Source organism: Hemitrygon akajei, chromosome 2 (assembly GCF_048418815.1).
Source record: "Hemitrygon akajei chromosome 2, sHemAka1.3, whole genome shotgun sequence".
In the NCBI taxonomy this organism is placed as follows: Eukaryota; Metazoa; Chordata; class Chondrichthyes; order Myliobatiformes; family Dasyatidae; genus Hemitrygon; species Hemitrygon akajei.
In genome coordinates, this window is record NC_133125.1 from 28,052,273 (window position 1) to 28,340,630 (window position 288,358).

Below are 288,358 nucleotides of genomic sequence, written 5' to 3' on the forward strand. Positions count from 1 at the left end.
TTCTGATTCTGAAATGCATCTCTCTATACCTCAAGAGGCAGCGGGGCTGAAAAAATCTTTCATTTTTTTTCTAACTCTGAAGAGAACATCTATTTATTTTTTTTGTAATTATGTGATAAGACTCAGAATTATTGACCCTCTATCAGTCCATAGCTATATTACAGACTCTGACAGTAGCACTTCCTACTTCCATGCTCTCAAAGCTGTCTTTTAGCCACAGTGTGTTTTTAGCTGGGAAGAACATTGGCTGTGAGTGACTCAATATTTGATTGGTCATCCCTTGGCAGTCAAGGTAGCCCTTTTCTAATTGAAAGCGAAAATGCCTTCTGTATATAATTCTTCAGTAATCAACATGTCACTTCACAATACAGATGAAAACTCATCATTTATTTTGTGTTTTTTTTAAATTGCCACTGCCATCTCTGCAGATTTTATCAACTCGAGGTCAATCTAAGGAAAAAAAACTTCAGCAATTGTGCTGTTCTCTCTCCCTGACTTGGGAATCTTGTGGCCCTAATAGCTAGATCCAATGATTTTTGCAATTATTTTGCAGTTTCTGTAATTTATTTTACATTTTGTACAGATCCAGTCATTATTCTAATCACCAACTGTAATGTATTCAATAGTACCCAGTGAGTTTTGTCTTGTAGTTTTCCCAAGTTTTAACTATATATTTTTAAAAATACATCAGGATCTTCATAACAATGATGTGCATTTTACTGTACGTGTGTAATTATGGTATGTGGACTTCTTGTGTGACTTATTTACCTACTTGCATATAGGTATACACTGCTGAAACCCTTCCTTTGTATCAGACTCCCCTCTTTGAAGACTTTTTCTATTATTACTCATGTTTTCATGAATGCCCAGCCTCTCCATTCTTTGCACTTCATTCAGCCCTTTTCCCTTCTATGTGTTTATAAGTGCTACTTCATTCCACTTTTATCTCTCTTTTCAGCAGTTATTGCAATATTAAGATTAGCAGCAGCAACTGAGTCAGACCAGAGGCCCTCCATTGGTCAAAGTTCGAAGTACAGTTATCAAAGTATGCATACATTATTCAACCTTGAGGTTCACCACCTTACAGGCAGCCACAAAGCAACGAAACCCAAAAGAAATTATTTTAAAGAAGACTCAATATGCAGAGAAAGTAAGAAAACGAATGTGCAAACAATAAAAGTAAGCCAGTAGCTTTCAGAATTAAGGTGAGTCCACAGACATGAAGCCCAGAGCTGTTGGACCAGGCCACAGCCTCAGTTCTACACAGAGCCAAGTAAATATCATGGATCATTGAGCAGAACCGGGCCAATCCTCGCCTCTTGTCTTGACACCCTGCCTCTTCAATCCATCACCGTTTAAGTTGTCCAAAGGTCATGTTTGACAAATCTTATTGAATTTTTTGAAGAGGTTACTAGGGAAGTTGATGAGGGTAAAGCAGTGGATCTTGTCTATATGGACTTCAGTAAGGCCTTTGACAAGGTTCCGCACAGAAGGTTAATTAGGAAGGTTCAATCGTTAGGTATTAATATTGAAGTAGTGAAATGGATTCAACAGTGTCTGGATGGGAGATGCCAGAGAGTAGTGGTGGATAACTGTTTGTCAGGTTAGAGGCCGGTGACTAGTGGTGTGCCTCAGGGATCTGTACTGGGTCCAATGTTGTTTCAGATTAAGATTCAGATTCAGATTCAGTTTCATTTTATTGTCATTTAAAAACCTCAAATGCAATGCAGTTAAAAAATGAGACAACGTTCCTCCAGAATGATATCAACAAAGCACATGACAAAATAGACTACACCAGAAAATCCACATAATGTTTGGCAATCCCCAATCCAGAGTCCGGAGAGGCTGCTGCATATTAATATCGCGTTACCATCTTAGCGCATTCCCCGGAAAGGAGCTCCAAATCCACTAGACAAACAAGACCGAAAACTAAAGCTACAAGATCTGCACAAAACCACATGGTTACAACATATAGTTACAACAATGCAAACAATACCAAACCACCACACAGTTTCCACAAGTCCTCAGAGTCCCGATGGACTCGTCATCCCACAGCGGTGGCAGAAGGGAATACCCCCGCTATGGACTTCCATGGCGCTGCCCAACTCAGCCTCGCACATGCAGCACACAATGAAAGCTCCGTCGAACCCAGCCTCGCAGACACAGCACACACTGAAAGCGACCTGACCACAGCGGACTCCGAGTCCGTCGAACCTCCGAGCCTCCGACCATTCCCTCCGGCACAGCTTCTCCGAGCACCATCCTCTGCCAAGCGTATTAGGACGCCTCTGCCAACGGCCACCGGCATCACGACGCCGAGGACTGGGGGCCTGTTCTTCTCAGCAGAGACCCGGACCTCACAGCAGCAGCAACAACGAAGAAGGCCTTCCTGGAGATTTCCAGATGTTCCTCTGTGCTCCCACGTCCGTTTTTCATCAGATTAGGATTGTGCACGGCACTCTGCTTGACAAATAATAGATATCAACTCCGGAGAGGCCGCTGCAGACTGTGTTGCGCCGTCATCTTGAAGGTGCTACCCCTTCATGTATTTGTCATATACATTAATGATTTGGATGATGGGGTGGTAAATTGGATTAGTAAGTATGCAGATGATACTAAGATAGGTGGCGTTGTGGATAATGAAGTAGGTTTTCAAAAATAGCACAGAGATTTAGGCCAGTTAGAAGAGTGGGTTGAAAGATGGCAGATGGAGTTTAATGCTGATAAGTGTGAGGTGCTACATTTTAGTAGGAATAATCAAAATAGGACATATATGGTAAATGATAGGACATTGAAGAATGCAGTAGGACAGAGTGATCTAGGAATAATGGTGCATAGTTCCCTGAAGGTGGAATCTCATGTGGATAGGGTGGTGAAGAAAGCTTTTGGTATGCTGGCCTTTATAAATTAGAGCATTGAGTATAGGAGTTGGGATGTAATGTTAAAATTGTACAAGGCATTGGTGAGGCTAAATTTGGAGTATTGTGTACAGTTCTGGTCACTGAATTATAGGAAAGATGTCAACAAAATAGAGAGAGTACAGAGGAGATTTACTAGAATGTTACCTGGGTTTCAGCACCCAAGTTACAGAGAAAGGTTGAACAAGTTAGGTCTTTATTCTTTGGAGCGTAGAAGGTTGAGGGGGGACTTGATAGAGGTATTTAAAATTATGAGGAGGATAGATAGAGTTGACATGGATAGGCTTTTTCCTTTGAGAGTAGGGGAGATTCAAACAAGAGGACATGAGTTGAGAGTTAAGGGGCAAAAGTTTAGGGGTAACACGAGGGGGAATTTCTTTATTCAGAGAGTGGTAGCAGTGTGGAACGTGCTTCCAGTAGAAGTGGTAGAGGCAGGTTCGGTATTGTCATTTAAAGTAAAATTGGATGGGTGTATGGACAGGAAAGGAATGGAGGGTTATGGGCTGAGTGCAGGTCGGTGGGACTAGGTGAGAGTAAACATTCGGCATGGACTAGAAGGTCCAAGATGGCCTGTTTCTGTGCTGTAATTGTTATATGGTTATATCGGGGCATTCCTCCCACGGGCTCAACCATGGATGTTGCGTCCTGGCTGCCTACGTGATGCGGAAGCCAGTAAGCAATTCAGGGCAGAATGATACGGAGAGGAAGTTACTGACCATGCAGCAGACTCCCCCTCTATAGCCAGCTGATGAATCCAAAGGAACGACAGATGCCACAATAATTTGGCACCAGCTGTGTTTCAGGAGTTGCCAGTCAGCATTTAACTCAATGTAAGGACTCTGACTCCAGATTTTTCCTCAGGGTTTACTCCCAAAGGCTTCCCCATGAGGGGGTAGAGCCACAAGGTAGCAGAGGTTTGAGGTCAGAGTTTTCCTTCTCCTGGATGAACTGGCAACTATGGGGCATGAGCCTATCTGCCCAAATAAGTCAGTCTTGAATGTCATATGTTCCTCAGTTTTTCATCAGAATATATCTCCATGAGCTTGGCAGAGAATCAGCAGCATCCTTGTAAAATCAGCAGATTTCCTGTAAGGGGTCTGACTTATTCTTCATGTGTTGCTGGTAAGTATCAATTAATTTACAATGCATTGATAATTACTTCAATGGATTTTACTTCACCCATTAAAATGTGGTAATTTACTGATTAATCACCCGTTTACGATTAATTCCAGGTAACTAAGCATAATTACCAATGTTAGTGGGGGGGGGGGGGAAACACTTTTGACACAGCTGAACCCAATTATTTAATTAAGCAGGCATTCACAAGGCATTTGGAAGCCTATCGATATATGTGCACTCCTTGGATGCTATAGATTAGTAATTTGTTATAAATCAATTGCACTCCTCTTAATATAAGATTTTTTTGCTTAGACATGTTGATGCAAGATCGTGTTATTGGTATTAATAATGGCAGACATATTGAAGGTTTTCTGATGTTCTTGGATGAATGTCTTCATTGGGAATGATTTGATTTTGACTCTGCATTCTTCACACTTGGAGCAATAAATGACTCTGGATGGCCACTTAGACTAAGGGATCATTGCAGGAAATTTAGTATTGTCCCAATTAGATTTAATCACAGTGGAGACTTAATTACTCTTACAGGATAATGTTTTCCTGACAAGGTGGATCACTTTGCTTGGCAGACAAGACTTGTGGCTGTGAAACGGTCTCAGGTTCTGAAGCCTCCTCAGAATGATTGTAGGAGTTGACTCTGTGACAACAGGAAGTGGTTCTGACAACTCTGGTCACCTTACTTCTCTAACAGTTGAATCTGTTCTCCTCAACTGATTGATGAGTCACTTCTAGATGACATCAGGCGCAATCTCCACTGAGTAGTTGAATAGTCCAGTTCTGTCCTTAATCTTTCCAAGTATCTGTTTTTGATCACCTTTGGAGTTCCACACCAGGATGGGTTGTCCAGGAATAAATCATTGAACCTCCTTGTTCGACTAACCCTCAATTTGTCTCAGCTGTTTGTCCTGCATACTCCTTCTCAGATTGGGTTTGGGGAGATCCAAGTGTGAAGGAAAGGGACACCCCAGGAATTACATAGCTGATGAACTGCTGGTTGTGAAGTGTGCTGCATTGTGATATGCAAGGGGGAAAGTGAAAAACGACTGATTCAGAGTCCACGCTGTTTGTTCTGCTGACATTACTTGCAGTGCATTATTTAGACTCTGAACAACCATTCCACCAATGTATCTGTAGCTGGGTGTTACAGTGTCAATATAATATGCCTTATTCTAATTATTTTCAGGAATGAATGAAACTGTTGCACAAAAAACCTGTGATCCATTGTCACCAACTAAGTGTTCTGGAATGCCATTCCTTGAGAAAAGTCTTTTCCGCACACCAGCAGTATGTGAAGCTGGAGTGGAGGCTATTGAAAAAACTTTTGGCCACTTTGTATCAGCATCCACTACTACCAAGAAATTTGTGTCCTTTTATGGTCCAGCAAAATCCATATAACTCTTCTGCCAGGGCAATGCTGGCCATTCCTGGGGATGGAGATGCGCTGCTCTTGGCATCTTCTGGACATGTTGGCATCCTGAACAGTGCATAGCAAACTGTTGAATCTGCTGATCTACCCCAGAACACCAGACAATGCTTCAAGCCAACGCTTTCATTTGACTATGCCTAGATAACTATAATGTAGCTTTTCCAACACTTGAGCTCACTGCTCGGATGCTGCAACAACTCTCAATTCCCACATAAGACAGCCCCTGTCAAGGGCAAGTTCATCTCGGCTCTGGTAAAAATGTGGGAACTGGATTTCCTGCTGCACGTTCCAGCCATTTTGAGTGGCCATGTAGACCTGAGGAAGTGTGGGGTCTTCTCTCTTTTTTGTTTGGATAATTTCTGCTATTATATGGAGACTTCCAATTTACATTAGGAAGAACATGCCAAGAGAAATAATCACGCTTGTAAATGTTTTCAATTATTTCCTTTTACAAGGGTGAATGCAAAAACCCATCAGCATTTCCATGATTAATCATCCTCTTCAATTTGATCCTGTAATTATGTCCTCCAAGAAACAGAGCCATCTCTGCTGTTAATGGAACACCCTTCTGTGAATTGAGAATGGACACTAGTAGTTGATGATCAGTAACAAGGGTAAAGTCCCTCCTATACAAATGCCGGTTGAAATGATTTAGACACCAAACCAGACTCCAGGCTTCTCTGTCAACCTGTGCATAGTATTTCTCTGCAGCGGTTAGGGAAGATGATACAAAGATGTTCATTTCCATCACACGTAATATGTGAAACCTGTTGATGATCAGTAACGAGGGTAAACTCTCTCCGACACACGTGCTGGTTGAAACATTTTACACCCAAAGCAACATCAAGGCCTCTCTGTAAATCTGTGTGTAATTTTTCTCTCCAGCAGTAAGGAAATGTGTTGCAAAGGCTCTAGGGTGTTCACTTTCATCATTCGTAACATTGTGACATGCCTGCACATATACCATAAGGTATGGTTTCACAGGAAACTTCACTGATTGATGTGGATCATAATGTGTCAGCACAGTGTCTGACGTCACCTTTTCCTTTACCTTTTTGAAAGCCATCTCACACTGTTTTGTCCATTGCCATTTCTTCCTGCTATGCAGTAATGAGTTGAAGGGGTGAAGAAACAGTAGCCAGCTTTGGCAGGAACCTGTTATAATAATTGATGAATCCTAAAAAGGTCAGCACTGTGACATGTGCTTTGGCTTTGGGGCATCCACCACTGCCTGAAATTTCTCAGCACACTTGTGTAAACATTGTGCTCCAATAGTGTGACCACAGTAAGTGATGCATGGTTTAAAAAATTCACATCATGCTCTGAGCCCATAATCTTCTTGTCTTGGAGATATTTCTTATTATCTTCATTGGTAACAATGTTGTCATCCAGGTACTCTGAGTGTTCGGGCAATCTTGCAGCACCTGGTCCTGTTATGGTCTGGTCTGGAGCCTGCATTCCGGGTCTTGATCCGGTCCGCAGACTCCGGACTCTGGGTCTTGTAGCCATCCTTCCTTTCACCCTTAAACCCAAATAGGATCATCTTGGCTTAAGGAGGTGCACCTGAGACCTATCGACTGGCAGGTGTATATAAGGGGCTCTGGGACTGAGTCTATTTGGGGGGTTGTCCTGTCTGGTTTGCCTGGCTAGCCTGTTTTGGCCCTGGCTGGGAGTACCCACTGTTAATAATCTAGTTCTGTAAGTCTGTTCTTGCAGTCACCCTGGACTGGGCTCCCTTCTGATTCCTTGCCTCTGTTGGGTAAGTAGGTTGGACTGCTGTTGCCTGGTGGGGGGACTCTGACCCTTTCTGCCCCTCTCTTCTGATGGGTTGTGCCCTGCAACCTGCCCAGGTACTCTGTGTCTTGCTCAGGCCCGTGTTCCTGCCTGGGAGGTGGCCCTGCCCAGGAGCTATGTGGCCTGCCCTGAGGACTCAGACCCTTTCCTACCCCTTACTTTTGATGGGTTGTGCCTTGTATCCTGCCCAGGTGCCCTGTGACCTGCCCAGGCCCCTGCTCTCCTGCCTGGGAGGTTGGGCCCTACCCAGGAGTTATGCGGCCTGCCCAGGGGGCTATCCTCCCAGCATTCCTTGTCCCATAGACCCATCCTTTAGCCTATCCAGGGTCCTGCCTTTGCCATGAACTCTCTGAACCCTAGGATCACTGTTGCATGCCATGGTCTCCCCATCTTGTTCTATCCTTTAGTTGTTCCTGTCCTGCCCCTAGTACATCGGTGCCTGTGTCCTGCATTTGGGTTGAGTCTCCATATCCTCTTATGACAGGCCCATAGCTTTTTGCCAGAGGGCAGGTTCAGGTGCTACTCCAAGAAACAGGCCTATTATAACAATAAAGCCCTTTGAGAGTGTTGATGCTCAGAAACACTTTGGACTCTTCTTCCATCTCCATCTGTAGGTAGGCGTCAGCTAAGTCCATTTTGCTGAAGTGCTTTCATCCAGAAAGGTTTGCAAAGATGTTCCCTATCCAGGCCAGAGGGTATTGATCCACTTTCAGTACTGGTTCTTGGTGGCCTTAAATTCGACACAGATCCTGACAGACCAAGACTTCTTGGCTACTGGGACTACTAGTGTTGCCCAAGAGCTCCACTCAACCTTAGAAAGAATTCCATTAGCCTCTATATGATCTAGCTCACTGGCTAAATTATCACAGATGGGCTTTCTCAAACTTCGGTGTGACATTTTCATTTAACACTATTTTACCCTTGATATATTTGGGTTTTACAATACCATCCCTGAACATTGCTGTGACATCATCCAATACTTTTCTTACTTTGCTTTCAGTTGTCTCTACTTCAGGCAATGTGTCATGCAAATAGTGGATGGATCTCTAGTCTAGTTGTAGTTGTCGCTGCCAAGCATGACCCTGCAATGATGGTCCTCTTGTTTTTTCCACACATAGGCTCAATGTGGCTTGTTGGTTGTTGTACTTCACTGTTACAAATGCCATTCCCACAGGAATTATCTTTTCTGCAGTATGAGTTCTTACTTGGATATCTGCAGGTTTCTATTCAGTATATTTGAAATGACATTCAAATTCACATTGTGAAATGACTGAAACAATTCCATTTTAAATAATTTGCCATTCACCATTATGGTGTAAGCCATAACAAGCCATAATATTGCTTGTTTCCTGTCAGTTTTCACATGTAAATCTTAAGGCTACCCAGTCCTGTCACTCTTATTATTATCAAATTTGTCACCAATAGTGTGCAGTGTAATGTTCGTTTTGAAATTGTACCTTTTATCTTTATCTCTTCCCAGAGCAGTCTATTTATTTTTGTCTGCCCAACATACTCTTTGTATGTGTCCTATTTTGTTGCATTTTCTGAAAGTTTAGCCTTTACATCTGCATTGGCCTGTTGTATTTGAGCCCCTGCCACAATGGTAACATAATAGCAGGCCCCCGTCTAGATGCTGCAATTTTATTCATGCTCACTTTCATTCCTGACTGCAACTCAATTGCCTCTGTCAGCTGTACCTATTGATACACCAATTTCAACTGCTTTTTTAAATGCAAGCTTTGCTACAGTTGAGAGTCATTTTAAAATTTCTTGTAAGATTCTACAAACTAAATGATCTCTCAGTGCATCATTAAGCCCCTGTTACTATACTGACAATACTCAAAAAATATCTTCAATTCAGCTACGTAAACTGAAATGGACCCCCCCCCTTTCCTTTAGTTTCCATTTATGAAAACTAAAGCATTCTGCAATTAACAATGTTTTCAACCTAAGTGTTCCTGCACAATATTAGCAAAGCTAATTTCCACTGGTTTGGTTGGAGTAGTTAAACTTCTCAGCAAACTGTATGTCTTTAACCCCAATGCAGTCAGAAAAACTGGTATTCTTTTCTCATTGGCTATTTCATTTGCTTCAAAATACTGCACAATTCACTCAGTATACAAAATCCTGTTATCTTTTGTACAATTGAATGCATTAATCTTTCTGATGTCACCAAGCATTCCTGTTACTTTTTAACTATTGATTATTATCACCTTGTATTCACTGTTTATGAACCCATGATTTTTTCTGCTTGTTACAAGCTGTTTTTGAATGCTTTCTTGTGAGATTCCACAAACTAAATAATCTCTCTCTGCATCAAGCCCATCACTGAACTTCAAATGCAATCTCTTCAATTTAGCCATGTATGCTGAAATGGACTCCCCTTCCTTTTGATTCTACTTATGAAACCTAAACATACTGCTATCAACAATGGTTTTGGTTACAAATGTTCCTGCATTACTTTCATGATATCAGCAAAACTCATTTCTGCTGGTTTGGCTGGAGCAGTTTAACTGCAAAACAAACTATATGCTCTTTTACCTAGCACACTCAGCAATACTGGCACACACTTTGCATTGGCTATTTCATTTGCTTCAACACACAGCTCAATTTGCTCAGTGTACAATGTCAAGTTTTGTGCAATAAAACACCTCTATCTTTCTGATGTGGCCAGTCATCTATTTTATTTTTATATGATCACTATCACCGTTTACAAACCTGTGAATTTGTCTTTTTTTGCTTTTTTTAACTTGATTATTCTGTCCTCTTGTAAAGGAGTAAGAATGTGCTACACCTTGTTTTTTTTTAAACTCTACTAATTGCTGCTGCATTTTTTAAAACTCAGATGTCTTACTGTGCTTCAACAGGTATGCAGTTATCTCAGTCCATTTAAAATTCCATCCTCATCACCATTGTTGTAGTTTGTAACTACAAAGCATAAAAGTAATTGAAAGCAAAAAACAGAGCCAGGAATGGGTGCCTTAGTTTTGTTTTCTTTATGTAACACTCGCTTTGCCTGGCGGCTTAATATAGGTGGTGATAACCACCTGCCCGGCCAAACTTAAGAAATCACGTTTGGGTGGATGCTGCAAGATGTGACCCCATTACAAATCAGTACCCCGAAATAACAAATAGTACACAATATGCGATTAAATGATTAAGCTTTATAACTCTTACTTTGACTATATTGTTAGTAGAGAAATAAAATTAAAAAGAAGGGCCCAAATCTTATTAAACAGTCTGTGCACAAAGTTGGAGCTCACTTATGGGCCGATCAGTCCCCATCAACATTCTCTGATCATTGCTGCCCTTTGGACCCTCGCTCCACCCTGTCCGGCACTCTACCAAATCTCTCCATTCGCGTCTCCTCTCTCTCCTTCCCCCCCACAAATTCAACTGCTTCCAGATTCAGAAGACAAGGCAATAAAATCCTGATTTGCTAACATGCATTGACAGTCCTGTTATCTCCAGCCATAACCCAAACATTGCTGCTACAGAGAAACTGTTTCTTCAGCAGTGAACATTACAAAAAAGCCATTACATTAGCAGTGAAACCCTGCAGTGCATTACATTTACATTACAAGGCACACACATATGACGTGGTGAAGTGATGATGTGTTACATTCACATACTTTTACATATAACCTGCAATGCATTATGTAACTGAAACATTCCGGTCCGGTTGACTGCATAAGTCTAGGAAAGACAATCTCCAGCCCTGCCAAACATGAAACACAAGCTCATCAAAACCCCTGTTTGTGTGGATGTTGAGTAGTTTGTTACCCTGTTACAGATAAGTACCATGAAATAATGGACAGTACACTGCATACAATTAAACAATTTAACTTTATAATTCTTAATTTGACTAAAGGGTTAGTAAAGATAAAGCAACAAAAAAAGAAAAGGGCCCATTTTAATAAAACAGTCTAATGTGCACAAGTTGGAGCTCCACGTTTTCCACTTCACCGATCCTCCTTCAATCTCCCCGAATCTTGGCACCGCTCCAGATCGAGTCCTACAACCTCTTCTCTTTTAGCATCTTCTCCCTTCATTTCCCACTGAACAAAGACCCAGCTCACACTGGTGTCAGGTACACAACACGAAGAACACACTCCCTTCATTGAACACCTTCACTCCAAAATACCCGTTATCTCTAACTATAACCCAAACACTGCTTCTACAGAAAGACCATTATGTTGGCAGTGAAACTTCTCCCTGGGTGTTAACTAACAATGAAGAAGGCTTAATCAAACAATAAATTTACAATATTACTCAAATATTACTGATACATTAAATACACAACAATAACTACCTTTGAACTATTTTTGGTAAGCTAGTGCTAAGCGGCAAATGTCAGCCTCAGGAAAATTAGGAAAAGAATGATACAAGTCCACACTTTTTCCACAGTTTCCTATTTTATTTTTGTGTGGGACTATTTTTCCCCATACCTTAAAAGGTTCTTTACAATGTCTAATGGATGCATATATTAGTGTCAAAAAGTGGATTTTCAATCTTCTTCAGATTCCACAAAATCTGACATTTTGGGAAGAGCTGAAGCTCATGTTGCCTAAAACAAATGTAAGCATTCATATTAGAAAGGGGCACTAAGGACTTATCTCACACCACTGTTACAGCTGCTTAAAAAAAGGCTTTCAGCAGCAGAGTGATGGTAGAATGCCAATACAGATTAGGCACAGGTCTCTGCCTGGTTAGAGTAGTTATCACTACACCTGTTTCATACTTAGAACAATGCTGAGTTGAGAGTTCTGCCTAATTGCAGGAAATAGCAGTCCAGTTGCAGATATGCATATTAACAACAAACTCTAGGGGCATGTCCAGAAAAAAAACACATGGGGCCCAGGAATAAAGGAAAAGGAGACAAACAGTTACCCACCGGATCCTGTTTCATTATTCTGTGTGGTAATTGCAGATTCATGAAGAACTGCATATACTTGCCTGTGATCAATATTCTTTAATAAACTTATAGAGCCATGGAGTTACACAGAACAGACACTGATTCATACTTGTGCATATGGGCTATGCCGTTGCCTACACCGTAGCCCTGATTATCACTTCTGCGTTGCTCTACGCCATAGCGAGCATGCATTGGTGTGCACCGAAACGTTAGTTGGTGGTGGGGTTTCTATGCCACTGTGTTGAGTTTCTTCATGACAGACATGGACGAGGAAATGCATTTCAAACATTTTCGCATGTCGGCAGGTAGATTTGACGATTTGGTTCATCTGTTTCGCATTGGTGTACGCATAGCCTACAGACATGGCAGAGAAAAAGAAACTGGAAATGCATAGGAGGAAATGCAATGCTACCAAGCAGACCAATCACAGTTGTTGCAATCTGTGTCACCGCGACGAGTGAGTAACTTTTCTGGAGAGGTGCACATCACCCTACGGCGTAGGGTATGGCGTACTTACGGCATAGGGTATGCGTTACCTACGGCGTCGATGCGATGCACAAGTATATATCAGCCTTAACTCACCCGTGCTGACCGAGTTGCCTATGTGAGCTAGCTGCATTTGTCTGTCTTTAATGTTGTAATTGTTCCTATCTTTACCACTCCCACAGGCAGCTCATTCCAAATTACCAATCACCCACTATATGAAAACGGTGCCCCTTTATTGTTTTCCCTTTTTACCTTAAATCACTTTCCTCTACTTTTAGACTCTCATAGCCTTGGAAAAAGGCTATTCATTTTATTACGTCCTTCATGATTTTATATACCTTTCACCCCTCACCCACTTACATACCAAAAAATACAGCCCTAACCTATCCAGTTTCTCCTTATAAGTCAAACCTTTCAGTCCCAGTAATGTTGTTGTAAATCTTTTCCACACTTTTTCTAGCTTAATGACATCCTTCCTCCAGTTAGGAAAACGAGAATTACACACAATACTCTGTATAGTTTCACCAAGATCTTTTCCATTTGCAACACAATGTCTCAGCTCTTGTACTCAGTGCCCTGTCCAAAGAAACAAGCTAACCAAACACTTTCTTAATCACCCTGTCTGACTTTGTCATCACTTTCACGGAGCTATGTATTCATATACCCTTAGGACTCTCTGTTCTATAATATTCTCTGGAGCCTTCTATTTACTACTCCACAAAAATCTGAAATTATGAATTCATTGAGCATCAGTAGTCATTTGCTAAACAGAATTATAAACCTCAATGTACTACGTGCATGCAAGGCACCTTTATCCTATAGACCACCGTCCTTTCTCATCAAATTCCTTCTTCCTCAGCTCTTTGTCCTTTCCACCTATGTATCACGTGACAGCTTCTCACCTGGTCCCACTGCCAGTTTTTACTCCTCCTCCCACCTTCTTATTCTGGTTTCTTCCTCCTTCCTTTCCAGTCCCAGTGAAGGGTCTTGGCCCAGAATATTGACTATTTATTCTTCTCCATAGATGCTGCCTGACCTGCTGACATCCTCCAGCATTTTGTGTGCACTGCTCTGGATTTCTAGCAGCTGCAAAATTTTGTGATTGTGTATCAAAGGACTTCCCAAATTTTAATTCTGAAATGTGGAGATCAGGGAGAGCTACTGATCGTAAAATAAAGGTAGCACTTGACCAGGTGTAATATGAAGGCAAACAGGTAAATCTGAAATCAAATGGCATTAATGGGACAATGTGCCAGAGGAGACAACTCTTACACAATAACCAGTGATTGTTTGAGATCTGTTATCTCCGCTTCAGGATAGCACTACTGAAGTTCCTAAGGTGGTGTCTTAGGCCTAGTTATCTGTAACTGCTTCAATGTCCTTCCCAAGGTTAGAACACAAAATGTTTTCTAATAATTGCACAGTGTTTAAATTCATAATCAACTTCACAGCAAATGAAACAACCCAATTACATGCAGCAAGAGTTGTTAGACCTGCAGTTAGACAAGCAAGTGGCACATTTTAGATTAGACTAGATTAGCTTTATTCGTCGCATGTACATTGAAACATCAAAACCTAAAGTGTTTGCACCATTACTTTTTTTACGATGTGCGGGGAAGCCCACAAGTGTTGCAATGCTTCCAGCACCAATATAGCATATCCACAACTCACTAGCCCTAACTGTATGTCTTTAGAGTGTGGGAGGAACTGAAACACCCAGGGAAAACCCATGTGGTCATGGGGAGAATGTACAAACTTTTTAGAGACAGCAGTGGGAATTGAAGCCAGATCTCTGATAGCTAGCTTTGTAAAGTAATTGTGCTAACCACTGCATTACCACGGTAATGGGCTGGTAATGCTATTTAATCCCATTGAAATGCTAGATAATGGCTGTCTCCATAAAGTGAGGGACTAACCACCAATCCTTTACATTCAATGGTTGGCTGGAGGCGCAGGGAGATCAGCACCGGCCTTGAGAATGGCGTTTCCCGAGTTTGATCCAGTGACAGACCGCTCCTGAACACGCTCTGTATCTGTGCCGGGTTGATGTCGAGCTCGCAACTCAACCTTGTAAAAAAAAAACACTGCCACCTCTAGTTTAATTTTCCACGCAGAATATTGTGGAGGATCAAATAATCAAAACCCAAACCCAATGGCATTTTAATTGCTAAATCCTCCATTATCAATAAACTATTAACAATTAATCAGAAATTCAACTGGCTACAAAAGCCTGACACTTCAAAGACTATCTATAAGGCACAAGTCAGTCAAGTGCTGGACTACCCTACACTTGCCTGTCTGAATTCAGTTTTAATAACTCTCAAAACACTGCCTGCCATGAGTGCTACCTCATCCATCATCTGAGGAAAGGAAGATAATTGATGAAACATTTGAAGAAAGTCGGGCCAAAGACACTGTTCTGAAGTACTCCTGCTGTGATGTCCTGAAGTCAAAGTGATGATAATTTTAGTTGTTTGGTTATTATTTAATTAACCTTACAGTTGTTCATTTTTACAGTTAATTCTATTGACTCTTCATTGGTCATCAAGAGGATGGCACTTAGCCTAAACGTCTGAAAGATAAAGATCTTCGATCAACCTGCAATACCTTGCCTTTCAACAATGAGAACCTGGAAAACACGGATCATCTTAGGAGCCACCTCTCCACGAAGCAGGTATCAGCGATGAAGTTTCACTAGTTCAATGGTTCCATTTAATATCAGATAACGTATATAATGTACAACCTGAAATTCTTGCTCTTCGCAGACCTTCAAAAAAACAGAAGGGTATCCCAAAGAATGAGTGACAGTGAAAATATTAAAACCCCAAAGCTCCCCACGCACAAGCAGCAGTGAAGCATTGACCTCCCCCCTCCCTCACTTACTTCAGCAAAAAAAGCATCAGCACTTTCCACCCACCAAGCAAGCAATAGCAAATCACCCAAGAAAGACCATGATCTGTAAAACAAATAAAACAAATTAACCTGACAATTCGGCGTACCACAGACTCTCTTTCTCCTTTTTGGTTTTCCTCAGACTCAGGTACATCCCTGAGTTTGCCAGCACAGCTTTCAGCTGACTGATAAATTGTTAAGTATAAGGTTATAGAATACTTGGTGACACTGAACAAGATAGGACAAGTCAGCATGGATAGTCAGTACCTGTTTCCCAGGGCACCAATAGCAAACACCAAAGGGTACAAAATTAAGGGAGGAAAGTTTAGGGGAGACATCAGGGGTAAGTTTTTTTTTTACGCAGAGAGTTGTGAGTGCCTGGAATGACTTGGAATGACTGGAATAGTGGAAGACCTAAACCGAGCATGAAACTCATTGTAAACTGAGCTTCAGTGACCTACATACCTTGGAGATACTTACAACCTAACATAACCCCCTTAAAGCATTGCAGAAGCACCACCATCCGTACTTCATGGGCAGAAAAGGGAAAGCAGTATTGGTATCTACACAACAGCCTCAGCAAATGTGCTCCGACTATACTTAACAGGTTGCACTGGCTAGAGCACATTCCCTGCATGCCTGACAGCAGATTCACAAACTACTTTGAGTTTTTATATTGAAAATTACAATATATTTATAAACACTTTCAAAGGGCTCCTTACATTTTGAAATTATTCATGAATTTGCTTCAGCTGAGATCGCATGGCCTTGCAATCAGCTTTGCTCATTGCAGCCCTCTAGTGGTACATCAAACAAAGCCAGTCATTTTCGGAAAATTGCATCTTGCCTAAATTTGATTTCACTATTTCAAATCTACAAAATGCCTGTCACTAAACTTTAAAACGTGTGGTGAGGTGTAACGAATTTACAGTAAATCAATGAATACTTTAAGAAAATGTTAATAGATTGACATAGACCATGCTTTTTTAAAATATTTTGGATGCGGAGTAAACCTCTTTAAGGTTCATTATTTACGGAAGTTAGAATTTAAATACTTCCATTTTAGAAGTAAACCATATTCTTGTTGCTATCAATTAAATACATAACCTGAAGCTATCTGGTTAATGCCTGCAATTTAAAAGATGTTACATGGATCAGATACCTTGATGTCACAAGGGATTTATTTCTGGAAGAACACGTGCTTGACAAAGCTCTTCTATACTAACCGTGGCCTATCAGTTACTGTCAAAGTGACAGTGCAGTCAACACCGCATGAACTTCAGGTGAAGAAAAATGATAGATAAAACGTCGAACACTAACAGTTTCTCTTCAATTTATTCCCCTTCAGCGCCGGCCTATATAAAACGCCATTCCACCGTCTCATCGACCTTTAAAATGCTATAACGTTGTTATATCTGCATACTTAATACTTTCCAAAGAAAGTAGCGTCTATTTGACAATATGATAAGGCTTGGCACGGAAAATTAACTGTCAAAAGAGAAGATCCCCAGCTGTTTAAGGTTTATTATTGTTGGAATTTAGAATTTGAAATACTGACATCTAATTTTCTTTGTAGGCCCCCTCTTTCTCTCTCAATCTATTTCCCTTTGCTTATCTTATCTTGCTGTGTCTAATTTGAAACGGAGATCACACACTTTAATTTCCGGCTCCACCCCAGCACCTGTGCTGTTCCACCTTGCTGAAGTCTGTTGGTTTAGGGGATGCACAGTTGCCCTTTTCACTCGGAATCCAAGTGCCCAGTTTTCCTCTCCGCTATGTTATTGGTCCATAATTTAAAACATGACTGGCTTTTTATTGGATAATTGCTGGTAGTAAGTTGGACTAAAGAAGTGAAACTGCTATAATTGATGGATTGAATTAATTCCGAACCCTTTCAAAAATGTTCTTCATATTACCATTACCAAAGAAAATTATTACAGAATGCCAGGAGTACCGTTACCCCTTAATAGCGTCCTGTTCATTTTGAAGCTTCAGTGAACGATTGTTTTTGTCGCTGCAGCACTTTTTTTTAAAGGTTATAGATTTCTGTTTACCATATCGGGTTATAGGCTGGGACCCTGCCCTGTGTACTTCCAGGAATCTACTTTAGTGCTGAGGTGTCTTTCAAACATTAAAAACTGGCTTGCTGCTTGTACCTGAGGCATTCCACGAGGACTGAACCTGCAGTGTTGCTCTCAGCTCGGTAGACTTACCATCCGCACAATGTGTCACTTCAACCACTCTCCCCAACTCCGCACGAGTGCGTCACACGATTGTTAAACGTCAGGTGTCTGACGTAATATTTACATCGCAACATTGAGATGCGCGGAGACGTTCTGACAGCATACGGTTGTTAGTTTGTCCTTTCCGACGGCAACGTGCTTGGAGGGGTAGAGATAAACAATTCATGTCTATTGTTGCAACGTGGGATCTGATGGAATCAGCAGGGAGACCTCAAAATATCCACGTAGATCATTTTACCATCTGTTAGTGATTATCACGTGCAGCCTCTATTAAAGAACGTCTGTTTTACTGAAATTCGAGTAAGGTGCTGTTTCCCACCAACTGAACCACTTGTAAAACGATCTCCGGAATAGCATACGGCATGATGGAAGTAAATGTCCCGAAATCACTCGCTGCTTTCTTCACTCATTTAAGTACAACAGCATGTGCTTGTTGTCGAGTGATAGTCATTCCTTGAGGCATGTACAAAAAATAACATCCATCATCCGGCACTGCCTTTTCCAGTTTCCAATGCTGATCGTTTTATTGTGACATGCTCTGCTCCGCCCCTTAAAAGTCCCAGATAAGCATGTTCAAAAGTTGCTCGGATGGGCAGATTTGGAATGCAATGATCTGCAATGTTTTACTTGGTCTGAACTACCTGAATAGAAGCCTGACATGAAAAACATGCGATATATTGTCCCGGAAGAGCGACACCTAGCTATATTTTAACATGTACCTGGTATATATTGTTAGAAGTGTGTTACACAACCTGTTTTAGAATAAGTATCATTCATAAATGATAAATGATTATTTTTTTTTTAGAACTGCGTAGTCTGTCCTAAACAACATCACCTTTCTCCACAATGCAACCGTAGCTGAAAAAATCATCGAAATGCGGGAATCGGGTCGTAACTGAAGTGGTGCAGGCAAAGTGGGGTGGGCCCGCTGTAATGTAACTCCTGTCCTGTCAAATCACACCTGGGGCTGGGGGGGGGGCAACTTCTCAATTTGATAATTTTCCCCACCGCGTCAGGAGAGGGGAGTTGTTTGCCCACGTTCACGCTTTGGAAAAAGTTGCACAAAGAACCTGCAGTCACGGGACTTGCTAGGATGGGGCAGGTGCTGTTAGAATAATTCGGTTCTACTGACCTGAGCATTGCCACACGGGTAGGCATCTGATGTACACCGGTAGCCTTGGTTTAAAAACAGTAGAGACATAGCCACTTTCTTTTATAGTTTGCAGTCATTTACTTGATGCCACCGTTAGCGTCTTTCATTCAGGCGGCAACCCCCGGCAAATAAAAAAATCGTCGTTGACATTCGGTAGCAGAAGTCTTGCTCCTATTAGATGTTTGTATATCCCCCCCCCGCCCCCGCCCCCGCCGCCGCCGCTGACTCCGCGATTCACCAGAAACCTAATCCTCGCATTCAATTTGATAAGGAGTCTGTTCCCCACCTCTTGTTCGGCTGAAGCGCAAAAACAAGTTGGCTTACATATACCTGATTTCAGCCCGGGTTGGGGAACGTGAGGAGTGTTACGGCAGTTCTCTTGGAGAGCAGAATGAGATTTTATTCCACCCCACAAATGCAGCTGGATCCTCCTGGCGGGTGATGGGGAGTGAGGGCCAGGGAAACCACGGAGTCTCCTCGTGCGCTGGCCCCTTTCAGAACTGATGGGGGAAGAGGGCAGGCGGGAAGGATAGGAAGGTGGTAGTGTTAATATGTTTTATAAAATGGGAAGAGGAGAGCATGGCTCTGCTGCGGATGCATTGGGGAGGGTGTTTTGTGAGACGCCGAGGGTGATGGTATCTTGGAGGGAAGGAGAGGCCCGGGCGCAATTTGATTATGTAATTGGGGAAGAGGTCTCTGTGATCGGATGATGCATATTTGGATGTAGGAAGTGGCGTAGGGGGCCTTGGAGTATGTCTGTACTGGGCGAAGATGTGTGTGAGGAAAGGGGTATGTGTGTGCGGGGTGCTGGTCCTGTGTAGGGGGGGGGTGTTTGAGGGAGGGTTCGTATGTGGGGTTGATCTCTGTGGAGGTTGTGATGTGCTTGGGTGGGCTGTGTGTGACGGGCGTTATATATTAGGGAGTTGTCTTCATGGGGGGATGTGATGTCTCTAGGTGGGATATGTGTGTGTCCATGTTGGGGAGGGGGAGTAGTATATGGTAAGGGGTGAACCCTGTGGAGGGCCGAATGCGTGCTGTTGTGATGTGTATACCTTGGAGCTGGTCTGTGCTGGGTGTGTGATGTGTGAGAGGTTTTTGCTGATAAGTCTGTATATGGGACGGAGGGGAGTGGGCAGAGTAACGGAACAACCACTCTGCAGCACGTGGAAGGACCTAGATCCCAGAGCCACTGACTCAGGAGATCGAGACTATCGCACTGCTAGAAACGCATTAAAAAAAATCACCACATCTCCATGTTTATTACTTTGCCAAGTTCTCTAGATCAACTGCGACTGCAAGTCGGCGGGTGGTCTGTTCGCATTCCACATCTGAAAGCTAAGTTCTCCATGAGTCTGGAGAAGTTAGATCTTGTCGATTACCTCCCCCTCTTGTTTTATCCTGTTGGCGGATTTCTGCCACTTCCATCTAGCTGCTGATAGCCGAGCGTGCGGTATCCGGCAGGCTATTTCTGGTCTAACCCACGGCAGCTAAGCCGAGTCCCTACCTCCGATTCCAGTCACTTTCTTTGCCTACTGAATCTCACAGACGATAATACAGGCGCGATTAAGCAGCGGGGAAGTTGGACACGAGATCGGATTCTTGGACAAGTATCCCCGCAAACCCCTGCCCTCTCCCAACACCCAGCCCCCTGATGGACCTGACTGAATCGTCGTCAGGGCTCTCCGTCCACCTCCGCTTCTCCGCTAGGTAGGGACTGAATCGCTTGCGCTTTTGCACGACGTTCTACGAGCCCGAAACAATCCTGGAGTGGGTCGCCGCGGCTCTTCCCTTCTCTACACCACTGGAAGGGGAGACTATGGATGTACAGACGATTGGATCTACTCGTCTCATTTCAATCCAGGGAGAGTTTGCAGTGAAGAAACACTGGCGCCGTCTAATTCCAAAGAGGCAAGGGTGGTATTAGTCAGCAAGTGCGGGATGGTTTTAATCAGAACCAGGTTGGAATAATATTTACTTAAACATTTTTGGTGTTTCTAATTTGCCATGCACACTGACGCAGGCGTACTGGCGATATTTCCGCAGTCCTTGGGAGCCCGCAGTTACACTAGGTTGATGGCAAGAGGCGCGGAGACTGAGTCAAAGGCGGCAAGAAAGCAGGAAGATGATGGGGCAGAGCGCGCCCGGTACGAGATCGTGATCCTCTGTGCCGTTTTGACCGCGCTCGAATAATGTCAGGGAACTCAAAGCAACCGGAGGGCGCAGCCTGCAAGGCAAAGGTAAAAGAACAAATCAAGACTATTGTAGACGATTTGGAGTTAGTCCTGGGCGATTTAAAGGACGTGGCTAAAGAACTTAAAGAGGTAAGCAATGTTTAAGAGAGAGAAGACTGCTAGTGTATGAGAATTTGCAAAGGAGGTGCCCGATTCCTTCGGGGAAACGCATTTATTGAGTGCGCTGCACTAGAGGAGAGAATACCCGTTATAGGAGTATTTACTTCCGTAAATATTGCCCAGATTGTAGGGTTGTCTACATTGTGCAACTTATAATTTCCCTGACCACTTTACCCACCCCCCCCCCATACCCCGGAGAAAAATTCTGGCATGGCCCGAAGAATAATACGATGTAATTCTCGGCTAATCCTCCACCACCGGCTGAGATTTGCGCACAATATTTTCCTACTGAGCCGTGAGTAACAGACAGGCGTATGTTTCAATGTCAGCTCCCCCTGCCATTCCACTCGCACGTCCGGCAGTAAAAAAATACACTTTATAACAACTTGTTTTCGACGGAGTCGCTGGTACTTCTGATGCTGTTAGTACTCAGGAGGAATGGAATATTCTATTTTATAATCAGACACGTACTTAGTAATTGTTGGATCCCTTCTCACTAATCCAGTAATTAATTTATACAGTTCAACAATTTATTGCACAGTTGAGTGGGGCCGCGGGGGATTAACTGAAGCAAGATAACAGTGGCTTGTCAAAAATGTTCCTAAATGAAGTCTATGTAATCATATCTGTAACAGTTAAACCATGTGAATGTAGTTCATGTAAATGAACATAAGAGTATGATTTGCAATACTTTCCTTTAGAAGGCGGTGTTTCTGTAGAAATTAATCTCTCTCTCTCAAATCTAAAACTCAAACGTCAAAGCAAAATTAATCGCCGCGGAAGCACGTTAGTAATATATTAAAGGTCATGATTAATTATGTAACCAATTTAATTTGTCAAAATAATGTCGATATTCTCCAGCCTTGGGGGTTGGTGGGGGATTGACGCTGGAAGGATTGCATTTCAACTCGTAATGACACAACGTGACATTCCCGAATTCCTGCGACATTTCTTTGAGGAGTTTAGCTACTACTTGTTTTCGCGACACAATGGGAAAATTCTGTACGGGAGAAGTCAGTAAGCAGGAACTGACCGGTGAGCGCTTTGTGTATTTTTTTTTGAGATTTCTTTTGGCATTCTGGCCTTGAGCGGCTTCCGACTGGATGCGGCGAAGAGTTAAATGGGTAGGCTGGGTCTTCGCGGGCAACTCGTGGCCGAAATATTAGATTAAGGAGGAGTTAAGAGTTGAAACATTCAGCCGGGCATCGGTTTGGGACCCATGTGTGATTTAAAACCCCCGAAATGACAGAGCACCCTGCAGTTCTGGAGAACATCTGGAGTTCATCCCAACCAGCTGTCTTCTGGCACGCTGCGCTCGATACTTCAACACAGCCACTGTTCCTCAGTTTTCTTTTTGCAATAAAACAAACGGGTCTGAAACACGCCAGAGGATCTTTACTGAACTCGTTGGAGATAAATAGATCTCAATTCTGACATAGACGATGACTGCAAAGAGTTGTTAAAAGGGCCAAGAATGCTTTCAGACGGTATGGACATAAGAAGATTAAAATGCGTTGATAAAAACGCCGTTTTTAGGGAAAATGCCAGAAAGGGGCCAGTAACATCATGAAGGATCCCACACACCCTGCGCCTAGGCTGTTCGTTCCACTCCCATCGGAGAGGAGGCTGCGTGGCATCCACGCCAGGACCACCAGGCTCGAAACAGTTATTTTCCCCAAGCAGTGAGGCCGGTCGACACTTCCACTCACGAACTCCACCGCTACTTTATTGTTTCCCGTCATGCACCTTATGTATAGCCTAGTGTCACTTTATAAATACACTTTATGTATCTAAGCCATCTTATATATGTATATTCATTGTGTTTACTATTGTGTTCTTTATCTTTTGCTTTTTTTGGTGCTGCATCGGATCCGGATTTACACTTTTTTTTTCGTTCTCGTTACCCTTGTGTACAGGAAATGACATTAAACAATCTCGAAACTTGAACCTATAGGATGAGGAACTTCCCGGAATGTTTGTGTACCTAAAACAATTGACTTCAAGGGGCTGTTAAGGTATTACGCATTGAAGCAGAATCACATGCACCGAGTTAATGAAAGTCCATAAAGGGGAATTCATTATTGTTTGCAAATTGCGAATAAATACTTAATTTAGTCACTAAAATAAATTGGTTATTTTTTTGGGGAGGGGGAGGTATACCTCTTTTGCTTTTATTGACTGGCTGGCAAACTACGATAACGACGTTCTCTTTTATCATTCAGTAAACCAATTCCAGGTATGAAGCTCAAGAAATCATTTGATTTGTCACGGTTTATGGCTTGTTATGCTACGTACAGATAGTTATTGACTTTTTTTTGCTGAGTGTTAGCACTGTGCTAAATTTGCACATCAACTGTTTAAAATCACTATACAAATGCAATCTTATGTTGTATTTAAAAAACCTGACTATTCTTAATTGTTCAGTTCGGCTTAATTTATTTGATGATATTGCCAGGAATGCAAACGCGCCCTGAGTTTACTTCCAGGTACTCAGCAATATATAGCTTTTAAGGCTAAACTTGTAAAGGTGCATAAATTCATCATGATGTAAAATGATCCTTTTGTGAACGTGAACACATTTTTTTCTCACAGACTTTAAAAAAAAGTGTAGCATCTTCGGCTTCCTGGAATAGGTGTACTATTATTTCCAAAGTATGATGTTCCACTAAGGGGAGGAACAAAAAGCATAATAAAGAATTCATGCAGTATCATGAGAGCAGGTTGACAATGCTGTTACTTTTCTATTGCCTTTGACAACTCTGGGCATTCTTTATGTCCAACAGTAAAGCTATATATCTGAACTTATCTTTAATTAAATGCTTCAAGCATCTCAACTGCTAATATATTATACTTAGTCCCCTTTGAGTTCATTGACTTTAATTGATATTTTAAAAAATCCTGCAAAATTTAATTTATGCTCTTTACTTTAAAAGGAAAATGTATTTTAAATAATAAATAAACAACTTTTCTATAGTTTTGGTTGTTTTATCCAAGGTTCTAAGCTTCCATGATCTTCCATTGACAGCACACATGCCACCAGGTTCAGGAACAGTTATTACCCCTCAACCAATAGGCTCTTAAATCAGAGGGGATAACATCACTAAATTCCACTCACCCCATCACTGAACCTATGGGCTCATGTTCAAGGACTCTTTACCTTATGTTCTCAATATTTATTGCTTTATAGAACTTAGAACATAGAATAGTACAGCACATTACAGGCCCTTCGGCCCACAATATTGTGCCGACCCTCAAACCCTGCCTCCCATATAACCCCCCACCTTAAATTCCTCCATATACCTGTCTGGTAGTTTCTTAAACTTCACTATTGTATCTGCCTCCACCACTGACTCAGGCAGTGCATTCCACGCACCAACCACTCTCTGAGTGAAAAACCTTCTCTAATATCCCCCTTGAACTTCCCTCCCCTTACCTTAAAGCCATGTCCTCTTGTACTGAGCAGTGGTGCCCTGGGGAAAAAGTACTGGCTGTCCACTCTGTCTATTCCTCTTAATATCTTTTACACCTCTATCATGTCTTCTCTCATCCTCCTTCTCTCCAGAGAGTAAAGCCCTAGCTCCGTTAATCTCTGATCATAATCCATACTCTCTAAACCAGGCAGCATCCTGGTAAATCTCCTCTGTACCCTTTCTAATGCTTCCACATCCTTCCTATACTGAGGCAACCAGAACTGAACACAGTACTCCAAGTGTGGCCTAACTAGAGTCTTATAGAGCTGCATCATTACATTGTGCCTTTTAAACTCTATCCCTTGACTTACGAAAGCTAACACCCCATAAGCTTTCTTAACTACCCTATCTATCTGTGAGGCAACTTTCAGGGATCTGTGGACATGTACCCCCAGATCCCTCTGCTCCTCCACACTACCAAGTATCCTGCCATTTACTTTGTACTCTGCCTTGGAGTTTGTCCTTCCAAAGTGTACCACCTCACACTTCTCCAGATTGAACTTCATCTACCACTTCTCAGCCCACTTCTGCATCCTACCAATGTCTCTCTGCGATCTTTGACAATCCTCTACACTATCTACAACACCACCAGCCTTTGTGTCGTCTGCAAACTTGCCAACCCACCCTTCTACCCCCACATCCAGGTCATTAATAAAAATCACAAAAAGTAGAGGTCCCAGAACAGATCCTTGTGAGACACCAATAGTCACAACCCTCCAATCTGAATGTACTCCCTCCACCACGGCCTTCTGCAGTCAAGCCAATTCTGAATCCACTTGGCCAAACTTCCCTGGATCCCATGCCTTCTGACCTTCTGAATAAGCCTACCGTGTGGAACCTTGTCAAATGCCTTACTAAAATCCATGTAGATCACATCCACTGCACTACCCTCATCTATACGCCTGGTCACCTCCTCAAAGAACTCTATCAGGCTTGTTAGGCACGATCTGCTCTTCACAAAGCCATGCTGACTGTCCCTGATCAGACCATGATTCTCCAAATGCCCATAGATCCTATCTCTAAGAATCTTTTCCAACAGCTTTCCCACCACAGACATAAGGCTCACTGGTCTATAATTACCCAGATTATCCCTACTACCTTTTTTGAACAAGGGGACAACATTCACCTCCCTCCAATCCTCTGGTACCATTCCCGTGGACAACGAGGACATAAAGATCCTAGCCAGAGGTTCAGCAATTTTTTCCCTTGCCTCGTGGAGCAGCCTGGGGAATATTCCATCAGGCCCTGGGGACTTATCCATCCTAATGTACTAACAAGTCCAACACCTCCTCTCCCTTAATATCAACATGCTCCAGAACATCAACCTCACTCATATTGTCCTCACCGTCAACAAGCTCCTTCTCAGTGGTGAATACCGAAGAGAAGTATTCATTGAGGACCTCACTCACTTCCACAGCCTCCAGGCACATCTTCCCACTTTTATCTCTAATCAGTCCTACCTTCACTCCTGACATCCTTTTGTTCTTCACATAATTGAAGAATGCCTTGGGGTTTTCCTTTACCCTACTCGCCAAGGCCTTCTCATGCCCCCTTCTTGCTCTTCTCAGCCCCTTCTTAAGCTCCTTTCTTGCTATCCTATATTCCTCAATAGACCCATCTGATCCTTGCTTCCTAAACCTCATGTATGCTGCCTTCTTCCACCTGACTAGATTTTCCACTTCACTTGTCACCCATGGTTCCTTCACCCTACCATTCTTTATCTTCCTCACTGGGACAAATTTATCCCTAACATCCTGCAAGAGATCCTTAAACATCAACCACATGTCCATAGTACATTTCCCTGCAAAAACATCATCCCAATTCACACCCGCAAGTTCTAGCCTTATAGCCTCATAATTTGCCCTTCCCCAATTAAAAATTTTCCTGTCCTCTCTGATTCTATCCTTTTCCATGATAATGCTAAAGGTTAGGGAGCGGTGATCACTGTCCCCCAGATGCTCACCCACTGAGAGATCTGTGACCTGACCCAGTTCGTTACCTAATACTAGATCTAGTATGGCATTCCCCCTAGTTGGCCTGTCAAATATAATAATATATTTATAATATATATTTATTATTATTAATTTTTCCTCTCTTGTATTTGCACAGTTTGTTGTCTTTTGTACATTGATTGTCTGTCTTGTTGGGTATGGTCTTTCATTGATTCCAATCTGTTTCTTGTACTTACGTTGAATGCCCACAAGAATATGAATCTATCGGTTGTATATGGTGACATATATTACTTTGATAATAGAAAATACTTTGAACATTGAACTTTCAAATACATATCTTGATATTCATTGTTTTATGTTATCTATAATAAAGGTCAATACCAAAATCCCATTTGTCTTGTTTGGAAGCACAGTCATAATTTCACTTAAAGATTTATCTTGCCACACTAGCAGCTGAATGATTAAAAACAAATTGCTCCTTCAGATAACCCATGAAAGGATGCATCTCATGGTTATTGTTGTTTTGAATAGTCATTTTAAATATATAAACTCAGCTGCATTATACTTACTTTTGAGTTATAATGAGAACCAGATTCCTTTCTGTTCTAATGGGTGTGCACTGAGTTTATCAAAAAGCCTCTTGAAAGCCACAATTCTATCTTCTTCCACTACACCCCTGGCACCACATTCCAGGCAATTACCAAAATGTTCAAAAAAAAGACCTGCCTGACACATTCACTTCAAACCTTCACATTAAAGTTTCACCCTCCAATGTTCAATGTATCTACCTGGGAAAAGGATTTTGGCTATGTACCTTATCTATGCCTGTCATCATTTTATGAACTTCTATTAGGTTTAACCTCAGTCCCCAATGTTCGAGAAAACAATCCAGGTTTGTTTAATGTCTCTTGATTGTAAATGCAAGCTAATGTAGGCTAGTAAACCACTTCTAAACCTATCTACAAACCATTACTCTTCCTGTAATGGGGTGACCAGAATGTCACAATATACTCAAGTGTGGCATAACCAAAGTTTTATAAATTCACAACATGACTTTCTGAATCTATGTTTCTGATAATGAAGGTAAGCATGCCATACACCCTCTTTGCCACATTAAGGGCGATATGGGTTTTGACCCAAGATGCCTCTGCATATCAATGCTGTTAAGGGCCTGGCATTAATTGTACACTTTCCCTTTATATTTGACCTTCAAAAGTGCAACACCTCACACTTCCATGGAATATACTCCATTTGCCTTTTCTCCATCGATGATGTATAACCTTCTGTATCATTTGATGACCTTCTCTGCCTGCAACCCCACAAATGTTTATGTTTTCTGCAAACCAACTGTCTACATTCAGGTATTCATCCAAGACATTTCTACAAACAACTGAGGTCCCAGCACTGATCTTTGTAGAACACCACTGGTCACATACATATCGTACCTGATAATAATTAGCTTCACGGATTATTAAAGCAACACACACAGAAGTGCTGGAGGAATTCAGCACGTATAACCTTGTACGTATAACCTATCGTGTCCTTGATATGTCTTGTCCACTGCATAGGCAGCAGTGATGCTGCTGATGTAGAGAATGTTCAAAAAGCTTTAAGATGAAGAATTATTTGTGCTAATAATATGAGAAAGCAACATAAAAAAGTTGAGGAATCTAAAAGAAAGAATCATGGAAAACAATGTAAACAAAAACTAGATAATTGAGGATGTGCAACATTCATAAATAGCAGAAAAAAAACTAACGAATGTGTAAAATACTGGGTAATTTAGCAACTTTATTATGAGGTAGTGGCATAGTGGTTAGCATACTTCTATTGCAGTGCCAGCAGCCGGGGTTCAATTCTGCCTCTGTCTGTCATGAGATTTTTACCTTCTCCCCATGACTTCATGGGTTTCATTCAGGTTCTCCGATCTTCTCTCATATTCCAAAGACATACTTGTTTGTGTTAGTAAGCTGTCAGCATGCTATGTTGGTGCAGGATACTACCAAGCACATCCCCAGATTGGGTCGATGGATCACGCAAATGACACATCTCACTGTATGGTTTGATGTTTCGATGTACATATGACAGATAAAGCTAATCTTTAATCATCAGTCTTAATATAGATTTAGAAGGATTTCAAATGTATAATTGGAAAGAAATGCAAGAGCAAGCTGTTTGCAAAAGCTGGGTAATGTTTGGGCACCAGAGGGCTGATGTGGGAATGTTACCCATAGGGATGATCAAGTAGAAAAAAGTACATTTGTTCTTTTTACAGTCAGTGTGGCCTTAAATTTTATTGTGCTCACACAATGTGTGAATTTGAAATGGAGGAGGCCAACCTTGACAGATCAAAGGAAGCTGGTGATGAGTGCCATCAACAAAATAAAAATACTTGAGTTACTTTTCATTCTTGTTAAATGAAGTAAAAATTCAAATGTGCTGGTGCTTCTAAACCAGCAGGAAGCTTGCAAGGAGAAGAAAAGTGAAGATATTTGATGGTGTTCATAATGCAGCTGAGTATCTAGAACAGTTAAGTGACATAAAATGGAATGCTTCTCAGGAGCTGATTATTTATTCAACATAAAGAAGTTAATAATAGCGTATCTAGAGAGGTCAAACATTTAAGGAACATTTTTTTAAATTTTATGTGTGCTGTAGTATAAACACAAATGTTATAGACTGAATAGATACTAAGATAATTCAATATACATTAAAAATCATGCAGCCAAATAGTACTTTTTGTATTCTTTAATTTTAAGTGGACAATATTTTATGACTTAAACAATTTTCTTAATTATTAAATTGAGTCTTGTATTAATACTGATCTATTTGATTTTATGAGTTATCCCACAATGATTATTGTTCATATCAGTTACTTTATGCCAATTGTATTTTTAATATAAATCATATGATAATATAAAAACATCCATTTGATTATAAATATCTTTGCTTGGATTATGACCTGATGCTTTTTGATCCAGAGGTCTTTTCTAGTTTGGGTGATACAAGAATAGATGTAATGATCCATTGTAAAAGTCATGTAGCATTACCACATACACTGAAATTATGCTTATTGACTACAATGAATCATCAGCCATTGTTAAGCCTGCCATTATCTAATTAGTTGAAAATGGTTCCATTAACAAAACACTGTGAAATGCAATAGTAAGATGTTCTCTCTTTTTAAAAATGAATGAAAGTTTTGTTCTCTACATGACTAAAATAGAGACATTTCATGTCCACTAAATTCATTTGAAGAGTTAAGGTCTATAAAATACAATTATAAGTCTCCTTCAGTCAGAAGCAGGGTAAATTATAGTTGGGACCATGGATGGACACACCAGAAAACTGAACATCAATGGTGTAGAAAATGCAAGAATCATGTCTGTGATATGTACAACTAACATTATTAATACCCACTGGCATGGTAATAGTTAACATGTTAAACAGCTTAATTAAAGCTTATTTGTTGAGGTAGTTTGTCACGTGACATAAATGACCTGGCATGAGACAGGATGTTAAATAAACTGAAGAGATACATTTTGGGCATCATGGTAGCATAATGTTATTACAGCTCAGGGCGTACCAGAGTTTGGAGTTCAATTCTGGCACAAATCTGTAAAGAGTCTCTGTATGACCTCCCTATGGATTGTATTGGTTTCCCCCGGATTCTTTAGTTTCCTCCCACAGTTCAAAGATGTATTAGATAGGTTAATTTGTCTTTGTAAATTGTCACATGTGTAGATTAGGGTTAAATGGGTTTCATTGTGTTTTTTGAGGGTTGCTGCGGCAGTGTGACTAAAAGGGCCAGAAGGACATACTCCACATTGTATAACTAAAACTAAAACACTCTTTCTAATCCTGCTCCATCTGTGCCTAACAAAATGATTTAGACGACTAGTTTATCGTTGGTAGTCAATAATTTTAAAATGTATTGCATCTAATCATTTCTGCTATGTTCTCTGTGTAAGCAGTGGGAAACGGTTGTAAAAACATTGACTATTTCTTGTGCCCTTCATGAAAACCATGGAGTCATATCAAATGATGCATACACTGATGTCAGTGTAGAGATGTTCTACACAAATTATCTTTTTGGAAATCGCATATGAAATATTAAATGAAAAAAATTGGTTATTTGTGACTGAAAAGCAAAAACCATGGATAATTGAAATTTGAAATCAAATCAAAAATTGTCTAAAATACTCAGCACATTTGGCTGCATGTGCGGAGAGAGAAATAATTTGTTTCAGGTTGTCGTTGACCTAAAATTAATTAATTTTTTTTCCACAGATGCTGAATCACCAATTCAGTATTGCCCGCACTCTGTTTTTATTTTGGTTGATTTGTGAATCCTTGTTATCTGACTTCCATGATTACAACTCTGAAGGAGGTTATTCATTCCACCAAGTCTATGCAGGACTAAAAAGATCTACCCAGTTTGATCTCATCTTCCTGCACTAGGGCTGTGGTCCTGAAGTTCACGGCTCTTCAGGTGTACTTAAATATCTTGAGGGTTTCTGTCTCTATCAGACAGTGATCCCATTAAAAACTGAAATATCACCTTTAGGTGTGATTTGTCTTCTTGCTACCTGTAGAAAACAGGACTATAAAATTTCCAGTATAGCATCATCAATGGGCCAACAAAGGAAGGAGAGCCACAGACCCCGTTCTTCGTTATGAATCTATCTGCAAAATCCATCAAATTTCATGGAAGTTTGTCTTTGGAAATTGGAATTGTTGAATGGAAATGCCAGTAACTTGTCTTTAATAGAGTTGAGGTTGAGTTGTCCTCATCATAACTGACTTTGTTAAGAAATATTGAACTCTCTGAAGGTGTGGCTGGATTGAAGAGGTTCTACCAAATGTACTTGAAAATTATTGCAAATCTCTTGCCTACAGAAGACTAGAATCTCTCAGACACTGGTGGTCATAACATGCCACTCAAACTGCTGTAGGACTCAAAGGTGTTCTGATATTTACAACAATATCAAAATGCATCGAAATAATGGAAAAGCAATTTGAAAATATTCTCTTATCAGTTTTCTGCATTTCAAAGAGCCTTCATACTTTTCATTAAGTTCAGAACTTGATACTTTTGAATTCAGGGAACCATAATTCCCTAATTCAATTTTCAACAAAATTTAAGTCACTTCATATATAACCCATCATAACATGGTTTTCTTTGATCTTTGAATCTATTTATTATAATATACACTGATTAGCAAAAAGTAAAAGTAGATGTATATTTAGCATTGCTGCTTCAGCACCAGCAAAAAGGCTTACATGGACTTTGCTTCACCACAGGTCAGGCAGTTATGGGCCTGACAATGAACATCCGACCTTATTTATTTTCCCAACGTGCAGCACCTTACATTTGTCTGAATTAAATTCCGTTTGTCATTTTTTTCCCCTTTTTTTTCGCCAGTCCTGCTGAAGGATCTCATCCTGAAATGTTGACTGTACTTTTTTCCATAGATGCTGCCTGGCCTGCTGAGTTCCTCCAGTATTTTGTGTGAGTTGCTCATATTTCCAGCATCTGCAGATCTTCTCATATTCCATTTGTCATTCCTTGGCCAATTACCCAGATGGTCAAGATCTCTCTGTATCTCTTTTTAGTCACTTCCACGGTCAATGGTATCACCTAATTTAATGCTGCCTGCAAACTTATTAACCATGCCTGTACATTCTCAACCAAATCATTGATATGAATGACAAACAGAAATGAACCAAGATCACCACTAGTTACAGGCTCCAGTCCAAAAAAAACCTTCCACCATCTCTCTCTGCTTTATATCATCAATCCAAATCTGTATCCTTTTGGAAGAGTAGCAAAGAAATATTGTTTTGAATTGAATTGCCTTTATTACTTACAGGGGGTGATTGATAAATTTGTGGCCTAAGGTAGAAGGAGTCAATTTTTGAAAACCTAGCACAATTTTCCTAAATTTACACACTTAGTCCAGCAGTCATGGAGCATATGGATCTTTTCTTTGTAGAAGTCGGTGTCTTGGACCTCAGAAGTGGTCCACAGCAGGGGTGATTGATAAGTTTGTGGCCTAAGGTAGGAGATGAGTTATTATCTTTAAAATTTCTGCATAATCACTCAAAGAGTTGAACTGCACGTGCATGTAACGAGAGCTGTATAACTCATCTCCTTCTACCTTTGGCCACAAACTTATCAATCACCCCTGCTGTGGACCACCTGGAGGTCCAAGACGCTCTCATTACATGCACGTGCAGTTCAACTTTTACAGTGATAATGCAGAAAGCTTGAAGATAATAACTCATCTCCTTCTACCTTAGGCCACAAACTTATCAATCACCCCTGCTGTGGACCACTTCTACAAAGAAGGGATCTGTATGCTCCACGACTGCTGGACTAAGTGTGTACATGTAGGAGAGGACTATGTTGCAAAATAAATGTGCTAGGTTTTCTAAAATTGACTCCTTCTACCTTAGGCCATGAACTTATCAATTACCCCTCATACATCCTTCATATACATGAGTAAAAATCTTTACATTATGTCTACATCTAAGTATGCAATGGCAATTTATAGTAATTTATAATAAATAGTATATCAATAGGACAGTAACAAAATGGTCAAATATGAAAAATCAATATAACATAGAAATATAGTTGTGTCAACGTGAATTAAGCAAAATGATGGCCTGGTGGAAGTAGCTGTCCCAGAGCCCGTTGGTCCTGGCTTTTATGCTACGGTACCATTTCCTGGACAGTAGCAGCTGAAACAGTTTGAGGTTGGGATGACTCGGGTCCCCAATGATCCACCAGACCCTTTTTACCTACCTGTCTTTATAAATGGCTTGTGTAGTGGGAAGTTCACATCTACAGATGCGCTGGGCTGTCTGCTCCACTCTCTGTAGAGTCCTGTGATTGAGAGAAGTATAGTTCCCATACCAGGCAGTGATGCAGCCAGTCAGGATGCTTTCAATTGTGCCCCACTAGAAAGTTCTTAGGATTTGGGGGCCCATACCAAACTTCTTCAACCGTCTGAGGTGAAAGAGGCGCTGTCGTGCCTTTTTCACCACACAGCCGGTATGTACAGATGACATTGAGTTCCTTGTTGATGTTTATACCGAGGAACTTAAATCTGTTCACCCTCTGAAACCCAGATCCATTGATGTCAATAGGGGCTAGCCTGCCTCCATTCCTGACAGCTTAAAAAGTCGCGGCTAAAAATTGGAAAGTGGAACTGTGAAAAATGGAAAAGCACCAAGCAATGCAGTTTGTGCTATGCTTGCAGTCCTATTGTACCATTAGTGGTGCATGAGGAAAATATCTGAAAACATCTTCCATGGGAAGATTCATGAAGCTGTTAGCTTCACGAGCGCCCTTGCCAACAATGTGCTGTAGCCTTGCTTGATTTAATGCCTGCTTTTCCTTAAGGCCATAAGACATAGGGGCAGTATTAGGCCATTCAGCTTGTCGAGTCTGCTCTACCATTCCAACTAGGCTGATTTATTATCCCTCTCAACCTCAATCTCCTGCCATCTCCTCATAACCTTTGACATCCTGACTAATCGAGAACCTGTTGAACTCCGCTTTAAATATACCCAATGACTTGGCCTCCATAGCCATTTGTGGGATTGAAGTCCACTCTCTAGCTAAGGAAATTATTCCCTACTTCTGTTCTAATGGGATGTTCTTCTATTCTGAGGCTGTCCCTTCTGATCCTAGACTCATCCTCTCCATGTCTACTCTGTCTAGGTCTTTCAATATTGGTTTCAATGAGATCCCTCTTCATTCTTCTAACCTCTAGCAAACACAAGCCCAAAGCCATCACACGCTGCTCATACATTAGCCATATCATTCCTGGGATCATTCTCGTGAACCTTCTCTAGACACTCTCCATTGCCTGCACATCCTTTCTTAGATAACGGGCCCAGAAACTGCTCACAATATTCTGTGCAGTCTGTCTAATGCCTCCTAAAGCCTTTACATTACATCCTCAGTTTAATCATCTCAAAAATAAATGCTAACATTGCACTTTCTTTCCTTGTAACCTTCTCTGTCTGCTGTGCCTTCCTCCATACCTTGTTTGTAAAAGCTGTTCTATGACCTGGCCTTTTGTTCAATCCTCACCACTACAATACACAACAAATCTAAGGACTCTTAGGTGCATATTGAAGCCGTTAAGCAGCAGAAAAAACTCTTTAATTACCAAATGTTGAGCTTCCATTTGCCTGTCACTTTCATTGTTCAGCACACTTGCACTCTGGGTGTTCCGTCTCTGACCTCTTACACATCTCTACTGATTCTTGAGCAACATCTCCTCTTCCATTTAGATGTGTTACAGTCCCCAGGTGTCAAATTAAACTGAACTATTTCAAATTAATCTTTGAAGTTTGTGTCAGAGATGGCCAATCCTGATGCACGGTCATCAAACTAAATTAACTCAGTTTTCAAGTTCAAGTTAATTTTATTGGCATTCAACCATATGCAAATATACCTCCAAAACGAACAACTTTGCTCTGCACCAGGATGCACAGCAGCCCTTGCAATTGTTGTTAGAGACTTGTGGTCAAATGACTTGCAGTTCCCACAGCAGATGGTGATGTGGCTGGTCAGGACACTCTCAATGATGCTCCTGTAAAAAATGGTTAGATTGGAGGGAGCTTTGCTTGCCTCAGTCTCCTCAGGAAGTGGAGACGCTGCTGTGCTTTCTTGACCAAAGAGACGGTATTGAGGGACCAGGTGAGATCATCCATTATGTGCACTCTCATAAACTTAGTGCTCCTAACTCTCTCCATGGAGGAGCCATCTTTGGTCCACAGTCACCTCTCTGGTCTTATAGATGTTGAGACACAAGATTGAGAAAATCTGCAGATGCTGGAAATCAAAGCAAGATGCACAAAATGCTGGAGGAACTCAGCAGGTCAGGCGGCATCTATGGAGAAAAGTCAACAGTCAACATTTCAAGGCTGGGAAAACATGATGAGAAGCGAGAGCAAGAAGGTGAGGGGAGGGGAGGAGAAGAAGTACACGATGTGGAAGGTGATAGATGAAACTGTGAGAGGAGGAGGGTGAAATAAAGAGCTGGGAAATACAAACTTTTGTAGATTATTGAAAGAGATTAAGGCCTAGAGAAGGGAGAATCTGATAGGAGAGGCTGAAGATCATGGAAGAAAGAAAAAAGGGAGGAGCACCAGAGGTAGCTGATAGATGGGTTAAGGAGATAAGATGAGAGAGGGAAATGGGAATGGTGGGGGGGGGGTGCAATTACTGGAAGTTTGAAAAGTCATTGTTCATGCCATCAGGTTGGAAGCTACCCAAAAGGAGTTGCTCCTCCGATCTGAGTCTGGCTCCATCATAGCAGTGGAGGAGGCCATGGAGTGACATGCCAGAATGGGAATAGGAAGAGAATCGAAATGGGTGGCCACCACTTTTTCTGGCAGACGGAGTGCAGGTGCTCGACGAAGCAGTTTCCCAATATATGACGGGTCTCACTGGTATACAGGAGGCCACACTGAGAGCACTCGATATAATAGTTGACCAAGTTATTGTGCTCGCAATATTCTACCAGCCACTCTACTTCCTCTCCGTACACTGTCTCATTCTCGGTTTTGATGAGGTCAACCACAGTTTTGTCCTCAGCAAAGCTGAGGATTCAGTTTGAACTGGATGTAGCACATCAACAGTGTGACCAGCATGGTCTGACAGTGGTCTTTCTCTCAAGGAGTCCAGGGTTCAGTTACCGTGAGGTTTTATGACCCAACGATGACGGTTTCCCCTCCAGCTTCTGAACAATGATTGTATTAAACTCTGAGCTAATGTCAATAAACAGCCTTCTGGCATATGAGGCATCATTTTCCAGCTGCAACCTGATGGAGTAGAGTGCAGAGGCTATGGTGTCATCAGTGAATCAATTTGAGTAATAAGAGAACTGGAAAGGGTCCGATGTAATAGGAAATTGGGATTTCATGGGATGTATAACCAGTCACCCAAAACACTTCATTATCATTGAGGAGAGTAGGTGTTGAAGCAGGTTAATTTTGTTCTCTTGGGCACCTTGATGATAGTGGTTGCCTTGAGGTCTATGGGAACAGTGGAGTGTTCCAGAGAGATGTTGAGAATGTCTGTTAGATCCTCTGTTAACTGTGCTACAGCCCCTCAGCTTGCAACCAGGTACATTATCAGACTCCGCAGCTTTAGCTGGATTGATCCTGGCTAGGGTCTTCCTCACATCACCTGTGGCCTGCTTTTCAGGGAGGCGGGGATGGGAGAGACTTTTGTTGTCAGCGCATTGTTCCTTGCATAAGAGACATGCGGCCTATCAGGAAGACAGGCATCACTGCTGTTGATGTGCAGGGTGAACTTGTAGCTCGCTATGGTCTGAATGCCCCGCCAAATGAGCCTTGTGTCTCTAGTGTTGCAGAAATTGCTGTATAGTCTTTGTGAATAATCTCATTTTACCTTACTGGTGGTATAGGAAAGCGCAGCTCTTGCTGACCTGAGAGCTGTCTTTTCTCCTGATCTGGATAGCATCCCGATCTCTCAGCCATGGCCTCTGATTTACCCTCACATAGACGTGCTCAAACAGTGACACCCTCAATGCACTTCTCTGCACACAGATCTTGCATATTCATCGATGCTGATGTGATAATGAAAGTAGCTGCCCTCAACATGGTCCAGTTTGTGTTTTCAAAATAGTATAGTCCTGCAAAGCTGAGGCTGCTCCTTCTGACCAGGTCTTTATCTCCCTTTGAACTGGTTTAACTCAGGATTTAGAATATAGTCAGAGTTTCTGAGGTGGGAGTGAGGAACAGCTTTATATGCACCAGGGATGTTGGTATAAACCAGGTCTAATGTGTTCTCACCTCTGGTAGCAAAGTCAACATGCTGATAGATTTTAGGCAGGACTCTCTTTAAGTTAGCATGTTTGAAGTCACCAGCAACAATAAAGAAAGCATCAGGGTGTAAGTTTTCAGGTCACTGACGCACCTTAGAACTGATGCAGTATTTCACCAGCATTAGCATGGTGGAGGGGGTATATAGCCATAATCATAATAGCTGTGAGCTCCCTCAGTTAGTAGAAGGGCCTGCACTTCACTGTTAAGAACTCTACTAGAGGTGAACAGAAGGTCATTATTATAGAAGCATTCACACAGGTTCTTATTAATGTAGATACAAAGTAATCTACTTTATGTTCTCGTAATCAAATGTTTGAAAGCAGAATCGATGGGAGAGCTGGCCTGCAGGGTTTCACCTTTCGTCTTTCCAGCGCGCTTTCCTTGCTCCTGTCTCCTTGCACAATGCTTCCAATGCCTTCTCCCTTGGGTAGCTGTAGCAGGTGATGACTCTGGACTCAATAAGCCAATACTGTGGACCTCATTGACTATTCAACAACTCGCTAGTGAGGGACACTTGCAGCACTTGATTTCTTAATATCCAGCAGTGTCTTGCGATCATAAGAAAGATGCAAAGGATGAAGAGTTATACCATTAGTTGGAGCCAGAGTAGGTGGTGAGACTGGGCATGCTGCCATCTTGAATAACCTGTCCACAGATGCTGCTGACCCAAGGGTTTTCCAGCATTTATTTTATTTCATATTTTTAGTCACTGAGTTTTTCAGCACCTTTTGTCCTCTTTTCTTGCCCTTTTATTTGTGCTTCCTTCCTACAGATCTGCTGCAATTATGAGCCTACAGCAGTCTCATCTGATGCCAAACCATTTATGCCATGCAATTCCTCTTCATCATCATGTTGCGATACATATTCCATTCATTCTCTCCATCTTTCCCCTTCAGGCGAAGCTCGTTTTCTAGCATTTCCCTGTTTTGGTAATAGGTCATCTACCTAGAAGGTTAATTACTCTTCTTTCTCCACGGATTCTGCTTTTCCTGTTGAGTATTCCCAGCATTTTCTAGTTTCATTACAGTCTGGAAAGTGCTAAGGTTTATCTATTCATCTGAAGCACATTGTTAACTTTCTGAGGAATTGCCCAGTGCCCCCTCTGGTGCTCTGATACTTTCAGTTGTAATACTTACTGGTGCTATTTGCTTGTTCTCATCGGGGAGTGTAAGAGGGTTGATCATAGTCCCTAAGCAGTCTGCGGATACTCATGTCTCAGTCATCAATAGATCAGGAAGTATGAACTATTACAGTATGAAGTCATCATGGTAGTTTCCAGGAATCGTCTAGACACTTGGATGAGTATCCTTCTGTGGTTGCAAAACAGCTGCACATTTATAGAGTGCAAATATTTGCAAGTCATGATAGCCTTGTATGCCATTAGTTATTTTAAATAAATACTTGAATGTAACCCTCCAGTAAACATATAATTGCTTGTTTCAAACAAAAACTAGACTGTTAACTTAAACATGTTTCTGTGTGACCCAGAAGGGGTTTAATGAAGCTATGCATACTTCCTGCTTGTGACACCAGCTTGACCAACCTCCCTAAACCCTGCCAGCCCTGCTCTGGAACAGTTGAATTCAATGATGTCTGATACAGAATTACTGTTTAGTCATCCTCCCAAAATTAATGTTTTTGACAAATTTCCAATGTAATTTAGGAAAAAACTGAACAGTTTCAGAACCAAAGCAGAAGATTCAGGAAATCTAAAAATAGCAGAAAATGCTGGTAATACTCAGCAGGTCAAGCAGATAGAAAGCGTTTTTGATGAAAGGCTTGTGTTCTCAGGCCATGTGTTTTGTCTAACCTGAGTACTGCCACTATTTCACAAACAAGAGAAAATCTGCAGACGCTGGAAATCCAAGCAACACACACAGAATGCTGGAGGAACTCAGCAGGCCAGGCAGCATTTTGTGTGTATTGCCAATATTTTCTGTTTCAGTTTTTTGTACAGTTTGATCAGTTTTTTTAATGCTTACATTCTAAAAGCAGATATAAAAAGGTAATTTTAACCGCAGCATGGTAAGAGAAAGAAGATTTTCTTCTGTTTGTATTATTTGGAGCAAAACTCTAGTTTTGTTTCTCTGCAGAAAGTGTCATTGATAAAGGTTCACTTCTCACCTGAAAGGGTGTAATTTATAATAGAATAGATCCTAGAGTTTTCCATTTACAACAGAAATCATAATAATGACAAAAATCAATGTGCATTATGATATAGAATAGAATAATGATATTGTGGCTTGCATCCCAGTAGTAAACATAGTAATTTGAAGTTAAAGAATGAAAGCTGCCAAATAAAACACTCCACTGAATATGTTAAAGGCTTTATGTTGGAAACAAAAATTTTGCTTTAAAAAAGTATTTTGCTATGAACACATGTAGAAATCTATTGCAATTAATTATTTTATTAGAAATGCAAATAGTGATTAGTACTATTAATACAATTCCACAATTATTGTTTTATTGAATAGGCTGAGTTTCAAATTACTTGTTCAAAATTGAGAATTGTTATCAATGGGTTTTGAAGTAACTTGTTTTAATTTGGTAACACACAATCTATAGTTGCTGATCTCAGATTTAACAAGATCCTAACATCAAGTTATGAAGCTCAGGATGGTCTCAGGCTAAAAATAAAAATTTGACCTCCAGATTAATAACTATTCCGTGATCCGATGGAGAGCACATTTAAATAAATGGAATGTATTCAGTCGTTGCCAACACATTATAAATAGACAATAGACAATAGACAGTAGGTGCAGGAGTAGGCCATTCGGCCCTTCTAGCCAGCACTGCCATTCACTGTGATCATGGCTGATCATATACAATCAGTACCCTGTTCCTGCCCTCTCCCCATATCCCTTGACCCCGCTATCTATAAGAGCTCTATCTAACTCATCCCTTGACCCCGCTATCTATAAGAACTCTATCTAACTCAAAATAAAAAGCCTAAATAAAAAGAAAAGGCTGACTAAAATAAATGCTGAGACACAGAAGAGAATATTAAACAATTGACACATTGGTCGCTCTGATTTAAAGGGATCAAGGCATAAAAGAGTACAGGAGAATGGCTCATGTCAGAAGATCAGTTATGATATTATTAAATGGCAGAGCAGGAGCAAGGAGTTAAGTGGCTGACACTTGTTTGTATTTTGTATGGTCGTTGCTCTTGTGTCAAAGAAATGAGCTTTCACAAGGAAACAGGTGAAGAGGTAGAGAGATTTGTGAACAGTATTTAAGGGCTTATGGAGTTTTTCAACAGAAATCACATCCAGTCACATCACTGGACACAGCGAGTTGGGAGGACTGAAAGCCTTTAGAAGGACAAAAAATCTGAATCACCCCATAGTCTACCACGTCATTGCAGAAATGTATTTGAATTAATATAAGTGTTAAACCAGAAGTTGTGTCTGTGCTCAACTACATATATATCAAATGAAAGCACACACGTGGGTGATGGCTTTAACTGGTGTATTCACATTGCACACCGAGGGAGAGGGAGAGGGAGAGAGGGGGGGGGGGGAGAGGGAGAGAGAGAGAGGGGGGGGGGGAGAGGGAGAGAGAGAGAGGGAGAGAGAGAAGAATGTGCATGCATAGACATCAGTGCATGCGCAGACACCAGATCCATACGTAGTGCATGGCGGGGTGTCATTGCTCTAAAAGAAATAGATTCATACATTACACTTCCTCCCCTTTAGATTAATGCAACATAAAACTGCATATATACAAATCATTCAATTTCTCTTTCATAAACCCTTATTCCAAATAAACCTGCCTTCACAATAACAGTCCATAACAAACTTCATAGTTCACAGTTCGGTTGGTGGTCTGTTTCTTTCAGGATAGCGCCTCTGGACCTGTGGAGTGGCACCAGGTTTGGTAGGTGCCTCATCGAAGACAACATTCTTGGTTTCTGGTGTCACGTTGTGGTCAGTGACATCATCACTGAGAGTGAAGTCTGGGGACTGTAATGTGTCCGTCTTGTTGAATGCAGTCGACTCAGGTGTGTTCTTCGATTGTGCATCCAGTATCTGGCCCACACGACATCTTCATGTCTGATCTCCAACATCTACTGTGTACGTGTCTTCTTGTCTTCTCGGTTATCATGCATTAGGACTTCCTGTCCAATCTCAAAGCTCCTTGCTGCTTCACTTGGCAACTGGCTGGACTGTTTATTCTGCACTTCCCTCCGTAGTTCTGGTTTCGGGAGGTCAATGCAAGGTCTCAGTTTCCTGTTCATGAACAGCATTGCAAGTGCTTGATTTGTCTTCACATGAACAGAGTTCCGATACACAAAAAGGAAGTTGTCCACCTTGTGCTGTAGAGAAATGTCTGCCTTGTCCATCACTTTAATGGACTTCTTAAAGGTTTGGATAAACCTTTCAGCTAAGGTGAGGAGCTGACTTGAATGTCTGATGCTACTATTCTGATGTGTATTTTGGACCATTGTCACTCACAGTTTATTCTGGTAAGCTGTTTCTGGTGAAGGTAGCCTCAGAGCGGAGACAGATTTTACTGAGGTGTAACCTCCGGCCACTTTGAATGAGCACCCACAGCAATCAGAAACATGGAGTCCATAAATGTCCCAGCAAAGTCATGGCAGTGTATTCTTTGCCATGGAAACGGTGCCTGTGGGGGTAAACTTTTTGGCATCCTGAACAGCTTTTGGCCAAACCTTCAAACTGTTTAGCTATTCCTGACCACCACACGTAGCTCTGTGCGAGATTCATCATCTTGACTGTACTGCGGTGTCCTTCATGCAGATTTTTAACACCCTGGTGCACAGTTTAGAGGGAACCACAACACAAGATACACAAATCAGCATCCTTTGATGCTTCTTCCTTATTTGCCAGAAGTGGAGAATGTGACAAGCCATTAGCACTGCTGTGTTGGTTGGTACACTTGAAATCTGTGTCATTAGAGTGTCCAATGTTGTAACTGGGTAACAGTCATCACTGGAATTCCCTTCCAGAGACTGAAAATGGAAGCTGGTGATATGTCACTAGCATAAACTTTTGTCCGCAGGGGTAGTGGTGGAACAACTTTATTCCCTTATGGAGAGTGGAGCTTAGGATGATGGTGCCTAACGACGACTCCTTTGCTTGCATCTTTGGAAACTGCTCTATTTCCATCTTTAGTATCTCTTATTTTCCTCTTCAGGGTTCTTTTGAAGACCCTGACTTCGAGTTACACGTTAACTTCAGCTCTTTGTGGAAATGAGACCCACTTTTGGGGTCTCACAACCAGCCACTTTTCGATATGCCAAGGACGCGGACCGGAAGACTAGCGCGCCTTCAGGTTAACGGGTTTTCATGGCTCTGGAGGCGGCTGGATTTGAGGTCAGTGCCGCTGCAGAAAACTGGGGTGTCGTGGGAGATGGAAGATCATAAGCAGCGAGCTGGCTGCTGGCTGTGTGCCCAGAGACACTAGTTCTTTGGGCACACAGCTCGGAAAAAGTGATGCAACAGACTTTTAACACCATAAATCGGCGGGTTGTTTTGTCATGTCTCCCCTCTCGCTGTGAAACGGGGACACCTCTTTTTCCCTTATTAGGGAGAGAGAGAAAGCCTTTGGTATGTTAAATTACTGGGTGTACGAGTAGTTTTTGGGGTACTGCAAGTCTGTGTCTTCATTGATGCTTTGCTGCACGTTTGAGTGCTCGGTGGGTTGGGTGCTGATGCTTTTTTGCTGCTGGGGGAGGGAAGGTCATTGCTTTGCTGCTGGCTTATGTGTGGGGAGGGGGAGCTGGGGGGGCTTTGGGGTTCTAACTTTTAACTGTAATTCATTCTTTGGGGCACTGCTCTGTTTTCATGGATGTTTGCCATGAAAAAGAATTTCAGGATGTATTTTGTACACATTTCTCTGACATTAAATGAACCTATTGAAACGAGACTAAGGGCTTCTCGATCAATTTGCCTGTAGTTACGTTCTGCGCTCGTCAGTGATCTTCAAGCAAACATAATCGGCGTTCAGATCCATCTTTCATAATGTGTGACAAAACAGCTCTGACGCCATAAAAAGATGCATCACACGCCAGTCTGATGGAGAGGGTTGGGTCATAATGGGTCAGCAGTTCATCAGATGTTGTTCATTTCTTTGTTTCCTCAAATGCTTTTTCACATCTTTCTGACCATTCCCACTTTCCTCCAGTCTGCATCAGTGTGTTCAATGGGTGCAGCACTGTAGCAATGTTTGGGAGAAACCAGTGGTAGTAGTTTACAGGCCCAAGAATGACCTGAGCTGAGACACATTTTCCAGTTTGGGTGCCTGTAGCACTGCTTCAGTCTTATTTTGTGACTTACATAAGCCATGCTTGTCAATGACATGTCCACAATATGAGTTCATACTTTAAAAACTCACATTTCTCTCTCTTTGCATGCAGACCATGCTCATTCAGTCAGATAAGCACTTTGCCATGGCTCTGGAGGAGTCTTTCATCATTTTTGCCAGTCACACTGATGACATTGAGCTGACATTGTGTTTGGGGATATCTTGGAGCACTTGGTCCATTGCTCTTTGCCAAATTGCCGGAGCTGATGCAATGCCAAAGATGAGACAATTATACTGGAACTGTCCCTTGTGAGTGTTGATTGTGAGGAACATCCTGCTTGACTCCTCAATCTCCATTTGTAGATAGGCTTGTGACTAGTCAATCTTTGAAAACCTCTTCCCACCTACCAAAGATGCAAAAATGTCCTCTATTTGTAGCAAGAGATACTGCACGGTACACAGCGCCAGGTTGATGCTCACTTTGAAATTCCCACATATACGAACGGTTCCAGTGTTCCCTTTGTTGATCACCGGGACAATAGGCTTGGCCCAATCATTCCACTCAACCTTGGAGAGAATTCTAGATGTCTCCAATCTCTGCCGTTCAGCATCCACTTTAAGATGTAGTGCGTAAGGCACTGGACCCACTTTGTTGAATCTTGGTGTTGCTGCTTCATTCAATTCAGTCCTGCCCTTCATGCCTTTGAGTTTATCGATCCCCTTCATAAACAGCATCTCATTAGCATTATACAGCTGTTCCAGTCTCTGGTTAGTGCTACTATTTGAGCTGCCATTGCTTGTTGATGACACACTGAGAGCTTTGATTGAGTGCCAGTCTAACTGAATTTTTCTCAACCATTCACATCCGTGAAGTGTTGGCCCTCCACTATTCAATACAGAATGCTCTAACTGTTGTGTTTGCCTTCAAACATCACATTTACCTTCAGTTTGCCCTTTCAGACACTTTTATCCATGTGTAAGTCTTTTGCACAGGTCTTCTCTAATGGATTCTTAGAAAACAGTCTGTTGTAGTTAACCTCTGGAATTATGGACAAAACTGACCCTGTATCCAATTCCAGGTTCAGTTTTACACCAGCTGTATCTATCATGATCCATATTATATTGCAATCTGCTTCAGTAATACTATGCAGTTCTAGGCATGTCTGCTCACCTTTGTCAGACTCTATGTTGTCCACTTCTGTTTTACATTCGGTCACTTTATTCATTTACTTAGTTTTGTATTTGAGAATTTTCACTTGGTTCTGGTTTTCATTTGCCTTGTACACTCACTCTATGTGACTTTGTCTGTGACACTAACTGCACACTTTTTCTTCAAACCAATAGTCATTTGCATCATGGGAGGATTTGCCACATCAATAATATTTTTGGCTTTTTACACCATTCAGAGATATTTTGTGCATTTCACATTAAAACCTCTTTTTCTGTAGTTCTATTGCATTGTTTCTGCAGTCTCGAACAATATTGCAATAGTCAATTCCTGTTCTAAGTTTAGGTCTCTTTTGGAAAGTAGACTCTTTTGAGTGCTTTGACTATGAATGCCAAATACAAACCTGTCCATCTCAGGAAGTCCATCTCTATAGTCACAGTACTGGGAAAGTTTGGCAATTCTGCAATGTATTCAGAAAGACTTCCATTTTTTGACTGGTTTCTTTTGTAAAATCTAAATCTCTCAGTCATTGCCAACAGTTTAGGGCTCAAGTGATTTTGTAAAATTATAACTATTTCATCGATTGGCTTGCTTGCTGGCTTTTCAAGAGCTACTAGGTTGTGTGAGAGACTTGCACACATTAAGCTAAGAAGTGCAGCGGTTTTGTCTTGCTCTTCCACGTTGCTTGCGTTACAACACAGTTCAACACTCATAATATATAACTCCCAGTCTTCATTAGTGCTATCAAACCCATCAACTTTCCCGACTGAAGCCATTGCTGCATTATTTTCACTTTAAAATTAACTGTGTCTTTCATTAGTACTCACGCGTCCTTTGGCTTTCTCCTGTTGTTTATTTCTGTTAAGTCCAGTAACTGTCAGCGCAGTTCGTAATATTTTCTGACATTCAGGTTTGTACTCATTGCCAATTTGTTGTGTCTGTGCAACTATATATAAACAGTATGCATGCGCAGACAACAGATCAATACGGAGTGCTTAGGGAGTGGGTCATTGCTGTAAAAGAAAGAGATCCATATATTATAGATTTGCTGGTTTCAGCTTTATCCAGAGTAAACTGCACTGGACAGCATTTCTGGGTGAAATTGCAGCAGGTACAAAACATTATCCAGTAATACTGTGTATTCATGTATCTGTAAAATATAACCAGTGTTGTTTTGGAACAGTTTCAATTGAACTTGAAGTGTTTAGGTAGTTTCTTGCTTTTCTCAATATCCTATGTGAAACTCTGCTGACATTGAGAGGAGCAAAGAGAACTTCAGAAGAGAATGAGTTGGTTGAATACCTTCCAAAGACACACAGTGGAATAACCGATGGGAAAAGACTTCTGTAGCATTTAGCTTCTGAGATGCTCATCCAATGGACGATTCACTGATGACAGTTCTCTGTGCTGGTCAAGGTCGCTGTGACACTGCTTCCTAAGCACAGAATCTTTCCAAGTGGCTGAAGCAGATGGCTGACATGTTACAAAATTTGCTGCACTCCACTTTATCAGACGAGCCTTCCAGGCTCTCCTTTCACATCAAAATGCTCTCATCTGCTTTTATTTCTGCAAGGAACAAGTGGCATCTTGAACAATGGCATTTAAATTTATTATCAAGGAATGCATATGTCATCGTATACTATCCTGAGATTAATTTTAATAAGAAAATAAATAAATACAATAGAATTCATGGAAAACTATACATCAACAAAGATTGACAGAAAACAACATCCAAAATAAGACAGATTGTATAAATAAACATTAAACAAATAATACTGATAATGTAAGTTGTAGAGTCCTTGAAGGTGAGGTTGGAAAATCAATTCAGATCTGAGGTGAGTGAAGTTATCTACACCAGTTCAGGAATCTGATGGTTGTAGGGTAATAACTGTCCCTGAACCTGGTAGTCTAGGGAACCTAAGGCTCCTGTACCTCTGGCCTGATGGTCATACTAAGAAGAAAGCATAGCTTCGATGGTAGGTGTCCTTGAAGATAGATGCTGTTTTCTTGTGGCAGTGCTCCTTCTAACTGTGCTCAATGGTGATAAGATTTTTCTGTGATCAGCTGGGCTCTGTCCAGCACTTACTGTTCCTGGGCATTGGTGTTGGCATTATGTAGACATTAGCTGCTCTTGGGCTCAAAGGAGGTCTCCTTTATAATCCTTATTATAAGAACAGGTCATTTTCCACTCCTTCAATGTGCCAGAGGTTGTGGAACATGAGAACATTTCTCTGATGCCAGATGCCGTTTTTCTGGGAAGCACGCAACTCCTGCATCCTGAAGGAGCCAACCACGCCGAAGTGGTTACTGCTGTCTGGAGGGATGGATTCCCCACAGCAAGGGCTACTCTTTATTTTTGTGGCTTTTATTCCTGTCTGCCCTCCGATCACAGCAACTGAGAGCAGATGCAGTGAGATGCAAATACTGAGGGAGTAGTGGAAAAAAAAATGGGCTGAGTGGTGGTATAATGGCATCAGCACTGGACTTCAAGGCAGATGGTGCTGAGTTCAAACCCAGCTGGGTCCCAGCCTGGGCAGCAGCAGTATCTGCGTGGAAGAAAGGCCTGGCCATCTACTTCTGTGTCTTACCATGAAAACCCTATTGACCCTATGGTTCATGAGGTCACAAAGAGTCAGACTGGACTGACCAAAGCAAAGTGGAAAGTACCACTGGTTTTCTCAAGGAGAGTTTTTGTTGCCTGTATCAGTATGGGTGCTTCATGTACCACATGTTAAACAGGAAAACTTATGGAAAACCTATTGCTTAAATTGTTATGCACTGTATGTTAAACAATGTAGTAAACTGTAGCTGTTGACAGATAAGAGTAGCCAGGAGACCCAGATGAAGACCATGAGGACCATATATTAGAGCTTGCCAAGCTAAAGAAAAATGGTGACTACCAAAGGAACATCTCTGCTCTGTATCCACAGTATCATCTCCTAGCTACAGGCCTTAGCAGTTTGGCATACTGCTACAAAGATACCTTATGAGGAGCCTGCAAAATAAAAATTCTCTGTGCAAAGCTGGTGATTTTCTCCACAGCAACAATCAGCAGAGAATCCAGTTGACACATTAATTCTTTTTCTCATCCCGTTGAGCAGGTCCAGCTGCACAAAATCGAAAATACAAATGAATAACTGAATGAACGACTGGACGAGTCGTTGCTCCAATTACTTTAATGGCTTGCTCAGATCTTTCTATTTGCCTTTGATTGGGTTCTCATGTAAACAGTTCAGACCTCGGCATAATTAACCTTTACTGCGAGGATTCCCCACTCTTCAGGTTTAAGCCGCAGTGAGCAGCTCGTGTTGATGTACTTTGTGAAATCAGCAACACGCCATTGGAGGTGTGCAGCATGGAGATCGGCCGTTCAGCCCAGCAATCTGTTCTGACTATCAAGCACCCTTTTTTATGCTAGTCCTATACTAATTCTGTTTTATTCTCACACATTCTCATTAACTCACACCAGATTCTGTAACTGCAGGGGCAGTTTACAGCAGTTAATTAATCTACCAACCAACATGTTTTTAGGATGTGAGCGAAATACCAGAACACCTACTAGAAAACCACACAGTCACAGGAAGAAAGTGCAGACTCTATCTAGATTATGCTTGAGATCAGGACTGGACCAGGGTCTCTGGAACTATGAGGTAGTGGCACTATTAGCTGCACCACTGGAGATATTTACATCTGCAGGAATCATTGCAATGACCCTTTTTCTAAGTTCAATAGGTACAGATATCTCCCTAATGCCCAGGACTCTCTCTCGCTATGTGTCTCTTGGTCAAGACATTATAGGTGATTTAAAAAAAAAATGGAAAATGCTGATAACAGATCAGGTATGTCTGTGGTAAAAAGAGTTACACTAAAAGTGTCTTCTCTCCTTCCCAGTTCTTGTGAAGAATCTTTGATCCAAAATGTTAATGTGATTCTCCTTCCACTGATGCTGCCTGATCTGTTTCCAGCAATTTCTGGTTTTGAGTCAGAATTTACAGCATCTTCTGCTAGTTGATTGTCATCATTTTGTTTGTTCTGAATCCTTTTCGTCTGTTATTTCCGTCTTCTGGTTGTGTTGTTGCTATGGCGAATGAGCCTTCAATGCAGCAAAGTGTTTTTGAGATGGAAGTCCAATTTTACTGCTTATTACATGGTGCAAACCTCATTTCAAACCGGATTTTCAGCAATTTCCTGTTTTAGGAAGGCCCCATTTGAGCACTCATGCTAAACTCACTATGTCCTAATACACAAAAAAACGGTAGATTTCAATTTCACGCCTACAGTATCTAATGTACACATACTGAAACAGTTTCCAGCAGTCCATTCATGCTTGACGAGTCAGGAGAATGCATCGCAGCATTGGCCTTATGGTATTCAAGTCCTAATTGTAATTCAAACACTATTTGCAAGGAACGAAGCTCACAAAATCGGTCAGCATATGTACCTTTATATACACTTGTTTTCATATATGAAAACCAGTTAATTCAGCCAGCCAATCTGAGAATTCTGCAGGACCTAGATAGTACTTTGATTATAGATTTATATCAGACGCAGTATTTATGTGTTGTTCCTGTTGTTCCTTCTCATGCCTTGTGGTGCAGCAGGTGGAACTTTGCCGTTTCCGTAGCATTTGACTGTTTATTCCCCCCCCCCCCCGAGACCAAGTTGCAAGTTCGACAATCAGCCCAGCGCAGATGGAAAGCATGCAAGTGGCCAGCTGGATTAGAACTCAGGACCACTTGCCTTGATGTCTGGTGCTGATGCCTCTGGCTGGAAGTATTTATGTGTAACGGATTGTTATCCAGGGATAAATAGAGTTCTGTTGAGCCAATCTATTCTAAAAATCAATAATCATAAAAGTTTTCTACACCTTTTGAACTTACTAATGAGAAAGCCTTAGACAGAATTTGCATCCTGTGTATTTTAAATCATATTGACAACTGAAATCTAACTCTAGATTGGTAACCATTTGCCTTTTATAATACAATGATCGTATAATTTGATGGATTAACAATTATTCCTTTTGTCATTTAATGCAATTCAAAGGAAAATTTTCCACTGTTGACAGTTAATAAAGATCTTAAGTGAAATTGTTTAAGGTCACTTCAATTACTATCCTAATGGGCATGGTTTTATTGGCCAAAGTTTCAAAAAGCCTAAACTGATGGCTCTAGTTGCTAATTATCTCTCAGAAACTATAAAATTCCTCTTGTTAGAAATGGAAATATTAGATTGGTTCGGTTAAGTCACAAGATCATCCTTTTGATTTATATCCAGATGAAAATACAGCAGTTGGTTCCATTGTATAGCTACCATTTTGCCTTCTCAGTTGGGGGTGGAGGGTGCAATATTATGGCTAAACTTCTTAATGTATGTTTGGGTTTATTTTCCAATATTCCTCTCACAAATGTGTTCACTTTTGATGATTTTAACATCTGTGAGTGATAGCGGTCTCTGTGGTGTAGTTCAAATGGTTGCTCCTTATAAATGAAAAATAGAAGCTATTCAACTTTGAAAAAACTGCAATTGGTCTTAAATTTGCTCCCTCTGGCCACCTTTCATGGGTTGAATGGCCTTGTCTGTGCAGTAAAGTTTTATGATTGTAGTTACATTTGGCAACAAATATTGCCTGGAAACATTTAAGGAATAGAAGGTTAGTATGACGTATTCTTTTCCATTTTGTAAGAGTAAAGAAAAGTAAATTTATTATCAAAGTACATATATGTCATTTTATACAACCCTGAGATTCATTTCCTTGTGGGCATACTCAATAAATTCAATAATAGAATCATAACCATAATAGAATCAATGAAAGACTGCACCTTTTTGGGTGTTCAACAGCTGTGCAAAACACAATAAACTGTGCAAATACAAAAAATAAATAATAATAATAATAATAATAATAATAATAATAATAATAATAATAATAATAATAATAATAATAATAGTAAGTAATAAATATTGAGAACGTGAGAACATCTATCTTCTGGATAGATCATGAAACCTTATATTTCATGCCTTTTATGTATCTTACATTTGTTTTTCATTTTGAATGTCATTCTGGAACTGTTGGTGGCTGTGATTTCCAGTTCGGAGATCGTTTGGCTGTTTCAGTATTCTGGAAAGAGACGGCGGCAAGCGCGAATAGCGTGACAAGAAGGCTGTGGGATGGGGTGCGAGCTGATTTTCGACTCCATTTCACCAATTACAGTTGCCATTGTTCACTGACTAAAGCGATGAGGGAGATTGAAACATCGAGGCAAATGTGCAAGCTGAGCGTCAGCTACCTGCCTTTTTATCGCTGGGGGTTCAATCTGCTGCCAGAGAGGGGAGACTGCGTTCTCACTGCTGGTGAGATTGCTCTGCTACGGAGAAGGAAGAGTATTTTTTTATCGCTGGTCAGATCACTCTTCTACGGAAAGGGAAAGGTCTGCTGCTGTGCCTGGAGAATGTTACCCAGGTTTTCTGCATTTCAGATACAGATTTGGATTATAGACATCTTGTTTCAGTTCTATAGTTGTTTTATAATCTGTGTTTTTTGCCTGATCCTTTTTGGGTTTTTTTGTGTGTGTGTGGAGGTGGGGTGGTATTTAGGGGTTGATGTACCTGTACCATTTTTGTTTGTTTTTTTGTGCAGGGAGGAGGGATTTGAGGGGTGATGTTTGTTCTGCCATTCTCTTCTTTCTTGGTTTCATGACTATCTGGAGAAGAAGAATTTCAGAGTTCTATACTTCGATAATAAATGAACCTTTAAACCTTTATGGACCTTTTGAGATGAAGAGTCCTTGAAAGTGAGTCCATAGGTTGGGGCTAGTAAAGTCACCACTTTGGTTCAAGAGCCTGATGATTGAGGGGGTAATAATTGTTTCTGAACCTGGTGGTGTGAGTTTTGATGCATCTGCATCTTCGTCTGATGGCAGCAGCAAGAAGAGAGCATGACCTGGGTAGTGGAGTGTCCGTGTTGATGCTTTCCTGTGACAGTCTTTTGTATTGTGTGCTTCATGGAGGGGAGGGTTTTATCCATGAGGAACTGGGCTGTATCCACTACCTTTTGTAGGATTTTATTTTCAAGGGCATTGATGTTTTTGTACCAGGTTGTGATGCAGCCAGTAAGTACTGTACACTCTCCACCACAGATCAACAGAAGTTTGTCAAAGTTTTAGGTGTCATACCAAATCTTTGTAAACTCCTAAGGAAGTAGAAGAACTGCTGTGCTTTCTCCGTAATTGCACCCAAGTTTCTCCCATGATCAGCTGGTGAAGCAAATTTTAGTTTTAACTAGTGACGTGGTTGGGATTGGTTAACTCTGCAACAGACTGAAAATGAACTTTATAGTGCATTAAGTCACTGAACAATCACGAAAGCCACAACCTGACTTGATGCATTTTCCTGGCACTGAAATAGCTTTTTAATATTTATTAATGTGGCACCCTTGCTGTAGCCACTTTACTACTGTGTAGACTATTTTGCGAGGGGGTGTGATGCTCATCCATTAAGTCAATGAGAAATGTATATTCACATGATATACGTTCTTCTGGCAGCAATAAACTCATCGTGTTAGCTATTCCACAGCACAACTTCCCCAAGATGCATTGCTTCTTTAATTACAATGACTCAGAGTAATGATGGTCCACACTTTATAACTGCATGCTCTCTTCTGTTTCAAACAAGATATCTTTATCTGAAAGTATAATACCACAGTCTGTCAAGTCAATAATAATCAGCATCTACCCTTGCACACAATTAGACTCCAGTAACAGTCACACTTGCAACGTCAACTGATATTTTATCTTGCGTGTCTGTAAGATAATTCCACTGCATTATGTGAAGCTGCATAAAAATTGGCTTGCAGTCTTTGGAAATTGTTGCAGTACAAACAAGATGCTAGAAGTAGGTCAGGCAACACGTGAGAGCAGAGAAACAAAACTAACGTTTCAGGTAGATGGCTTTTCATCGGAACCAGGGAAAAGGTAGAAAACAAGCATGGTTTAAGTTGCAGTAAAGGGGAAGGGGTGAAAATAATGCCTGTGATAGTGGTAATGTCTGTGAAGGGAATGCCTGCAATAGGGTGTTGACTGAGAGATAAAACAATGAGTATAATTGCGGCTGTGGTTAAACTTTAAAAGTTTGTAGCTGATTTGTCAGGAGGAGATGTAAACAAAGGAAGGTGAATGCAGACAAAGGAGGGAGAAGCCTGAGATATAGAACACTGCAGATGTTGGAAGTGTGAGAAAGAAGTGTGGCCAATGGACTGGAATGCAGTTCATTGAACTTACATTAGGCTTCTTTGTATTGGAGTAAGAAGGCAAATATGAATGTCAACATGGAAATAGGATAGAGAATCGAAATAAGATCATAAGACGTCAGCCCATTGAGTCAGCATTGCCATTCCATCATGGCTGATCCCGGATCCCACTCAACCCTTCTCGATATCTCCTTTGATGCCCCGACAGATCAGGAAACTATCAAATTCCATCTTATGGACTTGGCCTCCACCGCAGTCTGTGGCAGAGCATTCCACAGATCTACTACTCTCTGGCTAAAAAAAAATCCTCCTTACCTCTGTTCTGATAGGTAACTGGAAGCTCAGAAGCACTCTTGCTAATGGAGATGTTGTCAAAAGCTATCACCTGATCTGAATATCATTTCTCATATTATCAGCTGCAACTGTATTAAGTTAATTTAGATGAAGTGCAAGAGCCACAGCTGTAGATGTGTGGTGGAGAGTATATTGACTGGCTGAATCATGGCCTGGTGTGGAAACACCAATGCTCTTGAATGGAAAATCCTACAAAAAGTAGTAGATACAGCCTAGTCCATAATGGATAAAGCCCTCTCCTCTATTGAGCGCATCTACATAAAATGTAGTCACAGGAAAGCAGCATCCATCATCAGGGACCCCTACCACCCAGAACATGCTCTCTTCTCACTACTGCCACCAGGAAGAAGGCACAGGAGCCTCAGGACTCAAACCACCAGGTTCAGGAACAGGTATTATCCCTCAACCGTCTGGCTTTTGAACCAAAGGGAAGAACGTCATTCAACTTCACTTGCCCCATCACTGAAATAATTCCACGATTTATGGACTCACTTTCAAGGACTCTTCATCTCACGCTTTCGGTATTTATTGCTTATTTGTTTATTAATATTATTTATTTAATTTTGTATTTGCACAGTTTTTTTCCTTTTGCATACTTGTTTAACACCCAAGTTGGCACAGTCTGTCACTGATACTATTATGATTATTATACTACGAGTATGCCCACAAGAAAACAAATCTCAGGGCTGTATATAGTGACATATATGTACTTTGATAATACATTGATTTTGAACTTTGAGCTTTTAAAAACGTATCTCCCTTTTTTTAAACTTTGAGTAGATTGGTCAGTGAAGGGTCGGACAAACTTGGGGCAACAGAGGCTGAGGGGAGATCTGCTAGATATTTATAAGATTATGAGAGGCAATTGACTGCAGGAGTCTTTATCTCAGGGCTGAAGTGTCTAACACCTGAGGGTGCACATTTCAGGTGAGAGGGGTAAATTTAAAGGACATGTGCTGGACAAGTATTTTTCTTACACAGAGAGTAGTGGTGGTCTGGGAAGTCTGGTGGGGAGATAAATATGATAAAGGCATTTGAGAGACTCTAAAATAGGGACACGCATGTGGAGGAAATGGAAGCATTGTGTAGTCAGAAGGGATTAGTTTGGTTGGCATTTGAGCATCAATTTAATTAGTTTGTCACAGCAATCTGTGTCAAAGGACCTATTCCTGTTGTGTACTGTTCTAAGTTCAATGTATGCCGATTTCCATAAGTATTTCTCAGATTTGGTGAATGAGTGGAGTTAAAGGAGAAGTTGTTCAATGAAGAGCAAAAATGAAATATTTATCATAAACTTTCCAGGACATTGGTGGAATATTTTTCCTTAAAATAATCCTTAAAAAAAAATCCATGGACATACACTTTCTCCATTCTTTCAAATGTACAAGTATTCTGCCATTTATTGCTTACTTCCTTATTGTCTCTCCCCAGTTGTGTAATGTCTCACTTTTCTGGATGAAATCCCATTCATCCTTTTCCTGTTTCACTGTCCAGACTATTTCCCCTCACCCCAGCAGAATAAAGCTTTCCAATTCAGTCAATCACAAGGCCAAGATTTGCGCCACACAAAATGTGGTAGTAACTAATTACAACCCTATGCTTATACACCCACCCACCTCCACTGGCCCAGTAATTACAATTCTGTCACCACAAGATCATCATCAATTGATTGCTTTTTACATCTTTGATGCCAATGCTGTTGCAGCTAATGATTCTCATTTGAAGTTTCTCCACCACTGAATCCATAGTGTTGAAACAATGGTTTCAAAACCTTCAAAAATATCAAAAAGGAGTATGTACCAATTTGTAATATGGCCAAAGCATTGGGCTGGATCCCTGAGGACTGAAACTTGGGCACAAGTGATTTTTTTAAATTTGACACACAGAGCAAGGTAAAGGCCCTTCTGGCCAACGAGCTTGCATCGCTCAGTTACATCCATGTGAGCAATTAACCTACTGACCTGCACGTCTTTGCAGTGTGGGAGAAAACTGCAGCACCCAGAGGTAACCCATACGGTCATGGGGAGAACTTACAAACTCCTTACAGACGGCAACAGAATCACTGGTGCTGCAATCAAATCACAAACCAGAGAAAATCTGCAGATGCTGGAAATCCGAGCAACACACACAAAGTGCTGGAGGAACTCAGCAGGCCAGGCAGCATCAATGGGAAGAAGTGCAGTCAGTTCTGCCAAAGGGTTTCAGCCTGAATAGCCAAATGTACATTTTTTTCATAAATGTCGTGACTGGGGCTGTAATAGTATTATACTAACAGCTTCACTACTGTGCCATTTCAGGATCCAGGATTCTAGAGTGATGTTTTGTTTTGTAACAAATGAGAAAAATATTATTACAAGAATGACTCTGCAAGTTAAGTATGTAAGTTAATACTGCAAGATATATGCAGTATTTTCTTTAAGCTAAATTACATCTGTCAACAGTGGAATTTTGGCAACCAGTAATAAGCTTCATCCAATATGTAACATTTTCTTTGGTTTGGATGAATGAAAGCAGTGGATGTTGAGGTCAGAGTAGATGAGTAGAGGGTATTACAGCAGGGTAAGGGGGTAGAAATGGTAGAGTGCTGCCATTCACTGTTACTGAATGGAGAAAGAAGTTTAAAAGAATTCATTGTGGATAGGTGGAAGAGCCGGAATGAGATTTACGGTGGGTGCCTAATTTTGGTGGTGTATTGGGCAGCATCAGTAGATGAATTGACATGGCAGAAGTCTGGATACAAGTTGGGCAAGGAATCACAATTCAGGCGCAAAAGGTATTGAAGATACTTAGAAGCTGGCTTCAAAAATTATTGCAATACTTATACTCCAACAAGTGTTTTTCTGTATAGTCTGAAGCAACATGGAATGATTGAGTTCCCACTGAATGTGAGAATTGTGAAATCTAAGAATGAAACATTGTCATGTAGAGAGGGACACATGATTAATTTTTTGACAGATCCATGATTTAATTTCCAACTTGTAAGCTGCTTTGAGTGAGAAAATAATATTGATCCAATTAACAGGAGAATTATTGGTTCATTTGTTTCAGCTCATATACTGAACGTTAGCTGTTAAATAGCTATTGCACAAGTAGTGGACTAAGGTCATACAGTAAAATTCTGAGCGTCGATCCGGTATTTATCCGGTAATTGCATGTTTTATTTACACATGAAGTACTCAGTGTCAAACAGGAAAAGTAAAGTTGGAGATGCACCACTTCAATTGCAACAAATCCAGTATGTTTACGTATTCCACTTATTTTTGCCAGCAATAGCCAGTATTCAATAAAAATATTCCACGTATTAACATTTATGATTTGACATTCATTACCACTGATTAAACTGAATAATAGCAAAAGGAACACAGATGCACAGTTGGCAATAAGAACTTAGTACTATGGCAGTAGCTTAATGTCCAAAAGCATGTGAATGGGGAACGACTAAGGTTTTAACATAAACCTGATCTCAGTGTGCTTCATCTACTTGTATCTTTAATGAAGGTGAGAAAATGGGTGCCAGTTGACTTGGACCCAGGTGGTGGGTTTATTGGAGCTAGCAGCCTCTTATTCAGTTAAACATTTAATCCAGGCATTGGGAAACCTGCACTTCAAAGTACTTAATGTTTTATGCAGAAAGATAAATGTTTCCCCCAGCTGTTCACCTAGCAGACTGGAGAAGGTTTAACATTTGAATTTCCTTTCTGAATCATTCTTGCTAATGATGAAGTTGGAGAATTGGTCCTGAAACAAGATGACAGTTATGGCCTTGAATGCCCTTCATCCTCTACTTTCTTCCTCTTCCAGCCCTCTGTCCTCTTTTGATAGCACTTGGCTCAGATTTTGTCACATTGTATTCCAGTCATTAGTGTTTACTTCTACACCCATATCTACAACCATCTATTTATGTAGAAACATTGGAGAAAAGAAAAAAATTCTCATACAACTTGTACTTAAATTTGCACAAAAGATGTCATTTGAAGCCAAATTAATATTAATTTTTGTTACTTTTAAATAGTGGAACTTTAAAGTCTGTCTGCAGTACTGTTCTACTAGTAAAAACTGGAGAACTTAAACTCTTTCTTAGCCAAGATTTTAAATTTAGAAATTAGAATAAAGCCAAACAGTGTTTGCATGATGTTGGAAAAGCTATTAGGAGCATGGATCAGAATGAATTTGTTATACTTTCTAGGTGTCATGCTTTACAGTGCCAACTGTAAGATCGGGATTTAATTCCCGCCACTGTCTGTAAAGAGTTTGTACATTCTCTCCGTAACCGTGTGGGTTTCCTCAGGATGTTCCAGTTTCCTCTCACAGTCCAAAGACATATGGTTAGGGTTTGTGAATTGTGGGCATGCTATGTTGGCACCAGTCACTTTCAGGCAGTCCAGCACATCCTTGCTGATTTGATTTGATGCAAGTGGCGCAGTTCACTTTATGTTTCGATGTACATGCGACAAATAAAGATAAACTTAATTTTATTTATTGGATTTGGTTACAAGATGCAAACAAATCTTTATGTCCAACTAAAGATGTCAGCATTTGCATAACTCAGGATAATCCTATGGAAAACGTTATTTGTCCTAGTTCTCGTTTATCTCCATGTTATTCATTTCCTGCTACAATCCAAGGACAAGGAGAAGATTAAAAGGAGGTTCATGAATATGATTCCGGGATTGAAAGGCTTGGCATATGAGTAGCGTTTGATATCACTGGGCCTCTCCTCACTGGAGTTCAAAAGAATGAGGGGTGACCTCATTGAAACCTATCAAATGTTGAAAGCCATGAAAAGAGTGGATGTGAAGAGGATGTTTCCTGCGGTGAGGGAGTCTATGACCAGAGGACACAGCCTCAGAATAAAGGGACATACTTTTAGAATGGAGATGAGGAAGAATTTTCTTAGCCAGACAGAGGTGAATTTGTGGAATTCATTGCCACAGGTGGTGGTGGAGGCCAAGTCATTGGGTATACTTCAGGCAGAGTTTGATAGATCCTTGATTGGTCAGGGCATGAAGGGATAATAGAAGAAGCCAGGCGATTGGGACTGAGAGAGAAAATGGATCAGCCATGATGAAATGGCAGAGCAGACTCAATGGGCTAAAAGGCCTAACTTAAAAGGCCTGTCTTATGGTCATAATAAATTTTGCCATAATTTCTGCCTTAACCTTAACGTTTTATTGGGACCTTTTATTGATTCTAGTATTTTGTGTTCCATGCTATTTGTGAAAATTCTAGAATTATGTTAACTTGATCAATAGTCTTTAATGTTCTAAAGTCCTTCCGTTCTTTAACAGCTGAGCTTAGTCCGATTTTACCAAAATATAGCATCTTAAACTTATTAACATTTGAATTAAAGCTGAAAGTTGGTTCCAAACGTCTAATATTTTGCCCACGAGATCATTAAGCTAAAATGAACATGCCGCATGTTAACCTGAAGTCAGATTTCATCTATAATGCAGTGTTTCAATTAATGATCTATTTGAGCATGAGTATAATAGATTATGTGAATCAATTGACATTAGTGCTAATGTTCAACAAGCTGAACAGAAGCCACTGAATTAAGTCATTTTTTAAAGGGAAAGAATATGGAATTCAATTTTAAATGTAGCATCATTTCACAGAAACAGACTCTCCCTAATGAAAGCAATTTTTCTAATGGCAATTCAGTTATTTCAGTTAGAGAAAGTGAGGGAAGAATGGATAGAGCAGAAAGGAGATTCCTGACCAAGTAAAGGCGGTTTTGCGATGAAAAGCAATGCTGGAGGTCACCCAGCTGATTGAATAATGGGGAGCATCGGAGAGAGAAAGCGGACAGGAGCTAAATCAAATTTATCCCACCTAACACAAGGAATAGTCTGGCCTGACCAGAGTAGAAGGTTAGATACAGAGGCTAATTGAACAGATACAGTAAAGGAAGGAAAGAGTCAAGATGCACCATGTGTAGCTGAGAGGATAAGAAATGACATTTTAATGTTCTGAATAAGAACTAACACATTCCAAAGTTAAAAGTTCAATGAATTTATTATTATAGTACGTGTACTGTATGCAGCCGTATACTACCCTGAGATTAATTTTCTTGCAGACATTCACAGTAGAACAAAGATATATAATAGAATCAATGATAAACTACACACAAAGACTGACAAGCAACCACTGTGCAAAAGAAGACAAACTGTACAAATACTAAATAAATAAATAAATAAACAGACAAACAAATAAATACTGAAAAGGGATCTTGTGCTTTCCCGGAGTATATGATGAATAAACTCTTCTCGGGCTTCCAGCTGGGTACAGATATTGATTTTAGTTGATGTTTCAATGACAAACTCTGCCACCTTCAACAGGGATGATGCCTAGGCATGTCTAGTCTGGTGGTAATATTAATTGTTCTCATGATCAGTGTTAACCAAGTTAATACACACATTCAAAATTCCATAACTATGCCATAAAGACCAGAGTGAACTCATGGCGCAATGATAGCTTAATGTGATAAATGACAAACATAATACTTCCTTCCAAGCGCAAACACGAGGAAATACTCCTACATGTTTACCAATATTAAGAAAGCTTAAGACACACAGATATTGCTATTTTAAGGCAAATAAAGATCAATGGAGATGAATATCATTCTACCGTGTGTGCTTCAAGGAGAAATCCAAATTAACCACGCAGGAAATGATGTAAAAGGCAGCTTACACACTGGGAGTGATGTTCATGCAAACAAACTGCATACAAAGTGAACAGCACCCCTACAGGCCAGAACATTGACGCAAACAACACACATCACTGTGTGTTTCGATATACATGTGACAAATAGAGCTAATCTTTATCTTAATCTTAAAGAAGCAATTGCACAGGATTTTGCATACAAAGTGGCCAATTATGACATCTTTAAAGTATAACTATTACCACTTCAAACAAGCAGTATGAAATTGGCATTAGCAAATGTGAAATTATATATGGCAATTAATACAAAGAATTGTGAGCACAGTGTTCAAAGCAACTATTTACTGTGATTTTTCTTTTTTGGAATTTCTCCTAAGGAGGTGTTGAATGCACGTGAAGCTCCAGAGTTGTTAGAAGCTGGGTCATATAATGTTTTAATTTATGGTGCAATTTGCAAGGGTCACAAATAGAAAAATGGAAGCCCTGTGGTAGTTCTATCCATATAAAAGAGTCACATTTTTCTAGAAATGGTCACTCCTCTCTCCAAGGCAATGAGGCTATAAAGGCTGCCCCAGCTGCTGTGATCCCTGCCCACTAATATGATGAACTGACAAACAAGACTGGGCCAACTCTGGGCTGCTCTGGGATTCAGATCTGAGAACTCAATTTTGGTTCAGAATGTTGCTGTTCGCTTCAATTGTTTGCATGATTTGTGGTTTTACTTATTTTAATTTTAATTTATTTTTTTCTCTCTTCTGCATCGAGTGTTGGTCTTCTATTTTTAATTTTTTAAATTTGTTTCTTTTGGTTTCTTGCTTTGTGGCCACCTGTGAGCAAGCAAATCGCAAGGTTGTATGATTAATACATACTTTGATAATAAATGTATTTGAATATTCAAGATTCAAGATTTGAATCTTGAATCTTGAATATTTGAAATCCAGTCTAAAAACAATTTATTCTGAATGTGAGATGCATATGTAAGATACCTTGTTCCTATTATAAATGTCTGGAGAAAGGCTGCCCAGAATGTTGTACTTGGGGAGCTTTTCTCTGGTCAGAGTGGACAATACTGTTGCAGCTCTGCTATTTAGAGGAATCAGAGGTGGAGAGAGTGAGGAATTTCAAGTCCTTGGGTGTCCGTATATCTGAGGATCTAACCTGGACACAATAGGAAGGAAAAACAGTGGCTATATTTCATTAGAAGTTTGAGGAGATTTTGTTTGTCAACTAACACACTCAAAAGCTTCTACAAATATATCATGGAGAGCATTCTGACTGACTGCATCACTATCTGATATTGGGGTGGGGTGGGGCTACTGCTGATAGAAATAAGCTGCAGAAACTTGTAAAATTAGTCAGCAACATCAATACACTACGGTACTTATTTTCACTTAACTATTAAATATATATACACACACACACAATGTAACTCTGTTTTTCCCTATATTTACCATGTATTTCATAGTACTGCTGCCGTAAAGTTAACAAATTTCATGAGATATGCTGGTGATATTAAATATGATTCTGATATATAATGTGCATTTACACAGGGAGACCATGGACAAAAACAATTATGCTGCAGATTAACTGTATTTAATACCAAATGCAAAACTCTGTCATTCACAAATATGAAGAATGGTTCTTAAATGAAGGTTTAGGCATGTTTCAGTATTAAAATGAAGACTCTCAAAAGCTGCTGTAGATATAGTGTGGTGATATCATGTGCAATGATGTGCCAGTATGTGATTGGACGGAGCACTGAGCGTGCGAAGGATTGTTAGAAAGTTGCAGCACATCACTGGGTTAAGGCTTTTTTTTTACTGTAAATAAAAGATATCTAATTCTTCCAGAATATGATTCTTTACTGTAAATGCACGATACATTTAAACAGAAGTAACATAACATGGTGTCAGAAGTGGTTCTGGAGGAATGATATGGGAGAATCGAGAATCGGAGATAATTGAAAAGAAAGAGAAAAAGAAAAAAGCTCGAACTGTAAACGATAAAATGGAAGGTTTACAATTCCCACCAAAACTTCAGCTGACTGGCAATGTATCTGAAAAGTGGAGGGTATTCAAGCAACGGTTTAAACTGTACTTATCAATGATCGATCATGAAGAAAAACTGGAAAAACCAAAGCTGCGCTTCATGTAATCGAGAATGATGCAATAGAGGTGTATAATAATTTTGTCTTTGAAGATAGAGATAATTTCAATTTAAAGTCAATAATGGACAGATTTGAAGTATTTTGTATACCTAAGCATAATTTAATGTATGAGCGATATAAATTCTCCGCATGGTGCAGAGAGCTGCTGAAACAATTGATCAGTATGTTACTGAGTTAAGAAAGCGTAGTAGAACATGCGAGTTTGGATTGCTCATGGATTCTCTCATTAAAGATAGATGTGTTTGTGGCATTCGAGTTATTGCTCTGAGAGAAAGGCTGGTGAGAGAGAGCAAGATTTAAATTTTGAAAAGGCTTTGGTGCTTTGCAAAGCTTCTGAGCCTGTGTCGTTGCAGGCTGAAGAGCTTTTTGTCGAAAATTGCAATGTCAACACTGTGAAAAAGCACAAATACATCAAGAAATATAATAATACGTTGACAAAACCGACAGAGAGCAAGACAGCATTGGAAAGAAAAGAGTCATGTCATCACTTTGCACGGGAACATTGTCCAAATCAGGGTCCCGCATATGCAATGTCTCTTTGTGGGTTAACGGATGAAGATGAGACAAAACATGTAAATAATAACAGTGAAACACACGAACTGTGTGTATCACTTAGAAGGTTTACTCGTGCTCGTAAACCCACAGAGAGACTGACAAAGACTTGTTGAATTATGTATTTGTTTTGATTAATGTTGTTAATTGTTTTTCTTTTAAGGAAAGGAAGATGTGATGACATCACGTGCAATAATGTGTCAGTACGTGATTGGGCAGAGCACTTGCTAGAATGTTCCAGCACGTGGCTAGGTTAAAATGTGTTTGTTTATTACTGTAAATAAAAGTTCTCTAATTCTTCCAGAATATGATTCTTTACTGTTAACCCAGGGTACCTTTAACAGAAGTAACATAACATATGGGGCAACATGCAAAATATTTGTGCAATTCAGCAGATCAGGCAGCATCTATAGAGGGAAATGGACGGTTGATATTTTGGGTCGAGACCCTTCATCAGAATTGGAGAGAAAGAGAGGAGATAGCCAGTGGAGGAAAGGGGTGGAACAAGAGCTGGCAGTGAAAGATGGATCCGAGTGAGGTGGATGATGGCAGATGAGTTGAGAAGGAAGAATGAGGTTGATGTAAGAAGCTCTGATTAATAGGAGCGAGAAAGGGCTGAAGAAGATGGAATCTAGCAGGAGAGGAAGGTGGAACATAGAAGAGGGTGAAGAGGGTAACTAGAGGGAGAAATGTAAGGGCGATGGGAGATCAAGAGGGCATGGGAGGGGGAAGGGAAGGAGTAGTGGGGCCTGTGTGATAAGGAAACAAAACATGGGGTAGCAGAGCGGAGTGGTTTCTGGCAGTTAAGGAAATCAATGTTCATGTCATCTGGTTGGAGACTATCAAGGAAGAATATGAGGTGTGCTGCTCCTCTAATCTACATCTAGCCTCAACTTGTCCATGGAAAGGCATGTCAGAATGAGAATGGGGTGTGAAATTAACAGGGCTAGCCATTTTGCGGACTTGGCAGAGAAACCCAAGGCTCTCGACAAACCTTCAGGTCTAGCCAATGTAAGGGAGTCTGCAGCAGGGGCAGTGGATACAATATGATTCTGATGGATTTATAGGTGACTGTCTCACCTGGAAGGGCTGCTTGTGGACCTGAATGGTGAGGAGGGAGAAGGTGGAGAGGCAAGCGTAACAGTTAGCATGGTTGCAGCAACAAGTGCTTGGAGGAGGATCAGTGTGGAGGGATGAATGGACAAGCGTGTCACAGAAGGAGCAATTGGAGAATGATATTTTGGTTGTGTAGGCTCATGGGATGGTGCGTGAATCAAGAGATAATCTATGCATGTTATGCCTAGGGGCAGTGGGATGAAGACAGATGTTCAAGGAATTCAAATGATGTGGGTGAGGGCAGCGTCAATAGCAGTGGGAAGGAGACCCAATTTTCTTTAAAAAGTGGACGGAGTGGAAAGCCTCTTTATAAGTTTTGTGTCGTGGAGAGAGAGGAACTGAGAGAAGGGAATTGCATTCCTGCATGTGACTGATGGGAAGAAGTGGAAGTAACCGTAGGAGTCAATGGGCTCACAGAAAATGTCAGTAGATAATATTGTATGCCTCCCAAGATGGAAATAGAGTGATCAAAAAAGGGATGAGAGGTGTTGGAGATGGACCAAATGAATTTAAGGCAGGGTTGAAGGTGATGAAATTGATGTGCTCTGCATCACCATTGCAGCAGAGAGAGAGCTAAGGATGGATATTGGTGAAGGCAGGCCCACGCGAGGGACTGATGACTCCACATTCTTTGCTGTTGCTGCTGGGTTTGAGGCATCCATATTATTCCATGTAGGTGCCTTTTTCAGCTTCCTCTTGTTATTGGCCATTTCCACCACACCCCCGTTTGCTGCTAGTACTCTCAGCAGCCTCCTGTGACTAGAATTTCAGGGACATTCAGAAATGTTAAGAGCTTGACAAATTTGATGGGAAACAAAGCTAGGTTCGTGGCCTTGTCATTAGCTCATGTGTTTTCTTGAGAGGAGATTCAAAGGTTGAGCTTGTTCTGCCGTCTGGCATATCTCAGTTACATTGCTGAGGACCCAGTGCTATGCAGAACTTCACTGGCTGGATCCAGAATGACTTCTGCCATTAAGCTTAATTTCAGGACAAGGCAGGTGAAAGAGGCAATATGCATGTAGTTCAGCATTTGGGCCCAGGCATTAGCCTTCATATGACAAAATTCGGGTTGAGTGAGTATGAATGAGGGTTTTTTCGGGTTAGTTGTCTGTTACAGGGGGATAAATAACTGATCCTTAGTTATTACAATGATCTAGAAAAGAAATAAGAATGAATATACATACAACTCATTGCTAAAATTCTTCCTGCTGTCTTTAATTCTTGTAGCTGCTTTAGTCTGTCATAATTTTGTTTTTCTCAGGAATAATTTCTACAGGAAATGCTTCTATAGCAATAAATAACCTTAATGTAATAAAGATTTTTCAGAAATTGGTGCAAAGAAAAATACTGTAAGTCTTCTCATTAACATTACACCTTACTACTATGAATATTGGACATAATGTGTGATAATTGAGCATTACATGTCTGCAAATTGATTTGTTGTGTTAAATGTCTTGTGAACCATGTAAGATGTGAATTAATTGGTTTGTTTATGAACTACGCCAGATTTATTTTAACCAACGGCAATAAAACAGAACAGAAATTACTCAAATGTGCTGTTGTCAGTGAAACCACATGGAGATTAGTGAATACAGATCTTAGACAGAATGTTTGCATTTCATTGAGAGTTACAGCTTGAGATGTCATTTTCATCACAACTTCATGTGCAAATGACATGTACAAATGGCATTATGCAGAAAGTTTGAAGTTAATAACTCATCAGTTAATAACTTATTTGGGGTGATTGATAAGTTTGTGGCCTAAGGTAGAAGGAGATGAGTTATTAACTTCAAACTTTCTGCATAATCACTCAAAGAGTTGAACTGTATGTGCTTGTAATGAGAGCTGTATAACTCATCTCCTACCTTAGGCCACAAACTTATCTATCACCCCTGCTGTGGACACTTTCCGGCGGTCCAAGATCCATATGCTCCACGACCGCTGGACTAAGTGTGTAAGTTTAGGAGGGGACTATGTTGGGAAATAAATGTGCTAGGTTTTCTAAAATTGACTCCTTCTACCTTAGACCACAAACTTATCAATCACCCCTTGTATAATCTTGATAAAAGTTGAAGCAAACCATCACATAATAATCAATTGGAAGCTAAAATATTCGGCTATTTAAAAGGAGGACAGACTGCAAGATAGACTTTAGTTTTTATGATATATTCCTGTGATAACACTCATCACTAGTAATGTCGAGATCATGCAACAATTTTTTTCAACAATATTTTTTACATAAAGGCGAAGTGTTTTTCACCTAATTCATTGCACTGTTCTGCTGCATGTTCATGTACCTATCTAACAGCATCGTAAATGCCTCTTTTATATCTGCCTTCATGACAGTGCATTCCAGGCATCTACCACTCTCTCTATAAAATAACCTGCCTTGTGTATTTCCTTAGACCTTGCCCTCTGGTTATTAGACATTTCAACTCTGGGAAAAGACACTAATGTCTATTCCATCTATGTTTCTCTTAATTTTATAAATTTCTGTAAGGTCCTGGTTAAGATTTCTACTGTAATGCCGTGAGGTAGCTTATAATAGAAGTTTCTGTAAAAGCAGTGTGCCTTGCTGGAAAGTATGTTTTGGCTTTGGCTAAGATAAGGAGCCATGTTGTCCAATTTAGGAATGAGAGTCAGCCAATCAGGATGTGAGAGAAAGTTATAGAGAGCTGTGGGGAAGAGTTTTCTGAACAGCAGTAGTCTCGTTTGGGGTCTTTTTGTGGGAGCTGACTAGCGGGACAGTGAGGAACATGTCACAGAATGCTCTTGGGAGGAGAACCCCAATTGTAAGGAGTGCTTTATATAGGCAAATGGCTCCAAGGAGGTAGGGCCAGTATTCCTGAGGGAGGGCTAGGACAGTTCGAGATGGATTTTGAGGGAAGTTTGGAATATGGTTGGTGCTATCACGCAGAACGTGGGTCCAATGCATGAGTAAGAGATACATCCTCAAGTACTCCATTATGAGCTCCAATAGTTATGTGCACATTGGACTGGTTTAACTGTAATGGACCCATTTCTTTTTTTTCCTATTAACTGTTTAATAAAGCTGAAATTGGTAAATATATATTCTTTCTAATTTTATATGGTACACAAACTATTATTTCTTGTTGACCAATAATTGTGTACAGGCAATATTTATACAGCATTGGAGGTTTCTTTAATCGGAACATCACAACATTCCTGTTTGGTTGAACCCAGAGTCATAACAACCCTAAACAAATGTGTTTACGAAAGGTGGCTGTTAGCAGAGTCAGCTAATGAAGCAAGTTTGTATACAAGCCCAGTGGGGGGGTGGGGGGTGGTCACACTTCTGTCAGATGTCCCCTCAGTCTCAGAAAGAAACAATCCTAAGTGCCCCAAACTCTCTTTCTGGCACATGTCCTCTAATCCAGCAGCATCCTTCTGCACCCTCTTAAAGGCCTCCATATCTCTTCTATAATATGATTTTTTTAATAAAGCTGCAACATGTCTCCCTGGCTCTTGAGTTCAATACGTTGACTGATAAAGGCAAGAACACTATAGACCTACACTCTTTTGATTGGTGCAGCCGTTTCAGGGAACAATGGACTTGGGTTCCAATATCCCTCTCCCTCTGTACATCAGTGGTCTTATAGGTCCTGCCATTAACTGTGTACTTTCATTGTACATTTGATCTCCCAAAGTGCATCGCCTCATACTTGTCTGGATTAAACTCCATCTGCCAATTCGCTGCCACATTAGCAACTGATCTATGTTCTGTTTCATCCTTGTTAAACCTCTACACGATTCACAATACTGTCAATCTGAGTATTATATGTGAATTTGCTGATTCGCCTATTCATGTTTTCATCTGAGTTACTTATATAAGCCACAAAGAGCAGAAATCCCAGTATGGATGCCTCTAGTCAAGGATCTCCAACCAGAATAAGACCCATCAATCACTACCCTCTTTATCTATTGGCAAATAATTCTGAATCCAAAACACAAGAGATTCTGTAGATGCCGGAATTTCTGAATCCAGCTAAGCCACTATGGATCCCATGTATCTTAATCTTAAGTTGAGCCTAGCATGAGGGACCTTGTCAAACACCTTACTAAAATTCATGTAGGGAACATCCACAGCTCTATCTTCATAAATTAGTTATGGAAGGAAGCCTGCAAAATATTGATTTTGAAATTGCATTGCAGTTTTATTTCCGAGCAATTTTTTTTTTACATTTGAATTGGCTTGAATTTGTGGGAACACTATCTTTCTAAATTACCCCTCATGACTTGGAGATATATTCAATGATTGGTGTTAAATCAAAATCCAGGAACTCTCTGGCTAACCCGTTGTGAGCTTTGCTTCAGCACAAAGAATGAAACAGTTTAAGATGATCCAACATTATTATTTTGACCAGATTTAGCTTAAGATAACTAAGATCTCAGCTTAAAGTTTCAGCAGTCATCATTCATTTTCACCAGTCATCAGAATATCTACCCCTTGTGTACTATAGTCATATTGTATGTGTAATGTTCACACTGAGAGAATAAGAAAATCCCTTCTGAATTTGCTTTAATTATTAATGCCTACTTATTCCAATACTTTAAAAAATAATTAGTGACAAAGTCTCCATCTGTGCTGCTGAGAAAAAAGTTTAATGAAAATGCACATTAGATTAATTGAATCAAGTTTAAGATACTGATTTGCAGACTACGGTAAACACAACACCCATGTAAATTGAGCAGTGCTATAAATATTTGGATTTCTATAGGAGAATAACTAAAATAACTAAAATAACTAATAAATACTAAAATTAGTTATTCACACTGACTTTAACACAGCATTGTACTGTTATATATCAGTCGTGTTCCATAAGGATGAAGTTCCACAGAAGAATATTTGGACTATTCTCATTTTAATGTAGATGTGAAGTTAGCATTTGAACTAAGTTTATTTGAAGATACTAGCTGTACCATAAAAAAAACAGCTCTGGTTTCTGTAAGTATGCAAAATTGCAGTTTTAATACCTTGAGGGAATTGCACCGACAACCTTCTGTCCTTGTATGTGAGCCTCTGGTTCCAGCAGGTAGAACAACACAGAATATTTATAAGTGGGCCATCTTGTAGTAGGTCCCTTAAGATCAGTTTTTCTTCTGGCTCTGCAAAACAATCTGTGCTGGTGGATATTCTGATTTATAGCAACAATGATCAGAGAACTTGGTAAAGAATTTATACCTATAAACAATAAAAATGAAGGATAGACAGAGGAAGAGATGAATGACAGAAATAAAACTTAATGTGAATTAAATATATTGCAGAAATAGAAATGGGAAGGGAATTTTTGGATTGAGAAAAACTTAGAAAAGAAAATTCAGAATTTTTTAAAATATCAAAATCAGATTTATTATCACTGATATATGTTGTAAAATTTGTTACTTTATGGCAGCAGCGTAGTACAAACATGAAAATTATAAGTTACAAATACTAAGCAGGCAAACAAACAAACAAACAAATAAATAAATTGAGCAAAAGAGGAAAAACAGGTAGTGTTCATGGATTCATGGAACCTGCAGAAGTCTGATGGCAGAGCAGAACATGCTGTTACTAAAATATTGAGTGTTGGTCTTCCATCTCCTGAACCCCCTCCTTGACAGTGGTAACAGGAAGAGGGCATGTCTTAGATGGTCAGGGTCCTTAGTGATGGATGCCACCTTCTTGATGGGCTACCTCTTGAAGATGTCAGCAAGGGTAGGGACAGTTGTGCAGATGATCAAGCTGAGGGAGTCTGTAACTCACTGCAACATATTTCAATCCTGCAGAAATTTATGAACTCCTATAAGCAAAAACAAAGTGGTGAAATGGTAATTTCATCATTGAAATGGTTCTTACACTGTTGAGTTGTAACCTTTCAGCAAACCAATTTGGCAGGTAATATGAGACAGTAAACATGAGATTGCAGATGATGAAATCTGGAAGAACTCAATGGGCCAGGCGGAATCTGTTGGAGAAAATGGGCAGTCAATGTTTTGGGTCAAGACCCTTCACCTTGACTGATTTTTGAGTGAAACTCTTTTATGAAATTCATAGGGATGTTGGTAGCTTATTTCATTTTTTGAAGGATCATTCCAGAGTAGAACAAAATATCCTCTAATTTATGGTGACTTATAACACACCTCTTCATTCCTGAAAATTGTTATTTACATATAAACATTAAACATGTGAGCTTTAGAATTTTTATTTTCCAAAACGCTCTGGGAGAATATTCATGATATGTGCCCAAATGACTTCCATGAATGTAAGATATATTTTATATTGGAAAAAAAGTATGATGTACTTAGATATTCCATCACTGAAGAAATTATCATTCACAAAATGGTGGTTTATGGTCAATATGTTGGTAGAAAGCTTGACTGTATTGTAATCACTTGCCCCATCATTGAACCCAGGGATTCACTTTCAAGGACGCTTCATTTCAAGTTCTCGATATTGTTTGCTTATTTATTTATTATCATTATTTCTCTCTTCTTGTATTTACACAGCTTGTTGTCTTTTGCACACTAGTACAGTCTTTGATTGATTCTATTGTGGCTATTATTCTAATATGGATTTATAAAAGTATGCATGACCAGGATCGTTTGGACAAAGCTAGCAATTCCTAAGTGTCATTCAAAAATAAGCAGAACCATTTTGTTAGCTTGAGACTTGGAACAGTATATCATAAATCCTTGGATCAGTTAATTGAAATGAAAAGAATACTTATAATTTGTTATGATCCAGCACCAATGAATATATAATTGAGACAGGTTTTTTATAACAAATAAAATATTTATTAAACACTGCTAAAAAAAACCCCAAAAGTAAACAAACGACTAACTTAACCGGAAGTCTACTGCAATACAGTGGCTCGAACAGTTCTTAGAACGAGAAATGCGAACTCAATTCTTTAAAGTAGTATTATAAAAAGTCCAAAATGATTTACAGTCAGTTAAGAGAGACTTTCCTTGAAGTAAAATATACTCTTTTGTGATGTTACTGCTGATCCCAGCCGAAGTATGCTTTGCTAAGGGATTTACGATTGAAGGAAATAAAACGGCTTAAAGGCACTGATCTTTCCTTGGCAAAACTCTGCATCCAGCTCTTTCTGCTTTCAGAAATTCAGGAGCTATCTTGGATACTAGTTACTAATTCCTTGTATGAAGATTAAATAAGGTCAAACCTGCTTACTGCCAACATCAACTTTCCTCGATCCTCCAGCTTCCCGAACTTCGATAAATCTTCACTCTCCAACTGGACTGGACTGAACTGGCAGTATTGTAGCAAAACTACTGGCAATAACCTATGAGGCTTAAGGCAGAAAGTAAAACTCCACTTTAAAACAAAACTGTGTCATAGCATCGAATACGCAGCAGAACAGAGTCACTGAACGAATTCAACCATGAACTGCCCCATCTCACAGGGAGGGGTTCCCCTTTTATACCCTGTTGGAAAAAACTATCACATGACCTCTCACTGGCGGGAAAATTACATCACTCAACCATCACAAGCCCATTACATCATGCCCAGCATAGCCTCAATTACATCATGGTCACGTGACAGGCACAAGATACCCACGAGTACGTAACCAATTGCAACATCATAGTGTTTTTGTCCTGTCTTTGATCTTTTTCATGTTATTTCTCTCACATATGTTAAAAGGCATTAAACTTTATCAAATTCATTTAAGTATATCAGACTACTGGAAAATGACGCTGGAGAAGTAGTAATGCGGGACAAAGAAATGGCAGATGAACTGATTAAGTATTTTGTATCAGTCTTTACTGTGGAAGACACTAACAGTGTGGTGGGAGTCCCAGGTGTCAGGGTGGCATGAAATGCCTGAAGTTCCTAGAGAGAATCTTCTTGGGAAACTGAAAGGTCTGAAGGTAGATAACTCATCTGGACCAGACAGTGTACACCTCAGAGTTCTGAAAGAGGTGGCAGAAGAGATTGTGGAAACATTAGTAATGATCTTTCCAGAATCACTAGATTCTGGAATGGTTCCAAAAGACTGGAAAATTGCAAATGTCACTCCACTCTTCAAGAAAGGAGAGAGGCAGAAAAAAAATCTATAAGCCAGTTAGTGTGACCTCAATGGTTGGGAAGATGTTGGAGTTGATTGTTAAGGATAATGTCTGAGGGTACTTGGAGGCACATGATAAAAGAGCCAATAGTCAGCATGGTTTCCTCAAGAGATAAACTTGCTTGACAAATCTGTTGGAATTCTTTGAAGAAATAACAAGCAGGACAGACAAAGGAGAATCTTGGATTTTCTGAAAGCCTTAGACAAGGTGACACATGTGAGGCTGTTTAACAAGCTACAAGCCCATGGTATTACAGGAAAGATTCTGGCATGGATACTAGCATGATTCTAGTGGTGGCTGATTGGCAGGAGGCAAAGTGTGCGAATAAAGGGAGCCGCTTCTGACTGGCTGCTGGTGACGACTGGTGTTCTGCAGCAGCCTGTGTTGGGACCAATTCTTTTTAAAATTATATTTCAATGATTTGGATGATGGAATTGATACCTTCGTTGTCAAGTTTGCAGACAATATGAAGGTAGGTGTGGGGAGGTAGTTTTGAGGAAGTAGAGAGGGTACAGGTAAGTAGATTGGGCAAAGAAACGGCAGATGGAAAACAATATTGAGGACTGCATGCTCGTGTACTTTGAGGAAGGAATGAAAAGATTGACTCTTTTCTAAATGGAGAGTAAATATGAAAAAAAAATGAGGTGCTTGTGCTGGATTCCCTAAAGGTTAATTTGCAGGTTGAGTCTGTGGTGAGGAAAGCAAAGGCAAGGTTAGCATTCATTTCGGATGACTAAAATATAAAAGCAAGAACATAATGTTCAAAGGTTCAAAGGTCCAATTTAATGTCCGAGAAATGTATACAATATACATCCTGAAATGCTTTTTCTTCACAACCATCCACGAAAAGAGAGGAGTGCCCCACAGAATGAAAGACAGTTAAATGTTAGAAGACCCAAAGTCCCCCCCCCGTTCCCCTCCCTCCCGCGCATAAGCAGCAACAAGCAACAATCCCCCCCTCCCTATCAGCAAGAAAAAGCATCGGCACCCACCACCAAGCACTCAAGCGTGAGCAAAGCAACAGCAAAGACACAGACTTGCAGTTACTCCAAAGACTTCGCATTTCACCCAGAATACGACATACCACAGGCTCTCTCTCTCCTTAATGAGGGAGAAGGAGGTGTTTCCATTTTCCCAGAAAGTGGGGAGACGTAACAAACAACTCACTGGTTTGCGATGTTAAAAGTCTGTTTCGTCACCTTTTTCGAACTCTGTGCCCAAAGATCTCAAAGGTCTCGGGTCTCCAGGCACACAGCAGTCGATATATCAACTCCCCTGATGAATCATGGGTCTCTTGCTGTGACATTGATGCTTGATCCGCCCGTCTCCAGAGCCCCGAGATCCTAGGCTCCCAAACCCGAGCTAGACTTTTAGGCCGAGCCCTGGGCGTGCTGAGCAACAACGGCCAGTTATGAAACCCCGAGAGCAGGTCCCATCGCCGCAAAGAACAAAAGTGAGCGTGTAACTCCAGGCCAGGGTCTTCAAAAGAACCCTGAAAGAGAAAAATAAAGATATTAAAAATGGAAATAATGCTGTTTCCAATGATGCAAGCAAAGGAGTTGCCGTTTAGCACCATCATTACTCTGCTCCGCCTCCAGAATTTGTAAAGCACTGGTGAGGCTTCACTTGGAGGATTGTGAGGCATTTTGGGCCCTGTATCATAGAAAGGTTGTGCTGAAACTGGAAAGGGTCCAAAGGAGGTTCAGGAAAATGATTCTAGGATTGAATGGCTTGTCATATGAAGAGTGTTTAATGACATGGGCCTGTATTCATTGGAATTCAGAAAAATAAGGGGTGACCTCATTGAAACCTATTGAATGGTGATAGAACTTGATAGAGTAGATATTGGAGAGGATGTTTCCTGTGGTGGGAGAGTCTAAAACCAGAGGACACAGTCTGAGAATACAGGTGCCTTCTTTTAGAACAGTGATGAGAGGAGGAGGAAGAGGAACGTATTTAGCCAGAGAGTAGTGAATCTGTGAAAATCTTTTCTACAGGAAACTGTGGATGCCAAGTATTTATATATATTTATGTCAGACATCGATAGATTCTTGATTGGTTAGGGCATGAAGGGATATGGGGAGATGGCAGGTGTAACCCAGGTTAATTAAACCCAAAGATGTAATGTTCGAAAGCTCCAGCTGTGGAGGGGTGAAAATGAGGTTTACCGAATTTAGAAACAGGAATTTTGAAAAAAAACATCTGACCAGGTGTGGCTGACGAGACATGGATAAGTGTCAGAAACACAGCAAACTATAGAAACTAATTAGAGATAAAAACTGATAAAAGTGGAATTAGTAGTTACTACCTCTACCCTACTTACTACAAATCCTCAGAGTGAAACCCCTAGAGGGGGACAATACCGATAGATATTTATTGAAGCGATGGCTATAACAAGCATCAGCTAGAGCGAGATAATATCGGCAGAAAGTAGTGTTGAAGATCTCTACTGTGTAACTGGGAATAAGTTCTGTTAAATCATACCAAGGGATTTGGTCATGTTTTTTTTGTGTAAGTATTGCTAATCGACTTTCTGTCGATGAGCTACTATTTTATCCAACAAACCAAGAAACAAGGTGCCAAGCCACTCAAGATCGAAGAACCAGCACAGGAACAAAATGTTTCAAGATGTAGAGGATTTAATAAAGTTAGATGTATGGTTTATTTTTCATTCGAAGGACTTGAAGTAGACTTTCTTGTGTGTATGTATATATATATTTTTATATATCTAATTATTATTATTAAATATACTTACTTAATTATTTTGGGGGGGGGGTTCAATTTGAATTTTTAGACAGACTGACCTGAAACTGAAACTGAAGTTAACCATAATACTTAATAATAGGAATTTAATAAGTTTCCTAACTAATTAGGTATTAAGTATAAAGACAAATGTTAGTCTGTAAACCTTTAAATAGGGAATAACACTAGATCTAATTAGTTAGAGAATTTGGAGTAATAAATATTATTCTAATTATTCTCACTGATTCTAATTAAAAAATAATTTAGTTTTTGTTGATATCTGAGATTTGGAACCTAAAACAGAATGTTGGAATTTTGAATTGTTCTTACTCATATACTATTTTGTATATATTGTTTTTATTATAAACAAAACTTTATCTAGAAGTGTGTGTATTCTATTCATGCCTCCTGCTGATACCTAGAGCTTCTGATGGTCTGATAGCACCTGATGTAGTACTATGTAATTAGATTTTTCTCATAAACAGTGTGGCGACCAGTCATAAGAGAGAAGACAAATATTACACAGGTATTACACAGGAGACTGGGGCTGAGAGGACAATTGAATCAGACATAATGAAGTGGCAGAGCAGACTCGATGGCTGAATTCTGCTCCTTCATCTTATGGTCTTACGGTTATTATGGTTTCCTAATTTATTTTTCTGATGAAAGGAAAATCCAAAGGCCTCATAATTGAAGTTCAAAGAGTGAAATGCAGGTGTGAATGGAAATGTCAGCATAAGGATAAAGCAGCCTTAATGCTTTATAGCAAATCATAAATATTTTAGTGTATTATTTTCACATTTTTGGAGCTTTAGCAAAAACCTTTGTGTTCATGTAATTTTTTTAAGAATACCATGAAATATCCAGTAGGCAAAGTAATAAATATGTGGAGATAAAAATAAGCTACTTAATTTTTAGCCTTATTTGTCTAGAAAATATATAAAATGGCTTCAAAGCACTAATTCTGGGATTAAAAATCTCAGAGGTAATGTGTGAAATTGTGCTTCTGGTGTGGGGACTTGTTCAACAGGGATGCACAACACCAATAACATTTATTTCAGAAGTTCTGCTCTGTTATCTGAAACATGCCAACTGAAAGTAAAAAGAAACATTGTAGTGCAGTGATAAACTTCTCTGTTAGAAGCATAGAAAATAAACGTGCTGAGAGATTTGAATATTTATTGCAACAATTTCTGCCCTCTCTAACTTAATCTCAAAGAAGACCAACACTTAATTGAAAACTAGGGACTTAACTCATTGATTGCATGATTTTCCATCCTGCCTTCTCAGTATTGAGGAGCCCAGGCAATACAGTAATGTCAACAATGTGTAACACCTGCCTGGACCTAATTCACTTCCATTTCAAAACAGAATCAGAATTGGGTTTATTATTACAGATATGTCATTAAATTTGTTGTTTTGTGGCAGTAGTACATTGCAAGACATTAAAAAATTATAAATTACAACAAATAAATAAGTAGTGCAAAAGCAGTGTAGTGAGGGAGCGTTCAAGCGTTCATGGACCATTCAGAAATCTGTTGGCAAAAAGGAAGACGCGGTTCTTAAAATGTTGAGTGTGTGTCTTCAGGCTCCTGTACCTCTCTGCCTATGATAGTAATGAGAAGAGGGCATAACATAGATGGTGATGGTCCTTAATAATGGATGATGACTTTTTGAGGCACTGCCTTATGAAGATGTCTTTGATGGTTGGGACAGTTGCCTGCACGATGGAACTGGCTGAGTCTAAAACTCTCTGCAACCTCTTACAATTCTATGCATTGGCGACTCCGTGCCAGGCAGTCATGCAACCAATTAGAATGCTCTCCAAGATACATTTGAAGAAATGTACTACCATCTTTGATAACATACCAAATCTTTTGAAGTTCCTAATGGCAAAAAATGGGGTCCGTATTTCATGATAATCTCTTTGTGGAACTCAGGTGCAGTGGTTTTGTCACACTCTTCTTCCCCAACCTGGAACTTCTGAAGACTAAGTGCCACCATCAAAAAACATGAAACAGCCTACCCTGACACCTTTCAAAACAGGAGTTTGATCAAGATTGTTTAAAGTAATATCTGCCTAATTATCATCAACATGTTGCCTGCAGCACCAGGGGTCCCAACACACTCAACCACTGCTATATTATGATTAGGAATGCCTACTGCTCCATGCCCAGACTGCATTTCGGGAAATCTGATCACTTGGCTGTCCTCTTCCTCCTCTCTGCAGAGGCTAAAGAGCATGGCTTCAGAGATAAGGGCAACAAAGAAGTTGTTGCAGGAGGCGGAGGAGTGGTTACAACTCGGTGGACTGGGCCATGTACAAGGACTCACCAGTGGATCTGAATAAATATGCCATAATTGTCCCAGTCTTTATAACAATATTCATAAGTGAGTATGTCCCCATAAAATCATTCAGAGCCATCCCCAAACAGAAGCCCTGGATGAACCATGAGGTTCACAATCTGCTGATGGCCAGATCGAAGGATCGAAGGTCTGGCGACCAAGCAAAATATAAGATGTCCAGACACGATCTACAGAAAGCAATCTCATGTGCAGGGGGGCGATTCTGGACCAAATTTGAATCATTGAAGGATGTTTGACAGCTATAGCAAGGCTTGAATGTTATCACCTCCTACAAAAAAAAAACACATACACTACGTCACAACAACATTTTAACTCACAGATGAGCTCAATGTCTTTTATCGACACACACAAAATGCTGGAGGAACTCAGAAGGCAGGCAGCATCCATGGAAAAAAAATTACTTCACTCACCCCTTTCCTGACCTGCTCCCACAATCTATGGACTCATAACATAAGAACATAAGAGATAGGAGCAGGAGTAGGCCAATCGGCCCCTCAAGCCTGCTCCGCCATTCAACAAGATCATGGCTGATCCAATCTTAACTCTAGTTTTCACCGAATCCCACAAGGCAACAGTGCCAACCAACAGGGCACCATGCCGCCCATTTTATTTTATTATTCATCCCGCCCAAACCCATGTGATCACCCGGGGAAAAAAAACCGAGTTGCCAATTGAGGAGAAAAAATCTGGAAAATTCCTCTCCGATCCATCCAGGCTATCGAAAACTGGTCCAGGAGATCACATGGCTGATCTAAACCTAGCCTCATGTCCACTTACCTGCTCGCTCACCGTATCCCCTAATGCCATTTTTATCCAGAAAAATGTCTATCTCCATTTTGAATTTATTGAGTGTAGTAGCTTCCACAGCTCTCTGGGGCAGTAAATTCCACAGCCCCACTACCCTCTGAGTGAAGAAATTTCTCCGCATCTCAGTCCTGGAATGGCATCCCCTTATTTTAAGATTATGCCCCCTAGTCCTAGTTTCACCCATCATTGGGAACATTCTCCCCGCATCCACCCGATCAAGCCCCTTCACAATTTTATATGTTTCAATAAGATCGCCTCCCATTCTTCGAAACTCCAATGAGTAGAGTCCCAATCTACTCAACCTCTCATCATACATCAACTCACCCATCCCCAGAATTAACCTAGTGAACCTTCTCTGCACTGCCTCGAGGGCCAGTATGTCCTTTCTTAAATATGGACACCAGAACTGCACGCAGTACTCCAGGTGTGGTCTCACCAATACCCGGTACAACTGCAGTAAGACCTCCCTGTTCTTATACTCCATCCCCCTAGCAATAAAAGCCAGCATTCCATTGGCCTTCTTGACCACCTGCTGCACTTGCATACTAACTTTTTGTGTTTCCTGCACCAGGACCCCCAGATCCCTTTGCACAGAAGCACTTTCCAGTTTCTCTCCATTTAGATAATAACTTGCTCTATTATTTTTCCTGCCAAAGTGCAAGACCTCACACTTGTCAGTATTATATTTCATCTGCCAAATGTCTGCCCAATCACTCAGCCTATCTATGTCCCCCTGCAGGGTTTCAATGTCCTCTGCACTCATTTCACTTTGAACAACTCGGCAACTCATTTTCTCAATATTTATTGCTTATTTATTTATCATTTTTTTCTTGTTTTGTACCTGCATGTTGGTTGTCAACTCTGATTGGATGTGGTCTTTCATTGATTCTATTGTGTTTATTGGATTTACTGTGTATGTCTGCAAGAAAATGAATCTTTGGGTTGTAAATGATGACATATTTGATAACAAATCAACTTTGAACTTTATTGAGCTCTTCCAGCATTCTTTTTTTTGTGGTCCATTCATGAAAGTATGGTCCACACTGTCTGTGAATTACTTCCACCCCAGCAGCCATCTCATTGCCTGTGAGGCCAGCTTCAACATTTTCAACATGTGGTGGGTGGTGGTGGTGTTAGTCTGCCTGAACAGGTTCCCATCTAGTGCTCCAACTCAGATTCATCTCATTTAATTTACTTACTGATTTGAGCCCTGGGAACAATACAATCCTCCCACAGACTCTGCTTCAATAGTTGCTCCCAATGATCTGCAGAACATAGATGAAGTCCTTGGTTTTTCAATATCATTTCATTCTTATTGGATTGTATTGTGCAGAGTCCCGAAGCCTGTCAATTTTATACTTCAATCTTTTGTGAAAAAGGCCAATGTATGATTTATCTTCCTAATTGTTTGCTGTGACTGGGTATTTACTTTATATGCTTGTAAATGCTTCTCTGAGGTAGCTGATATGTTTTGTTCTCATTTAAAAAAAATATATTCTGGTGTTCTGTTTTTTTTTTAACCAAAGTACACAATGTTATTTTTACAGGTATTATGCCCTGAATGCGCTAGGAAATGTACGATAATGCATTTTGGTAAAAGGGACAATAGTGCGGTCTATTATCTAAATAGGGAGAATGTTCAAACATCAGGGGTGTAGAGAGACTTAGGAGTCCTCATGCAAGACTTCCAAAAGGTTAACTTACAGGTCAAGTTTGTGGTAAAGAAGGCAAATATAATGTTAGCATTTATTTCAAGGGGAATAGAATATAAAAAACAAGGAGATAATGCTGAGCTTTTATAAGATATTGGTTAGGCTGCACTTAAGATTATTGCCAACAGTTTTGGGCCCCGTATCTCAGAAAGGACATGTTGTCATTGGAGAGAGTCCAGAGGAGGTTCACGAAGATGATTCCAGGAATGAAGGGGTTAACGTATGAGGAGCATTTGGTAGCTTTAGGCCTGTAATCACTGTAATCAGCCGAATATGGGGAGAGATCTCATTGAAACCAACTGAATGTTGAAGGTTCTAGATAGGGTGGATGTGGAGAGGATATTTCCTATGGTGAGGGTATCGAAAACTAGAGGGCACAGCCTAAAAATTGAGGGGTGACCCTTTAAAACAGGGGTAAGGAGGAATTTTTTTAGCTGGAGAGTAGTAAATCTGTGGAATGCTCGGCCACAGATTGCAGTAGAGGCCAAGTCCGTGTATATATTTAAGGCAAAATTGATTGTTTCCTGATAGGTTAGGACATCAAAGGATATGGCAAGAAGGCAGGTGTATGGGGTTGAGTGGGATCCAGGATCAGCTATGATAGTATGGTGGAGCAGTCTCGATGGACTGAATGGCCTAACTCTGCTCCTATGTCTTATGGTATTATGGTCTAGTGACATTTCCTTTGACAGTGACCAAAGTAGAATTGGTGTCCTCCTCAGAGATAATTTTCCTATCCTTTTTCGTCAATGCTTTTATTTAATATAATACCTTTGACCTTTAGCAGAATCAACAATCCTTTGAGGACAATCACTTTTTGGGCTTTAAATTTCTTTTTTTTTAAATTCTATTGTGAAAATGTCCCATTCCTCATGCCTTCCAATTGGTCCTATTTTTATAACACCATTATTCTGCAAAAAAAAAGTGTGCATGAAGTTATCTGGACTATAAATGAAATAACACACAAAAAATTTTGGAAGAACTTAGCAGGTCAGGCAGCATCTATAGAAATGAATAAGCAGCCGATGTTTCGGGTTGAGACACTTCATCAGGACTGGAAACCTTGACTCCTTTTCATTTTCATAGGTGTGTGTGTGTGTGTGTGTGTGTGTGTGTGTGTGTGTGTGTGTGTGTGTGTGTGTGTGTGTGTGTGTGTGTGTGTGTGTGTGTGTGTGTGTGTGTGTGTGTGTGTGTGTGTGTGGGGGGGGGGGGGCTTTGGATTTCCAGCATCTGCAGACTTCCTTGTGTTTATGAATGAAATATCTGAAGTTTTTTGCAGTTCATACCTATCTATTTTGTTGGCACACAATCCAGAAATTTGATCTTTTTCTGTGTGAAGAAATCCATGAGTTGTATTTTGTCAGTTCCTGAAGTGACTGTTGTAAACTGATCACTCCAGTTTTATAGATATTTTTAAAGACATCAGGTATTCAGTATTTTACCCTTAAGGTAGTAAAATATATGACAATGCTTCACAGTTATGAATTAATACCAATTGCAGAGGGGCCAGATTCAGTTGTTAGTTTTAAAGTGAGGATAGAAGCACCAAGACAGGAGTTCAGGGGAAAGGATTCAGTCTATGCTAAAAGTAGAGTGGAGGGAAAGATGTGCTTGCTGGTGTCATTGCGTTGCAGGTAGTGGAGCCTACAGAGGGTGCTCCTTTGAAAGTGGGAGGTGAACTATGAACCTTCTGCTTGCTCTGATAGGTGGAGGAGGTGAGAGGCAAAAGTGCAGAAATGAAGCAGGCACTGCTCTAGTCCAGTCAACTGTGCTGGAGGGGAGGAATATACCTCAAAGAATTGGTGAGGAAAGTACTGGAAGATATGATGGTGTAACTGGGATAGGAATGAATCAGGGAGTTTGTTTATTTTGCAGTTTTAGAGGTAAAGCTAAAAGGCTGGTGTTAAATGTGGAAGTGATTAAGGTCTGAATGGGAAGTGTGTCTTGTTGGGAATGGAAAGCTAAGGCCAAATATGAAATGTGTTAGTGCAATTAATAATCAAATGAACAGCTGAGTTTCATTTCAGTCCTTCTCTAAATGGCGTGAAAGAGTTGAACATTATCATTATTGACTCTGTATCAACCACACACGTAATGGATGTAATAGACACAATTATAATTAAGGATTTTATATTATGTCTGTACCCAGACTATTGGTTAAAAGCAGACTTTAGCTAATTTTTCAACATTAATATGTAAATGAGCCATCACGCTGCTAATACTGCAAGTTCTTAACTGAGATCAGGCTTTTGAATATTAAATTGGTTTAAATTGTCTAAATGCACTGCTGTAGCAAATGTAATGAGCCACTAGACCTATGCAAATAAATGTGACCTGCAGCATTTTGTACTGAAAGTGGAAAATAGCAGCAAATGTGTGAGACAGAAAGATCACGGATCTGAAGAAGTCTTGCCAGGTTGTAATGGAGGCAACGCAGGATTATGAGTTGGGCTGGATCATAGGGCAGAAGTCTTTCACAAGTTTGGTATCAGCAACAAATTTGACGGATTAAGGAGAACATTTGTCTCCTGGCTCACAAGTAGTGCTATAGCATTTAATCTCCCTAGCAACCGGCTCTATCTCCATTTAGCTGCTGTGTTTCTTGGGCCCTGGAAATCCTGACTATCAGCTGGTAAATTAATATCAAGTTCTCATCAGTGTAGGAACCTGGCATAAATTTTACACTGAAGTGCTCCAACTCTTCAAGAGAAGTTGCAGGCATGCCAGGCAGTCTATCATTGCAAATAGGGACACAGCTGTTTTTCTGCTTTTCACCTGAAACAGTCATTTCTGTTGTGTCAGAGTTGAAAGTGGCAGCAGGTGTTGGAAGGGTTAATGTTGACTCCAATTTTACTTTGGGAATTGATTGCTTGTTCACATAAATTATTGCATATCTCAATGCAAATAATGCACTTCTTGAAATTGCAAAACTGCCTATTTCATTCAGTCTTCAGTGGATTGGAAACAACAATCAGAACATCCATTCTTCTGAATGTAGACCAGACAACTCTATAACATTCATCAATAATTTGAAATACGTAATGATATTCAAAGTAGATCACTCAGATGAATCATTATTGATGAAGCACTATCCTCACTAAAGAAGGACTTGTATTGCTAGAAATATAAAACTCAAAGCTTTTGAACCTTTGGATGAAGGCTGCAATAATTCAGCCGAGTTATTGTTCACAGTTTGATTGCAACTTCATAGTCAAAAATGGACAGATTATGGCCATTTTTAACTTTAAGTTCAAGTTTATTGTTTTAGGCATATACACCCAGAGTAAAATACCATGAAATTTAGCTTCCTGCAGCAGCTGCATGGTATATTACAAACACAACAAATACAGACTTGAATTAACATAAATTATACAATACTCCCAGAACAAAATAAACTAAAGTGATTATAATGACATTATTAAAAGTTGAGAGAAGGAAAAGAAATATAGCCTGATATAAAGTTAGAGATTTCCAGCACAAGAACCTCAGGTCAAGGACAGAAACAGGACAAACTATCCATGGTGCATCATGATCCTCTCATCCTATCCCCCCTCACTCCAGCAGCATCTGCTGAAGTACCTTTCACCCCATCTCACCCTTGGAGAGTCAGTTAAACAACTTCACTATTCTCTGTTTAAAGATATTTTGTTTAATTCCCTTGAGCTACTTTGCAGTTCTCGGGTGATGGTCCCCAGTACATGATATGCCTGTCATCAGCAAGGCCCATTGATTGCCTGGCTGAGAAGATAATGAGCTTCTGTAGTCCTTTCAGTGATGGTAGTTCTACGGAGTCATTGGGCAGTAGGTTAGGTCTTGCGATGATAAAAGATGAAGTAAACATAGTGCATGAATTGGACTGTATCTGCAGGTGATGGTGTTCCTGTGTGCCTGCTCCCCCAGTCCTTGTTGATTGAGGTTGCAGCCTTGTGAGATATGGTCAGAAGACCCTGGACAAATAGTTGCAAAACAGCCAGATGTTGCACATTACAGACACAATGCACCATGGAGGTGCAAACAATTGTTTAGGGATTTATGGGATCCCGATCAAGTGTGCCGCTTTGTCCTCAGTGAACCATCTAGATAGCTATTGGACTGCCCATTCCAGACAAGTGGAGTGTGATCCACCAGATTCTTGACATCCTCCTTGTAGGTGGTGTATAGGTCTTGGCATGTCAGGAGGTGAGTCACTTCCTACAGGATATCCAACCTCTCTCTTATTCTTGTTGTCAGAGTATATCTATGGTCAGTTGAATTGAGTCCTTTGAACCATGTTTTGTCCAGAATATTGATTATCAGAGACTTAGAGCATAAAATAGTACAATACAGAAACGGGCCCCTCAACCTACAAGATGTGTTTCAACTATAATGTTCATTTTGCAGTTTTGGTCCCCTAATCTGAGGAAAGACATTCTTGCCATAGAGGGAGTACAGAGAAGGTTCACCAGGTTGATTCCTGGGATGACAGGACTTTCATATGAAGAAAGACTGGATCGACTAGGCTGATACTCACTGGAATTTAGAAGATTGAGGGGGGATCTTATTGAAACATATAAAATTCTAAAGGGATTGGACAGGCTAGATTCAGGAAGATTGCTTCCGGTGTTGGGGAAGTCCAGAACGAAGGGTCACAGTTTAAGGATAAAGGGGAAGCCTTTTAGGACCGAGATGAGGAAAAACTTCTTCACACAGAGAGTGGTGAATCTGTGGAATTCTCTGCCACAGGAAACAGTTGAGGCCAGTTCATTGGCTATATTTAAGAGGAAGTTAGATATGGCCCTTGTGGCTAAAGGGATCAGGGGGTATGGAGAGAAAGCAGGTACAGGGTTCCGAGTTGGATGATCAGCCATGATCATACTGAATGGCAGTGCAGGCTCGAAGGGACGAACGGCCTACTTCTGCACCTATTTTCTATGTTTCTATTTAAAATAATCCTGTCTGCCTGTGCATGATCTTTATCCCTTTTATTTCCTGCCCATGTCTGCCTAACTACCTCTTAAACATTGCGACACCACTATCTGCTTCTACCACCTCTCCTTCTGGCGTGTTCTAGGCAATTACCAATCTTCTTCAAATTTTGCTTCTCTTACCTTAAGTCGATGCCTTCCAGTATTTGTATTTCTACCCTATATAAAAGACTCTGTCCACTCCATCCATGCCTCTCATGATTTTATACCATTCTATCAAGTTTCTGCTTAGTCTCCAAAACTCCAGAGAAAACAAATGAGGTTTGTCCAAGTTTATAGGTAATGCACTCCAATCTAGACTTAATGACAATGGTAATATTACTGAATGTCATGGGTAGGTGGTTTGACTTTCTCTTGTTGGCAATGGTCATTGGTAGTACTTTGTGAAACAAATATTACTTGCACTTATCAGCTCATGACCAAATGATATCTTGTTCTTGCTGCATGCAGAGAATGGTTGCTTCACTTGCTGAGGTACTGAGAATGGAAGTAAGCATTATGCAATCTTCAGTGAACATCTCTGTCTCTGATCTCATGATGGACAGAAGGACATTGAAGAAGCAACACAAAGAGACATAGAGAGATGCAACAAAGAGACAGGCTCTATGCCCTTCTGAGTCTGTAGCAGTCATGAGAAATGTATTTGCATTAATCTCACATTAATGATTTTTTTAATTCACTCCACATTCTGATCAACTACCCTCAGATTCTACCACACACCAACACACTTGAGGCAATTTACAGTGGGCGAATAACACACCAACTTGCACATCTTTGGGATATAGTATAAAACTGGAGAAGTTTCATCATCAATACTGATGAAGGGCCTCAGCCAAAAGTATCAACTGTTAATTCATTTCCATAGATGTTGCCGGATCTGCTGAGTTCCACCAAATTTTGTGGGGGGCTACTCTGGATTTCCAGCATCAATAGAATCTCTTGTGTTCTTGACACTGGGGTACTACCAATGAAGATTAATATACCAACATAAGGAGAGTTGTTGGAACACAGAACAGGACATTGGGAAGATAAGAATCAAAGGTGGTATTGACAGAAATTTTGAAAGGACTTGTCAAAAAAAACTGGAGCAGATAGAAAAGAAAGTAAGTCTCATTGGAGATAGTTATATATAAAAAGAAAACTTCCACTTTTGGAAAGGGAGTTGTCAATTGACAGTGAAGCATAAGCAAGTTAGTTCAGAGGACCAAAAATGTTGAACGGATTCAGCATCTCAGTCAGGGAGCTTGCAAGATCAGGATTGAACCCTAGTTTCTAGTACTGAAGATGAGTGTGTCCTGTCACTGCCTTGAGGGGCTCCTGTAGACTGTGATGATTGATGTTTGACAAACACACCATCTTTTGTAGGAAGTGGGATTCCAAACCATAGAATGTCTTCCCTTTGCCTGTTGACTGGTGTTATCAAAGAGTTTTTATGTCCCACACAATCAAATGCTGCCACGATATCAATGCAAGTTACTCTCACTTCATCTCTGGAATTCAGCTCTTTGGTCTATGTTTGGAACAAGGGTGTGATAGGGTTGGGAGCTGAGTAAAATATAATTTTTTAAAAAACTGCAGATCCTGGAAATCAGAAACAAATCATAAAATGGTGAAAACTCTCAGAGGTTAGATAGCATATATGGAAGGAGAAAGAGTTAAAGAAAGAGTCAGGAACGATATGTTAACTTTGTCTCTTTCCACAGATATTTCCTGTTCTGCTGAATGTTTCCAGACTTTGTTACTTTTGTCTGGAATTTTGTAGTCCTGGCAAAATTCTAACTGCACTTCGATGAGTAGATTATTAGTTAATAAGTGTTATTTGATTGTACCATTGACAACAATTTCCATCATTTTATTAATGACTGTGATTAGAGTGGATGGTAATTAGGTGGTTTGGATTTGTCCTGTATTTCAAACTTGGGCAATTTTCCATCTTATCAGGCAGATTCCAGCGTTGTAACTGAACAAAATACCGAGTGATGACATGCCAGATGATAGAAAAGCAAATCAAGCTTGTATACATACTCCAATGTTGTGGTGGCATTTGTAATTTCTGCAGATTTACAACCTAGTAGTATTTCACAAATCCACTATATGCTTTGTGCTCCAGGCTGCAATTGGATACAAATAAAATCATGAGCACTAGCCTCCATAGTATCCAGGACATCTTCAAGGAGTGATGCCTCAAAAAGGTGGCATCCAGCATTAAAAACCCCCCTCACCCAGGTTCATGCTTTGTTCTAATGTTTTTCCATCAGTAAGCAGGTACAGAAGTGTGAAGGAACAAACTCAATGATTCAGGAACAGCTTCTTCCCCCCTGCCGTCCATTTTCAGGAAGGTTGTTGAACCCATGAAACTACTTCACAGCATTTTTCTTTCTATTTTTGCAATACTTATTTAACTAATTATATATATGAGATGCATCCCCGGCTACTGTGGGAGGTGAGGGAGGAGATTGCTGAGCCTCTGGCAATGATCTTTGCATCATCAATGGGTTCAGGGGAGGTTTCAGAGGATTGGAGGGTTGTGGATGTTGTTCCTTTATTCAAGAAAAGGAGTAGAGATAGCCCAGGAAGTTATAGACCAGTGAGTCTTACCGGTGGTTGGTAAGTTGATGAAAAAGATCCTGAGAGGCAGGATTTATGAACATTTGGAGAGGCATTATACGATAAGGAATTGTCAGCATGGCTTTGTCAAAGGCAGGTCGTGCCTTACGAGCCTGATTGAAGTTTTTGAGGATGTGACTAAACACATTGATGAAGGTAGAGCAGTAGATGTAGTGTATATGGATTTCAGCAAGGTATTTGATGAGGTACCCCATGCAAAGCTTATTGAGAAAGTAAGGAGGCATGGGATGCAAGGGGACCTTGTTTTGTGGAACCAGAATTGGCTTGCTCACAGAAGGTGATGTGTGGTTGTAGGAAGATTATATTCTGCATGGAGGTCGGTGACTAGTGGTGTGCCTCAGGGATCTGTTCGGGGACCCCTTCTCTTCATGATTTCTATAAATAACCTGGATGAGGAAGCGGAGGGATGGGTTAGTAAATTTGTTGTGGTGTTGTGGATAGTGTGGAGGGCTGTCAGAGGATACAGCAGGACATTGATAGGATGAAAAACTGGGCTGAGAAGTGGCAAATGGAGTTTAACCCAAATATGTGTGAGGTGGTTCATTTTGGTTGGTCAAATATGTTGGTAGAATATAGTATTAATGGTAAGAGTCTTGGCAGTGTGGAGGCCAAGAGGGATCTTGGGGTCCAGGTCCATAGGACACTCAAAGCTGCTGCGCAGGTTGACTGTGTGGTTAAGAAGGCATACAGTGCATTGGCCTTCATCAACCGTGGGATTGAGTTTAAGAACTGAGAGGTAATTTTGCAGCTATATAGGACCCTGGTCAAACACTACTTGGAGTACTGTGCTCAGTTCTGGTAACCTCACTAAAAGAAGGATGTGGAAACTATAGAAAGGGTGCAGAAGAGATTTACAAGGATGTTGCCTGGATTGGGGAGCATGCCTTATGAGAATAGGTTGAGTGAACTCAGCCTTTTCACCTTGGAGTGGTAGTGGTTGAGAGGTGACCTGATAGAGGTGTATAAGATGATGAGAGGCATTGATCATGTGGATCGTCAGAGGCTTCTTCCCGGGGCTGAAATGGCTAACACAAGAGGGCACAGTTTTAAGGTGCGTGGAAGTAGATACAGAGGAGATGTCAGGGTTAAGTTTTTTACACAGAGAGTGGTGAGTGTGTGGAATGGGCTGCCGGCAATGGTGGCGGAGGCAGATACGATAGGGTCTTTTAAGAGACTTTTGGATAGGTACATGGAACTTAGAAAAATAGAGGGTTATTGGTAACCCTAGTAATTTCTAAAGTCAGTACATGTTCAGCACAGCATTGTGGACCGAAGTGCCTGTATTGTGCTGTAGGTTTTCTATGTTTCTATGTATATATATATAAAATTTATTGCATTATACTGCTGCTGCAAGGTCAACATATGCCAGTGAGATTAAACCTGGTTCTGAGATTTCTCAGTATTTTGTTTTTATTAATTGTAAACTCTATTAAAGATTTTCCCAAGTATCAAATATCCACTTGACTGAATAAAGTTGTTGAAACTGGACAATCATTTTACCAGTAATACATGCATTTCAATTTAATTGGAGTGGTGTAGTAATTTATTTACTATGCGAGACACATGGATATATGAAAAAGCCTTCCTGCTCATCTCTCCAGGAATCTGCCATTACAGTTCTATTAAATCATTCGAGTTGCAGCACTTTTTTTGGATCAGATGCAGGTTCATCAAACCATTTGACAGATAAAAACGTACAAAAGCTAGATGAAGTCAGCAGGTCGGGCAGCATCCGTTGAAATGAGGAGTCAACGTTTCGTGCCGAGACCCTTCATCAGGACATTGATCGATCGTATCCCACCATTTGACAGATACTTTTGTTCCATTTGAGGATTCTTTGAGCAAGTCTTGCTTTATAACTACCCTCATGTTAATTTTATAAACTAAGATATTAGACAATATTCTTGAAAAATATATTAACTATACACTCCAAAATTAGAAATGTCCATTCTTTTTGTGTATGTTCAGATAATTAATATAACAGAATCTGGCTGGGAGGTGACCGTCCTTTTACGCAGTCCATCATGGATAATTTGTTTCCCCTCTGATTTAGGAGACTCTGAAGTGGCAACAAACACAATGCGGAAAGTCTGTTGCAGGGAAGGCAGATGTATGGGCCATTTGTGTGTTGATGTGTTCTTTCTGTTGCACACTGTGTTCCTTCTGTGTTCTCCCAGGAAGTGGAAAGAATGTCATCTGAGCTCAGTAGCCCATAGGATTGTTGCACTTGTTCAGGAAGCTTTGAACACATCTTTGAAACTTCTTCTTTGTTCACTTATTAATCTTTCACCATAATGGAGCTCAGAATAGAGTGTGAATTGAACCTGTTTAACATTTTCACTGCGGAGTGACCAGGGCCTCAGGACATTAGTCTGAGAGATGTGATGACATTGGTTAGGTGAACTTGGATAATTTTGTGGAGATAGATAGAGTTTGTAAGTTTTTTCTGTAGGCCTTGTACTGTCTGTTCTAAGAGTTTAGATCTCAGAAATGTACAGAAAAAAAAAACTGCTCACCTTTGCCCCCTGACCCATAGGATTTGTCCAAGGTCTTAATTTCAAATATCATTTTCCTCAATCAATCAAATACTCTACTGAAAATGGTGATGAATTTTGTTGAAAGGATGCTCCTGAAATATGGAAAGTGATCCATGTTTTCCATGGTCTCTTTCTAATATTTTATTGTCATAAAGCAAGGTGGTGCAGCAAGGGTAGGTTGCTAGTGAACCTTGAACTTGAAGGTGCTGAGTGTAAGTCCGATCCTTTTGCCTGCTTCAGTGAATAAGTCAATGTTGTGTCAGAGCTCAACCATCAAGTGTGTGGAAACACACTCCAAGTGTATCTCAACTACTGGAATTGAGGTAACCTTGACTTTGAAATGTTGACCCATGAGTTGAACAGTTTCCCATTAATTTTCAATGTTTGTTCTACCTGTCTGGGGAGTTTGGTGAATGTGAGGTGCCATTTGTGCGGTGAGAAAAATTGGGAAATGTGTTGGGACAACACAGATTTTTTTGATACCGGTTCTACTGCAGACCTATTTATTTATATGATCAGGCTTGCCTACTGTCCTGTGTAAGCTGGAAACAAATTTCAGTGAGCAGCCCAATCTGAGGAAAGTGTTCTACATTCCCTCTCAGTTAGTCAACTCAAAGATGATTTTAAGTCAAAGAAGGCCATGGCTTCTGTTACTGCTGCCAAAAGAGTTAACTCCACAATGATCTCCCAGTATTTCTCCATGTAAGCTCCACCATATGGGATTCCATGTTTAGCAGATATTTGGGATTTGCTGAATATCTCCAGTATTCGATTTATCATGATGGAGTATGGACTTGCCTTGATTCTCTAACACTTTTATTGGACCTGTGTTAGTTTGAACCCGCAGATGAACAGGGATTCAATGCACTTAACTGCTACAAGCAGAAATATAACTAGAAAATTAATTTCCTTTGTATTTTCAGTTAAATATTTCTAATGGTTTACGATTTTAAGGGTTTTAATGATTTTTCATAATTTTAATAGTTTTTGTTTTATTATTTCTCTGGTGCCTAGAAATCCTTGAATGCTTTTGAAAGATTCTGGTTGTCAAAGTTGTCAAAAGCATTTGAAGTATTTCACCAATTTGACACCAGAAGCAATGGGGTCGTGGGTGAAAGTTGGGGTTGGGGGGAAACGGGAAATGGTCTGTTGGAGAAGGTTGTGTTGACTTGACAAGTTGTAAACATGCTTTCGGGGTATTTTGTATGGAGGACTCATTCTAGTCAGCCGTTTGACAGCATTTCATCACTCAAGTCCATGCCAGCATGCAACCTTTGCCTCTTGAGATCAGGACAGCAGATCAACAGAAGCTATGTGTGCTTGTTATATACAGCAAGAGCAAATTCTGTCCTGTTGTGGAGCTTATTATAGCACATTTGTCCACAGACAATATAATCTCAAAATGACATTGCTGAAGGTAATTGGCACAATGAAACCTCAAGCTAACCATGGGAACAAAGGCTGTAAGGAGAGTGTGCTGGTCCTTCTGTTTATGAAATTGAAGCTTTAGCCAGCCACATGTCAAATATCTGTTACCCTGTGTGATATTGTGTAAAATGTAATTTGAACAACATCTTGTACTGTACAGGAATGTTGTGCCTGCTGAGTGCCATGTGCTTTGGTGATAAGTAAATTAACACCAACCACTGTGCCCTGTATTCCATCCAATTCTGGAACAGGGTTATACTTAACATATAAATGCTAAGTATTAACATCAAATAGCTGTTAGAGCTGGTTAGATGTGAATATTATTTAATTCCAGTGCTTGGGAAGACTTTTTGATGCAATTCAGCATGGTCACAACATGTATTGATAAAATGTTTGTTAACCTCAGTAAAAGACATTCTCTTGCAATGATGTAATAGAGCAATGGTCATCTATTGTGAAAAATTAAATGTACAATCATTTTTTGAGGAGTTTAGAGTGGCCAGGTGGTTAAGGCGTTGGTCTAGTGATCTGAAGGTCGCTAGTTTGAGCCTCAGCTAAGGCAGCGTGTTTGTGTCCTTGAGCAAGGCACTTAACCACACATTGCTCTGCGATGACACCGGTGCTAAGCTGTATTGGCCCTTACCCTTCCCTTGGACAACATCGGTGGCGTGGAGAGGGGAGACTTGCAGCATGGGCAACTGCCAGTCTCCCATACAACCCTGCCCAGGCCTGCACCCTGAAAACTTTCCAAGGTGCAAATCCATGGTCTCTCAAGACTAACGAATGCCCAAGTGTGCTTTACAGGTCTACAGAAAAGCCTGACAAATTGAACTATTCCCAGGGAGTATTTCATCCCATTAGTGCAAGAAATGAACAAATAATACATTTCAAAGTTGAGAGCCAAAACATGCCTTTTAAGCATGGTATCTAGCTTTATGGTAACCAAGAAATGTGAGAGGTTTAAGTAGACACTTCATTGCCCAGAGAGAATTGAGAAAATGCTACTGCAGAGAGTGGTCGGAGCATCTTGGGGTTCGAGTCCATAGGACACTTAAAGCTGCTGCGCAGTTTGACTTTGTGGTTAAGAAAGCATACGGTGCATTGGCCTTCATCAATTGTGGGATTGAGTTTAGGAGCCAAGAGGTAATGTTGCAGCTATATAGGACCCTGGTCAGACCCCAGTTGGAGTACTGTGCTCAGCCTTACTATAGGAAGGATGTGGAAACCATAGAAAGAGTGCCGAGGAGATTTACAAGGATGTTGCCTGGATTGGGGAGCAGGCCTTATGAGGATAGGTTGAGCGAATATGGCCTTTTTTTCTTGGAGCAGTGGAAGATGAGAGGTGACCTGATAGAGGCGCATAAGATGATGAGAGGCATTGATCGTGTGGATAGTCAGAGGCTTTTTCCCAGGGCTGAAATGGCTAGCATAAGAGGGCACAATTTTAAGGTGTTTGGAAGTAGGTACAGAGGAGATGCAAGGGGTAAGTTTTTTACATAGACAGTGGTGAGTGTGTGGAATGTGCTGCTGGTGATGATGGTGGAGGTGGCTATGATAGGGTCTTTTAAGAGTCTTTTGGATAGGTACATAGAACTTTGAAAAATAAAGGGCTATGGGTAACCCTAGGTGATTTCTAAGGTAAGGACATGTTTGGCACAGCTTTGTGTGCCAAAGGGCCTGTACTGTGCTGTAGGTTTTCTGTGTTTCTATGTTTCTATGGTAAAGAATGGAATAGAGCATAATGCTAAGAATTATATGATGAAAACTGGAAAAAGGCTCGACATAAACACCACAGACTGTAGGGAGGAATGACTAGATGTTTTTAAAGTTATACGTAAACTTAATGGTTTGAAAATTAGATAATCTATGTCGGAGATTGGTAGCTCCAATTGTTTCTAATGTATCAGCATACTAGGGAAGATATCTTAGAAGTTTGCAGTACTGATGGACATCTTCCAGCCCATCAACTTAATCCTATTTTCAGACTATTGATCCAGGGCTATCCATATTAAGGCACTTCAAATACATACCCGTATCCATTTTAATATGACATGGCTTTTGGTCTCTGCCTCCTTTACAGCTGATGAGTTCCAATCTCCATCACTCTTTGGACATAAAAAAATCTTTTTTTTTATCAATGCTACTTTTATTATTTCTGCCTATTAGTTTTATACCAGCATTCCTAGTTAGTCAGCTCTGTGCTAAAACGAATTGATTCTCCTTGCTAGACAATCTACTCGGCCTTCAGAAATTTATATATGTCACCTGAATTCCATCTCAGGCTTGAAATAAAGCATTTCTACCTTCTTCATTCTTTTCATATAGTTAAGTTCCCCAGCCTTGGCATCCATACAGATCTCCTCTTTACTCATTTTAGTTCACATACATCAATCCTGTGATGCTTGTATGTTGACAACAGGTTTAACATCCTTTCACCATTTACCTTACCAAACAGTTCACAATTTTCAATGTTTCACAACGTGTTACTTCATTGTCTTCACAACAGTAAATTCTTGTCTCTGGAAACATCATAATAAATCTATATGTATCATTCCCAATGTATATAGATTATTGCCCAGAACAGACACAGTATCAAGTCAAGTCAAGTCAACTTTTAATGTCATTTCGACCATAACTGCTGTTACAGTGCATAGTAAAAATGAGACAACGTTTTTCAGGACCATGGTGTTACATGACACAGTACAAAAAACTAGACTGAACTACGTAATAAAAAAAACACAGAGAAAGCTATACTAGACTACAGACCTACACTGGACTGCATAAAGTGCACAAAAACAGTACCGGCATTACAATAAATAATAAACAGGACAGTAGGGCAAGGTGTCAGTTCAGGCTTCGGGTATTGAGGAGTCTGATAGCTTGGGAGAATAAACTGTTATATAGTATGGTCGTGAGAGCCCGAATGCTTCGGAGCCTTTTCCCAGACAGCAGGAGGGAGAAGAGATTGTATTACAGGTGCATGGGGTCCTTCATAATGCTGTTTCCTTTGCGGATGCAGCGTGAAGTGTAAATGTCCGTGATGGCGGGAAGAGAGACCCTGATGATCTTCTCAGCTGACTTCACTATCCGCTGCAGAGGTCTTGCGATCCGAGATGGTACAATTTCCAAACCAGGCAGTGATGCAGCTGCTCAGGATGCTCTCAATACAACCCCTGTAGAACGTGATGAGGATGTGGGGAGGGAGATGGACTTTCCTCAGCCTTCGCAAAAAGTAGACATGCTGCTGGGCTTTCTTTGCTATGGAGCTGGTGTTGAAGGACCAAGTGAGATTCTCCATCAGGTGAACACCAAGAAATTTGATGCTCTTTACGATCTCTACCGAGGAGCCATTGCTGTTCACAGGGAGTGGTCGCTCCGTGCCCTCCTGAAGTCAACAACCATCTCTTTTGTTTCATTTGTCATTGAGATGGACCATTAAGTGTTTCACATTTTCTCCAATAAACCTTATTACCTGTCTCTAAACAGAAAATAACTTATAATTTCCCTTTTTTTGGGTTTATAGCTAATCATTCACATTCAATGATTAGTTACTTGGATAGCAAAGTCACTCTTCTCTTAATTCCATTAAAGTGTTACCTGTTAAATTGCATTTTCTCATCCTGTCTTTGTCCCAAAATATACTACATCATTTTATGTTTTATCACTTTGAACTGCATCTGCCATTCACTGTATATATTTCAGTAGCTTCCTGTTTTCACATCACAACTTTGCAGGCAACAACTTCAGACATTTCTCTTTTGGTTTCTAATTTTATAACACTCAGTGGTCAATAAAGGGAAACCACAACAGTTTTATATAAATTTCATACTGTCTTGACCAACTACACATAATATTTACAAAACATCATCCATCTTTGCACACTAAGAAATCTTTCTGAATGCAAATAAGCTGCATTTCTTTTGTATTTTCTGTTACTTCTTTACACCAGAACCCACACACTTAAAGATATAGACAAACAATAGTTTTAAAGAAATCTGGCCTTCTTTTAAGAAAATAATTATAAAGCAGAACATTAAGACAAAATTTTCAGAAAAACTGAAAGGCCATTTTTGTTTTGCACATCTGAGTTGTGCTTGCTTTATATGATGCCAAACATGTTGTTGCCAGTTTTGGTTTGGATTCCAGAAGACCCAGCCCAAAATCTGGGAGTCAGATTTAACTTTGTGCTTCATGGGTTCTGATTTGTGGATGGAAGTCTGATGGAATTTAAACTAAAAGATTGTTCTTGTAAAAACAAAAAAATCATGCAAGCATGCAATATCTCATCAGTGGATCTATAGTGAATAAGTATCTATAAAAGTTACTGAATTTGGCAAATAATTTGTATGTAGTATTTAATGTTGTAGTGGCTGTATTAACTGCTCAAAGCTATTTAATATTTTCAGGATTATGTCATCAGATTAGGTCTAATTTGCCTACCTTTGCACCCAAAATAATCTGCAACATAAACACAGTGAACAGATATTGTAAGCAGAGGTGCTTATTGTTGAATCACCACTCATAGTTCAAAGGTTCAGAGAAATGTATACAGTACAATATACATACTGAAATGCTTTTTCTTCAGCCTGTGGATGTCCTGTTACAGAGAAGCAAACTGCTAGTGCAACTCAGCAGCATTTGTGTTGGCAAAGAGAATAGCTGATGCTTCAGGTTGAGGACCTCCACAATGCATCTCCTCAGGAAAAAATGGCCATGTTCTGTTACTTTCAATGATGTTGAAGTGTTGTACCCCAATTTCTGTAACTAGATTATTTAATTAAATTGACTTTGTTACTTACATCCTTCATATACCTGAGGAGTAAAAATCTTTACATTACGTCTCCGTCTAAATGTGCAATGTACAATTTATATTAATTTATAATAAATAGTAATTACAACAGGACAGTCAATATAACATAGAAATACAGTTGTATCAGCATGAATTAATCAGTCTGATGGCCCAGTGGAAGAAGCTGTTCTGGAGCCTGTTGGTCCTGGCTTTTATGCTGCGGTACCATTTCCCGGATGGTAGCAGCTGGAACAGTTTGTGGTTGGTGTGACTCGGGTCGCCAATGATCCTTCGGGCCTTTTATAAACACCTATCTTTATAAATGTCCTGTGTAGTGGGAAGTTCACATCTACCAAATGCACTAGGCTGTCCGCACCACTCTCTGCATGGTCTTGCGATTGAGGGAAGTACCATACCAGGAAGTGATGCAGCCAGTCAGGATGCTCTCAATTGTGCCCCTATAGAACATTCTTAGGATTTGGGATATGGGGGCTCATACCAAACTTTTTCAACTGTCTGAGATGAAAGAGGTGTTGTAGTGCCTTTTGCACCACACAGCCGGTATAATCGTGTGTGACCATGAAACTTCTCAATATTTATGGCTTCATGAAAAAGAGGCAAATCATTGTGACTTCTGTCTCTTTCCCTGGGGCTGTTGGGAGGGAACAAAAGTGAGAAGGTGGAAATGTACTTTCACTAAAGCTGAGATTAGATGAAGAGAAGAAGAGACCCTGCAGTTGTGTCCACACGTGAACGTGTGAAAGATTTACAATCAGCTCCTAGCACAGGCATCAATAAGAAACAATAATAAGAAACAGCAGCAGGAGTAGGCCATCTGGCCCATCGTCAGCTCCACAATTCATCAAGATCATGGTTGAATCGCTGTTTCAACTTCATCTTCCTGCGATGTCCCTATATCTCTTTCCCTCTTAATTCCAGAAATCTATTAACACAATGAGCCTCTATAGGCGACAAGTGTAGAGAATTCCAAAGATTTGCAACTACCTGCCTGAAGAAATTTCTTAGTGCTGGATGACCTATCCAGTGGCCCTAGCTCTAAACTTCTTAGACAGGGAAATATTTTTCCTCCAGGCATCTTCCAGTAAGATGGTGACATATTTGAATGCAGTGGCCTCATGGGGGCTAACCAGAGGTGCTTTGCTCTTTGTAAAGTTGGTTTTTATAATCTAAGGACAATTCTACTCCAAGACTACACCATCAGTGAGCTGCTTGTTGATTGGAGTGGCTGGACTGGTGTTGGCAGCAGATCTGCTGAAGTATTGAAGAGGCCAGCCAGGGTGTTGGAGAAGGAGTCAGTCAGGATATCGGGAAAGGAGACAGTCAGGATTTTGGAGGCCCGCTGTGATGTCTGGGGAGCCAGTTTAGGTTTAGAGGAGCTGACCTGGCTGCAGACCATATTGCTACTTACTACTCAGAAGCATTGGAGTTGGTGCCATATAACCATGGGCGATTGTCTTGAACATTTCACTTGTGATCGCAAGACTCTGTTGGACAATGCTAATGTAAGTTGCTGCAGGCCTTTTGCCTTGTCTGGTGGAGGTATAGACAGCATGGGAGCTGCGTAGCCTTGATTGTAACAAGGACTAAGCTTTAAGCCTCGTGCTTGCCTGCTTCTGCAGACCAGGTGAGAAGACGCAGAAGCGTTACAGAATGGCATCCGTGCTCAGCTGGGGCCTTGCCTCTCCCATCAGTGCTGCCCTCCAGTGTTGAGCAGTTGAATGACAGGCTCAATTGCACGTGACTGCACACTGCCTGGGGACTGTACCATCAATTGCCATATATTATTGCTCAGGGTCTTGGGCTATATATATATGTTTTTCTTTTTGAGTGAAGATGCTTCTTTATGTTACTCATTATTTTGAATGTTTGCTTGCTATTTTGAAAGTTTTGCACCTTGCCCCAGAGGAATGCTGTCTCATTCAGTTGTATTATGTATGGTTTGAATGCTAATTAAACTTGATTTGATTCATAGATCAGCAAGTTTCAATCTTAATAAGTTTAAGTTTAAAATTTGAAATAAGTTTAAATTTTGTAAGTTTCAATCTTGCAAACTCTGGAGGGCATGGACCGAGTTAGTACAGTCTCTTCTCATGAAGTAAACCTGGAGCCAGTACAATGAAGTTCAGCTGCTCTCCCTCTGTATGAAGTATAACTTTTTTTTAGATACAGGGATTGAAACTGTACACAATGCTTCAGGTGCAGACACACCAATGCCCTACGTAAAAGCAGGAAGAGACCTTTACTATAAACACAAATGGTTTTGCGGATACTGGAAGTTTTGAGCAGCACACTTAAACTGCTGAAAGAACTCAGTAGGTCTGGCAGCATCTTTGGAGAGGAATAAACTGTCGATGTTTTGGGGCTGAGACCCCTCATCAGATTGTGTTGCTTAAGGTATCTTTAATCTTGTTTTAAGACATTTTTTACAGTTCCCTTGTAATAAAGGCCAATATATCATTTGCCTTCCTAATTACTTGCTACACCTGTATATTGAGTTTCCTGTTGAATAACAACATTGCCCGATCTCTTTCTTTCACAAAATAATCTTGCTTTCATGTTTTCTGCACTGAGACAGTTGTTAACACTGTTAACCTCATTATAACCCAAAATCACACAATATTAGTGCAGTATGACTCGCAGGAGGAATGGTAATGAACTGAAAATACAAGCAAAGGATATCAGCTACCTGGAAGGAAAGAAAATCTGAAAAAAAGAGGAGGATGGATTTATATGTTCATGATCATTTAGAAATAAAAAAGATTGAATAGATATCTCAAGGGAGGACTTGAAAGAAAATAGCCTGTCACAATTGAACAAGGAGGTCAATCCACTGTAAGTTCACTGTAAATTTCACGGGGAGATGAACAATTATGACTAAATTATATGACAAGATAAGAGATTGTAATGGTAATATTATAACAAGATTTGTCTTAAAGCTGGGCATTTTATTTTAAAAGCTGCAAAGGAGACAGCGGTGTAAATATGGCACAGGATGTCTTTTGAACCAACTTGTTAAAAGCATCACCTAGCGATATCCACCAAGGGATATCCATCAACGAATATCCACCAAGAGATATCAACTGAGATATCCACCCACAGATATCCATCAACAAATATCCACCAAGAGATATCCACCATGAGATATCCACCAGGATCTCCAAGGTCATGAGTCACGTGCTGCTGAGGCCCAAAATAGGAAGATTATACAGTTTAATATGTGGTTAAGGAGTTGGTGTTGGAGGGAGGACATAAGATTTTTGAGTCACTGGGCTGTCTTCTAGTGAAGGTCAGATCTGTATAGAAGGGATGGTTTGCACTTGACCTGGGGAGAACTAATATCTTCGTGGCACGTTTTTTTTAATGCTGCATGGTGGAGTTTAAACTACAGTTGCAGGGGGTTCGTGACCCGAGTGCCAGAACTGTTAGTGGAGAGGTTGTGGAGGCAGATGGTGGTAAGACCTCAGACAAAGTTAGAAATAAAAAGCATGAACATAGTGTGACAAGAGTCCTGAACTACATATATTTCAAGGCAAGAAGTATTGTAGAAAATGCGGATGATAGTGCTGAAGATCAGGTAGCTGGTTTACAAACAGAGGCAATGTGTAGTGAGGAGAGGCTGTTGACAGGGCAAAATTGCAATCAACAGGATGAGTTACAACATAAAAGGCTGACAAAATCAAAAAGGGTAAATACAGGACTGAACATGTGAGATTTGCATGTGTGAAGCACACAGGGTAAAGTAGATGAACTTGTAGCACAGCTACAGATTGGCATATATGATGTTGTAGGCATCACTGAACATCGGGAGCTTAATGTCCAAGGTACATATAGTATCAAAAGGACAGGCAGGAAGGCAGAAAGGGCCGTGTTTCTCTGTTGGTAAAAAATGCAATCAGTTCATTAGAAAGAGCTGACGTGAGGTTGGAAGGCGTTGAATCATTGTGGATAGAGCTAAGGAACTGCAAAAGTCTAAAAGAACCCTGATGGGAGTTGTATACAAATCCTCAAACAGTAGAAGGGTTGTGGTCTACAAATCACAATATGAGATAGAAAATACATGCCAAAAGGGCAATGTTACAATAGTCGTAGGGAATTTCAACATGCAGGTAGATTGGGAAAACCAGGCTGGTGCTGGATTCCAAGACAGGCAATTTCTAGAATGCTTACAAGAAGGCTATTTTGAACAGCTTGTTATTAAGCCCACGAGGGGATTAGTTATACTGGATTGGGTGTTGTGCAATAAACCAGAATTGATTAGAGAGCTTTAGGTAAAAGAACCCTTAGGAGCAAGTGATTATAATATGATGGAATTCAGCCTGAAATCTGAGAAGAAGTGAAAATCAGATGTATCAGTATTACTGGGAGTCAAGGGAATTACAGAGGCATGAGACAGGAGTTGGCCAGAATTGTTTGGGGAAAAATAAATGGCCAGGAAGATTGCAGAGTAGCAATGGTTGGAGTTTCTGGGAAGCAATTCAGAAGGCACAGCATATATATCACAAAGAGGAAGATGCATTCTAAAGGCAAGATGAAAACAGTGGCTAACAAGAGAAGTCAAAGCCAAAATAAAAGCCAAAGAGAGGGCATATAATAGAGCAAAAATTAGTTGGAAGTTAGAGAATTGGGAAGCTTTTAAAACCAACTGAAGGCAACTGAACAGTCATTAAGAAAGTAAAGATGGAATATGAAAGTAAGCTAGCCAATAATATTAAAGAGGACAACAAAAGTTTCTCCAGATACATTAAGCATAAATGAGAGATGAGAGTGGTTGTCGGACCATTGGAAAACAATGCTGCAGAGTTAGTAATGGGAGACCAGGAGATGGCAAATGAAATGAATAAGTACTTTGCATCAGTGTTCATTGTGGAAGACACTAGCTGTATGGTAGAAGTTCCAGGTATCAGGGATCAAGAAGTGTGTGAAATTTACATAACTGGAGAGAAGCTTCTTGGGAAGCTGAAAGATCTGAAGGTAGATAAGTCACCTGGACCAGATGGTCTACACGCCAGGGTTCTGAAAGAGGTGGCTGAAGAGATTGTGGAGGCATTAGTAATGACCTTTCAAGAATCACCAGATTCTGGAATGGTTTCAGAAGACTGGAAAATGGCAAATGTTATCCCACTCTTCAAGAAGGGAGAGAGACAGAAGAAAGGAAACTATATGCCAGGTAGTTTGACCACAGTGGTTGTGAAGATGTTAGAGTTGATTATTAAGAATGAAATCTCGGGGACTTGGAGGCACAGATTAGGAGAATAGGCAAAGAAATGGCAGATGGAAAACAGCATTGGAAAGTATATGGTCATGCACTTTGGTAGAAGAAATGAAAGGGTTTAACATTTTCTAAATGGAGAGAAAATACAAGCAATTAAGGCACAAAGGGACTTGGGAGTCCTTATGCAGGATTCCCTAAAGGTGAATTTGCAGGTTGAGTCTATGGTGAAAATGGCAAATTTTATGTTAGCATTTATTTCAAAAGGACTAGAATTATAAAAGCAAGGATGTAATGTTGAGATTTTATAAAGCACTGGTGAGGCCACACTTGAAGTATTGTGATCATTTTTGGGCCCCTTATCTTAGAACTGATGTACTGAAACTGGGGACAATTCAAAGGAGACTCACAAAAATGAATCCAGGATTAAACAGCTTAACATATGAAAAGCACTAGAATTCGGAAGAGTGAGGAGTGACCTCATTGAAACCTATTGAATGGTGAAAGGCCTTGATAGACTGGATGTGGAGAAGATGTTTCCTATAGTGAGAGAGTTTAAGACCAGAGGACACAGCCTCAAGATAGAGGGGCATCCTTTCTAAATGGAGATGAGGAGAAATTTCTTTAGCCAGAGAATGGTGAATCTGTGGAACTCTTTGCCACAGGCAACTGTGTAGGCCAAGTTTTTATGTATATTTAAGGCAGAGGTTGAGAGATTCTTGATTGGTCAGGGCATGAAGGGATATGGGGACAAGGTAGGAAATTGGGGCTTAGAGGAAAATTAGATCAGCCTTGATGAAATGGTGGAGCAGAATTGATGGGCCTAATGGCTTAATTCTGCTCCTATATCTTATAGTTTTATGGTCTTATATCCAACAAGAGATATCCCCTCTATCTGCCAAAAGCTTAAATTTCTCATGGTCAAGTATTTTAATTCTGATTCCCATTGCCGTTCCGATATGTCAGTTCATGACCTTTTCTCGGGCCATGATGAGGCCACGCTCTGGGTGGAGGCACAGCACCATTTATTCTGTCTAGGCAGCCTCCAACCTAATGGCATGAATATCGATTTCTCTTTCCGGTAAAATATTTTCGCCCCCCTCCCCTTTTCTTCTATTCTCCACTCTGGCCTTTTATCTCTTTTTGCCCATCTATCACTTCCCCCTGCATCCCTTTCACCTTCCTTTTCACCTATGGTCTACTCTCCTCTCCTTTCAGATGTCTTCTTCCCCAGTCCTATACCTTTCTCACCCACCTGGCTTCAACTATCACCTTCCAGCTATTCTCCTGCCCCTCCCACCACTGTTTTATTTTGGCATCTCCCCCCTTCCTTGCCAGTCCTGAAGAAGGGTCTTGGCTCAAAACATCGACAGTTTATTCATTTCCATAGATGCTACCTGATCTGCTAAGTTCCTTCAGCATTTTGTGGGTGTTGCCAAGAGATATTTGCAATTCAGTCTGGTTCCTCTTCATTTTACTGGGGCTAACCTGACTGAATTAGTATCAGGTTAGTACCTGTAAAATGAATTAGAAGAAACACCAATGATTGTTTCCAACATTAAAGTTAGATAAAATTATTTGCCATTCAGTGTCAGAAGGGTCTTGCACAAATATTAACAAAAATTCTCGTGTTTGAAAAAGGTGAGTTTTAAGTAGAATGAGGGAGAAACTAAAAAGGATGAGCTTAGAAATATTATTGATAAGTAACTTCAAGTAAAGATGCTGAGAGAGATCAATATATGAGCAAGAAATGCAAATGAAAGATGCAAATTGAATGAAAAATCTTTGAAAATTAGGTAAGGGAAAGAAAATAAGGAATCTGTGGATCTACAGAGACCACGGAATTAGAACCACCAAATGGGTATGAATGGGAAGAATTATACATGCTGTCAGAGCTAATCAAAAAATGTTTTCTTCATCTGAATCCATCCCAATCATCTAGGGAAGTTGGAGGATTAGGAAACATTTAAAAAACAACAGACGACAACTAAAGGAGCCATGAGGAGAGAGAGATGAAATATGAAGGTAAACTAGCCAATAATATAAAATAAGACACCAAAATTTTTTCAGGTATATAAAGAATAAAAGAGAGGCTAGATATCACACTGCTGTCAATATTTAGATGAATGAGAGGGAATCTCATTGAAACCTCTGGAATATTGAAAGGCCTAGAGTGCATGTGGAGGGAATGTTTCCTATAGTAAGAGGAGTTCAGGATAAGAAGGCGCAGCCTCAAAATGGAGGGACGTCCATTTAGAACAGAGAGGAGGAGGAATATCTTTTGCCAGCTGGTGGTGAATCTGAGGCATTCTTTGCCATGGAGGGCAGTGGAGACCAAGTAATTGAGTATGTTTAAAGCAGAGGCAGAGGTCAGAGGTTGATTAGTCAGGGCATCAAAGGTTACAGAGAAAAGGCAGCAGAAGTGGGGTTAGGAGATAATAAATCGGCCTTGATGGAATGGCAGAGCAGACTCAGTAGGGCCAAAATGGCCTAATTCTTTTCATATGTCTTATGGTCTGATCATTGGTTAAGTGATTTTGGAGAATACAACAGAAAATATCCTAATTGTCTGAAGCCACGTCATAGGAACATTGTCAAGTAAAACAAAATTGACACCATCCCATACAAAACTAATGGGTTGCTACTGATGATCAACGGAGTTCAAAGTTCAACGTAAATCTTATTTTCAAAGTACGTATATGTCACTATTTACAACCTGAGATTCATTTTCATATGACCATACTCAATAAATCAATAGAATAATAACGATAACAGAATCAATAAAAATCACCCCACTAAGAGTGCAAAAGACAACAACTGTGCAAATGCAAAAAGAGTAAATAATGATAATAAATAAATAAATAAATAAATAAACAATAAATATCGAGAACATTAGATTAGAAGTCTCTGAAAGTCAGTCCCATTGGTTGTGGAAACATTGCATTGGCGGGGCAGTGAAGTTGAGTGAAGTTATCCCCTTTGGTTAAACAGCTTTATAGTTGAGGGGTTGTAACTATTCCTGTAACTAGTAGTGTGAGTCCTGAGGCTCTTGTATCTTCTTGCTGGGTAGTGGGGATCCCTGATGATGGATGCTGCTTTTCTGTGTCAGCATTTCATGTAGACGTGCTCAATGGTTAGGAGGGCTCTTTACCTGTGATGGACAGCAAGGTATCCACTAGTTTTTGCAGCATTTTCCATTCAAGGGCATTGGTGTTTCCGTACCAGGCTGTGATGTGGCCAGTCAATATACTCTCCACTACACATCTATAAAAATTTGTCTAAGTTTTAGATGTCATGCCAAATCTCCGCAAGCTCCTTAGGAAGTAGAGGTGTTGCCATGCTTTCTTTGTAACTTCTGTTACGCCTGTGTCCCCTCCTTTTTGAGAATAGCAAGATCGCTATTAATTCAGGTCAGGAGACCCAGGAAGTGAGAGAGAGACGCAGAATCCACAGGGGGTTTGGAATGTCCTGGCCCTCAGCGATTTCAAAGCCACGGGAACCGGCCATTGTCTCTTGGAGACAGAATTGTGTATTGAGCACTGCGCTATTCATTGACGTCCTCCTGAGCAACATGGGCTGGTTGTGAGGATGGCATCCTCCCCAACCTGATTGACATCTGAGACCCCATGAGTAAGGATAAAAGAAGGTCTGGGGAACAACCCCTTTCAGACACGCACCAGGAGAAATGCTAGAAATCCCGTGACAGCGTTTAATAGCGACAGCCGGTGGAGGGCCCACGTGTGTTCTTTCCCGTTGCCCCGGGATTGAGGCCCTACCACGGAAGGCGGCTTAGCTAAGGAAGAGATCACCACCGACGCCATTTCGAAGGATCGGCATCATAAAATGGAAAACGGGCAAGTTCTAAACTCCATCTCTCTCTCCAACCAAAAGCTGCAGCTTGAATGAACTTGAGTGACTTTTATATTTCCATCGGACAATACATTATCCCCTAGACAACGATAGAGTTATTTCTTATTGATTATTATTATACCCGCGCTTTTAGATTTAGTATTGACAACGTATATTATCTGTATGGTTGCATTGATATTATTTTTGTGTTTTTTTTATCAATAAATACTGTTAAAAATAGTACCATCAGACTTCAACGGACCTCTCTGTCTTTGCTGGTAAGTGACCCAGTTATGGGGTACGTAACACTTCAAGGACACAAGACAGGTCCCCTGAAGTAATAACACCTAGACCTTTGAAGCTGTTAACCCTCTCCACTTCTGATCCTCTGATGAGGACTGGCTCATGGACCTCTGATTTCCTTCTCCTGAAGTTTATATTCATCTCCTTGGTCTTGCTGATATTGAGTGAGAGATTGTTGCTGTAGCAATCTCTTTCCTATATGCTGCTTCATCCCACCTTTAGTTTGGCCTACAACATTGGTGTCAACAGCAAACTTGAATATGGAAGTCAAGGATGTAGGTTAAAGGGATATCTTAAAGGTGAAAGGAGAGGTGATTATTACAATGACAATAGGCCCATGACATCATGGCTGACCAATGTCAACTTAATTAATTTTAGTGTTGACTAAAGGCCGGATTTACAGTTGTGGAAATACGAAGTCAGAAAGTAGAACAGCATTGAAACAGACTCTTTGGCCCATCAAATCCAGTCACCTATTTAAACTCTGCTTGCATTAATCCCACGTAACACATCTTGCTGGTGTTTTGAGCTGAACAAAATTACAAATGTAAGAAGGGAAGACACCACAGAGGGATTTGGAAAGGTGAAAAGCAAGGCCTAGTCAAGAACCAACACATAAACATTGATGGTGAATGGGTCATGGGCAGCAGAAATATATTTACGTCTATATTCTATACTCTTAAACATTCATTTCAGAAGAAATCTTAAAACAATTTTTTTCCAGTTCTGATCTGAATAACTGGAATTTTAAACTTCAGATGTCTGTGGACAGAGGGTTGAAGTGATAGATTTTTTGTGAGAGAGAGGTGGCTGTGGGAGCCATTGAAATGTGATTGGGTTGTAGAAACTTGAACTCAAATGAGGCCCTAGATTGGGAGGTGTGATGGCTATATCAGCTAAATCTGCTAACAACATAAACCCACTAAAAATTCTTTTATTCATAAGATGTGGCATCATTGTGAAGGCCAACATTTATTATTCATCTCTAATTGCTCTTGAAAAGTTGCTGCTTTCTTACCCAACCACCATCAAGCTTCTAAACCAATGTAGATAACTTCACTCGCCTCAACTCTGAACTGATTACACCAACAACATACTCTTTTTCGAGAAGTCTACAGGTCTTGTTCTCAGTATTATTTTTATTTGCAGAATTTTCCTTCTTTTATTAACCATCCCTAATACTCATAGGCATGGATACGATGAGTCAGAGGGTGGTAAATCTGTGGAATTTGTTGTGACGAGTGGCTGTGGAGGCCAAGTCATTGGGTGCTTTTAAGGCAGAGATAGATAGGCTCTTGATTATCCAGGGCATCAAAGGGTATGGGGAGAAGGCAGGGGAGTGGGGATGGCTGAAAGAATTGGATCAGCCCATGATTGAATGACGGAGCAGACTCGATAGGCCAAATGGCCTACTTCTGCTCCTATATCCTGCGGTCTTATGGCTGTACAACAGAGAGAATTGAATGACAGTTTCCTCAAACCCAGGCTGTCATTGTAACTTCACAGAAATAGAACAAGGTACCATTACATATTCAGTGGGTTGGTATAGTTGTGGTGGTAGAATTAGTGAAGTTTGTGGAAGTTCACAGACATTACAAAAACTGTTAAATCTCCAGCAGAAATAAACTTGCAAGGATATTCAATGCAACCAGTAAGGATGGGTGATTATAAAGTGAAATCAGCAAAAACTTATAGGATAATTAGGGATGATTAATAAAAATATAATCACTATCCACATCTCAAAAACATATCAGCGAAGCATATAGTATGGGTTATACAAAGGCATACAAAACTGTTTAGTCCAGTGGTGCGATAATGGCCTCCGAAGAATCCAGGACATCTCCAAGGAGTAAAACCTCAAAGAGGTGGCATCTATTATCAAGGATCCCCATCGCTCAGGTCATGCCCTCTTCTCATTGCTACAATCAGAAAGGTGGTACAGAAGTCTAAGGGCACGCACTCGATAAATCAGGAACAGCTTCATCCCCTCTGCCATCCAGTTTCTGAAACCATGACTACTACTTCACTACTTATTTTTTATTACTACTTTTGCATTACTTATTTAATTTAACTAAATATATATATAGTCTTACAGTAATTCATAGTTTTTTTCTGTTATTATGTATTGCATCATACTGCTACTGCAAAGGTAACGAATTTCACAACAAATACCAGTGATATTAAACTTGATTCTGATTCTGATCCTGACTGCATCTTGAATGCAGTGGTCACTTCTGAGGTATACTGATAAATAGGAAATTGCATGTTAAGAAGGCTACAATGTTGAATAAGGCATTGAACTATTGAGCAGTGTAGAGAGACCGGAGAAACTGCATTCCTGTAAGGTAAATGCTCAAGATATTAAATAGTACAGATAAGTTCAGTCTAAATCACAGGAGAGCAACTGTCTGTACAAAGCAGTTAATGAGAACCATGGGCAATAGGGCATGGTGCATGCTGTTGGCACAGAGCCAAAAACATTTAAATTTATCATAGTATGCATAATTCGTGACATGCAGTCACTTCCTCCTAAGCAACATGCTGAAGTTAATGGACTAGCAGCCAGAGTTCTGGACACTACATGATTCTCATTTTTATACAGAAGAAACCATTCAACGGTAGTTGCTTTGCAATATTAAGTGGAGGCAAGTTCTAAGTTCTTTCTCTGCAAAATATAACTATAAATATAACTAATATCCTATATTTGCTAATGCTGCATGGTGGGGTTTAAACTAGAGTTGCAGGGGATTCAGAACCAGAGTGCCAGATCAGTTAGTGGAGAGGTTATGGAGGCAGATGTTGGTAAGACCTCAGACTAAGTCAGGAATCAAAAGGTTCAGCATGGTGTGACTAGGGTCCTGAGTTGCATATTTTTCAATGCAAGAAGTATTGTAGGGAAGATGGATGATAGTGCTGAAGATCAGGTAGCTGGTTTACAAGCAGAGGCAATGTGTAGTGAGGAGAGGCTGTTGATAGGGCAAAATTGCAGTCAACAGGATGAATTGCAACATAAAAGTCTGACAAAATCAAAAAGGGTGAATACAGGATTGAATCTGTTTATTTGAATGTGGTCTGTATATGGAATAAGGTAGATGAACGTGTGTGCAGTTGCAGATTGGCATGTATGATTTTGTAGGCATCACTGAATCGTGGCTGAAGGATAATTATAGTGGGGAGTTTAATGTCCAAGATATGCATTGTATTGAACGGATTGGGAGGAAGTCAGAAGGGATGGTGTTGCTCTGTTGGTAAAAATTGAAATCAAATCATTAGAAAGAGGTGACATAAGGTCAGAAGGTGTTGAATCATTGTGGATAGAGCTAAGGAACTGCAAGGGTAAAAAGAACCTGATGGGATTTGTATTTAGACCACCAAACAGTAGTAAATATGTGGTCTACAAATTACAATGGGAAATAGAAAATGCATGCCAAAAGGGCAATGTTACAATAATCATGGGGATTTCAATATGCAGGTAGATTGGGGAAATCAGGTTGGTGCTGGATTCTAGTAAGGGGAATTTCTAGTGTGCTTACAAGATGGCTTTTTAGAGCAGCTCATGGTTGAACCCCCCCAGGGGAACAGCTATTCTGGATTGAGTGTTGTTCTTGCTGCAGAACGATACTGGAGAGGTAGTAACGGGGACAAGGAGATGGCTGATGAACTGATATGTATTTTGCATCAGTCCTCACTGTGGAAGACAATAGCAGTATAGTGGAAGTTGGTTGGGAAGATGTTGGAGTCAATTATTAAGGATGAGGTCTCAGTGTACTGGAGGCACATGATAAAATAGGCTGTAGTCAGCATGGTTTTTTCAAGAGAATGTCTTGCTTGACAAATCTGTTGGAATTCTTTGAAGAAATAGTGGGCAGGATAGACAAAGGAGAATTGGTTGATGTTATGTACTTGGATTTTCAGAAGGTCTTTGACAAGGTGCCACACATGAGGTTCCTTAACAAGTTACGAGCCCATGGTATTACAGGAAAATACTAGCATGGATAATGCAGTGGCTGATTGGTAAGAGGCAAAGAGTGGGAATAAAGGGAGCCTTTTCTGGTTGGCTGCCAATTATTAGAGTTGTTCCATAGGGCTGTGTGTTGGAGTGGATTCTTTTTAAGTTATATGTCAATGATTTGTTTGACGGAATTGATGGCTTTGTTGCAAATTTTGCAGACAATGTGAAGATAGGTGGAGTGATAAGTAATTTTGAGGAAGAAGAGAGTCTACAGAACAACTTAGACAGATCAGGAGAATGGACAAAGAAATGGCTGATGGAAGATAGGGTTGGGAAGTATATGGTCATGCAATTTGGTATAAGAAATTATAGCACTGACTATTTTTTAAATGGAGAGAACATTTTTTAAAAACTGAGCCGCAAAGGGACTTGAGAGACTTTGCGCAGGATTCCCTAAAGATTAATTTGCTGGTTGAGTCTATGGTGAGGAAGGCAAATGTGATGTTAGCATTCATTTCAGGAGGACTAGAACAAAAAGCAAATATGTAATGTTGAGATTTACAAAGCACTGGTGAGGCTTCACTTGGAGTATTGTGAGCAGTTTTAAGACCCTTATCTGAGAAAGAATGTGCTGAAACTGGAGAGAGATCAAAGGGGATTCATGAAAAAGATTCCAGGATTGAATGTCGTGTCGTATGAAGAGCATTTGATGGCTCTGGGCCTGTATTCTCTTGAATTCAGATTTATGAGGAGTGACCTCATTTAAACCAGTTGAATGATGAAAGGCCTTGATAGAGTGGATGTGGAGAGGATGTTTTCTATGATGGGAAAGTCTAAGACCAGAGGTACAGCCTCAGATTAGAGAGGCGTCTTTTTAGAACAGAGATGAGGCGGAATTTCTTTAGCCAGAGAATGGTGAATCTGTGGAATTCTTTGCCATAGGCAGCTGTGGGGGCCAAGTCATTATGTATATTTAAGGCAGAGGTTGATGGATTCTCAATTGGTCGGGGTTATGGGGAGAAGGCAGGAGACTGGGGCTGAGAGGAAAATTGGATCAGCCATGATGAAATGGTGGAGCAGGCTCGAGGGATCAATTCTGCTCCTGTATCTTATAGTCTAACAGAAAATGCAATAAATAAAAATTAAAAGAAATTGAAGGTATTTTTAGAACTTTCATTTGCTCAATTGAATTTTGCCTCCATTTTCTTTTTTGAGGCACTTATAGAATAAATATGAATTCAGGACATTCAAAATGCCAATAAATCAATGATGTTTTATATTCAGAGAGATTTACTGAGTTTCATACATACATAGTCAGCTATCTGGATTCCCCATTCACTCCAGTTATTTATAGCCTTGTCACTGTTATTATAGCTTCCTGTTTGTTTATTATTTTCAAAAGAATATATACTTAATTTCCCAGTACAATTATATTCCATTCCAGTGATTTTCTTCTACAACAGCAGAAAACTATGCAGAAATTATTTTACTGACTTGCCTATGTATAGATAACAAGGCATTACAGTATTACGGAGGGTAGAAAGTTGCAAGCTAAGTTTGCCATCTTGATTGGTATGAAATGTACCACATAGTAGCTGCTTTTGAGGCAAGTTTAGGCAGTCTTTGTGAAGACTTTGCCATTCTTTAGTTCTTAGGATCTTTGCTATATGGTGTTGTGGAACCATGTACGCAGAGGTTGGTGTATTTTTCCCCATTATAATTTTAACTATGCTTCAAAAAATGGACTGTCTTAGCTGGGAAATTCATATGACTGCAAAACTTATTTTTTTCTTGTTAAGATTTAGGTGTTGATGTTTACAGATTTTAGCATCGCATCAGCAGACATTTTGCAATACTTCTGATGAAAATACAGCAGGGAGGACAGGGTTGCTCGGTGGAATTTCAGAACTTACCTTTCGTCACAAAAAACTAGGCTGACACGTTCTTGCAGTATATGGGTTGAGTAGCATTGTTGTAGATGTCATTTAACAGTAAAAGTGTCCAACTGTGATCTGGAATCGCAAAATAAAATTACACAGATGTAAAAGCTAAAACAGAGAATAACACGATAAGACATGCAACTAGATGAACAAATGGCACAATTGGGAGTAAACAAAAATAATCTAATTGCCATTAGAGGAACGTGGTTGTAGTATGACTAAAGCTGGGTGCTGAATGTCCTTGGATTTTGTACATTTAGGAAGGATATACAATCTCAATGAGTGAGGAGATCAGTAACGTGGTAAGAAGTGATCTTGGTTTGGCAAATCATGATGTAGTATTTGAATCAATTGGTGTTTGACAAAAGGAGTTATAATGTGTGAAAAGCACTGGGCAGATTATTATACTGTATAGATCACCAAATAGTAGCATTCTTATTGTGTGCGATTCAGGAAGTTAATGATGTCAGCACTGTAATACAATAATCATGAGGAGATTTAATCTACATAATAGGCTGGCAAAGACAAAATAGTAGTAATAGTAAGAACAAATTCATAGAATGTAGTTCTCTGGATCAATATGTTGAAGAACCAATTAGGAAAAGGGATAATTTAAATCTCATTTTGTATAATGTGCAAGAGTTGAGCAATGCAAAATGGGTTGTGTATCAATCCTTAAGGCAGAATGAGCATAATATGATAGAATTTACAGTGAAGGTGAAATTGTTCAATCAGAAATCAGGCTGCTACACCTAAGCAAAGGAAACTATGAATGTATAAAGAGTGAATTGGTTAGGATAGATTGGGGGGCTTCATTAACTGTGGATAGGCTAAAATTTATGGAACAAACACAAATACTACAATACTTATAAATTCCTTCTGGTGTGCAAACACAAAAGAATTAGTGATCCAAATAGGCTAACTAAAGAAAGCTTGTATTAGATGCAACGAGGAGTCAAATAAATTTGCCAGTAAAAGTAGCAAGATTAAGGATTGGAGCAGGTTTGAATTTAGCAAAATGAGTAGAGAGATTTGTTAGGAGAAATAATATCTTAATAAACTTGCAAGGAACAGAAAAGCAAAATCATTTATGTTCCTTGTTTATAAAATTCAGAACAATTATTGAAGATAAATGTACATCCCTTAAAGATAGAAGCAAGGAAAATTTATAATAGGGAAGAAAGAAATAGCTGAACAATTAAACACTTGGTTCAACCTTTGCAGAAGAGGACACATATAACTTGTCAGGAATGGAAAGAAATCAAGAATCGGATTAAAAGGAGGAAATTAGTAACAGTTATAGTTATAATTCACCAAAGTATGATCATCTGATTTCAAATTGCTAAAAGAGGTACAAAGTAGACAAATATTTTTGGAAGATGGCAAATATAATTTCACAATTAAAAAATTTGAAAGAGAGAGAAACCAGAGAACAGAAATAAGTTAGAAAATAGTAGTAAAATCTATTGTAAGAATATGATAAAGTTTAACACAGAAATTTTGCGGATCCTATTGGTAGAATAAATTAGAAAGAACCAGTAGATACAATGCATTTAAATTTTCAGGAAACATTGATAAAGTTCTCCATAAGAGGTGAATGTTCAAAGTGAAAGTACATGGGAATGCATTGAAAATTGACTGACAGACTAACAACAGAAAGTGAAATTAAGTGGTTCTCTTTGGGTAGTAGGTAGTGACTGGACCCGTGCTTGGGAACTAAATATTCACAATGTATAGCAATGAATTGGATGATGGGACCTAATGTAACATTTCCAAGTTTGCCAAAGACAGAAAATTGGTGGGATAGTGAATTATAAGGTGGACACAAAGAGGATTCAAGATGATTTAGGTATGGAGTGAGCTGACCGCAACCAATGTCGCAAAATGGGTAGTACTATAAAGAAGTGCATTGTTCTTGGTAATATAATTTAACCACCTGTCATTTACTTCACTTAACTCTTCAATAAACTGTTACTTGATGTCTGGTTGATAATATGATTCCAGCTTCTTTCATTCAGTAGATAATGTTTATTTGAGCTGTTATTTCTTTTACAGTTTATTACAGTTTGTTCCACTGTCTTTTAAGGACATGGCTTTTGCAGTAGTTTACTCCTGATCTTGATCAATGTTGTTGAATAGTGATCCTAATTAATGCATCATTGGTAACTAAAATACTAAAAGACGGAGAGCTTTCATTTTACAACAGGCTTTTGAAATTAAGTAGATGTCCACGTAAAGATGTAAGTATTGTTTTGTTGAACTTCTTTTGTCACAGTCTCCATAGCAGTTAAAGTGAAAAATATATCAAGGTTCATGGTTCATCTACATTGTACTGAAACATGCCATGTGGATGTGGAAGTATTACTTGTCCTGTCGGGACAGATCAGATAAAATTTTATCAATAGCCCCTAGACAAGATCAGTGTTAACCCATGTCTACAGTATTCTGCCAGTTTTGTCGTTTCGAGATGGAAAGTGTGCAGCCTGAAGGCTGGAATCTGAACCTGAATGCTTGCTTGCAGATGAGAAAATGGCAGTTTACTTCATTAATGCAAGTGAAGAACATAGAACAGTTCTGCACAGTACTGTTGTGCTGATCTTTTAATTTATTCCAAGATCAATCTGTCCTTTCACTCCCACATGCCCCTCTGTTTCTTTCATTGAGATGCTTACCTCGAAGTCCTTTAAATGTCTCTAATGAATCTACTTCTACCACTACCCCAGCAGTGTATTCCACATATTTGCCAATCTCTGTGTAAAAATCTACCTGTCACATCCTCCCCCACACCCCCCCATGCATTGCTCCAATCACCTTAAATTGCCTTTTTGTATTAGCCATCGGTGCTCTAAGAATAAGGTGCTGGCTGTCCACTCTGTCTCTTATCCACCTTATCTACACACCTCAAGTCACACCTCCTCCTCCTTCACTCCAAAGAAGAAAGCCCTAGTTCACTCAACCTTTCTCTTAGGAGGTGTGTTCTAGTCCAAGCAGCATCCTAGTAAATCTCCTCTGCACACTCTGTAAAACTTCTACATCTTCCTTCATTGTGGTGACCAGAACTGAACACAATACTCCTAGTGTGGTCTAACCAGAGTTTTATAGAGCTGCAACATTATTTTGCAGCTCTTGAACTTAATCCTCCAATCAATGAAGGCCAACACACCATACACCTTCTTAGCCACTATATCAACTTGTGTGGCAATTTTGAGGAATCTGTGAGCATGGACCCCAAGGTCCATCTGTTCCTCCACAATGCTCAGAATCCTGCCAAGAAGACCAGCAAAGCAAGGAATGCAGAGTGATATTTAGTTATAACAGTTTTGCTTGCTTTAAGAAAAGTCCTACATCCTTCCTCATAGTACATTAATTCCATAGCGTCATATTTCACCTAATCCTTATGGTCTAAATAGCAATCCTGCATGTTTATCCTCAATAGCAATAGTCAGGGGAGGGGAAAATCACTGAATCTTATAACTCATTTTACTTGTATAAACTGAAGACAATGTAATCCCAAATTCCTGCCTTTTTCCCATCTTCATTACATTTTTACCTCAATTTTTAAAAAAATTATTTCTCAATCTTCTTCTCAGGCTGTCCCTCAAAATTATATCCTGGTAAATTATGTTATTTTGTGGCATCCTGGTATCCTGCCACAAAATAACATATTTCACAACATATGTCATGATAATAAATCTAATTCTGATTCTAATCCCAAACTCTCCTTAACAACTGTCTTATGATTGACATTCTCTAGTTACTGATACAATAACTACGAGAAATAGATAATCGGAATGTTGTTTTAGCACAACCTCATTGCACTATCATCATTCACCACAATTCTTCTCTGCCTGTTTTGTTTGAATGGAAAAGTGACAATTCCTCTGGTTTTCCCTCACAAATAGATCTAATCACTGTGACCATTTTCTGTTGGTATTTTACCATTGTGTTAGAATGATCAATATTTAACTAACATAGAATCCCTTTTTTTACAATATTACAGGAGTTTACTCACACAAAAGTGCACAAAATACAAATGCCAACACGAGGAAATCTGCAGATGCTGGAAATTCAAGCAAAACACACAAAATGTTGGTGGAACATAGCAGGCCAGGCAGCATCTATAGGAAGAAGTACAGTCGACATTTCGGGTTGAGATATCGACCGTTCCTCTCCCTATAGATGCTGCCTGGCCTGCTGCATTCCACCAGCATTTTGTGTATGTTGCACAAAATACAAACATCATTTACAAGATAGTGAACAAATTCAAATTAACATATGATTATTACTGTCTATAAAACAGTCAGTCTGAGGGGCCCATCATTCCTGGAAATCTCCCACTGTACCCATCGTGACAGCATGCTCCCTCTGCAAGGACTCCCAGGCCAAATGTGTCCCCTGGAAAAAGGACAGGCAGACAACTTTGGCAGAGCCCACAACTACCCAATGCCTGGACCCATGCAACCAAAACCTGAGGAACAGCCCCGTCAGATATTCAAATAGGGGCTGCAACCTCTCACACTCCATATAAACGTGATGCACTAACTCCTTCTGGCCACAGAATGGACAAGTGGACTGGGTGTCAGTGAACTGACTTAAAAACCTGTGGCATAGTACTGCCCTATGCAATACCGTCCACCCCATGTTGCCAATGCACATGGGAAGGACTCCCTGCATAAAGTGATTTCCACTGGAAAACATAGAATCGTTTTGCTTTCACTGACCACCAAATTGCCATGCCTGTTTCGCTTCCTTGGTTTGGAATATAATTTGTTTCTTTTTATCACCATAGTGCAATAGGAGAAATTTTTTTCTCCTGCCACACTGCTTCTGCATTGGTTCTATTTGAAGAACTCCTATCTATGTAGGTAAAGAATGGCCATTTTCCTGAGGGACACCATTTCAAATCAACACTTGTTCAGAGAAACAGTTCTGGATTCCTTTTCAACTCAAGGCCCAACATAAATTTATGTTGTCCTTTAAGAGAGTAATAACTTTTTAAAAGTCTTCATACTAGTATTTCATGTCATCTGCTCCCTGCAATAAAGTGTGTATTGCAGACAAACTTGTGGAAAAGAGCTTGTGGAGATTTACTTCACCCATCGGAATATGATGGACTCAGACTACCGCTCAGTTAACAAGGGTCTGTTTGCCCTCAAATTCAGTTTTGGATTAATTTATTTTAATATATAATATATATATAATCTAAATGATTATCCTGTTTTCTAATCAAATGATTGAAACCTTTATTACATCCAAAATGTTAGATAACGTCAGCAGATCAGGTTGTATCTGTGGAAAGAAAAGCAACCTTAAACTCTCAGGATAAAAACCTGAAGTCTTTGAATTACAATTTGCTGCTTGAGAACAAATAAGGAATATCAAGCTTTGTATATTTTTGGCTGAAATGATAGATTTTGAACGATGCCAATGTAAAAAAACATGATTCACTGTTTCACATGTTTCGTGCACAGTATATATTGTGGCCTGCATAATGATTCAAGGCTCTATAATGAAAAATGTACTGAGATAAACAAGAATATTAAATAATGGTATAAAATCCCAATAGATAAATGATGAATAGTTATACATTTAAAATGCATTCATGTTTCTGAATAAAATGGCTCAGAAAGCCCCTGAGTAAACCTTGTTCTGGAGTCTTCAAATTAACCTTATGGACACTGAAAATTAGCAACATTAAGATGTAAAGAGCCAGATGTCAGAATCAAACATGTGCTACATGTTGTTCAACAATAGTCACGTGAAAGAGGCACAGTAATTGCAAACTTGCCTTACATTAATTAACGACAAAATAATTATCAACAGCATTCTGATTTCAGATTTCTATTATTGCACTGCCAATCAATTTCATATTTACACTTCCGTGTATGGTCAGATGGAACAATGTTTGTTATTAAGCTGACCATGATCAGTCCTATTCACAACTCTTCAGAAGCCTGGGTTTCACCTACCATTCCCAAAAAGAGACTTTAACCTCTGACCCTGATATTTAATGGTGTTAATAAAAATGAATCTGCAACCATCTGTATCCTTGGAGTCAGCCGGAAGAAGCTCAACTGAGCCAGTCGTGTGACAAGAGAAAGAGTGAGAGACAGTCGGAAGTTAGCTGTCTAGCAGCAGGTGACTCACCTCTTGACAACCCAAAGTTTGTTTTTATATCATTAGCAAGGCAAAATTCAGGTGTGTGATAGATTGCTCTCAGTTTTCACCCAGGAATTCACCACTATCTAGTGGTGCATTCCATCCACCACCCTGTATATTCACCTTTTCCATGACAGCAGAACACAGCTGCTGTGCAGACCATTTCCAAACACACATGATATTCACAAGAACTTGGCCATTCAAGAAAAAATGTCCTTCTGCAGTCTTCCTGAATCCTCAACACTACCTGCTCCTCCACTTGTTTTGTATCATCTGCAAACTTCGCCACAAAGCAATAAATTCCATCATCTAGTTCATTGACGTATCATGTGAAAAGAAGTGGTCCAACACTGACTCCTGCAGAATACCACTAGCTACCAGCAGCCAACCAGAAAAGGCCTCTTTTTTTCCTACTCGTTAGCTCCTCCTGATCAGCCAATTTTCTATCCATGCCAGTATCTTTCCTGTAATACCATGGGCTCCTATCTTGTTTAGCATCCTCATGTGTGGCACCTTGTCGAAGGCCTTCTGAAAATCTAAGTAAACAATAAAAACTGACTCTCTTTTGTCTACCTTGCTTTTACTTTCTCAAAGAATTCTAATAGATTTGTCTGGTTGACCTGCCTTACTTGTAGCACCGGTGCCATCCATGGTATGTATTGTGTGTATGCTGATGATAAGATGAACTAGATTAGCAATCAGTTATGAATCCACAATATGATGAGCTTTGTTTTAAGCTCATAAAATTATCAGAATGATGTCCGTCTAGTGCCACTCGAACTATTTTCAGGCCTACACGATTTGATTTGTAACACAGATACCAAAATATAGGCAACCGTCAGAACAGGTAAAGGTAAGTGCAATGTTTGCATTTATTTTGAGAAGACTAGAATATAAAAGCAAAGATATAATGCTGAGACTTTATAAGGCACTGTTAAGTCCTCACTTTGAGCGTTATAAGTAGTTTTGGGCCCCTTATCTAAGAAAGTATTTGCTGACAGTGGAGAATACGTTCAGAGGAGGTTCACAGGAATGGTTCCAGGAATGAAAGTGTTGTCATATGAGAAGCACTTGATGGCAATGGACCTCTACTCACTGGAATTTAAAAGAATGAGGGGGGAATCTCATGGAAACCTGTGGAATGTTGAAAGGCCTAGACAGAGTGAACATGGAAATGATGTTTCCTATAGCGGGAGGGTCTAGGACCAGCGGGCACAACCTCCGAATAGGGGGATGTCCATTTAGAACAGAGATGAGGAAATATTTCTTTAGCTAGAGGGTGGTGTATCTATGCAATTCATCACCACAGGCACATGTGGAGGCCAGTTCATTGGAGGCAGAGTTTGATAGGTGGTTTATTAGTCAGGGCATGAAAGGTTATGGGGAGAAGACAGGAGAATGGGGATGAGAAGGGAATGATTTTGAAAATCCAACAAAATGCTTAAGTTTACTGTGTTGATTTGATTGTATTGTGGACGATTTGATATTTGTGAATTAATTAACGGGGTACCATGCATTATAGAGGGATTGCTTAAAAAGAAAATCATTGGTATCATGATTTTCAATAACACAAAATCCCATTTCCAACTGAATACCATGTTAAAAGGAGAAATGAGTTTCTGTGGGATGCTTATATATTCACGCTAAGGATATGTGCTACAGCTACTGCTGGAGCCACTTAAGAAATTTGACTTGGAAACTCACAAGCCAATTTCTTAACTGGCCAACCACTGCATCTGGAGACAAGTGATTGCAGTTGCATATCACGTTCTAGGCTTCAATTGGAACAGGGATGAATTCTTTTAAATACATATCAAGTATGTATAAAATTGTTTAATATTATATGTCACAACAAGTAACAGTGGTGTTTTGTTTTAGAATTGCAGTTAAATTTGCTGGTCCTGTTTCACACATTTTGTAGGTAAATGGAAAACTTAGGAAAAAATTGGGTTAGAGGCAAAATAAACCCACTTTGGTGCATAAATGGCACATTATCTCCTCATGCATCAGAAATGCAAATTGAAACAAAATTATTTGGACAGAAGTTTTTGTTTCTTTCACATTTTGTGTTTATTTACTTAATTTCCAACCTCCCACCCCACACACACACATATAAATTTTGTAAAAGTGAATTTTATTTCATAATCTCAATTTTTGAGTCATGATTTGCGAAGTCTATAACGGACGATTGCATATCCTGAACAGTGTCAACATGCAGCTTACCTCCATATTTACATACTTGCTCAACCTGATTAATATTGTGTGGTAATTTACCAATTTCCATGTTAAACTATCTGATAGATTAAATCATAAACAGAGCAATTTGAATGAAAGTGAAAAATCACTCAACTCTTCAGAATGAGATGAAAAATTATTACTTACATTCTAAAAATCAAATTCTGGATCCACTCCATTTACCTCTTGGGCTTTAATACCTTAAAATATAGGCATCAGTTAGTCTCGTGAGACCATGGATTTGCGCCTTGGAAGGTTTCCAGGGCACAGGCTTGGGCAGGGTTATATGGGAGACCGGCAGTTGCCCAAGCTGCAGGCCTTCCCCTCTCCACGCCACCGATGTTGTCGGAGGGAAGGACACTAGGACCCAAGCAGCTTGGCACCGGTGTTGTCACAGAGCAATGCCTTGCTCAAGGACACAACACGCTGCCTCAGCTGAGGCTCGAACCTTAAAATGTGATATAGAGATTGATAACCACCATGTTGTAACATTAAATAGTGATACAGGGGTTCCCCAGTGAATCATTTTGCTGATAACAGTTTCATTTAAAGCACTCAGTGGCCACTTCATTATAGAAAAGTTGGTCTGAGTATCTCAGAATCTGTGGATCACCTGTGATTTTCATGCACAAGTTTACAGAGAATGGTGCAAAAAAAAAAATACATCTAGTTAGTGGCAGTTCTGTGGGCAAAATTGCCTTTTTATTGAGAGAAGTTGGAGGAGAATGCGGGAATGGTTCAGGCTGACAGGAAGGGGACAGTAACTCAAACAACAATGGGTTACAACAATGGTGTGCAGAGCACCTCTGGATGCACAACTGAGCACAGTTGTGCTCACTTTTCCTATTTACTGGCCTACGGTTGTGGCATTTGATCTACAGCATGTATTAGATAAAACTCTTCTTTCATTTTCTGGTATTATTATTCATTAGGCCCTTTTGCTTTTCACATCAAAATTTCTAATTTCACTTATTCTTGAGCATCCTGATTATGTTGAAGTAAAATAGCCAATTTATTTCTACAAATCTAATTGATTGTTTTATTTTAAAGAAGTGGCATATGCTATGGATAAAGATAGGTTGATGTCCTAAAATGAATTTTCCTGGGCATCTCACTTCAAAGGTTACTGTGGAGAGGGGAGAAAGAAGCTCAAGTTGAATGAGATAATGCAGATATTGGCAAAGTAACAAAACTGGCTAGCAAAATTGGGCAGCAAGAATGGTTCTTTTATTGGTTGATATGATGTACTGAATGGTGTCTTCAAATTTTTACAGTGATTTGGTTGAGACATCATAGGTATAGCTGTTAAATTTGCTAATGGCACGGATATAGATAAGAAAATAAGTTGTGGAGATAATGTAAGGAGATTACAGAGGGAGATTAGGCAACTGATTCAGCTATATTTATAAATAGAGTGAGATTTGTGAAGATATAGTTAGGAAAAGTAATAGAAATAGAAGCATATTATCCAAATGGGAAGAGATCACAGAGCTCTGAGGAATCTAAATGCCAAGTGTAAGAGTCACAGAAGTTTAATTTGCAGGTCAAGTAAATAATTAAGAAAGTTAGGAGAAAGTTAATACATGTAGGAATCTTAAGTTTAAGTTATTCCTTTGACTTCTTAGCAGGTCAAGGATGACTTGCTTCTAGCATAGTTCTGAGGTGAGTGATTGGGACAGTGTGGGTAAGCAGACTCATTTACAGTTATGGGAGGAGACACCTGACTGGGTGGGTGGATAGTTTGTGAGGTAGCATGCCCCTTCCATCATTTTGGCTGGATTTCTAAATGCTCCTGATGTATGGTCTTGAGGATCTCAATACAAAGCCAAATGTTCTTTTTTTCTTCTTTATATGAGTATGGGTCAGGCATTGCAGCAGTTGGTGAAGATACTGCATTGTTTTCATGGAGGGTTTAACCACTTTTCCTCTGTCGACCTGATATACCATGTACCAGGGAGGTCACATATGGATGACTGTGTACAGAACTGGTCTATTTATTTAAGTGGGATTATGATGCATTGGAAACAGTTCAGAGAATGTTTACTGGGCTAGCATGTTAAATGAGAGGGTTGTCTCATGTGGAGAGCTTCAATGGATTAGGCTGGACAAACTCAGCAGGTCAAGTAGCATCTGTGAAAAAGGAAATAGTTAATATTTCAGGCCTGATACCCTTGATCAGAACTTGGAAAGAGAGGAAAACAAGTTATTTTTTTTTAAAGGGAATATCACTGATAGAGGAGATCAAACCTTGTTATACTTTGTCTATGTTATATGTTACTAATGGCAAGGTGGAATATATACCCAGCAGGCCAGACTGCACGAATACAAACTGAAAATCTGATTCAAAATTAAGACAGGAAAAATGGCTGATTCAGACTTAGACAGAATGAAAGAGTGATTTACAAAAGTTGGAGAATTTAATATGAAGCCTAGAAGTCTGCAACATCCACTAAGGAAGATGAAGTATTGTTCCTCACATTTGTGTTTGGCCTTGGAATAATGCAGGAGATCACAGACAGGCAGGAGAAAGAGTGGGTGTGATGAAGAACTGAACTTTAGTTTCTGCAGGGTTTTTGACACCTTGCCCTACTGTCCTGTTTATTATTTATTCTAAATGCCTGCACTGTTTTTGTGCACTGTATGCAGTTCAGTGTAGGTCTGTAGTCTAGTGTAGCTTTCTCTATGTTGATTTTTTTTTACGTAGCTCAGTCTAGTTTTTGTACTGTGTCATGTAACACCATGGTCCTGAAAAAACATTGTCTCATTTTTACTATGCACTGTACCAGCAGTTATGGTCGATATGACAATAAAAGTGACTTGACTTGACTCAAAGATGGGAAAATCTGCAGATGCTGGAAATCCAAGCACCACACATAAAATGCAGGAGGAACTCAGCAGGCCAGGCAGCATCAATGGAAAAGAGTAAACAGTCGATGTCTTAGGCCAAGTCCCTTTGTCAGTTGAGAAGCAAGAGCAAGAAGGTGTGGGCAGGGGAGGAAGAAGTGTAAGGTTGTAGGTGATAGGTGAAACTGGGAGAGGCGAAAGGTGAAGTTAAGTACTGAGAAGCTGGTAGGTGAAAGATAGAAAGTGTCAACCTCCTGGTGACTACCCATTTCAATTCTACTTCCCATTCCTATTCCAACATGTCAGTCCATGGCCTCCTCTACAGCCATGATAAGACCACGTTAAGGTTGGAGGAGCAGCGCCTTGTAATCCATCTGGGTAACCTCCAACCTGATGGTGTGAACATCAATTTCTCGAACTTCCAATACTTCCTCCCCCTCCATTGCCTCCCTCTGGTGCTCCTCCCCTTCCCTTTTTTCTATGATCTTTTACTATCTCCTATCAGATAGCCCCTTCTCCAGCTTTTTCACCTATTAGCTTCCTAGCTCTTTACTTTACCCCTCCGCCTCTCCCAGTTTCACCCATTACCTACCACCTTGCACTTCTTCCTCCCCTTCACCCACCATCTTTCTCTAGCTTCTCATCTTTCTTATGTTCTGATGAAGGGTTTCGTCCCGAAACGTCAACTGTTTACTCTTTTCCATAGATTCTGCCTGGCCTGCTGAGTTCCTTCAGCATTTTGTGTATTGCTTTTATATTCATGCACCTGCAGGAGGATTAGCTTCCAAGGTTTTAAGGAAAGGGCTTCAACTTGTTATTGTATTTCTGATGAATTGTGCCTTTGTACTGGATGACACTTTACTGAGATGTGGAGATGCGATTTAATTTAATCTTGAGATAGCTTGACAGTGTAGATGAAGGGAGCATTGGTGGTAAATGGGTGGTATAGTGGATAGTGAAGAAGGTCAGCTAAGACTATAAAAGGATCTCTAGGATAGTTGGCCAAGGAATGACAAATGGAATTTAATTTGCACAAGTGCTAAGTCTTCCATTTTGGTAAATTAATCCAGGGCAGAGCTTTGGCAATAAATAGTAGGGTTTGTAGAAGGCTGTCGAACACTGAGACCTGGTAGTAAGAGTACATAATTCTCTGAAAGTAATAATGCAGGTAGATAGGGTGTTGGTGAAGATGCTTAGCATGTTTGCTTCCTTAGATCAGGGCACTGAATACAGGAGTTGAGATGTCACATTACAACTGTATAAGACATTGGTGAGAGTACCCTTGAAATATTGTGAGCATTTCTGGTCAGCTCACTATAGGAAGGAAGTCATTCAGTTGGAAAGAGTGTAGACCGATTCATACAGATGCAACCACGACTGGAGGACATGAGTTTTAGGGAGAAATTGGATAGGATGGGGCATAGGAGTTGGAGGGGTGATATTATAGAGGTTTATAAAATTCTGATAGGCATTAATACGGTAGTTAATCCCATCATTTTTGCCTAAAAGTAATGGGCATACAGTAGGTTTAATATCAGAGTGGCAAGATTTAATGTGGATTTGAGGAGCATCTTTTTCATCAAGAGGCTGGTAGATATATGAAAGGAGTTGCCAGGCAAAGTGTAGCTATATAAATATCAATATCAATAAATTTCAAACAATGCCCATGTCTAAAAAAACTTTTGGACTGATACATGGACTGAAAAAGTTTAGAAAAATATGGTACAAATGCAGAAAAGTGGGACTAGCTCAAGTAAGCAACCTTAATGGCATTGATGGGCTTGGTCAAAGGGCTTTATTCCATACTGTATAACTCTGTGACCTTTTAATCTATGATTCCACATTATTACAAATTGTGATTATGGGTAAATTGGTTATATACAGTATGCTCAACAAATTAATTAATAAGTTGCACATGGTACCAAGAAGCAATGCTTCATGAAATCCACTCCTCAAAACACTGGGAGTACGCCTGGGGAGTGTCTGAGTTGAAGGTCTCTTCTGTTTGGCTACATATTCTTCATCTCCATGTTGGTTCTCTCCCTCTCTATTATTTAGGATGTTTCAATCTTTCTTTACTACTGTCTTGCAGTTAATCATTGTCTTGGCTATACTTAATTTATTTCATCAACTAAGTTTCTGGTAGATGTAGTGTACTTATTCTGTCCCAGGCAAGCTACGTGCTTCCAGAATAACATTACAGTTAGTCTAATTTAGTGCCTAACTTACACAGTCTGTAAGTTTAAAATATAACTGTGTGTCAGCACATTCTTTTCCATTAGCATAATGTTTCCCTTGGCTTACCATCATGCTTTGGGTTTCAGCTTATTTTAATGCAAATTTATAAGTGTTACATTTATTTTAACTAGCCTTACAACACTGTTCCAATGCAGCTACAATACGAAAATACAGACACATTGGGAATGTTTTAAAATTACCTTATAATTTAAGTGGATTTTACATTTTTTAAGTTACCTCTTACACTCGGGGGGGGGGGGCGAGGTTACCCATTAATGAAGATGAGGCAATTTTCTTCTACTCAGTGAGTAGCATGGCTTTAGAACTCTCTTGCTCAAAGGAAGGTGAATGCAGAGTTGGAACTGGACTTGAAGTTGGTTTATTATTGTCACATGTACTGAGGTACAGTGAAAAGGTTCCCCTGCATACTATTCATACCGAGCTGATCATTTCACAGTGCATTGAGGTAGAACAAGGTAAAACAATATCAGTGCAGAACAAAATGTACAGTGATAAACAATATGGTTCAAGATCATCATGAGATAGATTATGAGGCCAGGAGTCTATCATATTCTACTAGAGAAACATTTAATTGTCTTATAACATTGTCCTTGACAGCTCATGTGCTTTCAGGCTGTTAAAGTATATTTTCTGCCCAATGGGAGAGGGGAGAAGAAAGAGTCCCTGGGGTGGTTGATGTTCTTTGATTATACTGGCTGCCTTACTGAGGCCATGAGAAGTACAGACAGAGTTCATAGAGGGAAGGATGGTTTCTGTGATGTGCTGAGCAGTCTCCACAGCTCTCTGCAGGTCTTTGACTTTTTTTAAAGGCAAAGGTAGATAGAAACCTGATAAATATGCGGATGCGAAGTTACTTTGGATGGACACGAATTGGTGGTCAAGTCCCACTGGAGTTCAAGATGTCAGCACTATTCTCACTTCAACTGAACAAAGCAATCAGTGTTGAGCCATTTTGCTTTTGCTAGTAATAGATGTCATGAGGAGTATGGAGTAGGACTTAGTGTTATTCTATGGAAACAGCAAATTATGTAGCTCTTTTTTTGGATTTGTATTCAAACATATGCTGAAGAATGAGTTTATATGGGCGATGGTGAAGAGGGCAGTGGAAGAAGTTAATGGTAAGGTCCATAAGCATTTAACACATGTCTGATTCTACCCTGTAGGCTTTAATTTCTTTGGTTCCCAATTTAAAATAAACAAATCAGTCTTTCATCAGTCTTGCATAATGCTGGAGTTTAATGAATGATGAATACAATGAGAGTGCCAGTCATCAGAGAGAAAGAATGAGACCAAAGATTAACAAATTGACGTGAGAAAGAAATTCTTCTGTTAGAATTTCCAAAAAACGTTTTGTCTCAGGAGGGAAAAATAAATTTTCTTTGCACTCCAAATGATTTTTTGAGAAAAATATGAATATTTAAAGAGATCTTAGCTCCTTACTACACATAGGGACATATTAGCATTGACCAGTTACTGTCACCACTTTTTGGAAGGATGCTATGTAAAGGAAAGCAAAGAGTTGGGATACAAACAGAAGTCAAGAGCAAACTAAAGATATAATTGTAACAACTCTGAGGATATCTAGATACATTTTTCCATTATTTAATCTTAGCTCATTTCAGTAGCAATATTTTCATTTGGTAGTAGTCTAATATTTGCAGCCATTTATCCCAAAGCACTGAATTGAGGTCAGGTAGTGTTTACAAAAATTATTATGCAAAAGGACAAAATAAATTATTCAGCTTGGCTGTATTCACTTCCTGCTCTTCTAATTGCTGCCTACAGGTAAAAGGATGTTGATAAAAAAAAGCTTCCAAATGATGTGATGCGATACTAAGCCTATAACCTAATGAGAATTAACATTTATCTGGGCTATTTAATCTGAAAGCAAACTGATTTTGAAACATTAGGTTATTCAGTGTAACTGGTGTATGACAATGCTGAGCTGAAACTTGATGGGGCAGGCAAATTTTAGCTCGGTAGTTTTTCAGCAGTGCCAACCATTAACTGCTTAGGAAAGGTAGTAGGATATTTACTTAACCCAACAAGTTAAAGGATGGATTAATAAATAAGTAAAGGACTAAGTATGAAGATGAACTGGAAAGGGCAAAATCAATGAACCGGATTTCCCTGAGAAGCTACTGCAGTTGTGTATGGAACTGGTAAAATTCCCCTATGTAAATCTCAGGAAACACACAATTTCTACATGTTCATATGCAGAAGTCCCAAGGTTCCTGAGGTTTTACTAATTACTCTTTACCATTGTATTCCTAATTGTCTGGCAGCAGACCGCCAGCTTCTTGTAATTATCCAGTGGCCTACACTTAGAAAATCTTTCTCCTAAGTCAATGGCATGACAGACTAGGCATACATTAGCTCCATTCAGTTAGCTGGAGAAAAGAAGCTGTGAGGGAGAAAAAATTTCAGGAAATATAGATTACTTTTCGATTGAGTGACCCTAGCTATTCTTAATTGTTTTGTTAATGTTTCTAGCATATTAACCAATCTATTTATTTTCTATAACTTATTTTTTGACATTTTTATTACTTTAACTTTTGAGCTTATGAATGTGTACAAAACTCAGCAGCACTCCAAATATTCACAATTTTGATAGTTTTGACAGTTGACTAAGCCTGGGGATATGTGTAAACAATTATAATTACAGCAAACACAACGGTATGCCATGTTTCAGCGCATCTGAGAAACTAAAACATAGCCATGTGATGCAGCCTTCAAAAACATCCATTATACATTAGGACCTTGCTCAATATTGCAGAGGAAGTGTCAATGTTTTGGATCTTGCATCAGGATCTGGATTGATGCAGGGTTTTGACTGAAAGCATTGACAGTTCAATTCCCACCCACAGATGGTGTTTACTGAGCTGAGTTCCTCTGGCATTTTGTTTCTCACTCCAGATTCCAGCACCTGAACTCTCTTCCCTTCTTAAAGATGTTTACCTGATCAGATCTGATGCCTTGATGGTTATTTGCCTTTTACTTAATACACTACTGTACTCTTGTTTCCACCTCTTCATAATTTCCTTCTCCTTACCACACATTGAAAGACCCAATCAGTACTTTGTTTGCCTCTCCAGATTGTGACTTTCACACACAGTGGCATATCCGGAGCCCCTAAATCATGATCCCATCTTATCCCATTTCTGACACTTCCTCCCTCAATCCTCTTTCTATTTGCTTGCTCTCTCCCACTATGACTCATATTTGGTGACTTAAATCCAGTATGTTTAGTTATACACTCTGCTCCACTGTGTACATACAACACTTGCAGAGTGTACACAATGGAATATTGAACAAGTTGACTGGAGCCCAAAGGCAATATCGTCATGCGTCATTGGTTGAACACAGTTCTTTTCATGAAGTAATATCTAAGCTATTGTATTACAGCAATGTGACAGTTATTGCTACATATCAAAATCATTTTTAGGTCTTTGTTTTCTTGATGTGGAAATAATTCACTTTACGAGCCTTAGTGGATCAGATGGCAAATGTGCTGCCTTGTGTAGGCTTGAACTCCTGGATTTGAAGGTTTGAGTGTCATTGGCTTTGGGGATGCTTCAAATGGCCCAAGTCTCCCTGGAATAAAGACAATAAACTAAATTGTAGCTCCATCCTGCAACTTTTGTAAAGATTTGCTGAGGACAATAAATTTGGTCATTTGGGATGATGAGAATGACCATTTATTTCAAAAACTGGAGGGCAAATGTGTGATGTTATATCTTGCATGATGCATTATTCTCAGGAGGAGAGGAGAGACATCAGAAGGAAAAATATTTTGTTGATTCTGTATATATTGATCTAGATTTTGATGGATGTTGCCACACTGCTAGCAGCTTTCCACAAATAAATCAGCAAATTTTGATCCCAACATTGCTGGTAGAATCCTGCCAACAAATATGTCACTATATTCTGCCACTGAACTTCCTCAGAATTTATTCTAGGAAAGCTGTTTTTTTAATGCTCAAAAGGGTAAACAGGACAAGTCCATTCAATTGAATAGAAAAGCAAATTATTTTAATCTTTATCTATGTTGTAATTTTTTAATTTATTTTGAAAATTTTAAAGGATTTTTAATGCTTAGTAGGAGATGTATTTTAATGATCAGCGGCATTGCACATACTTGATAAATTTGAAAGCTGGCATAACATCATAAAATTTTATCAAATAAACTCTTTCTGGGCTTCCAGCTGGGTACAGGTATTGATTTTAACAGACTTTTCAATGACAAACTCTGTCATTTTCTTCAGGGATGATGTCTGGGCATGTCTAGTCTGGTGGTATTTATACCTCTGTGGTCTGTCCCTCCAGATTGGTTAGTCCTCATTCAATCAAGTTATAGAACTATATGCCAAGAACATGCAATAGTGGGAGCTTATGTAATTCTACTTCTTATATCCCACATTTTTTTGTATCATCAGCGTGTAAGTATCATCACCAAGAAGACACAATAGTGCCTCTCCTTTCTTAGAAGTTTGCATAGATACGGCATATTATCAAAAAGTTTGACAAACTTCTATAGATGCACAGTGGAGTGCATCCTAGCTGGTTGCATATTGGCCTGGGATGGTAACTGCAATGCCCAGGATTGGTAAAGGGTACAGAAAGTTGTGGATGCAGCCCATTCTATCATAGGCGAAGCCCTCACACCATTGAATACATTTACAAGGATTGCTGCCACAAGAAAGAAGCATCCATTATTTTTTAAGGTACAAAAAAATGCAGAATCTAAAAATCTGAAATTATGATATAAGATACCAGGTCAAGCAGCATATGCAGGAATAGAAAAAATGGCTTGCGATGGTTATGTTTTATCAAGAAATATGTCAAGGATACTCTGTTTTTCTATTCACAAATGCTAAGTATCTGCAGCGTTTTTGTTTTTATTAGCTATTGTATTTGGTTTGAGGTTTTGAAAAATGATTATTTTATCCTTTGGACTTTTCACATACTTTGACTAATGATGCAATCACTTTTACACTGTTGTTCAAAGCTATGTTTAATTTTGTGTTCAACTGCATTTTAAGAAAGCTGATGTTCAAGGACAACAGCAGTTCAAAAAGCTGTATGTTCTTAACTTCACAGAAACTGTCCTTCAAAATGTACCACTTCTTTCTCAATGAAACAATATGTTTCTGTGTTGATGTGGTTATGAGTCAGATGAGTGGGATTTAAAGTAAATGCATTATACAAAGTATAAATATTTTTTAAAGTACAAAATACTCAGCTGCATTTATAAATGTGTAAAAACTGCATTCTTACACAATTTTATGAAAATAGCCTTAAGTTTTTAAACAAGAAAGCAGCCAATGGCAACATCTATGAGTTACATCAAATAGTCACTAATGGTGAATAATGGGCATTGTGCCTAAAATGACAGCGCATCAGTTATTTGGTCATCTATTTTGTATTCTGAACTAAATATGCTTGCTTAAATGCCACAGGATAATCACATATGTTGAACTCTAACTTCTTGTCTCATAGCAATGTTCTAGCAGGTTGCATCCAGAACCAGGTGGCAGGTTGTTCTGGGGATGTGCAGAAGGAACACACCGTCAAATCCTTGAACCACAGTGTTAATATTTGGAATTCCTTCAGTGTCATTTTAAATGTCCTCCATAGGTCTTTTAATGGATCTGTGGTTAATGTGCTCAATACTTAGTATGCTTGTCACAATGCAAATTCTGTCCATTTGCAAATTAATTTCACATTCAGTACCCTCAACTGACATTGGCTTCTGGTTTGCATATTTACAGAGCAAGGACGAAGAAAAGCCACAAGCCAATCTAGTTTTTGCTGGAATAACTTGGGTACAAAAGATAATTGAGTAAGGTTCAGCACATGTGATGGTTACAGCAGAAACTGAGGTAGGCAGGATATGACCCTCAGAATATACCAGAAGAATCCAATTTGATTTGTGAACAGGAATAACAGATGACTGCTCCTTTCCCTCCATAGATGCTACCTGACCTGTTGAGTACCTCTAGTATTTTAGGTGTATTGCATTTTGCTTTCCATCTGAATAGTTCTGAAGAAGTCTATTTAACTTCTTTGCCTGCAAAATCAAAGTTTCATGAAGAGGTATAAGTCGTTACGGGACATAAGAACAGAATAGAAGACGGACTTACAGTAAAGATCACCACTTTAAAAAATAGATGATAGAACACAGAATAATACAGTACATGATGTTGTGCTGACCCTTTAATATACCGCAAGATCAATCTAACCCTTCCCTCCCACCTAGCCCATTTTTCTTTCATCCATGTACCGCTTAAATATCCCTATGTGTCTGCCTTTACCTGCACCATTCCTTGCACCCATCACTCTCTGTGTAAAAAGACTCCTACACTATCCTCCAATCAGTTTAAAACTTTGCCCCTATATTATTAGTCATTTCCACCCTGGGAAAATATTTCTGGCTGGCCGCTCTATCTAAGCTTCTTATGATCTTGTACACCTCTCTCAAGATTTTGCTTTTAAAAATAAATGGGTATAATTGCTTATGCACTGCAAAGACTTGAGGGATATTGTACGGAATTGTGCCAGTGTACTGCATATGACATGATGAATGATTTTCCATGTCCACGGGTTTCCAAGCTTTCATGTTAATGAAGTTCTCACTGTTATTTCCCATTGTATGCAGGTTGTTGACCAAATAGACCATCTTACCTGTGACCTGCAGTTGGAGGAGGAAATGACTGACAGCTCCAAGACTGATACTATAAATAGCACCTCAAGTAGTACAACTGCCTCAAGCCTGGATAAGGTCAAAGTGCACTCAGTGAGATCAATTTGTAAGACAACAGTGACTTCATCAGCTATTTTAACGGTGCTAAAGAAGACCAATCCCCCACCTCCACCTCCACGATTAACACCCATCCGATCTGAGGACCCTTGCAGGCCCCCTATCTGCATGAAACCTCTGAGGACTAATGGGGCCTTGCTTCGCAATGGAGCAATATTGTGTAAGACAGATAAAATGCCAAATGGAGATGTATGCTGTCTCCCTGGTAGCAATCCAGAAAAATTGCATAAACAGCCACCAGTGCCCAGAGTCGATAAAAACAGATATCAACAGGTCACACGAGAAAGAGTTCGATTTAATGAGGAAGTTCAGTACCACGGCTACTGTCCAGATTGTGATGTTCGGTATGACATGAGAAACAGGGATGTGCACTTGCATGGTGAATTAAGCAACACAAAAGGAAAACCACCTCATCAGTGCCCTCCCCTTGAAAATGGAGGATCGTGCGGTAACTTTAGTACTAATTTCTCAAACATAAAAGCTAAAATCACACCTCCACAGACTGCTCCAAAACCTCAAAAGACTATTCTGAGGAAGTCAACAACCACAACGGTTTGATGCAAGGATCTTGGAAACTTTTTTGTATCCTAATGAATTGAGCACTTTCTAACCAAGCAATAAAGAGCCAAAACACATACCCAGTGTTCTCTAGAGAAGTGTTAGAGAACAGATCACGGTAAGTGTGTCTACTTCTTCTTTCAAACTTTCTCAGTGCTTATGTTAATAGTATGGAAACATAAGATATTTTCCAAGTAACCCATTATATTAACTGCATTTCAACTATAAATATAACACTTCAAAGCCACAGCAAGGTTCTGAGTTAGGTCTTAAAAATTCATGTTACAGTATCCTAAACATAATTCTCACTCTTTTATTCCTACATTTATTCTCATTGTAATTCTTAGTTAAGCTTCATTAATTTATACGTTTAACTCTTCTGACAAAATCAATTGTATTCACTAAGAATAATGTAAAATTGAAAGATTTAATTTAATGATAACATTAAGGTAACAATGCTCTACTATTTTAAGTACTAGGCATCTACAATCTAGAGTATGCACATTGACCTCCACTCTTGAAATTTGGATCCACTGAAGTCAGTAGAACCAAATTTAAAAAGAAATTCTGCTATTGCACTGCATGATTAATACATCTAACAGAGGATGAAAATTATCCTGCATCCAATGAGATTTAACTAATCTAAATTGTAAATTGCATTACATTGTTATACTGAATTTAGTTAAATCTCATCCGTCCCACAACATTAGCGAGTAAAAATGTTTGTGTTATGACTTTGTTGCCGTTTTCAGACATGTGAATTTATAAGTCTAATAGTTTGTAGGAAGGAGCTGTCCCATAATGCTGTAGTACCATTTGCCAGACGGACGCAGCTGAAGCAGTTTATGGGTGGGGCGACTGATGCCCCGGATGATCTTCCAGGCCTCCTTCACTCACCTGCTGCTGCAAATGACCTCAATAGAGGGAAGCTCATGCCCACAGATACACTGGGCTGTCTGTACCACTCTCTGCAGTGCTCACCAATCAGTGTTGGTACAGTTCCCATGCAGGCAGTGATACAGCCAGACATGATTCTCTCAGTGGTGCCCCTGTAGAAGGTCTTGAAGAGTTGGCTCATGCTGAACTTCTTCAGATGCTTGAGGTGGAAGAAATGCCGCTGTACATTTTTTTTTGCCACACAGCCAGTGTGTACAGTCCATGTGGGATCTTCAGTGATGTGTATACCGAGGAACTTGAAACTACTCATCTTCTCAATTGCAGACCCATTGATGTTGATTGGGCCAAGCCTGTCTCTGTTCTTCCTGTGATCCACAAGCAGCTCTTTTGTTTGTTAGACACTAATGGAGAGGTTGTTATCTTAGCACCACTACGTCAGGGTTTTAACCCCTCCTCTGTAGACTGTCTCATCACTGTGATAAATAAGGCCAATCAATGTCGTGTCATCTGCAAATTTATTCAGCAGATTGGAGCTGTAGGTAGCAGCACAGCTGTGGATGTAAAGGGAGTAGAGGAGGGGACTCAGGACACAACCCTAGGGGGGCACCTGTGTGGAGGTCAGAAGGGCAGAAGTGAGGGAGCCCATCCTTACCACAAGTTGGCAATCTGATAGGAGCTTTAGGATCCAGCTGCAGGCCGAGATCTCTGAGCTTCCTGTCAATTCTGGAGGGAATTATGGTGTTGAATGCTGAACTGTAGTCCAGTCACAGCATTCTAACGTATCCATCCCTCTTCTCCAGGTGAGTGAGGATGGTGTGTAGTGCTGTGGTTATACAAATTACAACTGAGTCAAATGTACTGTTAGTGATTGTAGCAGTCTAAGATTGTGTTTAATGAGGGAAGAAAACTGCATAGTCTACTGGAAACAATTTCATTGAGAGAAATATTTCAGAAAGAGAAAAAATATCGTTTGACTGCAGAATTTTCTTTTTGTTTAAGCACATTGTTAAATATTCCCTATTGTACAAATTATACTGTGCTTGTTTTAGTTGTCCTATAGATTTTCATGGGAAAAACAACCACTGTCTGTTGGATAGATGTTCATAAAAATGCATCATGTTTATTTTTTAACATAATTGGTACACATATGAAAAGTACAAATAAATTCATGTCTTACAATTTAATTATTGCAGAAACATCACGATAGAGCTGTATATATACACACACACACTCAGTTTAATGCACTTTGTTTTAGAAATCGTATGTCAAACAGATGGAATTTGCATAAATCTTTAGCCAATATGCATCTAGATTAAGTCTTGGACAAGCTGTTGTACAGATGGCACTAACTTCTATTTAGTTTGCCCTGCTGCTTTATTTTGTTTTCTTGTGTAATATGTTACAAATCAATCAGCCTCAATCAGTGGGTATTCTAGGAAAATGAAAATAAAAACTAATTTTTAGAAATGGATATTATTCCAAGATAATTGTACTCTAACCTTAAGCTGATGAATGATTGCGTTCAGGATTGCTGACAAAAAAGTCTTAATTACTGTGATATGGATAATCATAATGACAGTAAAGTAATTCACTTCTTGATATTAATCTTTCATTTTATTGCAATATCAAATAAGCATAGAAAAAGGTAATGAGCTTGCATTTACACAATATATAAGAACATAAGAAATTATAGCACTATTTTCCCATTTAGTGTCTCAAACCTATTCAAATTCAGCAAGATTATTCCTTGATTTCTCTAATATCCAGTAACCTACCCACCTTCTGTTTTGAATGCAATCAATGGTTGACTCTTTAAAGCTATCAAAAATACATTGCCCTCCTGGTGAAGAAATTTCATCTCAACTTGGTTCTAAATTGCCATCCCCTTAGTTTGGTGCTACAATCCCTATTTATAGGCAGTGTGGTCACAGGTAAATAACCATCTACCCTGTCGAGCTAAATAAGAATTTGTACTTCAAAGTGATATCTCTCATTTCTTCTAAACTTTGGAAGACAAGAGTTCAGCTTATTCTCTCCTCATTATACAGACAACCTTCTAAGCCTGAAGTAAGTCTGGTGAAACTTCATAGCACTGCATCCATCATAAATACATTCTTCTTTAGTTAAGGAGACTAAAATTGTACACATACTCCAGGTGTTGTTTCACTGAAGCTCTTTTACAGTTGTATGTTGGCCTTGTTGATCTTGACCATCCTGTTCAACTTGTCTTGCAGTAAAAGCCAACATAAAATTTGCCTTCTGAATTGTCCGCTACCCCCGTCCGTTAACTTTCATTGATTTATACACAAGAACATTCAGTTCCCTTTTGAACATTACATTTCCCTTCTAATAAACTAATTAACCTCATATCATGATGTTGCTCATATACATAGCTTGCCGTCTATATTCCGTTGCAGTTCCTTTAATATCCAAAAAACCCCCACTGAATTTATCAGTTCACATTACTCCACTATATGGACCCTTAAAGAAGAACAGTAGAGAAATGAAACATGAGTTCTTTTTCATATTGACTCTGTTCAATGATATTATTATTTTCTAAGAATGTTCATATTATTTTTATAGATACCACCACTATCCAGCTACTGATATGAGGGCACCAGCTTGGCAGTTCATTGATTTCTCTCCCTCCTTTTTCAAAAAGCACGGTCAACTACCCTCCTGTATACTTGAAACGCTTCAGGTTCTGTAGAAGTTTGGATGATGATATGTAGAGTTGATGGTGAGGTTGAGGTTCTGGGGTACTTGCAGACACATGATGAAATAGGCCAAGGTCAGCATGGTTTCCTTAAGGGGGAATTTTCCCTGACAAATCTGTTGAAGTTCTTTGAGGAAATAACAGGCAAGATTAGACAAAGGAGTGTCAGTAGATGTTGCTTACTTGAACTTTGAGAAGGCTTTTGACAAGGTAAGAGCCCATGGTGCTACAGGAAAGAAATGAGCATGGATAAAAGATTGGCTGCTAATTGGTAGAAGGCAAAGAGTGGGATTACAGGGGGCCTATTTTGGTTGGCTGTCTGTGATTAGTGGTTTTCTGCAGGGGTCGGTATTGGAACTGCTTCTTTTCAGGTTATGTCAACAGCTTAGATGATGGATTTGACAGCTTTGTGGCCATGTTTTCAGATGATACAAAAATAGATGGAGGGCAGGTAGTGTTGAGGAAGCAGCAAGTCTGCAGAAGGACTTAGATTGGATGAATAAGCAAAGAAGTGGCAGATGGAATATAGTGTAGGGAAGTGCTTGGTCATGCACGCTGGTAAAATGAATAAAGGTGTAGACTATTTTCTAAATGATGAGCAAATTCATAAACCAGGTGTGCAAAAGATCTTGGGCATTCTTGGGCAGGATTTCCTGAAGGTTAACTGTCAGGCTAAGTCGGTGGTAAGGAAGGAAAATGCAATGTTAGAATTCATTTTGAGAGGAATAGAATATAAGAGAAAGAATGTGATGCTGAGGCTTTATAAGGCATTGGTCAGATGGCACTTGGAGTATTATGAACATTTTTTGGCCCCTTATCTAAGAAAAGATTCTTATCTAAGATAAGAAAAGGAATTGGAGATGGTCCAGCGGAGGTTCACAAAAATTATTCCAGGAATGAAAGGGTTAATGTATGTATGAGGAGCATTTGATAGGTTTCTGCTTACTGGAGTTTACAAAAATTAGGGTTATCTCACTGAAACCTGAATGTTTACTATAGTGAATAAGTATAGGGCCAGAGGGCATCAGAATCGAGGATGCCCATTCAGAACAGAGATGAGGAGACAAAGGGTGGTGAGTCTTTGGATTTCATTGGCATGGATGGCTGTGGAGTATATAGAGTATATCTAAAGTGGACATTTGAGGAAGAGGAAGTCATTTCAAATTCCTCTGAATATCAGAAGCATTTTTGAAAACACACCATTTACAATTCGTAAAGCCCTACACTCAGGTTTGTCTGTTAGCAAAGACAATCAAGACATTTGATGGCCCCCATGTCTGTCTTGCTCCAGTGAAGGCCTTGTTATGGCTGAAACTGTGCCTCCTCATTCTGGGATCCATTTGCTCTGCAAAATACAGACTTCACATCTAAGCAAGTTTAGTGTGAGTATTGGAAGACCACAGTCAGTGATTATAGGTGGTGAAGGGTAGTATTGCAGCAGGTCTGGAAGATCTAATTCACAATTCCTGTAGCTTCAGAAAGAGTGCTGAAGGATGGATAATACCATTGCTAAGGAGGGTGAGACCAAATAATTTCAGGCTAGTCAGGCTAACCTCCTATAGGAAGTCATTAGAAGCAGTCTGGGGATTTTATGTTGTCACATGGAAAGTCATGGTTTAATTAAATCAGTCAGCATGGATTTGTAATGTGAAGATTATGTCTGACTAATCTGGCTGAATGCTTTTAGGATGTAATGAGGAACATCAATAGAGGTGGTAAATTTGATATAACCTACTTTTTTATAGAGTCATAGAGAATTCAACAACAGAACACAATGGAAACAAGTCAATGCCAACCATCATGCTTGTATCTACTAATCTAATTTGCTGCAAAAGTATCCCTCTGGGCCCTGCTCATTCAAGTCCTAATCCAAATGCTTCTTCAATATTGTTATTATTCCTGTCTCTACCACCTCCTTTGGCAGTTCATTCTAGATTCAACTACCGTGTGTATGGAAAACTTCCTCCTCATAAAAATCTTCCCTCTTACCTTAATCCTTTGCCCTCTGGTAGCTTTTGACACCCCTACCACGTGAAACAGACACTGGCCATCTATTATATTTATGCCTCTACCATGTCACTTTGCTGCCTCCTTTATTCCAGGTAAAAGAGTCCCAGCCAATGTAGTTTGTTCTTATAACTCAAGCCCTCCCCCAATCCAGGCAATATCTGTGTGAATCTTTTCTGCGCCCCTCTGGCCTCACACATCTTTGGTGACCAGAATTTCACACAACACTCCAAAAAGTAACATTGAGTACAAGTGTAATATGATGTCCCAACTCTCATACTCATTGTAATAGCTGTCAAAGACAAGCAAGCCATGTGCTTTCCTTACCACTCTTCCTTTCCCGTGTTGTCACATTCAAGGAATGCGAGTTGAGATGCTGTGTGAGATGGTGGAAAACCTGTAAGAGATGTGTTCTAATTCCCTTCAAGTGTTATTGTAGAAGCTTGGTATGACAACAGTCCCTATCACATTTTTGAAGGACTCTTTTAGTAGAGTTTTCAATTCTTTTAGGAAAATTATTAATACATCCCATGAAAGTGGAGTTTTTCCAGATGCCCTCAAAACTGCAACTGTCAAATCCCTATTTAAAAAGCCAAACCTTGATAGTGAGGTATTAGCTAACTACAGGTCTATATCAAATCTTCCCTTCCTGAGCAAGATTCTTGAGAAAGTCACCAACTCAACTTTCTGAATGAGAACAATATTCCAGATACATTTCAGTCAGGTTTTTGAGAAACCACAGCACTGAAATGATGCTTATCAAAATTATCAGTGACCTTAGGCTCAGTTTTGATGCTAGCAGAGTCTCAGTTTTAATTCTTCTAGCTATAAGTGCTGCATTTAACACAATTGACAATAACATTCTCCTAAATCACTTTGAGAATCGAGTTTGGTACAAATCTCTGGTACAAATTTCTTTTGTTAGTATATATCTTAAAGAGAAAATTATTTGTCTGTCTTGGAGACCAATTTTCTAAAAAAGATACAATGTACTTTTTGATGTTGCTCAGGGAAGCTGTCTTGGTCCCCTACTCTTTTTTTATTATCTCCCTTTAGGAGACATTACTAGAGAGTATAAACTCGATGACACACAATTTTATATCTCAATTGAGTCTCATGATGATAACACCTTATCTTCTCTGACTTCTGGTATAGCTGTAATAGACAAATGGATGAGCAATAAATTTCTAAAACTAAATGAAGATAAAACTGAAATTCTTCTGGTTCGTCCCAAAGCCAAAAGCGATAAACTTCTTGATAAACTTTGGAACCTGGCTCCCCTTGTAAAATCAGAAGTTACTAGCCAGGGAGATATCCTTGATTCAGATATCAATTTTAAATGCCACATAAAGAACGTGACCTGAGCAGCAGTTCTACACTTTGCAAAATATTGCAAAGATATGTTCGTTTCAATCACATAATGATGCTGAAAAACTAATTCACGTCTTCTTATTGCATAGATAAGATTACTGCAATGCACTTTTGACTGGCCTTCCAAAGCTTCAACTAATTCAGAACACAACTGCTAGACGAGTAACCAAAACCAGGATGGGAGAATATATCACTCTTGTACTAGATAGATAGATACTTTATTGATCCCAAGGGAAATTACAGTGTCACAGTAGCACTACAAGTGCACAGAATTACAAATATACAAATACTAGGAAAGAAGTAAAAATAATTAATAAAAGTTATCTTAAACAGTCTAACAGGAAGGGGTCATCACTTCCCCAGCTACAGTTTGACTCATTATAGAGCCTAATGGCTGAGGGTAAGAGTAACTTCAAATAGTGATCTTTGGAGAAGTGCAGTTGTCTATTACTGAAAGTGCTCCTCTGTTCAGCTAAAGTACTAGCTACTCTGCATTGGATTCCCGTATCTTTTATAATTTATTTTAAAGTTCTCTTAATTGTTTTTAAACCTCTTAATGGTCTAGGACTGGAGTACATCACTAAATCATTTTTGTTTCATAATCCCGTTTGAGTTTTCAGGTCTTCTTCGGTTGGTCTCTTAAATTTAAACGATCTCCCTCAAAAGATAATTGGCAGATCAGTTTTCTTGCACTACATTCCTAAACGGTAGAATTCAAAACCATAAACAATAAAGAATGCAGACTCAGTTGATACTTTTAAACACCAGCTCTAAACCTATTTATTTAATCTTACTTTTAATTAACATCTTTTTGTCTTTTGTTTTCATGTTTATTTTTATTTTTATTTTATTTTCGTGTTTGTTCTTTTATCCCATTGTAAAGCACTTTGAACAACATCATCTGTATGAAAAGTGCCCTATACATAAAATTATTATTATTTGCTTCAGTGGAATACCTTACAATTAAAATAGAAGCAAGTTGTACCACACAAAATCAGCAGGGATCCCCAATCCACCTTATGATTTTCCCACGAGGCAATTTACCTGAATTCTGGAGAGATCAGTGGTACAAGCATCAATCAATATCATACCAACCCACCAATCTTAGATAGTGCTTTCTCTTAGAGCTATCAGATGTACTGCACTTTCTCGGATCACCCAGCAGCTTAGCGTTTTGTGTTCAGTAGTGAGCATTCTCTGTTCACTCTGCTCATTACTGATTCTATGTTCATTGAAACATACCTCTCACTGGAAGCTGACCAAATCCCTTAAGGTAAAGCACAAAATGTTCTGTCTACAGTTAGCATTCCACAACTCGCAGGTCATTAAATGATCTTTAATGCTGTAGGCCACCAACTAAACTACTAGCTTCAGATGGTGCCTAAATCATCACAGCACTATCAATCATCAATCCTTTTATATCTTTGGCACTTTTATTGTGGTAATGCAATATGCAAGTGAGGCATACTAAGGTCAATTATATTTCTTATTTCTTAATAATCCAAAGCACAATATGTTGGTAGTTCAATTTAAAAAATAAACCTAAGTCAAATAATCTAAGTGGAAGAGGTGTAAATCAGGCTATTAGTTTCAAACCATTGCACAGATTCATCCATGTGGTTCACTGTTTTATGAATCTTGATGTCTTTCTTTTTAATTTTATTCTTTATTGCACAGGTGTCCAAAACCTTTGTCTCGTTGGCCCACTCATCTTGTAAGATAGAATCCTATGGTATGATAAGGTTCAATTAATACTCCCACATATTTTGTAAAAATATCCTGTCATGAAAATGAATAGGTTCTAATTTGGAAAAAAACATCAGAATTGGCTCTTTCTGATTACCCAGACCCAAATGTCAAATCAGGAATGAAATGAAAGGGCAAATAGTGACCTGCTGATTGTGGGTTATATTACTTGAGTTCATGTAGCCTCCTCAGTGAGTAAAAAAAGAGAAATGAGAATACTCTATTAAGTCCCTTTGGGCTTCTTCAATCAAACTACTAAATTAATGTTTAGGAAGGATTCATTTCCAAGTTTCTATGATATTATTATGTGGAGATCTTTAAAAACTATGATAGATATTCTCAGAAAAGATGATAAGAAGCAGCAAAATAATTAACAAGTTGTTATCAGTCTGTAAAATATGCCACTGATTCAACAATTTATTGTTCTCAATGCCGTGGAGTACATTTAACACCAAGGGAGTTCTCTTATGCTACTTTTGTACCATTGAAGCTCCATGAAGAATAACTTTAAATTATTTCATGGAGAGAGAAAAACACAATCATTAATGACATGTTAATATCAGGAAATATCATCATGCCTCAGATTATTTTTCTTTGCCAAGTGTTTTATTTATGATTATCCTATTTGAACATAAAATTAGATTGTCATCTAAGGATAGCTTGAGAAGTCAGTGAATAGGTCCAGGCATATGAATTGCCCTTTGACCTTTGGTGAATAAAGTATTGGCTTGATTTTTACCTGTGCAATACAGTAATTTAGTGTTCATCCAATAGAGATCTCTTTATAATTTAATCTTATCAAACAATATAGCATACCTATGCAATAAAACTGGAGACAGTTGTGCCTGGACAATGCAACTAACTTTATTAACTTTAATTTGATGTTATTAGCAGAGACACAGTATATTCATGTCTACATTTATTGTTTCAATTTTTGTGGCTTTTAAGCATTTCAGCTTTTCCATCCAATCAACTAGATGGTTGCATATCCACCATAATCACCAACAAGATGTTTACAAGAGTTTACAAAGGGTAGGGGGTTGAGAAAACCCTGATAAATAAAAATAAAACTCTAAATGCTGGGAATATAAAATATTCAAAAAAATTACACAATATTCTAGGAATATTCAACGGATCAGGCAGCATCTGGGGCGAAAAAAAGAAACAGAGTTAGCATGACAGATCAATCACTCTTCATCAGAACTGCTCCTCTCACCAGAAATCTTCTCTGCTGCTGAGTATCCCGTGCTTTTTCCATGTTTATTACTTAAAAAGTATTTTAACAGCTGCTGTTTATGTATGGTCCGCCATAGTTTATTTTTTAACAATTACAACAGTGCTCTGTTGTTAAGCCCCTGCATTTCAAAAATTGAAGAATGTCCCCTTTTTTTTAATAGAAATATTGCCAGGATGTTGATTCAACTAAACAACTAATATGGAGTAAAAACTTTTTTGCTTGTAAATGTCGAGTCTGAAATATGTCATCTGGAAGAAAAAGAAAACTTGAATTACCAGCAGCAGAAACAGTTATTAGAGGAACACGCAGCTGGATATTAGATTGCACACACTGGCATCCCTTATGTGCCACACGATCCAATTTAAATGTAAAATCTTTGCACAGAGACCTTGTGCAAGTTGCATGAAGCAACTGATGTTCCTTCCTGCTTCAACGCATAATGCCTGGAGGATGCTACAATAGGTGTCTATGGCTGTGCTTGAAAATACTGCAGCCTTGGAGTCTGTTGCCCAGAATCCACCTAGTTGAATTACTTCTAAATAATATTTGTACCCATATTTCCTGCCTATTCACTGCAACCTCCTCTCCAACTTCAGTTTGATACTGTGACATGACAATGCCATCCTCCAACTGCTCATTTCCTAACCACTCAGCCCTACAACAACCTTTCATATCTATTTGCTTCTGAGCAAGCTTTGCTTCCTATCCCAATACTTCCTCTAACATTGCAGTCTTTGACCCTTCCCCACTTGTGGATCTCTCACAACCAACCAACCAATCAAATAAACCACCATCACTGCCCCATGATTCCATCGCCACTTTAACCGGGGAATCAGCATTAATGAATTCCCCAGTGGCAGGCCTATCAACCAACTGCACATTGGCCTATTGTATATTAATTGCTTTTACAGTCTTAGATGTTTCTGTCTCTGAAGATAATTTTCTTTAAGAATGATATATTGTCAGGAAGCAAACTGGAAGAAAAAATATTTGAAAAGGATGTTTTAACAAGGACAAGTATATTTACATAGCTGAAAAGAAGAGAAGTGGCCAATAATATTACAAGGGAAATTTGGGAAGAAAAATGCACTGTGACAAGAAAGCCATATCAGCTATAAAAAGCATATAAAATCTGTGAAATATGTACACTTAATGGGAGATAGAGCTGCCGTCTAGGAGAAATGTTTTGACTGGGTAAGTGATAGAAGTAACAAAGGCAATTACTTGAAGAGAATATTATCAAGAAACAGATATTTTCATGGGAACTGAATGTCAACTAAAAATATTGAAAGAAACAAAGAGCCATGGATAGAGAAAAGTAAGTTTTCAAAGGAATTCAAAGAAGGAATTTAAAATTTATAAAACAGAAATTGAAAGTTTTATGGAAATCTACAAATGTGTAAATCTTATAATGAAGGAATAAATGACAAAAATTGAATTTTTTCCTCATCATGTACAAGGCAATTGTTAGAGGTAAAGGAAAGATTTCTGCAGGCACTCTGATCCAAAAAAAAAAAATCAAAATCTAAAGGAAATTACAGTAAGGATCAAAATGTTGGTAGGTGAATCAGGAGATGGAGATAGAGTGATTAAGAAAGTGGAGAGAATCGTCAGAGTCGGACCAAGTGATTTTAAGAGCAGGTGAAATAGGTAGCAAATTTGATAAAATTGATGAGCTGCATATGGATTCATGTAGCAGCACCAATGCGGTCATTAATATGGTGGAGAAAGAGTTGGGAGTGTTACTGATGTACATTTGGAGCATGGATTATTCCATGTAGCCAACAAAAAGATAGGCATAGCTGGGGCCCATGTGAGTACTCATGACTATACCTTTGATCTGAAGAAAATGGGCACAATTGAAAGAGAGTTGTTAAGGGTAAGTACATGCAACATTCACAAGATGCTGGAGGAACTCAACAAATCAAGCAGCATCTATGAAGGAAAATAAACAGATGGTGTTTTGGGCTGAGGACAACTTCTCTCAGATGGAGGAGGGTGGTAATAGAGAAGAACTGGCTGAGTCTGCTATCAGGAAAGAAACAGAGAGCCTCGATGTGTTCCTGATGAGGGATAGAAGGATACAGGAACTAGATGTCAATGGTGAATCAGAGCTGTGGAATTGAAAGTTGTTTGAAGTGGTGGACAGCCTTCAAAGCATCACAGATGTAGATGGGAAGGGACTGAACCAACAGGAACAAAATAACGGACTTTTTATGGTAACGTTATTCCATCAAAAGTCTTCACCTTCTTTAATATATTAATCAACCTCCTCATGGTCTTCCTTGCTTAAAGAAAATCACTCAACCTCCATCTTCTCCACTCACTGAAAATACCATTGTCCACACCTTTGATATACCCCAATACAGCACCCAGAATTAGGCTGAGCCTGAACTCCAGTCTGAACAATTTAGTGAGGTGTACACTTATGATGTTGTGGCATAGTGTTGTATGCTATTCACATACTTTAATACATGACCCAAAATGAATTATAAAAACAACAAAGAATGTTCTTGGTATGTGTGCTACTTGGTTGCATTTTCTGCAAATTTCACCTTTAAACCAGCATTGGTCTGGCGTATGTGAGCACCTGCCACAACAGTAGCATGATTTGATTGGCCAGCCATGTTTCTTTTTGGATGTTGCAATTTTGTTTATGCACGCATTCATTCCTGACTGCAACTCAGTTTCATCTCTGTCTGCAGGTTCCATTAATACAACGCTTCCTACTGCTCTTTTACATATTAGAAGCCACTTTTGATTGCTTTCTTGTAAGATTCCACAAACTAACTGATCACTCAATGGGATATTAACCCCATCACTGTACTGTCAATGCTCAAACAATCTCTTCAATCCAGCCATGTTTGCAGAAATGGACTCCCCTTCCTTTGGATTCACTTACGAAACCTAGTGTTCTGCAATTAACATTGCTTTTGGTTCTAAATGTTCCTGCATTGCCTTCACAATATCAGCAAAGCTCATTCCAGCTGGTTTGGTTGGAGCAGTTAAACATTAAGCAACCTGCATGCTTTTCCGCCTAATGCACTCATTAAAACTGCATTTGTTTTTCATTTGCTTTAAAATACTGTTCAATTCATTTGGTATACATATTCCAGTTATCTCTAATGCAATCAAATGAGTCTATCTTTCTGATGTAGCCAGCCATTTCTGCTTTTTTATTTATGACTATTATCACCTGGTGCTCCCTGTTTATGAACCTGTAAATTTTATCCATTTCCTGCTTTTTTAAACTTGATCATTTTCTAATCTTGCAAAGAAATCCTGCTGCATGTTTTTTTTAAAACGTTATTTTAACTTGTTGTGCTTTATTTTAACTTGAACATCTGAAACATAAAACTAATTGAAAGGAAACATAGAGCTGGCAATGTGTCTTTGTTTATTTTTTAACTTTTAGTGAGACACACCTGTGATGTAGGTCCAGTCTGAACAATTTAATGAGGTGCACACTTATGATGTTGTGGCATAATGTTGTATGCCATTCAAATACTTTTACACATAATCTTTAATGAATTATGCAAACAACAAATAATGCTTAATCAAACAAAATACTTACAATATCACTCAAATATTACTGAAATATTAAATGCACAACATCCAGCACCACCAAAATCCCATGTGAATCGATTATCATAAGACAGCACTATTTTCTATAGAACCTACAACAGTACAGTACAGTATGGGACCTTAGCACATGATGTTGGGCTTAATTTTTAACCTGCTCCACAATTAATCTAACCCTGTCCTCATACATAACTCATATCTCCCCATTTTATTTCATCCATATGCCTATCTAAGAGTCTCTTAAATGCTCCTGGTATGTTAGCCTTTACCACCATCCAAGGCAGTGCATTCTAGGGACTATTTTCTGGCCTTCAGCATATGAATATAACAGTTATTGCTTATTAAGTTGATTTTTGAAACAAATCTATTTTGCTAGTTCCTTACTATTGCCCTTACTATATACAATCTTACTATGTACCTTTCCTGCCCTGAAGAAGCTCTTCGCTCAAAACATAGACTATTTATTTCCAGAGAAACTGTCTGACCTGCTAAGTTCCTCCAGCATTTTGTGTGGGTTGCTCTGGACTTCCAGCATCTGCAGAGTCTCTTGAGCTTATATAGTTTATCATATGTCTACTATAAGCCTCTCTGTAGGACTTTATCAAGCATTAGTGATCTCAATCCATTTATTTAAACACATTTATCTTCAAAAACTCCCCACTGGATGTCATTTGTATTTTTCAAAGTGATAATTAATTTTTTCTTATCTCATTTCCTTTAAAATTTTCTTCACCCCAGCATTAGGATGATTGCCTGTCATTGTCTGATCTGTTCTTCTCTATTCCATTGTATCAGGATTTAACATTTTCAAGCCATCACTCCTATAATTAAGCAGAATAAATAATGGTATTTTGTACAATCAGGGAAGCTTTTTGTTCCTTTGACACATTTACTTTTTCTTTAATTAGCTGGTGCTTTACTTTTAGGTAGTTCTTTTGATTAACTGTTTTAATGAAGGTAATTTGAGCTTTCGAAGCTAATGCGAACAATGTTAAATGAATCAACATGATATATACCTTCAGTGACATAATTATGAACCTGTTTTTATTCTCTAAAGGAATTTAGATATGGTGACAAGGACAATCTTCATTTCCCTATCTAATTGCCCATGAAGAGATAGAAATATAGAAACATAGAAAACCTACAGCACAATACAACCCCTTTGGTCCACAAAGCTATGCCAAACATGTCCTCACCTTAGAAATTACCTAGGGTTACCCATAGCCCTCTATCTTTCTAAGCTCCATGTACCTGTCCAGGAGTCTCTTAAAAGACCCTATCATATCTGCCTGCACCACCGTCGTCAGCAGCCCATTCCATGCACCTACCACTCTCTGCATAAAAAACTTACCTCCAACATCTCCTCTGTACCTACTCCAGAGCACCTTAAACCTGTGTCCTCTTGTGGCAACCATTTCAGCCATGGGAAAAAGCCTCTGATTATCCACACTATCAATGCCTCTCACCATCTTATACACCTCTATCAGGTTACCTCTCATTCTCCATCACTCCAAGGAGAAAAAGCCAAGTTCACTCAACCTATTCTCATAAGGCATGCCCCCCAAGGTAGTTAAATATAGTATTGAAATTTCTGTGATAGCAGTGATCTTCTAGGAGGTACAGTTAAACAGCCAAGTGAAGAGTATTCTATCATATTCCTGATTTTGTTGATTGTGGATTAGCTTAGAGGAATCAGGAGGCAATAATACTGTTGACAGCACTTACTGTTGTTTTTTTTTCAGAATTGTTTTTGTCATATACTATTTCTGGAACGCAAGTTTTCACTGAAGCAGATGCAATTATGATAATTATAATGTGAATAATTGCAGGTTATTTTGTTCATGTATAGCGTTAACTCTTTGAAGGACCTTCTCAGTACAATTAGATTATCTCAATAATGACTGGAGGACTTAATGAAAAAGCAAACCCAACAAAATAAACCTCCTTCAGTATCTGTTTTTCCAAGATGACATCTGTATAATGAGCTTTCTTACAAGGTACTCATTGAGCTCTGAAATTGGCATTAATTCTGTTTTCTAGCATAGGTTCAGCAGTTTCTACTTAAGTATTTTTGTCGATCTTAAATCTACCATCTCTAATTTAACTATACTCCATTCAGCTCAAAATTCATTGCTGTCAAAAATTAGACTTTTGGAGAAGCAGAATTTAGCTAACATTTTTTTTCTGTTTCATTGCATGAGTTTCTGACTTTGAGCTCTTATTACAGTTCATTTTGCTGAAAGGCACCTGCCTTCATATGGGGCTAGCTCGCAGTAACCTTTGCTTGATCCTACTTGTATAGTACAGTCGTGCACTGGTGGAGCTGCTGCTTCAACACTCCCGTAACCTGGATTCAATTCCTGCATCAAGTGCAGTCTCTATGGACTTTGCAGTTTCCTCCTGTGATGCTACAGGTTTTCTCCAGATCCTCTGGTTTCTTCCCATAACCCAAAGACATGAGGTTTGGCAAGATAATTAGCCACAGTAACTTGTCTCTGGTGAATGTTAGAAACTGGAAGGAACTGATGGCAATATGGGGAGAATAGCTGACAAAGAATAACTAGAAGGGGGATGAAATTATACTGTGGAACAGCACATACTTGACGGGCTGATTACACATTGTGGACAAGATTGAAAAGTGCACCTTTCTGATGTCTTGAGCTCAAATGTTTCAGAAGAAGTTCCAAACATTAAGTCCTTTCTACTGTCGCTTGAAGAACCATTAGCTTAACAGGGTTTGTAGTGGTGAGAGGAATAGGGAAGGGGCAGGTGGAATGTGGGCAGAGTGTGGAATCATGCATGGTATAGAATTTCGGATATCGCAGTATACCTTTCGTAGTAAGAGTGAATGTTGTTTGTCACTTCATTATTGTAGGTATCAATGAGGTAGCAAAGTTGCCCTTAATATACCCCAATGAATGCCAGTTAAGGGTATTGTGCAATTATTTTATACAATGCTAGCAAATGGAAGAATTTGATTCTGATCTTACACCGAAAATAATGACTATATGTATAAGTTCAAAGTCAAATGAATTTTTGACAATAATCTTGCAGAGTAGGAGAGGTTTTTTTTCATGATTTCATGCTCCCAGCATGGAGCTCCACCCACGTGGAACACCAACAGGAAATCAGACTATTTCTGAGCTCATTACCTACATCTTGGGGAGCAATCAAGGCTCCATACCAGAAGTGCATGCGTAAAATTATCCCAACAGACCAAGATTATTAAAGCATTCCAAACACTTTAATGATTATGATGGTCTGAGCACCGCCAAAACAGTGATGGGATTCTCTGTGGATTGGTAGCATGTAACAGGAGGCAAAGCGTGGCTGTGAACTGTATGAATATCTTATTGAGAAACCTTTGGGGAATGGAATATATTGCTTGTGAGAATATTCTGATCTGGTGAAAGAGGAACTTTGATAAAGCAAAAGATTGTTACTTGTTTCACCATGTTTGTTGTTTCGTAATTGAAAATGAATAAAGCAAGTAGTTCTCAGAAATTCCCAAAATAAATAACCATAAAGGGAAATTTCAGAATGAATGATATCAGTAGAGTAAAATCTATTTACCACACTTATCTGCTATCTTTTCAGAATCTCACTTCTCTAACTTCCAAAATGTTAAGTTTAATCATTTGATTATTATCCAGTGAAACAAAACCTTTTTGTGTTTCCTCACAAGAAAACTTCTGCTGGCTGTTTCTGGTGAACTCTGGGTAGACTGGAAATTTTCAGCTACATTCCAATGCAGTCTATAAAGCAACACTTAGGATTTATAGGAGCTGTTTGGAGGAAAGCAAATTGAAATAAAAGCCACATTAAACATTGAACATGTGAATTTGCCAGGAAGCAACCAAGTCTCTTTGGATTCTACATAGCAAAAAAGAGTACGTACAAATATATAATTTTTAATTTATAATATTTGGCACATTTAAAAATGTTTGCAATGAAATGTCTATAGTGAAATAAACTATGTCCCAAGAGCTTATAGAGTGGTTCACTAAACTATTTTAAAAGCTGTTAAGTGCCATTCCATTGATTCTTGTTGCCTTCATGTATGTAACTTCTGCTCGTGTTCTCTCAAGTCCCTAATTCTACACTGTGCATCATAGGATATATACTAATAAAAGCTAAACTGTTGACCTTAATGATTTTGGGCCCTTTCTTCCATTCATGTACGAGGTATGAAGGCACCTCTTTGGAAGCAACAAATTCCCTTATTTTAATCTCCATTTTACAATTAATTTTCTACTCACTGGATGCCTGGCTGAGACTCAGGTGATAAAATCTTCCTCATTTAGAGGGATATGGCTCAGTAACACTGGAATAGTAAACGAGGCACTGATGGCATCGCAACAGTGGGGAGGACTGTGAGTGCCACAGTATCAGTTAGATTGTCTTTTTGCCTTCAAGCCAAAAGGTGACCTAACAATGAGAGGTTTGGGAGCAGTCAGAAAGACAGTGCCAATGGGATAGATCAGCTTTGAAGAACACATCAATGCACTCCTGCTCTTTGTAGTCATGCCAATAGAATCCGCGGCCCTCTTATTAGGTACAGGAATGTGTGGTTCCAAGATGTGGTTCCAGTGTGGTTGTCTGCTGTTATAATCCACACATTTCTGCACACCGCTGTTGTAACACATAGTTATTTGAGTTACTGTAACCTTCTTGTCAGCTTGAACCTGTCAGGACTTTCTCCTCTGACCTCTCTCATTAACAAGGTGTTTTCGGCCACAGAGCTGCTGCCCCCTGGATATTTCTTGTTTGCACACTATTCTGTGTAAACTGTAGAGATTTTTGATTGTGAAGATCTTAGAAGATCTGCATTTCCTGTGATACTCAAACCACCCGCCCAGCACCATCACTCATTCTGTGGTCAAAGGTACTTAGATCGCATTTCTTCCCCATTCTGATGTTTGGTCTGTGCAACAACTGAACCTCTTGACCATGTCTACGTGCTTCTTTGCATTGAGTTGCTGTCACATGACTGGCTGATTAGATCTTTGCATTAACAGGTGGGTGTAGAATTGTAACTAATAAAGTAGCTATTGAGTATATGTTCCAGAAAGCTATTTGCTCCTCCCAAAGATGCTATAAACAATTCTAAATCATGTATGGTTTGGGACCATTTTGACCAAGGAGCCATGGCAAAATGATTGTCAAAAGTGGTTCACTGGCTGCAATATAGGTTCAAAAGAAACTCAATACGGTGGAAATCTGAAATAATAATTGAAATGTGAGGGAAAAACTCAGCACGTCAGGCAGCATCTACAGAGAGAGAGAAACAGAGATGACGCTTCAGTTAAATGATCTTTCACTGGAACTAAGAGTACCTAGAGAAGATTTTAAGTGGCAAGAAAAAGAAGGGAAGGAAAGAGGAGAATGTATTGGAAGGCAAAAGATAAGAGCAGTTAACTCATGGAAGATGTGTTGGTGAAAGTCAAAAGATATTGATGATAGGGAGTAGAAAGAGAGTCAGCAATTCAGAACAAGCTTTTCAAATTACCAGGGAGGTGGAGTGAATGCTGGCAGTTTGAATTGCTGATTATTTAAAAATCTTGAACATTTTCTTGAGTTTGTATTGCTATACTGTGGCTAGTTGAGAAATAAGTTGATCTTGAGCTTACATAGAGCTTTACTGGATTAAGTAAGGAAGTGGAATAGGAATGAGACAAAGCAGGTGACTGATCGCATAAATTATATGTTTTCCATAAAGCAGTCAATCTAATCTTTGGATCTAGTCTCCTGTGCAGTGGAAACCACAGCGTGAACAGTGAATGTAATAAACTAGATTGAAAAATGTACAACCAAATCACTACCACACAAGGTAAGAATATCTAGAAGAAGAAGATAGAAAGGTAGCCATGCTGTGAATGCACAGGGTAGGTGCCATGGGAGTGTGCAATTGTGAAAGGTTATGAAAGGCAGGAATCTTTGAAATCCAAAACAAAGTTGGTTAACAGACCTTACCCAGGGGAAGGAGAATGAATTTATTTGAACCCCATATTGAGGGACAGAGATTTTAATGGGCTTAGGAATAAAACCTCCTGCTTTGCAACACTGTTCACAATTTTAAGCAATTTATTCAGGAAATTATTCTTTTTTATGAATAAACTCTTCTCAGGCTTCCATCTGGGTACAGGTATCAATTTTAATTGATGTTTCAATGACAAACTACCATCTTCATCATGAATGATGCCTGGGCATGTCCGGTGATATTTATACCCCCTTTGTCCGTCCCTCCTGATTGGTTACTGCTCATCCAATTAAGTTTCCATTGTCCCAACTTGTTTTCAATCGAATTCCAGTTCTTACTTAGAGCAAGACCTTCGTCTTTGTTAAAATTCTTTTCCTTTAGTTTTAGAAACATAGAAAACCTATGGCACAATACAAGCCCTTCGGCCCGCAAAGCTGTGCCATACATGTCCTTACCTTAGAAATTACCTAGGGTTACCCATTACCCTCTATTTTTCTGAGCTCTATGTACCTGTCCAGAAGACTCTTAAAAGACCCTATCCTATCCACCTCCAACACCATCAACAGCATTTTATTTCAATGGCTTCCTTCTCTTTTAAACCGGAGAGGCTAGAAATCTGAAACAAAACAGAGCATGCTGGCATCACTCATCAAATCAAATAGCAACTGCGGAAAGGGAAATACAATTATTGTTTCAGGTTCAAAGACTACTTATCAAAAATGGGAGAGAAAAGAAGTTTGTTTTAAGTTGCAGAGAAAGTTGGGAGGAAATGACAAGGCAAAAGGAATATCTGTGCTGGGAAAGCCAAGTCAAAACAGGTTGATGGAGAAAGAGCAAACACAAGGAAATCTGCAGATGCTGGAAATTCAAACAACAACACACACAAAATGCTGGTGGAACACAGCAGGCCAGGCAGCATCTATAGGGAGAAGCACTGTCGACGTTTCGGGCCGAGACCCTTCGTCAGGACTAACCGAAAGGAAAGATAGTAAGAGATTTGAAAGTAGTGGGGGGAGGGGGAAATGCGAAATGATAGGAGAAGACCGGAGGGGGATGGAGAACAGGCAAACAACTAAATATGTCAGGGATGGCATTAACGGAAGTTAGAGAAGTCAATGTTCATGCCATCAGGTTGGAGGCTACCCAGCTGGTATATAAGGTGTTGTTCCTCCAACCTGAATTTGGATTCATTTTGGCAGTAGAGGAGGCCATGGATAGACATATCAGAATGGGAATGGGACGTGGAATTAAAATGTGTGGCCACTGGGAGATCCTGCTTTTTCTGCTGGACCGAGTGTAGGTGTTCCGTGAAACAGTCTCCCAGTCAGCGTCGGGTCTCACCAATATATAAAAGGCCACACCGGGAGCACCAGACGCAGTATACCACACCAGCCAACTCACAGGTGAAGTGTCGCCTCACCTGGAAGGACTGTCTGGGGCCCTGAATGGTGGTGAGGGAGGAACAACACCTTATATACCGGCTGGGTAGCCTCCAACCTGATGGCATGAACATTGACTTCTCTAACTTCTGTTAATGCTCCTCCTCCCCTTCTCATCCCATCCCTGACATATTTAGTTGTTTGCCTGTTCTCCATCTCCCTTTGGTGTTCCCCCCCCGCCTTTCTTTCTCCTGAGGCCTCCCGTACCATGATCCTTTCCCTTCTCCAGCTCTGTATCACTTTCGCCAATCATCTTGCCAGCTTTTAGCTTCATCCCACCCCCTCCAGTCTTCTCCTATCATTTCGCATTTCCCCCTCCCCCCACTACTTTCAAATCTCTTACTATCTTTCCTTTCAGTTAGTCCTGACGAAGGGTCTCGGCCCGAAATGTCGACAGCACTTCTCCCTATAGATGCTGCCTGGCCTGCTGTGTTCCACCAGCATTTTGTGTGTGTTGTTGATGGAGAAAGGTTACATTTCTTTACCTGTGCTATATATTAGTAACAGCAGAGCAATCAGACATCTGGCATATCCCCGAAAGAGAGCTAGAAATAATGAGTCAACATCATGAATGAAATTGGAGAATTCTGTATTGAGTCTAGACAGCTGCAGTGTGGCCAAGTAGAAAGTGAGATACTATTTTTGAAGCTCGTTGTAATAGTCTAGGAGACAGAAGCAGATATGAGAAATGGACAAGCAGTGTCCTTTATCATTTTGCAGTCTTAGTGAACTTTGTAAGTGATGAACCCATGGCAGATGTGGCTAACAGGATTTTCAAATGTTTGCAGCCCGATTTTTAAAGAGAGAGATCTCCAGGAGTGGAGGACAGATTGAGATTTACCAGGTTTCAAATGATCAAGAGCTTACCTTTTCCCAGCAGTCTAAATGAGCAATAGGAGGTCCAGTTAATTTTTACACCTTTAACACAAATACCAGATTGTACCTTGGGCTAGCAAAGGATTTTTCTCTTTAACAAGAGAATATATGTTTAGTCATTTCCTCTCAGTATCAGAATCGAAGTAAATAGATGGTTCCATTTAATAAAACTGATAGATGAATAGATTTATGTAAGAAACAGTGAATCATAAACTCCCTACACTTTAATATCCTCCTTAATAGGTAAATAATGAAGATCTACTCTCATCATTTTGTTTTGAAAGAGAAGGCCTTATTTACTGCTACCAATTCAAATTGTATATTTCCCTGCTGGGAACAGATTTTGTTTTCAGTTAAAAAGAAGATTAAAACTGACACGCTGGTAAAGCATTCTTTCAATAGAAATGGAAAAATGGAATCCGTCCTTATTTTTAACATATTAAGAATGGTTTTCTTTCCTTTAATATCACATACACTGAATCAGAATCAGGTTTAATATCACCGGCAAACTGCATGTTGTGAATAGTGTTAACTTTGCAGAAGTACAATGCAATATATGAAATAGAGAAAAAAAATGATCTTGAGTGTGAATATATATAATAGTTAAATTAAATAAATAGTGCAAAAATGTATGAGATAGTGTTCATGGGTTTAATATTTATTCTGAGATCAGATGGCAGAGAGGTGAAGCTGTTCCTGAGTCATTGAGTGAGTGCCTTTAGGTTTCTGTACCACCTTCCTGATGGTGATTGTGAGAAAAGGACATATCCTGGGTGATGGAGTCCTTAATGATGGACACCACCTTTTTGAGGCTCCATTCCTTGCAGATGTTCTGGATACTGTAAAGGCTGGTGCCCGTGATGGAGCTGACTAATTTTACAACTCCCTGCTGCTTACTTTGATCCTGAGCGTTATACCCCTCTGCCCACCCTCCATACCAGCCAGTTAGAATGCTTCCCACAGTACATCCGTAGAAATTTGTGCAGTTTTGGTGATACATCAAATCTCCTCAAACTGCTAATGAAATATTTATATCAGTAATGTATATTTATATCAATTGTGTGCTTTTTCTTGTGTTCTTTATATATATTATGTTTTTTTTTAATATTCCATCAGATCTGGAGAAAGAGTCATTTCATTCTCCTTTACACTCATGCACAGAAGAATGACAATAAGTAATCTTGAATCTTGAATAGAGAACTTGAGCATTATTATAACACAATCATTATCCATTCAACACCATTTACCTTTGAAACCTCATTGTCCTTGCATTAGAATTTCATTTCATGTAAGACATACATTAGCAAGCCTGTGTCGACCCTGTGCTCATGAAAATTCGCTTCTGAAATACCACACACAAGATTTCAAAATCTCAAATGTACTTTTATCAATAAAATATCTAATCAAAAACTCATTATAGATAAAATGCAACATAAATTAACTAATTACATTTTGGAAACAGGTCATTTAGTTCATCTAATTGTAATGATGTTGATCATTCACAAAGCTGTAGCTCTAGTCCCAAGTACGGTGTCAATGATGTTGGAAATAGTATAGCAGAAAATGTTGGAAATACTCAGTAGATTGGGCAGTATTGTTGGAGAGAAAAACAAATCATTCCAAATTCATTGTCTAGAAATTGGATTTCATTGGTAAATGTTGAACTTACTTGGAGATCATTTCTGGGTCAACAAATCATAAACACAAGAGATTCTGCAGATGCTGGAAATTTTGAGCAAGTTACACAGAATGCTAAAGAAACTCGACAAGTCAGTCGGTATTTATGGAGGGGTTCAAACAGTCAACATTTCAGGCTCAGACCCTTCATCAGGACGTCTTGTCTGTATTTCTAGATCAATTTACCCAGGCACTCCTAAGCTTTGCTTGGCATAACTTAAAAAGGAAAGGAGCATATTTCTAGCCAGGTACTGGATTTAGTAATAGAGCATAAAGAAACATAAAATAGGAGTGAGACAACATGAATTTACAAAAGGTAAGGCAAGTTTGTCCATTGAAGTTTTTTGAGGGTATGTCTAGATAAAAGGGTACCAATGGATGTGATGCATTTACATTTTCAGAAAGCTTTTATTAAGGAGAAATAAATGAGATTGTTCAACAAGAGTAGAGCATATGGAATTGGTGCATGGAATGAGAATGAGCTAATGCTAGAAAACAATAGTGGGAATAAGTAGATCTTTCTCAGGTTGAGTATCTGCCAATAGTGGGTAGCACAGGGATAGTTTGTTGAGGACCCTGACTGATGGAGAGTTCTTTAAAATATTGAGTCACAGCAAGGCAAAAATCTACACAAAGTGATGGATACAGCCCAGCCTATCACAGAAAATGCCTTCCCTACTATTGTGAGCATCTACAAGAAGAGCTGTCATAAGAATGCAGCATCCATCATCAAGAATCCCACCATCCAGGGCATACTTTTTTCTCACTGGTACCAATGCAAAGGAGGTGTAGGAGCCTTAGGCTACCTGAACCAGTGTGGGTAACTTCACTCACCTCCACACTAAACTGATCACTGACCATAACCTGTATATTTCCTTTCAAGGACTCTACAAATCATGTTCTCACTATTATTTATTTAGTTAACAGTCTATATTCATTTATTTTTGTGCCATGTTTACAGTTTGTCTTCATTTACATATCAGTTGCTTGTCAGTCTTTGTGTTTAGTTTTCCAGTGGTTCTATTGTATTTCTTTGTTTTTCTGTGAATGCCTACAAGAAAATGAAATATAGAGACATTTGCGTATTTTGATAATAAATTGAACTTTGATGTTATAAGTCCTACGCAGAGAGCTGAGAGGAATTTCGATGTTTGCTTTGGTGTGCAGATTCATCGGCCATTGCATTTTCAAGTTTTTCTTTTATTTTAGTGTATTTCTTAGGTGATCTGAGTGGGCATTGGTGCTACAAGCATTCCATATTCAATGAACAAGTGTAGATTAACTCTTAGTTCAGGGCAAGTAACTTTTTTTAAAACAAAAATATAAAAAACTTTTGAAGGAGTTATTGAGTTGAAATGATTGCCACAAATGAAAAGGAGACAAGGAAGAATAAATTAAAATGAAGTACTGTGTAGAATGTCAGACTGGAAAAATTAAACAATATAAAGAAATGCTGGCACAAGGCAAAAGAGATGCTTTAATAGTGAGGAAAAGAATTTTTAAAAAGACAGCAATGCAACATACATACTGTTCAATCAATTTGAAAATGGATCTCAAGAGAGTGAGTTTGTTGAAAACCTATGAGGTGGCTTCTTAGAGCAGATTGTCGTTGAGCCTACTAGGGGATCAGCAATACTGGATTGGGTGTTATGTAATGAACTGGAGGCGATTAGGGAGCTTAAGGTAAAAGAACCCTTAGGAGACAGTGATCACAGTATGATTGGGTTCAACTTGAAATTTGATAGGGAGGAAGTAAAATCTGACGTAGCAGTATCTCAGTGGAGTAAAGGAAATTACAGTGGTATGAGGGAGGAGTGGATATAGGACCGCTAGCAAATGACGCTGGAGAAATATTAACGGGGGACAAGGAGATGGCTGATGAACTAAATGAGTACTTTGCATCAGTCCTCACTGTGGAAGACACTAGCAGTGTGCCAGATGTTGAAGGGTCTGAGGGAAGAGAAGTGAGTACAGTTACTATTACAAAGGAGAAGGTGTTTAAAAAAACCTAAAGGTACATAAGTCACCTGGACCAGATGAGCTGCACCCCAGGGTTCTGAAAGAGGTAGCAGTAGAGATTGTGGAGGCATTAGTAATGATGTTTCAAAAATCATTGGATGCTGGCATGGTGCCAGAGGACTAGAAAATTGCAAATGTCACTTCACCCTTTAAAAAAGGAGGAATGCAGAAGAAAGGAAATAATAGACTTGTTAGCCTGACCTCAGTGGTTGGGAAGATGTTGGAGTCGATTGTTAAGGATGAGGTTATGGAATACTTGGTGACACAGGACAAGATAGGACAAAGTCAACATGGTTTCCTTAAGGCATATATGTCAAACTCAAGGCCCGCGGGCCAAATCCGGTTCGCGGTGGAATTATCTTTGGCCCGCGAGATAATATCTAATTACTATTAAAGCTGGCCCCAGTAATCGAAGCGCCTATGGCGTATGATATGGCTAATGCTGAGTTTATTCAGGTACCAGGTTTTCAGGGTTTTTAGTGTTTATTCGGCAGTCTTGCTCGGCAGTCTTCTTCATAATAAACGGAATTTGTAAAGTGAAACACTTTGTAGTTATAGCAGAGACTGAGACACGAGAGCAGGCTGTAAAAACGGAGGCAACGAAAGCTGCGATCGCACGCGTAGACTGATCCGGCCCGCATGAAGCTGCATTTTGCTCAATCCGGCCCGTGACCTAAAATGAGTTTGACACCCCTGCCTTAAGGGAAAATCTTGCCTGATCAACCTGTTGGAACTCTTTGAAGAGATTATAAGCAGGATAAATAACATGGATGCAGTAAATGTTGTATACTTGGAATTTCACAAGGTCTTTGACAAGGTGCCACACATGAGGCTGCTTCCCAAGTTAAGAACTCATGGTATTACAGGAAAGTTATTGGCATGGTTAGAGCATTGGCTGATTGGTAGGAGGCATGGGGTGGGAACAAAAGGATCCTTTACTGGTTGGCTGCCAGTAGTTAGTGGTGTTCAGTAGGGGTCAGTTTGGGGACCATTTCACTTTATACTGTATATCAATCACTTAGTAATGGAATAGATAGCTTTGTGACAAGTTTGCAGAAGATACGAAGTTTGGTAGAGAGGTGGGTAGTGCTGAGAAAACAGGAAGGCGACAGAAGGACTTAGGAAGATGAGGAGAATGAACAAGAGAGTGGCAAATGAAATACAATGTTGGAAAATGCATGGTCATGCACTTAGGTAGAAGAAATAAATGAGCAGACTATTTTCTAAATTGGAAGAAATTCCAAAAATCTGAGATATAAAGGGACTTGGGGTTTCTTGTGCAGAACACCCTAAAGGTTAACTTGCAGGTTGAGTCAGTGGTGAAGAAGACAAATGCAATGTTAGCATTCGTTTCAAGAGGTTTAGAATTTAAGAGCAGTGATGTGATACTGAGAGTTTATAAGGCACTGACGAGGCCTCACAGCTTAAACAGTTTTTGTCTCCTCATCTGAGAAAAGGTGTGCTGACATTGGAGAAGGTTCAGAGGAGGTTCACAAGGATGATTATGAGAATGAAAGAGTTATCATACAAGGAATGCTTGAGAGCTCTGTGTCTGTATTCACTGGAATTTAGAAGGATGAAGGGGATCTCATTGAAACCTTTTGAATGTTGAAAGACCCAGACAGAGTAGATGTGGAAAGGATGTTTCCCATGGTGGGAGAATCTAGGACAAGAGGTCACAGCCTCTGGATAGAGGGGAGTCCATTTAAAACAGAGATGCAGAGAAATTTCTTTAGCCTGAGGGTGGTGAATTTGTGGAATGTATTACCACAGGCAGCTGTGGAGGCCATGTTGTTACATATATTTAAGAAGGAGCTTGATAGATTCTTAATTGGACATGGCATCAAAGGTTACAGGGAGAAGGCTGCGGAGTGGGGTGAGGAGGGGAAAAAACGATCAACCATGATTGAATGGCAGAGCAGTGTCGATGGGCCAAATGGCCTAATTCTGCTCCTATGTCTTACAGTCTTAAGGTCACATTACCCTCATTCCAAATTCCATTATCTCCATTTTTATTTCAAGATACCATCTCTTGTTTAAAACCTCTGCTTCTTCTGCCAAAAGCAGAATTTCCCAGTGGCCAGTCAGTTTAATTCCTATTCCCATTCCCATTCTGATATGTCAGCCCATGGACTCTTCTTTTGTCATGACAAGGCCTCTTTCAGGGTGGAGTAGTAACCCCTCATTTTCCTTCAGGTTTGTCTCTAACCTGATGGCATGAACATCGATATTTCCAGTTTTTTTCCCCTCCATCTTCCCTCTTCTTCTACGCCCACTGTGGCCTCTTCCATCTTCTCCTCACCTGCCTATCAGCTCCCCCGGTTCCCTCCTTCTTCCCTTTCTTCCATGGACCACTGTGCTCTCCTATCAGATTCGTTCTTCTCTAGCCCTTTACATTTCCCAGCCACTTAGCTTCATCTATCACCTACTAGCTAGTCCTCCTTCCCTCCCCCACCTTTTTACTTTGGCATCTTCTCCCTTCCTTTCCAGTCTTGGCCCAAATTGTCGACTGTTTATTCATTTCCATAGATGCTGCCTGACCTCCAGCATTTTGTTTGTTTTGCTCTGGAGTTCAGCATCTGCAGAATCTCCTGTGTTAATTCTTTACTTTATTCTACTGTACTTACTTCAGTCAAATCTGGCCTTTTGTCTAATTCCACTGGATCTCCGAAACTTACAAATGCTATCACTTAGAAGGACAAAAGCTTCAGCAAGTTCTTATCCGAGTTCAATATAGTCTTCATTTGGATGTAGATTGCAATGCCTTCAATATTGATTGCTCAAATCTTGTAGTTTCCTCTTACTGCACAGCCGAAATAACTTCCCTCTTTTGACAGCAGCATTTCAAAAGGTGGCACAACTGCACTTTTCAGGGCCAAGGACAGATGAGCAAAATCTTTTCACTCTGCCTGTGACCTATTATGAATTATTACATTTATTAACAAAATCCCATTTGAAGAAACAATAATTTTCCTCTAAACCCATCATCAGTTCCTGTTTGTTCATCTTATTTCAAGTACTTTGAGATATTTTTGCAAAAGATGTTACATAAACAGAAATCTTGCTTTTCTGTTAAGTGTCCTGCCTTCACATTTAAAAAATAATATCAAACTAAATATTTGTAATCTTTGGAACAGCAATTTGGGTCCTGATGTTAATGATCTTGGTAATTTAAGGGCAGCCCTGAATTTTCATTGTTTAAGTCAATAACCTCAACTCCCAACCCACTCCATTTGTGTGAGAATGTTCCGTTTAGTTTTTTTTTTCCCTTTATCTTAAATCTATATCCTCTAGTTTTAGATATCTATATTCTAGGGAAAAAACATTGTGACCATCTACTTTAACTACAGCCCTCATGATTTTATGTACCTCTGTAAGGGCCCCCCTCAGCCTCCAGGAAAAAGAATGTTCCCTTCTGCCCAGCCTCTCCTTATGACTGAAGCTCTCCAATTCCTGGAAAAATCCTCATCAATGTTTTTTTGCACTCTTTCCAGCTTAATGATATCCTTCCTATAGTTGGGTGACCAGAACTGCACATTAGTGTGGTCTCACTAATGAGGTATACTGAGGATGAAAATTACTGAGGATACATAGGCTTTAAGTATAAACATGATTTAGTGCTGTGGCAAAGTAAATGTTGCTGAATGTCTGTTTAATCCTGGATTCAGCAGAGCCTCATGCTTCAGAATTTAATCAGTTGAAAGGTAGAAATATTTAGTTGCTCTTTTAGTTTGTCTGTTTCACTTACGTACTTCAGAGAAGGAAATCTGTCTGTGTTTCTAGGCTACCAATGTGATTGACTCTTATATCCATTCCTAAAGGCCTAACAATTCTTCCAGTTCTTGTGCAGTTAGGAATGAAACACAAATGCATATGCATACCCCAGCACTATAAAAAAACTAATCTAATTTATGTATGTGTAAATTCCCTAACAAAAACATTTCAATGTATAGTAATTTTTAAATCAATTTTAAAGCAAGTTATTAATGATATTTTTCACTTATCTTAATGAAATGGCTATCTTCTCATTTGTTTTGCTATCTATAAAGAATTCTTTATAGTGCATCTTTACAGATCATATCACAACGATAACAGTTCGATTGATGATATCACAATTGCTGGATATATCAGGGATCCTACTGGATATCAGCAGAACTATAGCGTGATATCAACAAGCTTTGGCAAAGGTTAGGACCACACACAGGACTGTTAAATATTTGTGGGGAACATTCTTTCAGATTGGTTGCAAGCACTGTTGTTTTGTTGTTTGTCACACTCTTGGCCATAAGAAAAGCTAACCACATTTCCGAGATGTGGTGCAGATGTGCTCAGAAATCTTTACTTCATCAAACTTTTATATTGCCTCCCTCACATTAGTCCGATGTTTAATATGGTGATACTTAGAAATTGTCATCTCCATGTGAAAGGTCATTCAAAGATGATTGATGAAATAAATGGATTTAAGACATGTAAATTCCAAGACAAAGTAACATGTGTAACCCCCTGGGTCGCCTCAAGCTCGCTCAGCTCGTTCTCGTCTAGGGGGAGCAGCCTTCGGCCCCGCCAAACTGGGTAATCAGCTGGTGTGGATGTTGTGTGATGTCCCCGCCTCGCCCAAAAACAGACAGTACACCATATGCGATTAAATGAGTACAATTTATAAAGGTTACTAGAACTAAGTGATTAATAACGATACAGAATATATATAAAAAAGAAAAGGCGCCAAACTTATCAAAGTCCAAACCACTTCATGCACAACCGTTGGAGCTCAATTACTGAAGTCTTCTGGCCACCATTCGATCCCCTCCGAACTCCTCGACTCGCAGCTTAGGACCATCCGAAGTGGTCAACCAAGCACATCTAGCTGCATCTCCTCACCTCGGAGTACCTCCTGGCCTTGGACCCCTGCTTGGGGTCCGTTCCTCACCCAGCTTACAGCATCGCGTCCTCTCTCTCTCAACCCCTCGCGCTGATCTCCCCAAAAGCCCGCCAACAATAGCTTACAGACTCAGAAGAAAGAACAACATTAATCCCAATTGGTTTTCAAAGGAATACAATTCTCGTTATCAGTAAATTTTAACCCAAACAATTTCCAGCTCTCTCTCGCAACAAAGAAGCATTCCTACTTTTAACAAAACAAAGAAGCCATTTTGATTACATTCACAGTAACAAAGAAAAAGAAGAAATCCCCTTACACATGTTTACATTTTAATATTCAGATTATTTCCTCCAAGCGGACCACAACCTTGTTGTAGTTTGGAGGCTTGCATACCTCAGTAACCTGGAGGGTTTCTCTATGTTGGCTGGAGTCAGGGTTTTATGCTTTGACTCTTGGTAGGGTCACCCATACCAAGTAGGTCAAAGGGTAGAGATCAGACTAAGAGTGGTCCATCGGACCTCCAAGTTCGAGGGTTCAACTCCAGTTTTACCCTGACTGGTAAAACAAAATTGCTACAGAAACAGTAATGAAAAATCTTTCTACATCTGAGTTTGCCAGTATTCCCGAGTCTCCGCCCGGAACTTGCATGACTGATAGGAGTGAAACCTGAGCTACTAACATGAGGAAGGAAGCCTTGAACACTGCCAGAGATGGAGGACCTTTATTGCTGCCCCAAATGCCAGCAGAGTAATGGGCAATAAAGTTTCAGGTTATCTGAAGATAGAAATCTTAAGGTTGCATTCTCATTTTGCAGCTATAGAAAGCAGCATAGGTTTACCTGAACAATCTTTGATGAAATTTATTAAAACTTAACATTCTTCCATTATTTTTCATGGGATAACATGTATCAGAGCTAACTAAATGGTAATGAGTAGTTACTTAGTACTTTTTAACAAAGTAATATTTCCAATATGATCATATTTACCTTTCATTAATGAGCAAGGATATCTTACTAATTAAAGAATAATATGTTCTTATACAACACAAAATTAATTCAAAACAGGTGCTGAATATGATTGAATAGATAGATTTATTATAATGGGTTTGTCTGGTAAATAAATAATCCATCAAATATGTACTAAATTGAATAGTTTGAAAGCTTTCAAAGGTACGTTGAATAGATAGATAGATAGATACTTTATTCATCCCCATGGGGAAATTCAACTTTTTTCCAATGTCCCATACACTTGTTGTAGCAAAACTAATTACATACAATACTTAACTCAGTAAAAAAAAAAAATATGATATGCATCTAAATCACCATCTCAAAAAGCATTAATAATAGCTTTAAAAAGTTCTTAAGTCCTGGCGGTAGAATTGTAAAGCCTAATGGCATTGGGGAGTATTGACCTCTTCATCCTGTCTGAGGAGCATTGCATCGATAGTAACCTGTCGCTGTCAGAGATTGTCAGAGAAGTGTATAAAATATACATCCTGAAATGCTTTTTCTTCACAACCATCCATGAAAATAGGGGAGTGCCCGCAAAGAATGAATGACAGTTAAATATTAGAACCCTAATGTCCCAGCCCCCCAGCTCCCCTCCCTCCCATGCGCAAGCGGCAACAAGCAACTATCCCCCTCCCCACCATCACTGGCAAGAAAAAGCTTCAGCACCCACCACCAAGCACTCAAGCGTGAGCAAAGCAACAGCAAAGACACAGCCTTGCAGTTACCCCAAAGACTGACTTTTCGACTTACCACAGGCTCTCTCTCTCGCTAATAAGGGAGAATGAGATGTCTCCATTTCACAGCGAGAGGGGGGACTTAACAAACAACTCACTGGTTTGTGATGTTAAAAGTCCGTTGCATTGCTTTTTCCGTCTCTGTACCCAAAGATCCTGGGTCTCTGGGCACACAGCCGTAGATCTTCTGACTCCCCACCGACACACCGATCTCTTGCAGTGACACCGATCTTCGATCCATCCGTCTCCACAGCCATGAGATCTCGGTCCTCCAAAGGTGATCTGAGCTCTTAAGCCGAGACCTTGGCACGCCGAATATGGCCAGAAGTGAAACCCCAAGATCAGGTCCCATTCCCGCAGAGAACCGTAGTCAGTGTGTACCTCCAGGCCAGGGTCTTCAAAAGAAGAAGAGATAAGGGAAAAATAGAGATATTAAAGATAGAAATAGAGCTGTTTCCGAAGATGCAAGCAAAGGCGTTGCCGTTAGGTGCCATTAATCCTCCTAAGCTCCTCTTAAATAGTGCATATACATTTGAAACATAAATAAATGATATGAGTTAAATCAAAGTAATTTTTTATTATATTTATAACCCGCTCTAAATGCATTGAAATTACACTTTTTTCCTCCTAGTTTGTTCATTCCTTTTGCAGTGGTATGAAGTGCTTTACAACTTTCATGATACAATCCAGATTTTGTTTCTGAATCATTTAGGTTTCACTTGGGGTTATAGATGATATTCATTTGAGCACAACTTTGTAATTTTCTTTCCGGTAGACAATATCAGACACTACATTAAACCAATCTGGTTCCAATTACTGATGGTCAAAGTTCATATCATCTTTTGCTGTTGATTAATATTAACATATTTGTTCTGTTGCAGTACAAGACCATCGCACATTTATTATTGCAATACTATAGTTAACAACCAACAGAGTTTTAATGTTCAATCAGCAAATATTTAATTATATTAATAAATAATTAATCATGTATGCGAGATTAGATTAATAGATTCATGGAACACTACAGTACAGTAACAGGCCTTTCAGCCCATCTTGTCTGTGCCAAACTAATATTTGAGTTTAGTAAATATCATTACTAAGTTTCAAATTATTTGTTTTAAGTGAACGCATATATTTCCATTTCAATTTGGAAAATGTATGATTTTTCCAAATGGAAAATAGTATGATGTGATTCTGCATGCAAATGATGTATTATTTTAAGCACACTTATTAGATTAATGAAATCTAAAACAAAAACTGAAAAAACTCTAAAAATGACAACTCATTCAGTACTGGAAAACCTGCAAAAACGTAAGTAAAATCTTGTATAATCAGACTGAATTAGCAAGAACTTCAATTGTTAGCAGGCTTCTTTTAATGCAATTTACAATGAGAAATTGCAGGGAGGAAATTGAGAAGTACTGTTCTATGTGAAGGGATATCAAATCCTGATGTGCCAACATGTCTCCCCCTTTTTCATACCTTATTTTTTTCTCTGGAAGTGTATTACTTTACAACTTTTATTTCATTGGACTTGTTTTGATGATACAGGTCTTTGGACCTTAGCCTGTTGTCTGTTGATTGGTTCTTTGTTGGCAATCAAAATTTATCTTAAAATAGGTTCCAGAAGATACTGTAAAAAGACTGAATAAAGTACGTATGAAGGGAATGTAGTTCAATATTGAATGTTCATATTTGTGAAAGCTGAACATGTGGGTTTACCCACCTTTGGTTTGATTTTGGTGTGATTTATATGCTTAATTAAGTGTGAAAAAATTAAGATTAATAAATAATGAAAAGTAATACTTAGCTGCAAAAATTCTGTTCAATATTAGTTCTGAATATTTGTTAGGAAAATGTAGTCTTGGTCAACATAATAATAAATGTGAGTTAGTGAATGATTTGGGAAATAAGCAGTAATTTTCAGCCCATGATCTCATGTAAATAAAATGAGAAAATCAGCTAATCAACAGACTGGACAGTTATCAGTATTTCAAAAATTGATCTAAAATACTATTTCAAATACATAATCAAGCTTGTCATTTTCTGGACTGTTACTTCAGTTAAATCTATTGACATTCTAGACTTGAATTGTCACATTGATGAATGCTTGTCTTATCCACAAATCGACTTTACATATTCCTTAACATCCCCACTCAAGCTGTCAAATACTGCCAGCTGAGATCTTATCCCTAGGTTCTTTCAGGAGGATAGAGTGGCACACTGACTTAAACTTGGGTTTGAAATGTTCGTTTGTGAAATTCAATGTGAAATAAACTTGAAATCAATTAGAAATAATAAACCTCTCCTAATTTTAACACGGTCTGTTGTGTTATGTGCAAAATAACTTAAGCAGATGTGTTTGTAATCAGATTTGCTCTTGTGTGGTTAGGTCTGAGGAAGTGTGTCCAGACAAAGTATAGAAATAGGTTATTCAGTCACACAAATGTCTATTGCTATGAACTGGCTATACTGTACTTAAATACATTTGCCTTCGGTATCCTTAATATCAAAAGAAAATCTTAGTAATTTTATTAGGCCTGGCTTCCTTTGGGAGGGGGGAGAATAGCAGTTTCCCACTATTGTTTGTCTGCATGTAGAGCTTGCTCATTTCACTCTTGAATGGGCTCTCTTGGGTTTTAAGATTATTTCTGAATTCCCCTAACAGAAGAAATAGCTTCTCAATATCTGTTCAATGGAATTCTTCCAACATTTCAAGTGCATTAATCAGTTCACAACTTTCTAAACTCTAGTGAATATGAATCAAATTTATGCAAACTAGGTTCATAAATTAACCCAGTGAACCTGCAAACTTGAATTTATAACTCTCTATTCATCCAGCCAGTGCACTATTGTGATAAGCTGAACTCCCAGCACAAATGAGTTGGGAACTTTGCATTCTGCCATTAAGTTTCACCACATTCTTCGTGCACTCTTGTTTCCATCTCCAACCGGAACTAAGTAACAGCACAAATTACAAATGGCTTCTTGACACCTAAAGGTAATCTTTCATTTGATTACTTATCCCAGTAGTAAGCCATTTCAAAGATTAAGCAAAGAAATTTTGCAGATGCTGGAAACCCAGAGCAACACCCAAAATGCTGGAATAACTCACAGATCAAGCAGCATCTGAGGAGGGGAATAAACAGTTGACATTTCAGGCTGAGACCCTTCATCAGGACTGAATATTTCAACGGTTCTTTCAAAATTCACTTTAAATGTTAATGTGAAGTATGTGAAAAATATCAATTTTATTTATTTGAATTTTCTAAATAGCTTTCTTATGATTATGCTTGCAGTTCAGTGATTTTAAAAATCAAAATTATTTTCAGGTCTTGCTATTACAAATCAGCATCTTAAAGTGTACTAATTTACTAGAATTCACATTGAATTGAATTGACTTTATTTCTTACATCCTTCATATACATGAGGAGTAAAAATTTTTACGTTACGTCTCCATCTAAATGTGCAATGTGCAATCATAGTAATTTATAATAAATAGAACAGTCAATGTAATATAGAGTACACTCAAATCAGCGTGAGTTCATCAGTCTGATGGCCTAGTGGAAGAAGCTGTCCCGGAGCCCGTTGGTCCTGGCTTTTATGCTGCGAGACCTTTGCCTGAATGGTAGCAGCTGGAATAGATTGTAGTTGGGGTGACTTGGGTCCCCAATGATCTTACGGGCCCTTTTTACACACCTGTCCTTGTAAATGTCCTGAATCGTGGGAAGTTCACAACTACAGATGCGCTGGGCTGTCTGCACCACTCTCTGTAGAGTCCTGCGATTAAGGGAGGTACAGTTCCCATACCAGGCATTTCTAAATTAGTTTAAATGAGACAGAAACTGCAGTGAGTGGTAAACACTAGTAACTCCTTCGCAGGTTCATCATGTTGTTTCATTTAGTTTATCACCAAGGTATATTGTTTCGGGAAGGCCTATGCTATTGTCAGGAATGCCAGCTGTGCTAGCTATTCCTTTTTCTTTCTTCTACCTTCTGGGAGAAGATACAGGAACTTAAAAGCCCAGACAAGCAGCCTCAAGATCAGTTTCTTCCTATTGCTTTCAGACGACTAAACCTATCATCTCTTTCACTTCCTTTTCCAGTGGTGCTTCAATGTTCTCGGTTTCTTAATCATACACCTCTTGGTTATTCCACTATTGACACTTTAGCATCTATGTTTGCACTGATTCAGCTTACATTAAAATCTTCAAAAAAATGTTTTATGTTGCAGTAATATGCTATTTTGCACTTGTTGATGTATTTGTTATTACCATGACAGTAATACCTACATTTGGCTGCTATTCATTGATTATCGCTCAGCTTTGAACACCATCATCCCCTAAGTACTAATCATCAAGCCTCAAAACCTGGGCCCTCGTACTTCCCTCAGCACTAGATCCTTACTTCCTCATCAGGAGGCCACAGTCGGTATGGATCAGAACTAACATCTCCTCCTCATTGACCATAAACGCAGGTGTATCTCAAGATGCGCGCTTTACCCATTTCTCCACTCTCTCTACACTCGTGAGCTGTGTGACTAAGCACGGCTCAGATGTCATCTGTAAGTTCGCCAGCGGCACCACTGTCGTTGGCAGAATCTCAGGAGGCATGCAGAAGTAAGATAGATCAGCTGGTTGGGTATTATCACAGCTCTTATTGATGGTAAGATCAAGAAACTGGTTATGGACTTCAGGAAGGGGGTCGGGAGAGCACATGGCAATCCTCATTGAGGGGTCAGCAGTGGAAAGGGTGAGCAGCTTCATTTTCCTGGGTGTCAATATCTCAGAGGATCCGTCCTGGGCCCAACGTATTGAAGCAATCACAAAGAAGGCACACCAGCGGCTGCACTTCCTTAGGAGTTTGAGGAGATTTGTATGCCACGAAAAACTCTAGCAACTTTCTAAAGAAGTCTGACTGGTGGGATCACTGCCTAGAATGGAGGCTGCAATGCACTGGATTGGAATAAGCAGACTCAGCCAGCTCCATCATGGGCACCAACCTTCCCACCATTGCGGAAGTCTTCAGAAGGCAGTGCATCAAGGAAGTGGCATCCCCCATTAAGGACCTTCACAATCCAGGACATGTACTCTTCTCATCACTACCATAGGGACAGAGGTACAAGAGCCTGAGGGTGACACATAGTGAGCTAAGCGCCCATCCTTGAGGTGTGCCTGTGTTGATTATCAACATTTTAAGAACAATTTCTTCCTCTCCACAGATTTCAGAATGGCCCATGAACAATAAAGATTACCTCACTATTTTGCTCTCTTTTGTACTATTTATTTATATTTTTACACATTTCTCATTGTAATTTATAGTATTCTGTTTTGCAAGGAACAAAAAAATCATGTCATTTTGTCGGTGATAGCAAACTTGATTCTGAATCTAATTCTGTATATTGTTTACACTGTGAGCTTCACATGAGCGATGATTTTCCCCAGTTTATATGACAGTAACCATCTGAACTTGATGGTTATAAGCTCATTTTTAGAATGCTAGACAGCCAGATGACAAAAAGTTATATTCTACCTATTTTGTGTATTGTATAGCTGCGGCAATTTTCAGACAGAAGTAATCACACTGACATTACCTGGCAGAAATTCATTAATAATAATGCACAATGCCAATAACCTCCCATATCTGTTCAATTTCTATGTAAAGATGTGAAATTACGAAATGTATAGAGCTGAAATAGAGGCATGCTTTTGAAATAAAGTTCCGACCTTTTAAGAAGAAAAATTAAAAACTAACTGGTTGAAATATGCTCCTCTGCCTCATCACCACTCAAAGTTCCACTCTTCTAGATCCGTCATAAGGAAAAAGAATACCAGTAATTTCTGCTGATAGGAGCCTGTGAAAAGCTTACTTCTTTCATTTTCCTTGCTGCAGCTTTAACCACTCTGACTTTTTTGAAAGCATGATACACAGCAACTTCTAGGCAAACAGGCGATCACTGCGATTGTAATTAAAGAGACATGAATCAGAGATGCCTTGCATGCAACTTAACAGAGATGTTTCATTAAGTTAGAAAAATAAAGTTCAGCTTTCCAAATTATATAATACAACTTTTGTGAATTATTTTAATCAGATATAAATATAAATCTGTAGCTAGATTGGCATTAAAAATGAGCAAGGATATATATTTAATGAATGTGCCTCACTTCAGAATAATAAAAAAGAGATTATTCCAACTATAATGTGATGAGAAACTGATTGCCAACATTAGGATACATTTTTAGTTTTTTATGCTCGGGGTGAAGAATTGATTAAGAACTGCACAGAAGAAATTCAGATAAAGCTCCCTTGAGTTTACCATCCAGTCAAATTTGTGAGTGAAAGAATTCATAATCTTATCGATGGGACATTGCGTATTGAAGCAGCTGTATGCTTTTGACGGCACACCTCAACAAGATTTTATTTTTTAAGTTTTGTATTAAGAGACTTGGATACCTAGAATTGTAGCCCACAAAAAAAAATTGTGAGTGAAAAGTGAACTGGTTGCCTTGTAGTACAGTCCCCTACGTGTTCAATTTTCTCCTAGATGATGATGTTTATTTATAAAAAGATGAACCAAATGAAAGCAAAGTTATTTCAAATATACTTTGTCCTATAGTTACATAATTAGTGACTGTTATGTTGACATGACCTTCTTTTACATAACTATTGACTCAGTATCCTAAAATCAAATTATATAAGCATCTGGAAGAATATATTTAGTTGTTTCTGATATTGGAACAAATGATGAATATTTTCTTTTTTTTTATTCTTAATTGCTTACTGAATAATTATTGGAGCAAATCAGGCTAAGTTATTCCCTGGAGTTGAAAGGCTGCTGCAAGATGTGATAACATGACCATGTGTGAATCAAAACAAAGTAATGATTTCAAATAGCTGTTCAAGTTTATTCATCTCAGTTACCTGGTGGCTGTAAAGTAACAAATCAAATTATACCTGACACAATCTGTAGACACTTACCAACAAATTCCAGATTACTGGCTGCAATCCACTTGGATCTGTAACACTGGCATTCTGGGAACACATCTGCTTGGTGTATCATTCAAAGCAAGACAGGCAATGCAGGAAATACACAAGAGGGCCTTTAACTTCTGAATCAGTGTTGGGTTAATGACTGGTTAATGTTAACAAAATGAGGAAAAAATTGGAAAATATCAGGAAAAATTAATTAATAAAATGTAGGATATAAGTAAATGAAGAAATACAGGTGAAGTCAGAAGTTCAAGTCAAGTCACTTTTATTGTCATTTCGACCATAACTACTGGTACAGTACACAGTAAAAATGAGATAACGTTTTTCAGGACCATAGTGTTACATGACACAGTACAAAAACTAGACTGAACTACGTAAAAAAACAACACAGAGAAAGCTACACTAGACTACAGACCTACACTGGACTGCATAAAGTGCACAAAAACAGTGCAGGCATTACAATAAATAATAAACAGGACAATAGGGCAAGGTGTCAGTCCAGGCTCTGGGTATTGAGGAGTCTGATAGCTTGGGGAAAGAAACTGTTACATAGTCTGGTCGTGAGAGCCCGAATGCTTCGGAGCCTTTTCCCAGACGGCAGGAGGGAGAAGAGATTGTATGAGGGGTGCATAGGGTCCTTCATAATGCTGTTTCCTTTGCGGATGCAGTGTGTAGTGTAAATGTCCGTGATGGCAGGAAGAGAGATCCCGATGATCTTCTCAGCTGACCTCACTATCTGCTGCAGGGTCTTGCGATCCGAGATGGTGAAATTTCCGAACCAGGCAGTGATGCAGCTGCTCAGGATGTTCTCAATACAACCCCTGTAGAATGTGATGAGGATGGAGGGTTGGTGGGAGATAGACTTTCCTCAGCCTTCGCAGAAAGTAGAGATGCTGCTGGGCTTTCTTTGCTATGGAGCTGGTGTTGAGGGACCAGGTGAGATTCTCTGCCAGGTGAACACCAAGAAATTTGGTGCTCTTAACGATCTCTACCGAGGAGCCGTCGATGTGCAGTGGGGAGTGGTCACTTTGTGCCCTCCTGAAGTTAACAACCACTTCTTTCATTTTGTTCACATTAAGAGACAGGTTGTTGGCTCTGCAACAGTCCGTTAAATGCTGCACCTCCTCTCTGTAAGCTGACTCATCATTCTTGCTGATGAGACCCACCACGGTCGTGTCATCGGCGAACTTGATGATGTGGTTTGAGTTGTGTGTTGCAGCACAGTCGTGGGTCAGCAGAGTAAACAGCAGTGGACTGAGCACACAGCCCTGGTGGGGCCCCCGTGCTCAGTGTGATGGTGTTGGAGATGCTGCTCCCGATCCAGACTGACTGAGGCCTCCAGGTCAAGAAGTCCAGGATTCAGTTGCAGAGGGAGGTGTTCAGGCCCAGTAGGCTCAGCTTTCCAGTCAGTTTCTGAGGGATGATTGTGTTGAATGCTGAACTGAAGTCTATGAACAGCATCCGAACGTATGTGTCTTTTCTGTCCAGGTGGGTTAGGGCCAGGTGGAGGGTGGTGGCAATGGGGTCATCTGTTGAGCGGTTGGGAAGGTACGCAAACTGCAAGGGGTCTAGTGAGGGGGGCAGCAGGGTCTTGATATGCTTCATGACGAGCCTCTCGAAACACTTTATGATGATGAATGTAAGTGGAATGGGACGGTAGTCATTTAGGCAGGACACTGACGACTTCTTCAGCACAGGGACGATGGTGGTGGCCTCAAAGCATGTTGGAACAGTGTTGCTGCTCAGGGAGATGTTGAAGATGTCAGTGAGAACATCTGCTAGCTGGTCTGCACATCCTCTGAGAACTCTACCAGGGAAGTTTACCTACGCCTTAGCAAAATACATTTAAACTCAGTTTTTCACAATTCCTGACATTTAATCCTAGAATACATAGCCTGTCTTAGGTCAGTTAGGATCACTACTTTATTTTAAGAATGTGAAATGTCAGAATAATAGTAGAGAGAATGATTTATTTCAGCTTTTATTTCTTTCATCAATTTCCCATTGGGTTAGAAGTTTACATACACTTTGTTAGTATCTGGTAGCATTGCCTTTAATTTGTTTAGCTTGGGTCAAATGTTTTGGGTAGCCTTCCACAAGCTTCTCACAATAAGTTGCTGGAATCTTGTTTCATTCCTCCAGACAGAACCGGTGTAACTGAGTCAGGTTTGTAGGCCTCCTTGCTCGCACATGCTTTTTCAGTTCTGCCCACAAATCTTCTATCTATTTTGTGAAGTACACCAGTCCCCCCGCAGCAAAGTAATCCCACAACGTGATGCTGCCACCCCCCTGCTTCACGGTTGGGATGGTGTTCTTCGGCTTGCAAACCTCACCCTTTTTCCTCCAAACATAACGATGGTCATTATGGCCAAACAGTTCAACTTTTGTTTCATCAGACCAGAGGACATTTCTCCAAAAAGTGCACTTGCAAACTGTAGTCTGGCTTTTTTATGGCGGTTTTGGAGCAGTGGCTTCTTCCTTGCTGAGCAGCCTTTCAGGTTATGGCAATGTAGGACTCGTTTTACTGTGGATATAGATACTTGTCTGCCTGTTTCCTCCAGCATCTTCACAAGGTCCTTTGCTGTTGTTCTGGGATTAATTGCACTTTTTGCGCCAAAGTACATTCATCTCTAGGAGACAGAAGGCGTCTCCTTCCTGAGCGGTATGACGGCTGTGTGGTCCCATGGTGTTTATACTTGCGTACTATTGTTTGTACGGATGAATGCGGTACCTTCAGGCGTTTGGAAATTGATCCCAAGGATGAACCAGACTTGACATCATTTTCTGACCTCAATCCAATTGAAAGTTTGCTGGCAGAACTGAAAAAGTGTGTGCGAGCAAGGAGGCCTACAAACCTGACTCAGTTACACCAGTTCTGTCTGGAGGAATGGGACAAAATTCCAGCAACTTACTATGAGAAGCTTGTGGAAGGCTACCCAAAGCGTTTGACCCAAGTTAAACAATTTAAAGGCAATGCTACCAAATACTAACAAAGTGTATGTAAACTTCTGACCCACTGGGAAAGTCATGAAAGAAATAAAAGCTGAAATAAAGCATTCTCTCTACTATTATTCAGACATTTCACATTCTTAATGTAGCCCCCTGGTAATCCTCCAACTTGCTCAGTTCGCTTCCGTCTAGGAGGAGCAGCCTTCGGCCCCGCCAAACTGGGTAATCAACTTGTGTAGATGCTGTGTGATGTTCCCACCCCGCCAAATAACAGACAGTACACCATATGCGATTAAATGATTACACTTTATAGATCTTACTGGAACTATGTACTTAATAGAGGTACAATATAAAAGGAAAAGTAAAAGGCGCCAAACTTATCAAAGTCCAACCACTTTGTGCACAACTGTTGGAGCTCAGTTAACGAAGTCTTCTTGCCACCATTCGATCCCCTCCGACCTCCTCGACCCGCTGCCTGGGACCAACAACGGTGGTCAACCAGACGCTCCACACGAATCTGTCCTCGTCTCCTCTCCTCACCGAAGACCCTGGGCCTCAGACTCCAGCTTGGGGTCCATTCTGTCACCCAGCTTACAGCATCGCATTTCCTCTCTCCTACCCCATTGCGCCTTCTCCCCAAAGCCCATGAAACAATAGCTTACAGACCTACAAGAAAGAATAACATCTATCCCAATTGGTTAACAAATGAATACCATTCTTGTTATCAGTAATCATAACCCAAACAAGCTGTGAGAGAAAAGCACTTTCTCAGCAGTTACCATAAGAAAGAAGCATTTTTATTTTTAACATAACAAAGAAGCCATTTTATTAGCCTTAGCAGTAACATAAAAGAAGAAACCCCTTACATTAAAATAAAATAGTGATCCTAATTGACCTAAGACAGGGAATGTTTTCTAGGATTATATGTCAGGAATTGTGAAAAACTGAGTTTAAATGTATTTGGCTAAGGTGTATGTAAACTTCTGACTTCAACTGTAGGTCTCCTGAAAATGTAAAAAAGATTTGAAATAGGAAGACTCAGTTTTGAGCCTGAGAGGCAGTAATTGCTTGATCTAACTAATGTCTACTATCCTTGTACTTCAATTTGGTTGCATTGAATAGTAGAGGAGTTAGAACCACATTTGACAGTGGTCTATTACGCACTATGGACCATAGCGCCATTTTTTTCTAGCACTGAGTTTGGTCTCATTACCCACCTCACACTTGTCTTTAGCTTTCAAGAATATTATTAATTTCTGGATAGTGAAAAAGCATGAAAAGCTCAGCGGCTTGACTCAGTCAGCTAAGATCAGAGGTACATCTGCTAAAATCCATCCCAGTTTGTGAATGTAGCTTCCAGAGTTTATAAAATGCGAGCATTTGAGGAAAGGAAGTTTCCAAGGTGGCCTGTAAGCAATTAATTACCTGGCTTTAGTATCCATCTTAATGTTGCAGTAATAACTTGATTGACTAGTTATTCTGAAAACGAGCATTGCTGGAAATATTCACCAAATCAAGCAGCGATAATGGTGAAACACCAAATAGTTAGCATTTTAGTTCTAAGATCTATTCTCAGCACAGCTGAGCTAGTAATATTACCTGTAGGAAGAATGTTGATAAAGGACTCTCTTCCCTAAAAAATAACATTGGACTATTAATATCCTTTTAATTATAGAAATAGGGCTATATTTCATATGTCTACAATGTAAGTCTCCTGGAGATGTATGAGCCTTCAAACATTGTAATGATTTGATTCTATGATCTTTTGAATCAGATAACCCAATGGTATTATTAGAGCCAAAATGACATTTGGGAGCATTGTTAATCTCAAAACTAAAATAGGTTTGGGTAGTGTGGAATGCTAACATGAAGTAAGTGTAAAAACGATATCTAACAATTTTGGACAGCTTTGTCAGTTTTAATGGCTGTTGGACTGCAAACAGATGACATGCCCCTGCTCTGTTTCAGATTAAATGCTGAATGTTAAGTTTCTGGTTTACTGAAAGGAGTTGAAAACTACTATAAAGAATTTTTATTTTTCCACTTCTAGCCAACAGGAGCATGAGAATCTTTGGCCTGACATAAAAACTAATGTTTCACATTCCAAACTACACTTTTTTTTCACTCAAGCACATCACAAACAATCCTCAAATACCTAAATCATATTTATCTGCCTTCTGACAATTGACAATTAATCTCCCGACATCCATGCAGATTCCTCTTCTGGACTGCTGTTTCTATGGGTATTCCCCTCAGTCCTCAGTCTGGCTTCCAGTGAAGACGAGTTGGAGGGGTTGCTGTTGCTAAGGAAAACACAGATGGTGGAATTACAACTCCATGACTTTTAGACCCCGAAAAATCTCTAACCATCGGATTGAAAATCCGATCAAAGTAGATCGAAGTTCTTTGAAAGATTTCTTTATAGAAACATGGAAATATTGATAAATAAGAACACAAATTGTCTACAAGGCCCTTTCATCCAGCCATCATTCCAAATGATCATAACTTTTTGCTTAATTTCAATGTCTCAGAAGCGGTGTCTCAGAAAGGCAGCATCCATTATTAAGGACCCCCAGCACCCAGGTCATGCTCTTTTCTCACTGTTACCATCAAGTAGGAGGTACAGAAGCCTGAAGGCACACACTCAGTGATTCAGGAACAGCTTAATCCCCTCTGCTATCCGATTCCTAAGTGGACATTGAACCCTTGGACACTATCTCACTTTTTAAATATATATTATTTCCGTTTTTGCACAATTTTTAATCTATTCAATATACGTGTACTGTAATTGATTAACTTATTTATTATTATTTTATTTTGTTTTTTCTTCTATATTATGTATTGCATTGAACTGCTGCTGCTGAGTTAACAAATTCCACGACACATCCTGGTAATAATAAACTTGATTCTGGTTCTGGTTCATATTCCTACATCCTCCCCATATTCCTTAACATCTTTTGTCCCTAGAAAATTATCAACTTCTTCTTTAAATATAGCCTTTATATAGATTTGGTAACTTGGGTTCCACAGCCTTCTATGAAAGAAAATTCCATTGTATGAAGAAATTCCTCCTCATCTCAGTCTTAACTGTTTTATCATATATCTCAAAACCATGACCCCTGACCTTGGACAATACAGCCAAGGGGAACATCTCACTGCATCAGTTGCCAAGTCTTGCAAGAATTTTGAAAATTCCAAAGAGGTCCCCTCTTGTTCCTCTAAGTTGTGATGAATCCATTCCCAGGGGACCCTAGTTTTCCTCATATATCAGTCCTGCCAGCCCAGGAATCAATATGGTGAACCGTTCAAAAAGTAATGTCTAATTTGAGTGAAAGAAAGTCATTATTTGAGCAAATAAATGAAACATCAACTGTTTATTCCCCTTCACAGACGCTGCCTGACTGTCGCGTTCCTCCAGCATTTTATGTGTGTTGCTTAAGATTTCCAGCATCTGCAGAATGCCTTGCATTTATTATTACAATGAGCAAATCTCTTTGAGCTGCCATGTGAACTTCACCTTTTAAGTAACACACACAAAAATCTTGAGGAACTAACTCAGCAAGCCAGGCAGCATCTACGGAGGGAAATGAACAGTTGACATTTTATTCTGAAACACTTCATTAAGACTGCTGTGTGTGTTGCTCAAGATTTCAAGCATCTGCAGAATCTTTTGTGTTTTTGTGATTTACTTTTTAAATGATGCTTCCTCTGCTGATAAGAACTAAATTAGTTAACCAGCTATGTGAATTTGCCATAATCAGCAGGCAATCTCACATATATTTCTAGAGCAGTATTGCAATGTCCAGAGAAAATGAAGGTAAGTGAGCAGACAATCACATAAAAATTATCTGGCATTTTGTCATACTTGCTTAAACGTTGGCACAGTTTCAAAATGTTGCACTTTATTAACATAACCAAGAATACTGTTTCATACTGAAGCTGCCTATACTTTTCAATAATGGTAGCATTCATAACATTTCAATCATATCATACAGCTTCAGCCACAGGAACTTTAAGGAACAGTAGTAGCCTTCAAGTTGTCCACTATTCATAGCTGTGTTGCTACTGACCTCTATTTTCCTGTGTTTATCCCATGATATTCGTACTAACAAAAATCTATTGACTTCAGGCTTAAAAGTTCCATTAAGACCAACATTCATACTCTTGATAGTAATGATCTCAAGGTGAGTAAGTGCAGTGTATTTTGGAAAGGGTTTATACTGCAGTCATTGTGTGCTTTAGTGGAGGAAATGAATGTTCAGGGTAGTGGATGGAATGCTAATCAATCAACTTTATCCCAGCTAGAGTCGAGATTCTTGAGTGCTGTTGGTGTTGCACTCATCCAGGCAAATTGTGAATATTCTATCACACTTCTGCTTGTGCCTCACTTATGATTAAAAAAAGGCTTTACATTGTCAAAATGTGAATTAGTTGTAGCAGGATACCTAAATATTGATCTGCTCTTGTGGTCAAAGTATTTTTATGGCTTACCCAGTTAAATCTCTGATATAACCCCCAAGATATTAATGAAAGGAGTTTGAGAAGATTGGTATGTCACCTGAATCACTTGCAAATTTCTACAGGTGTGCAGTAAAGAGCATTCAAACTGGCTGCATCACTGTCTGGTTTGGTGAGGGGGTGGGGGGCTACTGCACAGAATCAAGGTAAGCTGCAGAGAATTGTAAAATTAGTCAACTCCATCATGGGTACCAGCCTCCATCATATCCAAGACATCTTCAAGGAGCAGAGCCTCAAAAAGGTGATGTCCATCATTAAGAACTACCACCACCCAGGACAGGCCCCCTTCTCATTGTTACTGTCATGAAAGTGGTACACTTTCATGTACCTGAAGGCCCACAGTCAATGATTCAGGAACACCTTCTTCCCCTCTGCCATCCAATTTCTGAATGGACATTGAACCCATGAACACTACCTCACTACTTTTTTAATTTCTGTTTTTGTTTTATTTCTGTAATTATTTCTGCTGCAACATAAACAGATTTTCTCAACACATGCCGGTGATATTAAACATGATTCTGATTCAATGATGATATTCTCATTGATGTTTGAGCATAGGTGGATAGACTCCCCCTAATTAGTGAGGCTATATTTGGTGCCAGGCCATAACAAGGACTGAAGTCGGCAAGCAGACCTGGCAAGCCCACACAGAGCACCAAAGAGCCAATTTTTAGTCTAGAAGTTAGTGTTGAACAATTCCATAATTTGCTGATGGAAGAGTGTGGTCTTCAGTGATTAGCTGGATTAGATTTTTCCTAGCTTTCCAGACAAGACATTCTAGGTAATTTTTCACATTGTCAGATAGATGCAAGTGTTGTAAATATACAGAAAGAGATTCTCCAGAGGTGTAGCTCACTCTGGAGAGTAAATCTTGGGATACAACCTCAGATGTTTTATGATCCCATAGCCTTTTCTACAGCCAGTATTCTCCACTATTTTTTAAACTCATACCGAGCAAATTATTTGAAGACCAGTTTTTGTGATGGTGGAGACTTCAAAAAGAAGCCCAGATGTATCACCCACTCAGCAATTGTGACTGGCAATGATGGCAAATGCTTCCATCTTGTTTATGAAAATGAAGGTAATATTTTTAACATTGCAAAGCTTCATTCCCAGGAACTAGAGTACATCAGCATTCACAAAAGTAAAATGAAATGGTGAATGAGGACGAGGTAGCAGAGCTTTTAATAACCTTATTGTGGAACAAGAGTGGCTAGGCAGGACACATTTACACTCAGTGGACACTTTATTGGCTATATTTGTACACCTGCTTGTTAACACAACTGTCTAATTGGCCAATTATGTGGTGGCAATTAAATGCATAAAACCATGCAGGCTAGTTTAAAAGGTTCAATTGTTGTCAGACCAAATTTTACAAATAGAAAGAAGTGTAACCTAGGTGACTTTAACTGTGAAATGATTGCTGGGTGTTCTGAGAATCTCAGAAATTGCTGATCACCCATGATTTTCAAACACAACACTCTCCAAAGTTTATGGTGCAAAAAGCAAAAAAAAAACATCCAGTTGCTGGCATTTATGTGGGTGAAGATGCCTCGTTAATAAGTAGTGTCAGAGACCTGTCTTGCTCAATGTGATAAGAAGGCAACAGTAACTTAAATAGCGATAACTTAATTAACTTAAATAATAGTTAAAAAAGTGGTATGCAGAAAAGTATGTCTGAACATTGAACCTTGAAGTGGATGAGCTACAATAGCAGAAGAGTTTGAGCATACAGACAGTAGCCTCTTTATTAGTTAATAAAGTGGCCAAGAGTTTATTTGAATCAATTCTAGAAAAATCTTGGTGAATTCAGTATGGCATTAAGTAATGGATTCCCATTGAGCAGGCTGTGCTTGAAAAGGAAGATAGTTTGGAAATGGGGCTAGCTACATTGTCATCTGTATTGCTCAGCTTGTAGAAGCAGTTTTGCATTGTGAAGCAACTTGCAGCATTTTTGCAGAGCAGAGTCACTTGCATTTTTCTATCCACAAGAGATAAAGACATAAAAAGGAATGGGTATCAATGGGAAAAGGCAGAGCAAGAAAGAGATTGAAAATATATGTCATTAAAAATATGGAACTATTTACACTAGCACTATAGATGATGGTTTTATAGAGCAATACAGTATGGATGCAGGCCCTTCAACCCATCTAATTCATGCCAACCACAGTGCTCTTCCTGTTGATCCCAGTTTAGGCCCATATCCCTTCAAACCCTGCCCCTCCATGCAACTATCCACATGCTCTATGTAAAGGAGCACAGTAGCACAATTTTTTTTAAGATTAGCTTTATTTGTCACATATACATCAAAACATGCTGAGAAATGCATTGTTTGCTTCAAATCAAATCAGCAAGGATTGTGCTGAGCAGCCTGCAAGACAATTTCTTTCTTTTAAAGTAGTTTTAGAACCTGCAGAATTTCCATTGTTCACTTTCCTTCCCAAAACCTTTAAATCCAAATTAGACTGAAATTCATTTAAAGTACTGGGATAATAACCTGTAACCATAGGCAGCAAATAATTTGTCATTACCAACCATTGTTTCAGTAGTCATAATCTTGGAAATTCCTTAGGCCCTGTGCTTCTGTGATGGGTATTGGCCTGCTTTTTCTATCATAAGTTAAGGTGTTTTATAATGTAGGTGTCTATATCAGATATTGTGATGGCTGCTTCATCCAGCTACCTAGTTTGCCCTTTTGTCATTTGAGACTGTATTAATAGAACCCCCTAAGAGGCAGGATACTCCAGTTATAAATGCTGTCAAAATGTTTGTGAATTTCAACTTTCCTGGGGATGCTATTTTTCACTCTGCATTTGATAATGGTGCAAGCAGATGAGAACTACCATCACAGGGGAATTTCAGGAGCCTGAAGAATCACACTCAGTGGTTAAGCTTCATTGGTTTCTTCATCTGTTTTCCGACTGTTCCATGAACCCATGAAACTATGTCATTATTCTAATTCTAATTCCGATTCTGAAAGTGGAGGTCAACTAGTCTCTGTCTTATTTCCAGTAAACAGATATGCATGGAGCCTTCATAAAGGTAGAATTAAGCTTTGCTGCAATGCCAGCTTGGAAAAATAGTCTTCTAAAGTAGTATCTTGAGGCTCAGTAAAAGAGAATAACCCCTTGGGCTAGGTCGTGACATATGTCTGTCTAATGTATGTTAACTAGCTCCACAAGTAATCTGTACCTTTTGAAATTTATTAACAAATTAAGTTAGCAGACTATCAAATAAAGCTAAAAGCAAATTATTGATTAAGATTTTCAATAGATAGGAAGATTGTACAGAGAAAGTATGGACAGTGTAGTAAGGATAGCAAACCTAGGTCAATAACTGTCATATTTATCACTAAAATTAATCCCCAAAGCTCTTCATTGGTACCAGGTACTGATCAGTCATGTAGAAAATGTCAAGATGAAATATTTAGAAACTGGAAACTTCTTGAAGTAGCAGTAAGAAAAGTAAAAGATATTAAGAAGACTTTATGGAGTGTGCAGTTGAGAATGAATAAGAGAAGAAAGAGGATTTCATCCATAGCAATGTCACTGTGCAGGGCATGTATTAACCTACGCCTTGAAAGGAATCACAAGATTGGATATCAGATTTGGATCAACAATTTTGCAATTGCCTCAGGGTCAGAATATTGCAGCTTCATGCTCTGAAGACTTTAAAACATCTGGTATGATGTTAAAGTGCGGTAATGATGACTACCATTTAAGCAAAGCTGCGAAAATTCAGGTTAAAACCCGGGACTGGCTAAGAAACTGGTGGAGTGATAGAAAACAGTGGTATTTCTTAGAAAAAGTCATGTCTGAGTGGAGAGAGGTACTGAGCAACATAGCTTTGAGATTGTCATTGCCTCCAGTGTACATGAATGATCTGCATCCAGAACCTCAATTCAGATTGCTTATGTTTACAAATTATAGCTAATCATAATGGACAGCAGAGTAAGGAAATAAAATAAACTACAGAACATGTTGAGCAAAATAGGAATACCAGAAGGATAATGATAAGTAAAAGTTAAAGCAGACATGTGTAACTTACTATATATTGAAAGGAAAATATGTAGCAAATGAGGATAATACTATATAATGTTGAAACAGTAAAAGTTGTAATATTTTATAGCAGAATCTAAAATTATATAACCACTGCATAGCAGTAAATCATGTGAACTAATCTTATGCTGTAAGTGTCAGGTTATTACAATGAAATTGGATGGTGTAATATTGCATGTAGCATCCAATTACCATACTCCAAAGACAATTGTGCTGCTCCAAAGAGCACTATATGAGGTCATTCTTACCCTCAGCCATTAGGCACTATAATAAGTCAACATATAGCCAGGGAAGTGACAACACCCTCTGTTAGACTGTTTGAGGTAACTTATTTTTAATTCTTTCCTACTTCTCTTTTAATACTTGTATATTTGTATATCTGTGCACTTGTAATGCTACTGTGATACTGTAATTTCCTTTGGGATCAATAAAGTATCTATCCATCTGTCAACTTATGCCCATGAGAAGCACAAGAGAGATAGAAAATGTAATGGTCAAGAGTGTTCCAATGTGCCAGGCAGTGGCATGAGAATTGTCAAGATACAGTATTTAAAAACTGCCATAGTAGAAAATATTAAAATTATAACTTTGCTGTAAATATTCAGCAGGATTAGGCTGCACCAGTGTAGGGAAATAGAACTAACATTTTAAGGTTGAAGATCCTTCATGTGAAGTGGTGTGACCTGCTGATTATTTTATGATTTTCTGTTTTCATATCATACATGGTCCATTGAATCTATGCCAACCATCAAATATCAATTTGCACTAATCCTACATTAATCCAATTTTTAATATCCCTGCATTCCTGTCAATTCATCCCCTGCCCCTCCCCCAACTCCCATGTTCTATCATAGTGGCCAATTAATCTACTAACCAGTATACCTTTAGGATGTATGATGAAACCATAGAGCCCAGGATAAACTAACATGGTCACTTGGATAAAATGCATGTTCCACAAAGATGTGCTGGCATTGGAGAGGGTTCAGAGGAGATTCACAAGGATGGTTCCAACAATGAAAGGGTTACCATGTGAGGAACATTTGATGGCTCTAGGCCTGTACTTGCTGTAACTTAGAAGGCTGACGGGGGATCTAATTGAATCCTTTTGAATGTTGAAAGGCCTAGACAGAGTGAATGTAGAAAAGATGTTTCCCATGGTAGAGAAGTCTAGAGCAAGAGGGCATGGCCTCAGGATAGAGGGGCATCCATTTAGAACAGATATGTGGAGAAATTTATTTAACCTGAGGGTGTTGAATTTGTAGAATTGGTCACCACTGGCAGCTCTGGAGGTCAGGTCATTGGATATATTTAAGGCAGAGATTGATAGGTTCTTGATTGGCCATGGCTTCAAAGGTTATGGGAAGAAGGCCACGGAGTGAGGCAGAGGAGGGACAATAAAGGATCAGCCATGATTGAATGGTGAAGCCAACTTGATGGGTCAAGTGGCCTAATTCTACTATGTCTTATGGTCCTATGGTCTTATGGACTAAACCTGAGATGAGAATTGGATTGCATGAGCTATTGGACAGCAGTCTGCTAACTATACTACCATGGTACGTGCTTTTGTCAAAATATTTCAACATTAATAGTCTATCACAGAAAGTCCAATATGTCTCGTGTTAAAACTCACACAAATGTCTTCCATTACTACAGAGAATGAAGCTTGTAGAACAAGCCAGCCTAGTCGTACAGGTTAAGAGGACTATCATGAGGAGATCAGAGTTGCAGAGAATGGTGGGGCTGTGATGTATTATCAGATAACTTGTTTACAGGCTTGTTCAATTAGTTGATTGAATCAGAATAGAATTGTGGAATTAGTTGGAAAGCTTTGTAACTGACATCACATATCAGCATACTGAAAATAGGAGCAACACAAAATCTGGTGGAAGAACTCAACAGGGTGAGAACCTTCAGTGGGAGGAAAGAAGTTGTTTGATAATCCTGATGCAAGGTTTTGGCCTGAAATGTTGGCAGTTTCTTTCCTCCTGCTGATGCTGCTGTACCTGCTGAGTTCTTCCTGTAGTCTGAGTGTTAATCCAGATTCCAACATCCGCAGTCTGTTGTGTCCACTTGTGTCTTTCCATGGGGTGGCTTACTTAAAAGAGTAGATTCACATCAGAATATAGGTGAGAGGGGCTAGTGGTGAGGTATGCAGGGAGAGGATAAATCCCTGTTCTCACTTTAACTATTCCATTATCCTGTTCCTACCAGCCAAGTTATAGCAGAGTCAGGGTCAAAACATCTGACCTCAAGTAGTTCAAAATCATACAGCTTATGAAGGAAGCAATAAGAGTCAATTAACAAAACTGGCTAAAACAGTGGAGATCTTGTGGCTGAATTTCCCAGCAAGTCATACCATGGTGGTACCACAAGCTGCACGGAACAATCATGCATCAGAAAGAGGTGATGCAGAAACCCCAAACTCTGCTACACTTACGAGAAGAAATGTCAGCATTCATTTCAGCTTGGCTAGCAGCATTTCCTCTCAAAATATATGTTCTTGTTTGTCATTTCAGTGACCTCTTTGATCTGTTACATTGAACGGAGATATGATTCATTGTGTAGTGTAATATTATTACCAGAGCTACTGAAACAACTGAGGGCCTGATGTCACAGCAGTGGCCGTCATTGAATTAAAATATTGTCAGATGGCTCATTTGGAAAAGCAACAGAAATGCACCACATCTTTACAAAAACAAGGAAATGGAGATAGATACAGAATGAAGATGCATTAGACAAAGATGATAGTACAACTATTAATTTATCTTACCTTCCTCTTTCCCATTGAATAACTATTACCTGCTATGAATCCCTCTGCCATGATCTGCCTTTTATTCAGCATTGATGTTTGCATTGTAAACTCTGGGCACTGTGTATTGACTGTTATATGGCATTAGTCATATGATGAAAACCATTTTTCGGAGGCTATAATTAATGACTTTGAAATATAACCTCTATCTGCTAGCTTTTTATTCCATTCCTTGTTGCCTATGTATATCAACCCACACACTGTTATATATTTGTTGAACCATCCACTGTGACCTCCTCCAAAGAGCTGTAATGTTTCTTCTTGCAATAAGAATTTGCTTTCTCTTGCTGCCCTTTCTGCTTTGACACATGTAATTTAAATCACAAAAATGGTTATGCTTTAATTCTGAAATCATTCCCTGCTGACTGCATACTCAATACAGCCTCAGCCTTCCTAAAATAGCACATTTCATTCATACCTGTATTCAGTGCGACTGCTTCACATTACATCTGGATTGCACACAAATATAAAATTACTTCCAAATGGAGAGACGCAAACATCAATTCTTCCCATCTTGTCAGCCCCCACATCCATGCACATGAATTTAGCTTTCCTGAGGCTCCTAAGTAGTTTGAAAGCCTATTTCAGCACACTAATTACATTTAATAACCACTCAGATTTTAACATAATTCATAATATAGGTAATCAAAGCCATGTTTATGTTTAGCGAGGACTGAAAAAGATTCAGTTCTCAACCTGTTTATTATGTGGGTTGATTGCATCTTGCTTTATCTGTTGCAATGCCAGATTGGAGCTATATTAAGTAAATAACTGAATTTTGGCAAAAAATAAATTAAATGCGAACACTGTTGTTTGGAAACCTTACATGGTCTAAAGTCAAGTAAAGAATGATTTTTGGAACAAAGGATGTAACATTGCAGTTTGTATTAGAGAGGGTGCAGCAATATATGTTTTTGATGGTGGATTGATATAAACCTTGCAGCTCACATAATCAAAGCAAGACAAAGAATAGAAATGGATTGTAGAAGTACACCAACATAATTGTTCCTTCTAGGTCAATTGTATCTTGGAAACGGACCGCGGGCAATTTTTCGAGAGCCACTGGTTATGTCACACTAGATGAATTACACAGGATTGAGCAGACATAAAGAATTTGCACCTGAAATTTACACAAGTCCCCAAATCCAACTTAACAAGACCGATTTGGAAGTGATACCTGTCTGATATCTCCTTTGAGTTGTGCCTGAAGTAACAGCATAATTAACAACCACCACACTTGCTGGAGATGACAAGTTGGCATTCACAGGACCCAAGGGAGACTGTAGAGGCTGGAAATCTGGATCAACACACATAAAGTGCTGGAGGAAGATTAGCCCTCGATGAAGGGTATCAGCTAAAATGTCAACTCCTCATTTTTCTCCTTAGATGCTGCTTGGCCTGCTGAGTTCCTCCTGCAGTTTTCATGTGTTGAAGCTGAAATTGCTCCTTTTATTTATTTTCCACCCAAATTCAAATGAAAGTTGGTTTTCTACTCATTAGCCATTTTATCTAAATTTATATTTATTAATTTTTTCTTATAACTCCAGCTACAATCTTTGAGATTGGAGAAAATGAGATTTTTTTTAAATCAGTAACTTCAATTGATTATAGTCAGTTAAAAAAATAATTTGTAAGGTAGAATTGGAAATTTGACCCATTTATTGGCTGATCTGACTGAAGCTTGTCTATGGTCTAGCAGGGTGCCTACTGAGGCTCCTCTGTAAGCTTTGGGAGGGATGCAGCTTGGTATTTGTTACTGCCTGACACCAGCATCATTCGGCTCCTGCAACGGGGCTTGGTTTTTGGGTCCAATACACAGATCAAGTTTTTGTCTTCATGGCTGTGGAATCAGAATCAGGTTTAATATCACCAGCAGATGATGTTGATTTGTTAACTTAGCAGCAAGAGTACAATAGTATAGCAGTACAGGATAATATAGAAAAAAAAAGTAAGTAATAAATAAATTACATATAAGTAAATAAATAAATGACGGCCCAAAACATCGACAGGTCTTCTCCTCATAGATGCTGCTTGGTCTGCTGTGTTCTACCAGCATTTTGTGTGTGTTGTTAAATAAATGACCTGTAGCTTTGCAAATACTGAAGGGAAATTTGAAAGGAATATAAAATTACAGATTTGTCAGAGAGTAAATGATGGAAAGAGGAGGCAGAGGGTAAAGACATGCATGCTGGTGTGTGTGTGTGTGTGTGTGTGTGTGTGTGTGTGTGTGTGTGTGTGTGTGTGTGTGTGTGTGTGTGTGTGTGTGTGTGTGTGTGTGTGTGTGTGTGTGTGTGTGTGTACGCACAACTTTGCAATTTTCATGTGTCTGCCAATATCCTTGCCTTAGAGCCTTCCCTCTGATTATTTTTGATGTCATTACTATTAGCTCAACACCTCACTCTATGAACAATGACATAACCTGAGGTATAATGACCACACCACGGTGAAATAAATCACACACCAGCATCTTCAACTCCTCTGCATGATACTAGGTCTCACCAGGTCAAGGTGGATAGACCAATTTGTCTTTATTCTCACTAATATTTAGGGGGTAACTGCATTCTGTCCATGACATAATTAGTAGAGGTGATCACTACAAAGTCCTTGTGGACTCTAGGATCCATTTTCACATGAGGACACACAATATTTTGCACTGTAGCACAACAGCCTAAATGGGATAGACTACAGCACATTACAGGCCTTTCAGCCCTCAATGTTGTGCTGACCATGTAACCTACTCTAGAGACTGCCTAGAATTTCACTAGTGCATAGCCCTCTATCTTTCTAAGCTCCATGTACCTATCTAAGAGGCTTTTCAGCATCTGCAGATTTCCTTGTGTTTGCGCTTTAAAAGACCCTATTGTATTCGCTTCCTCCAACAGTGCATTCCATGCACCCACCACTCTGTGTGAAAAACTTACCCCTGACATCTCCTCAGTAACTATTTCCAAGCATCTTAAAACTATGCCACCTTATGTTAGCCATTTCAGCCCTGGGAAAAAGCCTCTGGCTATCCACACAATCAATGCACCTCATCATCTTATACACCTCTATCAGGTCACCTCTCATCCTCCGTCACTCCAAGGAGAAAAGGCCAAGTTCACTCAACCTATTCTCATAAGGTATGCCCTCCAATCCAGGCAACATCCTTGTAAATCTCCTCTGCACTCTCTCTATAGTATCCTTATCCTTCCTGTAGTGAGGTGATCAGATCTGAATACATTACTCCAAGTGGGGTCTGACCAAGGTCTTGTATAGCTGTAACATTACCTCACGGCTCTTGAACTCAATCCCATGGTTGATGAATGTCAACACACCGTATGCCTTCTTAACAACACTGTCAACAAGTGCAGCAGCTTTGAGTGTCCTATGGACACGGACACCAAGATCTCTCCAATTCTCCACACTGCCATGAGTCTTATAATTAATATTACATTCTGTCTTCAAATTTGACCTACCAAAATGAACCACTTCACATTTATCTGGGTTGAAGTCCATCTGCCACTTCTCAGCCCAGTTTTGCATCCAATCAATGTCCTGCTGTAACCTCTGACAACCCTCCAGACTATCCACAACACCCCCAACTTTTGTGTCATCAGAAAACTTACTAACCCACCCTTCTACTTCTACACCCAGGTCACTTATAAAAATCACAAAGAGGAGGGGTCCCAGAACACATCCCTGTGGAACACCACTTGACACTATCCTCCATGCAGAATACGGACCATCTACAACCACCCTTTGCCTTCTGTGGGCAAGTCAATTCGGGATCCACAAAGCAAGATCTCCTTGGATCCCATGCCTTCTTACCTTCTGAAAGAGACTGGCATAGGGAACCTTATCAAATGCCTTACTGAAATCCATATACACTACATCTACTGCTCTACCTTCATTAATGTGAAGGTACATCCTTTAATCAGGCTTGTAAGGCATTGCCTGCCGTTGACAAAGCCATGCTGACTATCCCTATTCAAATTATGTCTTTCCAAATGCTCATAAATCCTGTCTCTCAGGATCCTCTTGAACAACTTGCCCACCACTGAACTCACTGGTCTATAATGTCCTGGCTTATCTCTACCCGTTTTCTTGAGCAATCCTCCAGTACTTCTCCCGTCCCTATTGATGACGCAAAGGTCATCGCAAGAGGCTCAGCCATCTCCTTGCTTGCTTCCCACGGTAGCCTGGGGTATATTTCATCAGGTCCTGATGACTCACCTAACTTAATGCTTTTCAAAAGCTCCAGCTCATCCTCTTTCTTAATATCTATATGCTCAACCATTTCAGTATGCTGTAGGTCATCCCCACAATTACCGACAAATTTTCCCCGGTGAATACTGAAACAAAGTATTCATTAAGTACCTCCGTTACCTCCTCCAACTCCATGCACATATTTTCGCTATTGCTCCTGATTGGTCCTATTCTCACATGGCTCACTCATCCTGTTTCTTTTCACATACTTGTAGAATGCCTTGGGGTTTTCCTTAATCTTGCTCACCAAGGCCTTCTCATGGTGCCTTCTGGCTCTCCAAATTCCATTATTAAGCTTCCTCCTCGCAATCTTGTAATTTTCTAGAGATCTAACAGTTTCTTGAAACTTTTGCAAGCTGTTCTTTCTTCCTAGTTTTTCTACATCCTTTGTACACCATGGTTCTTTAACTTCACCACCATTTCCCTGCCTTAATGGAACATACCTATGCTGAACTCCATGCAAATGTTCCCTGAACATTTGTCACATTTCTGCCGTGCATTTCCCTGATAACATCTGCTCCCAATTTATGCTTGCAAGTTCCTGCCTAATAGCATCATATTTCCCCCTATTCCAATTAAATGTTTTCTGAAATTGTCTGCTCCTATCCCTCTCCAGCACTATGGTGAAGGAGATAGAGTTAGGGTTACTACTTCCAAAATGCTCTCCCACTGAGAGATCTGACAGCCGACCAGATTCTTTTCCCAATACCAGATACAGCCTCTCCTCTGGTTGGCTTATCTACATATTGCATCAGGAAACCTTCCTGAACACACCTAACAAATTCCACCCCATCTAAACCCCCTGGACTAAGGAGATGTCAATCAATATTAGGAAAGTTAAAATCTTCCATCACAACAATTGATGACAGATCAAAACTGAGGAATGTACAACACCACAATCTGTAACCTCTTCTCTTAGCATTTCCTTCTCTGTCGAGTTGCAATCAAGTGATATGGAAGACATATTGTCTGGAACTAGTCATATACCTGGTCAAGCTGATCTGGTGCAAAGGGATTAGGGGATTTTAGTTCATGAAATGAAGAGGATGACAGGCAAGTAGAGTAAGTAACTAAGATGGTTAATGAAATGCTGCCTTTATTGCAAAGAAGGTATCATTAGTAAATTTGATGTAACTATTCTTAGCATTGGTGAGACTGTACCTGAAATTTGCACATAGTTTTGATCTGTATAGTAATGGAAGAACATACTTCCACTGGAGGTTAAATTGATTCCTGAAATTAAGAGTTAGCTCTATAAAAAAGGTTGAAATAAGGAAGTTATAGAGTTATTCAAATATGTGGTAATCATATTGTAACGATATATTCCGAGGTGGATTGATAAGATGGATGCTATGATGTTTCACTGTGTGTGTGGGGGTACTAGACATATAGGATTACTCTTTGACGATGAAGACAAGAAGGAGTTTATTCTCTTTAGAATTCTCTCAACCAGAGATCTGTGGAGGCAGAATTATTAAAAACAAAGCAAAAGCTAACAGACAATCTAACTGAGAGGAATCAAGGGGTAAAGGGGAAGTGAGATTGATTCCAAGCTTGGATCTGCCATAAACAATGGAACAGGCTTGAAAGGTTGATTGACCTGCTCCGGCTTCTGTTTCTAATATCCCTATGCAAGTTCTTAAGTCAAGGGGCAATGTTACAATAGTTGAAGTCAAACCACACACAAAAGAGGATGATTGTGGTTATTGGACCGTGTATTATCCCAAATCCAGAGTATCCTGTGGCACTTTGTTGAAGATGTAGCCTAGACTCAAACCATCTTCAATTACTTCAGCAATAATCTCCTATCATTAATTGTTTGAAAATACATGAACAATATTCAGTTCTATGTACAGCAGCTTAGTAAACTGAGCAGCCCATACCCTCATGCGGCAAGACCTGGGTAATATTCAGGTATGAGATGACATGAATCAAACAACGCTCATTATCAATAGACATCTCCAACAAACAGTTTAACCTTCTACTCACTGGTGTTGCTATTGCCAAGTCCCCAGTGATTAACATTCTTGGAATCAAAAACTGATCAGTATTGGCCACATAAATACTGTGGCTACATTAGCAGATTAGACACTGTGTGTGCAGTGGTAAATGACTCATCTCCTAATAACCAAAATCCCTCATATATTTCAGAAATGACCATTCAGAAATCTTGAAGGCTCATACTGAGATGGTGATGAAGTGGTCTCCATTGATGAGTATAGCCACAATAACATTAACGTTTGACACTTTCTAACACAATCTTTGCATCAGAAGGTCAGATGTGTGTATGCTTGCTCATGACTGCATAAAGTTCAGTCACACTTTCAACTCCTCTGCAAATGCAGGAACCCGAGATAGAAGCAGGAATAGACCATTTAACTTCTTGTAGCTGCACCACCTTACAACACTATGGCTGATCTTCGACAACAGCAGCACTGTCCTAATATACCCTTGATTTCCCTTACGTCTAAAAATCTATCAGTCATTTTCTTAGATACAATCAGTGACTGAGCCTCCACAACCGGGTTGAGTGGAGAATTTGTATGATTCCCTGTCTTCCAGATGAAATTTCATGGAATAATGAAGTCTCAGCATTACATCCTTGCTTTTATATTCTAATCCTCTCAGAATATCAGTACAGATTGACAACAACATCTCCTACACCATTGAATCAGCACAGGTACACCTACAAAGCTGTGTGCTTAACCCCTGCTCTACTTGCTAAATCCCATCATCGTGAGATAATGCTCTGGTGGTGTTGCTGGCTACTCCACTGTTGTTAGCTGATTCAAAGATGGTGACAAATTGGCATATAGGAGGGAGATTGAAAATCTGGTTGAATTGGTGCCACAACAACAATCTGTCATTCAACATCAGCAAAACCAAAGAGCTGATTATTGACTACAGGAGGAAGACACCAGAGGTTCAGGAGCCAGTCCTTATTTGGAGATTGGAGGAGGAGAATGTCAGTAGCTTAAAATTCCTTGGCAATAACATATTTGAAGATCTGTCCTGTGACCAGCACTTAAGTGCTATTAATAAGAAGGGATGGCAATGCCTTTACATTCTTAGAAATTTGCGTAGATTTGGTATGTCATCTAAAACCTCAACAAACGTCCATTGACGCACTTTGCAGAGTATCTTGACTGGATGCATCATGGCCTGGTATGGAAAATAACTTCCCAGGAACAGAAAGGTCTATCAAAAGTGGTGGATACAGCCCAGTGGTTCACAGGCAAATCCCTCCCCACATTGAGTGCACTTACAAGGAGCGCTACTACAAGAAAGCAGCATCCATCATCAATGATCTCCGTCAACCAGGCCAGGCTCTCTTCTTGCTATTACCATCAGATAGGAGGTACAGGGACAGTTATTACTTGATCGTCATCAGGGTCCTGCACCAGTGTAGATAACTTCACTCACCTCAACTCTGAACTAACTCCACAACTGCAGATTCATATTCAAAGACTCTACAACAAAGTTCTCAGAATTACTATTTTTTAATTTACCACTTGTCTTCTTTGCACAGTGGTTGTTTGTCAATCTTTTTATGTATAGTTTTCATAATTCCTATTGTATTTCTTTATTTTCCCATAAAATACCACAAGAAAATGAATTTTAAGGTGACATATACTTATTAAATTTAGTTTGAATGCTAGCTTTGCTTTTGCCTTCCTTAGTATGGAATCAACAAGGGAGTTAACTTTTATGGAATGTTGTACTGGGACTCGCAAGCCCAATTGCATCTCTGATTTCTGAATTTCTTCCTCATTTAGAAAATAATCTACGCCTTTATTCCTCCTATCAAAATGTATGACTATATACTTCCCTACACTGTAGGCTGACAATAAACTGCAAGGCCATAACAAGATAGATGTGAGGTCAGTGTCCACCTTTTTGTACTAGGGAACTATTCAATAGTCTTGTAACAGTGAAATAGAAGCTGTCCTTAAGCCTGGTGATACATATTTTCTGTCCAATGAGTGGGTGGAGAAAAGTGAATATCCAGGGCATGGTGTTACATTTATATTAGCTGCTTTGTTGAGGCTGTGAGAAGTGTAGACAGAGCCCAGGGATAGGAGGCTGATTACCATGATGGGTCCACAACTCTAAACTCCTATCAAACCCTGCAAGAATTCCATATTTCAGTAAAATCCACTTCTGAAAGACCATTAAATGGAAATATACTGTATTTGTTCCTCCCTTTTTGGATGCTGTCTGATATGCTGTGTTTCCAGCATTTTCTATTTTTTTTATTTCAGTTTTGCAGAAACAGCGGTTATTTTTAAATTTTCATTTTCTATGGAAAACTACCTGAGTAAGTGTATTGAGTGGTAATTGAACTCCTCTAAGAATGATGGTGCTGCCTCAGCTTATTTTACATGACCCTCCTCTTGGCTTTACTTCTGTTCTCCAATTATCCCAGCCTAGCTGTTTCACAAATTGCTGCAAGGTTTTCTGTTTAACCAATTCTTTAAAATCAAAGTAATACATAGAATATAAAGATTGATAGATGATCTTAGAAGAAAAGGAATTGAGTTGCACTGAATTATAATTAATGAATTCTTCTATCCCTAAATCTTCAAATGAGGAATACCGTAACAGATAAATTTTATTCTCAACCCTTTGTTGCTGGTATGATTGGCTGCCTATTACAGGACTGTTTGATTTTCATTCATTGATCACTGTGTATAAAAATGTTTCTCATTGTACATTCTTCTTCTGCCAAATGTCATAAATGCTGCTTTTGATCCCTCTTCTGTGGGAGTTTATTCAATCTCTTTATGATTTTAAAAAGAAGAGAAAGCCTCTATCTTGTTTCTTCTTGGCTCTCAGCCCTGCTCGGTGGCACATTAATGCGGCTGGTAGAGTTACTGCATCACTGCTCCAGTACCTCAATTCAATCCTGACCTCCTGTGCTGTTTGTGTGGTGTTGGCATGCTCTTGTGAGTGCATAGGTCTCCTCACCTCATCCCGGGTGCTTCAGGTGTTTCTCAATGCCGTGCGGGTTGGTAGGTTAATTGGCCACTGTAAATTACCCTTACTTTAAGTAGAAGTCATGGAAATTTCATGAGAATAGATTACAGGGATAATTAGAGGGGAATACATAGCTCTGCAAGTCTGGACATCATGGGCTGAGTAGCCTCCTTCAGTTTCACAAGGGAAGTCATAAATATGGAATGGTCATGGATTTAAGATGTTTTATATATATATATGCATTCATTAGTCTCGAGAGACCATGGACCATGGACCCTTAGAAAGCTTCCAGGGTGCAGGACTGGACAGGGTTGTTTGGGAGACAGGTAGTTGCCCATGCTGCAAGTCTCCCCGCTTCACGCCACTGATATTGTCCAAGGGAAGGGCCAGGGCCGATACAGCTTGGAACCAGTTTCATCGCAGAACAATGTGTGGTTAAGTTTAGATGTTAACTCTATTTCTTTCCCAACAGATACTGGCTTACCTGATCTGTTGAGATTCTCCATCTTTCAGTATTTTTGCACCATGCTGAAGGATCTTTCCTGCTCAATCTAAAGCCTTGACAGATCTTGATTCAGGATCTCATCCTGAGGCTTCTGCTATCCCATTGCCTCCATAAATGCTGGGTGACCTACTGAATTCCTTCAGCAGTTTGATTTTTACTCCAGATTTCCAGCATCTGCATCTTAGAGTTATACTGTTTGTAATACCCTTTGACCCAATTTTCCCATGCTGACAGTAACACCCATATTAGTTTGTCCTGTTTTGCCTGCATTTGGCTTTTATCTCTTGAAATCTTTCCTCCCTCTTTTTTTAATTGCTTCAATCAGTTCCTCTGGCAGCTCATCCATATCTCTGTGTTTCTGTACCATCTTTAAATGTTTAATTAATAAAAAAAACCCTTACAGTATTGACAACTGGGAAGCTAGGACCCAATTTCTGTCTATCATGCTGCAGCCCCTTTCGTTCTGAGTCTATTGTGAGCCATTTTGAAACCTATTATGTGGCACTTTATCAAACTCCATTTGGAAGTCTACATACATCACATCAACTACATTTTGGTCATTGACTTTCTGTTACTTAAAAAAAACTATTAAGATGCTTGCTGTGTTTCTCTAATCAATGCACATATTTCTAAGAGACTGATATTCTATTCAAATTACTGTTTTAACAACTGGGTTAGATTGACAGGTCTGTGATCAGTGGGTTTATTCTTGTATTCTTGAGAAAAGGTATAACATTTGAAACTTTTTAATTCTTCGTCTATCAATATTATCATGTTTCCATCTGCCCAAAGTACATTTTCGATTGAAGTGACCAAATCTAATTCTATGTCCTTATACCTTTAATCTTAGTGATATATGTTGATTAGTCTGTCAGTGCGCTTTCAGTGAAGGCCATAAATCTTGTCAAGGTAAATGAATGAGGATAGGTTTAGTACCTTTCCTCTTTTATTTATAACCATTATATTGAATGAGCCTTAGTGTAACACAAACTGAAAATCTTTACAAGTCTGTTGCAAAAGCAATAAAAATATCATAGTCAAATCATAACATGTGGAGACCAACTATAAAAATACAGTCCTTAAATGCTGTGTGAGTGGTTCTCGCCAAGCAAATACTTGTATTATTAATTATATAATAATCACAAAAATAATTTTGTACCATCATGTATTGGTTGCATCAAGGCATTAACAAATTATGAGCACATAACTGTGTGTGTGTGTGTGTGTGTGTGTGTGTGTGTGTGTGTGTGTGTGTGTGTGTGTGTGTGTGTGTGTGTGTGTGTGTGTGTGTGTGTGTGTGTGTGTGTGTGTGTGTGAGAGAGAGAGAGAGAAAGAGAAAGAGAGGAAGAGAGAGGAGAGATATCTAAATTCCACACAATTGGATTATTTCTGGGAAAATCTAGGAAAAAAACATAGTTGTTACAATATATTGACTATTTAAAATTAAGCTGAAATCATTCTTTTACAGTTTATGGAGAGAAGAACTTTGGCCAAACTCAGTGTGGGGAAGGTATGGTGGATGTACTGCAATGGGGAATAAAACATATTCTGCTGAAGTACTCTTTATGTCAGACAATGAATAAAAATTGAAACATAAATAATCTGGTTTCAACAATGGTCAGAAAATTTGATTGCCACTATTAGAAATACTAGCCCCAAATGCTTCAACTAAAGTACAGCCTGTAATTAATTTCTTAAGGTGCAATTGAAAGAAAGAGGCTTATAATTTAGGTAGCTGTCAAGTGTTCAGTCAATGGTTCAATTTAATATCAGAGAAATGTATACAATATACAACCTGAAATTCTTACTCTTCGCAGACATCCACGAAATAGGGTGAAAAAAATCTCAAAGAATGAAGGACAGAAAAATTTTAAGAACCCCAAAGCTCCTCTCTCCCCTCCCATGCACAAGCAGCAGCAAACACATCACTTTCCCTGCCTCCACTTACTTCAGTAAAAAGCATCAGCCCCCCATTATCCACCAACCCCACCCCCAGAGAACACGATCTAAAGTCCATCAAAAAACTACCATCCATCCAAACACTTCAACATCTCAACAGGCTCTCTGTCTCAGTAACAAGGGAGAAGGAGATATTGTGCTTTCCACAGTGAGAAGGGAGTCCAAAAGCTCGCTGCTTCAATGTTAGTCTACAGCATCGCTTACTCAAGATCCTGCGACTCAAGAATCAGCAAATTCTCTATCGCCATCGACAAGAGTCCAGTGTTAGGCAAGAGCTCCTCTACTTTAGTCGACATTGCAAGCTCAACCAAAGTTATGTTTTTATCATACCAGATGTTTCTTCGCACACCTGTAACTACAGGGTCATACAAATTATATTTGAATAGCTGCAGCTCAGTTGGTAGCACCTGCGTTTCTGACTCAGATGATTGTACTTTCTAGCCGCACTTCAAACACTTGAGTACTAAATCTAGTTTGACATTAGAGTATGCACAGTGCTGTGGGAATACTATAATGCTGATGGTGGCATGCTGCAGATGAGACATTAAATTTTCCACCATCTGCCCTCTGAGATGAACAGGATAGAGGGGGCTGTGGCATATTTTGAAATATAACAGGGAAGTTTTCCCTTCTGTCCTGACCTATATTTAATCTCTTAAACAGCAACACCAAAACTATGGTGTGGGATTATTATAATTTTATTGATGATGGGACCTGGCTATGCTAAATTGCCATGAATTTGATATTACAATTGAAACTACACTTCAGAAGTACGTATCAGCTTGGAAAGTGCATTTGGATGTGCTGACTTAATGAAAGGCATGATACAAATGATAGATTGGATTAAATAATTGACCATCTACTTTCATTCTGATTTTAGCAAAGCTGCAGCAATGGAAACAGGAAAGAGAAATGAGTCATAGAGACATAGAGCACTGCAGCACAGAAACAGGCTCTTTGGCCCATCTAGTCTATGCCATGCTAGTCTTCTGCCTAGTCCCAGCTATGTGCATCTGGACTATCACCCTCCATACCTCTCTCTTCCACGTACTGCCTGGTCCCAGCTCCCTATCACCCACATAATTAAAGTTCTGGATCTCCTATTTTCTCCCCCAACTGGTTCCATTTTCCTATCATTCCTCCCTTACCCGTTTCTATGTGTCACCCTTCTCACTTACTAGATTCCAGCATATGCAGCCTCTCGTGTCTCTACATATCACCTTCTATTCTGTGTTTCAGCCTCGCCCTCCCCCCAACATATCTCCATCTGCCTACTTTATTTTTCTCTCCATCTATCATTCAGCAGTTGCTGTCTCCCACTTCCAAACTTCTCACTACCCGTGGTTCACCTACTCATCATCTCGCTTGTCATTTCATTTTAGTTATCTCCTATTAGTCCCTGCTCAGTCCTCCCTCTTATCTCTTCATACTGGCTGTCTCCCTTCTCAGTCTTGATGCAGGGTCTCAACCTAAACTAACAACTGTCCTCTGCCTTCACCTGAGCCATCTAATCTGCTGGCATCCTCCAGGAGTTTGTTATTTTGTTTAAGCTTGCAGCATATGCTTTCTCTTGCATTCCCCTGATACTTTCCCCATAATGTTGAAGACAAAGAGTTGTGGGATAGTATCATTTCTTTTCAGAACAATCAGCTCTAGAGTTCCTTGAAAATCCATTGTCAGCTCTCTCTTGTCTTGATCTGCGAAATGTCATTTTGATCCTAACATGCAAAGCTGAAAGAGTTACATTCACTAGCTCCATTTCTCCACTACCACTCACCACCACATTATCTTCAAGATACCCTGACTGCTAATTTGATATCAGTCTTGGATAACAACCTTTTCCTCAATCTTAACAAAATGGTGGAGCCAATCATTGACTTCAGGAAGTGGGATGGAGTTCATGCTCCCATCTGTATCAAAAGTGCTGAGGTGTAGACAGTCAAGAGCTTCATGTTTCTAGATGTAAATTTGTTCTGATCCAGCCAAAAAGCACACCGATGCCTCTAGTTCCTCTGAAGACTAAGGAGGTTCAGCATGTCCTCAGTGACTGTTACCAATTTATATAGATTCTGCTCAAGACTACAAGAAATTGCAGAGTTGTCAATGCAGCTCAGTGCATCATGCAAATCAACTCCCCTCCATTCACTTTGATGACACTTCCCACTGATTCAGGAAAGCAATTAATATAATGAAAGACCCTTTCACTCTGATCATGGTCTCCTCTCCCCAATCCTATTAGGCAGAAAAACCTGAGTGCATGAACCATCAGATACAAGAGCTCTTTCTATCCCATGGTTATCAGACCATTGAACAGAGCTCTCATACTCTAAAAGATGAACTCCTGAGCTTTTAATGCCCTAATATAGCATGATCTGTCTGGATTGCACACAAAGCAAAGACTCTTTACTGTAGCTTCGTACGTGTGACAATAATAAACTAATACCAATAAATGAGCTGGAAATTCTTGTAATAATCAATCGTGAGCATATTCCTTTCTTTGGTTGCTGTTCCAGCCTTTCTGAGCTTGTTTACATTAGCGTCCTCCTTTGAGTAAGCTAAATTTCTAACCTCATTAGATAGAAACATAGAAAACCTACAGCACAATACAGGCCCTTTGGCCTACAAAGTTGTGCCGACCATGTCCCTACCTTGGAAATTACTAGGCTATCATAAATAGCCTATCATAATTAGATATATCATAAATACTGTTTAGGTCTACTTTTGTAATGTTATCTGTGTCCATCTCTACCTCAACCTAACACCAACCGAAACTTTTACTCATAATTGATAAATAAAATGGTTTCCAGCAGATCTTCTGTACTTCATAAACTATGGATCACCACTTGTTTGCTGCCTGAATTGTCTTCCAGATTACATCCTTCTTTTCAAATTTTCATTGCTTTGCTAACTTACAAAGACTCTTCAGGCTTAAAAGCCTCAATTTTAAAACTTCTCTTCTTCTGTGTAAATCCATTCATAGCCTATTCTGTGTCTCTACTAGGCAGTTATTGCACATTGGCACTTTATTATAATAGGCCTAGGTTATACTGCTGCACATTATTCTCAGGTTAAAGAAAACAGAGATTTGAATATAATTACATATTTGTGTTGATCGCAAGTTGATGAAAGCAGTAAAATAATCAGTTGAACCTTTAGGGACATCCTTTTTAATTTTGCATTACACTGATCTAGCAGGAGATGGAAGATTAATTTTTCTCATAGAGTATTGGTTAATCAATTCTCTTAACGAGGTGGTTAACCTTCCTGATAAAATAGTATTAGTAATTGTTCAGGAACAATATACATGGGGATTATACACAATTGAGTAACCAATGCATTTCTAGAGAGCACCACACAATTTTAAATCGGTATAATGTCCATTAGTAATTAAAAATCTTTACTCTGCCTCTATCTCTATGTTTTGTTTTCTCTCTCTGACAAAATCAGAACAAGTGGGTTTCTCTTCATGTCTTGGAGATGAAATTGCTTATTTTCTTTCCTATTCTTCCTTATCAGCTATATTTCTTCTCCCATATGCATGCTCCTTCTGACACTAGTATTCCATGCTTCCTGATACACTTCACTTCATGAAAAGGAGCATAACCTTCAGTTCCTCTATTGAAGGTAGAAATTACAGGTGCCTCAGGATTCGCACCACCATGTCCAAGAACAGTTACTACTCCTCAATCATTAGACTCCTGAACAAAAGAGGATAACTACATTCATTTAAAGACTCTTTCATCTTGTTATTTCATGGCTGTTATTTATTATCTTTATTGGACATTTCTTTGGCAATCGCCACACTCTGTTCGATATTGATTGCCACAGGCCTGCTTCCCTTGTTTGGTGGTGAGTCAGGTGACGAGACAGCAGTGTGGCCTTGACTGTAGCAAGGTCTAAGCCTGTGGTGAACTACATATACCTGTCTGGACACGCCCCCCCCCCCCCCCCCCCATGCTGACTGCTCCTGTGGCTTCTCCCACTGACCCCGGTATAAAGGCGATTGAGGCCTGAGCCCGGCCTCTAGGTCTCCAGGATGTAGTATGGTGGTCAACCACTGCTTGTTCCTTCTTCCAGTCAATAAAAGCTGATATCTCGCCTTTACGTCTCAGAGAGAGTTATTGATGGTGCATCAAAACCTCAATCCTCAGGCCTGCATTGTAGCGTGGCATCCAGGCTCGACTGGGGGTGGCCTTACCTGTCAGTGCTGCCCTCTGGTGTTGGATCGGCAGAATTATAGACTGGATTGCCTGAAACATCAATTTACGGGACTTGTCGCTCAGGGTCTTGGACTAAAAATGTGTTTTCATACATGATTATGTTCTTTTTTTCTTTCTTATTATTTTGAATGTACGTGTATGTTTTTGCACCTTGGCCCCAGAGAAACACTGTCTCATTTAGCTGTATCCATGTATGGCTTGAATGATAATTAAACTTGATTTGATTTGATTTTTTGCACAGTTTGTTTACAGTTTACAATTCTTGATCTTCACAGCTTTCAGATCCTGTTCACAATTATTGTTCTACCTGTCTTGCTAAGTATGCCCACAGACAAAGAATCTCAGGGTTGTATGTGGTGACATGTATATACACTGATAATAAATTTTATTTTTACTTTTTGAACTATGCTAAGCAATGAAAGAAAGATTTCCATTTATGTTGCTCCAATGACCTGGAGGGTGAATTTAAGGCAATAAATGAGAGGTTCTTGATTGGTATGGGATTAAAGGTTATAGGGAAAAGATGAGAGAATTGTGTTGAAAAAAAAATCAGCAGGGATTAAATAATAGACCTTTGAGAGTAACCTACAATATGGTTCAGACTGACAAAGGAAGACAGATTTCCATCTTTCAAGAACATTTTGTGCATTATAGCTTCACTTGATGCAGGTTATTAACAATTTCACTCCAGAAAAAAACTAAACCTATTTCCCAAAAATAAACTGGATAGATTTTTAAACCAATCTTTTAATTTAAGGTCACACCAGGTTCTTGTGCTGCGTTACTGTAAAATCTGTAGTTGCTATGCAAGGATTTGAACTTCTATCTCAACAGCCTTACCGAGTTAGAAGTAACATAACTCCTTTGCTAGCATTACATAAAATTATTCACAAGGGCATGATTTTATTTATTGGCAAAAGCTTCATTGTCAATGGATAATCGTTGTAAACATTCAATAATGAAAGCAACGTGTTTATTTCTCTTTTGTGCTCACTATCTCAGTTAAGCAGCCAGCGTAACCAAAGACCGCATCCACCCTTCTCCCCTCTCCCATCAGGCAGAATGTACAAAAGCCTGAAAGCATATCCTACCAAGCCCAAGGACAGCTTCTGACATGCTGTTATCAGACTCTCGAATAGATCTCTTGTATGATAAAATGGACTCTCGCTTCACAATCTACCTCATTATAATTTTGCACTGTTTCTTTTACTTGCACTTCACTTTTTCTGTAGCTGTTATACTTTATTGTGCATTGCTATTATTTTACATTGTTCTATCTCAATGCATTTTGTAATGACTTGATCTGTATGAACAGTATGGAAGACAAGCTTTTCACTGAATCTTGGTATATGTGACAATAATAAACTATACTAATACCAATATGTCTTATAACCTGGAACCGTTGTTCCCAATAATATACTTTCTTTGATTCAGGGTTCATAAATTGCTATTGCATTTCTTTGAGGCTTCTTCCAAACTTCCAGCAGAACTTCAACAAAGCCACACAATATTCTAATGAAATTATAAGAACAGTTTCAAATAGCAAGTTATGACATTTTTTCAAAGAACACCAATCTAAAATGACATTCCTGTGGAGTTTAGGATGAGGATTCAGTAGCACCTTCTAAATGATTAACAATAAAATTGTTAAGTACATGTTTAATGATGTTACAGAACCTTGTCATCTGGGATATTATCACATATTGTTGTAATTGATGCCATTGCACTAAACACTTGTTATTTTAGGAAGAAAATTTTATGCCCAAAATCTTTATTTAGCTTTCCTGTCTCCGTGTTCTCCCTAAAAAATTAGTGGCTAAATTGATTGGAGACTATACTTGGAGTAAAAAAGATTAATAATCTGTTTAATTTAAGACCTCTACTGAAATCGAGCATTTGATGTATCCAGCCAGGCCAGGTCATATTCAGTACTGTCCCCATCAAAATGCACAAACCTCTTCAGTTCCCTGAGAACATTATAGATTGATGCACTGTCCTTATTCTGTACAAATCTACATTGATTCTGTCATGTTATGTAATTGTTTAGTGCATAATATGATTGAATTTCTCTAGTGCATGCATTACGCAACAACGCAACATATTTCACGTTGTGCCCTGCATTCAGAATCTTGTTGTGATCTGCGTGGTTGATGCATGGTCATATGCAGCACATGGATTATGCTTCAGAAGTTTCAAAGGTACATTTAGCGTCAGAGAAATATATACAATATACATCCTGAAATGCTTTTTCTTTGCAATCATCCACGAAAACAGAGGAGTGCCCCTAAAGAATGAACAACAGTTAAATGTTTGAACCCCAAAGTACCCCCCGCCCCAGCTTCCTTCCCTCCCGCACGTAAGTGGCAGCAAGCAACAATCTCCCCTCCGCCCACCGGCAAAAAAAAGCATCAGCACCCACCACCAAGTACTCAACAGTGAGTAAGGCAACAGCAAAGACACAGACTTGCAGTATTCTTGCAAAGAACCGTAGTCAGTGTGCAACCCCAGGTCAGGGTCTTCGAAAGAACCCTGAAAGGGAAAAATAGAGATGTTAAAGATGGAAATAAGCTGTTTCCGAAGATGCAAGCAAAGGAGTTGCCTTTGGGCACCATTAACCCTCCTCAGCTCTGCCTTTTGTTGATCCTTGTGTAATGTTCAACAGCAAGTAACCTTAGGTAACTAAAACCTTAAGGCTGTAAGACATAGGAGCAGAATTAGGCCAATCAACCCTTGAAGTCTACTCTGCCATTTGTTCCTGGCTGATTTATTTTCCCTCTCAACTCTATTCTCCTGCCTTCTCCCCATAACCATTGATTTCCTTACAAATTAAGAGCCTATCAACTTCCACTTTTACTAAACCCTATGATTTGGCCTTCACAACCATCTGTTGCAAATAATTCCTCAGACTTCCACCCTCTGACTAGAGAAATTCCTCCTCATCACTGTTCTAAAGGAATGTCATCGTATCATAAGGCTGTGCCCTCTGGTTCTAAATTCTCGCATTATTGGAAACATCCTCACCATGTTCACTCTATCTGGGCCTTTCAATATTCAGTAGATACCTCCCCCACCATTATTCTTCTAAACTCCAAAGTGTACAGGCCCAGAGTCATTAACTGCCCCTCATACATTATCCCTATCATCCCTGGATCGTTCTTGTACACCGCCTCTGGACCTTCTCCAATGCTAGCCCACCCTTTCCTAGGAAGTATAGGGGACAAAACCACTCACAATGGTCCAAATATGGTCCCACCAAATCCTTATAAAGACTTATCCTTGTTTTTTTCTATTCTAGTCCTCTAAATGAATGCTAATATTGCATTTACACTCCTTTCTACCATCTTAAACTGCAAGTTAAACTTGAAGGAATCCTGTACTGGAACTCACAAGTCCTTATGCACCTCTGATTTCTAGTTTCATTCCCCATTTAGAAAATTGCCTATACTTTTAGTCCTTCAACCAAAGTGCACTGCATTCCACTGGCACTTCTCTGCCCATTCTCCTAATCTACCCAAGATCTCCTGCAAAGCTTCCTCCATGCTACCTGCCCCTCCAACTGATTTTGTATCATCCATAAACTTGACAACAAAGCAAACAGTTCCATTATCCAAATCATGATAGTTTATATCCATATCTGAGGCCCTCAAGTAAGAGTTGGGAAAGTATGTTGAAGTCAGAAGTGGAAATGGTGGTGTTAATGATAAAAGTAAACATCTAATTTAATTGTTTTGGAATGACTGGAGTAAGTTTATGTTGGAAGGACAAATTTCTTTGAGGCTGAGCACAACAAAAAATGAGAAGCTCTATGATATTGAATAATGATAATAAGTAATTTAAAATATACAATAATTGGAATCTCTGATCCACAGTAAATGATTCTTTAACTACAAGGTTCTAACTGGTCAATGGTCACCTTTGTGGTCCGTGGAAGAATATCATTTGCTTTCCTTTGATTTATCATATTAATTTAACTTTGATAATTTAATTAATTTTGTGAACTTGTTAAACTTAAAATTCATTATGAGTTTTCCATCTTTTCCTGAGCTCTTTATATAACTACCCAAAGACCAGTCAAATTAAACTCTATAGGAATGAATCACTTAAAAAAGAATCTTTCCATCTTGTATACACTGTGTTTTGCAGGGTGCGTTATTCAGAATCACATGTTAATATCAGTGAAATAGTTAGGCAACATGGAAAGCAAATATAATTGAAAATATTATTCTATTTTTTTAACTGATTAATTTTTCAACAAAACTATTTTTTAGCTAAAACAATTTCAACAATAGCATTCCGTTGGAACAGGTTTAAAAATGAAACAAGAGAATATTTGTTCTGAATAAATCAGGCAATGATCATTCACTAATCTCTGATGAAGTCAGCAAAGCCCAGCTGCATGGAAATGTAGATGTGCTTACTTTTAATGTGAGAATATATGCTTGTGAAGCTACAGTTAATGACACACAGTAGATAGACTGATATTAACAAAAGGCCATGCCCATGCTAGATGCAGATTATATCTTGGTGCTGAAATGTAAACAAGGCAAGGAGAGAAGTCCAATTATAAATGCCAGTTTGAGACTGGAACATAAACATATTGATACTTGATTGTAGTAAAATCTGGGACAGGATAATTAGATGAGCTAGGCCCAACATCCCACTCATCATGCACCAGTATCAACAAGATAAATGTCAACCACAACTCTTTGGTGACTGTTGCAATAGAACACACAAGACTGTGCCATCTGGCCACTTGTAAAGTCTGCAGTATACCATATTGAGATTTCCTGGCTAGTATATTTATGTGCAACATGATTCAATTGGACTCTTAAATTTAATGCTAAATACAATTAGAATTTCCTGAGGCGTTTGACAGGAATTTTAATCAATCCATGTGATATACCTGCTCATAGAGGTTCTGGGCAAGCAACAGCTGACATGGGGATAATTATGTAACATGCTTGACATCACTACTAAAGCACTGGTGTGTGAAGTAATATTTGTTGTATGGGGGAGACAGTTAGAGCAGTGGTGTGCTCCGTATGCAGTATGTGGGAGGTCAGGGTCAACACAGTTGTCCCTGATGACAACACCTGCAATAGGTGCATCCAGCTGCAGCTCCTATCAGACCCAGTTAGGGAATTGGAGCAGGAGCTGGATGAACTACGGATCATTCGGGAGGCAGAGACAGAGATAGATAAGAGTTATCGGGAGGTAGTCACACCGAAAAGACAGGAGGTAGGCAAATGGGTGACAGTCAAGAGAGGCAGGGGGAGCAGACAGAGAGAGAAGAGCACTGCTGTGGCCGTTCCCATCAACAATAAGTATACTGTTTTGGATACTGTTGGTGGGGATGACCTACCAGGAGCAAGTTGCAGTGGTCCTGTCTCTTGCACTGAGGTTGGACCCTCGACTAGGAAGGGGAGGAGGGAAGAGAAGAGAGTGGTAGTGATAGGGGATTCTATAGTCAGGGGGGCGGATAGGAGATTTTGTGGGGAAGATCGGGAGTCTTGGATGGTATGTTGCTTCCCTGGTGCCGGGGTCCGAGACATCTCAGATCAGGTGCAGGTTATTCTCGAGAGGGAGGGCAAGAATCCAGATGTTGTGGTCCATGTAGGAACCAATGACGTGGGTAGGATGAGTGAGGGGGTCCTGCGTAGGGAGTTCAGGGAGTTAGGTGCGAAGCTGAAGAGCAGGACCTCGAGGGTAACAATCTCAGGATTGCTACCTGTGCCACGTGCGAGTGAGGCAAGGAACAGAAAGATTATAAAGATTAATACGTGGCTGAGAGGATGGTGCAGGAGGGAGGGCTTCAGGTTTGTAGATAATTGGGCTTTATTCCAGGGAAGGTGGGATCTGTTCCGAAGGGACGGTTTATACCTGAACTGGAACAGTACTAACATTCTTGCAGGGAAGTTTGCTAGTGCTTCTTGGGGGGGGGGGGGGGTTTTAAACTAAATTTGCAGGGGGCAGGGATCCAGAATGTGAGAGAGGATAGCGAGAGGAAGAATAAAGGACAGGTGGGGACTACACGGTTCCGGAATATTAAGTGTGTAGTAGAGAAAGGTGAGGCGGAACAAGTGATAAGGAGGACACATGTACAGAGGGATGGTCTGACGGAACATGGAGTTAAATGTGTTGAAAGAATAAGTAAATTTAGGAAGGACAACAAAATTCTAGGGGCGTATAGCCCGATGGGAGTTCAGGGAGCTGGGTTAAGCACAATAGGCAGCGATTCAAACAGAGAGAGGAGAAATGGGCTAAAAATTCTATATCTAAATGCACGAAGTGTCAGAAATAAGGCGGATGAACTTGAAGCCCAGGTGCGAATGGGTAGCTATGACGTTGTTGGGATAACAGAGACATGGCTGCAGGGAGATCAGACCTGGGAAATGAATGTACAAGGGTATACGTGCTATCATAGGGACAGAAATGTGGGCAGAGGGGGTGGGGTGGCCCTGTTGGTGAGGAATGAGATTCAGTCCTTTGCAAGGGGGGACATAGGATCAGGAGAAGTAGAGTCTGTGTGGATAGAACTGAGGAACAGTAAGGGCAAAAGGACCCAAATGGGTGTTGTCTACAGGCCACCAAACAGTAGCATGGATATTGGGTGCAAGTTGAATAGGGAGTTAACATTGGCATGTGGCAAAGGTAATGTCGCAGTAGTTATGGGGGATTTCAACATGCAGGTGAACTGGGAGAATCAGGTTGGTGCTGGACCACAGGATAGGGAGTTTGTAGAGTGTCTACAGGATGCATTCTTGGAACAGCTTGTACGAGAGCTGACCAGGGACAAGGCTATTCTGGATTTAGTGTTATGTAATGAACAGGATTTGATAAGCGATCTTGCAGTAAGGGAGCCATTAGGAGGTAGTGATCATAATATGATAAGTTTTTATCTGCAATTTGAGAAGGATAAGGGCAGCTCGGAGGTGTCAGTGTTGCAGTTGAACAGGGGAAACTATGGAGCCATGAGGGAGGAGCTGGCCAAAGTTGACTGGACGGATAGCCTAGCAGAAAAGACAGTGGAACAGCAATGGCAGGTATTCTTGGGAATAATGCACAAGGTGCAAAATCAGTTCATCCCCCAGAGAAGGAAGAATTCAAAGGGGGGAAAGGGGTCACAGTGGTTGACAAAGGAAGTCAGAGATTGCATAGCATTAAAAAAAAGGAAGTATGACAGAGCTAAGGTGAGTGGGAGGACAGATGATTGGGAAGTTTTTAAGGAACAACAGAACTTAACTAAAAAGACAATACGGGGAGAAAAAATGAGGTACGAACGCAAGCTAGCTAGGAATATAAAGGTAGATAGCAAAAGCTTGTTTAGGTATGTGAAGAGAAAGAAGATAGTTAAGAACAATGTTGGGCCCTTGAAGAATGAATTGGGTGAAATTGTTATGGGAAACAGAGAAATGGCAGAAGAATTTAATGAGTACTTTAGATCTGTTTTCATTAAGGAAGACACGAGCAATCTTCCAGATGTATGGATGGGCCAAGGACATAGGGTAACAGAGGAAATGAAACAGATTGACATTAGGAAGGAAACGGTGATGAGAAAACTGATGGGACTGAAGGATGTCAAATCCCCAGGTCCAGATGATCTGCATCCTAGGGTACTAAAGGAGGTGGCCCTGGAAATTGCAGATGCATTGGTAATCATTTTCTAATGTTCCTTAGATTCAGGATCAGTTCCTGAGGATTGGAGAATGGCTAATGTTATCCCACTTTTTAAGAAAGGAGGGAGAGAGAAAACAGAGAACTATCGACCTGTCAGCCTGACATCGGTGGTGGGGAAGATGCTAGAGTCCATTATTAAGGATGAAATAGTGGCATATCTAGATAGCAGTGATAGGATTGGGCCGAGCCAGCGTGGATTTACCAAGGGTAAATCATGCTTGACTAATCTGTTGGAGTTTTTCGAGGATGTAACCAGGAAGTTAGATGGGGGAGATCCAGAGGATGTAGTGTACCTCAATTTTCAGAAGGCATTTGATAATGTCCCACATAGGAGATTGGTGGGAAAAATAAAAGCTCAGGTCATCGGGGGGAAGACATTGACATGGATAGAAAACTGGTTGGCAGATAGAAAGCAAAGGGTAGCGGCGAATGGGTGTTTCTCGGAATGGCAGGTGGTGACTAGTGGGGTGCCACAGGGCTCGGTATTGGGACCACAGCTGTTTACAATTTACGTCAACGATTTGGATGAAGACATTGAAAATAACATCAGCAAATTTGCTGATGATACTAAGCTGGGTGGCAGTGCGACATGTGATGAGGATGTTAGGAGAATTCAGGGTGACTTGGATAGGCTGGGTGAGTGGGCAGATACTTGGCAGATGCTGTTTAATGTGAATAAGTGTGAGGTTATCCACTTTGGGAGTAAGAACAGGAAGACAGATTATTATCTGAACGGTGTAGAGTTAGGTAAGGGAGAAATACAAAGAGATCTAGGAGTCCTTGTTCATCAGTCACTGAAGGTGAATGAGCAAGTGCAGCAGGCAGTGCAGAAGGCTAATGGAATGTTGGCCTTTATTACGAAGGGAATTGAGTACAAGAGCAAGGAAATCCTCTTGCATTTGTACAGAGCCCTGGTGAGACCACACCTGGAGTATTGTGTACAGTTTTGGTCTCCAGGGTTAAGGAAGGACATCCTGGCTGTAGAGGAAGTGCAGTGTAGATTCACAAGGTTAATTCCTGGGATGTCTGGACTGTCTTACGCAGAGAGGTTAGAGAGACTGGGCTTGTACACGCTGGAATTAAGGAGATTGAGAGGGGATCTGATTGAAACATATAAGATTATTAAGGGATTGGACAAGATAGAGGCAGGAAATATGTTCCAGATGCTGGGAGAGTCCAGTACCAGAGGGCATGGTTTGAGAATAAGGGGTAGGTCATTTAGGACAGAGTTAAGGAAAAACTTCTTCTCCCAGAGAGTTGTGGGGGTCTGGAATGCACTGCCTCGGAAGGCAGAGGAGGCCAATTCTCTGGATGCTTTCAAGAAGGAGCTTGATAGGTATCTTATGGATAGGGGAATCAAGGGATATGGGGACAAGGCAGGAACCAGGTATTGATAGTAGTTGATCAGCCATGATCTCAAAATGGCGGTGCAGGCTCGAAGGGCTGAATGGTCTACTTCTGCACCTACTGTCTATTGTCTACCAGATATTGAAATTCGTATATAGAATGGACATGGAGAGGATGTCTCCAATAGTGGGAGAGTCTATGACAAGAGGGCACAGCCTCAGAATAGAAAGACATCACTTTAGAAAAGAGAAAAGGAACAGTTTTTCAGCCAGAGGGTGGTGTTTCTGAGAAATTCATTGCCGTAGATGGCTGTGGAGGACAAGTTAATGGATATATTCAAAGCAGCGGTTGATAGTTTCTTAATTACTAAGGTGTCAAAGGTTATGGGGAGAAGAACTATGGGTGGTTTACAGAGGAGATGGGCGCCATGGGAGCATAGCGGTCAGTGTGATGCTGTTACGGATTGGTGCATCGGAATTCAGCGTTCAATCTTGGCATCATCTTTAAGGAGTCTCTGTACATAAGCATGAAGTAATATGTGTTCCATCCTACTGGAAATTGAAGGGCTGGATAGAATAGACATGGAGAGGATGTTTCCAATAGTGGGAGAGTCTATAACAAGAGGGTACAGAATACCCTCTCTGTGGAATGTGTGGATTTTCTCTGGGGCCTCCAGTTTCCTCCCACAGTCCAAAAACATACCAGATAGGCTAATAGGTCATTGTAAATTGTCCCAAGATTAGTTTAGGGTTAAATCCGGGATGTTGAGGGTGGCTGGGCAGTGTGGCTTTAAGGGCTAGAAAGGTCTATTCTGCGCTGTATCTCTAAACAAATAGATATGATAGATAAATAATTAAGAATGGGGTGAGAGTGAAACTAAATCAGCCATGATCAAACGGGGGAGCAGCCTTGATGGGCCAAAAGGTCTACTTCTGCTTCTATGTCATATGATCTTATGGTATAAAGGAGAAAAAGTCTGTTTGAATGCACTTTAAAGGAACAAGTCTGAACAGTTGTTCAAGAGGGAGCCTTTGAAGTGAAAAATAAGCTCAAACAGACCTCTTGGGAATTTTCTATTTTGGAATTTGCTTACTTGGAGGTGTGGTGGATAATAAATTATAAGAAAGTATATGTGGCCATTCCTATACTTGCCACAAGCTTTAATTGCATGTAAAGAAACTGTAAAACTATAGATTTATAAATTTCTAAACTTTATACAGTTAGCTTGCTATAGTTATGGTTAACAATAAAACAGCAATCTCAGGACTACTACCTGTACCACACAACAGTGAGTATAGGAATAGAGTGAGGTGGAGGATAAAGGCATGACTGAGGGATTGGAGCAGGGGGCAGGAATTCAGATTTCTGGATTATTGGGATCTCTTTTGTGGCAGGCATAACAGATGCATGTGAATCCAAGGGGGACCAATATCCTGGCAGGGAGACTTGCTAAGGCTATTGGAGAGAGTTTAAGCGAATTGCTAGGGGGTGGGAACCAAACTGAAGAGATGGAGGAAGGGGCGGTTAGCTCACAAATAGAGAAAGCTTGGAGACAGTGTGAGAGGGAGGATAGGCAGGTGAAAGAGACAGGATGCGCTCAGACTGATGGTTTGAGATGTGTCTATTTTAATGCAAGAGTATCATGAACAAAGTGGATGAGCTAAGAGTGTAGATCAGTACATGGAGCGATGATGTTGTGGCCATTACAGAGACTTGGATGGCTCAGGGGCAGGAATGGTTACTTAAGAGTGCCAGGCTTTAGATGTTTCAGAATGGATAAGGAGGAAGGCAAAAGAAAAGAAGTGGGAGCTTGGCATTGCTGATCAGAGATAGCGTCACGGCTGCAGAAAAGGATGAAGTCATGGAGGGATTGTCTACTGAGTCTCTGAGGGTGGAAGTTAGGAACAGGAAAGAGTCAAAAACTCTACTGGGTGTTTTTTATAGACCACCCAATAGTAACAGAGACATCAAGGAGCAGACAGGGACACAGATTCTGGAAAGATAAAATAATAACAGGTTCATCTTGGTGGCAGATTTTAATTTCCCCAATATTGATTGGCATCTCCCTAGAGCAAGGGGTTTAGATAGGGTGGAGTTTGTCAGGTGTGTTCAGGAAGGTTTCCTAACACAAAATGTAGATAAGCCTACAAGAGGAGAGGCTGTACTTTATGTGATATTGAGAAATGAACCTGATCAGGTGTCAGGTCTTTCAGTGGGAGAGCATTTTGGAGATAGTGATCACAATTCTATCTTCTTTACCATAGCATTGGAGAGGGATAGGAACAGACAATTTAGGAAAGTGTTTAATTGGAGTAAGGGGAAATATGAAGCAATCAGGTAGGAACTTGGAAGCATAAATTGGGAACAGATGTTCTCAGGGAAATGTACTGCAGAAATGTGGCAAATGTTCAGGGGATATTTGTGAGACGTTCTACATAGGTACATTCCAATGAGACAGGGAAAGGATGGTAGGGTACAGGAACTGTGGTGTACAAAGGCTGTTGAAAATCTATTCAAGAAGAAAAGAAAAGCTTACGAAAGATTCAAAAAACTAGGTAATGATAGAGATCTAGAAAATTATAAGGCTAGCAGCAAGGAGCTTAAGAATGAAATTAGGAGAGCTAGAAGGGGCCATGAGAAGACTTTAGCAATCAGAATTAAGGAAAATCACAAGGCATTCTACAAGTATGTGAAGAGGAAGAGGATAAGACATGAGAGAAAAGGACCAATCAAGTGTGACAGTGCAAAATTGTGTGTGGAACTAGAGAAGATAACAGATATACTTAATGAATGCTTTGCTTCAGTATTCACTTTGGAAAAGGATCTTGACAATTGTAGGGATGACTTACAGCAGACTGAAAATCCTGAGCATATAGACATTAAGAATGAAGATGTACTGGAGCTTTTGGAAAGCATCAAGTTGGATAAGTCACCAGGACTGGATGAGATACACCCCAGGCTACTGTGGGAGGTGAGGGAGGAGATTGCTGATCATCTGGCGATGATCTGTGCATCATCAATGGGGATGGGAGAGGTTCCGGAAGATTGGAGGGTTGCAGATGTTGTTTCCTCGTTCATGAAAGGGAGTAGAGATAGCCCAAGAAATTATAGACCAGTGAGTCTTACTTCAGTGGTGGGTAAGTTGATGCAGAAGATTCTGAAAGACAGGATTTATGAACATTTGGAGAGTCATAATATGGTTAGGGATAGTCAGCATGGTTTTGTTTAATGCATGTCGTGCCTTACGAGCCTGATTGAATTTTTTGAGGATGTGACTAAAAACATTGATGAAGGTAGAGGAGTAGATGTAGTGGGAGTAGATGTAGTGTATATGAATTTCAGCAAGGCATTTGATAAGGTACCCCATGCAAGGCTTATTGAGAAAGTAAGGAGGCATGGGATCCAAGGGGGCCTTGCTTTGTAGATCCAAAATTGGCTTGCCCACAAAAGGCAAAGAGTGGTTGTAGATGGGTTATATTGTGCATGGAGGTCAGTGACCAGCGGTGTGCCTTAGAGATCAGTACTGGGACCCCTTCTCTTGGTGATTTTCATAAACGACCTGGATAAAGATGTGAAGGGACGGGTTAGTAAATTTGCTGATGACACAAATGTTGGGGGTGTTCTAAATAATGTGGAGGGCTATCAGAGGTTACAGTGGGACATCAATAAGATACAAAACTGGGCTGAGAGATGGCAGATGAAGTTCAACCCAGATAAGTGTGAGGTGGTTCATTTTCGTAGGTCAACTATGATGGCAGAATATAGTATTAATGGTAAGACTCTTGGCAGTGTGGAGGATCAGAAGGATCTTGATGTCCGAGTCCATAGGACACTCAAAGCTGCTGTGCAGGTTAACTGTGTGGTTAAAAAGGCATTTGGTGCATTGGCCTTCATCAACCACGAGATTGAGTTTAAGAGCCGAGAGGTAAAGTTACAGCTTTATAAGACCCTGGTCAGACCCCACTTGGAGTGCTGTGCTCAGTTCTGGTCACCTCACTACAGGAAGAATGTGGAAACTATAGAAAGGGTGCAAAGGGATTTTACAAGGATGTTGCCTGGATTGGGGAGCATGCCCTAAGAGAATAGGTTGAGTGAACTTGGCCTCTTCTCCTTGGAGTGATGGAGGATGAGAGGTGACCTGATAGAGGTGTATAAGATGATGAGAGGTATTGATCGTGTGGACAGTCAGAGGCTTTTCCCAGGGCTGAAATGGCTAACATGAGAGGGCACAGTTTTAAGGTGCTTGGAAGTAGATACAGAGGAGGTGTCAGGGGCATGTTTTTTATGCAGAGGGTGGTGAGTGCATGGAATGGGTTGCTGGCGACGATGGTGGAGGTGGATATGATAGGGTCTTTTAAGAGACTCTTGGATAAATATATGGAGCTTAGAAAAATAGAGAGCCATGGGTAATCCAAGGTAATTTCTAAAGTAAGTACATGTTTGGCACAGCATCGTGGGCCAAAGGGCCTGTATTGTGCTGTAGGATTTCTATGTTCTATGTCTCTATGTTACACTCAGTGACCATCCACTTCAGGGTTTGACCTGTGTATTCAGAGATGCTCCACTGTTTAATACTGCCGTAACACGTGGCTTTTTGAGCTACTGTCACCTTCCTGTTAGTTTGAAGCAGTCAAACCATTCAAAATCAAGTCAATCACATTTTGGAGTGGAGTACAAAGTGCTGTCATGACTAAGCAAAATGATTTGCTGGGGTTAATTAAGTTTTAACTTGAATCAGCCAATACTTTCCCTACCTATAACACCATAACCCCCTTTTCTGCCATCTCTGTTCCTCCTGCAATCTGTCTCACTGTGGGCACCAAGATATTTCCAACTTTCCACAATCATTAGTAGCATCAGATCAGACATCTGTTTTATCCCTTCCCCTCATTTTAATTTCAATTGAAGTCAGTGTTACCCATTTTACACTATTTCCTAAAGTGAAGATTTAAAGTTAAGTAAATTGAGGCTCAGATTCATTTTGCTTTCTTTGGGTTTTTTAGGTATGTGCAGATGATTTTAGGAATAGAGAGGAAAGTTAGAGTTCAGGGACAGGGATGAGGGAGAATTAGAGGTCAAGCTGGAATTCAAGCCTCTGCTCCATGTTCCAAGGTTGGCAACGTGGATGTGGTTGGATGTCAGGCTGGCAGCAATGCTCCATCCCATCATCGGCAAGTCCCGTGCTCATGGCCTGGAGATCGGGTTCCTAGGGTCCTCATTCGTTGTCATCGGCAAGTCCTGGGTTGATATTGAAGATTGAAGCCCGAGACTTGATTGGAAGTCCAGATCGAAACATCAAGATCGATTGGGGGTTCAGAAGTCGAAGCCAAATGGCCAGAACCCCACATCTGTGAACCTCTGTACATCCACTAGGGAAGCTGAAGCCTGACATCTGAGAATCCATGAGTTCACTGGAAGCTTGGGGCTAAAGAAGCTAGCTAGTCCTGGGGTTAGAAAACCGTGTATGTGTGTGGGTGAGTGGGAGGGAGAAATGAAGCTTGTGTTGCTGCTGTTCCTTTGTCACTTGGTATGTTAAGTCTAGTTGTGTTCTATGTTGTTCTGCCAAACATAGTCGATGTGATATGTTGGTGTCGAAATGCACTGGCTGCCCCCAGCGCATCCATGTTAGTAATGCAAATATACACGTTTCTTTTTTTTAAAAATATATTTTATTGTTTTATGTGAACGGACTAGTAAAAAACTAACAAAAAAAACTAATGAGAAAATATACACATTTCACCGTATGCTTCAATGTACATGTGATAAATAAATCTGAATCTGAGCTTAAATCTAAAGATGGCTAAATTGCCCTTTCGGTTAAACCTGTTACTCCTATAAATTGCATTTCTTAAAAATTAAGAATTGGTATTAACGGTTCATAATGGTATTTGTAATGATAAAATGGCAAATAAGAATTATATTAATATCACAGCCACTCATGATTAATATTTGGTGTAATGGTTCATGTTGTCAGTAAAAAATAAAATTGGTAGTTATGTAAAGCATGTTCTGGACTTGGCCTCCATCATTTCTAACTATCACAAATAGTGTGTTTTGATCACCAGTTGTATGTAAGTAATTTATCACGTATCAGCCATGTATCAAAATAGTGTTGCAGTAATTAATATCCTCCTGACCCTCACTCACAAGCCAGGAAAATATATTCACTGCTAAAACGTTTTGAGCAGCACCTCCAAATCTCCTTGCTCCACACCAAAGTCATGGGGAGCGTTGGGGCTCAGCTGCTGAAATGACTTATTTTGTACCATAAAAATGTAACTTAAATAAGATGTGTTGTGGTGGCAATCAGACATCAAAACATTTCCACTTTTCACTATTAGAAACAAAATTTTGCTATTTTGTCATGCCGAACTATCATCACCAGCTGATTATACTTTTGAACTGTTAGCAAAATATTTTCAATTGAGGAAGGCTCTATATTCATTTTATTACTATGAACTGGTGACCTAGACACTTGCTTTGGGTTTCTCTGTGGATTCTCGACAAGTTGGGGGCCACACACTGAGCCGCAGGTTTCCCTGCATTGTTCTATGAGGAGACAACCAAAGGCCACTGAACTGCCTGCAGTGAGCAGAAGGGTAAAAATATTTGAAATGAAGCAGAACTCCTTTCAGTAATCCCTGACAATGACTACCTACCAAATAGCTTCATAGGGACCCATTATCTGCTCAAAGTCACTCTGCTGTATATGGAATCTTGCTATCCACAAATAGGCATCATTGCCTCCTGCATATAAATGATATGCAGCCCTTACAAGTTGGTGATGGCAGCACTAGAAATGCTTGGTCACTTTTCTCAGATTGACAACATGGCTGATTCCCCTGGCCACTGATTAACCAACACTTATGCTTTGAGGAAGTCAGCTTCTGGGAGACTTACCATCACTGAGTCAATAATATCCCAGGGTTCACCTCTGATCCGAAACTCAACTCAATAGTCAACACGTACGACGTGCTGGAGGAACTCAGCAGTTCGGGCAGCATCCGTTGAAACAGGCAGGTCTCGGCCCGAAACGTTGATTGCTCATTTCAAGGGATGCTGCCCGACCTGCTGAGTTCCTCCAGCATGTTGTACGTGTTGATTTGACCCCAGCATCTGCAGTGTACTTTGTGTTTTCAACTCAATAGTGTGGCTTCAAGAGCAACTTGCCTGCTGACACCTCAAGGCCTTTCCATGCTCCACACTATTTGGGATGTAATAGAATATCTCAAATTTCTTGGATGAATTCAGCACCAATAATTCTCAAAAAGCTCATCAGTATCAGAACATTACTCTTGATTGCCACCCTATCAATTACCCTAAACGTTAATTTCCATCGTCAGTGATGTTTGCTAGCTGTGCTGTGCACCATCTACAGAATACCCTGTAGTTATCGATCTAGGCTTCTCTGACAGCTCTCCCCAAGCCTGCCGCCTCTAAGAAAACAAGGGAATTAGGCCCATGGGATCTCCAGCATCTGCAGGCTCCCTACAAGACCAAAATCATCATAACATGGATATATAAAGCCAGACCTTCACCAACAATCGGTCTTAATTTTGGAAACTAACAACTGCCCCTCTGTTCCCCTCCTGTACCAATCTCAACACTAGGATTTCTGCAGTAGTTCACCTCCACCATCCCCAGGGTAATTGGGGTTAAGCATCACCAGATTTCAAGGTGAATTAAATAAATGTAGTGAAAGGAGTAGACCACTCAACCCCTTCATCCTGTTTCGCCTGTCAATGAGGTGATGCATAATCCAAATCCTTATTCACATTACACATTACATGTTTCTTGGTTAGCACGATCTCTGATTTTAAAAACTTTATTAATTAAAGTCTCCTACTCTTTATCGGAGTAAATAGCCTTCCTCCTGTACTATGTAAAATTGAGCCCTGAATATTGACCTTATCTCCAAAATTAATATCCTGTTGTCTTAGATTCTTAGTGAAAAAAAATCCTTCATCAAATTGATTAATTCCTTACAAAATCTTAGAAAAATTTGTCCTTTTTTAACTTATTCATAGTGTGTATGAATCCCAGGCAAACACAGATTTAATTATCCATCTCATAGCCTAAACCTTGGCGCTCTGCTGACATTCTGGAGGATCTATGTCATTTCACGGCCAATATATTCTATTGAGAGTGTGGCCTTTGTACAGCTTCAGAAAAACTCAGTTCTCTTTTATTTTCAAACTTTGTACTGAACAGCATAAAAATTTCACTGTGTGGTGTTCGTAGGTTCCTTTTTGTTAGTGCTTGCACAAACAGAGGCAGAGATATCTTAAACCTCTGGAGTCTGGTGTCTATACTGTAGTGTTCTTTCAGTTCTTACATTTACTCTTGTATTTATGTATGCTACATGTTGGTAATGTTGATAACTTTCATAAGTATTTTATTTAGTGGCCTACGTACCCGTGCCCCAAAATCTTTGGTGGTTTACAGTTCTAAAATTTCCATTTTAGAGAACTACTTTTTAATCCAAGATGAATGATGTCATACTTGTCTGCAGTGAAATCAAGTACGTTCTAACTTAATATATCAATGTCACTTGGTAATTTTATGCTCTTGTCCTCAGTACTTACAATACCTTTGTATTGTAATCTCGATGCCTTTGACAAACTCGGATAAATAGCCCTCTATTGATTTATTTGTCATTCATAAATTTAGTGAATAGTTGAGGCTCCAGCAAACATCTTTGGCAGACAGTACTAGTCACTTCATCTATTTCTAATACCTATGCCTTATCCCTTGTCTCTTCCTTCTACTACTTAAGCAACCTCCTAACTAGCTCAAAAATTTGATTTCAATTTCATTAAGTTTAATTTTAGAGAACATTTGTTTATGTAGACCCTTAGATGGAGACATAAGTTGCCTGATAAAGGACAAAGTAGATAACGTCCAAGTATAATAATCTTTCACCATTATACGCTATTTTCAGTCAAAAAAGTATTTTCAAAGACATCTCTCTCTCTCTCTCTGTATCTCTCTCTCTCTCTCTCTCTCTCTCTCTCTCTCTCTCTCTCTCATTGTATCTCTCTCTCTCTGTATCTCTTTATCTCTCTATCTCTATCTACGTGGGGCTTTACTGATATACAGGAGGCCACATCAGGAGCACTGGATACAGTAGATGACTCCAACAGACTCACAGGTGAAGTGTCACCTCACCTGGAAGGACTGTTCCAGGACAGTTTGGGGCCCAGAATGGTAGTGAGGGAGGAGGTGTAGGGACAGGTGTGGCACTTGTTCCGCTTGCAAGGATAAGTACCAGGAGGGAGATCAGTGGGGAGGGACGAACGGACAAGGGAGTTATGTAGGGAGTGATCCCTGCGGAAAGCAGAAAGTTGGGGGGAGGGAAAGATGTGCTTGGTGATGGGATCCTGTTGGAGATGGCAGAAGTTATGGAGAATTACGTGCTAGACGCAAAGTCTGGTGGGCTGGTGGATGAGGACGAGAGGAACCTTGTCCCTGGTGGGGTGGCGGGTGGATAGGGTGAGGATAGACATGGGTGAAATGGAAGCGATGTTGGTCATTGGCATGGGGTCATTTACTGTATCTAGTGCTCCCAGTGTGGTCTCCTGTATATTGAAGAGAAACAGTGTAGATCAGGAGACCGCTTTGCTGAATGCCTGCACTCTGTCCGTCAGAAAAAGTGGGATCTCCCAATGCCCACCCACCAATTCTACTTCTCCATTCCCATTCCAATACGTCAATCAATGGCCTTCTCTACTGCCATGAGGAGGTAACATTCAGGTTGGAGAAGCAACCCCTTATATTTCATCTGAGCAGCCTCCAACCTGATGGCATAAGCATCAATATCTCAGATATCCAGTAATTGACTCCCTTCACTCTTCCCATTCCCATTTCCCTCTCTCACCTATCTCCTTACCTGCCCATCACCTCCCTTTGGTGCTCCTCCTCCTTCCCTTTGTTCCTGGTCTTCTGTCCTCTTCAATCAGATTCCCCCTCTTTCATCAATCAACTTCCAGCTCTTTACCTTTCCCCTCCCCCTCTCCCTGTTTCACCTATCACTTGCCACCTTGCACTTCTTCCTCACCTCCCCTCACCTTCTTACTCTACTTCTCATCAATTTTCCAGTCCTGCTGAAATGTCTCAGTCCAAAATATCGACTGTACTCTTTTCCTTAGATGCTGCCTGGCCTGCTGAGTTCCTCCAGTATTTTGTGTGTATTATTCCGATTTCCAGCATCTGGAGATCTTCTCTTGTTTGTGATGGGAGGTAAGGTTTTGTCGGGAGATTCTGTGGTGTCTACACTCATAGTTTGAAAGCAAAAAACTATGGATTTTGGAAACCTGTAATGAAAGTGGAAAGTGCATGCTCAACATTTCAGGTTTTGCTTGTAGAGATAAATAGAGTTAATGCTTCAGGTAAATTGAGTTAGTGATCTATCCATTTTAAGTAACTACAAAAGGCATCATCGAGCATGAACGATCTGGAAAATTAGGAGCAGAACCTATGACTCTAAATCATTGAACATATGCTAAATAAGGGATGGTAAAGTGTCTAATAAAAAAAATGCTGAGAAATTAATCACTGCTTAATAACACTAACTATAGTTACACCGAGGCATCGCCAAATTCATTAAAGGGCTTTGCATTGTATCATGCTCTGTCCAAATGTATACTGTGCTTGGTGCTTCCTTATAGGCATGTATTCTGTAATCAGCTGGCAAATTTCAGTCCCTGTCCTGTTGTCATTTCTAACTTCTGAATCGCTTTTATTGCTTTCTTGAGACCAATACATAGCAATGCTTCAGCAATGGTCGCTGTATCATGCTTTCAAAGGCATGTTTTATTTGGGGATTACAGTCTCTTAATTTATTTGTCATAATCTTTTCATTACTATATGGCCTTGCTTTTGACAAAATGCCCTGACTGTCCTCCTGTCCCAGTGCTGGTTTAACAGTTTTAATATTCCCTTTACTGGACTGAATCTTGAAAATAAAGCTCAAAGCTGAATAGACTGAACTCTGGACTCCATCTTTTGGTTGCCTGAGAGTCCAGTCTCCAGTAGTTTTTCTTTTGAGATTCCAGATGTGGAGCCATTTACCTCTAGAACTGTTTCCCCTTGGGATGACTGCCTCACTCTCCAGTTCCCATGGCAGCAGCAGCCTGACACTCTTTTGCAACTGCAGCTGACTTAATACCCCATTTGAATGAGAGGCCAGATGTTTTATACACCAACATTTCTAACCATCTCTTGACACTCTGATGGTAGCCTCTGGGATTCGGGTCCTCAGTATTCCAAACCCTGAATCTATACTTTTGAGATACCATCTTCTGACATTCTGGCACCTGGAACATCTTTGTGCTTCAGAGAACCTGGATGTTGATACAATCCAAATCAAAGACCAGATTAAAGTGACTCCTGGCATCAAAAAATGACATTTAATGACAGTTGCTGGAATTTGTTGGAAAGATAGTTGAATCCAACCAACTGTAATTGATCGTGTTTATTTTGAGCCCTCTGGGAATTTCTGAAATGTGCAAACCTTATTTGCAATGCAAAAATTCTATCAGTATTTGATTGCTATGTAGTGTGAGTGTCAGGGAGCAGGAGGGAGTGCCATTGCTATTAAAAAAGAAGTGCTAGGCAAACTCAAAGGCGTTAAGGTGGGTAAGTCACCTGGGCCAGATGGACAACATCCCAGAATCCCGAGAGAGGTTGCTGAAGAGACAACGGATGCATTCGTCATGATCTTTCAAGAATCACCCTTGATTCTGGCATGGTCCTGGAGGACTGGAAGATTACAAATGTCACTCCACTCTTTAAGAAAGGAGAAAGGCAAGAGGAAGGAAATTATAGGCCAGTTAGCCTAACCTTAGTGGTTGGGAAAGTGTTGAAGTCTATTATTAGGGATGAGGTTTCGAGGTACTTGGAAAATAATGATAACATAAAGTCCACATGGTTTTTGTAAAGGGAAATCTTGCCTGACAAATCTGTTAGAGTTCTTCGAGTAAGTAGCAAGCAGAGTGGACAAAGGAGAGGAAGTGAAGGTCATTTACCTGGACTTTCAGAAGGTGTTTTGACAAGGTGCTACACATGAGGCTGCTTAACAAGATAAAATCCTGTGGCGTTACAGGAAACATACTGGCATAGATAGTGGAATGGCTGACAGGCAAGAGACAGTGTGGGAATAAATGAGGCCTTTTCTGATTGGCTGCCAAAGACTAGCGGTGTTCCTCAGCGGTCAGTATTGGGACCACTACTTTTCACATTGTTTGTCAATGATTTAGATAATAGGATAGATGGCTTTGTGGCAAAGTTTGCGGATGATATGAATATAGGTGGAGGGGTAGGCAGTGCAATGTGATTGCAGCAGGAATTAAACAAATTAGAAGAATGAGCAAAAAAGTGGCAGATGGAATACAGTATTAGGAAATGTATGATAATGCATTTTCGTGAAAGGAACAATAGGATGGATTATTATCTAAATGAGGAGAAAATCAAAATATCAGAGGTGCAGAGGTATTTGGGAGTCCTCATGCAGGACTCCCAGAAAGTTAATTTACAGGTTGATCTGTGGTAAAGAAGGCAAATGCAAAGTTGGCATTTATTTCAAGGGGAAAAGAATACAAAAGCATGGAGATAATGACAAAGTTTTATAAGGCACTGGGCTGCACTTAGAGTATTGTCAACAGTTTTGGACCCCTTATCTCATATTGGAGAGAGTCCAGAGGAAGTTCACATCGATGATTCTGGGATTGAACGGTTAACATATGAGAAGCATTTGACAGCTTTGGGCCTGTACTCACTGGAATTTAGAGGAATGTGGGGTTTTCTCATTGAAAACTACCGAAGGTTGAAAAGACTAAATAAGGTGGATGTGGAGCGGATATTTTCTATAGTGGGGTTATCCAGAACCAGAGGGCACAACCTCAAAATTGAGGGGAGACCTTTTAGAACAGAGGTAAGGAGGATTTTTTTTTTAGCCAGAGAGTAGTAAATCTGTGGAATGCAACAGACTGTGGTGGCGGCTACATCCTTGTATATACTTAAGACAGAAGTTGATCATTTCCTAATCGGTCAGGGCAACAAAGTATATGACAAGAAGGCAGGTGTATGGGGTTAAGAGGGATCTGCTATCAGCCATAATGGAATGGCGGAGCAGAGTCGATGGGCTGATTGTCCATTACTGCTCCTATGTCTTATGGTCTAATGATGTTAACTCCTGCAGGTGTTTTTAATGTTTTTTCCAAATACTTGTCATCCATGGAACAAGGTAAGCTCAGAGAGAGGGCTTGTTCTACAAATTGAATAATTACAGAAGTGGATAACCTTTATTTTAAACATTCTGTTCAAGCACGGTGCTAAGAGGATAGTAAGAAAAGTGAAGCTTAATAATATTTTCCAATAAATTGATAATCAGTTCGTCATCATGGTGGCATAAGTGGCAAAAACTCTTAACTGTAAAATAATTCCATGAAAACTTGAGTAAGAAAGTGAAATGTAGAATAACCAGAATGTAAATTAAATTATTGTGTTTATCCTGCAAAATACTAGAAAGCCACATGATTATTACAGCAGAGAAGAAACCACAAATCCTGTGCAGATGGACCTTGGGGTCCAAGTCCACAACTCCTTGAAAGTGGTTACATACTTTGATAAGACACCTCATATACTTGCCTTCATTAGTCAGGGCATTGAGCTCAGGAGTCAACCAGTTATGTAGAAGATTTATAGAACTACGTGTAATACCTGTGTAGTGCTTTTCTTATCTCATGTGACTGTTTGCTGCACTCTTTGAGGGAAAATCAAATTAGATCTAGTGTTATTTCCTATTTAAAGTTTACAGACTAACATTTGCCTGTTTATTTATCCCTAGCCAGTTAGGAAACTAATTGAATTCTGATTTTTAAGTATTATGGTTAACTTCAGTTTCAGTTCATCAATATGTCTGCAAATTCAAATTCAAACCACAATATACATCCAACTGTATTAAATCCTCTACATCATGAAATGTTTTGTTCACATGCTGGTTCTTCGATCTTTGATGGCTTACCATCTTGTTTCTTGGTTCAATAGTGGGTCATCCACGGAAAGATGATTCACAAAATATACAAATATACACCTGACCTGTATACAACAGGATTACAATCTGTAAGTTCTTATACACATTCTATTTTCTATTTCAAAATAACTCAGTATCACATTGTCATTTCCAAACATTTCTCAGATACAACACTACTGAACATATTACACACACAACATAAAACACTCAGTGTAAAAGTGCTTTAACTCACCAAATCCCTTGGTATGATTTAACAGAACTAATTTCCAGTTACATGGTAGAAATCCTGGACACTTGTCTCTCCTGATATTGTCACACTGTAGCTGCTGCTTCTTGTAACTATAGCTTCAATAAACCTTTCATCAATATTTCCCCTCTCCAGGGGTTTCACCCTGAGGAAGTTAGTAAGAGATACTCACTATTAATTCCACTTTTAACAGTTTATATCTTCAGTTTCTAACAGTTTACTGCTTTTCCCTCACTTGATTGAGCCTGCATCAGCCACGTCTCATTCTTGCATAGCAATTTTTTTTCCAAGTTCTCTTTTTTAAAAATTCAGTAACCCTCATTTTCATCCCTCCACATGTGGAGCTTTCTAACATTACATTTTTGGGTTTAATTAACCTGGGTTACATAAGGATAAGCCACATTTGGAGTTTTGCAGACGTCACCCCATCATAGCAAGGACGTGAAGGCTTTGGAGAGAGTGCAGAATATGCTTACCAGAGTTCCGCCTGGATTAAAGAGCACGTGCTATGGCGAGGTGTTGTACAAACCTGGGTTGTTTTATCTAGAGTAGAGGAAGTTGAGGGGAGAACTGATAGAGGTTAATAAGATTATGAGGGACATGGAAAAATGTTTCTTTTCCCAGGGTTGGAATGCCTAATACTAGAGGATATGCACTTAATGTGAAAGCGAGTAAATTCAAAGCAGATGTGCAGGGCAAATTTTTTTTAACACCGAGAATAGTGGGTACCTGACACGTACTGCTTTGGTGCGAGTGAAGGCAAATATAGTAGTTGTAATTCAGAGTTTCATAGGCACATATATCTGCAAAGAGTGCATCAATCCTGGCACTCATTGGGGATGTGTGCTTAGCCCACTGCCCTACTCTCTCTATACCCATGACTGCAAGGCTAGGCATAGCTCAAGTGACATATTTGCTGATGATACAAACATTGTTGGTATGATCTCAGATAGAGACAAGAGGATATGCAGGAGTGAGATATACCAGCTAGTTAAATAGTGTTGCAGCAACAACCTTGCACTCAATGTCAGTAAGAGGAAAGAGCTGATTGTGGACTTCATAAAGGGTAGGATGAGGGAACATGAACCAAACATCAATAGAGGGATTAGAAATGGAGAGAGAGTGAAATTTGAAATTCCTGGGTGTCAATACCTCTGAGGATCTAATCTGGTCCAAATGTATCAATGCAGCTATAAAGAAGACAAGACAGTGACTATATGTCCTTAGGAGTTTGAGGAGATTTGGTTTATCACCTAAAACACTTGAAAACCTCTACAGATGTACTGTAGAGACCATTCTGACAGGCTGCATCACTGTCTGGTGGCGGGGGGGGGGGGGGGGGTGGTGGTGGATGTGAGGGCATGGTGCTACCACATAAGATTGAAAGGAGTTACAGAAAGTTGTAAAATTACTCAGCTCCATTTTGGGTGCTAGCCTCCATAGTATTTAAAACATCTTCAAGGAGCGGCATCTCAGAACAACAGCACCCATTATTAAAGAACGCGCACTACCCAGGACATGCTTTCTTTTCACTGTTACCATCAGGAAGGAGGTACAGAAGCCTGAAGGCACACACTCAGTGATTCAGGAACAGCTTTTTCCCCTCTGCCATCCGATTCTGAAATGGACATTGAACCCTTGAACACTACCTCACTTCTTCTCATTATTCCTGTTTTTACATTTTTTTAATTTAAAAATGTAATATACATCTGTATACTTACTGTAATTGATTTGCTTTTTTTCTTATATTATCATGTATTGCATTACACTGCTACTGCTAAGTTATCAAATTTCATGACATATGCTGGAGAAATTAAATTTGATTCTGATTCTATTCTGATATGGAGATTGTATACGTTGCAAGTGAGGGACTGGGGATGAACCCAAGTGCAGGATAACCAAGTGCAGGAGTCTCGACTCGAAGACCAGGTTTTCAAAGAATCTCTAGAGGATGGAGTGGAGCTTAGAACCAACAGTCCTAAGGGATCAGGAAACAAGGTTAACACTCACTGGAATCAACCAACGAACTGGCAACATGTGGCTGTGACGCCAGAGTTCTTATCCTATATTCTCTGATGGGAACCAGGTGTGCTGTAATTAATTGAACTAGCAGCAATTGGGAATCAGATGATGGGAATTAAGGCACAATCAAGGAAGTGGAAGCGAGATGAGGAATAGCCAGACAGGACCATGACAGTATAGGCAGAAGTGATTAGTTTAGTTAAGTGCTTATTTACTAGTTTAGTTTGGTACAACATTATGAACTGAAACACCTGTTCTTGTGCTGTATTATGCTTTGTATTCTATTTCTGTAGTGGCTCTTAGTAAGAAAATTATGGCTATGCTTTGCCCCCATGGCCTTTAAGCTCTTTCCTATCAGATAATTACAGAGATCCCCTTTGAATGCTTCATTTGGATTAAACTTCACTATTGCTTGGGGCAGCTGACTAAAATCATTCACAGTCTTCCTCACCTTCTCCTTTTTTGGCATATTGAGCTGAAATCTTGAGAAGAGTTGTCAGTAAGTACTGGATCTCACAGCAGAAGACAAGCCTCAGATTCAACGCTGAAGAGCTGAAACACTTTCTCTTGAACATCAAAGTAAATGATCACTTCTCAAGATTACGGCACTTTTTAATTGTTCCAGACTCTTAGATATATAAAGAAATCATAAATATGTTTTTAGTTGTATTAAATCTTCTCTCTTGTTTTCATTGTGATAACTAATTCACTGTTGGAGGTTTGGATGGAGTAAAATTTCAATTTATTTCTTTTCTTCCTTTAGATCCTTAGGACTGGAAGGAAAATAAAACATTTTGAAGAGATGTCAGCTATTTCTAGCTTGGTCAACGCTGCACTGTGACTTCAACAAATAAAAATCCTGACCTACAACAAGCAGAGTACAGCAGCTGACCCTGTGGAATCACAGCATTATTAATACCAGTGCAATCCGGATCCAATCATCTCCAGCCGATCTCTGTACAGCCAGAAGCTTACCCTGAGCAGCTCCCTCAATCCACTGCTCACTTTGCTTCAACTGACAAGAGAATCCTGAAGTAAAGCGCTCTGATTGTTTTTCTTCCCTTTTTTCTTCACTTCTGAAGTATTTATATGAAGCTAATACCTTGAGAAGATCAATGCTAACATAATCAGTTGCAGAAACTCTAATCTCACAGTTTCTCAAAAAAGTAATCCAGCTTTCTCATCCCCCACATGAATTAAATGAACTAAAATTGCTAAAGCTATTGACAAGTTAAATAAAACCCCAGGAAGGCCAGTTGATATATTTTTTTACCTATATGGAACAGAGGACATGTTTACACGAGAGTGACACAAATTCTGTGTGTTGAAAACTGGAGCAGTGACGGAGGCAGTTCACTCTTCACTGTAAAGGAGAATATCCCTGCCTTCTCCACGCATCTTGATGCTTCGGCGAACAGAAGAATAAAAGCTGATGGTATTTGCGACGTATCTCCGTCTCATTGCTATGTTTCATCCTTTGTCTCCATCATACCAGGTGGACATTCCAGAATATTCCATCACTCAGATACCGCATCTCAATGCTCTCCTCGTATTTGCACTGTCACTTTCATTCTGTGTGCAGTTACTTGCCCAAATAGCCTCTTGACATCTGCAGTCAGACATGTGGAATCTTGCAGAAGCTTACCAAGTTAAAGAATATGATTTGCACTTGATTTCAATACCAGAGGCAACAGCCTCACATATACAGTAAAGAAATATCCGTCATTCCTTCTCCTCCGTTGTGAAATGAAAAGAAACCTCAAAACTGCACAATGGACATTGGAACAGATTATATTATTTTTCTTCATATCACAAATCAGATTTTGTGTGGTACACGAAAGAGTTGATTATATGGGAGAAAAATCCAGTTTAGAAAATGTTTAAAATTCTCACAGTAATATGGAATGTATTTGTTATTTTAAATGAAATTGAGTGGCTTTATAAAATCAACGGAAGCAGGGATCAGAAAGGATGCACAGCTATAAAGGAGCAAAGCACTTTAGTTACATTTTTAAGTTTTGTATTTTTATAGTCAACATTATCCACCCTTACTTGGCGGTCATGTGAAGAACTCAGTGTTATTCATTATGCTAACCTTTATGTATTATTATTTGCAAGCAGATAATTGTTTTACTTTTAAACAAATAAAACCTAAGAAAGTAATGTATAGATTTTAAATAGATGGCTGCAACATATATTTCTTCTATTCATACAAATTACAAGCAAAGTATTTTGTAATTATTAGAGTTTTGAAATTTTAAGAAAAGGTTATTTTATTATTAAAGGCCTGCTTTATGATATTAGTTTAACACCAAGTAACAGAAACAATTTTCATACACTTTCTTAAATCGGGACTGCTTGTCATAAAAAAGAAAAAAATTAAAAATATAATATGTACACTTCAAAAAAGTAATCAGACTTACAGTTGCCAGATATTATTCATCTTTTGGTTGCTGCATATACATTTCTCCAGAATACTATTGCGGTCACTGCATTTCAATGTTCTTCAAAACAATAACGCAAAATTATTTGATTTGCAATAAACTACTACTAAGGGAATGTTTGTGAGTTGAATTCTTTCACACATTTAATTTTAGTGAGGTTTATCTATAAAATGATTCTGGATATGAAAAGGTCCACATGTATTATCTTGTAATCAACCAAATATTTAATCATGTGATAGAGAATGAAGAATTAGAACTTTATTATGCTTGTAAAATGTAATATGTTTCCTAAATTAATTTCTCACTTAAGAATTACTCTCAACAAATTGAGAACAGGGTCAGATATTTAGCTTATTGAGCCAGGTTCATTGATTATTACAGCCAAATATGTAACTATCATTAGAAAGACTCCATGAGTTCACAGCCCTTAACTGCACTCCATCTCGCCTACTTCATGCTCATTCACCACAGCTACTTCAATCACATTGGAGTTTTCCTAAAAGGTAAATTGCTCAGTGTTCAATTGTATCAAATGTGAAAGATGCCTGAAGAGGGATAACAAATATTGGCAATTCATAGAGGTAATGCATATTAAGACTGACACTTAGTTTCAGCAGTACATTTGGGTATGGACTGTCTCCACACAATTGGGTGAGTGCTCAAATATGGATCACACTTTTTTAGGCTACTTGTAGATTCAAGGGAAATATATCCAGTATGCACAAATTGAGTGACAAAATCATCAACATGTTTATGAAAAATACATTCTGAATCGTGTTACATCAAGTCCACAGAGGAAATAATGCACAAAGCAGGCTCCCTTTTTGCACAAGGATCTATTTAAATTAAACATTCAGAAATTAATTTGTCTATTACTTTAACGGAATTATACTCTACATGAGCAAAGCAACTTAAATGCAAATTTCAGAGCATATAAGTTCTGTTCAATTATCATTGTGACAAAATTGGAATCTACTGATGACATCACACTAGCAAACTATGACTAGGCTAATATGAAGAATCAGGCTCTGTCAGCATGGTATAAATGACTGTATGTTGACTACTGCATAGAACTCTATAATAAGGCTCTTATTAGTTAAATGTTCTGTAGGTATTCATATTGCTGCATTGTTGCATCCAACAATAGACCTGTAAGTGCCATTTGAATTTGTCAAATTTACCACTTTGCTAATACTGGATATTCAATACCAACAATTAGAAAGGACAAGGAATATCCTGATGCATGCCTAAAAATGGATGCACGAACAACCATGTTTTAATTCGTTAAGTTCATTGAAAGTGAAAGATGGGATACAGTTTTTGTGATTGTAATCAAACCAAAAATGGATAACTGTGATTGCAACATCTAAACCAGTTGAAAACCATGCTGGTTGATGGCTTTCCGTTGATTGGGGTTGAACATAGATGTTGCATCCCAGATATCAAAATTGATACCCAAGCCAAGGCAGTGCGATACGGAGAGCAAGCTGTTGCCCCATCACCACACAGACGATGAGCCCAAAGGAACGGCAGAGACAGAAGACAGCCTCAGGGATTCCAGCTCCAGTATCTTTCTTTGGGGTTTACTCCTGAAGCCTTCTCCATGAGTGGGTATAGCTGCAAGATAACAGAGGTTTGAAGCCAGTTTTTATTCTCCGCGATGATCTGCCCAGAGCAATTGGTTTTAAAGGGCCAGTAACCTGCATTTGCCCTTCTCCTGTCAGTGGAAATGGCTGCGCCGGGCTTAGTAGCTAAGCCTTATGTGAAGGCAAGGAGCTGAACTTGGTTGTTAGAGACTATCTAAATGCATTCCATTGGAAGCAATTTAATAGGTAGTGGGAGCTTATCCTGACAAACCCTCACCACCCCACCACCCTTGACCAAGATAACCTTAAGAAACAACTGTGACAGTCCCGGCTGTCCCTCCCGTTTATTCCTCTTGATCTCCTATTTCCCTTTTCCCCTTGTTTCTCCAACTCCCTTGTCTGTCTCTCTCTCTCCGTTTGTTTGTGTATGTGTGTATGTGTGTGTGTGTATGTCGGCATGGTGGGCGTGGCGTTCCTTTTGTCCTCCCGGGCTTCCTGATTGCAGCACACCTGAATCTCATCTAACCTGCAGCATAAATACGCCGGCTTTCCATCCAGTCATCGCCAGATCGTTGCTGCAGTGTGGTAGTTCCCATTCTAGGCCGCCTAGAATTGCGTATTCTAAGCTTTGTTTCCGTGCCACTGTTTGCCTGTGTTAACTCTGTCTCACCATGTTAACAGGAGCATTGCATGCCGTACATTTTCCTGCTTGCCATTTTCCTTCAGCCATTCTCACACCCTAGTCTGCATCCCTGCTTTGCCTCGTCCCGCTGCCCGCCTACACTCTCTGCTGGCTCAGCGGTTAAACGCCGTGCTCTCACTGCAGCGACCTGGGTTCAACCCCCGGTCAAGCCTCACTCACTCCTCTGCTTTCCTCGGCCTAGTCCTCAATCCCCTGCTGTCCCTGCGACCATTAATAAACACTCTTCAGATTACTCTACCTCCGTGTCAATGCCCTGCATTTGGGTTCACCTGTTCATCGCAACACACACAAAATGCTGGAGGAACTCAGCAGGCCGGGGAGATCTATGGAAAAGAGTAAACAGTCAACGTTTCAGGCCGAGAAACTTCTTCAAGACTAGAAAAGTTAGAGCAAGAATGTGGGGGGAGGGGAGGAAGAAATACAAGGTGGCAGGTGATAGCTGAAACTGGGAGAGGGATGAGGGTGAAATAAGGAGCTGGGAAATTGATTGGTGAAAGAGATAAAGGGCTGGAGAAGGAGGAATCTGATAGGAGAGGGTAGAATATGGAAGAAGGAGAAGCAGAGGGTGATGATGGGCAGATAAGGAGATAAGGTGAGAGAGGGAAACAGGAATGGCAATGGTGAAGGAGGGACAATTACCAGAAGTTCGAGAAATGAATGTTCATGCCATCAAGTTGGAGGCTACCCAGATGGAATATAACGTGTTGCTCCTCCAACCTGAGTGTGGCTTCATTAGTGCAATAGAGAAGGTTACAAAGTGACATGTCAGAATGGGAATGGGAAGTAGAATTGAAATGGGTGGTCATCGGGAAATCTCACTTTTTTTGGCAGACAGAGCATAGTTGCTTGGCAAGGCAGTCTCCCAATCTACGTCAGGTCTCATTGATATATAGGAGGCCACACAGGGAACACCAGATACAGTAGATGACCCCACAGACTCACAGGAAGGACTGTCTGGGGCCCTGAATAGTAGTGAGAGAGGATGAGTAGGGGCAGGTATGGCACTTGTTTTGCTTGTGAGGAAGGAGATCAGTGAGGAAGGATGAATGGACAAGGAAGTTGCGTAGGGAGTGACCCCTGCAGAAAGTGGAAAATGTGGAGAGGGATGCTGTGCTTGGTGGTGGGATCCCATTGGAGATGGCAGAAGTTATGGAGAATTAAGTGTTGGACACGGAGGCTATTGGGGTGGTAGGTGAGGACAAGAGGAACCAATCTCTGGTGGGGTGGTGAGTGGATGGGGTAAGAGCAGCATTGAATGTGAAGGAAGGAAAGCCACTTTCTTTGAAGAAGAAGAACATCTCTTTAGTTCTGAAAAGAAAAAACTTCACCGTGAGAGCAGGTGTGGTAAAAATGATGGAACTGAGAAAAGGGGATGGCATTTTTACAAGAGACATCTTGGGAAGAGGTATAGAACAGGTGGCTGTGAGAATCAGTGAATTTATAAAAGAAAGCAGTAGATAAACTATCTCCAGAGATAGAGACAGAGAGCTCAAGAAAGGGAAGGAAGGTGTTGGAAATGGACCAGGTAAATTTCAAGGGCAGGGCTGAAGTTAGAGGCAAAGTTGAGGAAGTCCATAAGCTCAGCATGGGTGCAGGAAGCAACACCAATGCAGTAGCCAGTGCAGTGTAGGAAAAGTTGTGGAGTGATACCAACGTAGGTTTGGAAAGTAGACCGTTCCACATAGCTGACAAAAGGGCAGGCATAGCTGGGACCAATGCGAGTGTCCATAGCTACACCTTTGGTTTGGAGGAAGTGGGAGGATCCAAAGGAGAAATTATTGAGAGTGAGGATCAATTCAACCAGAAGAAGGAAAGTGACCTCCAGCTTTTTGTCTGCATTGTTTAGAAACGACATGCTGGTTAAGTGAAAACTCTGGTTTATACTCTGATTAATTTTATTCAAACTTTTCAGATGTTTGTCTGTCTTTCTTAAAACAGCACTTGTTCATTAAACACACAGAATGCTGGAGGAGCTCAGCAGGTCAGGCAGCATCTATGGAGAGGAATAAACAGTTTACGTTTCGGGCCAAGACCCTTCATCAGGAAGGGGAAAGAAGACAGAGTAAGAAGGTGATGGGAGGAGAAGGTGTAGAAACTGGCAGGTGATAGGTAAAAGCAGTTGAGGGGGAAGATGGGTTGGTGGGGATGGGGGATGAAGTAAGAAGCTGGAAGGTGACAGGTGGAAAAGGTAAAAGGCTGAAGAACGAGGAATCTAATAGGAGAGGAGAGTGGACCATGGGGAAAAGGGGAGGATGGGCAGGTGGGGAGAAGATAAGGGGTAAGAGAGGAGTTGTCCATTTCATCCAGTCAGACAGGATCAGTTTGTCCAGCACTCCAACTGCTATCTTCTATCTACTCCCATCTCCAAACCCCTACCACCAGCACTCCCAGGCCACTTCAGATCCTTCCACTTCCTTTGGTATAAAGGTAGAAAATGTAGCCATCAGGATTATGCTTTTCATTTCAATAGAATTGCAAAACTAAACACTCCATATGTCATATTCCCTTGATGCCAGCAGTCTGAAAAAAAACGATGTAATTGAAAGATGCTGAAAACCATTGGTGGACTTACAGATGAGTTCAATGCCTTCAGTCCTCACTTTGACTGTCAAAACATGGAGGAACCATGTTATATGGTTATATGGTTATATGGTTATAACCATCACAAAATCCCAGAGCTCCTGATGATCTCTGCCTCTGAAGCTGATGTGCAAGCAGATTTCAGGAGGGCTGAAAACATTCAGCCCAGACAGGGTACCTGGCCAAGTACTGAAGACTTGTGCTAATCATTTGGCTGATCACTGAAATCTTTAACTTTTAGCTTCAGCAGTCTGAGGTTCAAGCAGGCTTCACTTAACTGGTGCCTAAGAAAGATGCGGTAACTTGCCTCAATGACTATTGTCCAGTGGCACTTACATCCACAGCGATGAAGTGTTTTGAGCGGCTGGAGATGAAACATATCAACACCTGCCTGAGAAGCAACTTGGATCAACTCCATTTACCATCCGGTGCAACAGGTCCCCGTCAGATGTCTTCAACCCCTCAAAATTAATAAACTTTAAGACCTTGGCTTCAATACCTCTGTACCACATTCAAGTTTCCTGATGACACTACTGTCGTAGGATGAATCAGCCTATAGGAGGGAGATTGAAGATCTTCTGAGTGGTCCCACAATGACAATGCCAGCAAGACCAAGGAGCTGATTATTGGCTTTGGGAGAAGGAAACCAGAGGTTTGTGAGCCAGTTCTCATCGAAGGATCAGAAGTGGAGAGGGTCAGCAAATGTAGATTCATCAGTGTTTGTGGGTGCGCCCAATCCATCAGCATAAAGCCCTCCTCACCATTGAACACATCTACACAGAGCATTGTCGCAGGGAAGCAATGCCCTTCATCAAGGACCGTGAACACCAAGGTCATGCTCTCTTGTTGCTGCTGCCTTCAGAAAGAAGGCACAGAAGCCTGAGGCCTCACACCACCAGGTTCAAGAACAGTTATTACCCCTCAATCATCAAGGTCTTGAACCAAAGGGGGTAATATCAATCAACTTCACTCACCCTATCATGAACATGTTTCCACAAACTATGGACTTACTTTCAAATACTCTTCATCTCATCTTCTCAACATTTATTTCATTTATATATATATATATATATATATATATTTATTTATTTTTTCTTTTTGTATTTGCACAGTTTGTTGTCTTTTGCATACTGGTTGAAACCCCAGGTCAATGTGGTATTTCATTTATTTTATTATGGTTATTATTCTATTATGGATTTATTGAGTATGCTCACAAGAAAATGACTCGCCGGGTTGTATATGTACTTTGATAATAAATTGACTTTGAAATTTGAAATCTGAAACAAAAGAGAAAGAAATCTCAGAGAGAGAGAAAAATATGAGTTAATGAGTGGCAAATCTGTTTCAAACTGCAGTCTAGTTACCTGAAAATGTTCAGTTCAGCATTGAGACATGAAGACTATAAGGTCCCTAGACAGAAGATGAGGTGCTGTTCCTTGAGCATGAATTGCATGTTACAGGAACAGTGTGAAGAGAAAAGATTGAGTGATCTCTGAAATTTAAACCCCACTTATTTTCTCATTTCCCGTGATTGATGTAGAGTTACTGATTTGCTACATTGACTCTCTTTCTCTCTCCACAAATATTGTCTGCCCTGCTGAGTGTTTTAAGCAGCTTCTGATTTTGCTGGCATATAGGGAGCGAACACGAGAGATAGGCCTGTACAGGAGCCAATTAGAAAGTTGCATTTTTCTCCTCACCCATTCACTCGTGATCTCATTGGCTCCAGCAGAAGTGACAACCTGGGCAGCTCCAATTTTCATAAAGAGAACTCCAACCTTCGTGACTAGAGGGGGGCCCCTCCTATCTCTCGAGATTAATTATGTTGCCATTAAATTTAGGGTAAAAGGGGGTAAGTTTATTTCAAAATGCATTAAATATGCAATTGCTATTATTCCATTTTTGTCACTGACAGAATGCTAAGTACTTTTTATGCTCAGTTTTTACAACTCAATGTGACAGTGTAGAATGCATTTGTCCATGATGCATGTTATTGTGACCTGTGTTCATTGGTGTGTGCTTGTGGGATGGTGGCTACAAGTGTGTTGGTGAACTTTAAATCATGTGGGTGTTGTTGCAGGGCTTTATTTGTGATCAGCGTGGGGAAAAGATCACAGCACCCACCTTGACGAATTAATTGGAGTCAATGGATTTCTTCTGTTGCTGCTCTTTCATGGGGAAGACTCACGCTTAAAACAATCGCTGTCGGTGGTAATTCATCTCAGTGCAATGAGCCTTTCTGGTTCCACTACTGTGGGCCTCCTCCTCTCAACTCCTGAGCGTCTGCTCTGCTGCTTTGACACAGGGGGTGGAGGAACCTTGTTCTCAGTCATTTGATCGACATTTCCAGCAATGTGCTAGTTTAGTGAAGAGATGCCATTTAAAGTCTGGACGTCCCACGGAGAACAGGAGGTGCATGATTACAGTCATCTCCATTTCCAGCTCCCCAACACATACACACAATTTATCAGAAAAGTGGAACTTTGTGCGCTGAGAATGTGTAAGGACAAGCCAAATGCTAGGTGCATTCAGCATTAAGAGGTATGCGATAAACACACGTTTTAATCGACTGAGTTATGAGATTCATTTTTCAAGTTATCACCATACACTGGCTTGCATTTTTCTTTGTGTTAGTATTTCACTGGCATGCAGATTCTCCAAAAGTATTTAAAAATTTAGTAAAGCAGGTGTCTTGGGAATTACGCCCATTTATAGAAAGAAACAAAGATTTGCATCTCTAACGAACCTTCCCTGACCTCCAGACAGTACGGCCAATGAGATGCTCTTGAAGTGTATGCACAAATATAAAGTTAGAAATTCAGCATCCAGTTATTTTCATCAAGGTCCCCAAGTGCATTCTGATGGCGATGGGATGGTGTTCATGCCATTGGGGGATAAACAGACCATCAACTGCTTAATAAAAGTGCACATTTAAATCTGGAAGAGTACTTCTTTATATGGGACTCTAAACCAGCATGAATGTCATCTACAACACATTATGTACCCAGAGACATTGTATTAAAAAGCTTCATGACCTTACAAAGTAATCCAAGGGAAGAGAACACACTGCCACATTCCATTAGTTAGCAGCACAAAGCAGAACGCACCTATAACACTGGTACTATCCATTATACTTTATTAAATTACTTTCAGAGCTTGTCATGAATGTTTAATAAGTGCAGGATTCACTAGGCACTGCTACCCTTGTCCTTCACTCACAATCTTGTATATGTTCAGTCTGAAAGAATCATCCCGGGGAATGTCTCTGCATGTACCTGTCACCACATACAAAGCCATCATTGTTATTGTACATTATCAAGACAAATTTGAGTCTCTCCTTTTCTACTTTATTTACATGACTGTAACAGAAGAGCACAAAAGGCAAATCATCTTAAATTTGTAATATTAACATTACATGAGGAAGAAGTATTGAAGATTCAAGTTAGAAGTCACATAGGATGACAGAAATGGGAAAATCTCCACTTTCTACTCCACCTACTCTCATTTTCAATCACTAGCAGCAAACCAAATACAGGTTGAAACACTATAGTCTAGACCTGACTAGTGCCTGACCACAGAAATTGTGCCCAATCATCTTACTCTGAGCAGCAAAACTGGTCTTTTTAACATCATACTTTTGGACACTCCCTTGTGCATGTAAGGATTCTGAAAAAATTAATTTCCCAAAGCTTTCATTATGACCCTATTACAATGTTAACTGAGATCTCTCCCAGCCAAGTTTGCAAATGTTACTTAGGTAGGTTAATTAGCTAGAGGTTTTATTTTTTTAATTTAACAAAATAGCACCAAGTAGGCCTTTGAGCCCCGGCGCTCATGCAACTCCCAACAAACCTGATTAACACTAAGCTAATCATGGGACAATTTACAATGACCAATTAATCTACCTGGTATATCTTTGTTCTTTTCTTTCTTTTTCAATCTTTTTATTAGTATTAATAATATTATGAACAAAATACAATTAATATATTAATAAAGGGATTACAAACATACAAATTCCCATTACACATGAAGGAATACATAAGCAATGAATACAGTATAAGTAAGTTTTCCCGAAACATGAACCATATAGTATATATATGAACAAGGTAAATCTAGATATTTCATAATATATAATATAAAAAAAATATATGCAAAGTTGACTAACCTACTAATCTAGTATCTAAAGGAAAAAAAAGGAAGCAAAAAAAGAAAAAAAAACTAAAAAAAAAGAGAAAAAAAAGGGCTGTTTATAGTATCTCACAAGAATACATAAACATCAATGTCGTCAACTCCGATCCTCTCAACATAAATACGATTAAAGCTGAAAAAAGCAATAAGCTTGGCACAGGGCCATATTACATCATATGAAAATATTGAATAAATGGTCTCCATATCTTTTCAAATTTAATAGAAGTATCAAATACAGCACTTCTAATTTTTTCTAAATTTAGACATAACATAGTTTGAGAAAGCCAATGAAATACCGTGGGAGGATTAATTTCCTTCCAATTCAACAAAATAGATCTTCTAGCCATCAAAGTGAGAAAAGCAATCATTCGACAGGCGGAAGGAGATAAATGGAGTGAGTCCATCATCGGTAAACCAAAAATTGCGGTAATAGGATGGGGTTGTAAATCGATGTTCAGTACCGCAGAGATAATATCAAAAATATCTTTCTAATATTTTTTCAAAAGCGGACATGACCAAAACATATGAGTTAAAGATGCGATTTCTAATTGACATCTGTCACAAATAGGGGTTATATAAGAATAAAAATGAGCTAATTTATCCTTGGACATATGGGCCCTATGTACAACCTTGAATTGTATTAATGAATGTTTGGCACATATAGATGATGTATTAACTAATTGAAGAATTCTATCCCAATTCTCAATAGGAATAATAAGATTGAGCTCTCTTTCCCAATCATTTTTGGTCTTATCAAAGGGCACTGAACATATCTTCATAATTATATTATAAAGTTTTGATATAATCCCTTTTTGAGAAGGGTTTAATTCAAACAAACTCTCCAAAATATCTGAAGACACAAAATTTGGAAACGTAGGAAGTACCATACTTAAAAAATGCCTAACCTGTAAGTATCTAAAAAAATGAAATCTAGGCAAATTATATTTATTAGATAATTGCTCAAAAGACATAAAACAGTTGTCCGAAAATAAATCAGAAAATCTTAATAAACCCTTAGTTTTCTAAGCCAAAAAAGCTTGATCTATAATTGAGGGGTGGAAAAAACAATTAGATACAATAGGACTATTTAAAACAAATTGAGTCAACCCAAAAAATTTCCGAAATTGAAACCATATGCGTAAGGTATATTTAACTATCGGGTTGTCATTTCGTTTCGGCAATTTAGAAAGAGCAAAAGGGAGAGATGTCCCTAAAATAGAACCCAGAGCATAACCTGGTATCGATTTAGTTTCCAAACTCACCCAATGAGGGCCAAAAGGACCATCCCATTCTTTCAACCAACATAACAAATATCTAATATTAACTGCCCAATAATAAAATCTGAAATTGGGTAATGCCAACCCACCTTCCTTCTTTGTCTTCTGTATGTTTTACCTAATCTGGGATTTTTATTCTGCCATATATATGAGGAAATTTTTGAATCAACATTAGTAAAAAAGGATTTCGGAATAAAAATTGGTACCGCTTGAAAAATATATAAAAATTTAGGTAAAATAACCATCTTAATAGCATTAATCCTACCTATCAGAGATAAAGATAGTGGTGACCACTTAGTAAACAAGCCTTTAATCTGATCAATTAAGGGTAGAAAATTAAACCTAAATAATTCTTTATGGTTTTTTGTGATTTTAATCCCTAAGTAAGTAAAAGAGTCATTAACTAATTTAAAAGGTAAAATACCATAGCTTGGGACCTGTCTATTCAAAGGAAACAATTCACTCTTATTAAGATTTAACTTACACCCAGAAAACTCACTAAATTGAGCCAACAATGATAAGACTGCTGGAATAGATTTCTCAGGGTTAGAGATGAATAATAATAAATCATCTGCATACAAAGATACCTTATGAATATCTGTTCCACGATTAATACCCAAAATATCCTGTGATTCTCCGATGGCAATTGCCAAAGGTTCTAAAGCAATGTTAAAATAGTAATGGGCTAAGAGGACAACCTTGTCTAGTGCCCCGAAATAAACGAAAAAATGGAGATCTTTGATTATTAGATAGATAGATAGATAGATAGATAGATAGATAGATAGATAGATAGATAGATAGATAGATAGATAGATAGATAGATAGATAGATACTTTATTCATCCCCATGGGGAAATTCAACATTTTTTCCAATGTCCCATACACTTGTTGTAGCAAAAACTCATTACATACAATACTTAACTCAGTAATAATATGATATGCATCTAAATCACTAACTCAAAAAGCATTAATAATAGCTTTAAAAAAAAAAAAAGTTCTTAAGTCCTGGCAGTTGAATTGTAAAGCCTAATGGCATTGGGGAGTATTGACCTCTTCATCCTGTCTGAGGAGCATTGCATCGACAGTAACCTGTCGCTGAAACTGCTTCTCTGTCTCTGGATGGTGCTATGTAGAGGATGTTCAGGGTTTTCCATAATTGACCGTAGCCTACTCAGCGCCCTTCGCTCAGCTACCGATGTTAAACTCTCCAGTACTTTGCCCACGACAGAGCCCGCCTTCCTTATCAGCTTATTAAGACGTGAGGCGTCCTTCTTCTTAATGCTTCCTCCCCAACACGCCACCACAAAGAAGAGGGCGCTCTCAACAACTGACCTATAGAACATCTTCAGCATCTCACTGCAGACATTGAATGACGCCAACCTTCTAAGGAAGTACAGTCGACTCTGTGCCTTCCTGCACTTTACTAAGGATTAGTAAACACCGAGGCTACTGGAGTTTGATAAATCAGTTTAATCCAAGAAATAAAGGTCGGACTGAAATTAAACTTCTCCAGCACATAAAATAAGTAAGGCCATTCAACTCTATCAAATGCTTTCTCCGCATCTAATGAAATAACACATTCTGAAGTGTTATGTGAAGGAGTATAAACAATATTCAGTAATCTCCTAACATTGAAAAAAGAATAGCGATTTTTAATAAAACCGGTTTGATCTTCCAAAATAATTTGGGGTAATACCTTCTCCAGCCTGGAAGCCAGTAACTTGGAAAAGATCTTAGAATCCACATTCAATAAAGATATTGGTCTATAAGATGCACAGTCAGTAGGGTCTTTATCTTTCTTCAGTATTAAGGAAATGGAAGCTCTATAAAAAGATTGTGGCAAATTCCCCAATCTAATTGCTTCTTCAAAAACCTTGCATAGCCAGGGAGAGAGAGTAGCAGAAAAACATTTTAAAAATTCTGCTGTATACCCATCTGGACCTGGTGCTTTCCCAGAATTCATTGAGGAAATAACCCCTTTAATTTCCGCATCCGGGAACGGAGTATCTAATACTGAAAGATCATCGGATGATAATTTTGGAAAATTCAATTTCCCAAGAAAATCACACATGGTATTATGATCCTGAGGGAATTCAGATTGATACAGGGAGGTATAAAAGTCTTGAAAAGACTTACTTATCTCATCATGGTTAACTGTCAAATCCCCATTCTGCTGACAAACCTTAGTGATTTGACGTTTAACCCAAACATTCTTCAGCTGACTAGCTAACAGTTTTCCCGATTTATCACTATGTATATAGAAATCAGATCTGGTTTTCATTAATTGATTTTCAATCGGAGATGTAAGTAATAAACTATGTTCCATTTGAAGTTCAACCCTTTGTTTGTAAAGCTCCCTACTAGGAGTAGTCGAATATTTCTTGTCAATCTCTTTAATTTTATCAACCAATAAAAGAGTTTCCTTCTTAATGCGTTTTCTCAGACCAACAGAATAAGAGATAATCTCTCCACGTGTATTCGCTTTAAAGGTGTCCCAAAGTATTCCGCAAGAGATATCTTCCGTGGAATTAATTGAAAAGAAGAAATCGATCTGCTCCTTCATAAATTTAATAAAGTCCGGCTCTTGCAATAAGGTAGAGTCAAATCGCCATTGTCTAGCACTTAAAGCTGTATCCGTGAAATTAATAGAAAGTTTTAATGGAGCATGGTCTGAAATAGCTATAATATCATAATTACAACCAATTACCGATGGAATAAAACAAGAGTCAATAAAAAAATAATCAATTCTCGAATAGGAATGATAAACATGTGAGAAAAAAGAAAACTCTTTGTCATTAGGATGTCGAAATCTCCAAATATCAAAAACTCCATTATCAGTCAAAAAGGAATTAATACAAGTGGCCGACTTATTGGGTAAAGTCTGAATAGATGTAGATTTGTCCATCAAAGGATTTAGACAACAATTAAAGTCACCACCCATTATTAACTTATATTCATTTAAATTAGGTAAAGAAGTAAATAAGGACTTAAAAAATCAGGACAATCCACATTTGGAGCATAAACATTAACCATAGCAACCTTTTTATTATAGAGTAAACCCGTAATTAACAAAAATCTACCATTCGGATCCGAAAGGATATCATGTTGAACAAATGCAATAGAGGAGTCAATAAAAATTGAAACTCCCTTAACTTTGGCATTCGAATTCGAATGATATTGACCCCGCCAAGACCTAAAAAAGCAATATTTGTCCTCCTTCCTCACATGAGTTTCTTGTACAAAAATGATATGAGCATTAAGTCTTTGGAATACTTTGAAAATCTTCTTTCATTTAATCGGATGGTTTAAACCATTAATATTCCAAGACACAAAGTTAATGGTTTGAGCCATGCTTCTAAAGTCATCCCTTTGGTATAGAAAGGGTTAACCATATTATAAACTCATGCACCCGGAAGAGGAACAAAAATAAAGAGCGGACCCGGAAGTGACGACATCGTAGACATGTTTGTAGTTCAAGAACAGCCCGAGTGAAAAAACTAAAACAAACTGATAAAAGAAAAAGAAAAAAAGAAAACAGACCAACCCCCACCCCCACAAGAAAAAGAAAAAAAGCCAAAATATGGCTAGAAAAAGGAAAAAATGAGACTAATTCTACCCCCATATCAACGGCAGACCACTCCGTATTTAAAGGATATATGAAAAAAAACCACCCCAACTTTAAAAATTATGATCACAATACTAAAATCTACGCTTCTTAATATGCTTAGTTGTAAAAAAAGAATATAATCGCTAAAAGTTTATAAATCGGGTTATAACCCAAACAAATCAAGAAGTATTTAAACTATGATAAGCGATGCATTATAGGAAGAAGACGAAAAAAGAAACAATAACGCCATCTTAAACAAAACCAAGAATATTTTGCAAAAAAACCACCATCTTGATAATAAAAAAAAAATTCCCTTCGAAAGGTTAAAAATATACCTTCAAGGGAACAAAAATAATAGTCAAAAATATAGTATAGTGGTTAAAGTGTATAAGACAGAGCGATTAATGTAACGAAAGCACACTTTAACTTAAATATGAAGTATAGGATAAACCTACACCAATATCCAGAGACTAACCCTGGTTTGAGGAATCGAAAACCATCTTACACGATCAGAATCACTCATTTATTAGAGAGTAGTGTCTATAGCAGTAGGGAAGTTCTCCTCCAAATACTTTTTCGCTTCAAAAGTAGAAAGGAAAACCCAGCGTGGAGCATTTGACGGAGAGATTCTAAGCTTCGCCGGGTATAAGAGCGCAGGTTTTAGATTTTTCTCATAACATTCAGACATCAGAGGTTTAAAAAGAAGCCTTTTTTTCATAACTTCAGGACTAAAATCTTCCACCAAACGGAAATAGTAATTTTGAAATTTAATCATCCCAGCCCTCCGAGCCTCACGAATGAGTTGTTCTTTGTCGTGTACATAGTGAAACCGGACAATTACCACCGGGGGTTTAGCTGAAGCACTCGATGAACGACTCCAAATTCTATGTACTCGGTCAAGTAACGGGGGGTTCTCTGGAAAGACCGACAGAAACGCATCTTTTAAAAATTGAGCAAAATATTTCGAAGGATCGCCTTTTTCTATGCCATCTGGGAGACCAAGTATGCGTAGGTTCTGTCTTCTGGACCGATTCTCCAAATCGACACTCTTGGCTTTAAGTGTTTCCACCAGTTTAATGGTCGAAATTAAATCCTGTTGCAATTTTTCAATTGTCAAATCTCGTTTCCGAGCTTCTTCTTGCAGAGACGTGATAAGAGCTTGTTGCTGGTTAATTACTGAATCCGTCTTAACCATATAATCTTGAAAAGCCTTTATATCTTGTTTAAAAACTTGATGTTGTTCCTCAAATTTTCTATCCAAAACCTCCATAAGCAGTTCATAAGTTAACTCAGTGCGTTGCGGTTGAGCTTGCTTCTTTCCATTACCGTTCGGGTTACGCCCCGGTTCTCGTCCTTTGGATCTAAGAGCCATTTCTGTTTGCATATCTTCAAAAATTCACAATAAAATCTTAACGATAAGCCCGAGAAAGTAGCAAGAATCTTTTGGTGTAGGTAACAATAAGTTGAATAAGGGTGATCAGAGGTTAAAAAAAGTAAAGGTTATGGAGCGGATCTGAAACAGTACTCTCTCCATGAGCGTCTCCCGCTGACCTCCTGGTATATCTTTGGACTGTGGGAGGAAACCGGGGGACCCAGAGAAACCCCCAATATTTCATGGGGTGTCCTCCTTACAGAATGGCGCTGGAATTGAACTCCAATCTCCAGAGCACTGTGAGCTGTATTAGGGTCGTGCTAACCGTTACATAACCGAGGCACCCATTACATATCTTAGTTAGTTTTTAGAATTAAGTTAATCACCACAGATCTGTAGCACAGATTTAAAACATCCTGGAGCATAGGACCTGCTGCACTATAGGATGCCACAGCAAAAAATTTCAACCTGTATCAAAACACTTCACATGTCGAAGACACAACTATTGTTGGCAGAGTTTCCGGATGGCAAGTAAGGGGCGTACAGGAGTGAGATAGATGAGCCAGCTGAGTGGTGCTGTAACAGCAACCCTGCGCACAATGTCAGGAACACCAAGGAATTCAGGAGGGGGATGTTGAGGGAACACCAGTCCGCACTGAAGGATCAGCAGTGGAAAGGTGATCAGTTTCACGTCCTGTCTGTCATCTCTAAAGATCTATCCCGGGTCCAACATGTTGCAATTACAAATAACTCACGACAATGGCTATACTTCATTACTTTGATGAGATCTGGTAAGTCACTGAAGACTCTAGCTTCTACTGATGTACCATGGGACTATTCTAACAAATGGCATCACCATCTGATATAGAGGAACCACTGCACAGGACTGGAAAAAGCTGCAGGAAGTTGCAAATTCAGTCAGCTTCATCATGGAAGCTTCCCCAGCAAAAGGAGAGGCCTTAAAAAAGGCAGCATCCGTCATTAAGAATCACGATCACCCAGGACATGCCCTCTTCTCATTGTTGCCATTAAGGAGGAGGTAGAGGAGAGTGAAGACACACACTCGGTGTTTTAGGAACCGCTTCTTCATCAGATTTCTGAACTGACAACAAACTCGTCATCTACTTCATTACTTTTCCCTCTTTCATTTTGCACTACTCATTTAATTTATTATCCTGTATATATTTTGCAGTTTTTAGTGTTTTAATATGTATTTCCCTGTACTGCTGCCACAAAACAAAATTCATGACATATGCCAGTGATATTAAATCTGATTTTCATTCTGATCCATTGCTTTATTTGGAAGTTAAATGCGAAGGGTTCAAATTAGGATGCCTTCAATTTCATTTATTGTCATACTCACCAAGGTAGAATTTAGTTTCTTGTTTACAGGGAGCTCATAGAGTAATCAATATACTTGGTAATAATAAATACAGCAACCGGTGCAGTGCAAAGAACGATAGCGCAAATGAGGTGGAGCAAAATGACATGCTCAGATGACAGTAATGGAAGAGGTGGAATATAGAATTCGAGAACATGGCAGATACAGCAGGAAGGGAATTTCAATGAACTGTTTGGTTCAGAAGTCCTGATAATAATCTGATTATTTTCTGTTCTCTTTAGTTATCACATAGCAACTCTTATTAACATCTGTGAAACAGGGTACAATAAAGCATTTTGGTCCGTCCGCGCCATTGCTCACAATGTTAGCGTAGTGGTTAGCTTTGCAGTAAAGGTGACCCAGGTTCAATTCCCACAGCTGCCTGTGAGGAGTCTGTACATTCTCCCTGTGACCCTGTGGATTTCCTCCGGGAGTTCTGGTTTCTTCTCACAATTCAAAGATGTACCAGTTGCTAGATTAATTGGTCATTGTCAATAGTCCTGGGATTAAATCGGGGTATTGATGAGTGGCGTAGCTCAAAGAGCCTGAAGGGCTTATTCTGTACTGTATCTCAATAAGCATTAAATACAGAAATAAATAAATAGAGTCCAATTCAGGTACATAAAATGATGATTTGTTTTATTACACACACTGGGTGAAAAATAGAGCTCAGATGAGCTAGAATAAGCAGACAAGTTGTTGATTTACAGATCTAATGTCTAGGGTTTAATCCTGAAATACAATGTTGTTCGCCAGAAATTTGCGCATCCTCCCTTTAACTCCACGTGTTCCTCCCCTACAGCTCCAAATTCTCATCACATCTATAGGTGAGGTGTGTTCGAATCAGTGGGCAGCTGATGAGAATGTGGAGAGAATATGTTATGGGGAAAAAGTAATGTGACAGTCTGTCGTGGCTGGTTGCATCATGGCTAAGCACAGCAATTCTAATGCATGGAAGAACAGCAGGCAGCAAAGAGTAATGGGCACAACCCAACCCATCACAGGAACAGCCTTCTGCATTACAGAAAGCACCTACTTGAGGCACTGCCCCAAAACGGCCACATCTATCACATCTATCAGGGCCATGCTCTCATCTCACAGCGACTATTATGCAGAAAGTACAGAAGCAGAAGCCTGAGGTCCTACATCAGCAGGTTCAGAAACAACTATTTCCCAACAACTCTCAGGTTCTTAAACCCATATGCACAACCCTTACTCTTTCTCAGTGATGGAATAGAATAATTATTGCTGTCATATGATGTACAAGTTGCTGTGGCAGCAAGGACATAAAAATCTATAAAGTACAAACGTGAGTCAATCGCACAAGAAAAGGAATAATGAGATGTCTGTTACTGTTTGGACCCCCGCTTGCACTACCATGAACTTGTTTTCGATTGTATTGTTTGCACTAACTTCTTGTTTTGCAGCCTTTTTCTTCACTATTTTGTATAATTTATCCGTAAGTTATGCTCTGTGTGCTGCCTGAATCCACTCTCGTACCAGTCCATGTGCCTGTGATTCTGCTGTTAGCAAGTATTTAATTTTACATCAACCTCACCGTACTTGTGCACAGAACACTAAAATCAACTTGAATTTACTTGTCTATGAGCCAGAATAGAGTTGACGGGTAATAAAGAGCTCCTTACCTCCTTCTATATCTTTCAAAGGTGGAAAATATGAACCGACCCTTAAGGTCTGCTCTGTCATTTAAAATGATCCTGGCTGATCATTCAAATTTGTTACCATGTTCCAGCAATTATCCTTTGATCCTTTGATCTTCCTCTGGTAGAGCTTCCATAGGTTCTCTGAGATGAGGAAAAATTTCCTCTCTCAGACGCAAATGGCCTACCTCTTTTCCTTTGATTAATCCTGGGCACTTCTGCCATTGGGGACATCTCTACTGCATCTACACTGTGCAGTCCCATTTGAATTTTGTAGGTTTATGTGAGGTGCCTCTCATTTTTTGAAGATCTTTTGATGAACCTGCACTGCATACCAAAATCAACTTTTCTCACATAATGAAACCAGAACCAGTTCTTGGTGAGATGCAAAGAACCGTCTGACCAAGATCCTGTGAAAATGCAGCAAAACATTTCTGTTTCTAAACTTAAATCCTCTTGGTATGAAGGCCAGCATTACATCTGTCTTCTTAATTGCATTGCACACCTGCGTGCTTATCTTCAGTAAGAACTTTCATGACTCTTTGAAACTTCAGCATCCCCACTGTTGCCATTCAGATAATTATCTACCTTCTTCTGATTGCTACTGAAGTGAATAACCTCTTCATGCTGCACCTGCCATGTATTTGCAGACTTCTCCAAATCTAAATGGTGCTTCTCTACTTCCTTCTCAAAGCTTATTTTCCCATCCTGCTTTGGATCATCCAGACATTCGGAGATACTGTACTACATTTAATTCCCTCATGGCAATCATTAATAAGTAAACTAGTTGGCTTGCCAGCACTGATCTATATGATACCCAACTCGTCACTTAGTAAAAGTCCCAAATGTTTCTACTGTTTTTTCCCTTCCTGTCAACCAACCAGTTCTCTGGCAAAAGATAAACTGCTGGAAAAATGCAATGGTTGAGCACTGGTGCAATCAAATAGGTAACTGATGGTTCAGACCGAGGCCTTTCAGCAGAATTTAGAGTGTAGAGAGAAGATCACCAGTAAATAGAAGTGAGAGGGATGAGATAGACCATGAAACCATTGGGAGCATAATGAGACCATTTGACCCATCAAATCTGCTCCACCATTCCATTGTAGCTGATTTATTTTCCCTTGCAATCCCATTCTCCTTCCTTTTTCCCAAAACCTTTGATGCCCCTATTAATCAAGAACATATTAATCTCCACTTTAATTATACCCAATGACTTAGCCTCCACAATTGTCTGTGGCAATGAATTCCACAGATTCACCATCCACTGGCTAAGGAAGTTGCTCCTCATTTCTATTCTGAAGGGATATCCATCTATTCTGAGGCTGTGTACTGTGGTTGTAATTTCACACACTATCAGGAACATCCTCTCCACAGCCACTCTATCTAGGCCTTTCAATATTCAGCAGGTTTCAATGAGATCACCCATCATCTTTTAAACTCCAGTGAATACAGGCTCAGAGACATAAAACATTCCTCTTATATTAACCCTCTGATTTCTGAGATCATTTTCATAACCCTCCTGTGGACTCTTTCCAATTCCACTGTAGCACCTCTAAAAATTACAGGGGAAGGTGCCTATAATGGAAAGTGGAGGGACGGCAAGAAGGGTAAAATGGAGGATAAAGAGAAAGACACTGCACTATTGCACATCACTGTATTAGATACTGGCTTTGAATAATCAGTATTAGTAATATTGGGCAGTCTATCCTTACTCAGAAGACTATTTTGCAGAGCCTAGATGATATGCCTTCTGTTCGGACAATGATGAGCACATGAGTATAAGAGTATATGACCCTCCTACGGTGCAGTGACTGATGGAGCTTCTGTCCCTGTTGAGACTTAAAGTACTTTTGTCTAAGTGAATTCTGCTAACGGCTACTTATGAACAGATCTCTTCAGAAGTAATGAGGCACCTACTGGGAATACTGAGTTGCCATCACAAAACTGCTGGTGTTTCTCAAGTATTAATCATGTGCTTGTTTGGGTCTATTACAGTGAAAACCACATACCAAGCCCACAGGATATCCAGTCTCAGGAATAAGTTAGTGGCATTGTGGAGTTCAGAAATCTTGTTCCATCTCAGAATGTCACCATCACTCCACCCATCTTGGGTTCTCTATCAATGTCCTTGCTTGTTTCTCACAGTCAGCTCATTAGGTTTCCCTAGCCTCGTGATTCTCCAAACAGATCTCAAATCTCATTGCAACAGACTGCAGATTGAAGCACAACATGGATAAATATTTCTTTAAATAAGGAATTTGCGATGATTGGAAGTCTACAGAAACTTGATTCACTGTGAGTGTCGATTTTGGTTCGTATACAGGAAAATTGATAAATATCAGCAGCTAAGCCTACAAACAAGTCATGCACAATAAGTTACATCTTCATATGCATGTCGAATACACCAAATACTTTGCATAAAGTTATGCATGTGCGCTTGCAAGAACTAGGTTGCATTTTATAATCAACTTTATTTGCACAAAATGAACGATTTTCCACAATACATGCCTGGAAATTTAATCGAATAGCACTCAAAAAAAAACAGTGTCACATGAATGAATTTCTAGACCATCAATATCTCTTATATGTGGACAAATAAAGAATGAGCCAATTTTTGAGTGGTGGTTGATTCAAAAGCCACTGGAAGGAGTTAAGTGCACCTACCTATCACACAGCAAGTGACAGAAATGCAATGTGATTTAATTAGAAGCTTTTTGACGGCTTGATCAAAGCAGTGCCTCCTCTTTGCCAAGGTAAGTAGGCTCATGTTAAGTACACTTGCCTTTGTTTATAATTGTGCTGTATCTGAATTAATTGGATTTTATTTGACATTTGGAGAGTTTCTTGCAGCTACAGGCAAATGGAAGTTAATTCTCATTCCCTGTAGATGCACAGAGTGCAGATAGTTTGTTGCCTACCTTGCTTGAAGGTACAAATAGAATGGAAAATGGGCATCAAAAAAGAAATAGGGTTGTCAAAAGAAAATATTATGCAACTTCCCATGCAGCTGTTTTCACTGAATCGAGCTTATTGTAGTGGCTTCCTTTGCTGATAATCACTGTAGCTTGATTGACCAACCAAGTGTTGCTTATGATGACAAACTGACTATTTCTATCCGTAATGGGTTAATTCAGCAGCAGCACAGCAGGTGGGCTATACTGTGCTGCTCATTTTATAGTATTCAAGCTCAAAGAACACAGCAGGGAGAGATTTACTGCATTAATATGTTGACTGTATTTCCACAAAAGAACACAATAATGCAGCTGTGGAAATTCCCCTGTCTACTATTTTCAAAATTATGTAACCCACATCAAATAAACTTTACAAAATCAAAATGCAGAGGATTTTGGAAATCTGAAACTGAAAACATTGGATATGCTTAATACGGCAGGCAAGATCTCCAAAGACTGAAACCGACCTGACGATTTAAATCATTAAAATTTCATAAAACAAGCTTTAATTTTTCTCTGGTGATTTTCACCGAAGTCTTTGCCTTTTCTTAGTTGCTTGTTGTTTCCGTTTTCTTACCTAGCTTTCATCCTTTATAACAGAATATCTTTAGAATCATTGGTCCCCTAAAACACTCACTAATTTTTATAGATGCACCATAGAAAGCATTCTTCTAGGGTGCATCACAACCTGGTATGGAAGTTGTCCTGTCCAAGTCCGGAAGAAGATGTAGAAGATCGTGAACATAGCCCAGCACATCACACAAACCAATCTTTCATCCTTGGACTCACTTTACACCGCATGCTGTCGGAACAGTGCTGCTAGGATAATCAAGGACACGACCCACCCAGCCAACACACTCTTTGTCCCTTTTCCCTCCGGGTGAAGGTTCAGGAGCATGAAGATTCGTACGGTAGATTTAGGAACAGCTTCTTTCCAACTGTGATAAGACTGCTGAACGGATCCCGACCCGGATCTAGGCCGTACCTTACAAATATCGACCTGACTTGCACTACCTTACTTTCTCTTTTCTATTTTCTAATTATGATTTATAATTTAAATTTTTATTATATTTACTTTGATTTGTACTTCAGGCAGCGCGAAGCACAGAATCAAATATCACTGTGATGATTGCACACTCAAGTATCAATTGTTTGGTGACAATAAAGTAAAGTAGTAAGTAGTAGAACAAAGAAATGCACTCAGTGGGCACTTCGTCAGGTACCACTGTACACCTACTTGTTAATGCAAATATCTAATCAGACAGCCATGTAGCAGCCACCCGGTGCATGAAAGTATGCAGGCATAGTTCATTTTGGTTCAGACCAAACATCAGAATGGGGAACAAGTGTAACCTAAGTGACTTTGACTGTGGAATGATTGCTGGTGCTAGATGGGATGGTTTGTGTATCTTAGAAATTGCTGATCTCGTGGGGTTTTCACACTCTGAGGTCTCTCGGGTTACAGAGAATGGTGCGAAAACCAAAACAAATCCGGTGAGCGGCAGTTCTGTGGGTGAAAATGCCTTGATAATGAGAGAGGTCAGAGGAGAATGGCCAGACTGGTGCAAACTGACAGGAATTCAAGTAACCACGTGGTGCAGAAAAGCAACTCTAAATGCACAATTTGTTGAACTTTGATGCAGTTGGGCTACAGCAGCAGAAGACCATGAACTACACTCAGTGGCTACTTTATTAGGTACAGGAAGTACCTAACAACATGGACACTGAGTGAACAAAAGTATCAGTGAAAAGCTACACATAAAGACCGACAAATAAACCATGTACAAAAGCAGGCAAACTGTGTAAATACAGAAAAAAAGAAAAAGTAGTAATAAATAAGCAAGCAAATAAATAAATACCGAGCACATGATTTGTAGAGTGAATCCATAGGTTGTGGGATCAGTTTCGCATTGAGGTTATTCACACTGATTCAGGTACCTGTTGGTTGACGGGTAATAACTGTTTCTGAACCTGCTAGTGTATGACCTAAGGCTCTTGGATCTCCTTCAAAGTTCATTTAGTATCAAAGTATGTATACTATATACAACCTTGTCTCCTTGTAGGCAGTCACAAACAAAGAAACACCAAAGAAACCATTAAAATACCCCCTCAACAAAGACTGCCAAACACTAAGTGCACAAGAAAAAAACAAATCATGCAAACAATAAAAAACTAAACAAATAACAGACAGAAAATGAACCGGAGAGTCCCCAAAAGTGAGTTTGTTATTGCAGTCGGTCCAGGAGCCTGTTGGCTGCAGGCCACAGCTGTGGAGCTAGTTCAACACCAGGGCAAGCAAAGCAGGTCCAGGAGCCTGTTGGCTGCAGGCAGGCCACAGCAACTGAGCCAGTTCAGCGGTGAGGTGAGAAAACTTCATGGAGTAGTGATCTGAACACTGGCTCGTCCTATGCCCTCGGCCTTGATGCCTTAGGCTTTTAAATCTGGCTCGGCTCTGCCATCAGCCAACCGCTGCTTTTTGCTTTCGGGCCTAGGCCTCGCGCTTCAATCCAGCCACAGTTCCACTCCAGCAATGGCCAAACATCTGTTTTTTTTTGCTGTCATGCCTGGGACGTGCCACTTTAATCCGTACCCAAGGCCACTCCAGAGTCCAGTTTGCTGAATCCTTCAGGAGACTGCAAGAACGCCAGATTGTACAGACAATTCAAATGCACAGACCCCAAAGGGAAATTGTAGGCTGCATATTGCAGTGATCTTAGTCCAGAAGACGTGTAATTAATAGAATAGCTAGTAGTTCTGTTAGCTGCCTGTAAAGCAATGCCATGCCTCGCTGGTGCCATCTTTAACATGCTACCATTGGGCAGCAGCAGAAAGAGAGCATGGCCTGGAAGATGGAGCTTCTTGATAATGGATGCAGCTTTGTTCTGACAGTGCTCCTGGTAGATGTGCTCAATGGTAGGGATGGGCTTTTCCTGTGAAGGACAGGGGTGTATCCACCACTTTTTGCAGACTTCCCTGTCCTTACTCACCAAAGCACCTCCCCTAGCCATGACAGAGCATTGGCTAGGAATAATATTCTCTGTAGGAAAGTTGAAAATAAGAATTACAAAACAATTTTTAAAATTAGCTTTGCATTATAAAACCAAAGAGGAAGAACTAATCAGGATAACAATAATCCCTTTTGACACATTAAACTAAGTTTATCTGCAAATTGTGACATTGTAGAAAATCTAATTACACAAATTTAAAGCCACTATTACTGGCATACAAAGGCAATTATTTAATCTGATTACATCCTTTATGACAAAAAAAAATCATTCCTTTCAGAGAAAATGTTTAAAAAGAAGATATTTATGTGAATACATTAGTCCCAGTGTGGAAACATACAATGACTAAATGTAATTTTCATTGGATTCCCTTTTTATTTTATATAATTTCATTTATTTTCAAGTCCTGATGATGAAAACTCAGCTAAGAGGGTGTCATGCGTTTGCCAAGGAGATTCCAAAGCCCCCTGGAAGAAGGGAAGTAATGAAGTCTTCAAAGTAATGGAGAAATTCTTTCTGCTGCATTCCCACTGACAACCACATCATATCAAATGCCTAACATTGGATATTGGAGGACTGTTCTCCTAATCAACCACCCCCTCACTGACTCTACCCTTTCTCCTTCTATAGCAGCAAAATTAAGCCATTTGGCCCATTGAGTCTGCTCCGCCATTTCATTACGGCTGATCCAGTTTTCCTGTCAGCACCAATCTCCTGCCTTTTTCCCGTATCCCTTCATGCCATCATCAAACAAGAAGCTATCAAGCCCCGACTTAACGATACATAAAAGCTTGGCCTCCACAGCTGCCTGTGGGAAAGAGCGCCACAGATTCACCACTCTCTGGCTAAAGAAATTCCCCCTCATCTCCATTTGAAAAGGACGACCCACTATTCTGAGGCTGTGTCCTCTTGTCTTAGACTCTCTCACTATAGGAAACATCTTCTCTACATCCACTTGATCAAGGTCTTTCACCATTTGATGGATTTCAGTCAGGATGTCCCTCATTCTTCTGAATTCCAGTGAATACAGTGAATTCCAGAGCCATCAAACGTTCTTCATATGCCAAGCCAATCAATCCTGACATAATTTTTGTGAATTACTGTGAACCCTCTCTAGTTTCAGCACATCCTTTCTGAGATAAGAGGCCCAAAACTGTTCACAATACTCCAACTGATGCCTTACCAGTGCTTTATAAAGTTTTACTACTTCATCCTTGCATTTATATTCTAGTCCCCTTGAAATGAATGCTAACATCACATTTGCCTTCCTCACCACAGACTCAGCCTGTAAATTAACTTTTAGGGAATCCTGCACAAGGGACTTTACAAGTCCCTCAGCACCTCAGCTTATTGTATTTTCACACCATTTAGAAAATAGTCAAACCTTTCATTTCTTCTACCAAAATGCATCACCATACACTTCCCAACTGTATTCCATCTGCCAGTTCTTTGCCCATACTTTTCCCATTCTCCTAATCTGTCTGTCCTTCTGTAGCCTCTCTACTTCCTCAAAGCTACACGCCCCTCCACCTATCTTCATATCATTTGCAAACTTTGCAATAGTCCATCAATTTCATCATCAAAATCATTGACATAACATTAAAAGAATCAGTCACAGCACAGTCCCCTGTGGAACACCGGCAGCCACTGGGTGCCAACCAGCAAGGGCTCCATTTATTCCCACTCTTTTCCTCCTGACAATCAGCCACTGCTTTATCCGTGCTAGTAGCTTTCCGGTAATACCATAGGCGCATAGCTCGTTAAACAGCCTTATGTGTGGCAACTTGTCAAAGGCCTTCTGAAAATTCAACTACACAACTGATTCTCCTTTGTTGATCCTGCTTGTTATTTCTTTAATGAATTCCAACAGATCTGTCTGCCAAGATGTTCCCTTGAGGCAATCAATCCGACTATGGCCTATTTTATCATGTGCCTCTAGGTACTTTGAGATCTCATCCTTAATAATCGATTCCAACATCTTCACAACCACTGAGGTCAGACTAACTGGCCTGTAGTTTCCTTTCTTCTCCCTCTCTCCCTTCTTGAACAGTGGAATGACATTTGCAATTTTACAGTCTTCTGGAACCATTCCAGAATCTAGTGATTCTCGAAAGATCATTAATAATGCTTCCATAGTCTCTCCAGCTGCCTCTTTCAGAACTCTGTTCTGCATACTATCCGGTCCAGGTGAATTGTCTACCTTCAGACCTTTCAGTTTCCCAAGATCCTTCCCTCCAGTAATGGTAACTTCACAGACTTCATGACCCTGACACCTGGATTTTCCAGCATACTGTTAGTGTCTTCTAAAGTGAAGACTGACGCAAAATACTTATTCAGTTCATCCACGTTTCTCTGTCCCCTATTACTACCACTCCCGCATCGTTTTCCAGCAGTCTGATATCCATTCTCGCCTCTCTTCTACACTTTATGCATCTAAGTAAACTTTTGATACTACCTTTAATATTATTGGCTAGCATACTTTCGTATTCCACCTTTACCTTAATGAATTTTATAATTGATTTCTGTTGCTTTTTAAAAGCTTCCCGATCCTCTAACTTCCCACTAATTTTTGTTGTATTATATTGTTACGAACCCCGTAACTGGGTGTCTTACCAGCAAAGATAGGAGTATCCATTGGAGTCTGATGATACTATTTTTAACAGTATTTATTAGTAAAAATACACAAAAATATTATCAATGCAAATATACAGATAATATATGTCATCAATACTAAACCTAAAAGTGCGGGTATAATAATAATCAATAAGAAATAAGCTCTATCGTTGTCTAGGGGATAATGAATTGTCCGATGGAAATATAAAGTTCAGTTCAGTTCATGAAGGCTGCAGTAGTTGTTGTTCGCGGTGTTGCAATTGTTGGAGAGAGAGAAAGAGAGAGAGAGAATAACAGCTATTAACTTGCCGACTTTCCTTTTACGATCTTGATCCGTCGATGCGTTGTTGTTGTGGCCATTCGCGTATGACCCCTCCATCCTTTAGCTAAACCGTTCTTCCGTGGCGGACTCGTCACCCAGGCAAGGGGGGACACACGCACAAGCCCCCACCGGTCTCGTAGCGTCTCTCCTGGTGAGTCTGAGGGGTGTTCCCCAGACCTTACTTTTATCCCCACTCACGGGGTCTCAGGTGTCAATCAGGTTGGGATGATGCAACCCATCAACCAGACCACTCTGGTTGCCCCCTGAGGGGTTTCAATGAATAGAACAGTACTCAATACACAATCCTTCTCCAAGAGACAATAGCAGTAATCCGTGGTTCCGTGCCGCTTTTGTTAGTAGGAGACATTCCACTTTTGTGTATCTCTGCATTGTCTCTCTCTCTCATTTCCTTGGTATCAGACCCGAAATAGTAGCGATTTTGCGATTCTCAAAAAGGGGCGGGGGGTGACTTTGCACCCTTCTGCCCATCAGAGTTGCTCCTCATTTGTAACACCCCCCATCCTTCTAAGAATTTTCACCCAAAAGGGGAAAATTAATTAATACAGAGTCTTACAGAATTTCAGAATCTAACACAATACAAAAGAGTTTTAACTACAGAGTAATACAGTTATACATTCAATTCAGCATCTAGATAGTTAGCGATTACATTGTCACTTCCTTTAATATCTTGTACCTTAATAAATTCCCGTAGCATCAGACTCCAGTTTAATAACCACCTATTTTTTTATTCCTTTTCTTCAGCAAAAACAAAACTAAAGAGTTGCGATCTTAGCTTAAGTGTATATTACAAAATGTGAACCAATACATGTGTGATTATTCTGTAGTACATTATAAAAGTTGACGCAAATACTAATCTTTATTTTACTTTTAAACTCAACAGTCAATCTTCCATGGTGTTGTCTTTATTATTTACATGCTTTGTCAAAATCCCTCAAAACCAGTTCCTGTTATTTAAAGTGGCATTTTTTTCAACCTTCGCCTCTTTTCCACTTAACTCTCACGCGGTTAGCTTGCTCACCAGTGTGGAATAGGCTTTCGCATACTCCTCTCATAGGAGTTATTTTATCAACAATGTTTTCCAAACTTAGCCCATCTTCTGAACTTCCACACAATTCGTTATTTTTAAGCAAGTCGTTAGTTTTATCTTCAGGACCCTTCATTCTATTAGTTTTCAGTTTAACATCTGCAAGTGATCCCTCTTTGTCCAAACAACATTTCAAATTCTGCCTCTTCACAGCACACCTTTGAATAACATTAGTGAGTGGGGTACCTTTACATTCCAAATCAAACTGTAATTGATTCACAGGCACCTTGTTAACAAGCTATTGTTCCTTCAGCCTGGTTACTGCTTCTGAAACCAATCCAGACTTTAAATTTTCTTTATTCAATTTAGGAACTACACTTTTCCCTTCTCCTTCAATAATAATATTCACATGACCAGCTTCCATCTCCTCAGTAACTTTGAACACACCTTCTAACACAAACAACTGGGAATTCTCACTTCCCACTAGTACCAAGGTTAACCCTTTCTTCACTGAACCAAGTCCATCTGACCCAAAAGGACTGCATTCCTTTTCAACTAAATCAGATACCTCAGACTTTTCCTGAGTTTCATTACTAGGTTCAATACCATGTGCATCCACATCTTGAACATACTCAAACGGGACATCTGCCTCTTCTAGGCTTTCAATACCCATCTCTTTTTCAAATTCTAAGTTCCCCTGATCCTCCCAGTTACTCTCTGGGCAACTCCTTTCCGGGTTAACCCTACGGGTTAAAATAACCTCATCTGCTAACCCAGCAGACTCCTTCAAGGTAATGGCATCCTTTTCATCTAGGACTGCCCTTATTTAATTATCGGGAACACATTTAAATTCTTCAACTTCTTCAAACAGTTCTGTCAAGCCAGACAGATCATCCATGTCCAACCCTGGACCTTCTAACAGCCTTACCTGTTTCTCATTTTTACTCCATGCCTCTATAAATTTCCTCCTGGCTAAGGGTAGGTCTATTTCCTCTCCTTTACTCTCTTTCACCTCCCTATTCTCTGTTTTACCACCCCCTAACCCCTCTTGGTACAGGGTCGGTAAAAACGTCTCAGCCAAATCAACACTGGACTGATTTAAACTGGTCTCTTTCTCAGCTGCCTTTCTCGACATGCTGCGAGTGGTTGTGCATGCGGGATAGATCTTGGAATCTAGGGGCGGGTCCTCAACACTTACAGGCTGGCTCATCAGCTTCATTGCTGACCACACCTCACCACCTGCTAAATCGTTACCAAGAAGGACGTCCACGCCAGCTCTCGGGAATTCTGATCGCACCTCTATTTCAACTGGTCCAGATACCAGATCACAATTTATAATGATCCTATGCAGAGGCACAGCTTCTGTCCCTTTTCCTATGCCTCTCAAAACTACCTCTCCAGTCTCAGGACCAAAATCTAGTACCTTACTGAGAATCAATGACTGCTCAGCTCCAGTATCTCTCCAGATCCGCACTGGAACTGGTGTTTCTCCCTCTTTCACAGACACGGTCCCTTCTGGAATAAATTTCTCACGCCCCTCTCGTATTTTATCTACCTGGGGCTTTCTCGTCGATTTGCTGATCGGCACAATACACCCTATAGGGACTGCTGCATTCCCTTTTCCTGTCTCCTTCCTCGGAGCAAAGCACTTAGATGCAATATGACCAACCTTTCCACAATTAAAACAGGTCAAGCAAGGAACCCTCCTGCCAGCTTGCCTTTCTTCCTCCTTACTTTTACCACTAGCTCCCGGTTGAATTTCTGCCTCAGCCGGTGGGCTTTCTCTACCGTTCCTACAGTCTTTCTGGTAACTCTTATTTGAGGAAAACTTTGTCTTGTGGGTTAGAGCATATTCATCTGCGAACCTGGCAAATTCTGATATAGACTTATTCGGCTTCTCGTTCAAATACATCTGGATATCATCCGAAACACAACCTTTAAATTCCTCAATCAGAATTAACTCACTGAAATGCCGAAAATCCTCTTCCACCCTTTCTGCCGCACACCAATGATCCAAGAGCACAGCCTTCTCATAGGCAAACTCTGCATACGTCTGATTCCACACTTTCTTTAAATCTCTGAACTTTTGTCTATATGCCTCAGGTACCAATTCGTAGGCCCGAAGAATGGCCTGTTTTACTTCCTCGTAATTCTCATACTCCTCCTCCTCCACCACAGACAACGCCGCATATGCCCATTGTGCCTTCCCTTTTAATACACTTTGTAACAATGCCACCCACTGATCTCTGGGCCACTTCTGATTCACTGCCACCTTTTCAAAATGCAAGAAATAACTATCACATCCATCTCCTCGAACGGAGGTACTAACCTAAACTCCCTACTAACATTAAACCTCTCCTCTCGGTCCGCCCCTTGGACCCTTCTCTCTTGCTTTAACTTCTCCATGTCCAGCTCATGCTGCCTTTGTTTCTCCTTCTCCCTTTCAGCTCTTTCCTTCTCCCTTTCCTCTGCTTCCAGCTGTTTTAACCTAATTTCATGCTCCCTCTGCTTTTCAGCTCTTTCCTTCTCCCTTTTCACCTCTAACTCCTTTAGCTGGAGCCCATACTCCCTTTCCCTCTGTTCCGCATCCAGCTTCAATTTTTCCAACTCTAACTGAGCCGTCCCAATAGCTGGTACCTTTTCAGGGATCTGTTCCAATACCTCTGCTGAAAACACATTCTTCTCAATATAATACTGAGTTATGGCCCTCCGCAACTCCCACTTTTTCATTGACGACCTCACCTCTGTGAGATTTAGTCCTTTCGCAATATTTACCAAGTCCGTCTTTGTGGCCTCCACTAGCGCCTTCAAAGTCGGGTTTTGTGTAAATTCATCTACGTCCATCTTTGCTGGTTTCCCGTCTGGTTACCTGTGCAACCAGATCAAAGTCTGGACTTAAAAGCCTGATTCACTGGCCCTCCAATTTGGTATCAAATCTCGAGACGAGGCCCCAAGTTGTTACGAACCCCGTAACTGGGTGTCTTACCAGCAAAGATAGGAGTATCCCTTGGAGTCTGATGATACTATTTTTAACAGTATTTATTAGTAAAAATACACAAAAATAATATCAATGCAAATATACAGATAATATACGTCATCAATATTAAACCTAAAAGTGCGGGTATAATAATAATCAATAAAAAATAAGCTCTATCGTTGTCTAGGGGATAATGAATTGTCCGATGGAAATATAAAGTTCAGTTCAGTTCATGCAGGCTGCAGTAGTTGTTGGTCGCGGTGTTGCAATTGTTGGAGAGAGAGAGAGAGAGAAAGCAGTAACAGCTATTGACTTGCCGACTTTCCTTTTATGATCTTGATCCGTCGATGCGTTGTTGTTGTGGCCATTCACGTATGTCCCCTCCGTCCTTTAGCTAGACCATTCTTCCGTGGTGGACTCATCACCCAGGCAAGGGTGAACACACACACAAGCCCCCACCGGTCTCGTAGCGTCTCTCCTGGTGCGTCTGAGGGGTGTTCCCCAGACCTTACTTTTATCCCCACTCACAGGGTCTCAGGTGTCAATCAGGTTGGGATGATGCAATCCCTCAACCAGACCACTCTGGTTGTCCCCTGAGGGGTTTCAATGAATAGAACAGTACTCAACACACAATCCTTCTCCAAGAGACAATAGCAGTAATCTGTGGTTCCGTTCCGCTTTTGTTAGGAGGAGACATTCCACTTTTGTGTATCTCTGCGTTGTCTCTCTCTCATTTCCTTGGTATCAGACCTGAAATAGTAGCGATTTTGCGATTCTCAAAAAGGGGGGGGGGTGACTTTGCACCCTTCTGCCCATCAGAGTTGCTCCTCATTCATAACAATATGCTCCCTCTTTGCCTTTTATGTTGGCTTTGACTTCTCTTGTTAGCTATGGTTGCATCATCTTTCCTTAAGAATACATCTTTCTCTTTGGGATGTATTGTATATATTCTGTGCCTTCCAAATTTCTTCCAGAAATTCCAGTCATTGCCACTCTGCCATCATCCTTGCCAGTGTTATTTTCCAATCAATCTGACCAACTCCTCTCTCATACTTCTGTAGTTCTGTTGACTCCACTGACTTTAGCTTCTCCTTCTCAAATTTCAGGATGAATTCATTCATATCATGATCAGTCACCCCCAATGGTTCTTCTACTTTAAGCTCTTGAATCAATTCTGGTTCATTGCACAACACCCAATCCAGATTAGCTGATCCTCTGGTGGTCTTAACGATGAGCTGCTCTAAAAAGCCATCTTGTAGACACAAAGTACACTGCAGATGCTGTGGTCATCTTGTACACACTCTTGAAATTTCCCCTCCGAAGTGAGGATTCCAGCACCAACCTGATTTTCCCAATCTGCCTGCAAATTGAAATCCTTCATGACTTTTGTGGCATTGCCTTTTTGGCATGCATTTTCTATCTCCTATTGTAATTTGTAGACCACCTTCTTAATACTGTTTGGCTGTCCCATCAGGGTCTTTTTACTTTTGTAGTTCCTTAGCTCTATCCACAATAATTTAACACCTTCTGACCCTATGTCACCTCTTTCTAATGATTTGATTTCATTTTTTACCAACAAAGCAATGCCACCCCCTCTGCTTTCCTGCCTGTCCTTTTGATAATATGTGTATCTTTGGATATTAAGCTCCCAGCTATAATCTTCTTTCAGCCATGATTCAGTATTGCCTACAACATCATACATGCCAATCTGCAATTATGCTACAAGTTCATCTACCTTATTCCGTATACCGCACGTATTCAAATATAACACCATCAGCAGATGCAGTGGAGACAGAGGAACTGAGAGAAGAGATTGGCATTTTTACAAGTTACAGGGAGGCAAGAGGTATAGTCCAGATAGCTGTAAATGTCAGTGAGTTTATAATAGGTATCAGTAGATAGACTGTATCCAGAGATGCAGGTAGAGATCAAGAAAGGGGAGAGAGGCTTTTTAAAAAAAATATGAGGTGATGCATTCACATTGTTTATCAAATCTAAAACAAAGGGGAATAAGTGGATTTGTATACCTGAATTTTCAGATGGCTTTGGATAAAATCCCACACTGGAATCAGAGGTGACATGCTAACATACACAACGTGTTAGTTTTCAGCTCGAAAGCCAAGAATACTGTCATGATCAATGCTTGGGCTGCATTGATTTAGAATGCATTGAAAATGGTGCCAGTGCTTCACAGATCCAGTGGCCCAGGTTCAATCCTGACCTCTGATACTGTCTGTGTGGAATCTATGCATTCTCCCTGTGACCTGAGCTTTCCTTGCAACCACTGGTTCCTCCCAATATGTAAATTACCACTGGTGCAGAAGGATAGCAGGAGAATCAACAGGATTTGATTGGCACATGAGAAAGAATAGGTTACAATGATATACTTTATGTGAGCAATGGAATTGAGGGGATTGCTTTCCAAGCCAATATTGTCCCAATGGGCTGAATGACCTCCTATATCATGAAAAATCTGAAAGAAATTTAATAAATATACATTTGGATTTCACATACATAGATCTTCTGAAGATGCTACGCTGAGTACAAAGGACATGTAAAGAGACTGTAGGAGACAAGCTGAATGACTTGGTGATAACATGGCACGTGGAATATAATGGTGAAAAATATGAGATTTTCCACTTCAGCGAATGTAGCAGAAAAGCAGAGTATTTGTTAAATGTTTAGAGACAGGGAAGCTTTGGTGTTCATAGGAAACTCATTGTGCTTGTAAACATCCCTAAAGGCCAACACACAATTTCAACAAGTGACTGGGAGGGTAAATTGTGTGATAGACTTTAGTACAAGATAATTCAATTACAGTAACCTTATTGCAAATATATAGGGCCTTGGTGAGATCACAGATAGAATTATGTCTGCAACTCTTCATTGTTCAAAATCATATTTAACCAGTCTGGGACTGGGCCACTATTTTATACTGTTTCCCACTTCAATAACCTAGATTTGTCTTTTTATTCGCAGTATTTTGCTTTTGGAAGCAATTTCTTATTTTATTTCGTACCTGAGTTTGCATCTGCGGCTTGCTGTGACTAATCATGAGACTTTTAGATTATCCCAACTTATCGGATCTTTTTTGCAAATATAAGATATGTGTACTACGTAGATTCTTAGCCTTTAATAAACTGTACTGCACAGAGTTGAGGCTTAATACACTTGAGACATAAGGATTCAGATTGGTGTATCCAGTTTTTTCAAAGATAACCCTGCACACAGTAAAACAAATGTAATTTCATATGTCAATTGAGATCCAAGGATTCAGAGTGGTGCAACTAGTTTTTTCAAAGATGACCCGGCACACACTAAGACAAACGTTACTCCATATGTCAGAAATATTTAAATATTAGAAGGACTAATGTTCTAGATAATAAATTTCCTTGTCCTGCTCCTAGCAATTCTGTTTCTCTGAACCAATTCCCAATGACCTGGTCTCCCTGCTATGTAAAAATGGGTTGAATTCTTAACACAAGAGTTCAGGCAAGAAACAGGCCTATTATCAAAGTTGAAAGGTATTGCTGCTTTGATGAAGTAAAAAAAGAAGATCAATGTGGCTATTATTTTCTGTTGTAAGTGGGTTGTGGACAAAGATCTGCAAAGCAGAGTATAAAATGTGGAAATAGAGTACAGGATAAACTATTTTTTGTTTTCTGAGTTGTGAGCCTTTGAAAGTTGTCTTCAAATGATGTTAGAATGTCTTTGTATTTGGGGAAAACTATTTGGGAAATATTTAATTGGGGTAGGGGGAAACATGATGCTATTAGGCAGGAACTCGGGAGCATAAATTGGGAGTAGATGGCCTCAGGGAAAGCATGGCAGAAATGTGGCAAATGTTCAGCGAACATCTGCATGGCATTCTGCACAGGTATGGTCCATTGAGGCAGGGAAAGAATGGTAGGTAAAAGAACCATGGTGTGCAAAGGATTTGGAAAATCTAGTTAAGAAAAAGAAAAACTAAGGTTCAAGAAACTAAGTACTGATAGAGTTCTAGAAAATTACAAGGTAGCCAGGAAGGAGCTTAAGAATGAAATTAGGAGGGGTAGAAGCGGCTGTGAGAAAGTTTTGGCAAGCAGGATTAAGGGAAACCCAATGCATTCTGTAAGTATGTGAAGAGCAAGAGGATGAGCTGTGTGTGAATAGGACCAATCAGGTGCAATAGCAGAAACGTGTGCATGGAGTCGGAGAAGGTTGCAGAGGTATTTAATGAATATTTTGCTTCAGTATTCCCCGGGGAAAGTGATCTGGGCAATTGTGGGGATGAGTTACAGTGGACTGAAATGCCTGAGCATACGGACATTAAGAAAGAGAATGTGCTGGAGCTTTTGAAAAGCATTAAGTTAGATAAGTTGCTGGGACCGGAAGAAATTTACCCCAGGCTACTGTGGGAAATGAGGGAAGAGATTTCTGAGCCTTCGGCAATGATATTTGCATCATCAATAGGGAAATAAGAAATACTGGATGATTGAAGGTTTGCAAATATTGTTCCCTTGTTCAAGAAAGGGAGTAGAGATAACCCAGGAAATAATAGACCAGTGAGTCTTATTTCAGTGGTGGGCAGGTTGTTGAAGAGGATCCTGAGAGGCAGGATTTATGGGCATTTGGAGAGACATAATATGATTAGGGATAGTCAGCATGGCTTTGTCAAGGGCAGGTCATGCCTTACGACCCTGGCTGAATTATCAGAGGATGTAATAAAACACATTGATGAAGGTAGAGCAGTAGATGCAGTGTATATGGATTTCAATAAGGCATTTGATAAGGTTCCCCAAGCAAGGCTCATTCAGAAAGTAAGCAAGCATGGGACCCAAAGAGTCCTTGCTTTGTGGATCCAGAATTGGCTTCCCCACAGAAAGCAAAGTGTGTTTGTAGATGGTTCATATTCTGCATGGAGGATGGTGACCAGTAGTGTTCCACGGAAATCTGTTCTGCGACCTCTCCTCTTTGTGATTTTTATAAATGACTTGGATGAAGAAGCAGAAGGGTGGGTTAGTTAGTTTGCTGATGACACAAAGGTTGGGGGTGTTGTGGATATTCTAGATGTGCTGTCAGAGGTTACAGCAGGACATTGATAGGATGCAGATCTGGGCTAAGAACTGGCAGATGAATTTCAGCCTAGATAAGTGTGAAGTGGTTCATTTTGGTTGGTCAAATTTGAAGACAGAATACAGTATTAATGGTAAGACTCTTGGCAGTGTGGAGAATCGAAGAGATATTGGGGTCCATGTCCTTAAGTTACTCCAAGTGCTGCACAGGTTGACAGTGTTGTTAAGAAGACATATGGCATTCATCAACCATGGGACTGAGTTCAAGAGCCGTGAGTTAAAGTTACAGCTATATAGGACATTGGTCAGACCCGTGTGGAGTACATGTTCAGTTCTGGTCACCTCATTACAGGAAGGATGTGAACACTATAGGGAAAATGCAGAGGAGATTTACAAGGATGTTGCCTGGAATGGGGAGCATGCCCTATGAGAATAGGTTGAGTGAACTGGGCCTTTTCTCCTCGGAGCAATGGAGAATGCGAGGTGACCTGATAGAGGTGTATAAGATGATGAGAGGCATTGAACATGTGGATAGCCAGAGGCTTTTTCCCAGGGCTGAAATGGCTGACATGAGGGGGCATAGTTTTAAGGTGCTTGAAAGTAGGTAGCAAAGAAGTTGTCAGGGGTAAGTATTTCACGCAGAGAGTGGTGGGTGCCAACGACTGTGATGGAGACAGATACAATAGGGTCTTTTAAGAGACTCTTAGATAGGTACATGGAGCTCAGAAAAATAGAGGGCTATGCAGCAGGGTAATTCTAGGTAGCTTCTAGAGTAGGTTACATAGTCAACACAACATTGTGGACCAAAGGGCTTGTGATGTGTTGTAGATTTCTATGTTCTATATACTTAAGACAGTGTTAAAGCTACTTAATTTTCAAGGGGTGGGTGGCAGGTGAGATGGTCATGGTTATCAGCAGGTAGATGAGGTTATGCTGTTGAAATTACAGTCAGATCCGTAAGCGGGAGCAGGCTTGTTGAACTGAACGATCTACCCCTGTTCCTGGTTCATATATTTCTTTGCACATTGTATAGTAGTCTTCTTTATTTTAATACTCACTGTTAAAACTACGTTTGAAAAGATTTCAGATTGAATATTTTCTGGAAAAACTGCAAAGCGCACTAAGATATTGTTTAGCAGATAATTTGTCATAACAACCAGATCTGCAAAAGGCACTTAATACCAGTAATTTTCAGACTAATGATTTGTCAGATACATAGAGATGATAAATACTATCATCAACTGATCTAGGTTAAGCAATTCACTATACAACTCTTAATTAAAGAAAGCTTGCACCTTATGGTCTCTGTGTAAATATCAATGCAATGATGTTGACCCCAGGTCATCAAATTTAAAACATGAATTCTACTGTCCCTAATTTATAACACAGAAGGAAATCTCCTGTTGCCAAAATGATTTATCCTTCTTCTCCCAGCCCCTGTCCTGGGGGACTTCCTTACAATAGTTAATCTCTAGTTTTCTTCTTCTCCGTGGATTGTCACCTTGTTGTGGTGGAGAAGGTTGTGCGGTCCTGAGATCCTGAGAGCAATGTCATCTGGAGCTATGCTCCTGGTAGGGTCACCCATGGCAGTAAGATCGAGTGTGAGGTCCCTGACAAAGAACAGTCTAACCAAGACCTCAACGGTGGAACAGGCGGATGAAGTTACTTAGAACTCAACGGCTGTGAAGGCGGATGAAGGCTGTAACAAATCCATCAGCTCCAATCGTCGTGGTTTCCATGCTATTGGAATCAGTTGGTTGATTTGTGAAGTATCTTGTACTTCTTGGAGTGCAACATCAAGTACACGTTAAACAAATATACCCACGGGGTCTTCGCTCTGTGGAAATGGAATGAAGACCATCATCCTCGACTTTGAGGGATAGCCACGACAACGACGTCTGATTTTCTCACTGCTTTGCATTCAAAGCCACTTATTCTTATACTCTTTCCTTACCAGTTCAAGAATTTGTTTCAATCTCATTATCTCTGCCCTACCTGGCTAACGTATGTCAGCTTCTCATTGGTTCTGGTCCAAGCCAGCATTATTTTATTGCCCTTCTCGCTACCGACAACTGGAAATTAATGTCTCTTTGGTCTGAATCAGGGTCGACCAGTCAATTGCTAGGTTTGATTTACTCAAGTCAGATACAGACACCCCGATTCATTAACTATTGCACCAATGAACCCTTCACAAATCACTTCTTATTTTGATATAATCTCTAGTTCAGCAGATTATCAGGAGCATCATTGTGTCTACTTTAAAGCACTTTGTTAAACCTATTCCTGAGCAAAACTAGTTCACAAGACAGTTCACAAAATGGAGGTTACAGAGCAGCTTCACAAAATGGCATCCTCTATTCCTTCAACTGCATGACAAGAATAAAGGCAATTGGTTGTCTACTTCCATTATCCTTGACTCATTCAAATTGAATATTTCCTTCCATATTTTAGTTCCTTCATGGCGAGCAAAGATGATATTCAAAGATATACTGAAAAAGTAACAGTTAAATAACATCTCTACTTTATCGACATTTTAGAACAGAATTAAAATTTCCCAACATTTAAGTGCATGATTGAAAATCTAAAGCCTTTTGGAAATGGATTGATGTGGGTGGACTGTGGATTAATAAATCAGTCCAATCAGCTTTATTTCTTTTCAATAGGCAAATATCAAATCAGATCTACCTTATTATACAAAAAAATTATCAGTGCTGAACAACATATTTAAATATCCTAATAATCTGTCATGGTCCCGATCGTTAATTCCCTATCTTGCTCCTAATTTCCTTTGATTTTGCCATGATTCAGACCGTTAATTCACCAATCGCTTCTAACTCGCTTTGATGACGGCACACCTGGTTTCCATCAAGAACTGCAGCATAAGAACCCTGGCATCACAACCACTAGTTGCCAGTTCATTGGTCTTTTCCTGTGAGATAACTATGTTTCCCGACTGCTTAGAACTGTTTGTTCTAAGTTTAGCTCCAGTTTCAAGGTTTACCTATGAGACTTTGTCTCTCTGAGTCAAGGCTCCGTGTCAAGTCTCTGAGTCAAGGCTCCATGTCAATGCTCCATATCAGGGCTCTGTGTTAAGATCCCTCCTGTTTGTTGTTTGCCTGTGTCCTGCACTTGGGTTCACTTCCTTCGCTCATTGCAACATAATCAGGTTATTTTATAAAGCAATCCATTTACATCCTAAATTGAGTAATGCACAATTTAGCTTTAACCTGGAAGACAAGAAGATTGGACAGTTGCATGCTTTGGGATTTTACTTTTTTTTCATTTAGCTATCCATCATATCTATAAAGTAGGAGTACAAACTTTTCTCATAGGAAGAACCAGACTTGTATTCTAAACTATTATTAATGGCAACTCACATAATCAACTCACAATCTTGTTTTTTGATTTAATAATCAGTAATCAGTTTGATATATTTTTAGTAAGTTTAAAATAAACAGTTGCCTTACAAAAAAAAAGTCAGGGAGGACATTATAACTAGTCAGTGAGATTCTGGAACATGTTAACATTAGAAAGATGGAACTAGATGACTCCATTGAGTTAAAAGAGAATAAATTCCTATGGGAGGCAAGGGAATTTCGAGGATAGCAAAGGCAGAGCATTTGTGGAGATAAGACACTTGATCTCTGTTACACTCCTTTCTGCAATGCTTACAAAGCTCTTCTTCACTCTGCTTTTGGAAAATCAGATCACACTTTGATCCTGCTTTTGCCAACATACAGACAGAAGCTGAAACAAGAAGTGGCCATAGTTAAAAACATCCACTGTTGGTCCAACCAATTGGTCTCTATGCTGCAGGACAGCTTCAATGACGTTGACTGGAGTATCTTCAGTGAGGAGGATGTCTCCAAGTTAATGGATGGGGTCACAAGTTTCACCTGGAAGTGCGTTGACAATGTTGTCCCCCAGAAGTCGGTCAGGGTCTCCTCGAACCAGAAACCCTGGATCAATAGTTCCATGCGAGCAGCACTTACCGCGCAACATAGAGCTTACATTGCTGGAGCTCAAGAAAACCAGCTACGATCTGCACAAAGCTATAAAGGCTGCAAAACAACAACACAGGGACAAAACTGAGTCAAGATTCACAACGAATAACACATGTGTCTGGTGGCAAGGGTTGCATACCAACGCTGACTTCAAAGCCAAATGTAGTGGTGCCACCAACATCGCAGCCTTCCTCTAGAATAGGCTCGAACACTTTTATGCTCGGTTTGATGTCGCTAACTTAGAACCTCCGAGGAAAGCCACCACTACAACCTGCAACCTGATCATCTCTGAGGCTCAGGTGTTTCCAACGAGTGGACAGTCGTAAGGCTGCGGGACCGGACAGCATCCCAGGGCGAGTACTCAGGATGTGCACGGCACAGCTGGCAGGTGTGATTACAGATATTTTTAATCTCTACCTCGCCCAGTGTAAAGTGCCCTCCTGCTTCAAATTATCCACCATTGTCCCTGTACAAAAAAAAACAAGGTAACATGCCTGACCGACTGTCGTCCTGTTGTACTTACCTCAATAATAAGCAAATGCTTTGAGATGCCTGTCAAGGATTACATCAGCAGCTTGCTACCACCCAAACTGGACCCCCTACAATTTGCCCACTGGCACAACCGATTGACAGATGACGCAGTAACCACTGCTCTACATACTGTCGTTACACATCTGGAGAAGGAGGGTGCTTATGTGAGAATGCTGTTCTTGGACTACAGTTCAGCATTTAACAAAATTCCATCCAGTCTCGACAGGAAGCTCAGAGACCTCGGCCTTGACCCCGCCTTGTGCAGCTGGATCCTGGACTTCCTGTCAGATCATTGGCAGGTGGTAAGAGTGGGCTCCCTCACCTCCACCCCTCTGACTCTCAACACACAGGGGTGTGTACTAAATACCCCCCTTTACTCCCTGTATACCCATGACTGTGTCATCACCTACAGTTTTAATCTGTTAATTAAATTTGCCGATGACACTACATTGATTGACCTAATCTCAAACAATAACGAGGTGGCCTACAGGGAAGTATTCAGCTCTCTGACACAGTGGTGTCAGGAAAATAACCTCTCCCTCAGTGTCGCAAAAACAAAGGAGCTGGTTGTGGACTACAGGAGGAATGGAGACGTGCTAACCCCTATTGACATCAATGGATCTGGGGTTGGGAGGGTGAACAGCTTTAAGTTCCTTGGCATCTACATCATGGAGGACCTCACGTGGTCTGTACACAACAACTGTGTGGTGAAAAAGGCACAACAGCTCCTTTTTCACCTCAGATGGTTGAGGAAGTTTGGTATGGCCCCCAAATCCCAACGACTTTCTACAGGGGCACAATTAAGAGCATCCTTACTGGCTGCATCACTGCCTGGTATGGGAACTGTACCTCCCTTAATCGTAGGGTTCTACAGAGAGTGGTGCGGACAGCCCAGCGCATCTGTAGTTGTGAACTTCCCACGATTCAGGACATTTACAAAGACAAGTGTGTAAAATAGGCCTGAAGGATCATTGGAGACCTGAGTCACCCCAATCACAAACTGCTTCAGCTGCTACCATCCGGGAAATGGTACTGCAGCATAAAAGCCAGGACCAACAGGCTCCAGGACAGCTTCTTCTACCAGGCCATCAGACTGATTAACTCATGCTGATTTGAGTGTATTTCTATGTTACATTGACTGTTCTATTTTTTTTATAAATTACTATGATTGCACATTGCATATTTAGATGGAGAAATAATGTAAAGATATTTACTCCTCATGTATGTGAAGAGTGTAAAAAATAAAGTCAATTAAATTCGGTTCAATTCATTTTATACAAGAAGAAGAGCAGGACAAGTCAGGTAATTACAAGTCTGTGAGTCTACCATGATAGGGAACCTTTAAGTATCCAAATCTTGACTTCCAAATATGGCCGCCAATTAGCGGAGTGGGCCAGAATCTTTAAAGGGACCACACCCGCTAACAGTGCTCCGTAGAATTGGAGCATCTAAACCCTGGAGGCTGGCATGGTCAGGTATGTCCTCCAACGCAATGATTCTGATTCTAATTCAAAATTAGTAACACAAGTATAAGGCAGGTAGAAGGAAAGCTTACCCCATTGCAGAGACATCTAAAGCCAGAGAATATAGGTTTAGGGTAAGGGGATCCGAGAAAGTATTTTTTGACCGTAAGGGTGGTTGGAATCGGGAACACAACAGATGAGAGGTCAGTAGAAGCAGATGCTTTCACTAGATATAAGAAATATCCAGATGAAAACTTGAATCACCAAGGCATAGAATGCTATGGACCAAGTCTAGTTCATGGCTCAGTATGGATAGATTCTTGATGGTCTGCATGAGCATTGAACAGCCTGTTTCGGTGCTGTATGACTTAATGACAATATAACATAAGAAATACCAAAGCAGAGGTAGGTCATTCAGTCTCTCACGTTGATTCCATCTTTCACTAAAAACAGTTAATGTTTTATCTCAGCCCCAACTTCCTAAACTAAACTCACACCTCTTGATTCCATTAATATTGAAAATATCTGTCTGTTATGAATATGTACAATGTCTGAACCTCTGTAGTACTCTTGTGCAGACTTCCAGAAAAAAGCTCTTCAGGAAGTAAAACATTTTCTTCTCGTATTGGTCCTAAATGATTGACTCATTGTATCCTAGCTCCATAATCTCTACTGGGGAAATATTATCTCTGGATTTAACTTAATCAAGTCCTGTGTGAATTTTATATATTTTAAATAGATGGTAGCTCATTTTTTTGCAGTTCTGAGAGTCTTTTTGATTGCTCCTTTCACCACTAACCTGTCATTTCTGATCATTCTGGTTCAAATCATTAATATATCACTCAGTGGCCACTATATTAGGTATACTGGTCTACCTGCCTGTTAATGCAAATACCTAATCAGTCAATCATGTGGCAGTAACTCCATGCATCAAAGCATGCAGAAATGGTCAAAAGGTGCAGTGTATTCAGACCAGACATCAGAACGGGGTTGAAATGTGGCCTAAGTGACTTTGACTGTGGGATGACTGTTCACGAGTACCATGTTTTGATCATATACACCAACAGGTCTGGGCCTACCAGAATTGTATTGGTGTTGTACAGTGATAGACCCAGTGCTCACCGGGTTTGCACCAATGTTTGCTCAGCAATAGACCTGAACCCTACCAATACTCTGCCTAGTGATAGATCATTGTTCATCAGTAAATTGAGCCTAAACCTAGAGCTGGATATGGACCTAAATTATGGAATGGTAGTACTACCTGGAAAGTTGTCAATTAAGCCTGTCCAGCCTATACAGACTGAAGGTGTGGGGAATACAGTTAGTTCCACTGCCCCAGGCTCTTAAAATGGTTTCCTTTCAGATATTTCTCCAGCTCTACTGTGATTGCTACCATTGAATCTGGCTTCCCTTCTAACTGCTTGTTACGAAAAGTAAATTTTCTTTTCATTCTTGAAATTTTGCCAATTACTTTTTTTCTATAACTCTTAGTTCTTGGACTCTCTATCGATGGAAACAGTTTCTCACAATCTTTTCTGTGATTACCCTTCCAGATCTACTTGCAACCTCCTCTGTTTGGAGAACAACCCCAGTTTTCAACATACTTAGAATCTTTCAAGTTTATTGTTATTTGATTCTACGCATATACAACCAAACAAAATATAATTCCTACAGACCACAGTGCACCTACAAAACAGACATCACACACAGCACGTAAAACAAGATATTACCACAAATAAGTTAAAAATATAATTTAAAATGCATGCAGTAAAGTGCAGCACATGTAAAGAGAAAGCAGTTAACAGCTTGCTGGCCTAGTGACAAGACCTTGGTGGTGACAAGATATTCGTTAGTCTCACAGCCTGAAGGAAGATGCTGTTACCCAGTCTGGCAGTCTTAGTCCTGATAGTCCTGTATCTCCTTCCTAATGGTGGTGTGTCAAAGAGATTGTGAAATGGGTGGTAGGGATCCTCAACAATGCTTCAGGAACTTTGTCAACAATGCTCCCAATAAATATCACAAATAAGGGAGTGAGAGACCCCAGTGATCCTCTCAGCAGTTTTTGCCCTCCTCTGTAAGGTCTTGCAGTCTGATGCTTTGCAGCTTCTGTACATACAATGATGCAGTCAGACAGGACACTCAATGGTGCACTGATAGAAAGTTGTTAGAAAGCGGGGTGGGGAGGGAGCCTTACACACCTCAATCTCCTCAGAAAGTGTAGACGCTGATGTGCCTTCTTAACTAATGAGGAGGTGTTGTGACTCTAGGTTAGGCCCTCTGTTATGTGCAAACTGAGGTACTTTGTGCTCTTTACTCTCTCCGCCGGGCAGAGCAATTGATTGCAATGGAGAGTTTTCAGTCTGTGCCTTCCTGAAGTCCACAATCATCTTTTTTGTCTTGTCCACGTTGAGGCTCAGGTTGTTGTTCTCACACCAGTGTTGTTCATGACTGGTATCTAACCAGAAATGCACACATTCCCCTAAATGTGCCCAAACCAAAATAAATGTTCACCGTGACATCCTTGTCTTTCATTTTTGTCTCACTATATAAAACCTAGGAACTGGCATGGATTGTAATACTTCCTCAACCAGCCCTCATTTTCCATAAACTATTCACATATTCACCCAGATCTCTTTCTGCTCTGTGGTTTATTGTTGCTGCTTGCCATTTCCTACAAAATGGAACACTCCACATTTCTCCACATTAAATTTAATCTATCATATTTCTGCCCAGTCCACCAGGTTGTCCACAGTATATTGAAGTCGACTATTATCCTCTCTGGAATTCACTGCATGTACAGCTTTGAAAAATGCGCCGTCAAGTCATAGAGTCACAGAATCATGGTCATGTCAAACATGTCTCTCATCCATCGTGTTCATGCGGGCCAGAAAGTACACATCTAAACAAATCACATCTTCCAGCAATTGCCCTATTGCCTTCGATGCCTTGCCTTGTGTAGCCACATTTAAATTATTAATATATACTCAAAATAAAGCTAATTGTTTTGCACTGATTTCCTCTGGGAACTCCACTGTACACTTCCATTCATTATATAAAATAATTCACTGCTCCTCTGTTCCCCGATGCATAGCCCATGGTCTTCTGTCACCTTCCTTTGCTGGCAATCCAGCTGCATCTTTCTTGATGAATACTAATGTTAAAGTATTCATTTAATATCTCAGCCTTGCCTTCTGTGCCCATGAGTACATTTCACTTCTCTTCAACTTTCTTATCATCCTTTTCTTGTGTACCTGCCTATAAAATATTCTTCAATTCCCTTTGATGTTTGCTGCTTATCTTTTCACATACTTTCTTCTTGCCTCTCTTATTACTTCCCTGCTGAATTTTCTGTGACCAGTCAGACTCTCATTTGTGTTAGCAACCTGGTACCTTTCCTTGAGTTTTCAGCTGAAGCCTCCACAGTGCTCCATCCATTTTCTCTGACAAAGTTAAACTACAATCCTTTTTGGGGCTCTTCGCTGGTATGCTGGGAACTGTTGATAGGCTTGTAATGATAGACAGCTGTCATGGAGAGACCAGGCCAGCCAGGACAGATACATGGCATCAGTATGCACCAATGGGACCTGAAAACCAAGGCTATAGATTATTACATATTATTTTTCTCCGATGTGCTGAAACCAGACTACTGCATCTGGAATTGCATAGGGTACCTTATTTATGTTTGTAATGGATTGTTTTGTGTTTCTTGGCTGTCATATATGGAAAATGTCTTAATTTCCATTTATATGTTAATATATACATTTGTCACCATATGTGGAGAGGTGAACTCAAGGTGACCATAAACCACAAGGGATATTAAATCCATGGACTGTCATCACAGGGTCTTCCACAAGGTGTGAAATTATGACTCAAGGAGTCCTATTTAGCTTCTAATCTTCATGAGCACCATAAGCAACTTTGCATAATCCATCTGAGGGCAACTTCTTTGCACTCAGGCCATGATTTACAATTTATATCCTGAAATAATTACTTGAAACCTGCCAGGCAGATCATGCTGTCATTTGCTGTCTGTTAGGATTGGAACTTCAGCTGCAGAGAATGGAGGTCCCTCTCCTGTGTGAGCAAGCACCACTTCACATGGTCTTCATGGAGTTCAGACCTGCTGCGATTCCCCAGATTTGGGTCTGGTACCCAGTCTGAAGGTAAAGTAAGTATATTTTTCTTCAGTTGATTATTATCACTTGTGATTATTTTATGTGTTTGGCAACATTTAAAAAGTCGGAGTTATTTTCTAAATAATTGAAATTATAGAACATAACATAGAACATAGAACAATACAGCACAGTACAGGCCCTTTGGCCCACAATGTTGTGCCGACCCTTAAAGCCTGCCTCCCATATAATTCTGCACCTTAAATGCCTCCATATACCCGTCTAGTAGCCTCTTAAATTTCACTAGTGTATCTGCCTCCACCACTGACGCATTCCACCCACCAACCACTCTCTGAGTAAAAACCTTCCTCTCATATCCTCCTTGAACTTTCCACCCCTTACCTTAAAGTCATGTCCTCTTGTATTGAGCAGTGGTGCCCAGGGGAAGAGGAGCTATCTGTCCACTCTATCTATTCCTCTTAATATCTTGTATACCTCTATAATGTCTCTTCTCATCCTCCTTCGCTCCAGAGAGTAAAGCCCTAGCTCCCTTAATCTCTGATCATAATGCATACTCCCTAAACCAGGCAGCAACCTGGTAAATCTCCTCTGTACCCTTTCCAATGCTTCCATATCCTTCCTATAGTGCGGTGACCAGAACTGGACACAGTACTCCAAGTATGGCCTAACCGGAGTTTTATAGAGCTACATCATTACCCCGCAACTCTTAAATTCTATCCCTTGACTTATGAAAGCTAACACTCCATAAAGTTTCTTCACTACCCTATTTACCTGTGAGGCAACTTTCAGGGATCTGTGGACATGTACCCCCAGATCCTTCTGCTCCTCCACACTTCCAAGTATCCTGCCATTTACTTTGTACTCTGCCTTGAAGTTTGTCCTTCCAAAGTGTACCACCTCACACTTCTCTGGGTTGAACTCCATTTGCCGCTTCTCAGCCCACTTCTGCATCCTATCAACGTCTCCCTGCAATCTTCAACAATCCTCAACACTATCCAAAGCACCATCAATCTTTGTGTCGTCTGCAAACTTGCCAACCCACCCTTCTACCCCCAAATCCAGGTCGTTAATAAAAATCACGAAAAGTAGAGGTTCCAGAACCGATCCTTGTGGGACACCACTAGTCACAACCCTCCAATCCGAATGTACTCCCTCCATCATGACCCTCTGCCTTCTGCAGGCAAGCCAATTCTGAATCCACCTGGCTAAACTTCCCTGGATCCCGTGCCTTCTGATTTTCTGAATAAGCCTATCATGTGGAACCTTGTCAAATGCTTTACTAAAATCCATGTAGATCACATCCTCTACACTACCCTCATCTATATGCCTGGTCACCTCCTCAAAGAAATCTATCAGGCTTGTTAGACATGATCTGCCCTTCACAAAGCCATGCTGACTATTCCTGATCAGACCATGATTCTATAAATGCCCATAGATTCTATCTCTAAGAATCTTTTCCAACAGTTTTCCCACCACAGACGCAAGGCTCACTGGTCTATAATTACCTTATAATTATAAGCTTTTTCAGTCAGCAAAGCCCCACCTCTAACTTTGTCAGCTGTCAAAGGCTGTCAGTGTCATGGTCCGGATTGGGTTCCCTTTAAATTTACCTACTTTGTGTTATGATCCAGACCGTTGACTCTTTGTTTCCCTTTAATTCCCTGTTTTCCCATGTCCCTCGGTCTTGATGATTAAAGGCAATTTACTCTCTACTGAACTGGCAGTTTATAAGTCTCCGGCTTCAGCCGTTCGGCGCGAGAGCGTTAACGAAGTCACCGAAGGCAATGCGAGCCAAAGTCATCAAACCGGAGCCAACTAAGTTTCTTGACGGAGCAAGCCAAGTCTCCTCCCGAAGCAAGTGCCAGCAAGCCGCCTTCCCTTGCCAGAGCATGTCTGGGCAAGGTTAACCCGCAGGGTGAGTCAAGAGCTCTCGCTGCTTGGAGCAAACTTGGGCCCAGTTATAGTACCGTCCGTTGTTGTGTGGTCTCATATCCAAATCAGTAGGCAGGCCATTTGCAGCTACTTGAATGGACTGTTGTTGTTTTATCGTCTCATTTCCCACTCAGTAGGCAAGCCGTTTGCCGCTACTCAAGTGGACTGTCTTTTGTGTTCCATGTATGAGTCCCGTCCCTATGTCCTGTCCCCAAGGAGGGGTCCCAGCTCTGTGTTCTGTGTTCCTGTGCTCCAGTCCAAGCTGTAGTATTCCAAGTATCAAGTCCTGGCTCTGGTGTTCCAAGTATCAAGTCCACGTTCTGAGGTTCAAGTATCAAGTTCAAGCTCCAAGGTCCATGTTCCGAGTCCTGGCTCTGATCCCCAAGCTCCAAGTCCTAGCCGCCAGACCCTGAGTCCCAGCCTAGTCCCGGGCCTGATTCCTCATCCATTATGCCTATTCCTGCTTCCTCCTTGCTCTCCTTGATTTCTCTTTGTTATATCCTTGCGTCATGGCTCTCCTTATAAATAGTAATAAACTCTATTTAGTTAACCTTACAAAAAGTGTTTGTGTCCTGCATTTGGGTCCTCCTCCAGCACGCTTGCCCCCCCACATTGTGACAGCCAGAAGCTATAAGTACTATCAGGACCACATTGCAGAACTCTAGCAATGTGGAAGGGTAGCGAGAGAGGTCCTCTACATCCAGGCTGGCTAAGTGCAGCTCTACAAGAACCCAGACTGGGAACTGAATCTGCATCATTTTGCCTGGTGTTGACTATATGTCTGCACTGTGGGCAGAAATAACTAATCCAATGAATTACTTACCACAAAACAACACTTATATTTCTAATGGAGAATCAACTCCCTAAGTTACTTCAGCCATGATGGAATGGTGGAGCAGACAATGGGCTGAATAGCCTAATTTTGGTCCTATGTATTATAGACTTTTCCCTGTGACTTCACCCTGAGTTTAAGCATCAGACAGGAATTTAACAATGAGAGTACTCACACATGTTCCCTTTTATTTCCTTCCGTAACTCCTTCCCCCGTGCTGCAATGCCCCACACAACAGTTTTGTGAAACACTGGACTTCCTCTGAATTCTGTGAGTTCATAATTTAGCTTATATTGACAATTCTGTCAGTGCTGCAGAAAGTGGACTGCTTCAAAACACACTGTGCATTATAGTTGATGTCGCACCAGATACCTTCTTGGCAAGAATGTTGTTATGCAGGTTGCTGATGCTTGCTTGAGGTTTGCAGAGTTAGCAGAATGTGACTTCAATCAGATTGCAACACAGATCTTAACCCGCTACTGTCACATTGGAGCTTAGTGCATCCAGCAATAATAGGGTTTTATTCACATACTCTAAGAGATTCTGTGACTACAGTCTGTGTGGATTGGTGATAGTATCTCCTCCTCGCTGACAATCAACACTGGTGCACCTCAGGGGTGTGCGCTTAGCCCACTGCACTACTCTCTCTATATCTATGACTGTGTGGCTAGGCATAGCTCAAATACCATCTGTAAATTTGCTGATGATACAACCATTGATGGTAGAATCTCAGATAGAGATGAGAGGGCGTACAGGAGTGAGATATACCAACTAGTGCAGTGGTGTTGCAGCAACAACCTTGCCCTCAATGTCAGTAAGACGAAAGAGCTGATCGTGGTCTTCAGGAAGGGTAAGACAAAGGAATACATACCAATCCTCATAGAGGGATCAGAAGTGGAGAGAGTGAACAGTTTCAAGTTCCTGGGTGTCAAGATCTCTGAGGACCTAACCTGGTCCCAACATATTAATGCAGCTATAAAAAAGGCAAGACAGTGACTATACTTCATTAGGCATTTGAAGAGATTTGGTATGTCAACAAAAACACTCAAAATCTTCTATAGATGTACTGTGAAGACCATTCCTGTCTGGTTTGGGAGGGCTACTGCACAGGACCGAAAGAAGATGCAAAGGGTTGTAAATTTAGTTGGCTCCATCTTGGGTACTAGCCTACAAAGTGCCCTGGACATCTTCAAGGAGCAGTGTCTCAGAAAGGCAGTGTCCATTATTAAGGACTTCCAGTACCCAGGGCATGCCCTTATCTCACTGTTACCATCAGGTAGGAGGTATAGAAGCCTGAAGGCACACACTCAGTGATTCAGAAACAGCATCTTCCCCTCTGCCATCTGATTCCTAAATGGACATTGAACCCGTGAATGCTGCCTCACTTTTTTAATATATAGTATTTCTGGTTTTGCATTTTTTAAATATATTTTTGTTTGATTTTTTAAGATAATTACATAGAGTGAATAGTATAATAGAACAGTAGTATAATATCAGCCCTCCCCCTCCCCTTAATCCTTCCCCCCTTAATATCCCCATCTGAAAAAAAAAGAAAAAAGAAAAAGAAAGAAGAAAGAAAGAAATTAAAAAAAACACGAAATGCTGGCAGAACTCAGCAGGCCAGACAGCATCTATGGGAGGAGGTAATAACGACATTTCGGGCCGAAACCCTTCATCAGGAGTCAAGAAAGAAAGATTGCCTAGATATCGGAAGATCTCCTCATGCTCCATGGAGTTGAAAATAACTTTAATATATATATTTATTTCTTTCCCCAAATGGCAAATAACTTTATCTTCAAAGAGCTTATATATTTAATCCTATCTTTTGTAAATAAGGATGCCAAATTTTCAGAAATATATCATTCATTTCTTAAATTATAAGTAATTTTTAAAATATATATTTAATATATTCAATATTCATATACTGTTATTTAGTTATTTATTTATTCTTCTACATTATGTATTGCATTGAACAGCTGCTGCCAAGTTAACAACTTTCATGACACATGCCGGTGATAATAAAATTGATTCTGATTCTGTTTCTGCGATGTGAGAAATCTTCAGCAACAGACACAAAATGCTGGAGAAATGGAAGGGAATAAACAATCGATGCCGAGACCTTTCCTCAGGACTGGAAAGGAAGGGGAAATGACAGAATAAGAAGGTGGGGGGAGGGGAATGGAAGGAGTACAAGTTGGCAGATGATAGCTGAGAGCAGATTTGGGGTAAGTTGTTCATCTGGGGTGGGGTTTTCATTCATCTTGTCCTGTATTGCACAAATTTACACATTGGACAAGAAGAACAAAGCCCTATTTGTGCTTTCTAAAAGAATCTCCAGCTTGTTCCTGTGGTTAATTTTATTAGGTGTTGATAAAATCAAGTGGTTAGTACTTTCTGAACATTATGAAATTTCAAAACTTATAGGCAATGGTATGTCGGGTGTTGAATAGATTTATGCTGAATTTAATGATTCTGCATAGTTTCCTCAGACAGGGAAGCACTAGCAGTTACTCCCCTTGAAGTACAGCGTGACTGAAAGCGCCTTGAGGAGATTGCACCTGGAATGTTATGTGTACAGGGTTTGTTCTCCCTCTCTGAGGAAGGACATGTTTTTTGATAGGGAGAGCAGAATGAAGACTCACTGAACTGATTACTGGCTTCAGATGAGTGTAGGATGAAGAGGGATGAAGCTGACTGGGCCAATACTTGCCAGCATTTAGAAAAATGAGAGGTAATCTCATTGAAATATCAATGCTCCTGCGTTGCTGGACTGGGAAGATACATGTTTGACGGTGCCCTGGAATGAGACCTCACAATATCAAAACAGGAAGCCAGCCATTCAAGAAAATGAATGAGGAAAAACATATTCAGCTCATCTTTATATGTGAGAGGTGAAGCTATGAACATTGAGTGAGGAATTGATTAGAATTTTGCTTGTTAAATAAATCAAGGGATAAAGGGTCAGCGCATCAAATTGGCAGAGGTAGGTGAATAAGGAGCTGAATGGTCAACTCTTGCTTCAACAGTATATCATAATCTTTTATGAGACAATGAACTGGTGGCACGTAGATCAGTTATTTTTGGTCGCTGACATTTTTTAGCACTGCATTCGGATCATTGGAACAATATTCTGAAGACATAACCATGCGTCTATTTGCTCTCCCTGCATTTGGACAGTTCAGCTGCTGATTCCAAAGGCCTGGAGAGAGGGTGAATATTATTCCGCCTCATTGTCTGCAACACATTCAGTTATACATTGAGCCCATTCTCTCTGTTTTGAAGCTGTGCTTTATTATTTCCTGACCATAAATAATTAAAAACACTGCCTGCATCTGCTAAAACTGCAATATATTGCTTTTTAACTGATGTAAGAGAAAGTGTACAGTTAATAGCAGGACCCTTAACAGCACTGATGTTCAAAGTTCGATGTATATATATTATCAAAGTATGTATATGTCATCATACACAACCTTGAGATTTATTTCAGTGAACACTGAGCAAGTGCATGAAATACAATAGAATCACTGCAAGATCACAGCCAACAGGACTGCAAAAGACTCTGCAAAAGGACTGCAGAATCAGTGTGCAAAAGACAACAAAAAGTGTAAATAAATAAATAAGCAAACAAGCAAATGAACGAATGAAAAAATAAAGTTAGATAGATAGATAGATAGATAGAAAAATACACAATAAACTTTGAGTACATGAGATGACGATTTCTTGAAAGTGAGTCCATAGGTTCTAGGAACAGTTTAGTGACATGGTGAGTAATGTCGAATAAACTTATCTCCTCTGGTTCAAGAGCCTGAAGGTTGAAGGATATTAACTGTTCCTGAACTTGGTGGCTTAAGTCCTGAGGGTCTTATATCTTCTTCGTGATGGTAGCAGTGAAACAAGAATGTGGCCTGGATGGTGGAGGATCTTGATGATGGATTCTTCTTTCCTGCGGCAGTGCTCCATGGAAGCTGCATGGATTGCTGAGACTGGACAACAGTTAAGAAACAACTATATTAGTACAAGCTGAATCACATAGAGGTCAGATTAAGTAAAGATGACAGATTTCCTCTTAAAAATTCATCGATACACCATATGCTTTTTTAGAAAAATTAAGTAGTATCATTGTAATTTTCACTGAATTTCTTCTTGTTTTGAAATTGTAGATTTTATAATTAATCAAATTGAATTGAGATATATCCCACGGTGAGATATGAATTTCTCTAACTCAATTGTTAGTCCAGAGTCAGGATTTTAGCCCTAGCAAATTTACTATTGTAACATTAACCTCCCTCACAGCTCTTCTGGTCAAAATCATTTGTGCTGTCTTAGAAGATGTTTTGCAAATGGACTCCACCGTTATTATTGTGTCTGCTGGTTAGATTGGTGTGGTACAGTATTTGGCCATGCATTTACTGAAATTGATGTGCCTCATCCAGATAATCAGAGGTTTGATCTTCTACCACCATATCACTATTTCTAAGCACATTTTCAGGTGCTTTTTAAATTAATATCTTGCCACCCTTTCTCCACAAACTTTTTAATGAATGTTATCTATAGCTTTTAACTCTTCTCCATCATTAAAGCCTAACTTGCCCAAAACGCTCTATGCACCTCTTACTTCCCAAATAACAAAGGATTTCCAAAACACAGGTACAATTCCTATAAGCTAAAAAAGATATACCAATGAGTTGTGGGCAAATGAATTGTCTGTCACAGAAATCAAAGGCAGAGGAATGGATTCCAGTTACATAATCTCTCAGTCATTTCCTTGTCAATCCTTGACAATTCCTAACAAGCCTGGCTGCTTTTATATTGTTAAGTTTGTTACCTGGTAACTTCACAGGCATGTGATATATTTAAGACATAGGAGACATAGGAAGACATAAGAGTGGAAATAGGCCATTCATCCCATCATGGCCAATCCATTATCCCTCTCAACCCCATTCGCCCGTCTTCTCAATGTAACCTTTGATGCCCTGACTGATCAAGAACTTTTCCTCCACAGCTGTCTGCGGCAATATTATTCCACAGATTCACTAACCTCTGACTAAATAAATACCTCCTCATCTCTTTACTAAATAGATATTCCTCTATTTTGAGACTGTACCCACTAGACCTGGAATCCTCCACTGTAGGAAATGTCCTTTTCAAACCCACTCTATGTATGGATGGCATCCATTAGTCTTGCGAGACCATGGATCTGCACCTGGAAAGTCTTGCTTCTGTCTCTCCAGGGCGCAGACCTGGGCAAGGTTGTATGGAAGACCGGCAGTTGCCCAAGCAGCAAGTCTCCCCTCTCCACGACACCGATGTTGTCCAAGGGAAGGGCAAGAGCCAATACAGCTTGGCACCAGTGACATCACAGGAGTTGCCAGAGCGAAGTTGAAAGCAACATCGGACTGCCTTAGGGACTCCAGCTCCAAATTTGTCCTCAGGGTTTACTCCCGAAGCCTTTCCCATGAGTGGGTATGGCCACAAGGCAGCAGAGGTTTGAAATCAGAGTTTTCTTTCTCTTAGATGGACTGCCTTCCCAGGCTGATGAGCTCTGTCTATGTATACCTTTCAAAATTCAATAAGTTTCAATGAGATCTCCCCTCATTCTTCTAAACACCAGTGCGTGCAGGCCCAGAGCCATCAAATGTTCCTCACTTGTTAAATTTTTCATTCCCAGAATCATTCTTATGAACCTCCTCTGGACCCTCTCCAATACAAGCAGATCTTTTCTTAGATAAAGGGTCCAAAACTTGCCACCGTATTTCAAGTGTGGTCTGACCAATGCCTTATAGACCCCAGCATGACATCCTTGCTCTTAAATTCTAGTCCTTTCAAAATGAATGATAACATTGCATTTGGCTTCCTTATTAATGACTCAACATGCAAGGTAGCCTTTTGAGATCATGCACAAGGACTCCAAAGTCCCTTCACACCTCTGATTTTTGAATTTTCCCCCCTTTTAGAGAATAGTCTACACCATTACCAAAATGCATGACCATACACTATATTCCATCTGCCACTTATTTAACCATTCTCCCCATCTGTATAAGTCCTGCTGCAGACTCTCTACTTCCTCAACACTACCTGCCCTTCACTTAACTTAGTATTGTCCACAAATTTAGCCAAAAAGCTATCAACTTTGCCATCCAAATCATTGACATATAACTTGAAACGAAGTGGGCCCAACACTGACCCCTGTGGAACACCTCTAGTCACCAACAGCCAACCAGAAAAGGCCCCCTTTATTCCCACTCTTTGCTTCCTGCCAGGCAGTCAATCGTCTATCCATCCTGATATCTTTCCTGTAATACTATGGGCTCTTACCTTATTAAGCAGTCTCATATGTGGCACCTTGTCAAAAGCCTTCTGAAAATCCAAGTAAACAACATCTACTGACTCTCTTTTGTCTATCCTGCCTATTATTTTCTGAAAGTTTTCCAACAGATTTGTTAGCAAGATTTACCCTTAAGGAAACCATGCTATCTTTGGTCTGTTTATCATATGCCTCCAAGTCCCCTGAAACACCATCCTTAATAATGAACTGCAAAATCTTCCCAACCATTGAAGTCATGTTTACTTGTTTCTCATTATCTTTCTTCTACCTCACTCTGACAACATTCCAGAATTTAGTGATTTTTGAAAGATTATTACTGATGCTTCCACAATCTCTTCAGCTACCTCTTTCAAAACCCTAGAGTGTAGTTCATCTGGTCCTTTCAGCTTCCCATTCTCCTTCTCCTTAGTAATAGCAACTACACTTACTTTTGCCCTTTGACACACTCAAATTTCTGGAATACTGCTTGTGTCTTCCACAGTGAATACTGATTCAAAATACTTGTTAAGTTCATCCACTATTTCTTTGTCCCCCATTACGGCCTCTCCAGCATCATTTTCCAGTGGTCCCATATCTACTCTTGCCTCTCTTTCACACTTCATACATTTGAAAAAGACTTCTGGCAACCTGTTTCATATTATTAGCTAGTTTATCCTCATATTTAATCTTTTCTCTCCTTATGGCTTCTGTTTCCTTCTGTTGGTTGGAAAAGCTTCCCAATCCTCTAACATCTCACTAATTTTATGCTGCCTTTGACTTCCCTTCTCAGCCAGTTGCCTCATCTTCTCTTTAGGATACTTCATTGTCTTTGGGATGTACCTATCCTACACCTTTCGCACAGTCCCCAGAAACTCCAGCCATTGCTGTTCTGCTGAAATCCCTTCCGGTGACCCCTTCCAATAAATTATAGCCAGCTGCTCTCTCATGCCTCTCTAATTCCCTTTGCTCTGCTGAAATACTGACGCATCTGACTTCAGCTTCCCCCCTTTCAAACTGCAGAGTGAATTCTATCATATGATGATCACTGTCTCCTAAGGGCTCCTTTACCTTAAGATTCCTAATCAAATCTCATTCATTACAAAACACTGCCCTTTCCTTTAGTGGATGCAACCAAAAGCTGCGCCAAAAAGCCATCTCGTAGACATCCAACAAGTTTCCTCTCTTGGGATCCAGCACCAACCTGACTTTCCCAATCTATATGCATATTGAGATCCCTCACGACTATCATAACATTGCCCTTATGACATGTCTTCTTCATCTCCCATTGTAATGTTTATCCCACAACAGGGTCCAAGAAAAGGGCATGTAAGGCAGCAAAAGTGAGTGGGAAGTTGGATGGTTGGGAAGATTTTAAAATCCAACAAAAGGTAACTCAAAAGGTGCAAGAAGGGAAAAGATGAAATCATAATATCATAGAAATCTGCAGCAAATTACAGACCCTTTGGGCCACAATATTATGCCAACCATGTAACCTACTCTAGAAACTGCCTAAGAATTCCCTGCCGCATAGCCCTCTATTTTTCTAAGCTCCACGTTTCTAAGAGTTTCTAAGAGTCTCTTAAAAGACCCTAAAAAGACTCTTAAAAGACCACCTAAAAAGACCCTTAAAAGACCAGCTCTACCAGAGTCACTGGCACTGCATACCACACAAGCACCAGTCTGTGTTTTTTTAAAAAAAAGCTTACCTCTGGCATCCTCTTTGTACCTACTTCCAAACACCTTAAAACTATGACCCCTCATGTTAGCCATTTCAGCCCTTGGAAAAAGCCTCTGGCTATCCACACGATCAATGTTCCTCAATATCTTATACACCTCTGTCAGGTCACCTCTCCTCTTCCATCGCTCCAAGGAGAAAAGACCAAGTTCACTCAGCCTATTCTCATAAGGCATGCTCTCCAATCGAGACAACATCCTTGTAAATCTCCTGTACTATAGAGTGTATCCACATCCTGTAGTGAGGCAACCAGAACTGAACACAGTACTCCAAATGAGGTCTATCTAAGGTCTTTTTATAGATTTATAGATTGTCACACAGCTCTTGAACTCAATTGCATAGTTGATAAAGGCCATCACACTGTATGCTTTCTTAACAACACTGACAACCTGTGCAGCAGCTTTGAGTGTCTTATTGACATGGACCCCAAGATCTTGCTGATCCTCCACACTGCCAAGAGTCTTACCATTCATATTATATTCTGTCTTCAAATTTGACCTACCGAAATGAACCACTTTCCACTTATTTGGGTTGAACTCCATCTGCCACTTTTCAGCCAAGTTCCGCATCATATCAAGGGAAGGCTGGTGAATAATATAAAGCAGGATACCAAAGGATTTTTCAGTTATATAAAAAGTAAAAGGGAGGTGAGAAGGACAAAGAAATGGCAGATGGACATAATGGGTACTTAGCATCTGTCTTTACTGTGGAAGTCACTAGCAGTGTGCCAGAGGCCAGTGACTGTCCTACGCCCACACTTTAGGAAGTTTGATCTCCTGGCAGTACATCCATTCCCTGAGTACAGGCAGAGACTGGAGACTGCAGCATCAGTAGTGAGAACCAAGAAGGTCTGAACCAGGGAGACTCAGGAGCACTTACAGGATTGTTTTGAATCAGTGGACTGGACTGTATTCAGAGATTCACTTTTGAGTCTGAATGAATATGCCACAGCTGTCACTAACTTCATTAACCTATATGGATGAGTGTGTGCCTACGAGAACATATTGTACATGCCCAAATTTAAAGCCATGGATGAACCAGGAGGTTTGTAGGCTGCTGAGAGCTGTGGCATTCAAGTCCTGAAACCCAGTTCTGTACAAGGAAACTAGGAACAACTTGCAGAGGCTACTTCAAGAGCTAAGGATCAATGTCAAATGAGGCTGAAGGCAAAATCGGATGCACATCAACTCTGGTAGGGTTTGCAGGGCATTACTTCCTGCAAAGTAACACCTAACACCATGAATAGCAGTGTTTCACCCCCAGAGGGGCTCAATGCTTTTCATGCTCACTTTGAAAGAGAGAATAAAGCTACAGCTATGAAGATTCCTGCAGCGCCTGGTGACCCAGTGAGCTCTGCCTCAGAGGCCGACGTCACGCTATCTTTCAAGAGAGTGAACCCTCACAAGGTGACAGTCCTCAATGGAGTACCTGGTAGGGCTCTGAAAATCCATGTCAATCAACTGGTGGGAGTGTTGAAAGACATTTTCAATTTTTGAGAGTTTGGTTATGGCCGGACTTAACTCCTGTCTCAGCAACCACCTGCACCACTGTAATTTGCTTTTTGTCACAATAGGTCTATGGCA

General features: G+C 39.9%; 1 protein-coding gene across 3 annotated transcripts; it reads left to right on the forward strand.

Annotated features, from left to right (window-relative positions):
* Positions 1-20,006: 20,006 nt before the first annotated feature.
* prr16 (proline rich 16) lies at positions 20,007-229,625 on the forward strand. 3 transcript variants are annotated; one of them, XM_073069224.1, is made up of 3 exons: positions 20,007-21,285; positions 131,630-132,467; positions 227,840-229,625. In XM_073069224.1, exons 1-2 carry the CDS (start codon positions 21,154-21,156, stop codon positions 132,347-132,349), a joined length of 852 nt encoding a protein of 283 aa, XP_072925325.1. In that variant the 5' UTR covers positions 20,007-21,153; the 3' UTR covers positions 132,350-132,467; positions 227,840-229,625. The 3 variants fall into 3 exon arrangements, with proteins under 3 accessions (XP_072925325.1, XP_072925335.1, XP_072925345.1); XM_073069234.1 differs by having other exon boundaries at positions 20,007-21,201; XM_073069244.1 differs by lacking the exon at positions 20,007-21,285 and adding an exon at positions 130,788-130,853.
* The last annotated feature ends 58,733 nt before the right edge of the window (positions 229,626-288,358 follow it).

Coding starts and splice junctions, on each gene's coding strand:
- prr16 (XM_073069224.1), top strand. CDS start 21,154: ATGTCAGGGAACTCAAAGCAACCGGAGGGCGCAGCCTGCAAGGCAAAG. Junction 21,286..131,629: donor TGGCTAAAGAACTTAAAGAG/GTAAGCAATGTT, acceptor CATTGTATGCAG/GTTGTTGACCAAATAGACCA.